At 36.7% G+C, this 288,358-nt stretch overlaps 4 protein-coding genes and 1 non-coding gene across 9 annotated transcripts; 2 read left to right on the top strand and 3 right to left on the bottom strand.

The window, feature by feature from the left end:
- The first annotated feature begins 161,204 nt into the window (after positions 1 to 161,204).
- Positions 161,205 to 161,770, top strand: Sem1 (SEM1 26S proteasome subunit). The gene has a single exon (XM_047550977.1). It carries the CDS (start codon positions 161,278 to 161,280, stop codon positions 161,488 to 161,490), a length of 213 nt encoding a protein of 70 aa, XP_047406933.1. The 5' UTR covers positions 161,205 to 161,277; the 3' UTR covers positions 161,491 to 161,770.
- Positions 161,771 to 186,341: 24,571 nt separating this feature from the next.
- Krr1 (KRR1 small subunit processome component homolog) lies at positions 186,342 to 198,371 on the top strand. Of its 2 annotated transcripts, XM_047548954.1 has the most exons (10): positions 186,345 to 186,514; positions 189,144 to 189,316; positions 190,679 to 190,813; positions 191,004 to 191,129; positions 191,219 to 191,302; positions 192,483 to 192,539; positions 193,629 to 193,799; positions 195,245 to 195,322; positions 195,430 to 195,523; positions 196,932 to 198,371. In XM_047548954.1, the coding sequence occupies exons 1-10, from the start codon at positions 186,430 to 186,432 to the stop codon at positions 197,072 to 197,074; spliced, it is 1,146 nt and encodes a 381-aa protein (XP_047404910.1). In that variant the 5' UTR covers positions 186,345 to 186,429; the 3' UTR covers positions 197,075 to 198,371. The 2 variants fall into 2 exon arrangements, with proteins under 2 accessions (XP_047404911.1, XP_047404910.1); XM_047548955.1 differs by lacking the exon at positions 191,004 to 191,129 and having other exon boundaries at positions 186,342 to 186,514.
- Positions 193,257 to 214,494, bottom strand: Glipr1 (GLI pathogenesis related 1). Its single transcript, XM_047549799.1, has 7 exons — positions 214,375 to 214,494; positions 214,024 to 214,074; positions 213,448 to 213,693; positions 205,509 to 205,621; positions 200,618 to 200,703; positions 198,254 to 198,280; positions 193,257 to 198,150 (listed from the first exon to the last, which is right to left on the bottom strand). The coding sequence occupies exons 1-7, from the start codon at positions 214,492 to 214,494 to the stop codon at positions 197,996 to 197,998; spliced, it is 798 nt and encodes a 265-aa protein (XP_047405755.1). The 3' UTR covers positions 193,257 to 197,995.
- Positions 214,495 to 237,631: 23,137 nt separating this feature from the next.
- On the bottom strand, positions 237,632 to 237,735 carry LOC124984059 (U6 spliceosomal RNA). The gene has a single exon (XR_007108533.1). It is a non-coding gene; the product is annotated as a U6 spliceosomal RNA (small nuclear RNA).
- An 11,619-nt stretch (positions 237,736 to 249,354) lies between these two features.
- LOC124983141 (GLIPR1-like protein 2) lies at positions 249,355 to 284,784 on the bottom strand. Of its 4 annotated transcripts, XM_047550123.1 has the most exons (6): positions 284,714 to 284,757; positions 261,037 to 261,122; positions 258,090 to 258,147; positions 250,137 to 250,163; positions 250,011 to 250,054; positions 249,355 to 249,893 (listed from the first exon to the last, which is right to left on the bottom strand). In XM_047550123.1, exons 1-6 carry the CDS (start codon positions 284,745 to 284,747, stop codon positions 249,765 to 249,767), a joined length of 378 nt encoding a protein of 125 aa, XP_047406079.1. In that variant the 5' UTR covers positions 284,748 to 284,757; the 3' UTR covers positions 249,355 to 249,764. The 4 variants fall into 4 exon arrangements, with proteins under 4 accessions (XP_047406079.1, XP_047406077.1, XP_047406078.1 ...); XM_047550121.1 differs by having other exon boundaries at positions 249,355 to 250,054; XM_047550122.1 differs by lacking the exon at positions 261,037 to 261,122 and having other exon boundaries at positions 249,355 to 250,054; positions 284,714 to 284,747.
- Positions 284,785 to 288,358: the final 3,574 nt, after the last annotated feature.

The following is a 288,358-nucleotide window of genomic DNA, read 5'->3' as shown; positions in this document are numbered from 1 at the left end:
GACTCTGAAGATTCTGTTCTCGGTGCATGCAGATAAAGCATCTTCTCTGAACCAGAACCTATCCTTAAGACTTAGGTTCTATCTCTCATGGGCAGGGACACTGTGCCAGGTGCAGAGACCTTGGATATCACAGGAAGTTGAGTTCAGGGTTCTAGACTGGTTCTCTGTTTAAACTAGCAGTATTCCTTGGATAAGTGCCTTACCCCCTCTGAGCCTCTGTAAAATGGGGATAATACTAATACTAATACTAATAATTTCCTAGAATTAAATGAGATAATGCATTTGTGTGCATGTGTGTGTTAGCGAGTGCATGTCTATGCATTTTGGGCATAGTATATGAAATTCAAGAAGGGTGTTTGTTCATTGGAAAATAGAATTTGAAAGGGGAATGAGGCTAGAAAAAAGTAGAAGGTGGAGGAAATTTTGAAGAAGACATTTGATTGCATATTTATTCATTTCTTTTAGTCAATATCGATGGACAAAGACTCTGTGCCATGCACATTCTGTTTATTTGGAATCCAGTAACGGATGAGTATTTATGTTCTACTATGTAGTTGTAGTTAATAGGCAATAAGCACAATAAATAAATTCTATGCCAAGTTAGAGTGTGACACGTGCTACAAAAAAAGAAAAAGGTAAGATCTGGTTAGGAGCACCCAGGGATCGGGAGAGGGGCTAGAAATACAGGTAGCCTTCTGTTCACAACCACCAAAGTCAGGGTAACTCACTGTCCAGAGTCCTTGACATGGTTGGATTTGTTTCTAGCAAGAGCATCAGACAAAAAAACATTGAATAAAAGCTCACGTGTGTCTGGACCTATTCTAAGAGCATCATGTTCAATACTTTTAAAGATCCTTACAACAAGCAGACATTATCATTTCCCTCATTTTATAGAAGAGGGATCAGAAGAACAGAGAAGTTAAGCAAATTGCCAAAGGTGACACGATCAGTGACCTCAGAACTGCGGGTCCAGCACAGCACTCTTCATCACTGGGCTGTGCTGAGACCGAGAGCCCCACACACATTCAGGCTGCTGGGCAGCTCTGCCTTTCAAAATAACAAGGATACCTCATATCTGTTCCTCTCCAGATCCCTATTTTCTGAGTGCAAACACTTTAAAGGTAAGATATCAGGTTTTCCTATGATTATTGCTTTATTTTAGTCATTCATTGATAGAGAAAATAAAAAACACAAGTGACAAAGTGACTCTGACTTCAGTAAATTGTGTGTGTGTGTGTGTGTGTGTGTGTGTGTGTGTTGCTGGGGGGACTGAACCCAGGGCTTTGTGCATGCTAGAAAAGCATTCTATCACTTAGCTGAATCCCCAACCCTGAATTTGGTAAATTAAAAAAAAAAAAATCCCTTTGAATTATCATTCCTCTCGATAATCTTTACTTCAGTTACCTATGCAGAGAACAGACGTGTACTCTGCTTTGTGGACAATGAATCTGGGAACTCTTTGCAGTAAAATCAATAGTGCCCAGGGCCTTATGACCCACAGGTAGGATCTTTTAAAAAACAAAAAACTTTCAGTTGGATTTTCGTGGTTGTCTTTTAATTGAGTATGGATGACATATACCCATAGGAGGAGAAAGGCAGACTTTGTCTTCTTTTATACATTTTTACTAAATGGCTTCGATTTTTGCTGAACAGGAGATCCCAGTTGAAAAGTTTCTGATTTGAAACTTCATCAGTCCAGAGAACTTCCTACTAGCATATTTAAAAGAAATAGTACAGCATATAGAGTTAAGGGCTAAGACTCTAAAGCAAGAGGGATCAGTGATTGTGTCCTAAGCACTTAATAGTCAGATAACTTCTCCAAGTCTCAAATTCTTTTATCATCATCATCATTATCACCACCACCACCATCATCATGATTATCATCATCATCATTATCTCTTGGGGATAAAAAGTAAACATATTACAAGTAAAATACTCAGAACAATATTTGGCACACATTCAACATTCAATGAGTATTCAAAATCATTATTTATAAACAAAAAAGTCATTGTTATTTTTAGCAGTTGCATGAGAGATGGATTTGCATAATAAGGAGAAATGATAGAAGTGAGCAGTTGGCTTAATTATGACTTTCGGCATGAGATGCCGCAGAACCTCAGACAAGTAGTCATCAGTTCTATTTTCATCCTGAAACCTTCTGAATAGAAAGACACACAGAGAGAAAGAATAATCTGTGGCATAGACAAGAAATCTCTTAAGAACCAAAGACCAAAAAGCTAAGATTGGTAAGTTCTCTGTAGTGGGGAAGGAAGGAAAAGAAAGGTAACTATTATGCTAATTGGTAGTAACTATCAATAAAGAAATCCAGGAAAAGAGAAAGAGGAGAAAGAAAGGAGGAAAAAGAACCAGCAGAGGAATAAAAGCATGGCTACAGTATAGAGTAGAGGCAGCCAGGTGTCAGGCAGAAAGTGTAAGATGGGGTGACAGGAAGAGGTTGGTAGACCTAGGCAGATGGTGCTTCTGTTTGGCTGCCGCTATAACCATCCTTCTGAGACAGGCACTGGGCGTGTTCTACTTCATGAGCTGGAAAGTACCTGATGAGAGAGGTGAACACTCTTCTGTATTAATAACATGATTTTGTGACCAGTATTATTATGCGCTAGGTACAGTTTTCATATCTCACAAAATGGATTATTAACATCTTATAGACATAGAAACTGAAATTTAATGAGTTAAATTAATTCAACAAATTAGTAGAAAAAATAGACTCCAGAAGCTCCTATACATTTCCTCCCTTATTAGCTCTAGAAGCTATACAGGTCAACTCAAATGGTCAATTCTCTTGCATCAGGAAATCCAGAACAAATTCATGTGCTGGATAACTGAAGTTCATTGTTGATTAAAAAAAAAAAAAAAGAGGAAAAAGAAAAAAACAAATCCAAAAAGAAAAGAAGGGAAAAAACCTGCTCTTTTATTTTTCTGTTTGCTAACAGTGAACAACCAAAAATTTTTTTAAAGTCAAAAAGATAGGCCTCAAATGCTACAAATATGGCATTTGATAATTTTCAGTTAATTATGGATGACATTTGTTTAACATTTAGGCAATTTGAAAAGAAGTTATTGAGTATTAGCAGGAGCAATAGCAAGAGTTTTTCTAAGCTCCTGGAACCATGAGTCAAGGTAAATATAAGTCCCTTTGTTAGAAAAGGGCACCAAAAAGCTTTGGAAAAGTTGTTCAACTTGACTTTGACGTATTGTATCAAGGTGAGGCTACTGAGACAGGAAGTAAAAATGATTGTACAGAGAAATTACAGGATTTCAGTTAAAACAGCATAAGGTAAGTATGAACCCCAAATATGAATTAAGCAAAAGTCAGAATTAAATTGTGATTTGAAATTCTCTTATCTTTTCTATTGAATCTTTACAGAAAATGAATAGGCCAAGAAATAAATGAATCTTCTTTGAATACTAGCAAGTAAGTCGTCTTGCATGCACTTAAAGGAACTATGAGATATTGATAATGTGTTAATTTTGGCAAAAGGTTAATTGGTATTAAAAATAAAAAGCTATTGCATATTACCTGGCTAGCTTAGGATATTTAAATTTTTTTTTTTTTTTAGGATATTTATCTACCTCTAACAATGAGCATTTTGAGAAGTTAGCACAGTATCACAGTACATGAAGACCTTATTTTCCTAGTGAAGTAAGGCTGTGTCAGAGATGCCACAAGCAGATTCCCTTTCTCTACATGGCTAGAAGAGCAAGACTTTATTGTAAGCAGATAATTCAGTGGTAGTGGTAGGTTTGATTCAATTAGCAATGGGGCTAACTTCAATTTCCACATCTCAGGAGGAGGAGTTGCCCTTTTTACGCTGAGGCAACAGACCATGGTCCTGACTACTTTCATCAACTACTGCTATGTAATTAAAGTGAACACCCAGACAGTGATCTGTGATGCACAAATAAATTTGTCAAACTGACCTCTAGCCAGCAGAGAGCATCTGAGTGAGGAAATATTTAGCTGCTATGGATGTGCCAGGCACTAAATCAGGGTGATCCAGGGTGTGTTTCTTTAATACGTAGTTGACTATTCTTTGGGTTCAATGGTTAATGTATGCACACACATTTCCCTGTGTTTTGGGACATTTCAAGGCACTGCTAGGCTAAACTGTTGGTGGGTCGGAGATTCCTGATGTCCTCTTTGCTTTGTTCACACACAAGCTCATTTTTGTAGATATAGATGGAATCAATAACTATTTCTGGTATTACTAGATATCATTGCTTGGATAGCAATGCAAAATATCAAAAGACAGGTAAAATATTAAATACAGGCTGTGGTTGTGCTTTAGTGGTAGAGTGCTTGCCAAGCATGTGTGAAGCACTAGGTTTGATCCTCAGTACTACATAAAAATAAATAAATAAAATAAAGGTATTGTGTCCACCTACAACTAAAAAAATATTTTAAAATATGTTAAATATAACCATGCCACAGTGGCAAGCAGGTCAGAAGTTTAGGAAGTGGAGATTGGATCAGTGTTTGGAAAGTTTAACTAGACAATCAAGCCCTTTGGAGAAAGTAGAGATCAACTCTTGACTATAAATATGTATGTGCAAATATATATATTAAGAAGGAAAGGCGGGAAGCAAGGACTGTGTGTTTTAGGCCATCAGGACCTAAAGGTGTAAATCCTACCTTCCAGACCAGGTAACTAAGAAAAGAAAAAACAGTTTAAAAACACTGGCTTCCTAAGATGTGTGAAAAAGAACCCAGTATTCCTCTAGTCCCTGCTGCCAGGAAATCTAACCAAAAAGGCCATGCATCTCTTTCAGAGATTAGCCCTTTTTCAGGGCAAAAGAATGTGTCAGTACAATCACAATGGCCTGGAAATAAACTGCAGACAGAGCTGCTTTTGTTCTTTAACTGAAATTTGCAAAGGGAATGCATTACTTTCCTAGCTCCACTCCCTAAAAGGAAGATGGTTGTGTGTAATATTTGGTGTATAACAGTGGTGTATAACCGTATAACTGTGATTTTCTGAATAATGTCTCTTGTAATTGTTATGACCATATGAAATTCAAGGTTAGTGCTTTGCTATGCCCGCCATTGTCTGAGGATGCTCAGAGCTAAAGGGAGAATAGACTTTTCCAATTTAATGGAAGCCCTACTAGATCTAAAACCTTAGCTCTTTTTTTTTTTTTTTTTTTTTTTTTGTAAGTACTTCCCTAAGGTAACTCATAATTAAAAAAAAAAATTCAAAATGTCCTGAAATTTGGTCTAAACTTGATATTTTTGAAGCCAAGAGCTGATCACATTTAGTGCTACCGTGTTAGAGTGGCCTGATTCTTCTGTGGTGTTATCACAAGCTTGGTCACATTTGCTTCCCAGGGAATTCTGCCTCTGAGGAGACTAGAGGGGCACAGGTAGGGAATGTAATTCTTACTGGGGAAGCACTGAGTAGGACGTCTTTTCCTGGACTAGCAGCTTTGCATCTGATAGAATCCACAGATGAAGCACATATTGTTTATTTCTCTGCCCAGTACAAAGGGCTCTTCTTTGTATACAATATGAAGCTAGTCACTCTGACCCATCAGCCACAGGGCATGTGCTTAGACTTTGTTTTTCTGGCAATGATAACAAGTGTGCTGACCCATGCTCTCTCTCTCCGGGTCCTACTTGTGACCAACAGGGTGTGTTTCTGAGTTGGCTGTGTAACAGAAGTTTTGCATTTTGGCTCCAGAACAGAGAAAAATTGGGTAATCCGAAGTCCTGAACCTAATCTCATTAGAACTGTGCTCCTCTCCATTAAAATATTGTGCAGTGATTTCATCTTTACTTTAGGCCTAATTCTGGGATGGTTCCAACTCAACTACTCAAGGTTGTAGAAATACAGAACAACAAATGTTCAGAAATCTGCTATTTTCTTTAACATATCAAGCCCATGCTTGTCTAGCCTAAAGACTCAGATCTCAGGTCCTCTCCTGACTTTCTTGTGTCATCCCTCTTTATCCCTGGTTTTAAAAGAATATGTAAAAATCCTGCTGTACAGTAGAATGAACGTGGAACTTCAAAATCAGAAAGAGCCAGGTTTTAATGTCAACTTTGTCATACATGGCCTCTATAACGTTAGGCAAATTTTCAAACTTTTACAGTCCCAGTTTATGCATTTGCAAAAATGGCATAAATAGTGTGGCATGGAGAAGAAATGATTGACTTTAGAAGTAGAAGAAATGAGTTAAATTCCAAGATCCTTGACCTCGTGTAGCCTAAAAAGCATTTTACAGGGTGGTAATGAGGATTAGGCACTGTGTTGGCCTTGCAAGTTCATAAGGGTTAAATGGAGTTGATGTGTGAAAGTTTCCATTGTGAGATCTATTTGACAGCCAGAATGACAAGAATATTAATTTTCTTGTCCATTCTCTGGACGGTTTTGTAGAGGTCAAACACCTCTTTGTTTTTTGAGAGCCAAGGTCTTATGCTCAGATTGTTAATAAGGTTTTTGAACTGGATATCCAGAATAGGTCAGAACACATTGACCTGTTCAATGGAAGAGGGATTTGCAGGCTATCTGTAAAACCTGGAAACAGGAATATACATGTAACTAGTTGATGGGTATTATCTTATTATAATGTGTGATACGTTCAGTGTATTGCCCTCATTCAAAAAGTGTAGTCCAAAATTTCAATAAACATGGTGTGTACTGTTGCATCTCCAGCAGTCTCTGCATGACATCCAACCCTACCACCCTCTAGAGGTACTCTGGATGATCTTCTCTTAGTCCATCAATTTCAGGCATTATTTAGCACTTACCAATGTAAGCATTTGCCTATATTTCCAAACTTTATGGTCAAATCACTTTCAAGATCTCTCCCAACTGAATAATTCTGGTGAATTCCATTTCCATGTACTTCCTGCTAGATTGTCCTCATGACAACTCTTATTTCTTTTATGCTTGTGAAAGCGGTGTGTACTTTCTACACAATTACTTAAAACTATATTATAAGGCTCCGACAGAGTAAAGCAAAAGGGCCAAGTGACTTGATACAGTCACAGCCAGCAGAGGTATTTTCTGGTTATATGCCAGCTTACTAGGTCCATTATGTTAGACTAAATGGAAATGGGTAACTGAGGGACTGGGTCTCAGAATGCCCTTTCTTTTTATATGGTGAACCTGGTTTTAAGGTGTACTTTTTGCATTTACCCAGGAAGTGACTCCATTTATGTGATTTCCCTGCTAAGAAAATTTTTTCTTCAATTCTCTGGAAATCACTATGAGGAGGCTGTCATGCTATTGAAAAAACATATTCCCCACCCCTTTATGCTGCACTTGCTTATGTATATTTCTCCAAACATTTGAATCTTTCTTCCCACTACCTTTTTTTTTTTTTTTTTTTTTCAGATCAGCCTTTCTAAATACAGTCCATGGTGTTCTGTTTTATGTCACTATAACTCTGACTGGTATGTGGAAGTGAGTCCTGCAGTGTAGGAAGCCTGGTTACAATCGTCAGATAAATCTGTTTTCTGGAAACTAAGCATTCCATAACAGCCCCAGCATATATAATTGTTAAATAATCTCTTTGTTTGTTCCCCAAACACAAGGCAGTCAAACCAACCAGTTTATTCTTCTAGCATTGCAAGAGAACTTCCATGCCTTCCAACATTGACTTTTCTTTCTTTCTCTTCTTCTTCTTCTTTTTTTTTTTTTTTTTTTTTTTGAGATGCCCTTGTAAAAGTTTAGTGTGCTTTGGGATATGTCATCTCTTGTTTCTTGAGGGTCAACTGTGCTGAGAGAGAAAAGGTCAACCTAAACAGTTCTCAGATTTCATTTCGGGAAATTCCAGGCCCCAACCCAGCTTGTTCTGTGCCTGTCCACCTATCAAGACTCAGCCTGCTGTTGTTGCAGCTGTTACTGAGGACAGAGCCCATTTATTTCCAATCAGTTGGAGCTTCCTGTAAGTGTTATTCAGGCTTTTTTTTTTTCCCCCTATTGCTACTCAAATGAGATTTTTTTTTTTTTTTAACAAGATTTATCACAACAGTTTTAGCTTCACGGGGCTTTGGAATACATAACACTGAAGTCTAATGACTTTCTAAAACTCAGATGCACTGCTAGAGGCAAACTGTCAGAAATGTCAAACGCCTCACTTAGCTCAAACTACCATTTTGTAGGTATCTCTATGCACAATAGGGAAGTGGGACGAGATATTTGAATGAACATATGGAAAATCTCTTCTTTGTCCTTTTCATCTCAACTATGCCATAGTAGAGACCTACCTAACACCGGAGGAGAATTCAGAGTCAGAGCCTTGATGCCAGTTCCCTTGTCTTAGATAAGAATTTTAGTGACTTGCCCATGGTCATGCAACTATTTATACCATTATCTTCTTATAATACTTTTGATACATTTGATCATGGGAGAAAAATATCTGAAGATGGTAAACAAGGAATTGTTTTTAAACATGAAATATCTATTTCTGTAATTATTTATCCTAAGGGTATATTGTTTGACAATAATTTTAATATGGTCTGTTCTTCCTGACCTTTTGATAAGATAGAAAAATGTATATTTATTTTATCTACATAAACACATATGCACAAACATGTGTTTGCTTCTATCATAGTTCCTATGTCTCAAGGATAGGAAGCAAACATGTCCGAATTTGTAAAACAAAAAACAAAGTAGTAAAATAAATGATTCCAATATATACTATGAGGCATTTAAATTCTGATAATTCATGTCTGATGCAAGCAACATGAATATGCAATGGTACATATTTATTTCTTATGTTTTATTCATGAAAGTTGGGGCAAAAATGATAATGTTCTAAATGAAAGAGAATGCTGTTAAAAAATTCAGGCCTCACCTCTTACTCCATCTTCCCACTTGGCTGGAATAAATGCCGAGTTCTTTTTGATCTTTTTGATTTTGTTGAATCCTGTGACGTAGAAATTTCTCTGCTAGTTTTGTTCATCAGACCATTTTTGTTCTCATCATCTTTTAGAGATTTGGGATCACTAGACAGGTTGGGGCGAGGATATATGAGCTGCATATTTTGACTTGCTGGTTAATCCTAGTTGTACTTTGCTTTACGTTGCATTAATGTATTGACTTCCCAGTGGTTAATATTGTGCACCCTGGAGTCAGAGTACATGGGCTGGAATACAGGCTCTAGCTCTTGTTAGCTGGGAATCCTTATTTAAACTATCCCAGCAACTTCTTACCATTTTTAATAATGTGGATAATGTTTATCCTTCCCTCACCCCCAGGTCTACTGGGAAGTTCAAATGAGATAATCTCTGGTGCAAGTTAAATGCTGTTTCTATTATTATATATGAAATTAAGTTTTCTTAACCTTAAGAGAGATGGAAGGGGTCAGATTACCTAGATTTTCCAGAAGGTGCACGTGAATGGAATTGTGGGCCTCAGGGCCAGTCTGCACAGGTGTTCAGAGGTTTTTTTGTAGCTCTGTCAGTCACAGAGTTATTATTCTGTCCTGTTCTCTTGACTTTTAAAGGACTTAGAGGAAGGCTCATTGTAATCCATTGAAGGCAATCCATTGGTCAGAATATATCTGACCATAGTTTCTTACAGAACAAAAAAATCATTCTTTATTCATATTCTAACTTCCTCTCCAGGAAGTAAAACAATACAACAGACAAATAACCTTTTGTCCAAGGTGAATTCAGGCTAGATAAACAGATAAATAGAACTGGGCCTGGATTTCTTTCTTTCTTTCACCCATTTCTAGGACTATATCAGATTGTTGGTCCAAAGTTCCTATTTCTCCAGGTGAAAACCCTTTAAATATGTATAAAATTTACTCATGTCCCTTTTTGGTAAACTATCCATGGTCCCTGAAAGTGACCACTCCTTTTTTTTTTGGTACTGGAGATTGAACCCAAGGGTGCTTAACCACTGAGCCACATCCCCAGCCCTTTTTAATTTTTTATTTTGAGACAGGGTCTCTCTAAAGTGCTTAGGGCTTCACTAAGTTGCTGAGGCTGACTTTAAACTCTTGATCCTCTTACCTCTGCTTCCCAAGCCACTGGGATTATAGGCATCCACCACCACACTTGGCAAATATTTTTTTCATTTTGTATCAGTTTTCTTGAACTTCATACTACCTGAAATAATTTAATTATAATTCCGATAGTATGTCATCTTTGTGTCTGGTCTTCAGATTATTGGGAGAGTTTGATATTGTGACTTAGGCAGAAGCAACAAGTTTGCAGGCTACTTGTGTCCTTGTGTATCAATGCTGGTAAAACTGCTTCTAGTGGAGAGCCAGAAACAAGTTATAAGTGGGTACTCAAAATACATTCTCCAATAGACATCATGACACACATTTTAGTTGAGTGAGTTTATCAATAGTGTATCATTCAGGCAAATTAGGCGTTAACAGGCATCTCTGAGAAAATCTAGGACTCTACTAGCTGTGGACATTGGTGTATGTGTTAGATAGAATGGGAAGTATCACCTAAGACAGAAAGCTTCAAAATGGTTAAAGGAATGTTCTGGTACACCCTGGTTTCCCAGCATATTAGTTGAGTTGTTGAGTTTTTATTTGCTTACCAAGGGTTAATTGAGTTTTAGTTTGGTTTGAGCTTGTTCCCAAACCTTTATATAACAAGTATACCATTATTTTAATTACGTGCTTTAAAATTACATAGATTTATAAAATATAAATACAATATGAAAGAGGCTTATTGATTTTATGGTAACTAAATTCAACGTTAGGGAAAAGCACAATAAAGACAATAAATTTAGGTGGCTAAAAAACTCTAATTATGTATGGATAAAACAACTGTAAAAGGGAAAAACTGTATGGAGAAAATTGTAACAATTGAAAATTATGCATAATGATGGTTTTACCTGTTTTTCAGAAATATGGGGGGGTGGATGATTCATACCTAAAGACAAAGCAAAACCAAAGGACCTCTGATCAAAGAAAAGGACATTGTACTGCATAGAAAAATTTGTGAATCTATACTCATTTATGCTTTTTTGCAGAAAATTTTAAACCTATACAAAGTAAACAGATTAATATTCACATACACAATACCCTGTTTCAATAATCATCAACTTCCTGTCTTTCTTGTATTTTTATATATACTTTCATCTGCTCTCTTCAAATTGATTGGTCTTATTATTTTTCTATGGCTCATTTTTAAGGCAAATTTATATGTTTTGAAATGCATAAATCTTAGCTGTATAGTTCTGATTAATGAATAGTCCCATATATCACCCACTTTTATTGTAGTATAGAATATTTCCATCTCCCCAGAAAGCTCCCTCCTGTTTCTTCCTAGGAAATCCAGTAACCTGATGACCCAGAGGTGACCACTTTTTTAGTTTTTCATTTCAAATTAGTTTTGTAAAACTTTGTATGAATAAAATTGCAAAAAAGTGTACTCTTTTGTGTCTGGCCCTCTTTTACTCAGTGAACTGTGAGATTCATCCTGCAGTGTTTAGAAGCCAGCTCAGTCCAGGTGGTAAGAGCCAGTTATCTTCATCTCTTCCCAACTCTGCATTCACTGACTTCAAGTTGGTAGCTTAACATGGGCTCTGGGGGGAATATTTATCTCATGGAAATCGGCCAATGCTGCATATCAGGATTTTTCTGGTCCTAAAGATCTAGTTGTCTACAGATCACTGGATTTCTTCATGTGATTGGATACATTGGTAGAGCAATTGCTGGGAAGTGTTTCTTTGCATACATTACAAATTGTTCTTCAGTGTGGTGTGTAGATATGCTGCAAATTATGTTATTGCACATTTGTATTGCTTCCAGTTTGGGGCTATTATAAATAAAAATGATTTTGAGTGTTCTTATGTCATTCTTTCTGTGAATGTATGTTTTTATTCACTTTGGATAAATATCTATAGGTGAATTTTGTATCTTATATGAAAGCTAAATGTCCTATTATATCTGCATCTGTTTTTAAATGATTATTATATTAATTAACTTGTCTTCCACCTCCTAAACTGACAGATTTATTTAGAAAAGCAGATAAACATTCAAGGAAGAATTTGGGCTTTCTCCACAATGTTAATGAACTTTAAATTCACTACTCCACTATGCTCCCCAGATCACAGCAGGAAAGATTACACATTTTCAGTCTGTGGTATAGTGTTATGGCAGCCCAGGAAAACTAATACTGAAAATTAGTACTACTGTGGTTTGGATCCAGAATGTCCTGAAAAGGCCCATGTGTTAAAGTCATGGTCCCCAGCTTGGCCCCACTGGAATATGGTGGAACTTTTAAGAGGAGGCGCCTAGTGGGAGGTTTTCCAATCCAAGGGGTCTGTGGGACTCCAACCCTTCCTCTGTCACTTTCCTACTGCCATGAAGTGATAGCTTTGCTCCACCACATATGCCCTGCCATCTTCTGCCTCACCACAGGCCTAGAAGCAATGAGGCCAACTAACCATGAACTGAAACCTCTGGAAATGTGAAAGAAAATAAACCTTTCCTTTTAAATATGATTGTCTCAGGTATTTGTAACAGTAACAGACAGATAACTAATACAACTAGCAATTGATATAAAGGTGAAATAACATTTGGGGATAAACAAAAACTGAGAAAATTCATTACCAGAAGACTAAAAGAATATCCAAGGGAATTTTTAGTGGAAGAACACATAACCCGATGAAGGATATAAAAAAAGAAAAAAGAATAAGTAGTAAATAAAATAAGTTTGTGAGTAAATATATTTGAATATTGATTATATAAAATAAAACTAACAAAAAAGAATAGCATTTACATGGGGGGGGTGGTAAATGGCATTAAAATGGTCTAAGATGATGATACTTCCCAAGAACAGGTTAAAAATCTTTATAATCCTTTGTTTAACACTGACAGTATATAAATTTTAAGATTTTAAAGGATAAGAGAAATGGAAAATATTAAAATATCAATCCAAAAGAAAGAGGTAAGAAATAAAAGACAGGACAAATGGAAAGAAGATAATAAGATAGCAGATTTAAATCTAAGTACATCTCAAATAATTAAATTTAAATGTAATTATTAAACATGCTAATTGAAAGATGGACTTTTAGACTATATTTAAAAAACAAAATTCAACTATATGCTATATATAAAACTTACCTGAATAAGAGAATTCAGAAAATAAAAAAAGGGTGAAGACTTCCAACATTAACCAAAGAAACTAATTTTGCTATAAGCAGATTTTAAGAGCAACATGTAATAAAATAATAATAATAATAATAATGAAAGTTTTAGAGGTTTAGTCATAGGAAAATAGAACAATTCAAATTAGAACAATTGATACACACAGTAACATAGTTCAAAATATATAGCATATTTCACAGAAGTACAAAAGAGAAAAAGTCTAATTCAAAGTTTTAATAGTAAAACCGCAAAAGAACAATCCAACTGAACCTAGACAACTCTAAGAATCTAAGAAAAATTGAAATGGTTGTTAACTATGCTACTGAGCTTTGGGGTGGTTTCCTAGGTAGCAATAGATAACAGATGATCTTTTTGTTCTTGATCATAATCAGTTTTATTAAGATTTGCCTTAGCATGGATTTCTTTCTATTTAACTTGTTTGAATTTGTAGGGTTCCTTGAATTTATGTCTTGGAATGTTCCATTTTGGAATATACTTAGCCATTGCTCAAAGATTTCTTCTGCCCCATATCTGTCCCATCTTTTCCTGAAAATACAATTTGCCCATAGTTTAGACCTTCTCTTTCTATTCCCCTTGCCTCTTACCCTTGCTTCTCTATTTTTATCCTTTTCTCTTTGTGTTTCTTTGTTGATTTGCATATCACTTTAATAATTCTCTCTACTTGTATCCAAGCTAGTATTAAACCCATCATTGGGTTCTTAATTTTGTAATTTTTTATTTCTGAAATTTCTATATGTTTTTAAAAAAATTGTGTCATTTTCATAGTTTCCAGTTCTGTTGAAGTTCTCAGTTTTTTTCTTTATAATTTTAATCAGAGTAAACAGGGTTAAAGTCTCTGTTTGATAATATCAATATCTATAGGCCTTTTAAATCTCCTGTTGTTTTTGTTGGTTCACATTTACTTTTTTGGATGTTTTTGATAGTTATCCAGACATTATACTCACAAAAACTGTGTGTAGAAATTGAGGAGCAATAATTTATCTTTTCTAGAGCTTATTTACTTTTGCTTCAGCAGTTACCTCTGGATAGTAGCAATCTGGAACAATCCCCTCAATTTCAATTCTAGAATCGAGAAAATTGAAGGCTTGATAATAGCTCCAATGAATGACCACTTCTAGTCTAGTTCACCTTAACTCCTTGAGTACAAATCTTCAGAATACTAGCCCACAGTGCATGGGATTTATCAGAGAAACTCCTTGCATTTCCAAGCAGGTCTTGTCTCCTTATTCCTGGGATATTGCCAAGAGCTCTGCTCAGCCTCTCAGCTCTTTAGCATCCTTTCAGTGCCAGAGGGGAAAGTGAGCCAAACCCTGAATGTGCCTCTTGATTTGTCTCTTCTTCTGGATCATATCTGGTAATTACTCATTATTATTGCATCTCCAATTCCTTTAGAGAAAATTCTTCTTTACATTGTATACACAGTTATCTGCATTATGAGCATCATTATTACTGGAAACAGAAATCCAGAGTTCTTTTAGCATTTAACCATGTATGACGCACAGTGGTACAAGTACATTTTCGTGAAAAGCTCATAATGTATTGAGGAATCTAATATGTGTGATACAGAATTAAAGGAAGACTATATATGGAGAATCTCTAAGGCTAAAAGTGGAAGAGTTTGGGGCAACCTGGAACACCTAATCCTGGTGTTTCTGTCTGACCATAGTGTCCTTTAATTCTGCATAGTGTGCTTGCCTGGTCTCATTCACTAGTTATGAATTTTGCCCCTCTTACTAAATAAAGTCTGACTATTTCATTGTTTTTAGAGCAGACAGGTAAATCCTAGCTGTCTACTAATATGCTACCCCTTAATTTTTACAGGTACTTCAAGTGCAATGAATATAAACCTATGCTCATTCTGGATCCCCTCAACCACATTTAATGGTATGGTATTATTTTTCTTATCTAAATGACCTGTCCATGATACTCTATTACACTTTTCTGGAAAACTTCTTGTCCACTTTAAATGATAATATCCTCAAAGTGCTGACCATTTGTGTTAAGTTTAACCTGAAGGCTTGGTAAGAAATGTTTAATGATACTAAGTCAAACCTCTTTTTTTGGGGCGGGGGTGGCGGGGTGGGTCTCCAGGGATTGAACTCAGGGGGCACTTACCACTGAGTCACATCCCCAGCCTATTTTGTATTTTATTTAGAGACAGGGTCTCACTGAGTTGCTTAGCACCTTGCTTTTGCTGAGGCTGGCTTTGAACTCGTGATCCTCCTGCCTCAGCTTCCCAAGCTGCTGGGATTACAGGCATATGCCACTGCACCTGGTGGCATACTTCTTATTAAGCTACTATTTGGGCATTAATAATATATAAGTATTCTAGGTTAATGTTTTTGTTACATAGTATGGGAGTAGAAATTTAATTATTTTATGATTTCACTTGATGATTTATAACTAATTAAAATATTTTTAAAAATTCCTAGAAATAATAAATGATCACTTTTCTATTTTATAAAATACCATTTGATGAACTGAATAAATTATGAAAAGTTAAGTTGGTGAAGAATTTTAAAAAATGTGAATAAACATCCTTTATTATAATTCTAAGTAAAAAGGGACAAAAATCTATATTCTTTATAGTTATAGTACTCTTATGTATATGTGTGTATGTAAGTATATGTTTATAGTAGAAAAGAACAAAATGAATATATCAAATTACTAATATTGATTTTATATGGAAAGTGGGAAAATAGAGATTAGAATATTTATCTTCATATATCTCAAATGTTAAAAACTGCATATATCAATTAATTAGCTTTAACATTATAGTAATAAAATAAATCTATTGTAAAAAAATTCATACCTGAGTAATGTAAAACTGGTAGTCCTTAATTCTCTTCCCTTTTTTCTTCTCTTGTCTTTCTTACATTCCTGAGCTGATAACTAGTATAAAATTGGGGTACAGCGTTTCAGGCCTTTATTAGTGTTTGCTTACATTTGTATGAATATAGTTGGATATGTATGTTTGTCTTTCTGGTAGGACAAGTCTTTTACTCTTAGATTTACTTAAAAGTGAAGATGTATGCTCCCATTTTGACTTCAATCAATTAAGAATACTGTAATGTACTTGGCACAATTACTTATTTGGACCAAAAAGGAAAGAAAGAAAAAAAATGAGTGGTAGGCCAGAGGAGCAGATAATTCTATAATGAATTTCTTTGCTTGTGCCCCGATGGATTCCAGAGTACAACTGCAAATTGGATGTAAAGCAAAATGTATTTATTTAAACTGCTGGATAAAACCCATTATCAGATCAAACTAATCGGTTTGTGAAATTTTTATTAAAATAGAGTAGCAAATATCAACTTTCATCTCACATATTAGGGTAATTATTGTGCATCAAGCATATGTTCAGTTATATTTATGCATGCAGGTGTTTTGAGTAGGTCATGATATACAAATGCTGACTGCAAATTAATTCTTGTTCTTGGAGTGTGTATGTGTAAAACCCTTTGGAGTTCAATGACAATCCATTGGATAATGTAGAAGAATGAGTAGGGATTTGGAGTGTGAATTGGGTCTACAAAAGACAGGACATGAAGATAGGAGAAGGTGAAAACTGAAGTTCATGGTTAAATGTGAATTGTATTATATTGCATTCAGTTTAAAGGGTAGAAGTCTTAATAAAGACAATAAGACAGCATCAAGTATCTCCATTAAGACAGCTTTCCTTCCTCTGGTTCCATTAAAGAGAATGTACTTGACCCTTGACTCTTGTCTTCAGCCTCATAAGGAAGGACATCCTACAAGAAGGGTCAAACAGGGCCTTGTTGAACTTTTTGGACCTCAGTAATGCCACTCTAAAATTTTAGAATAATTACTCAAATGGTTGAAAAAATTTGCTTTTGACAAATCATGTCTCCTAGAATTAACATTCAAATATTTTCAGTTTCTTGTGACATCACTAGTGTCAGTTCAGAGAAATTGATTAGCTTCTAGTTATTTAATTATGAAGGCAACACGTAGATATATTCTCACAGGACTATTTTTAATCTTCCATGTCAAAAGTCCTAAAAGTATGACAAATTTTTATGGCCCACCTGAGACTAAACCCTGCTTTTGACTAAAGTCTACTCTTCGTCCTTGTGTTAGTCAGCATAGCTCAGATTAGAAATGTAGTGTTGAGGATATTGTATAGGAGGAGAAGGAGATGGCCTCTAATTCCTGTCTCCAGGTAAGACATGGAATTTCCTGAGAATGATGAGGAATTATTTATGTGGAGGAACAAAGGAATGATAATTTATGATGTATTCAAAATCAGCATAGACTCATATTCTTTTACCTAAATTTATTAGCCCAGTCCTTTATTTGATTAAGCCAATTTCTGTGGCCTATATAGGTTTTTAATCTAGGGTCTGGGAAAATCTATGCCCCACAAAATTTAAAGACAGCAAGAGAACAAAGCAAAATGACCTTCTGATTTCTTATAAACCACAAGTGTTCAATATGGAGATTACACATTTGGAAAAAAATAGGAGTTACTTTACTGGAAGGTCTATTTTACTGATTATTGTTTTACTTTCTAAAATTTATTTTTAACATAAAATCATTTTTACATACAAACATCAAACTGTATATATTAACAGGGAACCATATGATGTCTGATACATGTATAAATTGTGTAATGTTTCAAAATCACCTGACTTCTCAAATATTTCTCATTTCTTTATGGTGAAAACATTCACAATCCTTTCTTCAGCTTTTTGAAATTACAGCACATACTTTATATCTATGGTTACCCTATTCCTACTGTGCAATAAAATACCACAATTCCTTACTCTTAGGTAACTGAAACTTAGTACCCTTTTATCATCCTCTCCCTGTGTCTCCCTACCTCTACTCCCCCAGCCTTTGGTAATCACCATTTTACTTTCAACTTTTATGAGATCAGTTTTTTCTACATTCCACATATGAGTGAAATCATGTGCTACTTGGCTTTCTGTGCCTGGCTTATTTCACTTAACATAATGATCTCCAGTTCCACTTATGTTGGTGTAAATGACAGGATTTCATTTTTCATAGCTGAGCAGTATTCCATTAAGTGTGTGCCACATTTTCTTTCTTCATCAGTTAATGAACTCCGGTTGTTTTCATTTCTTGGCTATTGTGAATATGGCTTTAATAAACATGAGAGTATAATGTCTCTTGCCATACTGATTTCATCCCCATTACAGATATATATCTAGTTGTGGGATTGCTGGATCATATGTAGTTCTATTTTTAATTTTTTGAGGAACCTCCATAGTGTTTCCCATAGTGGATGTACTAATTTACATTCCCACCAACACTGTGTTGGAGTTTCCTTTTCCTCTTTTTGATAATAGCTGTTCTTACTGGAGTGAGAGGATATCACATTGTGGTTTGATTTTAATTTCCTTGATGATTAGTGATGCTGAACATTTTTTATATAACTGTTGGCCACTTGTATGTTTTCTTTTGAGCAATCTTTCATAAGGTTTATTGCCTAGGTGGTTTTAGATCACATTTTTTTTTTCCATTGAGATTTTTGAGTTCTTTATATGTTCTGGATGTTAACCTCTTGCAAACCTTTCCTCCCATTCTATAGGCATCTTGTATTCTGATGGGATTGTTTCTTTTGCTGTGCAGAAGCTTTTTAGTTTGAGGTAATACCACTTGTCTATTTGTTGCTTTTGTCTCCTGTGCTTTGGGGTCTTGTCCAAAAAACTTTGAGCATTCCAAAGTCCTGACACAGTTCTTTGTGTTTTCTTCAAGTTGTTTCATATCTTACACTTAAATCTTTAAACAATTTTGAGTTGGTTTTTGTAACTAGTAAGATATAGGAATTTAGTTTTATTCTTTTGTATGTGTATACTGCTTTTTCTGGCACTATTTATTGAAAACAACCCTTTATCCAATATGTGTTCTCAGCACCTTTATTAAAAATTAATTGATGTAGATATGTGGATTTGCTTCTATGCTTTCTATTCTGTTACACTGATCTGTGTGTCTGTTTTTATGTCTATACTATGCTGTTTTGATGACTACAGCTTTGTAGTAAATTTTTAAGTCAAGTAGTGTAAATTCCTCTTGCTTTGTTCTATTTGCTTAAGATTGCTTTGGCTATCTGGGGTCTTTTTTGGTTCCATACAAACTTTGGAATTATTTTATCCAGTTCTGAAAAGAATGTCAGTGGTATTTAGTTGGGAATGCATTGAATCTGTCAATTTCTCTGGGTAGCATGGAGATTTTAACAATATTGAATCTTCCAACTCATGAAAATGGGATATTTTTTGTGTCCTCTTGAATTTCTTCCATCAATATTTATAGTTTTCATTATAGAGTTCTTTCATTTCTTTTGTTAGAGAAGGTTTTATTTTTGTTTTTGTAGCTATTGTAAATAGAATTGTTTTTTTGATTTCTACTTCAGAAAATTCACTATTGGTATACAGCAACTCTATTAACCCTAATATTTGTATGTTAATTTTGTAACCTGCAGCTTTACTGAATTCATTTATTAGTTTGAATAGTTTTCGATGAACTCTCGTTCTATATGTAAGATCATGTCATCAATAAATAGTGACAATTTGATGACTTATTTTACATTTGGATTCTGTTTCTTTCTCTTGCCTGATTGTTCTGGCTAGGAGTTCCAATACTATGTTGAATAAAAGGGGTAAAAGTAGGCATACAAATGTTAGAGTTTATCTTTTCCCCATTCAATATGACATCAGTTGTTGCCTTATTTTACATATGATCTTTGTTATGTTGAGTTACATACCTTCTATTACTAATTTGTTCAGGTTTTTAATCAAGAAATGGTGTTGAAATTTATCACATGCCTTTTCTGCATCTATTGAGATGGTCATTTTTTTTGTCCTTCATTCATTTGATGTGGTGTATCATGTTTACTGATTTGTGTATGTTGAACCATCCTTGCATCCCTGGGATGTATGATGGTGCACTAATCTTTTCAATGTGCTGTTGGATTCAATTTGCTAGGGCAGCATCATTGGCTGCCCTTGTCATTACTGTTATATTTTACTTTTCTCTGTTATTCTTCTCATATCTTGCCTTTATTTTCTAGTAATACTAGAAAGTCTTAAGGTGTCTTGAGCATGAAGAATTTACATCAGGGCAGCTCGATAGGCAGTAAGGAGTATTTTCTCTATCTGTTAGAACATTGGAATGTGAGCTGTATCAGCCTGGGTCTGACTTGGAGAACTGAGGAAGGTGTGATTTGCTGAATTTATTTATGAAAATGATTTGACTATCTTCTCCTTGAGTCTGCCTTTTCTCCAGGAGCTGATGCCACAGTTGTTGAAAAAGAGGTTAATGAAGGTCACAGATACTAAGTGGTCTCTATAAGACTTATTTGAAAATATTTAAATCAATCTCAGGAGACTTCTGGAAATGATTAGGAGAGATTCTAGGCTGATAAAATAAACATGATGGTAATGGTGATGGTCCTGACTCTGATATGGCCTGGGAAATCTAGCTTTTGTGGTTCTTTTGTATCTAGTCCTGGCTTCCTATTTGGATTCCTTTAAATTTTTTTTGTTGTTATTTTTAGTACAGGTACAATTACTTGTATAGTTTTATTTTGTTCCCCTGGAACATTCAACAGAAGGCTGGGCATGGTAAGAGTAATGACCAGACTAACTAGAAGAAGGACAGAAATCTTTTCAGGTAGGAAAACCAGGTAGTCTCTCCTCTTTTAGAAATTTTCAGGATCGGGAGTGAAGTTTGCCCTTCTCATAGCTAATAAATTCTATACTTTTTGTTATAAGCTCCCTGTTAGATGAGTTCCTAAGGGGTGGACCATCTTGACTGTTTAATTATTAATGCATTTTCTTAAACTACAATTATATTCTTAATCCCTGTCCTGCTAACTGGCAATTTTCTGATTGATTGAGTTTTCATTCTTTCCTATTTTGTTAATTGCAACTTGTCTACCATATAATAATAGAACCTTCAGAACAGCACTTTGCCAACTGCAAAGGTTATCAAATGCTAATGAGCTCTTTTAAATGACTGCTAACTCATTACAAGACTTTCCAGGGTTCCATAGTTCCTTTAATATTTCTTTATTTTTCTACACATTCTTCTCAAAAAGAATCTTGGCTATTCCTCAAGATCATCTTAAAGATTCTTAGACAGAAATTAGCATGTACGATGGTCTTCTATGTGTTGAACATACTCCCATAATCATCAAATTTCTTTCTATCAACAAGCCCTGTGAATAAAATGTTTGTACTTGAAAACGAGGATGAAAAGTGATTTGTTTATGGTTAGTAGTGAATCTGAGTCCATGTTTTTTGCCTTTAGATCCTATGTTATTTCCTCTATAGAAGTATATTAGCCACATAAAATGTTTAAAGACAAAATAAATTGAAGTAGGCAAAACTACCATTAAATAACAATAGAGGACTTTTCTTCCTAACATGCCTCATTGACTGCCCTCCTCATTACTGTTATATTTTACTTTTCTCTGTTATTCTTCTCATATCTTGCCTTTATTTCCTTAATCAGACATAACGATGCTTATTTCTGTTTTATTTTTCTAATTTGTCAACTAATAAATGGGAATTCTGTAGTAATCATTCAATTATGTATATTCATCATCTGTAATAGCTACATTTACTAGTTACAATTTAACTTCACTGTATTTCATATCATTGAATTTAAGTGTAATGAAAATGACATTTCTGAAAACTAGTACAAATAATATCTCCTGCCTGGAATATAAAGTAATCATATTCTCTTTTTTTCAATGAATTCCTCAAGATATTCCTTCTAACCTTCAGCAAAAGATTCTATACTTTTCATTAAGACCTCCATTGCTAACCTCTCCAAAATGGTACAAATATTCTGAAGTTAACTGAATTCTTACGGTTTGTTACTGTTTGCAGATAGATGGAATGAGAATGAAAGTCTACTCACCAGAGGCGGTAGCATCTGTCTCAACACTGTTGTAATAAACTCCTTCTACAAGAGAGAGGAATTTCCTTTGTTGCTGTGGATTGGCCCTTCTTATCCAGATTTTGGAGCTTCTAGATTTGAATACAAGATTATTGTTCTTTCAGTGTACTCTTTCTTGCTCAGTCATGGCTGCTTAAGTAGACCACAACATCAGAGGGGCTAGAGGGATGAGCTTTCAGGCTGACAGTCTGTTATTTTAGAACCTTTTCCTCCCCATAAACTGCCAGATGAGACAGTTCTCAAGTCACCGACTGCTCAGGTCACCAGTCAAGACCTTTCTTTCTCTACTCTGATACCCTTGGAAAGCTTTCCTACTACTGAGATTGAAAAAATTTCTGTTAATATATGATATATAAAAGAATAATGAAAATTAGAATTCTTTTTATGATTTTATTAAAAATACTCATTGTTTCCTGTTAGCTGTTAGAATTTGGGGAAGTAATTTTTAAAATTATATATATTTAACTCTTTGGTTCACTCTTTTAATCAATGTCATAGACTTGTCAATTGTCATCCAGAAAATAGGTATAATTTAGGGGCCTAGAAATTTTCTTTAGCTTAGATGTTGTGCTAATCAGCTTTCTATCACTATGACAAACTACTTAAGAAAATCAAATTAATCAAGGAAAAGGTTTATTTTGGCTCACAATTTCAGAGGTTTTAGTTCATGGTCATTTGGTCCTGTTGGATGGGTTTGCCTAATAAATCATGGTGGAAGCATGTGGCAATGGAAGCTGCTTACCTCAAAACTGTGGGAAGAAAAGAGCTATCATACCAATATTCCCTGTAGGGCACAGCCTTCCAGTGATCTGACTTCCTTCCACAAGGTCCCACCCCTTAAAAGTGCTACCACTCCCAATAGGCTCACAGAATTGTGATCAAACCTTTAAGACATGAGTGAATCTGAATCCATGAATGTGGGGGACATCCAGATTCAAACTACAGCAGATGTCATGACCTTTAGCCCATTTAGACAGAGGACCTTCATTTGTGAGGTGAAGGGATTAAAGTAGCACCATCCATTTTAGCTATCCATTTTTGGCTTAAACCCCTTCTTTAGTAATATATAGTCTCAATAACTCTAATTCACTAACAAGTTTTTAAAAAGCAACTCATTGTGTTGTGTAATAATTAAATAATTTTTAAAATGTTAAAAATAGGTCAATATATTATTATGGTTTATATTTTAAGTAGTATAATCAAAAGTCCTCACCTCCTCAGGATAGCCCTGAATTTTTTATCCTATTCTGATACAGTGATTAATAGTTAACCACTTCTACTCTCAAAACTGTTTTCATTTTGATGATAAATTCTATGGTTATTGTAATTATTTTGTTGTTTAAATTCAATTTTAATAATACTTATATAAAATACATTTTAACTTTTCTCCATTTAGCAAATGATATTTTCTATTCAATTTTTGAAAATTAATCATGTAACTAAAAGCATTATTAAGGGACTATAAATTTAAAATGATATCTATCACATTTACTGGGGAACTAAGTATACCTTAAAATACAGATATAAATGTAACTACATGTGGCAACATCAACAATATTGCCTATTTAACATTTTGAACTTTTTTGTACTTTTCTCTTAAAAACATGATGTGTCTGATTTACACAATTTTCATGTCTTTGTTTCTAAAATAGGAGTTGAGAGAAAAGAAATAAGTTGTATTTCCTAGCTTTTCTTCTCAAATAAAACATTTTACGATGTTTTTTAATTCCTATTAGAAAATAAAACACATTTCATATTATTAGCAAAATGTTTTCCCTTTTGTCACTGTTTTTCATTAAACTAGAGAGTCCTTGATATGCTGTATAAATATTTTGATTAACTACATAGAGTCTGTGGATATTTTTTTTACTGTTTCTTGTAAATGTATATTTCAACATTGGTGTTTTTCTCCTTCCTGTCTTTTACAAACAATCTACCACAGAAGTAAATTATTACATGTTTGTTTTTATTTTTTGTCCCAGGAATTGAACCCAGAGATGCTTTATCACTGAGCCACATCCCCAGCCCTTTTTAAATTTTTTCTTTTTTTCTAAAACAGGGTCTTGCTAAGTTGCTAAGTTGCTGATGCTTGCCTTGAACTTGAAATCCTCCTGCCTCAGCTGCTGGGATTTCAGGCATGCACCACTGTACCCAGCTACACATATATAAATTAGACTGGGAACAAGAACAGAAACTCTTTGCAATGATCAAAAACACCTGTGGATGGTGTGGTCTGGCTCATGAGATGCTATGCTTGCTCAGGTGGCATTCTCCAGGTGACACAGCTTATTCTCACTTCTTCCTCCACAAGCTCTCATTGCAGGTGCATCCACACTGGCTTGGATACTGGCTGCTCCAGAATCTATCTGCAGCTATCTTTGCAACTGCACTGCCTCTATAAAGGCATCAGTTTTCTATAGGTGCAGTTTTCTCTAGCATAATTGCTGCTGTCAAAGCCACTTTGGTTGTGTGAAAGGAAGACAATTCCCCCAGAGCTGTGCATGCCAATAGTGGGCTTCCTCTTTTCCTTTAATTTCCCTTCCTAAAACAGAGGTTAGAAATTATATTTTACCATTTTAAGATTTTTAGGATTTTGAGTATTTTTAGGATTGTTTGTGATAAAGGAAGTAGAGCCTGTATGGAACATCTTAAAATTGCTGCCTCTATTCCAGATTCCTTTGGAGTTCTTTATTGTGCAGGGCCTTGCTTCACTCTTGCTAGCCAAGGACACTGGTCACTAGCATTACCATTTTAATGTTCAGTCTTCAGTGTTTTGAGATAAGTCTCTAATATAAAAAACAGAAAGATACTCTATTCTCAGGGAATGAGATATATCTCCCAAGTCCTCACTTCTTGCCTCATGCTGAACCTCGTAGTGGGATGATCAACAGCAGGAATGCCACTTCTCATCTAAGGAAACTTCATTCCCACCTATTGCAATATATTAATACTGTGGCTGTATTCTGGGAATAAATTTCCAAGAGTAATGCGGATTTAAATAATACCACTTTTGAGATGCTGAAAACACAGTCCAGAGGGGACTTGTTCAATCCAGTATAGTCTGTATTCATCAAAGAGTCAAAATGTTTAGGGATTTAGTTTAACTCATGTTCACTTTAATAACAGTAGGTACCCAGGACATGAGTTAATCACCCGGAACACTGATTTTTTTCCATTGTTGTGTTGTCAAAACCCATTTTTGTTAAAGCTATTTTCATGTCATTTTATGGTAGAATGTGAGTTTAGTTAAAATCATGTGAGATTTACTTTCATGATCCTCAAAGTGTGATGCACATTTTCAGAAACAACTCTCCAGTAGAATAGACTTCATTTATTTCTTTCTGCTGCTGACACTTAACTTTCTTCTATAATGTTCCTGCCAAGATGAACTCTTTGATTATGCTGCTCAAAGCCAATGAATACAGATGCAGAGACCCTACAGGGGTCTCAAGGAGAATGTGTGAGCTCAAGGGAAAAAGATCAACTGACAGATGTTAAGTGCAAGAAGCACTTTTAAATATATTACACTACAAACTCATGATCGATACCTCCATTGTCAATGAAAATAATGTATCTGTCAAGCTTCTATTTCAGAAAGCAGAGGTCAAATTAAAAAGAGGTGATGGAAAGGGGGACTGGGTTAATACAATGTGCAGAGAGCTTAGGGCTAAAGGAGGAGAAAAGTACATTGGATCTAGGAAAAAGATTTTTTTTATTGTAAACAAATGGGATACATGTTGTTTCTCTATTTGTACATGGAGTCAAGGCATACCATTTGTGTAATCATAAATTTACATAGGGTAATGTTGTTTGATTCATTCTGTTATTTTTTCCCCTTCCCCCCCGCCCCTCCCACCCCTCTTTTCCCTCTATACAGTCCTTCCTTCCTCCATTCTCACCACCCTCCTTATCCCTAACCCTAAACCTAACCCTAACCCTAATGCTAACCCCTCCCACCCCCCATTATATGTCATCATCCGCTTATCAGAGAGATCATTCATCTTTTGGTTTTTTGAGATTGGCTTATCTCACTTAGCATGATATTCTCCAATTTCATCCATGCCTGCAAATGCCATAATTTTATCATTCTTCATGGCAGAGTAATATTCCATTGTATATATATGCCACAGTTTCTTTATCCATTCATCAACTGAAGGGCATCTAGGTTGGTTCCACAATCTGGCTATGGTGAATTGAGCAGCTATGAACATTGATGTGGCTGTATCTCTGTAGTATGCTGATTTTAAGTCCTTTGGGTATAGGCCAAGGAGTGGGATAGCTGGGTCAAATGGTGGTTCCATTCCAAGCTTTCTGAGGAATCTCCATACTGCTTTCCAGAGTGGCTGCACTAATTTGCAACTCCACCAGCAATGTATGAGTGTACCTTTTTCCCCACATCCTCTCCAACACTATTGTTGCTTGTATTCTTGATAATCGCCATTCTAATTGGGGTGAGATGGAATCTTATTGTAGTTTTTATTTGCATTTCTCTTATTACTAAAGATGGTGAACATTTTTTCATATATCTGTTGATTGCTTGTACATCTTCTTCTGTGAAGTATCTGTTCATTTCCTTAGCCCATTTGTTGATTGGATTATTTGTATTCTTGGTGTAGAGTTTTTTGAGTTCGAGTTCTTTATAGATTCTGAAAATTAGTGCTCTATCTGAAGTATGAGTGGCAAAGATATTTTCCCATTCTGTAGGCTCTCTCTTCACATTACTGATAGTTTCCTTTGCTGAGAGAAAGCTTTTTAGTTTGAATCTATCCCAGTTGTTGATTCTTGCTTTTATTTCTTGTGCTATGGGAGTCCTGTTAAGGAAGTCTGATCCTAAGCCAACAAGTTGAAGATTTGGACCTACTTTTTCTTCTATAAGATGCAGGGTCTCTGGTCTGATTTCAAGGTCCTTGATTCATTGTGAGTTGATTTTTGTGCAGGGTGAGAGATAGGGGTTTAGTTTCATTCTGTTGCACATGGTTTTCCAGTTTTCCCAGCACCATTTGTTGAAGAGGCTATCTTTTCTCCATTGCATATTTTGGCCCCTTTGTCTAGTATGAGAAAATTGTATTTATTTGGGTTTGTGTCCATGTCCTCTATTCTGTACCATTGATCTACTTGTCTATTTTGGTGCCAATACTATGTCATATTTGTTACTATTGCTTTGTAATAGAGTTGAAGATCTGGTATTGCGATACCCCCTGCTTCACTCTTTCTACTGAGGATTCCTTTAGCTATTCTGGGTTTCTTATTCTTCCAGATGAATTTCATAATTGCTTGCTCTATTTCTGTAAGGTACATCATTGGGATTTTAATTGGAATTTCATTGAATCTGTATAGCACTTTAGGTAGTAAGGCCATTTTGACAGTATTAATTCTGCCTATCCAAGAACATGGAGACCTTTCCATCTTCTAAGGTTTTCTTTAATTTCTTTCTTTAGTGTTCTGTAGTTCTCATTGTAGAGGTCTTTCACCTCTTTTGTGAGATTGATTCCCAAGTATTTTATTTTTTTTTTGATGCTATTGTGAATGGGGTAGTTTTCCTAATTTCTCCTTCTGAAGATTCATCACTTATGTATAAAAATGCATTGGATTTATGAGCATTGATTTTGTAACCTGCTACTTTACTGAATTCACTTATGAGTTCTAAAAGTTTTCTGGTGGAATTTCCAGGTTCCTCTAAATATATAATCATGTCATCAGCGAACAGGGATAGTTTGAGTTCTTCTTTTCCAATTTGTATCCCTTTAATTTCTTTGGTTTGTCTGATTGCTCTGGCTAGAGTCTCAAGGACGATGTTGAATAGAAGTGGTGAAAGAGGGCATCCCTGCCTTGTTCCAGTTTTTAGGGGGAATGTTTTCAGTTTTTCACCATTTAGAATGATATTGGCCATGGGCTTAGCGTAGATGGCCTTTACAATGTTAAGGAATGTTCCCACTATCCCTATTTTTTCTAGTGTTTTGAGCATGAAGGGGTGCTGTATTTTATCAAATGCTTTTTCTGCATCTATTGAAATAATCATGTGATTCTTAACTTTAAGTCTGTTGATATGGTGAATGACGTTTATTGATTTCCAGATGTTGAACCAACCTTGCATCCCTGGGATAAAACCCACTTGATCGTGGTGCACTATCTTTCTAATATATTTTTGTATGCGATTTGCTAAAATTTTGTTGAGAATTTTTGTGTCGATGTTCATTAAGGATATTGGTCTGAAATTTTCTTTCCTCGATGTGTCTCTGTCTGGTTTAGGTATCAGGGTGATATTGGCTTCATAGAACGAGTTTGGGAGGGTTCCCTCCTCTTCTATTTCATGGAATACTTTCAGGAGTATTGGAATGAGCTCTTCTTTAAAGGTTTTGTAGAATTCAGCTGAGAACCCATCTAGTCCCAGACTTTTCTTTGTTGGTAGGCTTTTGATGACCTCTTCTATTTCATTGCTTGAAATTGATTTATTTAAGTTGTGTATGTCCTCCTCGTTCAGTTTAGGTAATTCATATATCTCTAGAAACTTGTTGATGTCTTCGAGGTTTTCTGTTTTGTTGGAGTATAGATTTTCAAAATAGCTTCTAATTATGTTTTGTATTTCACTCGTGTCTGTTGTGATATTTCCTTGTTCATTCTGAATTTTAGTAATTTGAGTTTTCTCCCTCTTCCTGTTAGTGTGGCTAAGGGTTTATCAATTTTGTTTATTTTTTCAAAGAACCAACTATTTATTTTGTTAATTTTTCCGATTGTTTCTTTTGTTTCAATTTCGTTGATTTCGGCTCTGCTTTCAACTATTTCCTGTCTTCTACTACTTTTGGTATTGGTCTGCTCTTCTTTTTCTAGAGCTTTGAGCTGTAGTATTAAGTTGTTTATTTGTTGATTTCTACTTCTTTTGTTGAATGCGCCCCATGAAATAAATCTTCCTCTAAGTACTGCTTCCATAGTGTCCCAGAGATTTTGATATGATGTGTCTTTGTTCTCATTTACTTCTAAGAATTTTTTTATTTCCCTCCTGATGTCTTCTGTTATCCATTCATCATATAATAGCGTATTATTTAATCTCCAGGTATTGGAGAAGTTTCTGTTTTTTATTCTGTCATTTATTTCTAATTTCAATCCATTATGATCTGATAGAATACAAGGTAGTATCTCTATTCTTCTTGTATTTGCTAACAGTAGCTTTGTGGCATAAAATATGGTCTATTTTAGAGAAGGATTCATGTGCTGCTGAGAAGAAAGTGTATTCGTTCTTTGTTGGATGGTATATTCTATATATGTTGGTTAAGTCTAAATTGTTGATTGTGTTATTGAGATCTATGGTTTCTTTATTCAATTTTTGTTTGGAAGATCTATCCAGTGTGAGAGAGGTGTGTTAAAATTGCCTAGTATTATTGTGTTGTGGTCTATTTGATTTCTGGAATTGAGAAGGATTTGTTTGACGTACATGGATGAGCCAATGTTCGGGGCATAGATATTTATGATTGTTATGTCTTGCTCATTTATGCTTCCCTTAAGCAGTATGTAATGTCCTTCTTTATCCCTTCTGACTAGTTTTGGCTTGAAGTCCACATTATCTGAAATGAGGATGGATACTCCAGCTTTTTTGCTGTGTCTATGTGCATGGTATGTTTTTTCCCATCATTTCACCTTTAGTCTGTGGGTCTCTTTCTATGAGATGAGTCTCTTGCAGGCAGCATATTGTTGGATTTTTCTTTTTAATTCAATCTGCCAGTCTATGTCTTTTGATTGATGAATTCAGGCCATTAACATTCAGGGTTATTATTGTGATATGATTTGTATTCCGTCATTTGACTCATATTTGTTTTTTGACATGATTTGGTTTCTCCTTTATTTGGCTATTCCTTTAGGCTAGTTCCTCCTGTTGCTGATTTACATCATTGTTTTTCATCTCTTCCTCATGGAATATTTTGCTGAGAATGTTCTGTAATGCTGGCTTTCTTTTTGTAAATTCCTTTAGCTTTTATTTATTGTGGAAGGATCTTATTTCATCGTCAAATCTGAAAGTAAGGTTTGCTGGGTATAAGATTCTTGGTTGGCATCCGTTTTCTTTCAGGGCTTGGTAAATGTTGTTCCAGGCCCTTCTAGCTTTTAGGGTCTGGATTGAAAAATTTGCTGATATTCTTATTGGTTTCCCCCTGAATGTAATTTGACTCTTTTCTCTCGCGGTCTTTAAAATTCTGTCTTTATTTTGTATGTTAGGTATTTTCATAATAATGTGCCTTGGTATGGGTCTGTTGTAATTTTGTATATTTGGAGTCCTATAAGCCTCTTGTACTTGGTTTTCCATTTCATTCTTCAGATTTGGGAAATTTTCTGATATTATTTCATTGAATAGATTGTTCATTCCTTTGGTTTGTTTCTCTAAGCCTTCCTCAATCCCAATAATTCTTAAATTTGGCCTTTTCATGATATCCCATAATTCTTGTAGGTTCTGTTCATGATTTCTTACCATCTTCTCTGTTTGGCCAACTTTGTTTTCAAGATTAAATATTTTGTCTTCAATGTCTGAGGTTCTGTCTTTCAGGTGTTCTATCCTATTGGTTATGCTTTCTATGGAGTTTTTAACTTGGTTTATTGTTTCCTTCATTTCAAGGATTTTTGTTTGTTTTTTTTTTTTCAGTATCTCTAACTCTTTATTGAAATGATCTTTTGCTTCCTGTATTTGGTCTTTTAACTGTTGATTGGTGCGATCATTTAATGCCTGCATTTGCTCTTTCATCTCCTCCTTCAATGCCTGTATTTGCTCTTTCATCTCCTGGTTTGCTTCCCTAATTGTTTTAATTATGTACATTCTGAATTCCCTTTCTGACATTTCTTCTGCTGTGCTATCATTGGGTTTTATTGATATAGTATCTAGGTTTGTTTGGGACATTTTCTTCCCTTGTTTTCTCATATTGGTCAGATGTCAGTGGGAATCTGAGATATTGCACATTTCCTCTATTGACTTATAGTGTCCCTGTAGATTTCCAGTGTATCACCTCCCAGCCTTCAGTAGCCTGAAGTCTTGGAGGAACTTGATAATGCAGTGCTTCCAAAGAAAGCTGCCCCTAGACTGCTACTGGTTCCAGGGCTTGGAGCTGGCTCTGTGCGGAAAGGCTCTCACTGGGGGGGCCTGCTCCGAGAAGCTGGCCATGTAGGAGGAGCCCACCACCGTAGTGAGCATGGCTACCTGGTGAAGACTCTAGCTGCCCTGCCCTGCCCTGCTCTGATAAGCCGCCCCTATCCGTGCCTGCTGCCCAGGCCGATCTTCACCCAGTGGGGGAGACTCACCCCGTGGCTCTATTTTAGTCCGAGTCTCTCAATGCCTCCCCTTCTTGAATCCTAGGTTCTGGAGCAACAGGAGATACAGTCAGTCACCCTCTACTCCGCCATCTTGGATCGCCCTGTGGAAAGAGCCTGTGGCCGGAGGGGCAGGGCCACCTGGAGAAATCTCTGGCTGCCCTGCCCTGGTCCCAGAGGCTGCCTGTGGGTTGGAACTCTCCGCTGGCTCGGGGACTTGTGGCTGGCTCTGTGTAGAAAGGCTCTCACAGGGCAGTCTGCTCCAAGAAGCTAGCCTTGAAAGATGCCTCCCGTTGGAAGGAGCCAGGCTGCTTGGGGAAGTCCCTGGCTGCCCTGTCCTGGTCCCTGAAGCTGCCTGTGGGCCGGAGCTCACTGTGCTGGCTCCGGGACTTGGAGCTGGTTCTGTGCAGAAAGGCTCTCACTGGGGGGCCTGCTCCAAGAAGCTGGAGAAGCTGGCCATGTGGGAGGAGCCCACCACCAGAGTGAACAGGGCTACCTGGGGAAGACTCTAGCTGCCCTGCCCTGCTCTGATAAGCTGCCCCTATCTGGGCCTGCCGCTCAGGCCAAGCTTCACCTGGTGGGGGAGACACACCCTGTGGCTCTATTTTAGTCCGAGTCTCTCAATGCCTCCCCTTCTTGAATCCTGGGTTCTGGAGCGACTGGAGATGCAGTCACCCTCTAGTCCACCATCTTGGATCGCCCTGTGGAAAAAGATTTAAAAAGAATGTCCTTGACTGGGGTAAGGACTGAAGCAGGACTGTTACAGAATAAAGGTGACAGGTCAGTCAGACCTGCCCCATGGCCAGCTGTCTTCAAGGAAAGAGACGATTGAAGGAATTCAGGGGAGAGTGCAATTCTGGGAACACCTGTCCCTAAAAACAACACTACATTTGCTTGTTTATGTCTTAAAATGGTCCACAGGAACCCAGATTTCTAGAATAGGAGATGAAGAATGTCATATCAAGGTATGGAATCGAGGACACCTAGATTTTAGTGACAGTCTCCTAATTGGCTCCCTCTGGCCTGAGCAATTTTTCTGAAAGTTACACCTGTTCATTTGCTACCTGATAAAACCTTCCACTGGCCTGCAGTTGCTCTTCAGATTGAGGTCAAGCCCCTGTGAGGACTGGTGGGGCTCGGCGCTGTGGACCCTGGTCTCCCGACTTAGTCTCACCTTAGCCACCATTACTCCTGCCCTCTCTTCCACTGACTTCTTTCAGTTCTCAGAAGAGGAAATGCTTTGTTTCCACCCGTTACATCTGTTGCCCTCTCAAACATTCCTTCCCCCATTCTTCACCCTATACTATTTCAGTTTTCAGCTTAGAGTACTTTTCTCCAGGAGCTTTTGTGCTGACCTCCCCAGTGGGGTTCAAGGTGGCCAAAGCATCTATTTCCGTTATACTCCTATTCCTCTCTATTGTAAGAGCCATTTTAATTGTCTCCATTTTCCTCTAGGTTGGGGATCCCTTGACATCTCTTGTTCCTCAGTGTATCTCCTACACCTAGCATAGTTCGGGCATGGTTTAGGTGCTCTGTAAATAGCTGTGAATGGATGGTCACATGGATGGATGACTAAAATAAGCTTTTCCTTCTCTGGTAAGAGAAAGGGGTGAAGGGAATAGTTAGGAAAATATATCATGGGTAAAAATGAAAGAAAGAAACTTTTCCTTCCTATGGTCAGTTATAATTTTCCTGAAATAATACAAAAAGTTGAGAAAGTTGTTTGCTGGTTGGTTGATTTTAAAATTTGCCACTTAAGAAATCTTGCTGCTCTGTGCCCTCTATTATAGCTGTTTTGTTTTATTTTCTGTCATGGGCTGTTTTTCCAAAGGAATTTTTTATAAAAGACCGTCATTCCAAAATATCACATATGGAACCAGACATAACAAGAATTTGCTCTTGGTAATATTCAGTAAACATAATCATTGAATTTCCAGTGTAGATAGCATGTGTTTCTTCCCCCTCGCCCCACTTCTCTTTCTCTCTCTTTCTCTCTCTGTTTACCTGAGGTATCTTCATCAGTAGGAAAAATATAGGACTAGAAAGTTGGAGGCATGAGATTTGGTTTTGTTTCTATCATTGCCTTATAGCTAACATTAGGACACTAAACTTTCTATATTTAATTGCATTTAAGTAAATGCATCATCATAAAAATATACATGTTAAGAAATATGATGGGAAGGGCAATAGCCCAGGAAGTAGGAGACTGGTAGCTGTATTATTCACATTAGCATTTGTCTACTTCTTCTCTTTCTTCTTATTAAACAATGTAAAATGTAGAACGGGAAGTTATGCAGGAAGTTTTGAGATTCCCTTTAGCCTTTCTGTTCTATCAGTCTAGGAAATCTGAAATAAGTATTCTATATATAATCCTATTAAATTTCTAAAAGAATACCACTACTACTTAGTCCAGTCTTCTATTTCATGGGTTGCTGTAGTTCAGTGACTGTTGCAAGCAGTGGTGTCTTGCCTTCTTTTACCATTCCAGTTATTTTGTGATTGTTCCAGATGAGAACCTTCTACTTTGATATATCTGCACAGTGTCTTGGAATGGAAAGTTTAAAATCTACCCAGGAGCCAGTACTAGCTAAAAACTCATTGTGTTTCACTCCATAGCTATCCACAGTGGTTTTAGTAATTGTGTTCTGTGGAGCTCAGCAGCTGTTATGCTACCTGGAATGTTTTTCATGTCTCTTAGCTTTTAAGTTGATGTTTAGAACCCCTATTCCTCCATGCTGAGGCTTCAGGGAAGGCAGTTTTCTATTCCTTTCCTAATGCTAAACAAAAAAAAGGGCCAAGTTCAATTAAACAGCTTGGGAGATCTAATTGAATGGTGAATATTAGCATCTTTCAAAGATAGACCACCTGCCTTTAGGCAATTTGTGGCTTTCTGTTCTTGTGCAATACAAGGGATAGATGTCTGGAAAAACAAAAGAGAATTGGCAAAGTAGGAATGAAACATGATTCCTTTTCAGGGAGGAAAATCACTTCATTTGAGTACCTGCTTAGTTTTATTGCTGCATTTGGGCCTCCAAGGAGAGAAATGTGCAAGTGTTTATCCACAGTGTACCCTCCATTATGAGTGTATTAACTAGGCTCTTTTGTATGTGTGTGCAGTTTCATTCAGGCCCCATTAATCACTACTTGAAATATTTATTCTTAGCTTTCTGCAACTTGATAAGCATAGCTATAGGGAAATCTATGTGGAAATTCTATTTTCCAAAGACTTGGCAGTTTTTCTTTAATTATTCCTTGGGGTATCTCAGTTTTTGCTAATTTTTGTTTAATTAGATGGGAAAAAAATTCTGGCAGAAGGAATAGCTTTGTGCTGTCCCATAAATTGGAGAAAAGCATCATCTGGGCGCTCAGTAAACTTCTTCCAAGTACATAATGATAATGAATTCACTTCAGAACAGGGGCGGAGTCCTGAACTATGATTCAAACATAGAAACTAAAGTTGCTATTAGAAGATGAAAGAATTTCTGGATGTATTTTTGCTTGCTGCTTTGACATTGCTGTGACAGGCAAGAGATGATGCTGCTGAGCTGTTGAAAACAGATTCCAGAAGCAATCATGACCAAACTGTGGTTAGAGGAATAGACTGAAAAATCATCTTACAAAGCTTTCAGAATGACTTGTGTTTGTAGCAGGCCAAGAGCAATCTAACGCACTCTAGGAAGGTTCAGTGTTAAAGGTGACACTGCCCAGTTAGACTTGGTATTCACAGAGAGCCATAGGATTGAAAGGCTCTGAACCCTTTGAGATGATGGTGTTACCTAGAGAGTTAGTATAGCTTAAGGGTTAAGAATTTGGACTCCAGAGTCAGACAAATATGGCTGACATCAACTCCTTACATCCATTCACCTTGGCTAAGTTCCCTCTTAATTCTAAAACATAATTTTCTTGTCTGTAAAATGGGATAATAATAAACCTTAATCATACTGTTGTTTTGAGGAGTTAAGAAATGCTTTAAGGCACTTAGTAACTATTCCCTAGTATATGTCAACAAATCATGTCTATTATTGTTGTTATTAACAAGATGTTCTGGGCGTGAACTCCATCTAGTTCCAGAACATTTGGTCACAGACAGAATCTATTCAAACACTGTACTCTCTTATACCTTAGAACTAACTCTCTTTTTCTTTGTTGCATTTTCCAAAGAATTTAAACATTGTAGTTGTACTTTCCAAAAAGGTCTGCAACACTACTTCTCCCACATGCTGTGTGATGATGTGATTTTGCAACTCTTCCCACAGAGAGGTGTGGGGTTCATGCTTCTTCCCTGATGAATCTGGTTCATCTGTGAGTGTTTCATCTAGTCACAGAGTCTGGCAGGAATGACACTATGTGATTTCAGAGACTAGGTCAGCAAAGGTTTTTACCTGGTTGGCTGAAATTCTCATACTGGAAGTCCTTCCTGTCTGTCTGCTCTGAGGTTGCCAGGTTGTGAAGAAGCCAAGTCACACAGAGAAGTCATACATAAGATGTTCTAGTCAGCAGTCGTAACGTTTGAGTCATTTCCACCAAAAACCAGACCTGTGAGTGACCAAATCTTGAGACATTTCCAGCCTCAGCCACGGAATTACTCCCCAGCCTTAGTTCTCATCTGAGACTCCTGTCCTCATGAACAAAGCTCGTTCCAACATGCCCTTTCTAAATTCTGATCAATCTTTGAATATAATGATTGATGCCACTTATCTTGGGGATAATTTGTTATGCCCCAAAGATAATGGGATAGAAATTCTAACTTGGCTGGCTAGTTCTCCATTTATGAGTTTTCCAACTTTATCAATTGATCATCATTTCAATGTGTTTTCTAATGCAAAACACCATGTTATAACAGGTGAACAACTTAATCAAACAGAAAATAAACACAAGAATAAAGTTTTATAGGAATCATAACATAAAGGCTATCTAACACAGAATAGTTCAGGCATGACCATGGAGTAGATTCAAAAGAGGCCAAGTTCATCTGGGAAGGATTCATGGTAAAAAGGTTGGCACAGGGCTTTGAAGGATGGGTAGAACTTGGATATTATTAGAAAAGGAAGAAGAGAGAAATTCTGGCTAAAAATGGAAAAAAAAATACATGATTTTAGAAAATGAAATGGGTATTGCATTTTAAAGTTAGTCTGTTTAGAATCAGATTCATTTTACTTGATTATAGTACAACAACTGAGTAGTGATTTTTTTTTAATGATGAAAAGTGTTTTTTTGACAATTGGTATACAAAACATCCATCAGTTTGGATTCCATAAGAACATTCCAAGGTATATTAGAAGTCCTTCATCACTGTACCACAAGGAATCTTTGAAATGTTGGCATCATTCCAAATATTAGGCAGATTTGTTGAGAGGCTTTTGTGGTTGAAATGAGTCAGTTGATTCCTCCCTGATCTAGAACTTTCTCCTTCAGGTAAATGAGAGTCTCCATTGTGTCTATGACCTATGATATACCAGACTCTATTTGACAAATAAGTCAAGATATGACCATATCTTATGATAAGACTTGTGATATGTGAATTATTCCAGTACTGTAGCCACTAGCCACAGGTGGCTATTTAAATTTGAAGTTAAAGTAAACATTTAGTTACTCACTTGTACTAGCCATGTTTAAGTATTCTGCAGTCACATGTGGCTAATGACTATTTTATTGGACAGCAGAAATATAGAACATTTTCTTCAGTCAGTACTAAAATTTTTATTCCTAGATAAAAATGTAGAATGTGAAAGATTTTTAAAATATTTTAAATAGAAAATAACGTGATAAAATTAATATGGGCATAAATGTAGACACTAAAAGTATTAACTTTAAAAATTATTTCCATTTTTTTAACAAGGGAAACATAATGATTAAAGAATTCTGACCTCATAACATCATACTGAATAGAGAAAAACTGGAAGCAATTCCTCTAAAATCAGGAACAAGACAAGGATATTCACTCTCAATATTCTTATTCAGTATATTCTTGAAACTCTAGTCAGAGCAATCAGTCAAAAGAAGAAAATTAAAACAATGCAAATTGGAAAAAAAAATAAGCCAAATTATCTGTGTTTACTAATGACATTATCCTGTACTTAGCGGACTCAAAAAACTCCACCAGAAGACTTCTTGATGTAATATACAAACTCAGCAAAGTAGCAGGATGCAAGATCAACATGCAAAAATCAATAGCTTTCCTATACTTTAATGATGAAATTTCTGAGGAAAAAAAAAAACTTGGGCATAAATATAACCAAGAGAGTGAAAGACCTTTACAATAAAAATTACAGTACACTGAAGAAAGAAACTGAAGAAATGGACATAAAAAGATGGAAAGACCTCCATGCTCTTGGATAGACAAAATTAGTATTGTTAAGATGGGTATGTTATACCTGAACATTGTAAAAGCTATTTATGCTAAGCCCATGACCAACATCATTCTTAATGGAGAAAAACTAAAACCATTCCCTTTAAAAATGGGAACAAGACAGGGATGTCCTCTTTCACCACTTCTATTCAACATTGTCCTCGAAACTCTAGCCAGAGCAATTAGGCAGACTAAAGAAATTAAAGGGATACGAATAGGAAAAGAGGAACTTAAGCTGTCACTATTTGCTGATGACATGATTCTATATTTAGAGGATCCAAAAAACTCCTCCAGAAGACTTCTAGACCTCATCAATGAATTCAGCAAAATAGCAGGCTATAAAATCAACACGTATAAATCTAAAGCATTTTTATATGCAAGCGATAAAACAGCTGAAAGGGAAATGAGGACAACAACTCCATTTGCAATAGCCTCAAAAAAAAAAAAATACTTGGGCATCGATCTAACCAAAGAGGTAAAAGATCTCTACAATGAAAACTACAAAACATTGAAGAAAGAAATTGAGGAAGACCTTAGAAGATGGAAAGATCTCCCATGTTCTTGGATAGGAAGAATTAATATTGTCAAAATGGCCATACTACCAAAAGTGCTATACAGATTCAATGCAATTCCAATTAAAATCCCAATGATGTAACTTACAGAAATAGAGCAAGCAATCATGAAATTCATCTGGAAGAATAAGAAACCCAGAATAGCTAAAGGAATTCTTAGCAGGAAGAAAGAAACAGGGGGTATTGCAATACCAGAAGTTCAACTATCTTACAAAGCAATAGTAACAAAAACGGCATGGTATTGGCACCAAAATAGACAGGTAGATCAATGGTACAGAATGGAGGACACAGACACAAACCCAAATAAATACAATTTTCTCATACTAGACAAAGGGGCCAAAAATATGCAATGGAGAAAAGACAGCCTCTTCAACAAATGGTGCTGGGAAAACTGGAAATCCATATGCAACAAAATGAAACTAAACCCCTATCTCTCACCCTGCACAAAAATCAACTCACAATGGATCAAGGACCTTGAAATCAGACCAGAGACCCTGCATCTTATAGAAGAAAAAGTAGGTCCAAATCTTCAACTTGTTGGCTTAGGATCAGACTTCCTTAACAGGACTCCCATAGCACAAGAAATAAAAGCAAGACTCAACAACTGGGATAGAGTCAAACTAAATAGTTATCTCTCAGCAAAGGAAACTATCAGCAATGCGAAGAGAGAACCTACAGACTGGGAGAATATCTTTGCCACTCATACTTCAGATAGAGCACTAATTTCCAGAATATATAGAGAACACAAAAAACTCTACACGAAGAATACAAATAACCCAATCAACAAATGGGCTAAAGATATGAACAGACGCTTCACAGAAGAAGATCTATAAGCAATCAACAAACATATGAAAAAATGTTCACCATCTTTAGTAATAAGAGAAATGCAAATCAAAACTACCCTAAGATTCCATCTCACCCCAATTAGAATGGCAATTATCAAGAATACAAGCAACAATAGGTGTTGGAGAGGATGTGGGGGAAAAGGTACATTCATACATTGCTGGTGGGGATGTAAATTAGTGCATCCACTCTAGAAAGCAGTGTGGAGATTCCTTAGAAAACTTGGAATGGACCCACCATTTGACCCAGCTATCCCACTCCTTGGCCTATACCCAAAGGACTTAAAATCAGCATACTACAGAGATACAGCTACATCAATGTTCATAGCTGCTCAATTCACAATAGCCAGACTGTGGAACCAAACTAGATGTCCTTCAGTTGATGAATGGTAAAGAAACTATGATATATATATATATACACAATGGAATATTACTCAGCTATAAAGAAGAATAAAATTATGGTATTTGCAGGCAAATGGACGAAATTGGAGAATATCATGCTAAATGAGATAAGCCAATGTCAAAAAACCAAAGAAGAATGATCTTGCTGATAAGCGGATGATGACACATAATGGGGGGTGGGAGGGGGCCAGAGTGGAGGAAAAAGGAACTGTATAGAGGGAAAAGAGGGGTGGGAGGGATGGGGGGGGAAGGAAACAATAACAGAATGAATCAAACATCATTGCCCTATGTAAATGTATGATTACGCAAATGATATGCTGTTACTCCATGTACAAACAGAAACAACATGTATCCCATTTGTTTACAATAAAAATAAATTTTAAAAAAAGATGGGTATGTTACCAAGAGTGATCTACAGATTCAATGCAATTTCCATCAAAATACCATAGACATTCTTCACAGAACTAGGAAAAAAAATCCTAAAATTTATATGGAAGAATAAAAGACCCAGACTAGCTTAAGAAATTCTGAGTAATAAGAGTGATGCATGGTGGCATAATACCTGATCTTAAATTATACTACAGAGTGCTAACAGCAAAAATAGCACAGTATTGGAATAAAAACAGACATGAACACCAGTGGAATAGAATAGACACAGAGATGAATTCACATAGTTACAGACATCTGATCCTTGACAAAGGTAGCAGAAACATATATTGGAGAAAAGACAACTTTAAAAAAAAATGATGCTGGGAAAACTGGATAGCCATGGGTAGAGGAAGGAAACTAGATCCTTATCTCTCACCCTGAACCAAAAAAAAAAAAAAAAAAAAAGTGGACCAAAGACCTAGAAATTAGACCTAACAGTCTGCAACTGCTACAAGAAACAGAGTCAACACTAACATATTGCCACTGGCACCAACTTCTTTAATATGAATCAATAAGTAAGGTGGAATAAAACTAAAAATCTCTCACACAATAAAGGAAATAAAAGTATGAAGAGAGAGTCTACAGAATGGGATAAAATCTTTGCCAGTTATTTTCTGAAAGGGAATTAGTATTCAGACTATATAAAGAACTCAAAATACTTAACACCAAAATAACAAATAGCCCAATCAATAAAAGGGCAAATGAACTAAACAGACATTTCTCAAAAAAAGAAATATAAATGGTCAAGAAATATATGAAAAAATCTTCAGTATCCTTACCAATCAGGTAAATGCAAATCAAAACTATCCCAAGATTTCATTTCTCTCCAATTAGAATGACCGTCATCAAAAATACAAATAATTGCCAGCATGTTGATGCACACCTGTAATCCCAGTGGCTTGGGAGGCTGAGATAGGAGGATTGCAAGTTCAAAGCCAGCCTCAGCAATTTAGCAAGACCCTAAGTAACTTAGAGAGACCCTCTCTCAAATAAAGGGGGAGGGGCCTGGGAATGTGGCTCAGTGGCTAAGTAACCCCTGGGTTCAATTCCTGGTACTGGAAAAAAAAAAGAATAAAAATAATTACTGGAAGGATGTGGGGAAAAAGTTACACTTATACGCTGTTGGGATTGCAAATTAGTACATCACTTTGGAAAGCATTATGGAGATTCCTCAAAGCTAGAAATGAAACTACCATATAACCCAGCTATCCCACTCCTTGGTATTTATCCAGAAGAAATAAAATTATTGTACTATAGTGATACATGCATACCAATTTTTACAGCAGCACATTTCACAATAACTAAGTTATGCAACCATCCTAGGTGCCCATCAACAGAGAAATGGCTAAAGAAAATATATACACAATAGAGTTTTACCCAGTCATAAAGAAGAAAGAAATTATGACATTTGCTGGTAAATGGATGGAACAGGAGAATATCATGCTAAATGGAATAAGACAGACTTAAGAAAGACTCAAGAAAGTCAAGGGTCAAATATTTTCCCTCATATATGGAAGCTAGGGAGGGAGAGAGAGAGAGAGAGAGAGAGAGAGAGAGAGAGAGAGAGAGAGAGAGAGAGAAAGAGAGAAGAAGAAGAAGAAGAAGAAGAAGAAGAAGAAGAAGAAGAAGAAGAAGGAGGAGGAGGAGGAGGAGGAGGAGGAGGAGGAGGAGGAGGAGGAGGAGGAGGAGGAGGAGGAGGAGGAGGAGGAGGAGGAGGAGGAGAAAGAGAAGGCGATGACAACAATGAAGTGGGGGGAGAGGGGAGGGAAGAAAGGGAAGGGAGGGGAGAGAAAAGGAATTAAGAAAAGGATCTAAAATAAAGGAAGACCAATAACAGAGTAGAGGAAGGAAGGACAGGAGGGTATGGAGAAGTACTGGGAATGAAATCTACCACATTATGCTATGCCTGTGTATGAATACACCACAATGAATCATATATATATATATATATATATATATATATGTGAATTTATATAATTATAATGCACTAATTAAAATAATAATAATAGTAATAATATAGAAGGGAGATCAGTAGAGCAAGAGGATGGGGGAGGGAGGAGGGAAGGAAAAAGGAAAGTACTAGGGAATGAGATTGACCATATTGTTATGGGCATGTGTGTACATAGCATAATGATCCCCACTATAAGGCATAACTATAATGTACTAATAAAAAAAGAATTCAGGTTTTAGAGATAGACTGACTGAGTTCAAGTTTTTGCTTCATAGTTTTCTAACTGTGTGGTTTGGTTGAATTAGTTAACAAACAGGTTTTACTTTCCTTAACAGTACAGTGGGTTTAATGGATCTCTTAAGGTGCTTATTAAGCTCAAATGAGAATGCTTGTGAAAGCATTTAGCACAATATCTGATGCATTCAAGCTGTCAACATAAACATAGGCACCATTGCTACTATCATTTATAGAAATGCAATAGTTAGCCCCCAAATAGTAATTGCAGAATGTGTACATAAACCACAAAGTAACACTTCATTAAATTAAATTTGACTTGATAAGAAGCAAGCAGATAGCAACTTTATTCTCTCTCATTTCCATTACTTTAAACTCATTCTGCTGAATTTGTCTTCCCTTCCTTTGGGTAAAACGTCAGGCAGACTCCATAGTTGTTATGTCATGGCCACTATCATTTCCAAGCAGTAAAACAGTGAAATCTACTTTCATACACAAGTTTTAATCTCTCATCTCATTCGTCCCAACTCATTTTGGCTAAACCTGCAATGAAAGGTGAACTTGTTCTCTTTTGCTCTTCTTCTCAGTTCTTGCCTCCTTTCTTGTTTCCTACGTGCCTCTGGATTCTCTGGGGTTGGGGAGGGGAAGCATGATGAGAGAAAAACACACGTTGGAAAGGTCTTCTCTAGCTCTCTTGACTCTCCACCTCTGCCAGGGTGATGGTGCTGATACTGGTGCATGGTGAGATTTTATGATAATCAGGAACGCCCTGGAGATGGCTTGCCCATCTGTAGGTCCATGATACAAGCAATACCTCCTCCCTTTGCGTTCTCTTCGCAGCCTCTGACTTCTACTGGTCCACGCTCCTTGGATTCTCTCCATAGAACTCATTTCACGCTTCCAGGTGGACTTCTTATTCAGAGTCCCCGTGAAGATGATTAAAGTTCAGCTCCCTTCCATAACATGCATCTTCGGTTCTCAGAAAACCTACACTTCAGTTCCACCATTGGTAGGAGCACAGTTAACTTCAGTGGTACCCTCTTTTCTCACTCTGCTCTAAGTGGCATTGAATCAGGCAGTTCTGTCTACATTTATTTTTTCATACTTGAGTCTGATACAATAGCCTAGGTTGCCTAACTTTCAGAAGAACCAGGTGTAGCTCATTGAGTGGGTCTCTGGAGCCCCGCCCCCACTTCATTTGACTTGGTTGGTAGGCAGGTGGAAGCTCTTTCTTCCCCTATACTATTATGCATCAGGGAAATTCATATCCTACTGAGTTTCTCCAGCTAAATCCTCATCATTCACATTCTTAACATAGACATGATGAGCCAAACTCCACCTCTGTGTATCAGGGATTCAGGGTCAAGAGTTATAGTATCTCTGCTCTGAATTAAAGATCTCCACTCCTGGTCCATTATGCTGAGCATGTGGGCTTCTGCTAACATTCTGAGGCAAGAGGAAAATTCATATAATGTTCTATTTCAGTTGTTTTCATTGAGCTCCTAAGATTGGTACTTCAGTGGACAAAGTGGGAAGCAGCCAGTTTTTAGGGCTCCAGGAGGCATCATCTGGAGCTCCGGGTACCCTGTCAGGGTCTTGAGACAGAGGAGAGGAGCAGAAGGGTATGTTTCAGGTCAGAGATGCTACATGGTGTTTAATGGGAAACCAGCCTGTTCGTAGGTGAACTTAAGACTTTATTCATGTTTTTAACTTTTTCGGCAGTAGCTTGTTTTTAAAGCAGCTGCCCCTGATCTCTGGCTCTTCAGTTTCAGTATTGGTCTGGAAATTCATCTTTTTTCACTGATCGCACTGGATATTAAAAGAAATGTTGATTCGGTAACGAAGAAGAATGACCTATTCTAGTCCTTGACCGTATCATAGCAGATCTGTTAGAGCTACTTTAAGGCAGTTCTCTGCTGTTTTCCTGAGCAAGGGAGTGATGCTGTGCTCCACTGCCCCTGACTAACCATTTTCTCATTTACTAGAGATATTGCCTGTGTTAGGTGATTTTTAAAGGGGATTTTTATTTTGAAGTGCATAATTCCTTTAAGCATTCCTAGGAATATTTCAAACTGTACTTAGTTAAAATCATCAGTTTAAAATTGTTAGTGAATTCATTTACTTTTTTATTTTTTATTTTTCAATTTGTTCTAATTAGTTACATGTGACAGTAGAATGCATTTTGACACATTGTACACAAATGGAGCACAACTTCTTCCTTTGGCTGTAAATGGTACAGATGCACACTGGTAGTGTAATCATACATGTATATACGGTAATAATGTCCATCTCATTCCACTGTCCTTCCCATTCCCACACCTCCTCCCATCCCCTCACTCCCCTCTGCATAACCCAAAGTTCCTTCATTCTTCCCTACCCCTGATCCCATTATGGATCAGCATCTGCTTATCAGAGAAAACATTCAGCCTTTGGATTTTGGGGTTTGGCTTATTTCACTTAGCATGATATTCTCCAGCTCCATTCATTTACCAGCAAATGCCATAATTTCATTCTTCTTAAAGGCTGAGTAATATTCCATTATGTTTATGTACCACATTTTCTTTATCCATTCATCTGTTGAAGTGGACCTACGTTGGTTCCATAGTTTAGCTATTGTGAATTGAGCTGCTATAAACATTGATGTGGCTGTGTCACTCTAATATGCTGATTTTAAGTCCTTTGGGTACAAACCAAGGAGTGGGATTCATTTAATTCTTAAAACAAAGAATTTAGATCCTTTCTTAAAATTAGGCTTTATTATGGAGAGGGGAGAATCTATAAATGTGCTGGTGTTATATGGCACTTGGAGATTAAGAATAAGAAAGACATTTTATCTACTTCATACTCTTCGATGGCTATGCGTATTTATGAACTTGGGAGAAGTTTTGCTCACTATCCAATCACATAAAAGATAAGAATCTACATGAGGAAAATCATTGAATTTGTGTGTAAATTGTTCTAGATAAGTATCAGCCTTTTTTCTGTGATCATTTTTGGTACTTGGATCGTGTATATACGTTTAGTACATAAAATAGCATGGAAAAAAAAAGAGGAAATGTGAAGAAAAATCATATCTATTGAGGACCCAATATTGCTGGGCACTATGCTAAACACTTTGTGCAAATGTTTTCCATTCACCCCTTTTATAGATAAGGAGACAGAAGCAATAGCAGTAATGTAATTTACCGAAAGTCGCACACCTAAAGTCAATATTATGGAATTAATTTGACTTTAAAACAAATAGTTTAATAACTACCTAAAAGAAAGAACATTCACTGGGAACATATCATATAAGTTGCATATGTTATTTAATTAAATGGAAGAACATAATTTCTCTTCAAGAATTTACAGGTAATATTTATAGTTTCAAGAATAGCTTAGGTAAATTTTGAATGATAGAAGTCCATTTGGCTTTTGAGCAAACTAAACTTTAAATTTTGGAAGGTAAGGTCCTCTTACAAAAGCAGAGATGGCCATGGTTTGATCCTCAGAAGATCTACCTAGGTTCAAGTTTTGGCTCAGTTACCTGACCATATGCAAATTAAGGAAGAATTTTTCCTGAAGTTTTTATTTTTCCACGTATAAAATGGAACTAATGCTCAATGAGTGTGTAATGATAAGTAGAGTTAATACATACACTTGGTAGTTTATAAAAACACTGTGCATGTGCAATTTCAATAGTAGGATAGAGATATTCAAGTAAGACCTTTGTTACAATTTCACTTCTTAGTACAATGATACATCTGACACCTTAGATGCCAAATTAGGTGCTTAATAAATGTTTAGACATTGATTAAAGATTGAACAAAGATGACGGACAGGTTACTGTTGGAGAGAAGTCATAATCCTGCTCCAGCAACTCAATAAATATATCTTGACAGGTTATGTGCATAAGATACTAAGTTAAGTGCTAGGTTACAGTAAAGTAGTATGGAGGTTATATCTGCATCTTTAGGCTTTATGTGGAAGAACCAACCCAGAAAATTATTTGTAGACCTGAGATTCTTCAGTCTCTATTTCAGAAAACTACTTAGTTCTAGATCATGCTCAGCCATTTTTCCTTCCAGTTCACAACAGTGAACTGCTCCGGAAGCTCACAACAGTGCTGGCTCTGTGTTCATTAACTTTTGGGGCTTTGTTAAGCCAACATCATTTTCCCAGAGTAGTGTGAGGGCTTGAAGCCGTGGACATTCATAAGCAACTAACCGGTACTAGACTCTTAACTTGAATAGATCATTATGCAATCTGCAATGGAACCCAGAGAGCAAAAGATAAATTTGACCTTTCAAAATGAAAATTAGCCAGTTTTCCAGAGAGTAAAGTATTTAGGCCCTACTGACTGTCATCTTGGAGACAAAGCCAGCTGTTTGCTGAGCATGCTGATTTCCATTGTGGTTCCTTGGCATTTGCTTCACATGTATCTGCTGATGTGTAAACCAAGCGGTAATAGCATAATATTGATCTCAGTCTCCTTGCACCCTTAGGAGTGGGCCCTTCTGCTCATTTGCTGGTTTTTAAGCCTGCAATTACAATGCTTTGACATTTGAGTAAAGGTAAATGGTGCAGCAGAAATTATATGTTGATGGTTTTCCAAGATCTAAATATTGAATATTCTAACTATGTTTTCCATGCTCAAAGAAGATTATATATTACTTTAAAATCTTCATGTAATGGTAAAAAATTCCTTTCTTTTTCTTCTAGACTAAGTCAGTTAATTTCTCTTATGTTTAAGGGCCTTATTCTAAGAGTGGTAGAAGTTTTTGATACCTGTTCTTTATTGCAAAGAGAGGCAATATTGTTTAGTATTTAAGAATGTGAGGTTTACACTTGCATTTGGATCTTTGCTTTTCTGATTTGTGTTAGTCAGCTTTTTGTTGCTGTGACAAATACCTGAGAAAAATGATTCAGAGAAAGAAAGATTTATCTTTGGCTCATGGTTTCAGAGGTTTTGGTTCATGGTCAGCTGACTACACGACTTTGGGCCTGAGATGAGTTTGAACATCACCTTGGAAGGATGTGCAGAGGAAAGCCGCTTAACTCATGGCTTCCAGGAAGGAGAAAGAGAGGCAGAGACAGAGACAGAGACAGAGACAGAGATAGAGTCAGAGACAGAGACAGAGATAGAGATAAACTATGGACAAGAAATACCTTTCCAAGGAATACCTTCGGTGACCTACTTCCTCCAACTAGTCCCACCTCTACACTTCTACAGTCCATTCAGCCATAAATGGATTAATCCACTGCTGAGGTCAGACCCTTCATGATCTGACCTCCTCCCAAAAGCTCTAGTTGATCCCTCATGATCCTCCACTTCCCAAAACCTCTATCTCTGAACATTGTTACATTAGAGACCAAGCCTTCAATACAAGAGTCTTTGGGGGACACTTCATAACCAAACTACAACATACTCTATAATAATGATGTGACTACACCAGAAAAAATTGGAAAAATGATAGTGCTTACCTACCAGACAGAGTCCATTTGTTCTATAAATACTTTTGAGTATCTTGTTTGTGTTAGAAAAATTGCCACAATACAAAGTTAACTATACTATATGGTCAACTGCCTTTCTGGGATTCAGTCTTGTAGAGGGATGTTGTCTTTTGATTACCAGTTCACTCAGCTTTATTTTAAATTCAGTAGTGAATTTAGATTTGTTGAATTGTTTTGTTTTTAGTAATCAATAACAGATTAAAGTGCTTAGAATAAATGATATAATATTCTAGTTTATTATGCAGTGGGTTGGGTAAAATAATGTGCAAACTTTTAAATAAAAAAGGATGGAAAATGAGATTATAGGTGAGTATTGTAGGTAAGAGAGCAGATAAAATTTAAGAGGGACTTCTATGGAATGTTGTGAGTGAGGTGAATTTTCAGTTTCATATACAGAGAAATTCTGAAGAAAGTATTCAAGAGATTTGACATTTATGTTATGGCAAAAATTAAAAGCAAATATTCTTTTGATCTTGAGAGGCTAAAATTAAAAGAGAATTGGGGTAGTCAAGAACTTGGAGTCTAAAATAAATCTTACTTTAAGCAGTGTATTTGAAAACAATGAAATAGAATATGTGTTTGAAGAATGAAGAGATAAAAAAAAATACCCTTTTATTAAACTCAGCTGCTTCATACATTTAAAAAATAAAAAATAATTAATAATTTAAAAAACTCATACAACTGTAAGAGTTGTACTATATTTTAAAATTTCTCTCCTCTTTGTGCTTTTCCCAAAGACACAAAACTGGTCTCTAAGTACTTTAGTCATTGTATAATTTTATTGAATACATGCAAAATTTAAAGTAGCATAAATCATAATTTTAAAAAATAAACTTATAGTTTTTATGGAGATTCATTACAAAAATAATTCTAATGTCAGTTGTATTGTAAAGTCACTTTAAGTGAATCAAGGAACTTGCCATTTTAAGGCACTCTCAAGTGATTTCTATTCACAAGATAATTTTAAGTAAATGAATTTGTATCACATATGTACCTAATATTTATAGGAATAAACCACTAAACTATTTGAGCATTCATTGGAAAATGAGAAATAGAAATCACAAGCACTGTTTGAAGAGCCTTTTTATTTCCGAGAAGCACTATGCCTCTCTTTCTTCTAGAGACTCTTCTGATGGAGAAAGAGCCAAGCAGTTTTAAATCCCCAGGGTTCTTCCAGGGTCCTACTCTTGCATGCAGACCTTGCTAATTGGACTGCCTCACAAGATGGGAAGAGCTGCATCTTCACAGATATCAATAACAAACCCTGGTTAAGACCCTCTTTATTTTCCCAGCTGCTTGGTTATCATCAATCAAAAAATGAAAATCAGTTTGTGATTTTTAGGTGGGAAGGTGTGGCCAGGGTGATGTGAATGTTGAACAGGTTGCTGCCATAGGATTAGGTGTGCTGAAGTAAAATGAGATACACATGGTGCCAAATCGATACCACAAACCAAAAGCAGTCTTGATACTTTGAAATGATTGGGGTTACTTGGTTATGTATTGTTTGGAGTATTTAAATTGCTACTGAAGCACAAAGATCTCAGTGCACTTTTACTACTTGATGAGGAGGATGTTAAGTTTGTGCTATTCTCTAAAGTAACATATGGAAAACTAAAAAATGAGGCATATCTTGCTGGGTGAGCAGAAAGTCTTTGGAACACCTTGAGAACCTCTGCCAATAATTTTTTAGCTAGCAGAGATTGTGTAGAGAGAGCATTTAGTGAAGGCTAATTTCAAGATGTTCCTGAATAAATTTTTTAAGAGATGACATGTTGGTAAATGTACAAGTGAAAACTGTCTATTCAAGTCCATTTCAGCTACCATCAATGAAATAGCAATCAAAGTGGTGTCTAAATTAAACAACCATTCATATTTTACAGTCATGTGACCTACCTCCAAACTCTGATGAGGAAATGAGAATATTCCAAGCAAGCAATATTAAAAAGAGAGAAAGAGAGAAAGGGGAAATTTTTTATATTTTTAATACTGAAAACAAAGACATTGAACAAAATAGTTTACTCATTACAAAAATGTATGTAATGATTTAGAGATGTTGCCAATCTCTCAATTTCATTGATATGTAGGTCTTCAAATTGCATTATAAAATGCAGTGTACTATTTCAGAGAGACTTGTTGCATATGAATTTTTGCATGAACTTGAATATGATCAAAGTATAGGAAGTTTTTACTTTTGGCTCAGTATTTTAAAATATTAACTATAGAATGAGGAAGATTTCAAAAAGGAAATTAGACAGTATTATTTTTGGCGATCAAGTTTGCTCAGAGCTAAGAGTTTCACAACATGGTCCTAACCTCCTTCTCCAGTTCTTTCTATATGCATGTATCCTATACTCTGAATGTGTCCTACTCTGTAGTCAAAGTGATTATTTGACTATAACCTTCACATCCATATGTTTGCTTATATCCAGTCTGTTGCTTAATGCCCAACCTGCTATTCAAGATTGAGAGCAAATGTTCTTCTACCATGAATATTTGGTGGATCGTCTCCAGTTACTCCTGGTGGCGTAGTACTTTCTAACTTGTTTTATAGTTATTTATGAGCACATCTTACCCACCTGCACCAGACTTCCTGGGGCTAGAGATATTTCCAGCCTTTATAATAACCATGACAACAATTACATAGAGGAGACTCTCAATAAATATTTATTCAATGAACGCTTAAATTCCAAATTAAAAGATTTCTTACGATCAAGATTTAGGGAAAATTCAAATTTTTCATTTGTCCCTAACTGAATGAGTTATTTCTTGCTTTGTAGCAAATTGCAAACAATTAGCAGTTTAAAGTAATACATGTCTATCACCTTCCCGTTTCTGTGAGTTGGTAATCCTAGCACATCTCAGCTGGATCTCTGAGTAAGACTCCCTCACAAAACTGGAATCAAATTATCATGGAAGACTGAGGCCTTTTCTGAAGGTTGTACAGGGGAATGCTGTTAGATTGAGGACCTTAGTTCCTTGCTGTCTGTTGGCTAGAGAATCTCTCAGGTTCTTGCCATATGGGTTTCTTTGATATGACAGTTTGGTTCATCAAAGTATACAAGCTGAGAAGGTGACAGAGAGAATCTGCTAGAAAAACACAAGTCACAGTCTTATGTATCCTGATTATGGAAGTGACATCCTGCCCACCTTTACCATATTTGATTGACTAGAAGTAAGGCATAGGTCCCATCCACATTCAGTGGAGGGTATTGCACAAGAACGTAAATACCAGTAGGTGGGATGTGGGCAAGTATTAGAAAATGTCTGCCATAATTTTTGGCACCATGTGCTTTGAGAAAGAGATTTTTGCTATTGCTTATACTATAGCTTGCTTTATATCAAACATTTTCGAGTTTACAAAGCTTGTCAATTCTTTGAGGCCCAGATCAAATGCTAACTTCTTACTAAGGTAATCTTTGATTCTATATGTTGAGGATAGTTTCTTCTTTCCTTATATATCCATAGTATTTTATAGCATTATTCATGGCACATATCATATTTTGAATCAACCATGATAAAGATGACGAGTCCACCTTCACCTGCCACAAATGTTTTCCTTATCCCCAGGAGGAAAAATACACAACATCAAGTTTAGCAGACTTATTTTCTGAAGCCTACATCTCTTGCAAGGACTATGACAAGTAAAAAGATAATAATGAGAGAGAAATTTCAGAAAATTTAGTAGAGCTCTGCTAATATTGTCGTGTAGCTTACAAAATTTAGATTGAAAGAAGTAATCTACAAGAGACATTTAGCACAGTGCCTGGCATCCAGTGGGAGTAAACAGGAAAGCAGTTGATACCTTTCTTTTCACTTTTTTTTTTATCCCCAGCAGACCTATGGACAATGTTTGAAATGCTGCTTAAATTATATCAGGATATTTAAAGCCATTTCTTTAATCATCAAGAAGTCTTCAAACAATTATTGAGCATCTTCCAGTGACAGGCACTATTCTAAACAGTAGGGATACAACAGGAAACAAATTTTAAAAATATGTTTTCTTCTAATGACGCTTGCATTTTGGTTAGGAGAGACACATAAAAAAACAATTGTGGCAGATGGTCATGAGTACTATGAAGAGAAACTAAAGTAGAGTGATGGGGTGGGTACAATTCCATATGAAATGATAAAGTGACATTTTAGCACAAAAGTTAAGAACATGAGGAATTAGATCACAGGACTATCTGGTGGAAGAGTTTCAGGAGAGAAGAGCAAACACAAGGGCTTTAGAGAGGGTGCATGATTGGTGTTGGAGGAACAGCAAGGAAGCAGCAGAGAAAAATGGACTAAACCAGGGGCAAGTGGGAGGAACTGTGGTGAATTTGGGAGGAACTTGGGAGCATACAGCTGGGGAGCTTGAACATGACCCTGTAGCTCACAGTCTACAATTTGGCTTTTAGTTTCAATAAGATGGGGAATCAGAGGGTTATTAGGAACATGATATTGTTTAAAAAGTGCTTCTAAAGGATTACTCCAGATGTAATTTGAGTAGATTTTAGGAGAGGATGAAAGGAGGAAGACCAATAAGCATGTGTGTTATTGTGAAATATCTTTTTTTTGTGTGTGTGTCTTTGTCCCCATTTCCTGAAATACAACTCCTAAAACCCTTGGAATCTCCAGAGTGATTACAGTCTTTTTGAGTTCTAATGAGTTGGCTGGTGAGTGGCAATCCTGAGGTAGCTTCAGAATGGGTGATGGTCACAAGAAAGACAAAGGCATGATGAGAAGATTTGAACCTTTCACTCCCTACCCCCAAATTTTTGGGGTAGGAAGAGGGTCTGAAGGTTGTCAGTCAGTCATTGATAGGCAATCGTGTCTACATAATAAAGCTTCCATAAAGACCAAAAAGGTCTGGTTTTAGATAACTTCCAGATAGCTAAACATGTGGAAGTTCCTGGAGGGTTGTAAACTCAGAGAGGGCATGGAAGCTCCACCCCACCATCCCTGTCCATCTCTTCATCTGGCGTCCACCTGTACCATTTGTAATTTCCTTTATTACAAACCAGCAAACGTGTTTCCCTGGGTCTGTGAGTAATCCTTAGCAAATTAATCGAAACCAAGGAGAGGATGGAGGGAACAGATTTATAGTGGATCAGTCAGATGTATATGTGAACTTATTCCTTATACTTTGCATCTGAATTGGGGGAAGTCTTGTGGAACCACGCCCTAAACTTGATGATATTTCCAGGTAGACCCTTTCAGATTAAATAGGGAATACCCAGTTGTCTGCTGGAGAATCTGCCACAGAGTCAACTGCTTACTTGGTGTGTGGGGAAATATACACACACATATCTGGGGACACAGAAGTACCGACTGTTGAGTGAGAGAAGAGGAAGGACACTTTCGCTTTTCCTATAACCACTTAGTATGCTACTGCAGTACTGCCAGGTAAAAGGTGGTGGAATTGTGAAGTAGAACCAACAGGATTGGCTAATTGCTTGGAGACAGGCTGTAAGAGGAAGGTAGTAATAAAGAGAAGGAGTAAGAAAAGATAACTTCCAGGTTTTTGGTGTTAACACTGCAATGAAAGACTTTGGGGTAAGCTGATTCTTTGAGGATGGGGATGAGGGAGGAAACCAGTAGTTTTATTTTGGACACACTAAATTTGAGATGCCAATTGAGTATTTGAGTTGAGATGTCAAGTGGGAAGTTAGCTTCATGGAATTTAGGAGGGAGTCTGGGTTCTGAAAATACGGATTTGGGAGTTTTCAGCATGTGGATGGTATCTAAGAGATCAATAAGGACTGAATGTGGACCGAGAAGAGGTTCTGAGACTGAGTTCTGCAGCTCTACAGTATTGGCAGGCCTTGTTCATCTGGAACAGCAGAGGTGAGTTTGTTGTCCAGGGGAATAGAGTTCACTTCCTACCCAGTCTGTTCAGGAGAAGCCACTTTATCCAGGGAGAGGGAAAACAAAGTGTAGTTTCTGCTTTTCCAGGGTAATAACAAAAACAAAAACAAAAACAACAACAACAAAAAAACAGTTGAATATAAAACTGTTAGCAGAGGGGATCATTAAAGGGGACTTATGCTAAGTTCCTGTGAGATTTATATAGATGAGCATCTGGGGCGGGGAGCCTCTATTGGATGCCTAAGGTTGAAATGAGTATCCATCAACATGTTCCAAGCAAAAAGACCTCCTCCCAGGTTAACCCCTTCATTACATTTTCATTGGCAGTATTGTAGATGCTAAAAGGTATTAAAAATAGCAATAAAATAATAAAATAAGGAAGAACAGTTAAATAAAGATAAAATGATATGAGAAAGTAGGTTAAATAAATGACCCCCAATAAATAAATATGTCCCCCCAAAACAAATCCCCCCAAACACCCCAGAAAATAAAGGCAGCAAGTGAACCATGAGCTAAGAATAATTAAGATAAAGGAATGAGACAGACATCGTTACCCTATGTACATGTATGATTACACAAATGGTATGAATCTACATTCTGTACAACCATAGAAACAAAATGATGTACCCCATTTGTGAATCAAAATGCAGTCTGTAAAAAATTAAAAGCTAAATAAAAAAATAATTAAAAAAAGATAAAGTAAACTTTAAAACTAAAGTCAGAGGGAATAAGAGAATAATCTAAACAAGTTAAAGTAATTTTGAAAAAGTAAACAACAATTTCAAAACACAGGAGTTTAGCTAATCAATACCAGCTGAAACAAGTAAGCAATAACACAAGTTCCAAAGATCAGTCAAGAAAGTCTCTGAGCTAGGGTCAAAAGTCTGTAGCATGTTTCTCTTTCTGGGGATCTGATCCACAGACTGCTGTCCTCGAACTGAGCAGGGCCTTGACTTCTTACCTAATACCTCTCTTTCCTGATTTGGGACATCTTTTCTCTCCATCTCTATCTCCCGACTTCTGTGTCCCTGCTAGCCATCTTTCTTGTATGTGACTTTAACTTCTGACTGTAATTGATGGAGCAGTTGACTCAATCAGAATCTCTTTCCTAGAAATCTGTATTTGTGATTGAGACTCATCAATTTGGACTGGCCTCTTTAATAACAATAACAGTAACATGAAATAATTAATATTTATTGAAGATTTATGTGATGAACATTGACCTTTATGTCTTCTCAATTTAAGAACCTCATAAATGTATATGTATATGACTAAATAAATATAAAGATATTAAATAAATATAAATGTTATTATTGATGAGGAAACTGAGGCTTCAGAGGTGAAGTAATTTGCCCAATGTCACATAGCCAGTAGATGGCAGAATTAGCATTTAGATTCACCTCTGACTCTGGAGTCCTATTCTTAGTCTCATGTGATACTGCCTCCTTGGAACACATATATAAACTTGAGAACTGTGAGGTGGCCATCTTTTGTCCTCTAGGTGAACAGAGAGCAGAGAGCAGAGAATCAATCAGTAATCCATAGGAGCTTCAATGAGTGAATGTTTATATCACCCTCCAAATTTGTACATGGCAATCCTAACCCCTAAAGCAATAGTATTTGGAGGTGAGGCTTTGGGGTGGTGATTAGGTCATCAGGAGCCCTCATGAAAGGGAATAGGCACTTACAAAAGAGACATCAGGAAAATTCCTAGTCCCTTCCACCATGTGAAGTAACAGAGGGAAGTTCTCACCAGGCACTCTGCCAGTATCTTTATCTTGGACTTCCCAGCCTCCAGAACTGTGGGAAATTGTTCATGAGCAAACTAGTCTGAGGCATTTTGTTAGAGAAGCCTTAATGAACTAAGATAGAAATCAAGATGGGAAAGGGATGTTCCTGAACTCTTCTTTTGCTTGAGCTCATCCTGTATCCCCATAATATATTTCCTTATTTTTGGGTTAAAATAATTCAGTTGAATTTTTGGATCCTGCAATCAAAGATCCTAACTAATACTAGTACAACCCTTGATATGAGCAAAGCAGGACCTCCAAGCAAGTTTCCCTTGGATGCCACACTTCTGATTGCTAGAAAGAAAGGGGGAAAAAAAGGGTTCTTGAGCTCTCATGTTTGACTTTCAATTCCCTTTCTCTATCAACCTTTTTCTGAAGTATGGATCCTTTAAGTACAAATAGGTCTTTTTTGTGCTTCTAAATCACTTCAGATGTCTTTGCAAATGCCAGATCTTAAACATTTGTTTAGGCAAATCAATATGATGATGTTCATATATTTCTTTGTACAAATGTGATTTCTTCCTAAAGTATGTACTTGGGAATAATTAAGAGACTATATAACTATCCCTATTTGCTGGCAACATGATTCTGTATTAAGAAGACCCAAAAAAACTCCACTAGAAAACTTTTAGAACTTTTAAACAAATTCAGCAAAGAAGCAGGATGTAAAATTAACATCCACATATCAACTGCTTTTCTATACACCAATGATTAATCAACTCAAAGAGAAATTAGGAAAAATATCCCATACTCAATAGCTTAAAAAAAAAAAAACTTGAGAGTCAATCTAACAGAAGAGGTGAAAGACCTCTACAAAGAAAATTACTGAACACTAAAGAAAGAAATTGAAGAAGACCTTAGAAGATGGAAAGATCTCCTGTGTTCTTGGATAGGCAAAATTAATATTGTCAAAATGGCCATACTACAAAAAGTGTTACACAGATTTAATGCAGTTCCTAATAAAATTTCAATGATATTCTTCATAGAAGTGGAAAAAAGCATCATGAAATTTGTTTGGAAAAAATAAGAGGCCCAGAACAGCCAAAGCAATCCTTAACAAGAAGAGTAGAGCACACAGCATCACAATACCAGACCTTAAATTATACTACAGAACCATAGTAAAAAAACAAACCTGAAGACCAATGGAACCAAATAGAATACAGAGAGAAACCCACATAATTACAGTTATCTCATACTAGACAAAGGGTTCATAAACATACATTAGAGAAGAGATAGCCTCTTCAATGAATGGTGCTGGGAAAACTGGAAATCTATATGAATGAAATTGAACCCCTATCTCTTTACCCTGCACAAAACTCAACTCAAAGTAGTTCAGGGACCTGGGCATTAGACTAGAGATCTGGTGCCTACTAGAAGAAAAAGTAAGCGCAAATCTCCATCATGTCAATTTAGGAACTCACTTCCTCAACAAGGCTCCTAAAGCTCAAGAAGTATAATCAAGAATCAATGAATGGGATGGTATCAAACTACAAAACTTCTTCACAGCAAAGGAAACAATCAAGAATGCAAAGAAAGAGCAGAGAGAGCCTACAGAATGGCATAAAATCTTTACCACATGCACCTCAGATAGAGCATTAATCTCTACTAACTATATCTAAAGAACTCAAAAAACAACACCAAAAACACAAATCACCCAATGAATAAATGGGCTAAGGAACTGAACAGACAATCACAAGAATGGGATCCTAATTAGAATAAATTATACTCCATGTATGTATATGTCAAAATATACTCTATTGTTATGTATATCTAAAAAGAACAAATAAAAATATACTTCATGCCGGGCACAGGGGCACATGCCTATAATCCCAGCAGCTCAGGGGGCTGAGACAGGAGGATCAAGAGTTTAAAGCCAGCCTTAGCAAAAGCAAGGTGCTAAGCAACTCAGTGAGACCATGTCTCTAATAAAATACAAAATAGGGTTGGGAATGTGACTCAGTGGTTGAGTATGCTTGAGTTCAAGTCCTGGTACCCACTTCCCCAAATACACACACACACACACACACACACACACACACACACTTCATCAGAAAAATAAATAAAATAAATAAAGTACTGCATACATCGAATAAAGAGAGACTATCTTCCCAGAATCAAAAAGTCATGTATTATATGATTCAATTTACACGAAATATCCGGAATACATTTATTCATGGATACATGGATACATTATTAGTTGCCAGGAACTGGTGAGCAGGAAGAGTTTGAAGTAACTGCTTAAAGGGTACAAGATTTTATTTTGGAATGATGAAAATGTTTTGAAACTAGGCAGAGGTGACGATTGCCTAGTATTATGAATGTACTAAATGATATGAATTGTTCCTTTGATAATGGTTACTTTTGCATATGGGAATTTCATCTCTTAAAAATTTTTAAATTCTTTTTAGATACATATGACAATAGAGTGTATTTTGACATATTATACATACATCAAGTATAACTTATTCTAATTAGGATCTCTTTCTTGTGGTTGTTTCCTATGTTCATGTATGAAACTCCACATCATGAATTTCACCTCATTTATAAAATATTCTAAACTCTGAAAGCAAAAGTTATTTTCCATTCATGTGATAAACAACTGGGCTTGAGGTCACTCTGTTGGGAACTGTAGGACAATTCTGGATAAGAGAGCAGGGGCCTCTTGACCATTGTCAAGTTACAATGGTTCCTTCATTTGAAGTGTAGGCCACAGAGCACGCTCACAGGAGGAGCATGGCACAGCTAGGCTTACTTGGTTCTGTTCGTACAAGATGGTCTGTGTGGATTATAAGCAAGGATTTGAAGAGAATGAGGCAGTTCTCCAGTCTTCTGTACCCATGTGTCTTCATGGTGCCTTGAGTGCTGTGGGCTTGCTGCCAAGTAGAGTCAGCATACCCTGTCAGTCAATGGGAAAGAAATGCATGTTTTGACCACCTCTGTAAATTACCTGAGGTATAAAATAAGTAGTTGTTTGACCTCTAGGGGAGGATCAGATAATGTCCTCAGCGCCTGAAAATGGCACTATTCCTTCTAATGATCCTTTGAAGATGAAGATAGCCTGAAAGTTCTGCCCGGAACTTTCAAAATCCATGAAAGAGGGTACCTTTACCATCAAAGGCGAAGAAAGCAATATGGGTGATTACTGAATAACATCTCATGTATAAACAGAGACTTTACTGGAAAACACTACTGTGGATGCCTGTCTCTTCAAGTTCTAAGTTTTTCAGTCATCAAAATACAAAAGGAATCATTTATGTCTTTGAACTTGGCATGGAAAAAGGACGCTCCCTGATTTTTGGACCAACATTCTCCTAAAGTTATTTCCTTGTTAGTGTTCTTGGAAATTCCTTATTTACAAAGTGCAGGTGGCTTCTAATTCCTGACCAAACTCATGTTTATAAAAAAAATAATCTAGATGAATAATAGACTTTTAGAGCTAGAAGGCATGCAAGTTCTTCCTTTGTAGGCAAGAATCCAGAATGGAAGGTTCAGAGAGGTTGACAGGCCCTGCTGTGCAGAAGAAAAATAGTGGGCAGACACTCCATTACCTGACGCCACAGTGCCTTCATTAGCCACAGAGCACAGCCCTCTGGGTCTTCAAAGGAGTAAATATTTTAACCTGAGAGAAAATGAAGATATTGGAGGGGATTAATGTCCACTCTACTACCAAAAGAAGTACTGTCTTGCATTATCACAATTCAGCAATGTATTTTTTAGAATCATAAAGCTTTTGAATCTTTTCAGGGTTCACTCTGCTTCCTGCTTTCCCTGACATATACTTCTCTGGTGCCATTTCTTCTAAGAGGTCTTCTGGCCTCTGCCTTAACACTTGGAGTGACAGGAAACTTACCAGCTTGTCAAGTACCACATTTCATGTGTGTGTTTTTTTTTTCTTATATTGTTTATTTCTCATCACAGAAAATATGCATGTGTTTCATAGTCTTCCTTCTTTTGCAATTGACATACATACATTTTTCATATTGATACAAAATCTGCATTATGGGTAATTGTATATGATTTCATACACTGTGTACTTTTGTTAATCAAAATTTATATAACCACCCTTTCAATTTTTACTTTTACAAGCAGAAATTCAATGTTATTTTGATTATGGACACTTTGGTTTTGGGATCATGGAGAATTTAAGATTTAACTCTCACTCTTTGGCTCTAATTGGACATTCTAGAACAACATTGAATAAATCTAATTCAAATAAATTTAATTCCTTTCCTATAGGTAGTTCTTTTCAGTGTTTTTTTTTTTTTTAAGGTGTGCTATCATGTTCCTTTTAAAATTTGACTTCTCCAAGGTAAACATCCTCAGCTCTTTTCAATTGTTCCTCACAAGTTGTGGTTTCCAGACCCTTCACTAGATTGTTTGTCCTTTTCTGGATGAGTCCCAGTTTGTCAATGTTTTTTGTAAAGTGTGGTGCCAGAATTAATTGCTGTAATAACAATAACCATAATAATAATAACCACTACTTATTGACTGTCGACAATGTTCCAGGAACTGGGCTCAAGGCTTAACTCACTTAATCCTCACAAAACCTTCTCCTGTATGTGTTATTATCCTTATCTTTTTAGATGAGGAAACAAGTTTTAATTGTTAACTGGCTTTTCCAAGGTCACACTGTCAGAGAGGAAATAGCAAAACTAGGATTTAACTGCACTCTAATTGGAACCACTTTATAATGCTCCAGCATTTTCTGGCTATGTAAAATTTAGGGCTAAGATATTAAATTTTAGCAAGAATATTTTAAGACTCTATATCTTGTTTGATGATTTCATATTTATGGGAAATATGACAGAGTTCAGCTCTTCAGGACAGGCTTTAACATACCAATTTATCCATTTGTCAAATACTTATTGAGTGCCTGCTTCGTGTCAGGCACTGTGAGGAGGTGAGAGTACTGAGATACCAGAAGATAGCAAGGGTCCTTCTTTGACGGGGCTAACATTCTGCTGGGAGAGATGAATATTCTAGAAGCAAACAAATAAGTTTGGTAATTTAAAATACTTATTGTGTCATAAAGAAAATAAGAAAGTAATGTACTAGTAACTGACTGCATTGAGGTAGGTATGAAGGAGAGACGAGATGAGATCTGGTGATCAAGGGAGGCTTCTTGGAGGAGTTGACAGCTGGTCCTGAACTGGAGTGATGAGAAGAAGTCAGCAACATGAATTGTTGAGGGAATAACCTGCAAACCTTAGGGAGTGGCAAGGGCAAAGTTCTTGGGACTAGATTAGTGAGCTCTAGAGACAAAGAGTTCTAAGTGGCTAAAAGCAGAGTAAGTAATAGAAGAGTGAAGGTGGACAACCTGAGTGATACAGCAGAGACAAATCACAGCAAAAGCCCCATAGTTCATGGTTAAAATTTTGGAATTTTTTTTTCAAGTGTGGTACATTGATGCTGGGTTTTATGCAAGGCAGTGGATGGGGCCAATTCATGTTTTTTAAAAGACAACATCACTGCGATATGGAGAATGAATTCTGAGAGGCAAAAATGAAAGCAGAGAGATGAGTCAGGAGACTTTTGCAATGGTCCTGATAGGAAATGACGTGGTTCAGGGCAGGTGGGAGCTGATCCACTTGTGACTCAGATCAGTGGAAAGAAATGGATGAATTTAGAAAAAAATTTTTAAAAAGGTGAACAAACATTTTGGGTAAATTGAATGGAGTGGGGTAAAAGACAGAAAGAAATTGGTTTAACTCATATTTTGGGGTTGGAGGGAATGCTATTTTATACCTAGTGCTGGGTGTACTATATAGGGGGTACATATTGGTATACAGGCTATTTACATACATTAACTAATTCAATTCTTACAAGAATCCTATGATGTAGATAGTATTTTCCCCAAAGAAACTAAGATTTAGATAGTCTAAATAGCTGCCTTGGTTACATAGGTAGGAAGCAGGGAAGCCAGGGTTGAACACAGGTATGCCTGGCATCAAACGCTGTGCACTTTCTTCTGTGATACTGTGCCATCTCTGGAACTCTGAAAGATGGAAGGATTGCGACTTGCCCGTAAGGTGAGATGCAATTAAAGAATCTGAGGGTATATGGATTTACATGTGAGGACACCTTCTATTACCAAGGGCTCAATGCCACGGGTCCTCTCTCTGGTTCCTTGGAAGGGCTGTGCTTTAGTTTCGGAAACTTATGTATAGTGGGTGTAGGCACAGTGCATGGAGTCAGAAGCAAATGAAATGATTAAGCAGTTGGGAGAAAATGACTTATGAGAAATGATTAAAAGATTGCAGCTTAGCTCAGTGATGACTAAAGAGGACATCAGCCTACAAATATTCCCTGGGAGGAAATATCTGGAAGAGGGTTTTTTTTTTTTTTTTTCAACTGAAAGTAGAAAGAAGTTGCATGAAGGGACTAGCAAAGGGTACAGTTTGGTTCCTGAATCTGCTCTTTCCTCTAGGACATTGGTGACTTACCATGACTTTCTGCCTGAACTTTCTCATCTCGAAGAAATGTGTGATTCAGTGAAAACCAGGTAGCATCGAGGTAGAAAGGCATCTAAATCCACAGAAGACAGTTCTTCATCTTTGTAGTTCTTCATTTGATAAATATCTGTTGGCTTTTTATTTTGCATAAGATATAGGAAAGAGCAAGATTTGGCAGCCAAAATAAGGGTTTCCATTTTGAATATTTTATGATGTGATCTAATTTTTATGGGACAACTATCATAATGACAATTCCTTTTTTAGTAATTGCCTGACTGGGATTTGAATTGCTCACACACTGAAACACATTAGCTATCTAGTGTTCTGGAGGCTGAAGAGAAAAGGTAATACTGGTGCCTGGTATCCCCATTGCCTGCTCTAAAGAATGGGAAGATTTATGTTTCAAATAAAGCTAGTTATTTCCTTGCAACAATGTGTGTTTGTCTGCACAATTGCTAGTGAAATAAGAGAACATGGCTGCTTGATAACACAGGGACAACTGTCCTATACATTGGATGCATTATTTTCCCACATATGGGTTGAAAATTATGTCTATCAGTCTGCAAAGTCAGGGAGCCTTGGTTTATCAGCTACGTCCGGGTTGCACACAAAAGCTAAAGCCACCAAGGGAAAGGCTTCTTGAAAAGCACACCTGTCCTTTTCAGACATTTTTAAAGTATCATATTCATTTTCTGATGTTTTTGGCTTTGCGCCCTTGCTTCTCTCGCACAGTTGGGAGGCTGTCCTGTGGCCTGAAGGTTAAAGAGTGAATGTGTTTTCTTAATGGGCTTTGAACGCACTCCCAAATGACACATTTTTTTTCCTTTTCAGGCTTGCTAATAAAAGTTACACCTGCAAAAATGGGACTGAGTCCAGTGAGGAAGGATATAACATTTTGCCTGAATGTGCAAAAAATGAGTGGGGTGTCATCTGCATCCCTGCAGGCCCTGAACAGCCTCATGGTAAATGAGCATTTGTTTCCTGTGCACTGTCTTTGAGTTGAAAATGAGTCACACACTCGTGGAAAGAATGGTCCTATCTTCCTTTGTCTAGCTCTGTATGCTTTTGTGGTTAATGAAATTGTCTTAATGGAAAGCTGATTATTCCTCTTTTTGAGGCATTTTATTAGGGTTTATTTTTAAGCTAGAATAAGATTACTTTAAATATATTGTTCTTGATTCATAAGTTGATTCACAGTCAGTGTATACAATTACAGGAAAGTTCTATGGGGAAAAGTATTTTAGGCCCACCTAGTCTGTTGGAAGTATACATTGGTTTCCAAGTGTTTGAACTATAAGTAGTTAACTTTGAAAATAATTGGTTAAATATCTATTTCATACCGGTCCTTGTGCTAGTGTTTCTTGTAGATGATTCCTAATCCATTGGCATTTGGGTCAGTGTTGGTAGCTCCCTTTTATGGTAAAGGAATACAAGAGTAGGAGAAACTAGGAAACTGGCTGGTAGTCAGAGTTGATCATTGAGTGAATATGGATTCATACCCATTTCTACCTAACTTCTGGGCTCCCTCTCTGAAAAGTTATTTTATGACAATTTTTTTTCAAATTCTTACAAAGAGGTATGTTATAATGTAAAAAGAATAACAATTAATTCCTCCCATATTTATAAGAAAAATATTTCATAGATTAGAAAACATTTTTATTTTTTACAGGGTGTGCAAAGAGGCTCAAATTCACTCAGGGACTAGAAAAGTCTTCAAGATTCAGGGCCCTCTGATTGAGTCTTGGCTTTTATGTTTTCGATAGCCTTGACCTTGTAACTCCTAAGTCTCAGACATTTGAAAGGTAGGAAAGTAGCTTATGGATCAGATTCCAATTAGGCCTCTACAAAAAAATTCCAGACTTCTGGAAAGAGGGAAAAGACACCAGAGAAGAAACATTTAATGGGGCGGGGGGACTTCTCAAAAGACAAACATCTGAAAAGTGTCAGCAAAGGCTGAGGAATATTAAATTATTGCTGAACAATCTGCAATCATAAATAATTTCAGAAAATCTGACTGAGTTTTTGACAGGTTAGGGCCAGATACTAAAAGTCACACAGGTTTGGCTACTAAGGGTGGTTTCAAACATCTTCCTCTCTTTTCCTCTTGTAAACTAGAGAGCAACACACTTCTCTCAGAGGAACTGACCATTTAAAACTCCAGATTTTCACTGCATATTACTCTTGACTTTCTTCTCCATTAGCTGTTCTTGTTCACATGAGAGGCCATAGGGAGCCCTTGAGGAGGTGGGGCTCAGTGCCAGGAAATTGCATCACTCAGGTCAATCCCCTTGATGGAGCTATTGGGACCCTGGCTCCTCCTCCTCTCTCTTTCAATGACTGCTACAGAATTGTCCAGGAACATTGTCTTCAGTCTGAGTACACATCTCTGAGTTTGATTGACTTATTCTGTACATTACCTTGGATTCTAGGCATTTTTTAAACTAATTATAGAATACCAAGCCCCCCCCCCCAAAAAAATCACATTTGAAAGTCAAAGCAAGTTTCTCAAATAAGCAAATAAGATTGTTCACAGTCATGAACACTGTGCTGCCATGATTGATGTCTGATGTCCAAATTACCTAGCAACTTGATTTACTCATGCCCATCTCCCCTGTATTTCTCCAGGGGTGAATTAGTATTTCCCTTTACCTGTTTTCTATTTTTATAAGTTGGCATTCACTTTGCTACCCTACCTGTTTGAGAAGCAGATACTAGGCTAGCACAGCAAGCTGATGCAATGGCTATAGCTGCTGCTCACCAGGAAATGGAAGAATTCCTTTCCACAGCAGTCAGACAGGGAAAGGGCAGGGCCAGGCTCAGCTGTTCCTAACCCATCCTTGTGCAATGGACCACACCTTCCTTGAAGGTGGCAAGGTCTATTCTCTGCCTCACCTGCCGCGTCTGTATTTTCTCCAAAGGTACTTCTGTAGATACATATGCAGCCTTTGTTAGCTCCTCCACACTTTTCTGACCTTTCACTCTCCTGGTATCCCAGTTCCATTTTCAATGAGTACCTACCTGATCACTTTGGAGCTTTTATCAGTTATAATGCTCTATCAGAAAAAAGCAATTCAAACTGGCTTAAGTCATGAAGATTTGTTGACTCCTTAACTGGAAGTCCTGAAGTATTAGATATTAGGACTGTTTTGATCTAGTGGCACAGTCACCTCACCAAGAATCTTGTTTCTTTCCCTTTTACTGATGCTCAGTGGTGCAGCTTCATGCTAAAGCTGCTGTGTTCTGGTCCTGGCGGAGATGCTGTCCACTTTCAGGTCTACATACATCTGCTTCCCGAAGAATCAGTTACTTTTTGCCCCAAAGCCCCAGCAAACCATTTCTACTGTTTGTTTGCCTGAGTATGTGGGGACAGATGGTAGGGGTACTCTGATTTTGTTAGGCCTTAAGAATATGTCCTATTTTTGAAGCCAGAGTTAAATCCCCAATGCTCTTGACTTCCTCCCATTCCCCACCCACTACAGTGAGAACAATGTAGGTAATAAAGGGGCCCTGGATGTAGGGGTGGCAACCTCCAGGTCCACTCTCCGAGTCAAATGCAATCACTGGTCTACCTTGTACTGCAGGTTCAAAACCCTCTATCACTAGGATGACTTCCAGCCCTTTCTGGGTATATTAAATATGTCTTCAGATTAAGTTTGGGTTCACTTGAAAATGTTTTGATTTCTGTTGTCACATACTGATTCTCATACAGATATCCGCTTTCTGGTGAAACTTACCCTTCCTCTGTTTATTTCCATTTCATGGACTGATAACTTCATGCCCCACTACCTATATCGAGGTCCTAGGAACAGAATTTAAAATAAAAGATTCAGCCCTCAGTTAAAGAGACAATGTTTTTTTAAACCCACTATTTTCTAAGAATGGTTAGAAACTGAATTGTTGCAGATGAGAATGTCTTCCAAGTCACAGGGAACTGACAGAGTGTGATAGACCTGGCTGATACTGACTCAGGAAAGCTGATCATTGACTTTTCAAGGACTTAAGAGCTGGTTGTTGAACCTGACCACTATTAAAAATTGAAGTGTATTAATTCACAATTAAATAAATTTTGTTTAAAATAAAATTATGTCAAACCCACCATTTCCTAATTATTTTGCCACATTTTCCCACATGCTCTTGGCTCTCTTCATCTCTTGTATATGTGTGTGGAGGTACTATGCATTAGCATGCTGTTGTGCAACTCTCGCCTCTTCCACATTCTGTCACATCATGTAGGTGGCAGGAAATTGCCTAATATGGTAGCATTTGTACCATAAAAATTGGCAGACACTAGAAATGAAATTAGGGATTTTAGGTTATTAAACACTTACCAGCTGATTTTCCAAATGTAAAATAAGAAATGATAACAGTGTGTACCTGATTAGCTTGGTATGAGGTTGTAATGATATAATTCACAAAAAGAATCTGCGACTGTCTCCCTTTCTGCCTTGTAAATAGGAGGATATTAAGCATCGTGTAATCTCTAAGTGCTGATCCATGGCACTCCTTAAATATAAAGTAATATTACACAGTAAGGTTGGTAGAGATAAAGACCTGTGGGTCATAGGATAGGATGACATTATCACTCAACTCCAGTGTGTGACAAATGTACCTCTCCCTGCAGTCCAAGACTCCAGCCCAATACTTTGGAAAGGTCCTGCTACCACATGAACTTCTGATGAGCCTGCATCTGTGTCTACCTTCCTCTCTTCTTTTTCTCTTCCACCTTTCACTTCCAGCACTTGCTAGAAGTGGACTATGACTTGGACTTCAAGGGCCATTGAGGTACCCCTGGCCATAACTTTGAGAGTCAATTGCCACCTCTGTTTTCAGTGTGATTGCTGCTTTTATACTGCCCTATCGTAATGGGCTTGTGCCACCTCATCCCCCACCATGCCTGTAGCTCTCTTCACTTAGGTTCATTTCTCTCTCTCTCTCTCTCTCTCTCTCTCTCTCTCTCTCTCTTTATGCCTTAAAGCCACCTGCTGGTTTCAGCACAAAATAGAGATCATTTTGAGGCACTAACATCCTTCTGTTTGTTTGATTCAGTCATTGAAACTATTTATTAAACCCCTGCTGTATTCAGAGTGCATACATACAGACTGAAAATTAGTTTGTCCAAAGTTTTGGAAAGGAGTTATAAATACAGAGATACAGAAATTATAAAAGACAGACATAGGAAATCACAAATCCTATGGGGGAAGAAGGGGAAGACATAATTGGTGTAAAGAATCCTTCTTGTGTGTGAATTGGGGAACTTTCTGAATGCTTTCTGAAGGCTTGGTAATGCTGATTTTTTTTTTTTTCTAACCATCTTGTGTTGTAATTTCATGAAGGGAAGAGGTAATTGTATTAGCCCAACCTCATTTCACTCCTAATGAATACATGTACTTACAGGCAGCTCAGTGCCTCATGGTTAAAACAGTTTGCAACAGATCTTTGTTGAATGAAAGAATTAATAATTAATCCATGACTTGATTTGAAGATTACAGAGCCCCTATTGAGGAAAATTCCAATTACATTTTTAGAAATTCATATAAATTCAAGGGTGAAAAATACCTTAAGAGATATTTGGTCTAGTGCTTTCCAAATCTGGTTACATATCAGAATAGAGTGGGGTTCACTGGGGTGGGATGTCTTTAGAATACAGACTCCTGACCTACACTTCACATAAACCAAAGTAGCATATGTGTGATTGGTGAATCCTTCTGATGAACTACAAGGTTTGTGACCTACAGTGTCTGACTTTATCTAGTGTCTGATGTCTCCTTCAGAAGATTGTAATGGTAACATCTTTGCAAATACTTAGTTTGCTCCAAGGCTTCAGCATCCTAAGGTATCTTTGCTGTCTGGGGCCAAGTGAAATGACCTGTGTTGCCTTTTCACATTTCTGAACTTGGGGGAAGGGAGGCCTTGTGCTTGACTGAGTCTTTCCATGATTTTTCTGGAAACTCTCCAGGCTATAACTGTCTCTCAAGCTTGCAGTGGCTATCTGATTTTCTGCCCCACTCCCCATTGCTAATAACCACCACAAAACACTAGGATCCCTGTTTACCAAAGTTTGGGGCATTTTATTCAGTGAGTATGTATTAAAGATCATCTGTGCCAGGCAAATGTGCTAACAATAAAACATAAGCTCTTCACAATCAAAAAACAGAATTAAACATGATCCCTCTTCTCAAAAAGCATAGAGTCAATTGGCTGATGTGAATATTATTAATGTAATAACTACAGAAAATATGTGTAAAATTACAGCTGAGGCAGATGGAGCATTCAAAACTGTTATAAATGAGAGGTACATGATGCAGTAAGAATAATAAAAGGAATTGACTTGAGACATAAGAGCTGGCCTCCCCAAAGAAGAAATAATTAAACTAAAAACTATTTATAGGACTAGCACATGCGGCGAACTCTGACAGAGAGGGTAGGGTCTGAAAAGATACTTGTATGTAAGACTTCAGAGAAAAAGTAAAAATATGGTACCTGATGAGGCTGGCAAGAAGAAGAGTCAGAAGAGGAGACAGTGAAGCCGGGAGGGGCAGATAGCCGTGTGGGAGATGGGGGACAGAGAATTCAAGGAGGAGCTGGCCAACATGCAGGTGCTTCTGAGAGCCAAATCAGCTGAGTCTGAAAAGTGCCTCTTGGATTTAGGTTCTTGAGATCACTGTAACCTACACAGCCAGGCTGTTCTGATGATGTGGTGGGGATGAGAGTCTGATTGAAGTGGGTTCTGGAAAGCGTAGGTAGGGAGGATATGAAAACAGAAGGAACTCAAAGTGCTTTGAAGTCCTTAACTGTGGAGGAGAGGAAGGCAAAAGGTAGTAGGGAAAAAATGAAATCAATAGAGTGTTTTAAAGATGACAATGATTAGTTCATATTTAAAAGTTAAGAAAGATCCTGGTGAGAGACTTTTAATACCAAAAAAGAGGAACAGTCAGTCCAGTGACGTTCCTGCCAGTCCTTAGAGAGCAAGCAAACAGCTTCTCCATCCTAGAGTGAAGGAGGGGGCCATGGGAAGTGTTCATAACACAGCCAGGTGCACCTTTTATCTTCCAGGCTGACCTAGGGTTTACCAGCCCCTGCATCCATAGGCAACCTCTCACAGGGCAGCTGGCTCTCTTTTCAGTTACCACCCACTGACACCACAGCCCTTTCTTCTCCTTCTCCCTCCCTCCTTCCTCTGTCTTTCCCTTCCTCCATCTCTCTCTCCATTCTATTCTTTCTTCACATCTTCCTGTTCCCACTTTTCCTATTTCTAGTTTTCAGACCACCATTCCCTTTTCTTCCAGGCTTTCCACGAACTTCATTCGCCCTCCCAATGGGCAGTGTACAGAAACACAAGGCACCTTCTGCAGGTAGCCCCTGTCAACCCAACAATGCCCTGCAAGTGCAACCTTTCTCCCCCGAAAGTCTCAGAAAACTCCAACATCATTCTTTGTCTCAATAGGAATGAACTATGCCTCTCCCGAAGCTGGAAGCTTCCTCTTCAGTTTTATCTATTTTAATTAATTTTACCTTCCTCAGTTTACCCACCTTCTAGAGTTGCTATGATGATAAGACAAAATGTCTGAATTGTGTGGCAAATCATTTTCAGTTTTAAAAATCATTTTACCACTTGTCTAAAACAACAAGAAAAAAATGATAAAGAGAAGCAGCAATTCCATCTTTAATAAAACTTAGGGAGCTTTAACCCTGAGCCACAGTATACAAATGCATAAAGTAGATGGAACAGTGGAGATAGAAATCTGATTCTCTCTTAACATCTGCATTTCAGTAAATGATGACCTCAAAGTTCCCCCAAGCTATAGATCTATATTTCAAGCATAACAGTGAAACTGAAGGGTCAAGTCAAATCATTTTTCCAAAATAAGGATATGTCTGTCTAGATATAAAATCAAACTTTCATCGATCCTAGGGTCCAGCATTAAGAAACAGCTTGAATAATGACCATGGAAGAAAGAGCCGTCAGCAAGGTCATAATCCATTCTTTGGCTTATTTCCTACCATGGGAATAAAAGGCTTCTTTTCATCAAATATGGCATCTACAGACATTCAGATATTACATGTTTACTTTTTGGGTTTAAGTCAAGCATCATTTAAGGGAAACATGGCTTTGAAAACCCCAAAATTCTGCCTGACCTTTTTCTCAACAGTGCCAATGGCCCTTAATTTAAGACCAGGCTTATGCTTTTGCGGAGCTCTTTGCTGAGCCCATACCTTGGATGGGGGAAGTGTATAGGACATTTTAGAGATGTCTTTGTTAAGAGAGCTTAATTTGCCTTCCCCAGTGTAACACAAGTCAGGTCAGAATGTTTGTACTTCTCCACGATGACTACGGGTACTGGACGATGAACAATTAATGGTTCCAACCCACAGCCCATAGCCATATACTTTCCATAAAAGAGAGAACACAGACGTCTAGATACTCAGGACAAGGAGAGCTGCAGGGTTGCTCTTTGGCTCTGTTCCTATATGAATAGTAATAAAAGAAGCTGAGGGACACCTTGCCCTCGTAGAGTCCCTTCCTGCACCATAAACATGGGCAAAATGCTTTCTGATCTGCACTGAGCCTCTCTGATCACTCTCAGAGGGAGTTTCATGTGGGAACACTTGCAGAATATTTGATAACTAACTGTGCTGTGGTTTGCAGATATGCGATGCATATCCAAGAAAGAAAACCTAGCCTTTGCATTCTGGGAATTGACTGACCTAATTATCTATTCAGACCTTTCATCATGAGAAAACAATTTCTTCCTCTCTCAGCCTCACTTATGGCTAATGGAACAAATGAGAAAACAGGAGACTGCGGTAAAGAGTTGAGTGAATTGCACTGGGGTATAAACTTCAGTTATCACTTTGAACTAATTAAAGGATAACGCTGATGTTTAAAGAGAAAAAATTATGATTAAGGAACATTTTTAAAGAAATGCAGTGATACTTTAGAACATGAATAATTACCATCAGTAATGACTGGAAACAAGCAGAGGTCATCCCACGCCTGCTCAGAGGCACAAGAAAGTCTGTTTGCAAATGTGTACATTGCCTACAGAACTTGTTATTGAATTGCTTGGATAACTTTACGTTCTTTAAAAGTTTGGAGCTTTTCTCTCCAAAAACAGTAAGATGAACAAAGACTGTGGCATCCAGAAGTTCGCGGATCCTTTGATTCCACTCATTTATTCAGCAAATATTTTTTGAGCACTTTCTCAGTGTAAGGCACTGTTTTTGGTGATGAAGATTCAGCACTAAACAAACAAACATAAAAATCCCTTTCCTCATGGGAGCTTTGGGGTAAACAAGTGATAAATAAGTAAATAATTTAAATGTTTTGTATTCAGATGATGTTGAGTGGTATGGAGAAAATAAATGGAAAGAGGAGAATAAGGAATAGTGGAGGAGTAGAGGGAAGGCTTACAGTTTGAGTTGACCCAGACTTCTTTGAGAAAGTGACATTCGAGCAGAGACCTGAAGGTTATCAGGAAGCAAGTCATATACACATAGGAGAGAACCAGTATTCCAAGAGGAAAGAGCCGGTGCCAAGGCCTTCAGGCAGGACTGCATTGGGCAAGTGCCCAAAGCAGTAAGAAAACTGGTGAAGATACAGTAAGGGACACAGTAGAAGGGATCTTATAGATAAGGGAGGAAATGGCCAGGAGTGAGGGACCAGGTCACATAGGGTTCTCCAGGTGATTGTAAAGATAGCATTGGTGTCTTGGACTCTGGAGGTGTAACTAGTAAGAAGTGGAATTTTTGAGGTTAAAAATTAGATCAGGTCAAAGTCTCTAGCCACTGGGAAATCTCAAGCATGTGATGACTCTGCAAATAATAACCACTTAAATAATAGGTGATAGGAATCATCCTGAATGTCTGAAGATGTAAATCTCATTAACCATCAAAATTGCTGATTGATAGTGATCTAATTAATAGAGAATGCAGTTGTATCCCCTAAAAAGAAGCAGCAATTAACTATGGGAATATTTATAATTAGTATAAAAATATCAAAAAGAATCATAACTATTTAGTGTTAGTATTTCCCATAATTAGTACCTTATATATTTGAGAAAATCTACTATATTAGAGTGATGATCATATAACTTTGATTTCAAATGTATAACTGGATAATTGATTTAAGTAAATATTTCTAAGATTATATATGGTACTAGAACATTAAAGGGACTCAAGTTTCATCATATTCATAAAGTTAATTTGATTTATTTGAATTACATAAATATTTTGGGAAAGTCTATTAATTAGAAATTTTAACTTAGAAGTAAATAGAATATTTTAAATTTATAAACAATGTTTATAACTGAAGTGTTTGGTTTATCCAGTTTGTAAGTAGAAACCAACTGACATTATTCAAATCCCCCTAACAAATCGTTATAACTATTTACTTGATTTTCAATTAGAATAAGAAGGTGAACATAAAAGCTCAAGGAAGATTAGGTTTGGGTACCTGTTACATTAACAAAAGGATATTAATAAAATATCCTGAATAATATTTTCTGCACACAAACCTGCAGAATTATCCTTGACTGTATCTGAATGCTCAAATTTATCAGCTGCTCTTACTAAGTGGTTTCTAGAATTCCATTTTCTTTTCGTGTTCTTTTCACTACCTGTTTCAGTCAGCTTTTTCTTCATTGTGACCAAAAGACCTGACACGAACAATGTAAAAAGGAAATGTTTATTTTGGCTCAGAGATGATGTCCATGGTCTGCCTATTCCATAGCTCTGGACCTTGGTGAAGCACAGCATCATGGTAGAAGAGCTTGGTAGAGGAAGACAGCTCAGAACATGGCAACAGGAAGCAAGAGAGAGCTCTACTCACCAGGGACAAATGTAAACCCTAAAGCCATGTTCCCAGTGACCTACTTCCTCCAGCTACACCCCACCGGCATATAGTTACCACCCAGTTAATCCATATCAGTGGATTAATCCACTGATTGGGTTATGACTCTCATAATCTAATCATTTCACCTCTGAACCTTCTTTTTTCTTCCCACATTTTTTATTAGTGTATTTTAGTTATACATAATGGTGGGATTTATTGTTACATATTCATACATGCACACAATATAACAATATAATTTGTCCAACGCCATTCCCCAGTACTTCCCCTTTCCTTCCTCTTCTTCCTCTTCCTGGTCCCTTTCCTCTACTCTAATGATCTTCCTTCAATTTTCATTAGACCTACCTCCCCCAAACTTTTTTTTCACTTCTGATCCTTCTTGCTTTCATGAACTCTTAGGGGACATCACAGGTCCAAATCATAATACAACCCTTCTTTCCACTCATACCTTCACTTCACTATGTATTTTAATGAAATTAATATTTTGGAAAAAAACATAACATTATTTCAAGTAGGATCCTGACCAAATGCTGGGGTGTGCCTGGAAGGGGTGAATGCAGTGTTCATGCTTCTTCTCCTCCTTTCAATAACTTTCTTTTGTTAGTAATTATTCTTCTGGAAGACTGGAATGCAGCCCAGGCAGAAGTAATTTACAAGAGTGTAAGTTATGCACACCTCTTCTGGAGCGATTAGTCTTCCATTATGCACCCCACTTTCTAAAATTTATCATTTTATAGAAAAAAAAAAGCCAGTGTACTTTGAATGATACAGAACAGCTTATGTCAGGCTGATGAGATATCAGTTGGAGGATAATATTTATTTACTTGAATTAATTAGATAACCCCATTGCTCCATTGGAAGATGGGAAGTATTCTTAAAATGCCCTGAAAATTATGTTATAATCTACATCTGGTTTTGGTGTGTTTTAAAGCAAAATCACTATAGACAATGAATCACTTTTATTTTTTTTACTTCAGAGCCATGTTGGAGTCAAATTTCGGAGCTTTTAGGACCTGGCTTTAAGAATGAGAACAGATTCCTAGAATTTTTCATTTGTGTATTAATACATATTTGTTTCTCTCCCAATATATTAAGCAGGAGAAGAACTGTAAAAATGTATAAAGATGAGCTTAAGTGCTGCTTGAAGATTTATAATTTAACTTTTATGTTCATCTTCTTATCATTTTCTGTAGTTCTATATATATTTCATCATTTCATGATTTTTGACGTTATAGATTTAATGACTTTTGGGGATTGGTTTGTGCATATGTGTGTGTGTATTTCCTTTCTCCCCCTCATTGTTAATTTAGTTAATATTGTGGCAGAAGAGGCAGAGGAAATAGCAAATGGAAAAAGTGCTACCTTAATGCATGTCTGTGAAATAAAATTTGGGGGAACTATGTGTAAAGTAATTGTCAAATACTGTCAAATACTGAATTAAGGAGGTTTCTATTGTGGCAAAGTGCAAGATATTCCCAGAAGTTTCAGAGTGACTGCATATAGCAAAGGACCAGAAAGTTTAATGAAATTTCTCCCAGGTCACTCAAGAATTTTTTTGAGCAATGGAAAGAAAAGATAAAAAGTTTTCTTGATTTAAATGTAACATAATCACAAGATTGAACCACTGAGGAATTACATCTTTTATGCCTCACGGAGAGATCTTTGCTCCTGTTGGGCAAGTTTTCAGCTCCTAATGCAATGCTTGGCTTATAGATGTTCGATTAATACCATTGATTGAATATCGAACTGAACAACTTTGTGCCATCCCTACTTTGCATGTCTTCATTCCTTGAGGTGAATATTTTTAGATGATCTCATCTTTTTTGGGGGATGCTGGTGAGGGAGGTACTGGGGATTGAACTCAGGGTCACTCGACCATTGAGTCACATCCCCAGCCCTGTTTTGTATTTTATTTAGAGACAGGCTATCCCTGAATTACTTAGTGCCTCGCTTTTGCTGAGGTTGGCTTTGAACTCTTGATCCTCTTGCCTCAACCTCCAGAGCCCCTGGGATTACAGGCCTGTGCCACTGCACCAGGCTTGATGATCCCTTCTTTATCTTCTGCATGTTCTGGCTCCATAATAAATATTATGTGATGATTAATTGCTATTAACCATCTGTTCAAGAATTTGTACAATAATACTGAACTTGTTTAACAAGCAAAATTTTCCTCTCAATATTGTTAAGAGGCATTTAAAATTAACAACTGTGTTAATATCCCCTAAGAATTAGCAGTAATGCAAAAAACTTGTTTGTTATTAGATAAATTGATTGATCATCAGAAGTCCATATTGTGGATACCTAGAGGTTAATTTCACACTGTTTTCTTTTGCACTATCTACACATTATTTAACATTTACTTATATGATTTTTCTTCATATATATCAGCTAATATTTTAGTGCTGGGAGTAGAGGGACAAATTGCAGACACGGTGATGGAGGGTTCATATAGTCAAGAGAGAATCCTTAGGGTACCAGTCAATGTAGAGGCCTATGTACTTTCTGGAAGCATTTCTGGAGGCTTCCTTTAATTTGGAACAAATAGGGTCATTCATCCTATTTCACTGCAGAATCTTCGCCATTCCATTAACATATATACATGAATACACCGTGCATCCTAATCTTACACCAAAGATGGTTCAGTAATAAATAATTTTTAAATATTGGCACATTTTTTAAAGTTTCACATAATGATCAGACCCCATCATTTTTGCAGGAAAAATAAGGCATAATAGCTGCAACATAATATGCAGTGAAATACGGTGCTCTAATTGTATCAGCTACTCTGATCCTCATAACTAAAATAGCTCAGTGGGAAAAGAGGGGGTGGTGACAAGGGCAGTGGAAGTGACATAAAGGGAAGGAATTGCAGCGGGGGAGGGGAGGAGTGCCTGGGCTGGGTGGTGCTGGGAGTAGAGATGTGGAGAATTAACACAGCCACGAAAGCCCTGGCTCTATTATTCTGTGCACTAGACTCCGTACAAGTGGCCAAGGCTCTGTTCCCTACTAACGTTCTTCATTAGTGACCTTGAGCCCTCTGCCTCCATACTCTCTTACCGTTCTCAGGTTACTGAGATAAGTGTGGAGGCAGATTGATTGTGGCATTTGTGTCAGAGAGTATTCCAAAATCAGGTGCAAGTGATAGGGATTTTTCTTTTGTTTTATCAAATTCATCACTTTCCTTCTTTGGGTGTAATTAATTAGAAACTGTTTCAATGTTGTTGTAGTCGTGTAGTTTACACACTATTCTCACTACGAATTCTCTAATTCACAATCTCGCTAATACTTAAATCTGAGTCTTGCAAAAAGTTCCAAAAGATTTCTGCCTTTGTTATTTTTTTCCCTTAACATCTATGGGTATGTTGTGTTTGATAGCTTGTCTGGAGTTATCAAACAATACCATAATGACACTCTATGATGAGGGACATTCAGGATCTCTAACATACACAGTTCTGAATATCTCAATATTTTGATTTTCATTAAGAACTTTTCACTAGACCTTATTTTAGACTCTCCCTAAATTATTTGGGATTTGAAGCAGGGTTTCTAGTTTGGGGTACTAAGATAACAACTTGTAAGAAAGTCATCAGATATGAGATGTTGTAATGTGTCTATGACATACATCATGATTGAAGTGATAAATGGTCAACAAACTAGGACTATTTGGATCTGTTTGTATTATGCTGTGATTTGCAAAGGATGGTGTCCAAGGAGAGCCTCAGAAAGGGGGTTGAGGGCAGAGCAAGGGAAGGACTCTGGACAGGGTGTTATGCCTGTCACTTACGCCCACACAAACCGAGTCTCTATTTTTTTCAAATAAATTTATTTTGAATAATAACCAATATACTCATACCTTATACAGTTTTAAAAGTCACTCATAAAAATGGAGTCGCTTGAATAATAATGTGTTGATTTATTTAGGGTTTTTAATAATCTATTGTGCTCTGGCATTCTAACAGCTAACAGAACAAAATTGGATACATTTTGCTGTATGCATGAGATTTTATTCTAAGTACCTGGAGACTAAGCTTTCTTTTTAAAATTGCTAATGTAATTTGTGCATGTAGTTTTATAGCAGCAGCACTTTGAAAAGTTTTTTTCCCTTGATCATTTTGTTGCTAATTTCCATATACTGCACAACAGTCACTAAAGAGGTTTTAATAACTTTATCTGTTGGGATGTTTTCAATCACAAATGGTAAAAACATTAAACCCCAACTGGTCTAAAAGATTTATTGATTCACCTTTCTAAAAATTCCAGAGGTAAAACAGACTTTGGTTTGAGTTCTGGACCTGGATCGTGTGTCAGTACTCCATCTGTCAGATCAATTGGCTCCATTTTTAGGCAGGTTCTTTCAAGCAGGTGAAAGGTGGCTTTTAGAAATTTACACTTATGTCAATCCTTCTCAGCATCTCTGGTCAAAAACAGTTTTCCAACAGTTAGGAAAAAACCTTTAAAGAGGGTTTTGCTCTTTTCATACTGGATCCCAGAGGCAGGAGTGCAATGTTGTGGCTGATGATGAAAACCGCCAGGCCTCTACAGGTACAATTTCATTAGCCCACGTGTAGACAAGGATGTAGTCTCAGGTTCTTCTACAAAGAGATATGCTTTTCTTGAAATAAACTAGGAAGATACAATTCCATAGGAGATACTAGAATCTCAACAAAGATATGGAATTTTCATAAGTTATTAAACTGCACTGTCCTATAGACATATAATCTGTGTAAAACTGAAAAATTTCAAGGAGTCACAATTTTATAAAAAGTAAAGGGCTGGGGAGATAGCTCAGTTGGTAGAGTGCTTGCCTCGCAAGCACAAGGCCCTGGGTTCAATCCTCAGCACTGCAAAAAAAATAAAAATAAAAATAAAAAAAATAAAAAAAATAATGACTTGATGTGATTAACATTGTATTTAACTAATATATGAAAATAATAAAAAATTGGCATGTAGTAAATATAAAACATTAATGATTTTTCTCTTCCTGAACAAAATCTTCAAAATCTGGTGTGTATTTTATAATTCCAATTTGGACTAGGCAATAGTCAAGGGCTCAATAGCCACATGTTACCAGTGGCAACAGTTATAGTTGCCAGTCTTAGTTTAGTTATGGCTTCCGGAGAGCAAATGGAGGTACAATTCATTTCAGTAATTTTTAGCATGTCTTGCTAAAGGAATAATGGTCACAAATTACTATTCTGTTTTCAAAAATGTCATTATTTGTCATATAAATAGAATGCTCAGCCTTCAAAGTCAGTGTCTGTGTTTTTGTATGTGTGTGTGTGTGTGTGTGTGTGTGTGTGTGTGTGTGTGAGAATTGTGCCAAAAAGCTCCCATTACGCCTAGACTTTGTTCATACAGTTTTGGGATTTTTTTTGTGTGTGTTTGGTGGGCGACTTTGAACCAGTTTGATATCAGAACTACTTACCTATTTTGTAAAAGAAAAACTTGACATAAGAGATTTCAAGTAATTGGAAAAAAAAAAAAAAAAAACACAGCCTCTGTCGATATTTGTTCTCAGACCTGTGCTCATGTTTTCTTAGATGCCATTAAAAAAAACTGTTAAGAGAGAAGAGAAAGAGCATGTCTATTCTTTTCATTTTGCCTTTAAACCTCCTGGCTAACAAGATTATGAACAGTTAGTCACAATGTAAATTGTATAAAATCATGTGTTGTTCTTCAATCAGAAAGTTGATTAGTCTCTCTGTCAATTTGTTTTATATCCCTCTTTTTCTTACCCCTTCTTTCCTGATAAATATTTTCATTGTGCTATGAAATCAAACAAGTTTAATTTTTACCATCACAATCTCTTAGATAAAGTATTTAGATAATGCATTGTAATATAAAAAGTTGTTCAATAAATGTTCTTTTTTGATTCTAAATCTCAGTTTATACCAGAGTAAACATATAATATCTAAAGACATTAATAATAGTTTTAAATAAAAATATAAATTACCTCTGCCATAATTAACTTTCTTTTTGAAAATGTTTGATAGGATTATTAATAATTTACCATCCCAATACTGAAGTCTGTTACCTGTGGGAGATACACATTGTTGGGAGCTCCCTGGATTTGTTTTACACTACTACATAATACCTTACTGTAAGCTTAGTGGCTTTAAATGAACTTATTATGTTCTAGTTGATTCAGAAGTCTGGGCAATGTGTAACTGTTCTCTGTTCAGGGTTGTCTGGCAATGTTAGGATTAAGGTGTCAACTGAAGTTGGGTGTCTCATCTGAGACTTAGGGTCCTCTTTCAAGTTTATGTGGTGATTGGTAAAACTCATTTTCCTTCAGCTGTCAAATGTATAGATTCAGTGTTATCAAGATGGGCAGGAAAACCCTCTCATACTTCAAATCTCCCAGAAAGGGGTCATTCTCTTTTAGAGGTTCACCTGGTTAGGTCAAGCCCACCAAGGATAATAACCCCTTTAATTTTTTTTTTTTTTTTTTTTTTTTTTTTTTTTTGCGGTGCTGGGGATTGAACCCAGGGCCCTGTGCTTAAGCACTCTACCGACTGAGCTATCTCCCTAGCCCCCTTTAATTGTATTAAAGGAAACTATTTAAGGTCCTGAATTACACTGCTTTTAGCCTTATAACTAATCATAGGTGTAATCTCAGGGAGTGGAGATGTGGAGGGTTCATCACAGGTTTCTTCCTACCAAATTCCCCAGGTGCGCTGAACACCTTCTCTCTATCTCTGTAATTTTAGGGTAGTTTGGACAAAACTGTGTTCACAGGCTCCCTCATGTCAAAGCTGTGGGCATCAATCTCAGTTTTGACTCAGAGGCAGAAATGGGACTTCTCTTTGAAGATGAAGAGTAGAAAGAAACGGTTTGGGGGTGGCTGCGCTGCTGTGTAGGGCTGGTATCAGCCATGGTAATTTCCTGTTCAGGTTAACTCTTCAGTGTAGTTCTTGGAATTGTTCTGGAAGGCTAGTCCTGAGTTACTCCAACCCACCCAAGAGTTCTCTGAGCTCTCTAATATTTTTTAATAAATTTAGTTTCTACCTAAATTAACTGCAATACATTGTGGAGCTTACAGAATAACCCCGACTATTATAGTTCCTAATATTCCCTGCATATACTCTTTTTTTGTAGATAAACTTCACATAGATTTATTTCTGTTGTGTTATATATACTTTATGACTATGGAGGAAATAATACCTTTCTAATAAGGTAAAATTCAATTAAAGTTTTTTTCCCTGCTGAGAAAAAAAAATGTCTATGGTTTAGTAGAAAGGGTTTTATGCCAGTTATTTCTTTGTTATTGCCTTATTTTCATTTTCTGGGACATGTTTAGTTATAATGCACCTATAAGTTTTTATAAAACCAACACAAAAATGACTTCCTAAATTATATGCATGACTTAAATTTTATCTAGATTTTTCTTCACTTAATATGCCTCCCTTCCCTCTATTGTACTAATACCATAAGAGATAAAAATAAATACTCAATAAATCATTACTCAATTTTGTGATATCTGTTCTTGCTATTGAGCTTAAGATATTAAAAAACTATGATTGACTATAGTTAGCCTTGACATATTCTTCCCATTAATTTGCTCTTTTTTCTTTGCTTATTTTGACTGACAACAAACTATTGATGCTGAATTCTTCTTTACATAAGAATTATAATGCTTTATAATTTTCAAAAGTCCAGACAAATTTTATTTCTCACCGTTTTTCTCTTTAAGTTCATGGAGTATGATTAATTACATTCCAAATTTCAGGAGAAAAAAGTATGAATACCTTTTCAGGGCATCTTGCAAACAAATTTGATTTGATAAAAAATGCTGTATTTTCTTTCGTATGTATTTAAACTGATTTGATTTTACTGTTTTTATTTTATATCTACCATAATAGTATTTTTCATGTGTCATAGGCCCAAATTTCACTTTTGTGGAAAGTAACCTACTTTTAATGATACATCTCGTCTTTGAACACACACACACACACACAAATACCTTCATTATTAAATATTTTGCACCTGAAACAATTTCAGTTTGTTACTCCATGCTTACTCAAATCATTTAATAAATAATAAAAATTTTGTAAAATGGCCTCAATACAAGGCAGACACTGATTTTGCAATCTGCTTTGTTCAGCAGCATGGCTTCTTTTTTGATGCCCTGAAACTCACCCTTCCATTTATACCCAGATTTGCATGCTAGTGCTGCTTCTAAATAGCCAAATAGTAGAGATCATGGTGATTTTCACTTTGCCTTTAAATTTTTGCATCTCTAAAGTGAGGCAGAGATTCTGATTCTAAAATGCGTCTTCATGTGGCCATTGTTTGCCTAAAGTATTGGTAGTATTATTAAAGATATAAAGATATAATTCTCAGCATGATATCATTTATCATCATCATTTTTGCAAATACAGTTTTTTCTTAGACTCTCTACTAGTATATTCTTTTTTCTTCTGTTCCATTTTATATTCTGGAAGCATGTTTAGGGTGTGCTTGCACGCATATATGTGCGTATGTATGTGTAATTCTTAGTATTTTCTTGTGGAGCTGTGTGGAAGAAATTATAAGGAAGATCTTGGGGTTAGTGACAGCTGTTTAATGAATTTAAAGTATTTGAAAGTGATCAATTTCATTTAACAAAGTGCTTGTAGTACCATAGAGTTCGCACCATGTTTAATTATTTTTTTTACTAGCTGACATCACTAGCTTAACCACACAAATAAAAGTGAATGTCATGCATAAATAGAGAAACTTACCCTACCTAAATGTCCCATTAGATGAACATTTTCATTTCCAAAAAGCATATTTTGTTTACTTTACTAATTGCCAAATATTCTTTTGAATTCCAAATCCAGATTGTTACTGGGACATTCCATGGGCAAATGTCAGTGGGTTCTCAAGTAGGAAACGAGGAATATTTATAGACTTGATACTGCCTGAGATTTTACACACCCAGTCATTTATTGGTTGCTGTCAAATAGGGTTGTTAGTAGTAAGAAGCAAAAGTTAACTTTAACTAGTTAAAATAATATCCTTATATTATTTATTTATTGGAAGGATAAAATAGCTCAGAGAAGTAGAAAAAAAGCCTGAAGTGTCTGACAAAAGAGCTCAGAACATGTTCGTGCAGGAATCTTAGGAGTTCAAGATTCATTAGGGATAAATCAGCTCCAAAGATCCCAATTGTGCAAACAGACAGATGTTCACTGGGCACCTGTTTGAATCCTTTCTCTCTTCTCCCACTGTTAGAATGAAGGAAGTGAGAACACATAATTTCCCAATCATCTCCCAGTTAGGATGTCTGTGGGTACAGTTAGCGCCACCCCCCGCCCCAGCCCTCTCCTTTCTACCTTCTTTTGACTGGAAGGTGGAATCGAAGACTGAAGCTACTGTAGCCACGTGGTGCTGCAGGAAAGCAGAGGGGGTGTGACTCCCAGGTCTCAGCCTACCAGCCCCAAACTTCTTATTTTGGAAACTATAATCCCTTATTCAATTAAGCTTCTGAGTTGCATTTTTTGATTCCTGTAATAACACAATTTTAACTGAGAACCATTCAAGGTTTATTTTTCTGCTTCCCTCAACCTAGGTTATAAAAGCATAGACCTTGGCCAAGGGAGTGTTGGGCAAAGTTTAAGAGTCTCACAGTGGCAGAAACTTCTGAATGATCTTCTTGCCCATTTCCTGTCTTTCTAGGTGTGACTGGAACACATTTCTAATCTCTTTTCTCATTAGGTATAGTCAGGACTGACATCTACTCTTAGAATATAGGTAGAAGTTATGTATGTGATTTGCTGATATGGCCTATCTGCCCTACATATTCATGTTGTTTCAGGTTCCAGCTGAATGGATAGAAGAGTATTCCTAGATGGATGTGCCAATCGGCATGTTTCATATGGCCAAGTCACAAGAAGGGAGGAAGGAATTTAGGTCTCTGAGTCCTCTGAGGGCAACCAAATCAGAAATTCCTATTGGATCTTTATATGAACAAGAAGTAGCTTTTTATTTTTTTGAGGCAACTGAAATTTGGAGATGTATATGTTATAGCAACTAGAATTACCTTAACTCATACCCACTAAGACTGTGTGAAGTGAGAGGAGGAGGAGCTTCCCTGGAAACATGAAGGTGCCGTTGCCGTAAGAAAAGAAAGACATATGGGCAGGCAAGGGTCATGGACATCAACTGCAGTACCCACCATAATGATCCCCTGAACCTTAATCACACATCCACATATGGCCATCGTATATCCTGAATAATAGCCTCCCCAAGATGTCCATGTTCTGATCCCTGAAGCCTCTTAATAATTACCTTTCATGGCAAAGAGGAATCAAGGTTGCAGACAGAATGAAGGTTGCTAATTGGAAGGTCTTAAAAATAAGAGATTGTCCTAGATTATCCAGCCAAGGGACCTTAAAAATAGAAGTGGGAGATGAAAGGGAAGGTCAGAAGGAAGCAATGTGAGAAGGATCTGCCTCGCCTTGCTGATATTAAAGACAGGAAGAGGAGAGCCTCAAGCTAAGGAATGAGGACGGCCTCTGGATGTTGGAAAGGGCAAGGATGCAGATCCCACCCAGAGCCCACAGGAAAGGAGCCCACAATCCTGCTGGAATCTCAGTTTTCATTTACACCTTAATTTAACAAGAGGAGACCTGTCCAACTTCTGGTTTACAAGATAGAAGATAAAACACTCTTACTGCTTTAAAACACCATGCTTGTGATAATGTGTAACAACAGTAACAGGAAACAAATATAGGGACCTCTGGTGTGCTAAGCAACTCATTTTAGTTATTGGGAACATAACAATGATGAAATGTATAATCCCTTTCTAAACGGACAGAAAAAATCAAGAAAATAAACAAGGTCACAGTGTACCCACTGATGGGTGGAAGCATCGGGGAAAAATGTGAAACATTAGGCAGTCATGGAGGGCAAGCAGTTTTCCAAGAAGAAGAGTGGCCAATGTGAGAATTCAGAGGGGATATGGTTGAGAGAATTGGAAGCTACCGCTTATTCTAACTGATAGGACAGAACTTGAGCCTAGGTGAACTTGATAATTGAGCAAGGAGATCATGAAGGACCTGGTAAATTTCCCAGGAGCTTAGACTTTCTTCAATTAAGAACAGGGAATCACCAAAGAGCTAAAAGATGAAGGGACATGCCCAGAATCCTTTTTAAAAGGAGCCTATGGTTTTCATGTTAAGAACATATTAAAAGGATGGATTTGGGAGCAAGAAGGCCCATTGGAACATTGCCCAGGACCTTGGCAAGGGATGAGAGACTGGCATAGCACAGTGGCAGTAGGGATAGAGTGTGGATGGATTTTAGAAACAGAATAAAGTGTGCAGACTGGATCCGATGACTCTGGCACCGGAACCAGGGTGAAACCATGATGCGATTCACTGAGCTAAGAATATAGGAAAAGAAGAGGTAGGTTAAGGAGGGAAGAGAAGCAGGGAAATGATGTGTCCATAGTTTTACTTTGACATTGTCATTAACATCATCATACCTAGATAACAGCACTGATAGTTGCACAGTTCCAGCTGCAATCATGTTGTGATGCATGCGTCTATTTACGGGGTCACTGTCAGTCAACTTCACAAGGGGAAAGGACACCATGTTATTCACGAGAGCTTGGGGAACACTACATCTGAGTTTCTCAACATAACAGCATGACCGGTTCTCTCACATACCTGAGTACATCTAAGGCCTCTCTGAGAATTGCCTCATGGCCACCTGGAGCCAGAAGAGCTCATGACACTCAGGAGGGGAGAGAAGAGCTTCTGACACTCAGCAGGAAGTAGAAGGTCACCCTGTGGTCATAAGTTAGTAAACTTCAAAGAGGCCATGTGAAAAGGGTACTGATACATTTTCAAAGCGTTACTGTATCCAGTAAAACATGAAGGAAGTGCTTTGTTGATTTCTAACATCCTTTCTCAAACTACTGAAAACAGTACTGTCTTAGGTGGAGGGCTGAGTTTCCTTATCAATCTCAAGGGCCTCAAACAGTGCCTGGAACATGGCTGGTACTCAAGTGTTTGTTTGTATGTGCCAGGTTCTGTTTTAAAAGAAAATTCTTACAACCCCATTCAGAGAGTTCACTCATTCTGACTTGAGAATAAGAAAACAAGCTGAGATCCCAATATTCAAACTCAGATCTGATTACAAAGTTCGTCATTGTAATTGTTCTGTTATACTACACGTATAGGACCTCCAGAGTAGCCACATGATAACAGAGCTGAAAACCCAGGTCTGAAGTTCAAGATGAAAATCTTGCCTACCGAAGCACATTTCCCAGTCATTGGCATTTATATGGCAACTGACAGTAAGGGAATGGAATAATGTCACGTGGTCAGTGTCTCAAACTTTTTGACTATAGTCAGGAATATGCAGACACGCAAACACACAAGTTTCCCATTACAATCTACCCTTATTAAACATGACATATCCTATTGTTTTCAGTTTTATTTTCTTCTATGAAGTTCTATTTCATTTCAAAAGGGTACTTACAGAACATTAGACTGATTACATGACCCCGCAATGGGTTGTCTGTGCAATTCGAAAACCACTTTAAACTGCAAATGAAGAAGTTGCCAAACAGCAACCCACTGGTCATTTCTGGCGTGGAGACAGGACCTCTTAGGCAGAGTACTCCTGTATGCAGATGTGTTATGCTTGAGCAAAATTTTAAATATCAAACATTTCAACTAAAAGCCTAAAGTTTCATATTCCTTTGAGAAATAGATAACTTTCACTTATCTATTGGGCCACATTAACTGGAGCTGAGATTCAGGGGTTTCCTGCCCCTCCACAGACTCAGCTGCCTCCTAGCTTCCTGACACTGACTATCAGCTGTCATTAAAGACTGTGCTTGGGGATTTTTGTTGTTGTTATTTGTGTTCTTATAAATGAAAAGATATTTCTTTACTATATACCAGATGGTAAAACTACAGGTTGAGAGAATCCATGACTTGTCTCTCATACCACCTGCCTGCTTGTTCATGTTATCTGAAGATCCTGTAAGGCCTTGGCTTTGTGATCTGCAGTGTGGTGTGTTAAAGGCAGAGACTCGAAGATGGAGGCACAAGTAATTCATGCAATGAAAGAGGGGGAAATGCACCAGAAAGATACTAGAAAAGAATAACCAGAGGATTGGGGAAAACCCGTAAGAATAGGATAGTAAGAACACCAGGATCAAGAGCATTTAATCAGACTATGTGATATTTTTAAGGTCAGAGGCTTTTGTGAATGTACTTGGCAAAAACTGCCAAAGAAGATTCTGTTCTTTTTAGATGATTCATTCCAGTGTCTGACTTCCCCACTATTAAGAAGAAATGTAAATAAAGGTTTTCAGAGATGGGACCTGTCTTAACATGCTGGAATTTAGAGCATGAGGATACCAAATACAGCATCCAGACATTGTTTTGACAAAGGTATTTTTTTTTTTAGATTGAATGAGAAGGTAGCTCTTGCACACACACTGTGTTTGGAATAGGGTTCCTGATAGAGGTGGCAATGGAAGCTCCATGTCCATGTGGTTTGGGACCGAGCAGTCTAGCATAACTTTGAACATCCATTGGAGACTACCTCAAGTCACTTCTCATGGATGGGCCCAGGGGCCTAGTGCTGAGGTCAGAAGTAGGGTGTGATAATATTCTTATTAATCCTTGCATCTGTTCAAATATTGACTACCCATCATGGCAAATCTTTGTGGGGTGGATGTATGTCCTAGTCTGTTTGGGATAGTCTAACAAAATACTATAAAGTAGGTGGCTTACAAACAACAGAACTTGATTTTTCACATTTTGGAGCTGAGAAGTCTAAGATCAAGACTTGAGTAGTTTGCTGTCTGAGAAAGATCTGCTTTCCAGTTCACAGAGGGCACCTTCTCACTGAGTGCACACACAGTGGAAGAGGCAAGGGGTTGCTCTTGGGCTTCTTTTATAGGGGCACTAATCTCTTTCATGAGATCCACACCCTTGTGATCTAATCACCCCCATGTCCCTATGTCCTCATTCTATCACCTTAGTGATTAGAATTTCAACAAATAAATTAAGGGGGAGGAGGTAAACATTCAAATCAGTATGATGTAAGATGAGTTGAAGTCCTAGGTATAAAACTTTGAAAGGAATTAGGTTACATAGGGAAGCCATTGGTAATCAGCACTAACTGTGGGTACTCTCTGCAGTGCCTGGAATAATATACCACTGGAAAAGATCAGAGGGGTTGAATTTCAGTTGCACTAGGAAGGAATCGAATGTCAATTGAGAATTGACAATTTGAAGGAGGGACACAAAATAGGCTCTACTATATAATTTTTTTTTAAAAGTAACACCCCAAACTAAAAAAAAAAAAAAAAAAAAAAAAAAAAAAAAAATTAAAGAATTTCTATCTTACCATTGATCTTTTCTGTTTAATAATAATTCAAGAAGAAGAAGAAGAAACAAAAAGAAAAGAACGACTATTCTTGCCTAAATGTCATTCTTGGAAGCAGAGTATTTACTTTTCTTTTGTTCTTTCCAATCCCCAGGGAGCCATGCAAGCTGGAGCTTCTCTGCTTTTCATCTGCCAGGAAATAGCACACAAAGGCCCAGCTTCTGTAGCAGGGCAGAGGCGATTGTGTTTTCTTTTTTCCATTCCCTGTTGAACGGAGCCTTTAAAAAAGTCTGCCCACTGTGCTGCTCTTGTGTTGTGAGCTCCACGACTTCTGCTTATTCTTTATGTATCACATTTCCCATGTCTTACCATGCTAGCAAGTTAAAATGAATATGATTTTTAACTGATCACAGGTGGAAAAGTCTGTCACCTGTACATTATGAATGAAGATAGAATTGCTAAAATACTTATAAGGGTGAGTTTGCATTAGAATTAATATACATCAAATATGCCACATATTAAGTAGGCAGCCATAGCATGAACTAATCGAATCTCCAAGACCTTAGATTTTACAATGAGTAATATGAAATAATGCACATTGGTAGTATACATTAATTTCCTTATACAGATTTTGTCAAGTATTCAGATAAAACGGCCAATATGATACATAGGAAAAAAGTGACTTATTAGTACTTACTAGTACAAACAGTCACTGTTCTATCCTAAACTCATCAATCAAATAAGTCCCTCCTCATCTGTGGAGGGACATCAGAGTTTGGCTCCTATTATGCTTTGGATCTGAAGTGTCTCTCAAAAACCCATATGCTAAAGGTTTGGTCACTAGTCAGTGGTGCTGTTGGGAGGTGGTGAACCATTAGGAAATGGGGCCTAGTTGGAGGAAGTCAGTCATTGTGGGTATGCCCCTTGAAGGGTACACTGAGACCCCAATGGCTTCCTTTCTCTTTCTTGCTTCCTAGCCTTTATGTTTACTCCACCATACTCTCTCTACCATGATGTTCTGCCTTACCACATGCCCAGAAACAATAGAGCCAAGTGACCGTGGACTGAAACCTCTGAAACCATGAGCCAAAATAAATTTTTCCTCCTTTAAGTTGATTTTCTCAGGCATTTTGTCACAGTGATGGATAGCTAACTAATACAGCTAGTTTAGATGAAGTCTCTCTATATGAAACACAAGGCCAACAGGGAAGAATAGGGCCTTGAGAGGATATAGATGAGATATACTCATACTTAAGTTGTCAGGAGGTGATAGAATGAAACAATGAAGGCACATGAATGTTAAGAGCACATAGCAAAAGAGAAATAAATGATAGCTGCTATGATTTAAATATGTCCCCTTGCATATTCAGGTATTGAAACCTAATCACCTATGTGATAGTATTAAGAGGTGAGGACTTTAAGAAGTGATTGATTAGGTTATAGGCCCATTCCCTTCTGAATAGAATTAAGGTCCTTATAAAAGAGATTTCACAGTGTTTGGTTCACTTGCCTTTCTGCCTGCCACCATGGAAGGGCACAGTGTTCATCTCCTCCTGAGGAGGCAGCAATAAATTACCACCTTAGTAGGAGAGACAAGCCCTCACCTGACAACCTAACCTACTGGGATCTTGGCTTCCCAGACTTTTGAACTATGTGAAAATAAAATTTTGTTCTTCACTTAACTGTCAAATATATCTAAAAAGAACAAATTTTTAAAAATTATAAAAAATTCTGTTGTTTATAAGTTATCCAGTTTCTGGCTGGGAGTGCAGCTCAGTGATAGAGTAGGAGGCCCTGGGTTTGATCCTCACCCAGCACCTCTCCACCCACACACACATTGTAATTAAGTACATAAAATAAATTACCCAGTTTAAGTATTTTTGCCATGGCAACACAAAATGGACTGAGAAAAAAACTCTTATAGTTAGCATAGAATGACCTTCAATTGCAATTGTCTTGCTACCTAAACAGCAATAACATTGATGTTTTCCTTCTATTTGCACATGTTTTATCCTAGCCATTCACATATATTGCCCTTTATCATCCTCAGGAAAGTCTGGTGAGGCAGTGACAGAAGGTTCTTATTATAATTTCATTATTGCTTTTATCTTATAGGTAAAGGAATCAAGACTTAATCTATGGTTACTCAGCCAGAGAATGCAACTTCTGGGTCTAGAGTTCAAGTCTGTCTTCATGGTGAATGGGTGCTCACCAAGGAGATTGTGTGGTTATGAAGTCTTGGCTTTGCAATTGGAGGTAAATCTTTTCATCATTCCTTTATAGTTACCTATTGATACTTGAGGGCATTAGGATTTTGTAGAGCTCTTCATATTTTATGAAGCAAATTATAACCAATGTAGGGATTGGTCAAGTTTCTACAACCACTCATTGGCTCAGAAAATATTTATCAGAGAAAATAGAAAATAATATAGGATTGTTAAATAAATGAAAAGATTTGCTATGGGTATAGCAGGATTCAGTGAATTTTCAACTCATGACTAATCATAAAATATAAAAAGCCATGGTTTTCTTTTCACATTTTATGATTTTATGGCAACGAGACCCACTTTCCACCTCAAAACTGCAAAAGTTAGAACACTATTTTTTCATTATTTACCCTCAACTAGGGTTGTGAACATGTGGGCAAGATTACTACTGCAAGGAAATTTAAACATAGAGAAAAAGAAGTGAAGAATCAGAGGCAGTGAGAATTTGGCACCAAGTAACTGCTGAGGCAACATTAGTAGGGTGTCCCGTGGCCATGACTAACACCACCAGAGGGGACACCACTCTGACAAGACCGCTCCTTCATGTTATTCTGGTTGTCATCACAGCCTTGTAGCTTGGATCCAACCTTATTTCTCTAGTTCTCCTGACAATTTTGTGAACTTCCTGATAGCCTTCTGTTTTATTCAGAGTTCTTCAGAAAAACAACCAATCTGATGTGTATGTGTGTGTGTGTGTGTATGTGTGTGTGTGTGGTGTGTGTGGTGTGTAATGGGAAACAGCTCACATGGTTATGGGAAGTAACAAGTCCCAAGCTCTGGAAAGTGAGTCAGTAAGCAGGACACACAGGAGATCTCGTGGTGTAGAGCTAATCTGAAGCCTGGCTGACTCCAGACCCAGGAAGACCCAATGTTTAACTGAAGTTTCAAAGGAAGAAAAAGTTAGTATCCCAAAGTCAATCAGGTACAAATTTTATCTTTCTCAGAGGAGGTCAGCTCTTTTGTTCTATTCAGAACTTCAACTGATTAGATGACCCACCTATGTTGGGGGAAGCGGGGGAACAGGGGGAACAGTCTGCTTTCCTCAGTGTACTGACTTAACTATTAATCTCATCTAAAATCACCATAATGGAAACACCCAGAATAATGTTTGAACAAATATTTCTGCACCTAGTGACCCAGACACATAAAATTAACCACCATACCATCCAATAGATACCTCTCTGTTGCAATTGACTGAAGTCAGTTTTTATTACTTGCAAGTAGAAATCCCAATTGATCAGTAACACAGATGAATTTATTTGTTCATGTAAAACATACATATGTACTGAGAACTATGTATTAATCACTGTCCTGGGGGGAAGAATGCAACAGTGAATGTGATTATTTGCCTTTATGGAGATAAAGTTTCCGTAAGAATAGAAAGGCAATAAAACAAGAAAATATGTGAATAAAATAATGTCAGCCAGATACAATTGGTATGGAAATAAGAAAAGAACTATGGAAAAGTAACTAGTGAGCAGAATTTGAAGGTTAGAAGATCTCTCTGAAAAAAATGATACTTGAGACCTGAATGAAAAAAATAGACAGCCATGGAAAGTTCTAAGGGCAAGATGTTCCAGGCAGAGTAAGTAGCAGAGCAAGGGCCCTCTGGTAGGAATGGACTTAATGCCTGAACAGTAAAAAGGCTGTTGTAATAGGACCCGGTGTGGAAAGGGGTAGTGGTGCAAGATGAAGTCAGAGGGAGACAGGTCTTATAGGTTCTTGTACACACTGAAATGGGTTCAGATTTTATTCTAAGGGCAATTGGCAATACTTGAGAGTTTTAGTTAGGGAAGGGAGAAGAAATGATTCAGACTTTTTAAAAAATGACTCTGGAGCTCCATGGTGAATGGATCATAGAAAGACCAGGGTGGAAACCAGCAGACCTCCTGTTTCAGGAGTTCAGGTGAGATAGGACAGACATGAAGGATTTTCCTTCAGGCCCGAGATGGAGAAGTTTAGTGGAGGCAAAGCGAAGAAAGCATTTTCCTTGAGCTGCTTATCTTACATCTCTGGGAAAGCAGTTATATTAATTCAAGGGCACCATGAGCCAGGGCCACCAAGTAAATACTTGAATAAACACATCCATTTCCAAGCAATTGAGAAGGTCAAGGCAGTTTCTTTGTTCAACTTTGTGTAATTTTCCATTCCATTCAACTGAAAAGAATAAGCAGGCAAACATCACTACCCAATTTTTCAGTTTTGTGATAGAAATAGAATATAATATCAGAAAAAGCAAAATTTCTTTTCCTCTCACCAAACTATTTTCTTGGTTAATTCAAGGTTTTATGGCAAGCAATGTTTACTTGAGATGATAAAAATATAGGCCAATGCAAAATCATTGTGCAAACAATTGTCTTAATCTAGAATATTTATGTATAATTGTGTAGTAGATTTTGTGTATATTTAAACAAGCCTGCATTTTGGAAAAATGGTGCCTCATATTCCCACGAATTCTTTATAATCAACTCAGTAAAATCAACAGAAATTATCAACAGTAAATATTGATTACATATCACTATTTATTGATTCTATTAATACCTCTAATGTTAAATAAGAACGTGGTAGAACACTTCATGAAATAGTTCAGTGAAAATGTTCTTACTTTGCCCTTCACAGTATTGTGGAATGTTTTGTCATTTTTAAAGTTCCCAGTAGAGAATAAAATGGATAATTAGAGAGTTATCTCATTAGTAAATTGACTCACTTTAATCATCTCCATGTACAACTGGTTGGACTTCTAAATGAAATGGTTGGTGAGGTTAGTCAAATTATTGTCAATTCAGCTAACACATATTCCAGCTCTCTTTGAGTGAATTATTCCCTCCCTTAACTAATTATGGTTAAAGGAGATACATTTTTGCGTTCAGTTGCATCAAAATGTCATTATAAATCCACCTTACATGCTAGTCCCTTATAGAACCAAGTTTTAATTAGTGATAGTGGAACTAATGACAATATCAATTTGATTTTAGGCAAAAGATCAAAACTGAGAGGCCAAAAGATAAGATTAGGGTTTTAGTAAGGTGACAGGTCCTAACTTTATGAAACCTATTCTATTTTAGATATTGTACCAAGAACATTGAGTAGATCAGCTCATCAATGTTAGATCACAAAGAAGGATATGTAGCTGGTAGATAAGGAAGCTTCAAATAAGGCATTATGTGACTGAACCAAGCTTAAAATGTGTCTTTCCAGTTCCAGATCTTTCCTCCTTTCTACATTGTTCTATTAATTCTCCTGCAGTGTTTCCTAAAATGATGTCAACGTTTTCCCATCAGTTCTGCTCCACTCCTGCTCTAATTACAACCCTCCACACAGAGATTTGTTCACTTGGTAACTTTAAAACAATATTTGTTGTTTTTTCCTCTGGTTACAAAGTGACTTATACTTGCAGACAACTTGGGAAAAACAAAGGGATAAAAAATAAGTATCAGATACAATCTTAGCAATGTAAAAAGAACCTCTGTAAATGTATTGATGTCTTTTTTTGTCTTTCTCTTCAGTGTATTTCGTACAAAGTTGGGATGTTGTTTCTTCTCCAGTTTTGTATTTCACCATGTACATATACTATTATAACATTGTCTTTTTTCTATATCACTAAATATTCTTTGAATTACTTCAGTCCTTCGTTTTATTAATATGGTGTCAAGTACTCATTTCAATGAACGTGCTAGAATTGATTTAATCATTATTCCATAAGTGTATATTATAATATAAATCCACTATTCTTATTTTAAACCATATTGTGATAAATATACCCCTATCTGTTCACACTTCTGATTATTTGCTAAAAGTAGAATCATTATATTAAAAATATACATGTTTTAAGGCCTTCGATACAATTCACCAAATTTCTCTGGTTGTTTTCCATAAAAGTTGCAAAAATTTGTTCTTTTACAAGTCTTCAATGTACCACCCACAAATTTGAGAAGAAAAAATGGCATCTAATTATGGATTTAAGTTGAATGCTTAGCTTACCTAGTGCAATTAGTACCTTTTAAATATGCTCATTTGCATTTGCATTTTTTTTTTTTTTTCTGTAACTTGGCTTTCCACATCTTCTGGGTTTTCCTAAAACTTTGGTTGGAAAATGTTCATTCCTACTATATTCATTTTTGGGAAGGATTTTAATTAGATTGGGATGATCTGGTTTTGAATGTTGGGTAGAACTCACTTGTAAATCCATTTCAGCTCACTTATTCTCTGTGTAGATTTAAAAATTCTAACTCAGTTTATTTGATGGTTATAATATTTACAAGGTTTTTTGTGAATTGGTTTTGGAGAATTATATTGTTCTAAAGATTAAATAAGTTTCCAATGTGGCTTTTAGATTGCTTAGAATTTTTCACAAAAAATGTTAGTATCTTTTTGTGGGGTTTGTGTTTTTTTCATGTTTTTTGTTTTTTGGTAATTAAATTTATCAATCTTGTTTTTTGTTGTTGTTGTTTGCTTTGTTTTTCGACTGTCTTAGGGAAAAAAAACTATTATAGTCACATTTCTTGAATTTTTGTTTTCTTCTTTATTTTTTGTGTAAGGTCACACATTTCACATCTGCTGTAGTGTTTGAGGAAAGAGCTTGTCCCATGCTTTAAGGTACAGTACACAGATGCAGGTAGCTCCCCTTCCTTGAAGGACCTGGTCCTGAGGACTTGTGGATTTCACCCTGAAATTCTCAGGAAAAACTGAGGGATGTTCAAGGAGAGGTTAGAAACTTGGGCCTTAAATGCAAACACAAAAAGTATAGTTTCAACATTATTACTTAGGTTATTCAAATCTCCATGTCATTTGTTTTTACTACTCCCTCTAAAACAGAGTGATAATAAAATGAAATCTCTTACTACAATTATCTGCTGATTTCTGCATAAATTTCTAAAAATGGCCCTTTTTTTCCCCCTAGTAATATGATGTTATTTTAATAAGTTCTTAACAGTGTGTGATGGCCCAGTTCCATTTAGATCTAAGAATGTGTTGAAAGTTCAAGAATTTACCTTATTCCCTTAAGGATACAATGAGAAGAAATTCCCTCTAACCCTTGATTTATGATCTCCCCTTATCTTTCTTTTTACAATGCTTGGCAACTTTTAAGTTTTTGTTGCATTTTTTAAATAGGAATTTTAATGGGTGGCCCCTAAAGATTGTTACACACATGCCTGGTCTACTGCTTTGTTTGGCCAGAATCTTCTTTATCTGATACCTATTTATACCTATTCTCTATCTCATGCCATCCAGATATACACTGTTAGCTTTTTCTATCTTGCCACCCATCAATACAACACCTCAAAGTCTTTGTTTAAACTCTCTTCCCTTTCCCCCTGACTCACAGGGTTACTAAGACTCTGCCCCACCTACATTCTGCTCTTTCCTCCCAGCTCCCAGGACCCACTACAGGGTTTGGGCTTCCTGGGAGGTACTAGTAAACATTCCTTTGGGAAGTAAGGGAAAATGCTAGAACTACCCATTATGTTCATATTTATCTCACCCTAAATTGTTTTTGTTTTTACCCTATAGAGTACATAATATAATTATGGTAGCACAGGTATAATTTACCAATAAACACTTGTGTTTATTGAATGAACCACAGTGTTCTGTGGGTGTGTCACAGATCCAGTGATTTGTGCAAAGGACCTTTATTGGGGGATACTCTTAAGAGCAATACCTGTGTGGGGTGAAGGGAGCAGGGTTGCATCATAGTTCTCAACTGGGAAAGATTTTGCACCCTATGATACATTTAGCAACCTCTGGAGACATTGGCATTTACTAGAGACCAAAGACACTGCTAAATACAGGGTGGCCACCATAAAAAGGAATCATCCAGCTCAAAATGTCACTAAGTTGAGTTTGAGAAATGCTGATGAAAAAGAAGACACTGGATGGTAATCACAGTCCAGGCTCCGTTTCACTCTGTGGGGACCTCTGTTCCTTCAGCGTCCTATAAGGGCAGCCCGTATCCAGCAGGCCAGTCACGGGGCACAGGCTGCCCTTGGGAAGGAGGCAGGACCTCAGCAGAGTGGCTCCCTTAGGTTGAGGGAGGAACTTGCCAATGGGCTGCTGGCACCTGCAATACTGGGGAAATGGGTGCTTCAGCTCTGGAAGGTTATGGAAGGAGAGTCTGGGTGGTGAATCCCAGTATCTGCCACAGGGGAAATCACTAACTAGCTTTATTTCTCTTTCACCACTCTCTCTGTTTTGTAAAATTGAATTTTAATTGACAAATAATAATTCTATGTATTTTGGGACACAATGTGATGTCTGACAAATGTTTAACATAAAGGAATGATTCCATCAAGCTAATTAAAATGTGTTGCCTCACATGCTAATGTTATTATGGTGAAAATCTACTTTTTAAAGCAATTGTGAGATGTATAACACATTATTATTCATCACAGTCACCATTCTGTGCAATAGATGACTGATACTGATTCCTCCTGTCTGTCCTTAAGTTTGGCTGGATCTTTGCCTCCCGCTGGCCCTGCTGCCTGGACACCAATGGGTCTTATGGCTTTTAGGACATCTCAGGTGTAGGCAAAACATTCCCTGCTCAGACCTTCAAACCTTTAGCACAATTTATTACAGGATGTTTGTGTTAAATGCCCGCCCTCCCCTCTGCTCCAGTTCACCCTTAGCTGCAGGCCCCTGATGAAAAATGGAGAGTGTGAGTCGTGAGTTGGCTTTGCCTTCTCCTTTCTCTTATTTCCACCTTATTTCCTGCATATTCTGTTTGGTTTGGGGGCAAAGGGCAGGAGGCCGTGTAACCTGGCTGGAGTTTGGGGACCACAGTGTAGTGAGGTCGATCAACTCGTCATACTTCTCACAAGTTCCCTTTTAACTGGTTCATCTCCCTCTGCCACTGACGTGCCCTCCACTCCTCTCACCCAGACACATGCCAAGAAATAAAATTTTTTAAAAAATGGCATTATTCTTTCTTGCTATCATCTTGTCTATTTTTTCCTTTCCCTCCAAAGTGGAATAAGTGGAGTTTACTCTCTTTGTTACCCACTCACCTTGAACTCCTCACTCCTGGCTGTTTGACTTCTTGTTCCCCATTACTTCCCAGACACTGCTCTTTCAAAGGCTGTACTTGACCTGCAACTATCAAATGGTAAAGCTTTTTCCCCTTTGGTTCCATTTGAACTTCTTGCAGCACTTAAAAATCAGTTGAAAAACTCCCTCTGCTTCTTTTTCTTTCTTTCTTTATTTATTTTTTGCCTCTTTTTCCATCGCACAATAATACAGAGAGAGAAAAATGGACAAAATAAAGAATACAGCTCAGTGATTTATTAAGAACACTGGTGTAATAACCACCTTGGGCATGGTCATTTCTTATATCCCACAAGTCCCCTCTTAAATATTTCCTATCACAACAAGCTCAAAAAGAGCACTATGCTAGTTTCTGTAGTAATTACTCCTATTTTCTTTATAGTTTTGTCCTCAGGCATGCATTATTAAACATTATAGTTTGATTTTGCCTGTCTTTAGAAGCTATGTGTCTGCAATATCTGTTGTTTTGCATATAACCTCTTTTGCTCAACATTGTATTTGTGAGCTTCATCATTACTGTTCCAAGTAGGTATGATTGGTTAATTCCTTTTCACTGCTGTGTACTATTCAATTGCACAACTATTCCACATTTATTTATTCCACTGTGTATGAGCATTTGAGATATTTCTAATTTTTGCCTACTACAAGTAATAATATTGCTATGATTTTTCTGATTTGCATATTTGGCTACATATGTGCATATATTTATGTTCCATATGAATGTAGGAGTGGAAGTGGTGAGTCATTGGTCTTACATATTTTCAAATTTAGTGGATATTATTCTTCAAGAGTGGTATGAGAATTTACACTCCTGTCAGCCCCGTGAGTTCTTATTGTTCTGTGTCCTTGCAATCATCTTAATGTCAACAATTTGAGTAGGTTTATAATGGCATCACAATACAATATTAACCGCATTTTCCTGATGAAGCTGAACATCTCTTCCTGTGTTCATGGGACATTTTGGGGCCATTTGAATATCATATTTTGAAAAAAAAAATAGCCATTTAATTTCAATCTCTTGCCCATTCTTCTATCATGTTGCCTGTTCTTTGTCTTAGTGAATTCAAGTGTTTTAAAATATATATGCTACATACAACCTTTTTATTAGTTATGTTTTGAAAATATCATTTCCAATTTCCATATTCTTAAAGCATCTTTTTCAGTGTTAATGTAATACACAATTTTTAGCTTTTCCTACCTGTTTAGTGTTTTCTGTTTTAGAAGTAGTTTAGATCATGAAAATATTCCCCTATGCCTCCCTCTAGAAGCTTCACTGTTTTTTCTGTCATGTTTAAGTCTAAGGTCTGCCAGGAACTGATTTTTGTGTGGCAGGAGGCAGAGGGTTGAGATTCTATTTTGTTTCCATATGCTGTTCAGTTTACCTGGAGTCAGATTCACGTGACTGACCTCCACCACTGCCCTTCCAAGCCCGCCTTGTTCTACAGCGATCCTCCTTTCTCAGCACCGATCATTTGTTCTCTATTTGTTCTTAATTTGGTCTACTGTTATGTATCTTTTTGAACTTTTCAAAAACCCACTTTTGACTTTTTTATTATTTTAGACTTTTCTTGAATTGTAATAAAAGTATTTAAAGCCATACGTTTTCCTCTAAGCACTGTTTTAGTTATGCTCAACGATTTTTTTTTTTCTTTTTTTACTTTTTTTTTTTTCTTTTTGTGGTGCTGGAGATTGAGCCCCAGGTCTTGCACATGCTCAGCACGCTCTCCACCACTAGGCTCCATTCCCAGCCTCTTTGTTTGTTTGTTTGTTATTGTTTTATTCAAATCAAAGTATTTTCCAATTCCTCTTGTGAGATCTTCTTTGTCCTCTGGCTAATTTCACATTATATTGTTTAATTTGCATATATTAGGGAATTTTCTAGACTTCTTATTTTTTTCTAATTTATTTTGTATTGTGGTCAGAGAACGCCCTCTGAATAGCTCCAATCCTTTTGAAATTTACTAGACTTGTTTTTTGCCCAGAATATGGGTTCCTTTATCAACATCCGTGTATACTTGAAAAGAGTGTCTATTGAGCAGATTTTAGATATCCTGACCTGTAAATAGTAGTCACAATAAGGTAATTAGTGATGTTGTTTGGCTCTCCAATGTCTTGCTGATTGCCTGGTTGTTCTCCTCCTTGCTGAGAGTAGTCTTCGAAGTCCCCAACCATGTTTGTGGAGTTATTTCTCCTTGTAACTTGCCAATCTTTGTTTCATGTATTTTGTTCCTCTTTATTTATTTATTGGTACTTGGGATTGAACCTAAAGGAACTTTTACCACTGAACCACATCCCAGCCCTTTTATTTTTTATTTTTTATTTTGAGACAGGGTCTCACTAAGTTGCCAACAGTGAAGGCAACTAACGTTGGCCTTAAACTTGCAATCCTCCTGCCTCAGCCTCCTTAGTGTGTGTGTGTGTGTGTGTGTGTGTGTGTATGATTCCTGAGAGACTGATACTTTTATCAGTATGAAATCTTATTATTATAGCTGATAATATTTTTTGTCTTAAAATCTATTTTATCTGATAGTAAATAGCCACTGCAGCCTTTCTGTGTGCATGCCCTTTCTTTTCCTATCTATTTAATTTCAACCTATACACATCTTAATATTTAAAATCTATCTAGTACAGACAGAAAATAGTTGCATCTTGCTTTACTTTCAACTAATTTTAGCCATCTGCGCCTTCTAATTGAACTATGTTGCGCTTTAACTTATAATGTAATTATGGGTAATGTTAGATTAGGGTTGTTTTATTTTCTGCATGTCTTCTGTTTTTCAATCCCCTGTTCCTTTTTTTCTTTTGTCTTTGAGCTTATACCAATAATTCTTAAAATTCTATTTTTATTTACTGATTATCTTTTTAGCATTTTTGCATTAATTTTGGTGGCTGATTTAGAAATTAAGATATATATTTATCTTTAACTTTTCTCAGTGTAAAGTAACATTATGCCTCTTCAGTTTAATGTAACAATGAGATTTGTTTCCATTTATCCATGCCCCACTCATTCCTTTATGCCATAGTGATCATATTTTTACATATATCTATGTCTATGTATACTGAACTCCCTAAGACAATCTTAATTAGTCATATGTAGTTTTTAAAAATTAAAGGAAAAACTAGTTTTACAAGTAAGTTTACCCTTATAATTGTCTACGTGGCAAATTAGTTGTTAAGATCTTTAACATTTTTTTTTCTTTTTTTAGCCAGGGATTGAACCCAGGGGTGCTTAACCACTGAACCACAACCCCAGCCTTTTTTATATTTTGTTTAGAGACAGGGTCTTGCTGAGTTGCTTAGGGCCTCACCAAGTTGCTGAGACTGGCTTTGAACTTGCCATCCTCCTGCCTCGGCCTCCCAAGCTACTGGGATTATGGGTGTGCACCACTGTGCCTGGCTTCACATCTTTCTTTTCAAATGTATCTTACGATATTATTTTTCTCCTTATTCCTTTTGTCTTATTTGTCTCTAAATTTATCTCATTGTGCTTCTTAACCAACCACCTTTCCTTCGGATGCTGATGGGCAGGGGGTGCTGTGGGAGCTCTCTGAGATCCTGAGAAAGAGGAGAATCAACTTGTATAACTGACCTACGTTCATGACCAGAAAGTGCAGCCTATCTCAGACAATTATGTGTTCTAGTCAGTGTCTTGTACTAGGCCTCTCTCAAGGAAAACGCTCGATGAATATTTATTAGATTGTTGGAGGAACAGAGATTCTTTTTATAATCTCACAGTGAGGGGGAACCTGGATTGCCCAAAGATGTCCCTTTAAAAATCGATAATGACAACTAACAAGAGAAGCAGTTAATGGTGGATTTGGTTTTTACTTTTTTTGTTTTCACTTACAAATAATAATCTATTTCACTTGTGCATAAAATAATGATCATAGCCAGTTTAGAATATCCTTTTGGAAAGGGGATGAAAATTTTGAGTTTTCCAGAAATGGGCCTGTCATATTATAATAATCACAAGATAGTTTAATTTTAATGAAGAGATCTAAGCATCAATCTGCATTTAGGACATTAAGTTCATTCAATAATCGTAGTTTTGTTGTCATAAACTTGGTGTCAGTTTATGAATGTCTCCAAATACCAGTTTTATTTTTTAAAATGTAGAAACAGATACTGACTGGTCTATGGGTCTTTCTTTCTTTTTCTCTTATTCTCTCTTTCTCTCTTCTTTCCAATTTCTTTTTCTTTTTTTTTTTTTTTCTTTTTTCTTTTCAATTTTTGGTTTTCTTTTTGTGAAAAAGAAAGCACATTTTTATGTTCATTCAGCTCAATTAACTGCTGACCTAATAAGCCAAGAGGAGTTTCCTTCAAATGATAGAAAGAACAGGTCAGGGGGTCTCAGATTAATTCAACAGCTGGATTTCTACAATAACCATGACCTGCTAAGAAAAAATGAGCTACGGGATTCTAAAGAGAAAAGAAGCACATTTTAATTAAAACTGGCTCAGGATGGAAATCTTAATGAATTGCAGTCCCAGAGCAGAGCAGATCTCGAGACTCAAAATTCCTAAGGGAACTGTCAATAATAAAGATGCAATTATCTGAACTGATTGCTCACGAGACTCAACTTGTTTTCAATAATACCATGTGCTGTTTCCTAGGGCATAATGATTTGGCAGAGAAATAACCTGGCAGAGTGTGCTGAAAATAGCTACTTTATAATTACATTGCTACTTTCTGTAAATCTGATAATGAGGTAATATCTGATCTGCAAAAAATTAATCATACATTCACAGAGTTCTATATTAAACGTCACATGAATGAAATTTCCACTCACTAGATGCATCTAATCACAAAAACCTCAGGATAGCTAAGTTCAAAAGTCGATTTTGATAAAAGACTTTGAATTTGCCATTAAGTCTCTATTACTATTCTTATTAGGTCAGAAAAGACAATTCAACTCTACTGCAAGGGCATGGCCTTATGCTGCTGCCCTGCATGTCCTGCGTGGATGTGGGGGTTGATTAGAGTTTGCATGACTCCTTGAGGACTTGTATAGGAGTCCCATTGGGTTAATACTGTTGTCATTTAAAACCCCTCTGTTGGTTTCCTATATCTGCTGTAACAGATTACCACAACATTAATACTGTAGCAGTGCAAGTTTATTGTTTTGTAATAATGATGGTCAGAAGTCTGAAATGGGTCCACAGGACTGCGGTACTTCTGGAGGTGCTAGGGAAGAGTCCATTGTCTTAGGGTTTCCAGTTTTCAGCAGCCACCTGCATTCTTTGTTTCCTGGCCCCTTTTTCCACATTCATAGTCAGCACTGTAGCATCTTCCTCTCCCAATTCCACCTGTGTACTTACATCTTTCCATGTCTCTGACCCTCCTCTTCTTAAGAGGCTCCTAGTGATTGCATTGAATTTATCCAAAAATCCAAGATAATCTTCCCAGGTTGAGATCCTTAACTTAAACCAACCTGCAAGGTCCCTTTAACTATATAAGGTAACAGATTCCCAGGTTGTGGGGATTCTGACGTGGATATCTTTGGAAAGATTATTTTTCAGCTTACCATTCTTCCTAAAGAGTGTCCTTCACAGAATAAGGGGAGCTTACACAGCCCTGAGGGAGATGGATTTGGTCCACATGCTTATGGAGGTGAAGATGTTCCAAGATCAGCAGTCAGCAAGCTTTCCTGCAGTCAGCAGAGCTGATGGTATTGTTTGTTTTGGTATGTATGTGAGGGTTCCCAAAAGTTGATGTGTGAGATAGTGCAGGAGGATTCAGGGGGGAAATGATTAGGTTGTGAGAACACTGAACTAATCAATAAATTAATCCCAGATGGGATTAACGAAGTGAAAACCAGAGGCAGGTGGGGTGTGGTTGGAGGAGGTGGGGCATTGGGGGTGTGACTTTGGGGTGTATATTTGTATCTGGCAAGTAGAGTCTCCCCCTCTCTCTCTCTGTTTTTGATCATCATGTGAGCCGCTTCCCTCCACCACACTCTTCCACCATCTTTTTCTGCCTTACTTGGAGACCTGAGGAATTAAGCCAACTGTCTGCAGAAAAAAACCTCTGAAATTGTGAACCCTAAAATAAACTTTTCCTCCTCTACAGTTGTTCTGGCCAGGTCCATTAGTCACAGTAGTGACAGGGCTGACTAAAACATAGTTCCAGTTTAAACCTGAAGTTCTGAGAACCTGAAGGCCAATGGTGATAAGTTCCAAACTGAGAGCTGGCAGGATCAAGACCCAAGCATCAATTTTTCATTTCTAGTCTCAAAGGGGGAGAAGACTGTCTTCACTCATGTTGGATGAGGCCCACACACATTAAGGAAGGTGAGCTGGTTTAAATAGTCTATGGAGTCACAGGATGTTAATCTTATCCAGAAGCTTCCTCACAGACAACCAGGATGATTTTTAATGAAATATATGGGCATGCTGTGTGTTAGTCAAGTTGACACATAAAATTAACCATCACAAGGGCAAAAAGATTAGCAGTAAAAGTTGACCACCTTGAGGTACCACGGTTTATCCTTGCATTTGCCACTTTTCTGATGCTAGGAATGAGTATTCAGCTGTGAGTTCTAGAAGAACACTACAGAGTAGATCATGAGTTAAGGAATGTATCTGCCTCACACAGCAGGAAGTCCAAGCATAAGCAACCTGTGGCTTCTCATTTTCTTCTCTTATCCAACTCTACCCTTAGGGGTGGCTACATACCTCAGGTATCCTTCCAGGCAGGAAGAAGAGAAGCAGAGGACAGGGCTATTAGGCTCCCACTTCTGTCATGTTCATCACAATGAAGTAACAGGGCAATTTGTGGCTTCCAGGGAGGCAGGGAAGGTGCGTTTTCACTTCCTGTTTTCTGCATTAGGGGCAAGCAAACATGAAACACTACAAAAATCAAGGAGATTTTGAAGCCCCAAACTTCCTTCCTCATCGATTAGTGATTAGATAACACTGTCTATCTTGGGTTTTGAAAAATGTGTCACCCTACTCACCCAGTTTTCTATTGGAGTCTCCCAGTAGGCAACTAAAATTAGCTACAGGGTGTTTACACATCACCAAAATGAACAAGATTGTTTTACTAAAATTATTTAAACAGACTCAAATAATAGTCATGTTTGTAAACTTCTTTGAAGAAAATTAATATATTTTTTTAAACTGAAGTGACAGGATCAGTAGGTTATTTCACTGCTCTTGTAGGTGGCCTCATACACACACTACTTCCTCATCAAAATGGTCATCAGTTCAGGGCAGCCATCTTGTCCAATGTGCCCATGGCCCCTCTTCCACTGCGATAGGTTGTGACAAAAATTCCATTCACCTTTCTAGACCTACTTCTTGGCCAGAGTTGATTTACCTCAGGATGGATAACCAATGAAACCCAAACCAGACTTCTCCCTAGGAATTTAAAAATCAAAACGGAGAGAAAACATTTTAGAGTCTCCCAGAATTGCTGAATTCTATTTGTTTCTATGTCTCATATATTGACTGAGGAACAGAGGAAACTGGTCCTCAGAGAAAGAGAACAACCAAGTAGAAGGGCAGAAAGGAACTCAGACAGAATCTGGATTATTCTTGATCATTCCTAAAGCCCAGACACATTCCTGTACTTGGTTTGGTTACTAACCTTTAATTATGGTAAAAATATGGGATTTAGTTCAAAGTAGTGCTCCATTATTTATAACCAGATATAACACCATAAAATGTAAGGTTATTACCATGGATAAAAAATTTTGTCTATAAAAGAATTACTTATGTTATAACAGAAGGAATTACTTTCATTAATCCAAAGACATAATTATAATTTCTGGACTATAATTAATCAAATTGTAGTCTTATTTCTTCACTAATTTCTAATCCATCACACAGTATAGCAGAATGTGATAAAGTGCTTGAGACAGCAATAATAAAATTCAAGACATAAACATAAAATCAGGAGGCATGTCAATACATCAAGAATAAATTTGAAATATTGTACAGGAATAAAATGTGTTTAATTTTGAACTTTCTTTCAAACTTCTGGGATAGATTACAGAGGACTTTGGTGTAATACAGGGATTTATTATTGTGGAAAGGTTTGGGACTTGTTAAATTTGAAAATTAAGAAAGTGTCAGTTTCTACTTCTTACTGAAAACCCATCTTAGTATTTGGTGTGAAAATAATTTTACCAATCTTATTTTTAATAGCTAATTTTAAGATGTTGAAACCTAGACATTCTGACACAATTTATATCTCATTGAAAATAAAACTGTACTATGAAGCACTACATCCTGAGTTGGTGGTGGTGAGAGATTGTACTATATAACATATTATATTGCTAATTCTTAAAGTTTGTTTTTTTTTTTTTTTTTTAATACAACTGCCAGCAGGGCTATCTCAAACATCTTGTTAATGAGCCTTATTCTGCCTCCTCTGGGAATGCAGATGGAGTTTGCTTCTAGCCCTTCTGGAGGCAAATAAGAAAATAGGACTGATGAGGTTATGAATCCAGATGAGATCTCTCATGAAGGGATTCTCATTTATGCCATCTGCTCAGGCTGAGCTGGAGATGAAATATAAGGTGTCACTGGCACAATCCCTGAGGACTGTCACCAAATGATCTCCCTTCAAATTTGCCTTCAAACTTATCACAAGCTGCTTTAATTCCTCTCCACTGTGTTCATCAACATGTCATCTGCCTTCAGTTTCCCCTTGATCTTTAGACACTTCACTGATGCACCTGACCAGCTCTTTCCTTGAAATGGGCTTCTCTGCCTCGGAACTTCTCCACACGGTTGCAGAATTTTGTCTGGCTTCTCAAATGCCTGCTTTCCCTTCTCATATTTGCTAAACATAAGTATTTTTGAAACTTTTATCCTTAGCCCTCTAAGGAAGCATGATTTCAATACTCCCTCCCTTAGAGAATGCATGAACTCTTTCTCTGTGGAATGACATCTGTGTGCAGATTCCCATACCCTTCCTTGAGTTCCGTTTCCATTCTTCCATGAGCCAGTTGGACACTTCCAGCTGGATTGACCCTTCAAATTTAATAAATCACAAACTTCACACATCTTTAAACTTAAAACCTGTGCCCTGCTGATTTTTCTAGTGCTATTAATGGCACTGCTATAGTCACCATCTCCTAGGTTTCATAAGGGAAAAATGGTTTTAGATTTTGCATTCTCTTTCCTTTCTTTTGAAAATGGACAGATTTTAGCTAGTCTTTCTTTGCAATTTTGTCCCCATTTTTTTTTTTTCATTCCAGTTTTCACACCACCATTTTGGCCCTCATTACCTTACATTTGGACAATGGTAACCATTCAGAGGCTACTCTTCCATTCCACAACCCTGTCCACTACTGCCATGGAGGCTGAGGCTGCACTTGGACCTTGGTTACTGGAGTGCTCTGTCCCATGATAGCCATTGAAGGGCACTCCAAGGCTTTCCAAGTCCAGGAAATAAATTCCAAGAGCCTCTTGCCTTGGAAAGACTCTATGCTTTCTTTATCATAACATTTCAGGGACCAGATTCGATGGGAGGACAACCAAACAACTTGTGGGTGTTGCTGGCACTCTACAAGGCAGAGGAGTTGCTGTTGTTTTGTAATCCGGCCATATATGCTAATAAAGGTTTTTCATCATATGGGGTGTCGAGATGTGGTGAAGTGAGGACATCGGTTACTTGGTAGTCTTTGGGTATGCTTTATCATTTTTTGCTTTCCTCTCTACTTATGTTTTCTAACACTTCTCAGAGGGCTGTGGTGGGTAAAGGATTACTTATAAAAAAAATAAAATAAGAGCTTCCCTGCCTAAGGGAACTTCTGCTTTTCCTTCTGCTTCTTTTCTTTATTAACAGTTTCTGGTGTTAACTTTGTCTACAGACTTAATTCTATAGCTTTCTCTCTGGTAAACATGTTTCAGTGTCTTCTATATAATTCTGTGATTTGTGTAGGAAAAGGAGGTTAAGCCTTATTGAATTAGCTTACACCTTTGTAATTAGGAAAAAATGCATTTACTAAGAACATGTCAATTATGTATCCTAGTGTGATATAAATAGAAATTTTACTGTTCCTTTCATGTAACAGTATAATTTGCTGTTTTTTAAAATATTACTGAAAAGTATACTAATAAGAAATAGTGAAACCTAGACTTAAAATCTTAATTATAAAATTATTTCTTTTCCACCATAAAAAACTTGCTTTTTTATTTTATCGTTTTGAAATGTTGGATGCTGTTATGGTCTTATGTGTGAGACAATGTTGTCAGATGAGCCAAAATAAGTTTTTTTTCCTCTAAGTTGTTCTGGTCAGATTTGGGGGTTATATTTTGTCCCTGGTGAACAGAGGCCTCTCTTCTTGGTTGTCATGAACTAAGCTGCTTTTCTCTACCACATCCTTCCACCACAATGTTCTACTTCACCTTGGATCCAGAGCTATGGAGTTGACCAACCATGGACCCAAGGTGAGGTAGAACATCATGGTCTGGTATTTTGGTCACAGTGATAAAAAGCTTACTAAAACAGGTGTGTTTTATAATCAGTGTCAAGGGATATTTACCAGGTCCCAAGTAGAAGAAAAGTTGATAAATAGATGTGAATGGCTAAATATACAAATTTAGTTATTGACCATCCAATCGTCACCTCAGTTAAGAGCTTTCATTAGTAACATCACACTCTGTTGAAATATTAATTAAGCTCATATCTCTAAAAATTTCTTCTAATATTATGATGTGGACTTGAAATGAAAGCTATTTTATATCCAGAAGATTATCTGTTGCTCCAGGTGATATAGTGAAAGTGCTAAGTTTGGGAGAAGAGATAGAGAGGTTTTGTGTTTTTGTTTTTCTTTTTCTTTTTCTTTTTTAAGACAGCAGAGGTTATTTTAGTCGTAGGTACTATTAAAGTCTAGCACCACAGCATCAAATGTCTATCTGTTGAAAGGTTCCAGCTGGCTTATAGGACAAGCTATTCAACGCCCAGTGGTACATCATTTAATTATCAGAAGCAAAACTACAAATTTAGCTAAATAGAAAGTGCAATGAATCCCTGGTGCTCTTCAGGGTGTCTCAGGATTGTGAACGAGCCTGTGAATAGCAGTGTGTCATTTCTGATGATGCATGTGACTGCTGTGAACCAACAGTGAATTAGAAAATCTTTATATTCTAAATGTGAAGAAGGCTTAAACCAATCTTTCTTAATGTATGTTAGTGGACTTTTGCCTTTGGAATTAACTGAGGTGCTTGGTTGTAATTGACTGTACGTAGGGTTCACTGCTTATCCTCAAACCATATATGAAGGGTAAAGTCAGGAATATACTTTTTAAATATGTTCCCAAGATGGTTCTGTTGTACCTTAACATCCAGGACTCTCCATAGACTCACAGTTTGAGAGTAATGCTGAGGAATGAAGTGAAATATTACTACATGCAACATTTATGGTTAATTAAGTTGAAAAGAACACTTGTGAACATTTAATATAAGGTTTTTGTAAGTAAAGTGTTGGTACAGTAAATCCTAAAATCCAAGGTATTTTATAATTAAAGAACCATGATATGTCAACTTACAAGTCTGCGTAAAAAGAATGTGATTAAGTTATTTTATGGATGCTGTCAAACTGCTGTACGTGGGCACAGCCCATATACCCTCTCTAAACTAAGTCACCCTCATCAGCAGTAGGGTGGGTTCAAGATGCAGCCTATGGTTAGAAACTGGAAAAGCTTAGCTCAATTTGTTCAAGGAAGTGGTCAAGTCACCTAAACTGGGACAAAGTATTTAAATACTACTTGGAAGAAAACACAACAGTGAGGCAGGGAGTATCTAGACTAGCTATAAATAACTTACAGTGTAAGAATGGATAAAATGCTCTCCACCAGGATAGTTTTACCCCCAGGAGATGTCTTTGGTTGTCTCACTGGTGCTGGGGAGAGGGAAGATACTGACAGCCAGTGTTACTACTCTGCATTTCAATGCACAAGACCACAAAGAATTACCAGGCCCAGGATGTTAACAGTACTGAGGTTGAAAAACTTCGTTCTAGAGAACAACCCTCTGGAACCTCCAGGTTTCCAGGCTAATTCTGGACTTAGAAGTAAAAAAGAAAACCAAGAATAGAATACCTATTTTTCCTTCAACAACAACACAAAGCCATCCATTAGAACATTTGGCAGGAAAGAAGAAAGCCCTGATAATTATGCCTGAAACATTCTTTTGCCTTATAAACAGAAAGAAAATCCTCAGATTGGCCAGTGATATTTATAAAAGGCCAACATTAAAGTCTGAATATTAACATTCATTAAAAAAATGTGACAGGAGACAGAAGAGATAATAAAGGGGAGAAACAATGAAATGAGACAGGATGGAAATAGCAACAATGAGAATAGGAATAAAGGCATAACTAGCTACCTTGCTCATCAAAAGAACCCTGTGGGCTCAATATAGGAGCAAAAACAACAGCATAGATAAGAGCTACTTTTATATTCTATGTTATCTAATTTAAATCTGAGATTAGACATGATCATTTTCTAAATGAGGAAAGGAAAGTGTTAGCATGTGACCAGACCTGGTCAACTGGATTCTTTGGTTTCTGCCAAGGAATATGAACCTGGAGGAAGGGATATGAAGACAAAAGAATATTAAGAGAGTGATCCTGGAAGCAATAGTGTAGAGCGAGTTGGAACCCTCTGATCCTGTGGGCAGCAGCCATCATGGCAGTGCTAGAAGGGTATGTTAGGGAGCAGTGTGGTTCCCCTCTGTGCCCCGAGAAGGTACCCTGGCCATATTAGCTGCTGGCTAGGTCCCCAATTTTTGTCATTGTTTAATCTTGATTCTCTGACATTTTATCACGTTAATAAAATCCTCAGATCTTTCCAATAATTTATTTTCATCTTAAGTTAACCAGGATCAGTTTCAGCAGTTTGCACACAAGAAGCCTGACTGATTCAGGGCTGGAAGAGAAAGATGGGGGAATTTTTTTGGTGTTATATAAATAGGAAATGGAAAATGGAATTTCAAGGAAAAAGTAAAGCTCTCCATCTGCCACAATTCAGTTTATGCTGCTATAATGGAATATTATAGACGGGGCAATTCATAATGAACATACTTTTTTTTTTTTTTTTTACCCAAAACTCTGGAAGCTGTGAAGTCATGATCCAAGAGCTGTGTCTGATGAGGCCCTTCTTGCTGCTTTTTGATATGGCAGAAGACATCGATGGGGGAGGGAGCAAGAGAAAAGGCCAAACTCATCCTTGGGTAGGGACACCACTCTTAGGATAGCAAGCACACCATGGAGATAATGGGATGAATCCATTCATGAAGATGGAGCCTCCATGACCTATCACCTCTCAAAGGCCTCAGCTCTCCACACTTGCACAAGGGACAGCGTTTTCAGCACATGAACTTTGCAGGGACACACTCAGGTCATAGCACTATCTCACCTACCCTATTCCAGGGACCTGCCCCTCAAACATGAGGTGATGTTTCCAAGCAAGCCACACATGACTCATGTGAGTGTGGAACACAGAGGAGGCAGGAAGGGAAACGTTGTGGAAGCCTAGATTATCCTTCTCCTTGGCCTTCAAAAGATTCACATTTCCTTGAAGTAACACATCTGAACTTTGCATTTTAAAACTTCATGTTGTATATTCGCCACCAAATTCTTTTTGCTTCCTTCCTGTCATCCTTGCCTCAGCTTAAATGCATCTTCCTCAGAGATGCCCTCTCTGTCACCCACAGTAGGCTCTTTCCATCTCTTGCTACAAACGCCATTTTGTTTTCTATACAGCACTTAAGAGCCCCAGCTCTTTTTTATCATTGTTTCTTCACATGTTTATCTTCTCCACCCTGCACCCCATCTTGTTTCCAACTGTATCCCCAAAGCCTAGATGCTCTGGCATGAAGTGAGTGTTTTTTGAAGACGTGGATGGTGGATGAAGTCCAAACTCCCTAACCTTTATATGTTCTCTATACTTTCGAAATAACTAGAACTCATGCACTCTTGCTATGTGGATATTAATGGGAGTAGAGAATTTATTTATTTAGTTGGAAAATAATCCCAAATGTTCTAGAATATTAAAATTTTAAAAATGAAAGGAATAAGCAATCTTATCATCTATAATTTAGTTCTTTCTAATTAAAATGACAGTACCACCTAAAGATGTTAAATTGTAGAGAAATTCCAGTGTATGACTCAGGTCTTTCTCAAAAACATATCTTAATTTGATATAGCAAAATATCTTCATGTAAACAACACAAAAATTGTTTACTGAGTATATACTGGGTATCATGCACACTGTTATTGTGGGAGAATTGGTTGTGAGCAAAGTAAATACAGTCTTTGCCCTTGGTGAACCTATAATTCTGTGGAGGATCCAGATAAGGAATCCAAAACACATGTGGTAAGCAGTGTGACAGAGCAGTTAGGGCTGTGGGAATGTGTGGGAGTGGCACTTACCCCAGGTTGGGATGGAAGGTAAGTGATGGACAGGACAGCCTAGGCTGAGATCCCAAGGTGGTTTAGCTGAGAAAAGGAGGGAGGGTGGGAGAGAATGTGTACCAGGCAAGGAAATCAGCAGATACAAAAAGGAGTCTCCTGAGGAGGTCAGGCTCAAAAGGTCACACTGACCACATCATGCAGGCCTGAGGTCAGTGTGGTCCTGGGCCACAGGTGCTAGATGTTTCCTCCAGCTTCCTCCTACCATTATGCCAACATTTATATGTATAAATCCTTTCAACCAATGTGCAGCCTAAATATCACTTCTCTCAGGAAATTGTTCCTGATCTGATCTTCCAAGTGGAAGAAATGTCCTTCTATTGTTCACTGCTTTATTTACAGTCTGTTCCAGACGGCTGTGCAAGTTGTGTATGACTTACCCAACCCTAAGTGGCAGCTCTACCTACTATACATATGCACTTTTGAACAAACCACATCTTTTCCACTAGTGTTTAAGCCACCTGAGAGCACAGTTCCAATTGGGCTTTTTCAAAGGATCTTTGGTATAGAAAACTTTACCCTGAACTGACAACTCAGTTGGTCTGTAGCACTATGAACTTGGAATATTCCTTATTATTGATTCTGTAAGAGACATTAAGAAAACCTATATACATATTCATAAATGGTTGAAAACTCACTAATGGTGTATTTCTTAGCAGTGTTTGGATGTGGTGGGAGTCAGAACCTGACCCTGCCCTGTGGTGAAGCTCAGTCCATTTGGCTCTCTTCTTCTTAAATTTCTAAATCCCCTTTGCATTGTCTTGTGTCTGTTCCATGACATCAGAGGGTTCACAAGAACTCCATCTTCTGAACTTTCAATTGAGTTTATCATTCTTGGTAAGTCCTCAAGCGTGTGTGTGTGTGTGTGTGTGTGTGTGTGTAGCAGTTGTTGCAGTACACATGCTTTTGAAACATCACATTATGAGGACTGCTCTCATTGAGTGATTCCACATCCCAGGGAACATCCCACCCCTTCTTTCCTTCCTTCCTTCCTTCCTTCCTTCCTTCCTTCCTTCCTTCCTTCCTTCCTTCCTTCCTCCACTCTTTCTTCCTTGCAGTGGTAGAGCAGTCATTTAAACTGTGCATCTGTTAGCCAGAAGACCCACCTCACTTAACTGCTTTCCTGAAGGCTATGATGAAACACCCACATCTCATCACCATCTGGTGACCTTAACCTCTGCAATTCTCATAGGCAGTCTATGCTAAAGGTTGCCTGTGCCTGTGTTGAAAGATCTATTCAGGGGAATTTTTTTCTTTTTAAAAATGCTTTTGTAACTCGGAAACATTTATTTTGTATCCCCCATCTTTGTTCTGCACAATCCAGCTGAGGTGTCAGGGTTCTGACTGTTTGGAAGGGTGTACCAAAGTAAAATACCACAGAATTCCACTTTTCTCTCATGGGTTTAGCCTCTCCTAACTCTCATCATCTCTCTGGGTGGATCTGAGATCTCCAGGAAACCCCTCCTCAAGTGATATCATTTCAGGCCTGGTAATTCCCAACCCTCGTTCATCTCTGATGTCACAGTACAATGTAGTACTAATGGGAAAAAGGAAAAGGAAATGAGTCTTACCAGATGTTCTCAGGGAAGGCGCTAGACATGCAACAAAAGTGCATAGAAAATCATGTGTGTAACATTGGGATCTTGACAATCTACCTTACATTCTGCAGTTTGCAATGGGTTATATAATGTGTATCAACTTAAAATATTTTTCCTTTTTTCCCAAGCAGGTAAGTTTAAAAAAGAAATCATCAAATTTCCTTACTGGCTTAAAACTAAATCTGCTCCATTCATAAAGAGATGGGCTACTTGGGACTCAAATCCTTTCTATTTCAGCAGTTGCCTGGAATTAATTCAGTATATGTAATTGATTTTGCCAACTTTGGAGCGGTAGGATCTGTGCTGAGGGGAAAGAAACTAAACTTCTAATAAATGATAAATTACCAAGTTATACTCTTACCTAAGTGAGAGTGAACATTTTATAGAAGAAAACAAATCTCTTACATAGGACAAAATCACCTAGATCTGGATGCGAGTTTTTTGAGGGTTTATTCATATGAGAGTACTTATTTTACTTATATTTGTCTCATATAAGTACAGAGACACTGCTTGAGTAATATTGAATGAGATTTCCCGGTGAGAAAAGCTCTCTACTTTTGTCTTGCCAAGACTAGTGATCCATCGGATTTCTCAGAATTAACCCAAGTCAGAATATAACAAGGACTCTGGATATTTGAGGGGTTGTATTTTACACCCAGCATTTCCAAGGTAAAAGTTTAAATTCTTGAACTGCTAAGCAGTCCTTCTCTGATGCAGAAATAATTTTATAGTGACAACCTCACTATCAATTCCCTTTCTCAAAATACATTGAAATGACACTATTCAACAGATCTTTTTAAAAAGTGACTATAATATGCTAGCCACTGTTCCAGATGCTAGGTAGGATTTTAGCTTGTGAAGCAAGATGAAAATGGATAAGACTGGGGATAAGCAGATTTGTTGGAAGGAGTCCAAACTTCTTCCAGTAATAGGGAACCATTTAGGTTTTGTTTGTTTAGGTTTTGAGCAGGAAAATGGCATGATTAGAGCTGCAACTCCCAGGAGACAATAGGCGTCTGTGAGTGTCGAAAGACATGCTCAGGAAGCAGGGGTGCGGTACTAGCCTTGGTTCTAACATTACTTAACCCCGAGGCAATAAACATTACTTAAGCTCTCTTTGGTGTGTTATCATTCAAGATTGTTTATTAAAGCTTCCTGAGTATCTGAAACTCGGCTAGGGGCTGCCAATACCAAAATGGATGAGATATTTCCTAGCAGAGGAGCTTGCGTTGTACCTCCTTGTCATTAGTGAGAGCACAGCTAACTTTAATATTGAGTTGGATTATTTATAGTTGTGTTTCTGGTGCAAGATCAAAGTACTATGGAAGTTTCAAACCTGGGATGATTATTTCTGCCTAGGATTATTGAAGGTGAGCTGGAGAATTTGAATTTCCCAGGTATTGCAAGATTGGTTGAAGAGGAGAGACTTGGTCATTCTGCAAAGCTGCGCTTAAGTCTCTGCATGCTAATTAGACATGGTCTTTCTGCTCCCTTCCAACTCTTCTCTCTTCGTACATTTTAATTTTCCTCATCTTCTCCACAGCGACTGTTTGTTTATTTTTTAGGTCTCCAGCTATTCCTAGGTGGAGATATTATTAAGAAAATTATCAAGAGATGACACTTTTGAAAATGTTTTTATTAGTGCATTATAGTTACACATAATTGTGGGGTTCATTTTGACATATTTATAAATACATATAATTTGCTTCATTTCAATCCCCAGTATTTCCCCTGTCTCTCTCTTTCTCTTTTCCCAGATCCCCTTCTTCTGATTGTCTATTTATTTATTTATTTTTAATTGGTGCAGTATAGTTATACATAAAAATGGAATTCACTGTGATATATTTATATAGGTGTGTGGCATAATTTCATCCATTTCATTTTGCATTCTTCCCTTTCTCATCCCTTCTCCATTCCCTCTCAATCCTCTTCTTATAATCCACTGTTCTCCATTCTATGTTCATGAAATCTTCCTTTTAAAACTTCTTATTTCTCTTCAGCTTCTGCAAATGAGAGAAAACATCCAACCCTCAAATTTCTAAGACTGGCTTATTTCACTTAGCATGATGTTCTCCAGTTCCATCCATTTACCAGCAAATGATATCATTTAATTCCTCTTTATGGCTGAGTAAAACTCCATTGTGTATACATACCACACTTTCTTTCTCTATTAGTCTGCTGACAGGCACCTAGACTCGATCCATAACTCAGCTATTGTGAATTGCATTGCTATAACATTGGTATGCATGTATTGCTATAGTATGCTGATCTTAGTCTTTCTGGATAAATACCAAGGAATGGGACAGCCAGGCATATGCAATGGAATAGAACAGAAGACACAGCCAAATCCATACAGACACAGTCATCTGATCCTTGACAAAGGTGCCAAAAACATAGTGGGAGAAAGGATAGTATTTTAACAAATGGTGCTGGGAATACTGGATATCCATAATGCAGAAGAATTAAACCAGATCCTATCTCTGACCCCGCACCAAAATCAATTCAAAGTGAATGAAAGACCTAGGAACTGGACCAGAAACACTGCAACTACTATAAGAAACATGGGGTCAATATCCTAACATATAAGCACAGGCACTGACTTCCTTAATAAGACTCCAAAAGCCCAGGAAATAAGATCAGGAATCAATAACAGGGATGATTTCAAAATAAAAACTTCTTGGATGTGAGAGCCATCTGGCTGCCATCTCTGTCACCCCATTGATTGCCAGGTCTGTTCTGCTGATCTGACTGGCTAGGCAGTGTCCCCTTCCTCCCCCACTGCTATGCCTCCCTCCAGGAGCTGTGCACTTGGTTGAAGAGGATGACCTTCCCCAATACAGGAGGACCATTCTTCAGTCAAGGGTATAGGAGTAGCTGCACTCCCTTGCTAGAACCTCAAAACAAACTCTCAAAATAAAAAGCTTCTGCACAGCAAAGGAAACAAGAGCATGAAGAGAGAGCCTATGGAATGGGAGAAAATCTTTGCTAGCTACTCTTCCAATAGAGGATTCATATCCACAATATATAAAGAATCCAAAAAACTTAACACCAAAATAACAAATAACCCAATCAATACATGGGCAAATGATCGAAACAGAGATTTCTCAAAAGAAGAACTAAAAATGACCAACAAATATATGAAAAACTGTTCAGCAGTCAGGGAAACATAGATCAAAAACTGGATGAAGACTTCATCTCCCTCCAGTTATAATAGCAACCATCAAGAATACAAACAATAGTAAATGCTGGCAAGAATATGGGGGGAAAGGTACACTCATGCATTGTTGGTGGGACTGCAAATTAATACAGCCACTTTGGAAAGCAGTATGGAGATTCCCTAAAAAACCAGGAATGGGATAGATGACACTTTTATGATAGGGATGTTAAGCCACTTTGTGACAGAGGAAATATTCTGAAGAAGGCCACAGATACTATGAGAAACTGAGAGCATCTGATTTGGGAAATACTTCTGGTGAAATCCACTTTCTGTGACTCACAACTTTGCATTTTAAATTTAACTTAATTATTTTTTGTAGAGCTCTACCGCAGAGCTACACCCCAGCTCTCACCACTTGGCTTTGAAGTCCTGAGGTTTTGCCCTTAAGGATCCTAAAGAATGGGCCCTGAAGAAAGGTTTGCTTTCCTGCTTGTTGCTGCTGCTGTTATTGTTTAATCATGCCACTGAAGCTAGGACAAGGTGAGAGAAAGACAAAATCGGAGGAGGGGTGGGATACCACAGTCAATCTTTGACTTTTCTTGTACTGAAAAAAACTGTTGAGCAGTTTTCTTTACTTTTCAAGTCTTTCAAACCTTTTCACAGTAATGAATTTTCAGGGGAGAATCAAAATGGGGCAGATGCCTGCTCCTCTTTGGATAGATGAGAAGGAGGAACCAGGCAAGCCTCAGGGGGTGTATTCCAGCAGACGGGCAAAGGCAAAGAGGTGGCAGCCAGTCATGTCCATGTTGGCCAGTGAAAGAAGGTGCTTTCAATGGACTATTTCTATCTAACTTAGAATTATTATTATTATTCATTAGTCAATTCCATTTTCCATTTATTATATTCACTGTTTTGCCATGAAAAACCTTTATTTTCTGCTTAAGTAAGAATCCTTGTGGCAAGGCAGACAAATCTGAAAAACAAACACAAAAAACAGAATGAACAGAAATGTTTTATTTCTGGTTTATTTTTTTTTAATGTGCTTAGCATTTTTAGTAGACAGAAATGAGACTTTCCTATAGAACCAACAATAAAATTCTGAATGAGAAAGTCTATTAGGACACATTGCTGGGGATTCTATCTACCCCAAATCCCAATACCTCTCAAATTTGCCCTGCAACAGTGTCAATGGAGGAGACTTACAGGCAAAAGTGGAGGCAAGGGCTCCTCACAGAAGTGGCAATGTGCCCATTTCTTCTCTCTGTGTGGCGGACAGGGATGACCACAAGAGCCTAAATTCCAGATCTGACCGGCCTCCTGTCCTACGTGAGCTGGGAGAGCAACTGCTCACCTGCAGGAAAAGAATGCAGGAAGCAGGAACTGTGCTTTCATGTCACCATGCAAGGTCATCATGCCCTTCTTTAATAAGCGACTTTGTATTCTTTTACTTCCTTTTTTTTCCCCCATTCCTTAAGACAGTATGCTGAAATAAGTGTGATTTGTTTTTCCTTTTAAAAAAAGAAAAGGCACACCTTTAACTCTCAAATTGTTTTTAAGCATAGGATTCCTTGTTTCATGGGGGAAAAATAGAAAATACAGGTAAACAGGATATAAATAGAATCACTGGTAATCTCAAAAGTAACCACTATGAGTATATTGTAAATAAATTTCTGTCCTTTCCAAAATGTGTATACACATCAAGGCATTCAATCATACATAGTCGCTGATAAACTGCTTTTCTCTCTTTAGTATGGTTATAAATCTCAAAAGAAATTTATAAAAATAGGATTTGAGTTTTCCTCAAAAATATCCTAAACAGTTCTGAGAGTTTCCTAGGGGATTACAAGATGTGAACTCCAAATGTAATCCTCTTAGCCATTTTCTCTCTCCAAAGCACTAAGCTCTTTTCTGATGTTTTGCTTTCTCTCATTCCTATCAACAGCACAAGTGTGGCCATGTCCCCCTCCCTCTCTCCAGTGACAGAATCTTAGCTACTGCTGAGATGGCATTGATGTCTAAGAGAAAGTTCCTGATGCTTGGTGCCTAAGAGACACATATCTACAAAAAGAGTGTCATGTCCTGCCCTTATTAATGTAATTGAAGCAAGTGGAAATGTTCATTCTTGTGCTCAGTGTACCCGGTTTGTGATCTTCATTTTTCCTTTGACTCTAGCTTCTTTTTCCTCCAGTGCACAGGCATTCATTGACTCCTTCATTCAATAAATACACAGGGCGGGTAAGGGGAGGACAAAACAGACAGGGTGCCTGGCCTCAAGGAGCTATATAGTCAAGGAGAGGAAGTAGCCATTAACTGGTAAACACATCAACAAACGCACGATTTTCCTGGGAGGGACGACTGTAGATGCTGTGTGGGAGAATAATTGAGAGGGCGCAGTTGAAGTTGTGGACTCAGTGAGGCTGTTCTCAGGAAACAGGTCTGTGAGTGCTGGGAACTGAATGATAACCAAGCAGCAAATACCATCTTAGCCCAGGGTTGTCCTCACCCTGGTGCTCTGGCCCATTCTCCTAGAAGTCACCTTCTGGACCCAGCTTGTCCTCAGAATGAGCAGTTCCTCTAAGAACCCTCTGCCCTTGATGAAAGAGTTCTTCCATGCTGCACCTCACCCAGATCTCTAACTTTCCAGGATCCTGAAATAAACTCTGTCTACAGTTTCAAATATTCCCATTTTTATATACCTTCATGGGTAATGAAGGAAAAATATCTTCTCAATAAAGATCGTGTTATTCACACTAGACGGTATTTACAAACTAACTACATATGACAAGCTATCAGAGTGGCTAATACTACTCAGTGGTGTTGTGTGATGCCAGGATCATACGACAGCTCTCAGAATTGTAGAATACCTTTTATATTTTTTCCTCAAACAGGTTTGTGTTTATCATATGAATAATAGAATTTTCACAGGAGGGATAGAGGAAGTCAGAGAGTGGAGAGGGAGAGAGTCAAAGGGGTAGAGAGGGAGGTAGGGAGAGAAGAGAGAGAATTAAGTGCTGAGTGGTTATGGAACTTTAAGTTCCAAGGTCCTTCATGCTCCTTGGCTTTCTCTGGCTTAATGACCTAATAAGAATGAGACACAGTTCCACTCCAGTACTTTAATTCATGGTTAGGTAAGTGTTGCTTGCTCCATTTTTTCCCCAGTGATTCCCTTTTCTTTAATGACATTTCTCTTATGTTCTTCTTCTGTAAGAATAGACCAGGTGATTGGGCTGATAATGGGTAATGGGTTGTTTCATGGCTGAAGTTTATGATAACCTTAGCCTCATAAAGATATCCTTACGTATAGGAGCCATTGATGAAAATATGTGAAGAAATTACAGAGCTGCTGTGTCTTAGAATGGCAGCTGGAAGCCTGGCATTTTAAAACAGCTTGTTGTGGGCTTCTGAGCATGACTTCTGTGCAGAAATGAAAAGATACGTGTACATAGCTCTGTGAGCTGTCAGAGAAATGCTGTGAAGTACAGCAGCGCTCAAGAAGGTCACCTGAACCAGAGACCGTTTCTCTCCTCATCAGTAAATCTGGGATTGTTCTTTTTTTTTTTTTTTTTTTCACATAGGGCAATGATGTTTATTTTTTTTCCCTTCCCCCCCCACCCCTCCCACCCCTCTTTTCCCTCTATACAGTCCTTCTTTCCTTCATTCTTACCGCTCTCCTTATCCCTAACCCTAAACCTAACTCTAAACCTAATGCTAACCCCTCCCACCCCCCATTATATGTCCTCATCCGCTTATCAGCGAGATCATTCGTCCTTTAGTTTTTTGAGATTGGCTTATCTCACTTAGCATGATATTCTCCAATTTCGTCCATTTGCCTACAAATGCCATAATTTTATCATTCTTCATTGAGGAGTAATATTCCATTGTATAAATGTGCCACAGTTTCTTTATCCATTCATCAACTGAAGGGCATCTAGGTTGGTTCCACAATCTGGCTATGGTGAATTGAGCAGCAATGAACATTGATGTGGCTGTATCTCTGTAGTATGCTGATTTTAAGTCCTTTGGGTATAGGCCAAGGAGTGGGATAGCTGGGTCAAATGGTGTTTCCATTCCAAGCTTTCTGAGGAATCTCCACACTGCTTTCCATAGTGGTTGCACTAATTTGCAACCCCACCAGCAATGTATGAGTGTACCTTTTTCACCACATCCTCACCAACACCTATTGTTGCTTGTATTCTTGATAATCGCCATTCTAATTGGGGTGAGGTGAAATCTTAGGGTAGTTTTGATTTGCATTTCCCTTATTACTAGGGATGTTGAACATTTCTTCATATATCTGTTGATTACTTGTACATCTTCATCTGTGAAGTGTCTGTTCATTTCCTTAGACCATTTGTTGATTGGATTATTTGTATTCTTCGTGTAGAGTTTTTTGAGTTCTTTATAGATTCTGGAAATTAGCGCTCTATCTGAGGTATGGTTGGCAAAGATATTCTCCCACTCCGTAGGCTCTCTCTTCACATTTCTGATAGTTTCCTTTGCTGAGAGAAAGCTTTTTAGTTTGAATCTATCCCAGTTGTTGATTCTTGCTTTTATTTCTTGTGCTATGGGAGTCCTGTTAAGGAAGTCTGATCCTAAGCCAACAAGTTGAAGATTTGGACCTACTTTTTCTTCTATAAGATGCAGGGTCTCTGGTCTGATTCCGAGGTCCTTGATCCATTTTGAGTTGATTTTTGTGCAGGGTGAGAGATAGGGGTTTAATTTCATTCTATTGCATATGGTTTTCCAGTTTTCCCAGCACCATTTGTTGAAGAGGCTATCTTTCCTCCATTGCATATTTTTGGAACCTTTGTCCAGTATGAGAAAATTGTATTTATTTGGGTTTGTGTCCATGTCCTCTATTCTGTACCATTGATCTACCTGTCTATTTTGGTACCAATACCATGCCGTTTTTGTTACTATTGCTTTGTAGTAGAGTTGAAGATCTGGTATTGCAATACCCCCTGCTTCGCTCTTGCTACTGAGGATTGCTTTAGCTATTCTGGGTTTCTTATTCTTCCAGATGAATTTCATAATTGCTTGCTCTATTTCTGCAAGGTACATCATTGGGATTTTATTTGGAATTGCATTGAATCTGTATAGCACTTTAGGTAGTATAGCCATTTTGACAATATTAATTCTGCCTATCCAGGAACATGGGAGATCTTTCCATTTTCTAAGGTTTTCTTTAATTTCTTTCTTTAGTGTTCTGTAGTTCTCATTGTAGAGGTCTTTCACCTCTTTTGTGAGATTGATTCCCAAGTATTTTATTTTTTTTGATGCTATTGTGAATGGGGTAGTTTTCCTAATTTCTCTTTCTGAAGATTCATCACTTATGTATAAAAATGCATTGGATTTATGAGCATTGATCTTGTAACCTGCTACTTTACTGAATTCACTTATGAGTTCTAAAAGTTTTCTGGTGGAATTTCCAGGTTCCTCTAAATATATAATCATGTCATCAGCGAACAGGGATAGTTTGAGTTCTTCTTTTCCTATTCGTATCCCTTTAATTTCTTTGGTTTGTCTGATTGCTCTGGCTAGAGTCTCAAGGATGATGTTGAATAGAAGCGGTGAAAGAGGGCATCCCTGCCTTGTTCCAGTTTTTAGGGGGAACGCTTTCAGTTTTTCACCATTTAGAATGATATTAGCCATGGGCTTAGCGTAGATTGCCTTTATAATGTTAAGGAATGTTCCCACTACCCCAATTTTTTCTAGTGTTTTGAGCATGAAGGGATGCTGTATTTTATCGAATGCTTTTTCTGCATCTATTGAAATAATCATGTGATTCTTAACTTTAAGTCTGTTGATATGGTGAATGACATTTATTGATTTCCGAATGTTGAACCAACCTTGCATCCCTGGGATAAAACCCACTCGATCGTGGTGCACTATCTTTTTAATATATATTTGTATGCGATTTGCTAAAATTTTGTTGAGAATTTTTGCGTCGATGTTCATTAAGGATATTGGTCTGAAATTTTCTTTTCTCGATGTGTCTCTGTCTGGTTTAGGTATCAGGGTGATATTGGCTTCATAGAATGAGTTTGGGAGGGTTCCCTCCTCTTCTATTTCATGGAATAGTTTGAGGAGTATTGGAATGAGCTCTTCTTTAAAGGTTTTGTAGAACTTGGCTGAGAACCCATCTGGTCCTGGACTTTTCTTTGTTGGTAGGCTTTTGATGACCTCTTCTATTTCATTGCTTGAAATTGGTTTATTTAAGTTGTGTATGTCCTCCTCGTTCAGTTTAGGTAATTCATATGTCTCTAGAAATTTGTTGATGTCTTCGAGGTTTTCTGTTTTGTTGGAGTATAGATTTTTGAAATAGCTTCTAATTATGTTTTGTATTTCACTCGTGTCTGTTGTGATGTTTCCTTGTTCATTCCGAATTTTAGTAATTTGAGTTTTCTCCCTCTTTCTCTTTGTTAGTGTGGCTAAGGGTTTATCAATTTTGTTTATTTTTTCAAAGAACCAACTATTTATTTTGTTAATTTTTCCAATTGTTTCTTTTGTTTCAATTTCGTTGATTTCGGCTCTGATTTTAACTATTTCCTGTCTTCTACTACTTTTGGTATTGGTCTGCTCTTCTTTTTCTAGCGCTTTGAGCTGTAGTGTTAAGTCGTTTATTTGTTGATTTCTACTTCTTTTTTTGAATGCACCCCATGAAATAAATCTTCCTCTAAGTACTGCTTTCATAGTGTCCCAGAGATTTTGATATGATGTGTCTTTGTTCTCATTTACTTCTAAGAATTTTTTTATTTCCCTCCTGATGTCTTCTGTTATCCATTCATCATATAATAGTGTATTATTTAATCTCCAGGTATTGGAGAAGTTTCTGTTTTTTATTCTGTCATTTATTTCTAATTTCAATCCATTATGATCTGATAGAGTACAAGGTAGTATCTCTATCTTCTTGTATTTGCTAACAGTAGCTTTGTGGCATAAAATATGGTCTATTTTAGAGAAGGATCCATGTGCTGCTGAGAAGAAAGTGTATTCGTTCTTTGTTGGATGGTATATTCTATATATGTCTGTTAAGTCTAAATTGTTGATTGTGTTGTTGAGATCTATAGTTTCTTTATTCAATTTTTGTTTGGACGATCTATCCAGTGGTGAGAGAGGTGTGTTAAAATCACCTAGTATTATTGTGTTGTGGTCTATTTGATTTTTGGAATTGAGAAGGATTTGTTTGACGTACGTGGATGAGCCAATGTTCGGGGCATAGATATTTATGATTGTTAAGTCTTGCTGATTTATGCTTCCCTTAAGCAGCATGTAATGTCCTTCTTTATCCCTTCTGACTAGTTTTGGTTTGAAGTCCACATTATCTGAAATGAGGATGGATACTCCAGCTTTTTTGCTGTGTCCGTGTGCATGGTATGTTTTTCCCCATCCTTTCACCTTTAGTCTATGGGTGTCTCTTTCTATGAGATGAGTCTCTTGCAGGCAGCATATTGTTGGATTTTTCTTTTTAATCCAATCTGCCAGCCTGTGTCTTTTGATTGATGAATTCAGGCCATTGACATTCAGGGTTATTATTGTGATATGATTTGTATTCCCAGTCAATTGACTCATATTTGTTCTTGACATGATTTGGTTTCTCCTTTATTTGGCTATTCCTTTAGGCTAGCGCCTCCTGTTGCTGATTTGCATCGTTGTTTTTCATCTCTTCCTCATGGAATATTTTGCTGAGAATGTTCTGTAATGCTGGCTTTCTTTTTGTAAATTCCTTTAGCTTTTGTTTATCATGGAAGGATCTTATTTCATTGTCAAATTTGAAGGTAAGTTTTGCTGGGTATAAGATTCTTGGTTGGCATCCATTTTCTTTCAGGGCTTGGTATATGTTGTTCCAGGCCCTTCTAGCTTTTAGGGTCTGGGTTGAAAAATCTGCTGATATTCTTATTGGTTTCCCTCTGAATGTAATTTGATTCTTTTCTCTCGCGGCCTTTAAAATTCTGTCTTTATTTTGTATGTTAGGTATTTTCATAATAATGTGCCTTGGTGTGGGTCTGTTGTAATTTTGTATGTTTGGAGTTCTATAAGCCTCTTGTACTTGGTTTTCCATTTCGTTCTTCAGATTTGGGAAATTTTCTGTTATTATTTCATTGAATAGATTGTTCATTCCTTTGGTTTGTTTCTCTAAGCCTTCCTCAATCCCAATAATTCTTAAATTTGGCCTTTTCATGATATCCCATAATTCTTGTAGGTTCTGTTCATGATTTCTTACCATCTTTTCTGTTTGGCCAACTTTACTTTCAAGGTTAAATAATTTGTCTTCAATGTCTGAGGTTCTGTCTTCCAGGTGTTCTATCCTATTGGTTATGCTTTCTATGGAGTTTTTAACTTGGTTTATTGTTTCCTTCATTTCAAGGATTTCAGTTTGGTTTTTTTTCAGTATCTCTAACTCTTTATTGAAATGATCTCTTGCTTCCCGTATTTGGTCTTTTAACTGTTGATTGGTGCGATCATTTAATGCCTGCATTTGCTCTTTCATCTCCTCCTTCAATGCCTGCATTTGCTCTTTCATCTCCTCATTAGCTTCCCTGATCGTTTTATTTACGTACATTCTGAACTCCCTTTCTGACATTTCTTCTGCTGTGCTGTCATTGGGTTTTATTGATGTAGTATCTAGGTTTGCTTGGGACATTTTCTTCCCTTGTTTTCTCATATTGCTCAGCTGTCAGTGGGACCCTGAGATATTGCAGTTTTCCGCTATTGGCTTATAGTGTCCCCGTAGATTTCCAGTGTATCACCTCCCAGCCTTCAGTAGCCTGATGTCTTGGAGGAATCTGATAAAGCAGCGCATCCGAAGAAAACTGCCCCTAGCCCCCTACTGGTTCCACGGTTTGGAACTGGCTCTGTGCGGAAATGCTCTCACTGTGGGCCTGCACCGTGCAGCTGGCTGTGTGGGAGGAGCTCACTGCCGGAGTGTGGAAGGCTACCTTGGGAAGACTCTAGCTGCCCTGCCTGGCTCCGATAAGCCACCTCTATCTGGGCCTGCCACCCGGGCCGAGCTTTATCCAGTGGGCAGACTCACCTGTGGCTCTATTTCAGTCCGAGTCTCTCAATGCCTCCCCTTCTTAACTCCTGGGTTCTGGAGCGACTGGGGGTGCAGTCTCCCTCTAGGCTGCCATCTTGGATCGCCCCGTGAAGAGAGCCTGCAGCCGGAGTGGGCAGAGCCGCCTGAAGAGGTCTCTGGCTGCCCTGCCCTGATCCCAGAGGCTGCTTGCAGATCGAAGCTCTCCGTTGGTTCGGGGACTTGTGGCTGGTTCTATGTAGAAAACCTCTCACTGGGCGGTCTGGTCTGAGAAGCTAGACTTGAAAGGCACCTCCCACTGCAGGGGTCCAGGCTACTTGGGGAGGTCTCTGGCTGCCCTATCCTGGTCCCTGAAGCTGCTTGTGTGCCGGAGTACGTTGCGCTGCAGTGGCTCCGGGACTCGGAGCTTGTTCTGGTCAGAAAGGCTCTCACTAGCGGGCCAGTTCCGTTCCGAGAAACTGGAGAAGCTGGCTGTGTGGGCGGGGCCCACCGCCAGAGTGCGCAGGGCTGCCTGTGGATGACTCTAGCTGCTCTGCCCGGCTCCGATAAGCCACCTCTATCTGGGCCTGCCACCCAGGCCGAGCTTTACCCAGTGGGCAGACTCACCTGTGGCTCTATTTCAGTCCGAGTCTCTCAGTGCCTCCCCTTCTTAACTCCTGGGTTCTGGCGCGACTGGGGGTGCAGTCTCCCTCTAGGCCGCCATCTTGGATCGCCCCGTCCTGGGATTGTTCTTATCACAGCAATCTATGATCTTAAATCATCAATGTGCCTTCAAAAAATTCTTATAAAACTATCCCCCCTCAACTCCTTAGGATATCATTTCCTGTTTTACCAAAGGTATTTCTTAGAGTTTAAGTTGCCTGTGAAGTCATCTTGTGTTGCAATTGAGTTGTACAGGATAGCTGAATTTTTTCGTGTGCTTTCCTACAGTCGATCCTACAGAGGTCAATACAGTGAAGCCAGGGAAAGGGGGGCAGAAAAGGAGGATGAGAAGGTATATGTTGAGCTCAATGCAACCCCTTCATTTCCAGATCCTGTCAGGCAGAGGTGTTGCGGGAGTTCATATTCCCTCAGCTGGGTAAAGTGGTGGGGAGCCACTTGCTTTGAGAATGCTCCCATATCCTTACCGGCGTGAGAATTCTTTTCATGTTACCCTGGAAGTATAACAATTCTGTGGCCTGTCAGTCTTCCAACAACAAGAGAGGTGACATTGAGACTTGATTGTGCTGGTTTCATTATCTCAGGATATGTAAAATCTTGTTAAAAAGACTATTCACTGCTCAAAAATTTTGCCTTTCATAAAGAAAAATTCCTCTGATTGTTCAATTAGTTGTTATTGTAGAAACTTGGAACCTCTTTATGAAATGCAGTATTCCTAAATGAACTTAAAATTAACCATTGTTAATATAATTGCAAGAATATTTATTAGAAATCATAATAGCTGTATTATGTATTGATCTTTTATTCCCTGCCATGCAATATACTCAGTGCATTTTATGTAATCTTAATCCTATTGAGTAAGGAAGCTGTTATATTATCATTCTTCTGTCATCATTGGAGAAGCTGAGGTTCAGAAAGGTGAGGTAACATTGCTTTACGTGGGTAGAAATCATTCCCCAGTCTGTCCAACTACAAAGCCTGCAATCTAATCGCCAACTCTAACCTCAAGAAATTAAACTTAAATGACAGATTTTGGAAAATGATTTGGTTGTTTCCAAAATAAGAATATTGTAGAATTTTCTTTCTGAAGTTTAATGGGAAATGTTCATATTTGCTATCAATTAAATGTTATGTCATCCCAATATTTATATATTGTCATCCTCAATGTTGTGGTAATTAAAGGTGAGTTTCTGGGAAGGTGGTTAGGTGCTAAGGAAGAGTTTTACTGAATAGGAATAGTGCCTTATAAAAAGACTCCAAAGAGTTCCTTTGTCCTTTCTGCCACTTGAGGGCACAGCAAAAAAAAAAAAAAAAAAAAAAAAAAATGGTCATCTCTAAGCCAGGAAGCAAGATCTCAGCAGACATCAAATCTGTCAGTCCCTGGATCTTGGGACTTTCCAGCCTCCAGAACTATGAGAAAGAAAACATTTTTAAACCATTATATATGGTATTTTCATTATAAGCACTCTGAGCTAAGATAGCATTCATTAATTTCCTCTCTAATGTACACACATTATTAAGAAGGTAGGTACACTGTTCAACTCATACTTTGCCAGTTTTTTAAACAAGAAAATATTGCGGTATTCTCAACCTGGAAAAATAAACTGGCTTTGGATGAGCAAGAATCCAGGTCGCCTTTAAAATGCCTCAGTGCTTTTTAGCTATTTTTAAGTTGAGATATTTCTGTACTAACATAAAGATGTAAGTAGGATGTATCCAATAGTCATAAAAGCTGGGGAAAGCTAACAGTGCTTCTAGAAGAAAACTTCCATTAATACCATTTTGTGTGCTAAAGGACAAGACATATTAAAATACTGCAGTACCAGTTGCAAGGACAAATACTTATTGAGCACTTATTAGGTACAGGAACTCACTGAATTCTCACAATAACTCCATGAAGGAGACACCCTCATGTTACTGATGATAAAGCTGAGGTTATGTAACCTCCCCAAGGTCATACAAAGCATCAGGATCAGAATGAAAACCAGGCATCTATCTCAAGAATCAGCATTCTCCATCACTCATCTTCTTACAGACTTCTATGTTTACACGTTAAGGGCATTATCATGTTTAAATTATGCATTGCATTTGTTTTCTGAAGTCACTTTCCAGGATGACTAAAATTCATACCCTTGACTGAAATTTCTTTAATTATCCTCTCCATTCAGCAACATTTTCTTAATTTTCTTCAGCGCATGTATCATGGTGTTGTCCTTTTTCAGTCCATTCATTAATTTATTCACTTTTAGTTAATAAATATTTATTGTGTACTGCACAAGTCATCTACAATGAACTTTGCTAGGCATTTGGGAGAGTTACAGACTCTGTTACTATTTTCAAGAAACCACAGCTCATTAGAAGGGATTGATATAATAGTCAGGCACAGCTAATTACTGTACAGGACAAGGAATCACAGTGAGATAGGAGAGATTTAAACACTGCAGAAATTCAGGGGGCTCATTTTATCAGGATAGAGGTCAAGAAAGCTTTGTGAAGGGCATGGCATTGAGGATATCCTGAAGAGCATTTGCTATCAGAGATGCTACATTTGGAAGAGAACTTAGAGACATGGTACCTGATTCTCTCATCTTAAAGGCAAGAATACTAGGAACCAGAAAGATGAAATGATCTCCCAAGGTCACACTCTGCCATCTGTAGCCCCCCACTTCATTTCTAAACCTGAATGCTTAGTGCTTTTTTTCGAATAGTTTTGACAGATTATCCTGATTTGGTATAAGTTTACCTTACTCACATCTCAAAGATACTGTCAAGAGGCAAATAAAATAGAATGTTAGTAATTAGTAAAAATCATTAAGGCAAAGTAATGCTGACTAGGCAACTCTGATGTAGAGTTTGACAGATTTAGTGCCAAGTCAGACTTGGAAGAGGTGGAGAAGTAGCAGATGGAGTTTTGTGCTAGTATTGACAGCAGGTGGGAAACAGGTGAAAGCAAACAGATGGGCCCCATAATGTAGAAAGACCACCAGCATCACTTTTTCCAGGACTTTGTCCTCAAGGAGTAAGAAGATGCAATTCAGTTCACTGCAAAAATTTGATTGAGCAAAAACTATTTATAAGGTATAATGCTAGATATAGAGGGGAAATTTAAATCTAAGGTTGTTTCTGTGCTGAAGCTCAAGAAAAGTAGGACACATAAGACAATTACAAAAAGAAAGCACTATAACACAAAAGATTAGAAATGAAGAGTACAAGAGAAACACAAAGTATTCATGGAAAAAGTACCATTTAAGATGAGTCTGCTCTAGGAAGTCAAGGAGCCAGAAAGCAAAGGAAGGGTTCAAGAGAAACAAATGCTTAGAAGCAAGTAAATGTCAGAGATGATCTGTGTAATTGTGAAGGGTACAAACAACAAGCACCCAAGTGTCCTGCAAGAGCTGTATGAGAAGGTGGTGGAGGCCCCAGATGTGACTGGAAACAATGTCGCCTAAATCCCTCTCAACTTCCAGTTCATATCTATCATGAACCAGCTTCTCCAGTCTCTTCCAGGTTTCTGAGTGAGTGACCTCTAATCTAGAATCTTCTTAAATTTCTTAAAACTGCTTTTTTTCGCTGTATGGGATGCGTGCTCCCACTGGAATGCAGATTTTAGGAAGTGTATAGATATTTATGGTAATAATGATAGAATTTTTGTAGGCATGCTTTGTAATTACTACAAGGGATGCTAATTTGCCTTTTGCTAGTAGTAGAAATGTTCTTTCATGTTATTATTTAAGTGGAAAGTATGCACCAAACTGAAGAAAAATGTAAGCATTTTCATCAATGTTTGACATTTTCAATTCATGAGAGTTTTGTTCATGCCATAATATTGTTGTGTTTGCTTTCCTCTAAAATTCATTCATTCATTCATTTAATCATTAAACAAATACTTAAATAGTCCCAGCTGTATGTCCTGCTCTAGGTAGTATTGATATGTAGTAAACACATGAACGAAAATTTTTTGCCCTATGAAGTTGACATTCTTATGAAAAGAAGCTGACAATAACAATGAAATAATAAATAAGCAAATTATGTAGGACATTGGTAGTTTGATAAGTGCCAGGAAAAGAAAAATGGAGCTGGACAAAGCGGACTGGGAAGTGAGTATCAGAGATGGTCAAGCAGTCCCATTAGAATGCCATTTTATCCAAAATTTCAGATGCAAGGGAATAAACCATATAACTCTCTTAGGGGAGGAGTAATGTTATGCTTTATTTATCCTTGACTAACACTGGTGTTTCTGCACCCTGAGTTTACACATACCCAGCTCCAGTAGGAGAGAAACATATTAGGAAAAAAGCTTGGGTTTCATGGTGACATCACCAAAACCAGGGGACACAGAAATGCATTTTTTTTTTTTTTTTTTTTTTGGTTGGGGGAGGCAGTATGTTCACAATTTGAAAGGCTAGAAATCCATGAAGGAACCCAGCAAGTCGATCTAATGTGAACATTGTTTTGGGTTTGAAAAAGTAGATTGCAGAATCAGTTTTATTTGACTGTGACACAGCAAGAGATAGAAGGTAAACAGAACATTAGAAGCCTCTTAGAAGGAGGTAGGCAGTGAAATATGCAATATGTAATAAACACGTGTATCTTTCAAGGAGGTTTCCAGGAGACACAGCAGACAGTGCCGGTTAGAGCTCAGCTCTCAGAGCTGACTCCTTTCTGGGGCACCACCCCAGGGACAGCATCAGCATCCCTGGGCTCCGAAGCTTCAATGGGACAATGTTCATAAAGGTGCCTGCCACAGAGTAAGCCCTCAGTAAATGTGGGCTATTGTTATTTAAAGTAAAAAAAAAAATAGATAGTATGATTGCTTAAAACAATAGCAAATGACCTGGTTTTATGGTTATTTAAAAATATGGAAAATCTGAGCATTTTTATTTTGATATTAGAAATGGAAGAAAAAATAATCAGCTAAATAAGAACTTCCACAGGGTTAAACAGCTGTTTCTTGTTTTTGCAATTACGGAATTTGAATGTGATTAGTTATATTTTATTCTTTTGTTCAGCCATTGTTACCATTTTCAAATTAAAAAAATTATTTTAATGTAAACTATGGCTAATCACTGCAGAAAAACACATATAAATATCCTAAAAATTATCCAAAATTTAGAAATAAATGAAAAAGACAATAGTAACATATCCAAATTTTGCTATAGTGTCTGAGAGTCTCAGAAACATCTGATTCTTGAATGTAGCTTTGTGTGACTTATATATTCACTATAGACTAGGGCCCACCCAGACTCCTTAAAGTTATACCTTAATTTATAGAAAATTGATAGAATATAAATTATTTTTGTCCAGTTATGATACAAATGATTTCTTTCCCAAAGGTCATGTTTTGATCATCATGTAGCATACAAACAAGTTTTCAATTCATTTCAATAATCATATTCCAGAATTCTTTCTTTTTTTTTTTTATAGATCTCTTATATCCTTCTTTGTACTATTTTTACCATTTTGCTGGTTTCCTCATTAATAAGTAAATTTTCCCAAACTATGCTCATTATATATTTATATGAATTACATCTGTAACTTCTAAAAATAATGTTTTAATATACAATGTATCTGTTAGGGTTTACACAAAACCAGCTCCACATTATTTTTGTGTTTATTAATTATATGTAAAATATATTCATGTTTTATACACACATATTTCTATGTAACTACATGTATTTATATGTAAAGATATATTTAAAAATTATAGGTATTTGATCTTAGAGTATAGTGGAAGCTGGTGAAGAAGTCTTAGTAAGGATGTAAGTTATTGCTTCTGTCTCTGGCACTGGCACCTGAAGTCCACAGAAAGCTGATGGAAGAGAAACTGGTGCCTTCCATCATGGAGCTAAATATGCATCCAGTCCAGGATACAGGGAAGCTGATCCAGCAGGAGGATCTGGCAGGAGCCCAGTTATTGCTCCATGCCAACAAGGTGAGCCTGCAGATAAATGGCAACATGCATGAGTTCCGACGGTGCCCAGCACCCTGCACCCTCTCAGCATTAAAAAAAAAAAAAAAAAAAAAAAAAAAAGCTACTGCTCCACTTGCACTTTCTAAATTTTGCACAAAATAACACTTGAAGTCCAAATTATCCTGGTAATCTGAGGACAAAGGATTTCTGAGAAACAATTCCAACTTAGCCAATTGATACAGTACATATCTATCACAAGATTTGGTGAGGAACGTGGAATTTAAAGACCGCCCCTGCAAGTCCATTCATGGATAGTGTAGGGGTTTATGAACCCTGGATTATTAAAATCTCTTTTCTAGTTGATCATGATAATAGAAATGGTATTCATGACTCAATTAATAAAATATTACTGTCTCAATTTAGCCTTATTGGTATCAATGAATTTCAACAGCTGAAAATTTTTGTCTAATTTTTGTTGCTTTACTCATTTTTTCTTTATTACAGAGTGTTTTAAGAAGTCTGTCAATCTTGTCTTACTATGAAGGGATCACATTCTTGACAATTCTTTCTTTTTTCTTTTTGGTACTGGAGATTGAACCAGGGCTGTGCCTAACCACTGAGTCACATCTCCAGTCCTTTTTAAATTTTATTTTATTACTATTATTTATTATATAGGGTCTTGCTAAGTTGCTTAGGGTCTTGCTAAGTTGATGAGGCTTGTCTTGAACTTGCAATCCTCCTGCCTCAACCTCCCAAGTTCCTGGGATGACAAGTATGTGCCACCATGTCCAGCTTTTTTTTTTTTTTCAAATGTGTATTTTGTTTTCCCATTTTTTGAGCAAATATATATATATTATTAGAGATTTATTATATATATCATTGACTTTAGTCATAATTAATGATGTAAAATAAATAAGTACCTTTTCTTTTAAATATAGTGGTTCAGATAATCAGATAATTTTATAAACCATAGAATTGTGTTGAAGATATTTTTATTTATTTTGGATCTTTAAATTTCTGAGTTCTGGGTGCCCCTTCATTCCTATACTTGTTTTTTAGTTCTGTCCTTATGAACGGTTTGAGTCAATAGGAACTTTTAATTAGATTGTCCCTTGATCTTCTGACAAACCTTCAACTCCATAGAAAGGAACCCCCCGCCCCCATCTGCTCAGTGACACCATGGAAAACCTTTCTATTACACAGTTGGATAATGACAGCTGAGATACTGGGAATTTTTATGCAGTGATGCTTTATTGCTATGGGAACTTGGACAACTCTCCTTTCAGAAAAAAAATATTATCACAAAGCAATTGCTTCGTGGGATTCCATTGAACATTTATTTTTCCATCATCAGGTGGTTCTCAAAATCCTACATCTTATAATGGAATATGATGATACAAGTTTGCATGCACATCAATAAAAATTAAAGTCTTTATCTTTTGACCACTTTTCAAATTTTTGCCTGATACACTCTTCCTGGTGTTATAAAAACACTATCATGTGAGTAAAGAAAAGCAATCAATTGAAATATGACATCAGGACAAAAAGCTATTTAAGTTTATAAAAATGTATTTGTTCAAAACTTATGTCTGTGGAGAAAATAATTCTTACAACACAAATATTTAGTTAGAAAACTAGAGGTTTTAGGTTCTGTCATTATGAACTAAAGTTGTATTCATGTATCTTATTTGTAAATTAGATCTGTAATTTCTTAATTTTCATAGAAGATGACTTAATTTTAATTATGCATCTTTTAGACTTTCATAACATAGTGTCTAACAATAGGCAATACTCAATAAATACAGTGTGAGAAAGGATGGAACAAAGTAATAAAAAATGAAAAACCAACGATGCTTTGTCTGTTCAGCAGCCCTCTAATTTCTAATAGCAGTTGGCATATCTAGTCCAAAAGCATGTTCTCTAAATTGAGGTGTAGCTTTGTTTATATCACAAAGTAGCACACAGTGTAGATTCTGTGAGATGTAATACAACCAGGTCCCTGTGGCCAGCCTATCTGATTCCACAAATGACCTGGTGTCTGGAAGTTCTGGTCCATCTTTGAGACTTTTCTAACTTTGGGAAACCACAATCATATTCTTGCCATTCCTGATGGTTCCAGCTGCACCTGAGAACTGCTCTTCATTGCCTCCTCTTTCATTCAATCATAATTCTCTCCATGAAGAATGGTAGACCCTTACATTGAGCACCAACCAGACCCTTCAGCCCAAGAATGTCTGCTAATCCATTTTCAGCTTTCCCACATTGAAAGAATTTGCCATAACACACTCACACATCAGTTTCTGTTTTACCTTTCTCTAAAATATCCTCATATTATCCCCACAGGTCAATCTCAAGACTTCTATATAGGTCTGTGCAGAACAATCCAGACAGAATCAGTCCTACCAAACCTGGGAAGGAGGGAACAGACATTTGTGCTGGACAGGTTCCTTTATCTCATTTTCTGTTTTCTTGTTGTCGGTGATGGTTTATTTACTTCTTTGCTGTGCTGGGGATCAAGTCCATGGCCTTGAACATGCTGGACAAGTGCTCTACACTGAGTTACGTTCCCAGTCCCAAGAGTAAGTTTTCATAACTCCAAAGAAAGATGCAATGGGGGGCTGGGAATATAGCTCAGTTGGTAGAGTGCTTGCCTTGCATGCACAAGGCTCTGGGTTCAAACCCCAGCACCAAAAAAACAAAGAAAGATGCAATGGAAAATGAGATGGAGGAGGGTTGCAGGTGGAAGTATAGCTCAGTGGTAGAGGTTTGCCCAGCATGCACAAGGCCGTGGGTTCATTCTCAATATCTGGGGGGGAAAAACCACCACACACGCTCTCGTTATTAGTTGGGTAGTTGTCTTTTTAATATGTGTCTATTTGACAATAATCCTCCTTCCTACACATGCACACACACGTGCACACATGGACACCCACTTACCTTTCAGTGCTTCCCAGTTTTCTTAAGATAAAAGTCAAATCCTAACCTGTCCTCCGGGCCTCTTCATGCTCTCCTCCCAGCCTCCTGCCTCTCTCTTCCCCTGTTGTTTCTGCCACACTGTCATCTTTCATTTCCTGGATGGGGCCAAGCTCTCTCCTGCCAAGATGAAGACCTTGGAAAATACTGCTCTTTTAAAATTTACTTTTTTGATTGTGGTAAAATATACCTAACCCACAACTCACCACTTTAACCACTTTAAAGTGGGCCATTCAGTGGCTTCAGGACATGCAGTGCTGCATAACCACCACTATCAAGGTCCAGAACATGTCCATCCTCTCCCAAGGAAATCCACACCTATTACACCGCCATCCTCAACCTCTCCTACCACCAGACCCTGGCAACCTCTGCTCTGATTTCTGACTATGCATTTGCCTATTACAGACATGATATGTAAGTGAAATCATGCAATATGTGGTCTTTTATGTCTGACTTCTTTCACTTAGCAAAATGTTTACAAGGTTCACCCATGTTGTGGCATTTACCAATGCTCTGTTCCTCTTTATGGTTAAATACTATTCTTTTTATGGATGGTGAACATACTGCTATTTTGTGCAGAACAATTTCCTGTCCTTCAGTTCAGCTATCACTTCCTCCTAGAACTTCCCAGAGACCCAGACTACATGAAATCCTAAGCTTTTTAAGCCCTGCTTTGCTGCTGCATGGCTCTTATCTTGTCATGGGAATACTCAGTTAGGAATTATTTGATTAATGGCTGTCTCCCCAGCTAGACTCCAAGATCCATGAACAAGAAATCATGCCTGTATGAGTTCCATATTGAATCCCCAATACCTACTAGAGGACCTGGTACATAAATAATCTTTTGTCAAATAAATGTTGTTGAAATTCTTTCCTACTAAAGAGTAAATAATTGGCAGACTCCTAATGTTTTTTCATTCCAAGTGGTATTTTGAGTTTGAGAAGAAATAGGGCTGTCATAGAGAAATTCCGTGGGGAATTTCCCTGGCAGAGAATAAGGCAGGGTTGTTTGCAGGGAGAGACTTTTTCCTGCTCCTGACTTGCACCATCCCGCGCCTATTCCACCCGTAAGCTCAACTCTCTGAGTCACCATTTGCTTTAGGTTCTGCCTCTCTTTTTTCTAGACTGAAAATAGACAGGTTTGGTTCCATTAACATCCTTATCTCATCCCTAGAAAAGTAGTGATCTGCTGTAACTGATTATCTCTCTCATCCATCTTTTTTCTCCATTATTTATAATGTAAGCCTGATAGAAATTTGATTGGTTTCTACAATGCCTGCAGCTGAAGGAGCTTTTCCTCTGTTAATGGGGTTGTAATTATGTGTTGGAATGGAACCTTCCTTAACTCAATGGCGATGTCTTTTCTTAATTTTTTCCTGATATTTATAATGGGTTTAAAACTAGTATTTCCTCTATCCTGCCCTTATTTTATCTTGTACATAAACCATCCCCTTTGTGCAAGTGTCTGCAGTCCACACAATGCTATCCTGTCTCCGAGTAATTATATTTGGAAAGCTGCCAGTCATTATCTTCCTAATATGATGGCAAATTCTTCTCTAGTATTTACAGACAGATGACAATTAAATTGAGGCCCCAACAGAGTAAGAGTACAATTTAACAAATTTTCTTGGCGGCAGCATTTTAATATAAATTTTGCGTAATGACTCATGAGAAAAAATTTCTCCAGAATGATAGTTTTATTCTACAAGTGAGCTGCTTGAAATTTTTCTCAATGAGGCATCAGATTGATAGTTGTTCAAAATAAGCTATTGTTTGCATGTAGAATCACTATTATTGCAGTTTTCATTAATTGTCTAATTTATTAGGTCAATCCAATGAAAACTGAAATTTTTTGTTGTCCCAGGGACAGCTAAAGTCCACAAATGGTTCTTCTCTAGATGGGATTGGGGTATTAGATTTGGATTAAATTAATGACTACTCTCTGAAGGTTGTGCTGTGAAAATATAATGGCTAAATACCAGTGGATTTCTAGAAACCTAAAAGAAAAAAATTAAAGTGGGTCCTCAGCCCTAAGGATTTTCAATAGCTCATGAAATAAATCAAAGAGGAATTATTTAGTCAAAGAGAAAAAAATGGAGTACCAGAGGCAAACATTGACAATTGAGACCTAAGTATTTAAGACAAACTCAGATCTTGATCTAGTTGGCTTAGTAATCTATTCCCAATGGCATGGATGGCTATTAGAGTCTGATGTGGTATATTTTAGAATAACATACAAGATCTTGATTGCTGCAATCATAATTGTTATCTCACAAAGTTTATCCTTGTGTGGATGGGGATTGAATGTGCTTATCAGGTTAACACGATAGTCTGATCAACTTGGATCTTTTTATTTTTCTTTTTTCTCAGTTGTTTTTTAGGGTGTGGGGCAACATTATTCTTGTTTCATACATTTAAAGTTTGCTCTGGTTGTATACACATCTTTGTGATGCTTGAAAAAGAAGGGTGTACTCAAACTGGATTGACTTTGGAATGTAGACCAAATTCAATTTTTAAGTTTGCAAGATTCAGAGATTCTAAGCCATGACCTAAGTAGTGGTAAACTCACCAAGGCAAAAGTCAATCCATAAGCACCCCTGCTCCTAACAGTAGCTGGCAAACTCTGCCAACCAAGTGCCCATCTCTCTTACTGTAGGTCTTTTTTGATTTTTTTCAACTATCTTCTCTGTCTCTGGTTCCTCTGAGTAGATGAAGAGACCTAAGAGGGAACACTCACACACACACACACACACACACCCCAAAACACACACACACACCCCAAAACAAGTGGTCTTTGGAATTAAAGGATTCCAAGTTGGAATATTCTTCCCACTAGGGTTAAAGAACATTAAGCAAATCATTAGGCAAATAACATTTTTTAAAAATTTCAGTCTCTTCATATCTTTAAATGGAAATGCTACCTATGTAGTACTTTGTTTTGACTATCTAATTAAATCTGTTTTAAACTATCAGCCCAATGTGGGAATGATTTAGTAGCCCTCAATATTACATCTACTTGGACTTCATCTTATTAAGAAGAAAATTGACAGGTTCACTTAATCTTTCATCTGGAAAGGTATGATTATGGAATTAGAGTCACAGAATACAACTGATATTTTTCCTGAAAAAAGAAAAAAACAACACAAATGGGCACACATACTTGGTCACTGGACTTAGAAATTAGGGAATTTTGGGTTGTCTATGGTTGTAGCCTAGACACATAGAAACGAAGTCACAGAGTTTGGGCATGCACCAAGAATCTCCTGAGAATATGGGAAGAAAGCAGAAAAACAAACACTGAAAAAAAGTCATATTCAATTCTGAAATGTGGATTTTGGATAATGTGTGTCATCTATTTCATATTCTGGTCTCTTTATATCCAGTCTTCCTGGTCCTATTTCCTGAATAACCAATTAACAGATCAACATCCTAAGATGTCTGTTTTCAGGCTCTGGCAGGCATACTATGGTTTTTAAGCCTTCTCATAATATGTAAGCCCATTCCTGGGAAGGAATCATTCATTTCCATCTACTGTAATGGGATAACTCATGAAAGGATCTATTTAAAACTGCACATCAGAAAAGAAGCTTTCATTTACCCAAAGGGCCTTTTCATGTGGGCATATTGTTTTTTTTCCTTGAAGGTGTGGTGTTCTTCAGTGTTGATGTTGGAAGATTCCACAAATGAGGTCTGTGGCCTTTATAATTATGGATGATTTTGGTATAAACCAATGGGCATATCCCAGCTAAATCTGCCTCATAGAAATCTGTCTCCAGCCAAACGACCAATTTAAAGGTCAATGTAAATGCTGACATTATTAAGCAATAGCAGGTGAAGGAAGACATTCAACTGTAGTGGAAGGACTGGTGGAAAATGAATCAAAACGTTGTTTATACACTGTTCCTTGCCTTCTTCCCAGAAAGAATTTTTTGGGCTTCTTCCTTTTACATTCCAGTGGTTTTATTGTTTCATATTGTCCAGGAGGGAAAAAATGGGGGGTTTTCAATGTCAACAGATCCTTAGAATTTGGGGTTTTAAATTCCTTAATTGGGGCTCTAGGGAACTTGCAAGGAAGAACACGAGACTCTCTCATTATCTTAATGGCTTCCTGGAGCTGCTGGACCTGGGCCTCGTTATAACATGGAGTCTCTCTAAGGACTGTGCAGGTGCCTATTTGTAGTTCAGGTGGACAGTGAAGAAGTGCTATCTAGAGTAGTCCCCAAAGCCCAGCACTGGCTAAAACCCCCTCTGCACACAGAATTTGGTCCACTAATAAAAGCAGAGGAGCACATGGACCAAGTCAAACCATAAAACGATTGATTAGACCTATGAATGCAGGGGAACATGACATCATTACACATGTGATGATGGTCCTAAGCTAATAAAGACAAAATGCCTGTCATTCAAACCCTAACACCTGCTCAAGATGCCACTAGGACCTCCCTCACATTTCATTTTGCTGCTATTTTGATTTGTAAGTTTCAATACCTCCCCATTTCTATGTAGGGTGATTCCATGTGGAATCTGAGTGTATGTGTGCAGGCATGCTCTTGAGCATGTATGTTTTTCTATCATCTATCATCTCTTTATATTTTCAGTAAAGATCCCAAAGTAATTCTCTTGTGCACATATTCTCCTGGATCTTCCAAACTGAACTCATTCCCTCTCAAATATTCCTTTCTCCTTGTGAGCCTGGTTTCAAGATAGGACAGTCATTAACTTACCATGTTCGCCTCATTCTGTGTTCACTCTCCTTGTCCCACTCCTGACCCCCTAATCTGCCCAAGGAAATATCACTTTATCCAGCTCACATCCTTAGAGCACTTATCACTGATTTATGCATGATTTTTTGCTTTATTTTTTGATATCTTTCCACTACAACATAAACCCCAGGAACAGGGCCCTTCCGTGTATTCTATCCTGCCTTGAACCTAGATCAATGTCAAGAGTGTGGTAGTCATTCAACAAAGGTTTATTTAATAAATGGATAAATTAACTATTCCATTGATTCCATCACATCAATGTCTTGCAAACCACTTTTTTTTAATCCCTACTGCTACCACCCAAGTTAGAGTCTGTATAATTTCTCTTATCGGTGACTGCCATTGCCTCCCAGCAACTCTAATTGCTTTCACTCACTCCTCTAAATCATTATCTCCCTAGCAGCCTGGGGTCTTTCAACACTGCAAATTGGCTCCTGTCATTGGTCGACTTAAAATTCCTAAATAGCTCCTCATCACAGTGTGCTTTGCAAACTTTTCCACAAGGGTTTGCCCTAATGGCAGAGGAGAAAACAGACCCAGAGATACACCCTGAAATCGCCCACCACCACAAACACAGAATATCCGAAATTATGTGACTTATCTTACAAACGTTGCACTCTACTCCTGTAGTAATAAATATTTTAAATTACTCACCACTTCGCAAAAGCAATGCTCCAGGAAGACATCTCTTGTTTATCCTGTGGTTTGGGGGAGCTGGCAGCACCAGGATATGGAAGTCTGAGAAATGCAAAAGCAGATCACGGTCAGATAGATTAATTTGGTTCACTGGCCTTTTTAAACTGTCTGGTTCCTGTTTATCTCTTTCTCCTCACCTCTCACCACTTTCTCATATGCACTCCCCTAACCAGCTCCCCTCAACCTCGTATCACCCTTATATGATATCATCTATGATATGTGTCAGCTCCATCACCCTCACCTTCAGAACTGATTTTGGCCCCCCTTCTCTGTTCTCCTCAAGACCCTTTGCATTGTCTGCCTACACATTACCAATCCTTGTTGTTTACTTCTGTCTTCGGCTCTAATCTATAAACTCTGAAGAAAGGATATATGCCTTATTCATTGTAACCCAGTCCTACCCTGTGCCTGGTATATGTCAGGCAGTCAACAAACGTTTACTGAAAAAATTACTGCATGGATGAATGAGCTACCAATTGTTCTAAGTAAGTGCTCATTTAAAGCTTTAAATAATTAATATGATAATTAATATTGTATTATAGTAGCTTCCACCCATCTTTTAGTCCTTCCTTCTCAAAACATACATGTGAGAAGAGAAATCCATTTAGGGTTGAGCTTGCTGACCAAAAACAAAAGTACCGTAATGCCTGGAACCAAAGCAGTGATCTAAATTTATTAAGACAGAAGTTTCAAGGTAACATTCTTCTGGATCTAGAAAGCACCTGGAATTCAAATACAACCTACAAAGTCTTTGAAGTTGAGCCTGAGTTTAGGAGAACTATATTGTCATAGAGTATAGTAACATACCTAGCCGTATTATTTATTCCATTCTTAACATTTACTATAAAATGTTATTATTAGGACTATAAACTCTAATTAGCTGAACTTTCTGGGAATGATCTGATGACTTACTTCTAGGATTCAATGTTCTACCTTAAAAAAAAAAAAAGCAACATTTCTATTATGGTACTGCTAATGGAACCTCTATGACTTCAAAGTGCCTTAGAATTATTTTGGCTAAAACCAAATATCCTCTGCATTTTATGTAGTTATTGGTTCTGCATGACAGATGCTCTACAGGAAAATTCTGCATATGGAATCTTTTATTATAAAGCCTGAATGGGGAACAGAGGGGAAGCAAGGAGAAAAAGGAAGCAACAGAAAGAGTTCTGTCCCCACGGCCATCCGTACACACCTGATGCTGTTCGGTAGTTGGCAGAGGACTATAGTAGTTAAGCAGCTGTAAGTCCCGTCCTCTGAAAGCTTACAGTCCCCAACCAACCCTGACTCAAACAGTAACTTAACAACACTTGACTGGCTACACAAATACTGAACAACAACCAGAATCATTTTATTTATAATAAAAGTGCAAGCAAATAAAATATAGACTATCAATTAGATACCTCTGTTATAAACTGCTAATGAAGGAATCTTCATTAATTATTTTGCCCCTCAGTGGTTTAGAAGGATGTCCTTTTTAATGCATATGCTAGGATTTGGGGGATATTTAACACTTAGGATTCATTATTTAGGATGTTTGTTAATTTTACCATAGTGTTTCTAGTCAGTACAGCTTAAAAAGGGGATTGCATAATTAATCAATCATAATGAGTTCTGTGTCACTGGTGTTGGTAAAGAAGCAGTCTATTGTATTATTGTCACACAGGCTGGTTTGCAAGCATTGCCTCTGGAGATTTTCAAAGGCAGCCACCACAGGGTCATGGCCATTCCCTTGACCACCATGGCCCCTTTCCCAATCTTTCCTTCCAATCCACAAGCAGGGATAAGACAGCTGGTTGGGATGTGGGCTTCTCCTAGACATAGCCAGAACATCTTTGTATGTTACATCTTCACATAAATATTATAGTGTTCTACAACTGAAAAAGGTTTTGGAAAGCTACACTTAATAAACATAAAGTAGATAGGTAGACAAATGATAAGTAGACTGATTGACGGGTACTATATTCTATACATAGAGTATTGTATTCTACAAAAACTGCTTTCAGTCACAAGGATTTGTGAATTTAGATTTCTTGTCTTTAACCAACAATTATATATATTAAAAATGTAAGAATACAAGCAACAACAGGTGTTGGTGAGGATGTGGGGAAAAAGGTACACTCATACATTGCTGGTAGGGTTGCAAATTAGTGCAGCCACTCTGGAAGGCAGTATGGAGATTCCTTAGAAAACTTGGAATGGAACTACCTTTTGACCCAGCTATCCCACTCCTTGGCCTATACCCAAAGGACTTAAAATCAGCATACTACAGAGATACAGCCACATCAATGTTCATTGCTGCTCAATTCACCATAGCCAGATTGTGGAACCAACCTAGATGCCCTTCAGTTGATGAATGGATAAAGAAACTGTGGCATATATATACAATGGAATATTACTCAGCCATAAAGAATGATAAAATTATGGCATTTGCAGGCAAATGGATGAAATTGGAGAATATCATGCTAAGTGAGATAAGCCAATCTCAAAAAACCAAAGGAAGAATGATCTCGCTGATAAGTGGATGATGATACATAATGGGGCGTGGGAGGGGTTAGTTTTAGGGTTAGAGTGAGGGTTAGAGACGGGGGCAAGAATGGGGGAAGGAAGGACTGTATAGAGGGAAAAGGGATGAGAGGGGTGGGGGGAAGGAGAAAAATAACAGAATGAATCAACCAACATCACCCTATGTAAATTTATGATTACACAAATGGTATGCCTTTAGTCTATGTACAAACAGAGAAACAACATGTATCCCATTTGTTTACAATAAAAAATAAATAAATAAATAAAGTAGACAATAACTAAAAAAAAAAAAAAAAAAAGTTCCTTCCTTGGGCTGGGGAGATAGCTCAGTTGGTAGAGGGCTTGCCTTGCAAGCACAAGGCCCTGGGTTCAATCCCTAGCACCGCAAAAAAAAAAAAAAAAAAAAAATGTTCCTTCCTACTTAGAAAAGAAGTAAAAAAGAAGAATAGTTCCCTAATACACAGTATTTGTTCTTCAAAATTAGGGAGCATGATTTAATTTACACATTGAATATGTGTATGTATGTTTTAGATGAATGAGGCTGAAGTCTTTTGTTTGTATCCATACAAATGATTTTCATTATTTTGTGGAGGAAATTAAAACCTGTGACCATGACATGTAGTTGAAGAAATTAAATGCAAATGAATCCAGCATTGATGTGGCCTTTTCTCAAAAGCAGCATTATTGTCTGACACCCAATGTAGAGAATCCATTTTCCAAACACCCTGATTGATGGGAAAGAAAACAATAGCAGTGAGCAGGCTGCCCATTTAACAGCAGTGCTCTAAACACAGGTAAAATTGATAGAATCCACTGCTCCATTTTCTGCTTTCTGGAGAGAAGATAATCCCCTGCCTTGTAATTGCCACATATTAATTTTCAGTAACTGTGAAATGAAATTCTCATAATCTAAGATGCCCAAACTCCAGTTATTGATGAAGTTATACAGGAATCTAAGCCAGGCATCTGGAGCAGACCCTGAGGTCACTCTCCTCAGACCACTGCTGACCCCTCACCACCCACAATCCTACCATGTCCATCTCCAAGGACAGCTGACTTTTTATTTGTAAAAGTTCTAGTGAAGGTATATATCAATTTATCCCTTTAATTTTAAGCGATAATCTATACTGGAACACATTTTTATACATGTTTGTCGTTACTGTCTTTCTCTTAAAACACATGAATACTCTCATTGAAACATTTTAAGAATTAAATCCTTTATGAATATGGATTCTATATTAATTCCCAACAATATCTTTTATTTTAAGTATCATCCTTTCTAACATTTCTTTCTTTTTCTTAGCTAAACCATCAAGTGACTCTCTGGTTATTTTACATTTTGCTAGTAAGTAGTTCCTGTAATTAATAACCTTATCTTTCTATGTATGAGAAGAACAAATTTAATGCATTTTAATAAGGAGGTTGGAAGAACAAGGAAACATATTATTGCCATGTTGATTCTGATAAGACTAGAAATTAACTGGTTGACCAAAATCTACATATAATAAATAGTATCCATACACAGTTTTTTTTATTTCTCTTGATATTGGGACTTCAATATTTCTTATAAATATATTTCCAAGTAGTGAGACAATATGGAATTCTTGAACAAGCAGATCTTGCTGGATAACAGGATGGTGTAAAAATCACTTTATCTTTACATCTGATCCTAATCTTGTGTTTGTGGTTTTCAGCTGACCAACCTACAGGCCCAAGAATTGGAAGACCAGCTCTGCCAAACATTTGCTCTTGACTTAAGGAAGACATTTCAATTGCTATTTTCTTATTTATACATGGGAGTAGAGGGGTGGGGAGGGGATACCCCCACAATCTCTAAAATCTCTTCCAGATCCATTATTCTATAATTGCAGCTAACTCATTTGAGGGGCGGGGGGGAGGTAGAGGACTGGGTTTTTTTGGTATTTTGTTTTTCAATCCTGCTTTAAGGCTTTTAAAATTCAAGATCCTTTGGAATGTGAAAAATCAGTTCTCCATTTATCTACAGCTATATTGTTGTGCACCCAAAATGAAGGATGAAGAGAGTCCATTCCTTTTAAATTAGCCAAGTCTCAGATCAGGCTGGGGTGCCTAAGGGAAAGAGCTCTGAGGACCAGCAGAGTGGCTTCTCTCCTGATTTCCTGTACACACTGATCCTGTGAAATGGGTATATTGGTCATTTTGTTCTGCATTGAGGAAAATTGTTTCCCAGAGTTATAAGTAGTCCTGGGCAGAGTCATACAGGGTCACACAGGGAAGGCTGGCCAAAAATCTTTGTTCTTCCTGGTGATGATGATGATTCTTAGAAATCTTGCTTTCAGCGTCCTCCAAACCGTTCCCTTCAAGTCAAGGGCAGAAATGAATGAGAATGAACACCCAGTATATTCAGGCCTACCCACCAACTTGGGGAGTGATTAGTCCATTGGGTGTCAGAATGTCTTCTCCATGAGTTGGTAAGCTTTTAGAGGGAAAGGGGTCTGATTTATCGAATGGAAGTGGAAGTACCCTCTATTCTTCCAGTCTTATGTCTGACTTCTTTCCTCTTTCACTGTATACCTCATGTGCTATTTGTATCATTGACTGTTTTCACTTATCCGTCAGGGCAGGGGAAAGACACAATTTTTATGACCTTCTACAGTACCCAGTACTATGCTGGGTTCACCAATATTTCCAATTCTGTGACTCTGCAAGCCCTCAATAACTCCTCGATTAGTGAATCGCCTGGGTTGACTCCAGAAAAGTGAGTTTTGATTTGGTATCCTTTGATCAACTCCTTACTTAGTCTCATACTTGTATTCTTTATCACCCCCAAACCCAACTCCCATGCTCCACTAATCCCTTAGGGTCCTAGTCATCTAAAGCAAAGGTCAAGGCCTGGGACTGTGTAAAGAGACAATACCTCCACTTTGGCAATCTACCTAATTAATGATGTTCTTGCTGGAAGATTTAAGCAGATAACCAAAAGGGGGTCTTAGAGCTTTAAATCCATCTTCAGAAACACCTTTAACCACTCTCCCTCCAATGCTCATCTTCTTCATCAAAGGGTGAACTTTATCCATTCCAAAATATTAAATATTTTTGAGTTTCTATTTTGTACCACACAACATGGGTGACTGTTCTACTAAGGAAGGAAAACAAAGCATTTATTGAAATAAGTGTTCACCATAGTAAATTCTAATGATCAACAGAGCAGTGGATTTTTTTCCCTGAGAATTTAATCACAGTTTCAACAAATATCGTATCTTTAATAGTTTATTGTAAAAGGATTTCAACTACATTTATAAGGAGGTTTTCTTTGATTCTTCTTTGCCAGTTCTGAATTTTAAATTTTGCTGGCATTTCTCTTTCTCCGTGCTCAGCAAGTTAAGATAGCATCATCACTGATTTCTGCCTCAAGTCAGAGCAAACATATTTATTTCTCCTTTTTCTTCCAAAGAAATAAAATCTTTATGTGCTGTGCACGTGGGTTAGGGCAAGTCACAAGGCACGATTGTTCCAGCTCTTGGTGCTGCAGAGGTAAGGACAATTATTCTTTCAAGCACTGCCCTCTAGTGGCAAAATAAATATTAGCGCTTTCAGAACTAGGGTTGCTCTTCAAGTGTGAGCATTTGGCAAGTGCCATTCTTAGGCCTATCCCCGGGGGCTTTTCCTGGGAGGATATTGACCCTTTTAACCATGTGAGTTAGAGTAAGTCTTATTAAGAAAATTTCTGACAGTGTATGTACCCTAATATAGCAATGTGAGATCATCAGAATCCACCAAATACACCAAAGAAGAGGGTTTGTCGTAAAGTGTAAGTCCCGTGAGCATTAGGTTAAGATGCAACACAATGAAAAGGGCACAAATCTTGTATTTTTAAAATTCAGCATTTCAAAGAAAGTGCCATCATTTGGATAAGCTGGCTATTCTGAAATTACTTGCTATGTGTAGCAGACTTATAAATTTCTTTGTATCCTTTTGTGTCATCTGACTAGCTACTTAATCGGATAGTTCTGACTATTCACCATTTTCCAGATTATTATCCCTTCATTTTATTTAGTGCAATTTTTGCTTGAAATTATGAATAAATTTTCGACAGAATCCATTGGTTAAGATTTTGAGGCTCTAGACTCAGACAGACCTGTATTTACCATTCATTATTCAGTATTTCTAAATCTCAGTTTCCTTAACTGTAACGTGGGAATCATAAAACTATTTTCCTCAAAGAATTTAGTCATGAACCTACAAAATGATGCTTGAAAAAAAGCATAGTTTCTGGCTCCTTAAAAAGACTGAATAAGTATTAGGTATTCTCCTACATATATTTGTAGTTTTTTGACATGAACTTTAGAAAGCTCTCTGTTCCTCCTTCCAAGCCCCAGATGATGACTTCTCCAATAAAGCATGTGAGATATTATTTAAAATTCATTCCAGAGTTCACTTTAACTAGTTGCTTTTACTACATATAAAAACGTCTTCCGTCCTTGTGTGTGCTCAGCTGAACCTGTGCTTCCGACTCTCCATTGAACTTTTGTGTTTGACACCTCCTTAGGGAACAGTTTCATATCAGGTGTCATTTCATGTTAAGAAGCCAAATTTTGTGGCTGCTTAAATACTCTCAAGAGCACGAACACAGCCAAATTGACTGTGTCCATTGTCAGTTCCCAAAATAGTGATCCGACCTCTGTGCCCAAAGGAGCATAAGCCACAGACTCGTAGCAGGCAAACTCCTGGGAAGCCAAGGTTGGAAGATAATCTGTGAAACATTCATTCTTTTCATTGCTTCGTAGATTATGTCTAAATCCTTCAAGATTATAAAATACTTTGCTGCACAGTACATCTCTATCATAAACGGTTCCATCCTTCCATAAACCAGGCTAATTGCAGAGCTGGGAATGTTTCTGCAAGACAACAGTGGCTGATGGGAGCTTTGGCACCGCCAAGCCCGGAGGATCCTCCCCTCTGCTTTCCCCTGAAAGGTGCCCTTGAGTCCTCATTCTTGCTCAGTGTCCTGTGAAAGGAGCTGAAGCTGCTGCCACCTGATCCCAGTATTTCATGATTACCTGTGTCTGGCCTGTCAGTTGACTCTTTCCTGCCCTTTCCTTATAAATAAATCTCAGGCTCCCTGTGGTAGAGAAGGGGTTATGAACAGGGGTCGACAATCAGCAGAGGAATTCGATGACTATTTTGCAGAAGCAAACACAGTACAGCTTCTCCAAAGACAGGAGAAGGGATTCCCCCATGGGTGGAGGGAATCCTGGGTGGAATACAATAGAAAGGACAAAATGAGACAAAGGACTTACAAGTGTCTTTCATGACTAGCATTCTGGAACAATTCAGGGAAATGTCAGAGTTAACTATTGCACTTATTAGAGCTAATGAACTCCAAAGAAAATGGAAAACTAAGAATATTGAATGAATTGTTGTGAAGAAACTAAGGCCTTCCTGTCCTCCAGTGGGCAGATAGCACATTCATGGAAAATGAACTCATATTATCACGTGTTTTTATTTTAAAAAACAAAGTGAGAATAGGCTGTTGGACTTCCCCCAAGCAAATTGTTGGACAACTTTAGACTGTTCCCAGAGAGTAACTTCTGCTCCTTGGACATTGTGGGTAGGACTATTCTAGTACAAAAATGCACCATAAGTCATGTAGTTGGTGTTGTTTTCTATAGATTTAATGTAATTATAAAGACTGACAAAGAGTTGGTTTTCTAGATTTCACTAGACATCTCTAAAAAGGAGAATTAATATTAGTGGGGATTCTGATAATGCTTTTTCAGACAGTGATAAATTATTTTTTGACAAAATATTGAACCTTGTTTCTCATTATTTAGGTTTCCACTAGCATTATTTCCCTCATATCCATAGCTTATAAGTAACTGGTCACACCACAAGTATTTTCTCAAAGGTATTTTCAGTGCTAAAACTAAAGTGAGTATTTTTGTTAGAGTAGATCAATGGGAAGAAGAATTCCCCTTTAAAATACGTCTCTTGAAGGTAGATGGAGGGATGGTGAGTAATGTTGAATTATTTACATATTTAAATGACCCAAATGTCATTTAATGCTTCCAGTCTGTTAAGAAATGCAGGATGTGAACAAGAGTAAAATGCCTGTGAGTACAAACATAATTACCAAAGACTAACAAGTAACATGTCTATGCCTCATGAACCCCATCATCTCCTTGAGGATAGATGTAGAGAGGAGGTGATGAACTAAAAATCTAATGCTACACTTTGGTACTTGGGGCAGCTTCTTATCAGATCACATCCTGCCTGAGCCAGAGCATGAAAGATTCAGGCATCCAGAGTCACCCAGCAGAGGACCCCAGGTATACGCAGCATGACTCTAGAACTGACAGCTCTTGTCCCTTTGCTGGTATCCTCTTAAACTGAACTTTGTGATATTTTAATAAAACAAGCACAGAATTTCACCAAATTTGGAGGATTCCTGTGATTTATTTCTTCTGGTTCTTCTGAGGTTGCATGAAACTTTGGCTGCAAGATGGATAGTGGCTGTCAGGTTTTAAAGACCCATTTAAATGCATCTGTAAAAGGGAATCTAAGACAGACAAGACCTTGGGAGTCAACTTTTGATAGTTACAGTATTCACTCAACAAATATTTACTGCATGCCTACTGTCTGTTAATCATTCCTTTAAATTCTGCAGAGACTATTTATAGCAAAATAAAACAAAAACAAATAGCCCTGCTCTTACCGACTTATTTTACTTTATTGTTTTTGTTTAACCAACGTAGTTCTCCCCAATGCACACATGGGCACTTATAGGTAATTTCTGTCCTGTATTGTCAAACTGTGTGTATGTTTTAGATAGGAATGCACTTGGCTACAAGTAAGAGGAAATTTGACCAGGCATCATTTAGACAGATAGAATTCTCTTTTTTAACTTGGCACAGAGTCTGCATGTAGATAGACTGGAGTCTATGCAGCAGCTCAGCAATGTCATGGGGGATTTAGTTTCTTTCTGACCTAACACTTTGTCATTCTTAGCACAGTGCTGGTTTCTCATGGTTACAAGAGGGTTGCTGCAGCTCCTGGCATTAGGTCTGATTTTCCCACAGGGAGGAGGGAAGATGAATCTGAAGCCAGCTATGTTGACTGTTTACTTAAAGAGGAAAACAAAATGCTCAGAAAAACTGGACTAACACACATCAAATTATAAACTGTTGATAAGAACTGTACCACCTGACTACTCATGTTTGCAAGGGAGGCAGAGAAAAGTGACTATCTAGTATTTACAGCCTCAATAGTGAAGAGATTCAAGAAAGAACAGGGGTTGGGAATGGGTGCTAAGTTAGCTAATCTACATTGTCAATCATATTGATCACAAAAACAAAACAAAGCAAAACAGAACCCAGTGCCATTTACACTGGTTGATTTTTACATCTGTTAATTTTTGTAATGAATGTATGGATGAATGCCTCACTGAAGTGTCCAAAGTAGCCTGGGTAATTGAATAAATGAATGAATGGCCGAATGAAACTGGCACTACAAAAGATTTTCTGAAACTTCACACGGACAATTGTTTTGGTTATTTTGTCTACTTCAATTGCTTATTTTAATGAACACTATCAACATGCCCGAATATAATCTTAATTATTAAAATTAGCATGCTTTAAAAAATTCCATTCTATCATCATTTTGTAAGCAATGCCTATAAGCCAAGCATTTATGCTATGCCCAACAGTCGAAAAGAAAAATAAGAATTCTACTCAAAGAGCAAATGCTGAAGAAGAAAAAGACAAGCAGAGAGTTGCATAGGATATTATGGTGAGTCACCTAACTCTGCCTGGAGGAACAGTAAAGCTTTCAGGAAGAGTTAAATAGTCCCCCCCCCCCCCCCCCAGTTTGTGCAGAGAAGGGACTGAGAGGAAAAAGGAAGAAGGTGAAAGAGACACATAGAAGCTTTTTCAGGCAAAAGAAACAGCACAGGACTGTCACAGAGGCTTGTGTGTAAACTTTGAGTAAGGCAAACCCTGGGGAGCTGTGTGGTGTCATAAAGAGTTACTGGACATTGCCATCAAGTACACCTGAGTTTGAATCCAAATTCAGGTTCTTCCTTTTTGTGAGACCTACTTAAGCTTCTGAATGTCTCAGTTTCCTCATCTCTAAAGTGAGGATAAAATACCCATTCACCTCCAGCACAGGGAGTTTGGAGAACAAAGTGCAATAATACATGTACAGCATCAGCTATGGTGCCTGACACAAAATAGTCCTCAGTGACCACATCTGCTCTCTTTATCATTGCCATCATCCATATGGAAGCTAGAATTTGGTATGTCAAGAGCAAAGGGAGCCAGGTGCGGTGGCACACACCTGTAATCCCAGCAGTTCTGGAGCCTGAGGCAGGAGGATTGCAGATTCAAAGTCAGCCTCAGCAAATTATCGAGGCACTAAGCAACACAGTGAAACCCTCTCTAAATAAAATACAAAAGAGGGCTGGGGACGTGGCTCAGTGGTTAAGGGCCCCTGAGTCAATAATTGGTACCAAAAAAGAAAAAAGCAAAGGGAGACAAGAAAGCAGAGGTCAGCACCTGTAGGTCATGATGGGTGCACAGCAAGGGGTGGCAGATGGCAAAATATGGCCAGTGATCCCTTGTACCCCTTTGCAGTGTGAGGCTGCTGTTCCTTCTTTCAGGAAGTGAACTCTACTTCTCCAGCAGCTCAGATGAATCTGGGCTGGCTTCACAATTTGTGTAGGGAGGGGAACTGAAGCACCCCAGCCAAGAGCCCAAGTAAACTCTCATCTGGGGCCAGCCAGTCCCTACTGAACCCCCACTAGATCACAAAATACATAAACAAGGCTAGAAAATTATTGTCCCAGCTGATCCCTTCCCAACTGCCACACCCAGAATTGAGAGCAAATCAGTGTAATCATTTTAAACCACTGAATTTGGGAGTGGTTTCTCTAAAGAGAAGCTTAAGAAGTTTTACTTTACACAGGAGATGAGAAGAACCATTGAAAGATATTCTCTTATTTTATTTGTGGTACTGGGGACTGAACCCAGGGCCTCAGGCATGCTAGGCCAGGGCTCTAGCACTGAGCGAGAGCTCCTTGAAAGATTTTAAACAAGGTAATGACTTCAATATGTTTTTATTTTAGAAAGTTCACTGTAATGCCAGCCTAGAGGATAAAGATGAATAGGATGTTAGTAAATTTAGTAAAGAAGATAGATGTTAGGAACAGTTAAGTAAAACTTGATAAGGATCTGGAAGATAACAGAACAGCAAGGACAAAGTGACTCTCAGGAGCAAGCAACCTCAGAAAGGCCCTGTGCTTTGTCTAACTTTCTATAGAACCCTTCTTGAAATTCTTAACTTTCAAACAAGGAGTAAGTGGTTTTATTTTGCAGTGTGTCCTGCAAATTCAGTAGTTAGTCCTGAGAAAAGGAGTCAGAGGCTGAGTCCAAGGCCCTGATAGACTGGGAGATAAAATGAATCTGACCCATAAGTTCTTGATTGTGGCATCTTTGAATTGTACGGCCACAATGCTCTCGGGTTTGTGAATGTTTGAGTCCCTCAGCAGAAATCAGCTTTGCTTATTTTGAAAATGCTAATGTAAGTAGCAGTTCCACACAATAAAAACACCCAGAGTCAGGAAAACATTTGGAATCTTTTCTCTCCTGAAGCTACCTGAGTGGCCCTGAGTGGGTCACGCATTTCCAGCTTCCTCATTCATGAAATAGGTGATAATCCTGTCCCTACACAGCTCATGGGGTTGTGACAATTAAGCAGACATGTGAATGAAGCACTTCAAATTCCCTCAAAGGAATGCATTCAGCTAAATAGAAGAACTAAAAATAATTCTATTAACAACAATAATCCTCACACAGTATCCTCAGCTCAGGTCCTTCTGAGGTAGCTATGGCTACATGTTATTTAGAATATTCAGAGTCAAAATGCTTGACATTTTTCCTGGATAAGGAGAAGGTAGTAAATAGATAAGCATTTGATGAGGTTTGATGTGTGTTAACATGTCATAAATGTCTTTTGTTTATTTATACTCATAGTTAAAATTTTCTCTTGCTGCTAAAGTCATATATATACAGCACTACCTTTTTAAATTCACAATATTGCTTTTGCTCTCTAAAAAGCCATCTGAATTCATTGAGTTTGATACTGACTTCATGGTTTGACACTGACTTACTTTCTGATATTGGCAATTCACCCCAACATTGATGAAAAGTTGTTAAATCTTCTGAGTGGTTCCTTCTGAAAATAAGGGCTTTATAGATAACATATAAGTTTTCTTTAAGATAAAAACTCAGACTGATTTTCAAATAAATATATCAGAAGTCAATGCTTGTGAAAATGTCAAAAACTTCAATAGGGCTCCTTTGGGTGGCTATATTCCTATGCCAGTGGTGTTATCAATGTTCACAGTATTTTTTGCAAATATAGAGCTGCCTTAATGATTTGAGCACTTCATGGAATAGAGAAACCACCCAATAAAGAAGGAGAAATTTCTCACTCAGATAAAAATTCTTTTGGAGATAGAAAAAAGCACATTTTGCACCAGAGTTCTCTTTCTTTCTACCCCTTGGCTTCTTTACAAGTCAGATTTGATTGGCCTACCCTGCCCAGTCTAAAGTTCAAACGGTTAAGATGATATGAAATTGTATCCATGAAGCAGAATGTGAATATCTACCTTTGTAGATAAAACTTGATTTTTTAAAATCTGAGCCAAAAGATTTACAAAATGTATAGATAAATACAACTGATACTATTTCAGATTAAAAATGAATGGTGGTTTTTCGGACTGACTTTTTCCTTCAATGTGTCTATAAGCAAAGGTTAACGAAATGACCTTCAAATGACTTTTCAGCTTTGCTGGTAGACTGAAGATAGGGTATCCCAAGAAGAGGGCTTCTAAAACATTACTCATTTAAAACTATCTTTGTACCAAGAGCAGAGTCATGACTTACGAAGTACGTTTTATATAAGATGTTTTTCAACGTGTCAATGGTGAAGATCGGTGTTATAATGGACTTATAAAGGCCTAATGATACATTTGTATGAACTTTACCATTTAACAAGTGCTTCCTACAGATTGTTTCAGTTGGGCTGAATAAAAGCCCCACGAGATATATTTTAATTTAATTCTCAGTTTACAGATGAGGAAATTGGGGATTATCTGTAAAATGATACCGGGCCAGTTGTTAACCTCCTTGAGCATTAAATTAGCCACAGGGCAGAGTTTCAGTCCACAAATCCTGAGTCTGAAGTCCTGTCATGCACACACACAGATATTTTAGACCACCAGACATCTTCATTTCACTGACAAATTTACTCAAGTTATGTCAAGCTTGTCTGGATGTCTGGAACTGTCCCAACAGCCGTGATTTCTCGCCCCCTCAGTTTGCCCGTGATCTGGTTTCATGGCATTTGAAACTCATTTCTTGGGGCCTGTGTCTTGGAGAGTGACTATTTCTCACTCTATGGTTTCACCTGGTGACCATGTGACATTTGGACTAATGGGCCCTTTTGGGGGTTGCATGGCATGGTGACAAACAGAGGTATGACTGGCCCATTCCTGACCTGTTCCTCCAGTTGTGCTGAGCTCCGGCCTTGAAACGAAGCATCTGTTAGTACTTGCATCACATGCTGAATAGTCAGTGAGGCTTGGTTCCTAATGGACTGCTGGGCCCCAGCTGGAATTCATCTCTCTCTCTGGTTTGCTAGCCGCACCCATAAGCTCTCTTGTCTTCCTTTCCATTCTCATTCTCTTCCTCCTTTTGTCACACACTCTAAGTGTCCACAAATGTCAAGTGTAGAAAAAAGACATGTGGTGTTAATGCTCTAGCGCTGGCAGAGAGGGACTTCCTGAAGAAGATATGGCCCTTACAGAGTTGTTTTGCAACTGCCCATCTGGATTTATCACTGGCCAGTGCCTATTCTTGATTTAAATACCTTGATGACTTTTGTGCTGGCACGATGCCACCCAGGATATCAGTCAACGGGCCATCTAGCCATATCAAGTGCTGCTGCTAAGGGCAGGCATCCTAGCCAGGAATTTCTGAACTGCTGTCTGTGAAGAGGTTCTCTGCATTTTGGCTGGGGAAAACTTCCAAAAATAAAAACTTAGATACCGTGACCATTTGTTTGGACTTTGTGGAAGAGTTATTAGTCATTGGGGATACGAAAAGGACGTCAGAGACAACAGCATGGAATTAAATCTAATTAATCACTCGGACAGAGAGACAACTGAACCCACAATTCCCAGAACAATTGCTGGAAACTTAGGAAATGGCTAAAAACCATTCATTCTTACCAAATTGTTTTTATTTCTTCAGAAATTGGAAAGCCCAGATGAAAATGAGTGCATGGAAAGTAAACAGTGTAGTAATCTCAGCAATGTGCACGAAACTCCCTTAGAGTCTCCCTGCAAGAGGGCCAATGTTTGTAATTTACTTGTTTTCCATGACATTTACTAATTTAGGCTTTCTTGAGGCAGGAGCAAATCCACTGCTCTCTTTAATTATAAGCTGTAAGTAGCTTTGGGGTCTATAAATTCTCTCCTTGAAGGGTGTTGGCAAATATATATATATATATTTTTTTTTTTCTTTTTTCTTTTTTTATAAGAGCATGGGTTTTTGAGCCAAGCGTGGTGGCGCACACCTGTAATCTCATCAACTTGGGAAGCTGGAACAGGAGGATCACAAGTTTAAGGCCAGTCTCAGCAACTTAGCAAGACCCTATCTCTAAATGAATAAATAAATAAATAAATAGCATAGGCTTTCAAATAAAACAAAACTGGATTTAATCCCTACTTTCCTATTGAACAAAATGTTTTCCCACTCCATGCATATTTCTTTATCTATTAAAAATAGACAATCATAATATAACTTCATAAGACTACTGTGAAGAACAAAGAAATTTAGACAAAGAACTTCTTGGCTTTAGTAAGTTCCCAATAAGCATGAGTGAATACCAGATTGGTCTACTGTACAATAACTCACAGAGGCTAGACATTTCTGTTTGTCTAGCCTACATATACATTTGGCTCTTATGCCTCTTCTTTCTGGTATTCCCATGATGTGCTGAAGTCAGCACCCACTACCTTATAAGAACCAATTGTTACATTTTAGGCATTTTGAGATGCTGACAAGGTTAAAAATAAATGAAAAGAAACACAATTAAGCTATATTTAAAGCAAAATTGATACTCAAAAGTCATCACTTCCTTAATTATTTCTACTGTATTTTTCTATAATTTTGTTCCTGAGGCGATTGATATCTATTTTATATGTCTGTATGGTATAAACACTATGTAATGTTATGCCTATATGCATCTCCTCCCAAATTGTTTACAATGACATTCATTTAGGGGCTTGAAAACAGCCAAGTATCTTGAAAATAAACATCCCTCCAGTGACTTCCAAGGTCATTATCTTACAGAAATTGGTAAATGCAGCACCAATTCAAGACTTCTTCCCAAAGAACCAGTTATTAAACATCAGCACACAACTGTTCAGAATAAACAAATTCATTTATGAAAATAAGTTAACCACAGACTTTAATGGTAGTTTGACAAATAACCCAATCAATAAATGGGCAAAGGAACTGAACAAGAATTTCACAAAAGAAATATGAATGGTCAAAAATATATGAAAAAATATTCAACATCTCTAGCAATTAGAAAAAAACACAAATTAAAATTACGCTGAGATTCCATCTCACTCCAGGCAGAATGGTAATTATAAAGAACACAAGTAACAATAAATGTTGGCAAGGTTGTGGGGGAAAAGATACACTCATGCATTGCTATAGGACCGCAAATTAGTGCAACCACTCTGGAAAGCAGTATGGAGATTCCTTAGAAAACTTGGAATGGAACCACCATTTGATATAGTTATCCCACTCCTTGGTCTATACCTAAAGGACTTAAAATCAGCATACTACAGTGATGCAGCCATATCAATGTTTAAAGCAGCTCAATTCACAATAGCTAAGCTGTGGAACCAAACTAGGTGCCCTTCAACAAATGAAAGATAAAGAAAATGTGGTACATATACACAATGGACTACTACTCAGCCATAAAGAAGAATGAACTTATGGCATTTGCTGATAAATGGATGGAACTGGAGAATATCATGCTAAGTGAAATAGACCAGCCTCCAAAAACCAAAGGACTAATGTTCTCTCTGATTTGTTGGTGCTAACCCACAACAGGGGAGGGTGGGGAGAAGAACAGAGGGGCAAGGAATAGGAAAGGCAGTAGAATTAATCAGACATAACTTTCCCATTTTTGTATTTGAATACATGACCCAGGTAACTCCACATCATGTACAACCACAAGAATAGGATCCTAATTAGTATGTTATACTCCATGTATGTATAATATGTCAAAATACATTCTACTGTCATGTATATCTAAAAAGAACAATTAAAAAATGGTTAGTTTGAAATGTTTTCAAAATGAGGATATGTTTATGTACATACAATCAAAAGAGAATTATTCACTATTGTCTTCCATTAAGTCTGTTTCATTTACTTATTTTATCTGTGATTGAGTTACTCCCAGGGAGAGTATCCACATTCTTAAAGACAATTTCTTTCAGAGTTCAGTCCTACATCTGTCTTACACATCTTAAGCATTTAATAAGTATGTAACACTAAATATTCTAATTTAATTTTTATTAATTCCACACATAGAATTGGGTTTGTTAAAGACAAATTATAACAAATTTAGTTTAAATATCTTACTAGCTTTTATTTGCAGTTTTATAACTGGGCAGCCCTAGAATTAGGCAGTGACACTGGACAGGTTCAGAGAGCTCTGGACCTGCAAAGTAGTCTGAAATCATTTATGGACAGAAAATGGAAGAGGGGTTTGTAGACAGCTGATTGGTTCCTTCTTGGTGTTTATTTGAATGCAATTTGAACCATTGATTGACACCTGCGATTGACCAAAGCGGGCTGCTGTGACGGGCTGAGACCTAGTTATCTGTTACTCCTTGTTATGCTTTCAACTATTTTACTAAGTCAGGTTGCAGTTTGTTACATGAGAACTCAGGTAAGGTGGCATCCTCAGGCCAACTTTTTTTGATTTAACAGGTTCATATTAGGTAAGGACATGTAAAAAAAAAACTAAAGTTTTTATGCTGTTTAGGTCCCTCCACTTAAGAATGAGCCTTTGCTAATACAATTATTTCATGAATAGATAGATTAAATAGCAATTTTTTCATTTTTAGTGAAAATATAATTTCTATAAAACATGCCACCTAAAAGGTTTTTAATGGGTACTCACTGATTAAACATTTTGATTTTTTTTTTTTTTTTACTGATTTTTATTTTTATTTTTTTAAAGTAAGAAAGTTTGCCTGTTCTTGATTTGGGTGAAAATTATTAAAACTTCTAAATTAGTTTGTATCAAACTATGTGAATATGTGTTTTAAAATAAAAATATTCATATGTAACTGTGCATTAGTGCTGCTTTTAAAAATAAATAATGTTGATACAGATTGGAAATGGAGTGAAAAGATGGAAAGACAATGGGGTTTACATTTGGAAGGAGTACTGCTTATCTTTTACATGTTGGACCGTGAGGGAGCAATTATAGTTAGCCATCTATAAATTTAGCATTACTTGGATATGTTAATGAATGGATCAGAATATGCCATCCCAGAATATGCCACTTTAGCATAAGACTTATTTTGAGCTGAAAGCTGGAGACTCAACAGATGCAGGAAGAGTCTTCTGTCCTCCCTTAGCTGCCTAAAAGCAAGCGTTTCCCTTGAGAAACCTACCCTCAGCGAACCAGAGAGAGGAGAGTGATTCTCACTCACCACCTGAGATACAGGATCGACCCCAAGATGAACTTGCGTACACCATCTTTACTAAAACAAATTTACCTTTCATTAGTTTCTCCCTGTATTTTCTGAGTTCCAAACCCTCTCTCCTTTGCTGTACACAAATCCCAAGTCTAACCTTTTCTTGGGTTTCATTTCTGTCAACTCAGTGCATGCAAAACAAAGATTGTGTACTTTTCCTTTTGTTAATCTTTTGTTAGTTAACTTACAGGCTTCCAAACACTGAGCATGGAGAATAGAGGAAACAGTTTTTCCTTCTTGACACTAAGGTGTCACAAATTGTGAGGATTATGAGAATCGCTGAAAATTACAAGACATGCCAATTTACCTTGGTGCCCATTAACACTTATTGATCAGATAAATCCAGGTACACTGATTACTGAAGAGACTCACTATATGCAAAAGAAGAAATCCAGAAGACCAAAGCTCTCTGGAGTAATAAACTCCCTTATTTTTATCTGAATAAAATCTTGTTCCTCTAAATCAATGGCTTGATATTTCCAGAACTCTCTTTTCCCCTCAGCAACTATCCATGATCAAAACAAATGAAACACAAGTTTTGGACTTCATTCCCCCTAGACTCTTCTACCTGACTTTCAAAGTCCTCCCAAGCCCTCTGTGCCCTGTTTTCTTTATCTACTCTGGTTACCAGTTCACAGACCCTACTCCGGCCAGGCCAGTTCCTTATCGTCCCTTGGCTCACCTGGGCTCCTCACTTTCTCTTTTATGTGCCCCATATGACATCTTCTCCACTTCCACATAGGAAAGCAAGGATAAGCTCGTCCCAGTCATTCTTTTTTTCAGGACTTCCAGGGGGTCTTCTTACACCATCAGAACTCATTCTTGATTTCCTCAACTTTTGAATTCCCAAAGTCCTTATGAATGACACTTTTCATTGGTGCATCAGGTTTTCCGACAACTGATATATCTCACCACACAGAACTCCTTGACACCCTCAATTTTCTGGAATTTTCTTACCACCCAGAACCCAGCACTCTTATAGGAAACTACGTGTACTCAGTACATGTTGGAGTCTGCATGTGTCTTGTGCCTAAAATACTGGTTTTCTTTCCCTCCTCAACTATTTTCCCTTCTTTTATTTTTTTGTAGGTTTGAGAAGATAATTACAGGGTAGAAGTCAAATAGTTCATAAGTATCTAGTTTTCACTTAACAGAAAAGAGTGGATCCTTAACTGTTCACCAAATAAACACAAGTTGCTAAAACCTCATGACAGCAATATAAAGCAAGGTATTTTTCCTACCATTGAGTAAAAGACACCTTTTATTTATACAAAGGCTCATAAAGAATGAGCTATATGAAAAACAAATCCAAGAACAAGATTGATTAGCCCATTTGTAATTTTGTGTCTATTCAGTTGTCTCTCTTTGTAACTAATTGAACATAGCTAATTAATTCAGAAATGTTATGAAATAGAGGCTTGTCTCAATTTTAGTTTGAATAAGTAAAGGAAGATATCTGTAATTGAGGAAAATTGAGATTTCAGAATGTTTCTACTCACTTCCCCGCAATAGAGTACTGGGGTGAGAGAAAGCTAATTAACATTCATCGACTTATATTTGATTATGCCCATTCCTTTCTGGTTGAATTGCTTTTCAGCATTATGGGTTCTCTTCATTTGAGACTCTCGGGTTTCTTCTTATAGCCCATCTTCTTACCAATCTGAAGAGAGACGGAAGGAAAAGTAGAAGAAAGGAAAACAAAGGAATGATTTATTTTGTTCTTTCTAACTGATCATTTTTTTCCCCTCCTCTTTTTCTGTACTAAGCCTTTAAGATAATCCTTCCAGAAATGCTATGACTCCCTTTTGAAAAGTAGGGCTTGACTTTTCTAAAGTAATGCAGTTAAAGGATAAATGCAATAAAAAAAGTAGACACAAAAGCATACAGATTCAAACAGGTTTAAAAGAAAATAAGCATCCCCAGAAAGTCAAGGATCATGTGTTTTCTCTCATATGCAGAAGCTAGTGAGGGGGAAAAAAAAAAAGGAAAAAGGGTATTTTTTCCCATGAAAATAGAAGGGAGACCTTTAGAGTAGAGGATGATCACCTGGAGAGAGAGGAGGGAAAGGTAAGAGGGGTAACTGGCAATGAAGTTGACCAAATTATGTGCATATGAAAATCTATCGCAGTGAGTCCCATTATTTTGTATAATGACGATGTACCAAAAATAAATAAATAAATAAGTTGTCATTAAAAAAGAGAAAAATTTAAAAAGAAAATAAGTATATGAAGAGACAGAAAGAAAAAAGATCTTTAATGTCATGCAACTCTAAAGTGATAGCAGGAGATGACCTTAGGGTTCAACCACATCCCTCTCTGTTCCTTGTGGTTTGCTTACAGTTTCATGAATCAAGATACATATCACATCTATAAAAGCTTTCCCAAGCAAGAAACGCAATTTGTGGAAGAACGTGTAGGAGAGAGGGAAGTTGATATAATCTAAACTCAACTGGATTCCAAAACCTAAATTTTTTCACAGCGGAGTAAGACGACATCTTTAACTGATAATCCTCACAGTTAGACGTAGAGCTGGAGTAACCACTTGTACTTTGCAGACTTTAATTATTCTGTCCTGACCTGATTAGAAACTCATGAGCATTGTCTCCTCATAAACACGAGGACTGTACAGCAGCCAGGGAGGTGTCTGCCTGGGACATCCAGGGCAGTGTCACAGAAAGAGGGAGGCATTCCGCTGCTATCTTTTCGGCTCAAGGTGCCATTCCAAAGCCCCGTATTTTTATTTTTTGCTTTGCACTAAACTAGGAGAAATCAAAATGCATCAAATAAGTCATTTATTCTAAGCATATGAGTGAAATAACAAAAAAGCATTAGATTGAACAAGTTCTCCCTCTGTCATATTCCCCTTTTGTTTTCCCAGTTTCATCTCAAAAAATAAAAACCGGTTGCTTCTGTCCCTTATGAATTGCTCTGGCTTCATTCCTATTTTTTGTCAATTCTCTTCCGTTTTAAGATGAATCTCTTAAGATGTAAATTTGGCCTCCAGTCTATTTCTATGCTTGCCATGTAAATTTAGTACAGCGATTCAAATGGAGGAGCTCAAAGCTTTAGAAGAAAATCAGAGCAGGAAAAGCCCTTTAAAGTTGGGCGAAGTTCCTTCACTTTACTTTTTAATATAAAAAATGAAGCCATTTCATTTCCTGTACCTCTAAAAAAAAAAAAGTCTGGTAAAAGAGAAAGATCATTAGCTACAAATTTAATCAGATTTTTTAATTAACCATTTCAAAATGTGAGCTGGGTCTTCGTGCAGGTAACAAGGCAGCTGTAAGAAACTTGGGGTTCAGATGCAGGTTTCCAGGTTCTCCTGCAGCCGACTTGCTCCTTCTAGTCTCACATATCATCTCAGAGACTATTTCATTTTGTTTTAGAAAGAATTGCTCAGAAGCATCAGATTTAAATAGAAAGGGGGGTAGCGGCAGCCGTTTAGGAGTGAGGGTTCCAACTTTCATACCGCTTTGAGCGGTATTTGGCTTGGAGGGTCGCGATGTCAGAGAAAAAACAGCCGGTAGACTTGGGTCTTCTAGAGGAGGACGACGAGTTCGAGGAGTTCCCTGCCGAAGACTGGGCTGGTTTAGACGAAGATGAGGATGCACATGTCTGGGAGGATAATTGGGATGATGACAATGTAGAGGATGACTTCTCCAATCAGTTACGAGCTGAACTAGAGAAACATGGTTATAAGATGGAGACTTCATAGCATCCAAAGAAGTATTCAAGTAGCCTAAACTTGAACTGTATACTAAATTCTAGAACCAGAGAACCAAGGATGGAATACTTTAAGAAAGCATTTATTTCATTATCTGCTTGGATTTATTTTTGTTTTTGTAACACAAAATAAATGTTTTGATCTAATCTTGGTTTGATTCAAACTTCTCAATATTTTGACTGTAGTCATGATTTCCCAGAACCTTATTATTATACTGAGACAGTAAAATTTCATATTCTGAACTTAAAAAAAAGGTTATCCGAAAATTAGGTTAAATGAATTCATCTGATTCCCAATCCAGTACTTTACTTAAGCCATATCAATTAAATGTTAGTCCAATTTTGTGAAGTACTTCTTTCACATTTCATTAAAACTTAATGTGTTCTATATTTTGATAACTTAGGCAGTATTCATTGACATTTATAGGATGACCCTTCAGAACTCATGTTTCTAAAATGTAAATCATTAAAAATTGCTGTAATTTATGTAATTCTTGATCCATCAATATCATTAGTGGTTGAGTATTATTCATATTTAAATTCCATTAAATGATTGATCACAGTTGTAAGAATAGTATCTTCTGTTAAAATTTGGGAAGTGGGCTCAAAATACTTTATCAAAATGTGCATATTCTCAGGTACTACTGAGCAGATTCATTGAGTACAATAAAGTTTCTACAATGAAAAAAAAATAAATAAATAAATAAATAAATAAATAAATAAATAGAAAGGGGAAGTAATCTACCTTGGAATTTCTTTCTTTTTTTTTAATTAAAAAAAAATGTAAGAAAAAATGTATTAATTTTTAGAGTCATTCTTTTTTACATATATATAACTCAATAAATGGATTCAACTAAAAAGTTTGATTCATAAGACTTTGGGGGAATAAAACTGGAAATTAAGTTGTCCTCTACTAAGCAGTTGAATTTCATGAATAATAGTTTCAAATAAGTGGAATATTTTTAGAAAGGATTGTACCAAAGGAATTCTGAACAAATTGAAAATCATGTCCCATTTATGGGTACTCTTGGTCTGTTGATAAAAATGAAGTTTATATTAGACATTTTTTTCCCTCTTGTCCTGGCAGGACTGTACAATCTGTAGAAATTTAGTCTAATTTCCTATTTTATAGTTTTTCTAGGAGAAAACTTTTTTTTCTTATTTATCTGACTGTTCTAATCAAATCTGTTTTATTCCACATGAATAAAAGTGCAGGGTCTCCTCTACCCCATAAGCTCCAAGCAGCAGGGTTCTCTATGAATCTCCTTCAAATAAGTCATCAGTTTCTTTTCTCACCACATCTCAAAAATTTGCTAAATTTCATATTATAGTGTGTGACATTGGTCTAAGCAACTTTGGATCATTTCATTTTTATTTTTGTCTGACTTTTCTGTTTCTCATGAACTAAAACAAATTGTCTTACTAGACTCAGAAACACTGGTGATTTAGTAAACAAGCAGAGAAAAAAAAAAGTGAATAGGCCCTGACTCAGTAGTGTTTTGTATTCATCAACAAGATTTCTTAATATCTTTAAGAACATGGTCCCTTAAGAAACTCCACAAATATTGCATCAAATTCATCCTTAAGTACTCTTTAGCAATTCCCACTTCACTTTCCTGTTGTTTTTACTGGTTTTGTTAATGTAAAGTTTTCTTATGGCTTTCAATAAATAGATTAGGAAATTCATAGAAATGTTTGAGGTTTACAGAAGATGGAGACTCTTTTAAGGTGAAAGAAATGCTTTACTTATTTAGGGGAACTAAAGTCCTTTAGACAATGATCCATCAAATCACAGGGTGTTTTTCTTAAAAATCATTCATAATGAAGATTTCTTTACCAGTATGTACCACATACCAGAAAGGTGCTAATAAAATGTTCCCTGCCTAATGAACAGCTGTGATTATTGGTTAAGCTGATTGAAATGGAGAATTATGGCCAGCTGCAAAATACATTCAGGAGCAGTAAGAGGAACTGGCAGCTGCTATTCCACTTGCTATAAATATTTTTAATTAAGATTTGCCTCCTGGTTTTCAATTTGTGTTATAGCGGTGATTTTTAGTTAGTTACTTTAGGGGTAAAGGGATATCTTTCTCTTTATGAAGAACTTTTTAACACTTCTATTACCAATGACCATTAGCACTCATGGCAGCATCCTCCTGCCTAATAGGAAAATGAGCTGCAGATGAATCTCTCACTCTTTTATAGAATTTCAAAGTTTGGTTGGTTTGCTTCTAAAAGTTGAATTTTTAGATAAAAGGTAAGTCCCAGTTCTCCACCAGGAATTCTCTTAAACAGGGAAGCTTGTGAATAGAGTTGTATTACAAGTATCTAAATGGAACTCCAGTGTTAGAAATAAACCACATATACACAGACCCCTCCATATATTTTCTCACTGAAATTTTGAATTTGGGGTTTAGAGGACTCCTCTCCCTCTCTTCACAGTTCCCTTTCATCTTATACCAGTTGCTCTCAAATATCCATGCTTTCTGAGTTTAGCTCCTGGGTCACTTCTTGGCTGGGTCACTTCTCGGCAGGCTCTCCTCAGATATATTCAGCCCTTTTGTGGTTTCGACCATGATCTTTAAATTAATGATGCAAAAATCTCATTCTCAAATCTTAAGCACCAGACTCCTTTATCTGAACTTCCCTAGGCATTTAAAATTCTTTAGTTTCCCCACATCTGCTTTTTCTTCTGTCTCCCTAACTCAGTTAATGACATCTCTATACCCTTCATCACTAAAGCCAAAAGACTTGGAGTGAACTGAGAGTTCTCTTTTCCCCTCAACATACAGACTAAATCGTATCTCCCAGCCCTACTGATTTTACTATCTAAACATTTCTTTGTTCTGTTACCTCCATCTTCATTTTTATTGCCACAACCTGTTTTCTGGGCTGCAAACATTCTTGCCTATCATATTATAATAGCCTCCTAACTGGTATCTCTGTTTCTAGATTCAGCCCTTCAAATTTCTTATCTACATAAAATGAAATTTGACAATATCACTCCCTTGCTTAAAATTTTTCTATGACTTCCTACCATCTCTAGGATAAAGTTTTCAGAATGGAATACAAGGCTGTCTTGGGCTGGCCCCAACTTGTTTCTCCAGGTAGTTTGGTACTGCATTTTGGCAGTTTCTCACACACGATCCTTTGAAAACACAGCTTTAACATGAGAATCTAGGGAAGTCTCCCACAGATACACCTTCATATCTTCCAGGCATAGGATAAGGTTTTTATCCTCCAAGAGTTCATGACACCTAATTATGCAAATTCAGGATAACAGTTATCAAAATATATTCATTTTTACATGTTTTTATCTCTGATTGGACCATACTTTGATCAAGGAACATGTCTATTTATTCTTGTTTCCCACAGTGACTAGCACAGGGATATTTAAATGTTTCATAACACAAAAGGAAAGGATTTCAAATAATAAAATTAGATCAGTGTTTTTGGAAGTCTCAATGACATTAAAAGGATAATTGTAGAAATTAGAATTTTAAAAAAACACCCATTAGTTTTATTTTAATGAGGTAAATCTTTGTTAGTAAAAGCGGGAGGAGATCTTGTGTGTCTTTTATCTACAGATGATATTCAGTCAAAACCATTTATTTTCCTGCAAAAATAATGACATGCTAGAAGCATTCCTTCTTGGTTTAATTAATTTCCCTCCAGTGACCTAAGGCATGTACTTCAGATATCTTCATAAGATGAATAGCTGTTATGATTTATCATTAATACACCTATCGTTACAATATAAATAACATTTCAAATACATTTATTTATAAAGAAGCTTTGAGCCTTTCACAACTGAGAAACTAGGACTTAGAAACAAATCTAAGGATATGGATACAAACATTAATAAGTCCATGGTTGAAAATCTGTTTGCTTATAAATATTGCTTCAGCACCATAGTAAAAAAACAAAACAAAACTTCACAGAAAAGAACCTTCCATGTGGTGTAAATTGCTCCATATTCAAGAGGCAACCAAAGCTCCTAATTCTGTCAATAATGCAGACCCATCTGGCATGTGGAGCAAGTGGGTTCACAAAACTTACCAGTCTACATTTTCACCTATAGTTATGTTTTGTGTTTGTGGACAATGCATGCCAATCAACTGAAAGTTCAGAGGAAGGTCTGCTGTTACAAAAGTATTAATCTATTGTTAACAAAGTACTCAGTTCCATTCATGGGATCAGCAGAAATACTAACTTAGCCTTTGAGACTTGATGAAATCCATTTCTGTTCTGGTTCTAATCTTCCCTGCTTGAAATTTTAAGTTTAATAAATAATTCAATGGTTTAAATTGAATTCCCATACACTGACACCCGACTTGAACACAATAAACAAAACTAACAAGTAAATAAAGAAAAGTCAGGCAATTTGTGATCTGTTCATAATGCAAATAATACTGTAGAAAAATGAATGAATGAATGAATGTGAATAAATAAATAAAACCAGACCCAGGAGTTCAGAAGTGAGTATACAGAGACACTAGTGGACTTAAGCTCTAAAAATAGTTCTTATATTTGGTCCCTCGGATATGTAATGTGATAAAGAGACACAGAGATAAAGGGAATTCCTTTTGCCTCCTTCCGAAGCATTTGCTCAGTCAATTATTCAAGAAATGTTTATTAAATACCTACTATGTACCAAACACACTGTGCTTGGCATTGGGCAAAAATGTTCCTTGACTTTGTGGAGCTCCAAGGAATCCGAGGAGTCCAGTGGGCTTACATATCATCTATCAAAAATATTACTGATGACCTCTTCGCCATCGCTGTGGTTCAGACTTGACTCGTCGCTTCGAAACTCACGACTGCCGCCGCGGTGGTGTTGGGAAGTGCAGCCTTTGGGAAGTTAAGAGGATGAAGGCCTTTCCCTCAGTTTTCACGCCCACCCCACCTCCCCGCCACTGGAAAGGTTACTGTTGGAGCAGGGTTGTAATAAAGCAAGACTGAGCTCTATGTTTTGCTTCTTCTGCATACCCCACCCACCACGTGCTCTTCCACTTTTCTGCCATGTTTTGATGCAGCACGAGGCCCTCATCAGAAGCCAAGAGATGCCAGCAGCATGCTTTGGAACTGCACAGCCTCCAAAATCTGTGAGCCAAATATACTTTCTATGAATTTCCCATCCTTGAGTATTTTGTGATAGCAACAGAAAATGAACTAAGATGCCTGATATAATGTAAACATGAAGAAAGGAACTTTATATCAACTAAAAATGAAATATAAACGTTCAAGGTAAAGCTTCTTCCTTGGTAATTATAACAGTTAACAGTTACTGGAAAATTTAATTGTATACAATAGAGTCTTATGCAGTAATTAGTGATAATACTCCTTTTTTCTTCTTTTTTTACAAATGCACTGTGGTTCGAGTATGGTTTGTTACCCTTGTGCAGGTATTTAATCCCCAAATACACTAATGGTATTGAGAGAATGAAAACTTAGTACAACTATGGTGTTTAGAGTTGGGACTTTGGGGATGTGATTAGGTTTCAATGAGGTCATTAGATGGATACCCCATGATTGAATCCTGTGCTTTATAAAAGAGGCGGCAGAGTCCAGATGCGCCCTCCCTGTGTCTTGTGCCATCTTGAAACTCTGCCAGCTAAAAAAGCCATCATCAGAATTAAACCAAGACCAGGACCATGCCCTTGAATCTCTAAAACTGTGAGCTAAATTGAGCTCTTTTCCCTCTAAAGTTAGCCTGCCTCAGGTATTTCATTGTAGTCATGAGAAACACACTAACACATGAGGAAACTGAACATTCTTGAAGTTCAGTAAGTTGTCCAAAATTGCATGGTTGGTAAGAGTTTAAGCAAGGATTTGAGCCAGTCAGGCTCAAGGGGTGACATTTTCAAAACACTTGGTTTAATAAAGCACAAAGAACCTCTCATATTCTGAAAATGTTTAAGTATGAGCAATGTCTTCTCCAGACTAGGAAAATTCTTCATGACATGCAGCTTGAGGCAGCCTTATGTTTTTAAAAATACGTGTTTTCAATCTGACTCCATCTCTCTGAATGAGCACAGCACCTCATCACTGAATTCAGATTGATCACAACTCTGGATTTTTCAAAATTAAGGGTGTAGTCATCTTGGTTAATACAGGTAGGTGCTGGCAGCTTTATTTTCATTTAGTTACACTATTCCATTACTTATTGATCAAAAACTTACACCTAGAAGATAAAATGCTATGAAAAACCTCAGATGATTTTACACTACTGGAACCAAGTACTAACATGTTCTGATCAATTTTTGGCTGCTGCTAAGTTCACCAAGGCCATCCTGAGGTTTCCGAATATGACCTTTCTATGTATGATCAGTATTATTATTTTTAGGATTATATTCATCTCTGACAACCAAACATCCAGTAAACATTTAAAATATTAGGTTGAATGTAGATTATCTAAGGCTGAGGCAGCTTCTCTAAAATGCCATCAAAGAACAAGGTTTATTCTCTTTCTGCTGTGATGGCTTTCTTTCCTCCTGGTTTCAAGATGGCTGCTGGATTTCCAGCCATCAGAGGCATGTTCCAAGCAGGAAGAATGAGAAATGCAGAGCACCAAGAAGCACTCTTAGTCCCCCAGGAATTCTAACTACACCTCACTGGTCAGAATTGAGTTTTATAGTTACCCTTACCTGGAAGAGAGCCTGAGAGTTGAGTGTTTTCATTTTCCAATCTCAATAGCGGAGGAAAACAGAAAGGGTCTTGAAAAAGCGAGACTGCAGCACCTACTGGAGGTCACTTGTGTGTTTACCTTGGAAACTATGGAAACCATAGGGATATTTCCACATCTCTGTTTGTATTTTACTCGTTCTCTTATTTTGGTAATGCAAGGTTTAAGGAGAATAATTTGGGGTTCTTGCTAATCCACTTGATTACATCAGGGAGAAAATGAGAGGGTACAACTCTCTAAGGCAATACCTTCGGGGCATGTGACAGCTCACTATGAATCAGAAGAAAATACCAGCCAGTTTGGTATTCACACACAAAAATAGGGGGCTTTGGGAAATAGAGTGTAAGGCCCTGTGAGGTATCCCATGGATATTGTTTTCAGGACATTTCTAGTAGAAGTGAGAAAGCATGGAAGGATTCTGAAATGGAGCTGCACCATTGGCACTCTAGGGATGACCAAAGCATGACTGTCATCTGCACTTTGTCCCCCAAATCCTCAAACTGTTCTTGCTGAAAAAGACCTGGAACATGCCATTGGGAATGGGAGGTTTGGATAGGATTGCAGCACCTTATTGCTGGCAGGGTCCTTAGAATTCATTTCTTCCAGGTCCTCTTAACTTTATATGAGAAAACTAGCACACAGGACACTAAGTCATTTACACCCAGGACACCCAGAGGAGAATCACTTTGGTGTCCTGTTCTTTACCAGCTGGAAGAAGTTAGGAACTCTCCTATGGTGTGTTCCCACAGCTCTGTGCATGTGCTATAACACGTGACTGCAAATACTGAACACCTGCCTTTCAGTTCTGGTTAGTATCTGCCTTCTCCTCTACACTGCAAGCTCATATGCAGGTAGGAACTGTGTCTCATTAAGTGCACTATTTTCTGGAGCCTAGTATAATTTGGGAGATAAACTAGACACTCAATATATTTTTATGGAATAAATAAATGAACGACTAGATGGTTCAAAAGACACTAACCAACACCTGATAACCCACAAGAAGTAAGCTGCTGAAAACAAGATAACAGCAGACTCCAAGATACGGTAAAAGTAAAGTGTTTTTCTCACCGAACCCCAGATGGATATAAGGTATGGAGAGGGAGAGAATGGAAACCAGTTACACATTCCATACCACCCCTGGAAACTTCTTGAAGATTCCTTAGGATTTCCCATGACAGACACCACTATAATCTCTTTGGCTCTCCACTTAAGGGCATATTTTTCCCCAAATCACCAGTGTCTCAAGACCAGTGTTATTTAAGTCGTTATCAAAAATTAAGTGAAGAGTCAATACTGTATTGGATTAGGGAAGATACTCTCAGCTGTCCAGTCCTGACTCCTTCATCACCCATTTTCCGAGAATTTAGGAGCATTTAAGCCCATCTTGTCTGTGAATCTATGAGTAAAGGGAAATAGAGATATTTTCAGTAAAGTGTTCCACCATCTGAGAAGACATTGGTTACCTAGCAGCGATATAAACCCAGATGTTTTGGGTGGGGACTGAATCACACACATGCCCTTAAGTGGAGAGCCAAAGAGGTTATAGTGGTGTCTGTCATGGGAAATCCTAAGGAATCTTCAAGAAGTTTCCAGGGGTGGTATGGAATGTGTAACTGGTTTCCATTCTCTCTCCCTCTCCATACCTTATATCCATCTGGGGTTCGGTGAGAAAAACACTTTACTTTTACCGTATCTTGGAGTCTGCTGTTATCTTGTTTTCAGCAGCTTACTTCTTGTGGGTAGGGGATCTTAACACTTCTTAAGGTTACAGATTCACTTTCCTAATGTCATTGCAGAGATGCTGTTTGGAATCAGAGACTAAAGAACACCCTCAGAGAGCACAGTTTGCCCATCAGAAATACTTGTGAGGAGGTGCACATCTCTCATATATTTGCTACCCAAGGTAAGAAAGCATTAGAGAAAGGGGAATAACGTGCTGTCACTATTTGTTTATAAACCCTTACGTCTCTGAAGGATGAGACACCATGGAGGAAGGACTGGTAGTTATTTTGAAGCACACAATAGCTATTTCAGGGCCTCTTTACAGCAATTAAGTTTCTCCATAGAAGAAAAGGTTTGACTCCTCCTAAAGGGTAGAGTTTCCACCACCCACAGAGATTATCTTATAAATTGAATATTATCATTTTGTTTCCTGTTAAATCACAGTCTAAATAAATGACTCCTGGTGTTAAGCTTATTATCATTCATTTCAAAACACTGATGAGTCTCAGTCACTATGTGTTCTCATTTTGCCAGAGTTTATACTGTAAAAGTTATAATAATCTCATTGGACTTTTTTCAAATTCTACATCGATAATACTTATTGACTCAATCCACAAATGTGTAATAAGTATAAAAAAATTACAAAACTACTAATTTTTGTGATTTTTTTTCACTGCCCTATATTACTTTTCGTTGAATATTTCAAAATTTGTACAGGGTTTATTTTAGCCCAAGATGTATCACTTATTTTTTTAATACCACAGGATATTTCAAAGAGTTTTCCATAACAGACCTTACAAGATTAGTTCTTTTGATATTTTATCTTTAAGTTTTAAAATAAATTAAGACTATTGTCGCTTTTCTTTATCTACCTCTTTCCCCTAATAAATTTCAACTATCATATTATTTTTAAACTAATATTATTAAGCATATTAAATGGTCATTCACAATAAATTATAATCAAAGATTAGCTATTGCCCATTAATGCTGGACAAATATGAAATTTGTTTTAGAAGAAAACAGAACTTGAAAAGTTATCATTTAAATGAAAATACATTCAAATTGAATCCTAGCAGAAAACTCTTCCCTTTTCCCAGATTTTTTCTGGAAGCAAATAGCCTCTGTGAGGGAAGAACTACATTTTGTTAATTTCAGTGCAGTATACATATATACTATGTATGTATATATAGTACATGCAGGTACGTTTACATGTACTATATATACATATAGTACACACACACACACACAAACACACACACACTCACTGCTATAATTTGAATGTGGTTTGTTCTCCCAGGGTCCATGCATTAGAATCTTGGTCCCCAGAGCAGCAGAGTGGACAGGTAGCAAAACCTTTAAGAGATGATACTTCACAGAAGACTGAAGCACCAGAGCGGCACCCTCAGAAGGCATTAATATACCTCTCCAAAGACCCCAGTTAGTTTCCATAAGAGTGGGCTGATATAAACAGCAAGATTGGCTCTTGCTTATTCTCTGGCTTCTTGTCTCACCATGTGATCTCCCTCTTTTGTGAAAGGAATTCTCTACAGAGATTAAACCAATGTTGACACCTGACCTTGGACCTCCCAAACCTTAAGTTAGATAAACCTCTTTTCTTTATAAATTACCCAACCTTGGGTATTTTGTTAGTAGCAACACAAAGTGGACTAACATGTACATGTACAATTGTTTTATTTTTTATTATAACCAATCATAAAATACTTTTGTTCCTTCTTTATAATCTAGAAGGTGGAAAATGTAGAAAAGTTAGTTTGACCCAGGTCACACTGCTAGTTTGTTGCCCTCATATGTGAAAACTAAAAGAGAAAAGAAGGAAAATGAAAGGAGGAAGATCTAAACAAAAGACTAAATAAAAAAAAAAAAAGTAAAAAGGCATAAATGTTGGGAAAAAAAGAAATTATTGCTAACTTAAAAGAACATGAAAGGTCTCCACAGATTTGTGGGATGTACCAGAATCATGTATGTATGAAAGAAGAGCAACCCTTTTTGGTTTTGTTTTTTAGGAGATGAAGTCTTACTATGTTCCCTAGATTGGCTCCAAATTTCAGGGCTCAGAAGACCATGCTCCTGCCCTCAGACTCCCTAGTGTGGAGGATTACAGTGTGCACCCCTGGGCACCCAACAAGAGTGTTTTGTCCACTTGAAATTTTCTTATGAAAAATATCCTTTCTTCAGAATAAAGTGAGCAACTGTAGTCTTCCAGATATTTAGGATTATAAAATATCCAGTTCCTTGTTTCTCTTTCCTAATTCAAGCTCATTTTCTGTGAGCACAGCAATGGCTGTCTCAGGAGTTGTGTTCATAGTTGGCACAGCCCAGCACAGTGCCTATTTCTCCAATATTAGCATCTTTGCTTCTCCTGAAGCTGATAGGGTAGGAAGGAAAGCCTATCTTATCAGATCAGTTGCATTATTAGCGAAGCTAGACCATGAAGTACAAAACAGAAAGGTCCAGAAGGCACTGTGACTTGTGAGTGTGTACTCATACCCAGAAACTGCTGATTAGGTTGCAGAAAATTAAACTGTATTACAAGTTCAGGAGGAATATTTTTTTCCTTTTTTTTTCTGCCTACCCATTGGCTGCTGATGAGTCAGGGAAGGACCCCTAGAAAGACTATGATTATCACTAGCAGAATAATCTTTTAGTTATTATATTTGTCTTCCCCTATCTATCCCATTTGGCACAATACACTCTATGCCTAGAACGGTGACAGATGATTCAGAGTAGGAAATGAATTTATTCAACATATTTTACTAAGCATGAATGAGAGAGTGAATAAAGGGAAAAAGTGCTCTATTTCTTTCTTTCTTTTTTTTTTTTTTGGTGGTGTTGGGGAAAGTGCTCTATTTCAACAGGACTTTTATGAATCTAAAATACACATCCTCCAAAATGGAATTGCCCCCTCCATTTCACCAAGGAGTTACCTTTCTTTCTCATTTCCTTTCTCTGAAAGAGTGCTCTATTTCATTTAGCAAAGAAAGAGGAAATCAAGAGAAGTATGACCCTATTTTAAACATTGATAGTTGTCTCAAATATCTGTCACCATATAACAAACAGAACACAATGGCTTAACAATAACAAATACTTATTAATATCCTGTTCTCACAATAGCTAGAACGTTCTTTTGCTCCACCTACAGTCATTGAAATGTCTAAAACTTAAGATTGCTTCTTCACTTACTTATGTCAGAACCTCAGCTATGATGCTTCTGTCTTTTTTTTCACATGACTCCCTTGGGCTTCCTCAAAGTGAGGTAGTCTTGAGGTAGTTAACTCCTTACATTGTAGCTAGAGATGTATTTCCATTTTAGAAATGAACAGGGGCAATTAAATAAAGTTCTAGGAAAGTTGAGCATGATCACACAGCTGATTAGCTAGGATGAAGAGAAGAGGTTGTGTGTGTGTGTGTGTGTGTGTGTGTGTATGTGTGTGTATGTATATGTGCCAGAGAGAGAGAGAGAGAGAGAGAGAGAGAGAATGTGTATGTGGAGAAAAGTTCTCTGGGAAAAAAGGAAAGAGTATCATCAAAATTAATTTTTTTGTTTATCTCTCTATGCGATATGCCAATCATTTTTACTGTCTCAATGAACTAAAATATTTCCAGAAGCATTTGTATAATCAATGACTATGATTTGTCCCCTAAAATAGTTAATGTAATGGAATTTAACTTGCATTAGAACTAAATTTATTTTGCTTCTTTTTAATTGTATGTCCTTGGACAAGTCAGTAGACTCTCATGGTTTGATGGGCATAAGTTTCAAAGACTGATTTATAGATTAAATGATAAGACGTGTGACTCATAATTGGCACCCAAGACATAAAGGGATTGTTGCCACCTTAAGTTTTGTGGTCTTAAGGCTTACAAGATTTAAAAGAATCTTCTTTATTCTATACCTCACGATTTTCAAAAAAACAAAATTGATTGATAGCTGATCTGTATGTTACGGAATGCTGCTGTGTTTGCACACTTAGGCCTAGTGGATGTGAGTTAATGTCTCTGGACATTTGCATCCTCATGCATAAGTTGACAGAGCTGGATCAGATGATCTCTGAGGTTTTTTGCCTCTGACTTCTGCAGTTTCATGGATATAGAAAAAGCCTTTCAATTCTTTACTCAAGCCATCATTTGTGACTACTTGCCCTCTAGTGGCAAGAACCAGAGATGGACATTTCTAATGAGAAAGTTTCATATCCACATTCCATCCAAATCTATTAAACGAAAAGATGAATGCTTAGACTCACTTCAATATTGTGTTAGTTATGTCTATATAAAAGTTACCCCTCACATTAGTAGTTTAAAACAACGAGGGACACTTATAGTTTCTGAGGGTGAGGAATTTGTGAACAGATTACCAGGGGACTTGTGTGGCTCAGTAGTCTTTCAGGAAGTTACAATCAAGGAGCACCAGTCCTCCATCTAAAGTTAAAAAGTCCCTCCCTCTACTTGAAGCCCTAAACACAATGGCCTTAGTGCTCATAAGATCAAATCCAAGCTCTGGAGACACGCCACCCATGTTGCTTTAAGACAAGGACACTTAACCTGATAGCCAGATTTGTGGCGGGGGTGAGGGGCTCTTCTATAGAAGCATAGTCAAATATGTGTGCTTACCTTGGGAAAGGTCTAGAGATTTTATCACACTACTAAAGAGACTGGTAGACCAAAAAAGGTTAAAACCACTACTGGGTAATAAAGTGTAATGTTAAAGCTTGAATTTTCATGTCTCCCAGTTTATCAGGTAGCTAGACATTTTATTAGAGAATTTGAAACAACAAATAGGCAAAGTTAACAACTTGTTAATGTCATAAAGTAACTTGTTTAAGTGTAAATCTATTAAATGCTTAAAATGCTTTTCTAAAAATTTTATTTTATTGCCAAGCATCTGCAGTACCTCTCTCTGAAGAATGAGGAAACATATAGATTTAATAAATGACTAAAGATTGACTTTCCAGAAAAATTCAACTATTTCCCCAATGTCATGTGTAGGAATAAAAGACTGTAGTTTGCTTGTTCTATTTGCATAAAATAATAATTCTCAGCAACATCAGTACATTGCATATGCCACTGATTAAATCTCACATATTCATGCTTGCATTAAAAAACCTTCTGTTGCTATGGTAGAACCTAAAATTATGAAATGTGTTCCAGATTTCCTCTAGAGGGAAGAATATTATAACTGAAAATTAAATCAAAGCTGCTTATCAATGAGAACACTCATGAAGAGAAAAGGAAGATTGCTTTGTAAATAGTTTGGAAAGGCTAGATTCAGTTTCCAGTGAAATATGAATATTTTATTGTACTGGAGGCTGGCGAGACTAATAATAAAGCAGAAACAAGTACCTTTAGATATCAGACAAGTTAATTGTCTGTTTGGGTAATGAGACGACAGAATTCCAAAATGGTAGAGATATAGTTGAGGGAAATGGATCAGGACTGCCCACAATGGAACCCAGCAGAATAATGAACAGCCATCTGGAAACTCTGGCTTCTGATACCAAAATTCTTCCCTAGGCAGGAAAAGTTCTTCCCATGACTTTGCTTTCAGGGCCTGCTTGGATATGACTAAGGTACTTACTAGCCTTCATAATAGAATCACAGAAATTCAAAACACCTACAGACCAGTTTCTCAATCTTGGCACTGCCAACATTTTGGGTTAGATAATTCTTTGCTGTTTAGGGGTGCAGTTCTCAGGCCCTACCCTAGGCTTAAGGAACTAGGAAATGAAACTGAAAGAGGGCCACCCTTCTAAGTGACTCAGTTTGAGAAAGAGCAATCTAACACAATTCCCTCATTTCACAGTTAAAGAAACAGAGGTTGGTTAGTCAGTTTTTCATTGCTGTGAACAAAATACCTGACAAAAACAACTTAGCAGAGGAAAAGTTTATTTAGGCTCCACGATTTCAGAGGTTCAGTCCATGGCAGGCCAACTCCATTCCTCTGGACCCAAGATGAGGCAGAACATCATGGCGGAGGATTGCTGCTCTGTTTATGGCAGCCTGGAAACACAGGGTGGCAGGGTTTGAGAGGAAGGGGTTACAAGGAAAATGAACCCTTCTAAGGCAGGCCCCCACAGACCTCCTGCAGCCATGCCTCACCCACCTACAGTTATCAGTCAGTCCATTCAAACTAGGATGGACTGATTAGTTACAGCTCTCCCACTCTAATAATTTCACCTCTGAATATTCCTACATTAACACAGGAGCTTTGGGAGAACATCTCATATCTAATCCATAATAAGTACCTACCCAAGAGCAGCTAGTTAGCAGCCAACACTGTACACCATATCTCATTTTCCAGAGAGTTTACTAAGTGTGGCTTCAGGAGAAGAGGCGAGGGACCTGTAAAGATATTTCATCAATAAACCAACCACAGTATTGACATGTGAAACTTATTTTCCCCCACATTTTTTATTGATGCCTTATAGTTGTACATAATGATGGTATTTGTTGTTACATATTCATACATGCACACAATAGCATGTGAAACATCTTGCTGCACAGAAGAAAACCTTCCATGACTGGCTAGCTATGTTTCTCAAATTTGATCTCCTAGACTCTCAGGTTTCCTTGAATTTCACGAAGAACACTTTTATTGCCACATTGTTTTTCTCAGGATAGGTTAGTGATATGATGAATTTACATCTAGGTGCTTTATTGTGTTTTTCTTCTTGACTATTATCATCATATACCTACTGTATTACACAATTACTTGGAGTTAGAAGAATCCTTATTTTTACAATCACACAGGTATTATTACTGTTGTTATTGGAAGACATGCTGTTTTAGGATTTTAAATCTTTGTTAGTTGTATTGGAATGGAAATCAGCTTATGTATGTTTAAAGATAAAAATTATATTGACTGTATTTGAGAAGCCCTATATGGATTGCTTATTTTTTAAAAAAAAGGTAGAAAAAAGTGGATTATTCTGCAAAAGTCACTTTTATTGTTGATAAATGAGTATAGAAATATCTAAAGGACATTTAATTGCCCAGTTTTTCAGCTTTTTTTAATAACAATATATTCTCAGAGACATTGTTAGGCTCTATCTTGACTCCTTTTGTGCCCAGTATATTCTGCTCACCGTGGGGATTCAGGTTACTAATCCCAAAGGAGAGTTAGGATGCCAATTTGTGCTCTCTATGGGGAAATGAAAGAGCAGGTGAGTAAGAGGTGGTCATGTTGGTGGCTGCCTGTAGGTTTAGATTGCTTAAGAGGCCCACAAGGGAAGACAAATCACAACTGAAATGGGACCCCCTGCTGTTGCTGCAGCCCAGAGAGGACCCTCTCAATCCTAATTTGTGCCAATAAATCCTTTAGAGATGTCAATTTTTCTCTCTTCCTTTAGTGTTATATGTGCAATTTATGAAAATAATTTTTCAGATCTGACACAGATTTCCAAGAATGTAAAAATGCTTTAAACAGCAATTGATTTACAATTGTACTGTTAGTTGACATCCTTTGAAATGTTTCCATACTGAGAGTCAATATTTTGATGACTATCTTTAATAACCGTCCCAATGCAGATGTGCGCACACACACACACACACACACACACACACACACACACACTCTCACGGATACTTTTACATAAATATAATCATATTATACATGTTGTTTTATCATGAGCATTTTTAAGTCTTCTTGCCTGTGTTTATCTTTCTTTTCTAATTGCCTCTATCTCTAAGTTAATCGGTCTTGAAATTTCAATGTATATTCTTCCAAATTCTTATTCATTGCAAAATTACATACACATCTATTAATACATTATTATCTTCAGCACATAAAACAGAACCAAGTGTGCTCCCAGAATGGTATCATAAACATTATAGGTGCTCCATAAATATTTGTTGAATGAATTAATAGTTTGCTGTGTTCTATGTGTGTGTGTGTATATCTATGTTCTATGTGTGTGTGTGTGTGTGTATGTCTATGTGTGTATGCACACTTTCCTGTATCTGGCGTTTATCAATCAATACCTCTATGTAATCACTCCATATAGATTTAATCAATCTTATGGATAGTTGCAAAATAGCCTATGGTTATGAAGGTAACAATAATTTACTTAACTACAACCTTAATTGATAGTCAAGATGTTTCACTCTTTTGTTACTATTAATAATAACTAACACCTATTGAGTGCTTACCACATATCAAGTATACTTTTTAGCACTTTATGTATATTAAGTTACTGAGGTAACATCCTCCCCATTTTAGGAAACTGAGCAGGAATAGGTAAGAAACTTACTCAGGGCTATACTGACAGTAAGTGGCAAACTAGTCAGCATGGATCCCAAATACATTTCACCAAACTACTCCTATAGAAGGTAGTAATTGACACAATTGCACAGTATATTGGAACAATACATTGTTTTTATTTGATAGCTTCTCTGGGTATATGTGTATATATTATATTGCTAGATTGCTTTGCAAAATGGCAGTAAATATTTGTATATCCACCAGCAGTATATGAGAGTGTTCTTTCCTTTAGCAGTATTATTTTTATTTCTTTTTTTGCCAAACTGGTTTTCAAACAGTATGATTTTCCCACAGTAGTGAGGTTGAACAACACAACTTAGCAGCCATTTGGACTTGCTTTATTATAAACTGCTGCATTAGGTAGGGTTCTCTAGAGAAATAGAACCAATAAGAGTGACTAGGGTGTGTGTGTGTGTGTGTGTTTTCAGAGAAACAAAATAAGGTATTGGCTTGACATGTTTATGAAGACTGCAAAATACAGAAATGTGCAGGGTAGGCCAGCAGGCTAGAGACCCAGGGATAAAGTAACGATGTAGTTCAAGTCCGAGGGATGTTTGCTGCAGAATTCATTCTTGCTTGAGGGGTGGTCAAACTTTTGGTTTGATTCTGTCTTCAACCGATCGGATGAGGCCTGTCTCACATTAGAGGCATAGGGCTTTACTCAAAGTCTCACCCAAAAATACCCTCACAGAAAAATCTAGAATAATGTTTGACGACCAATACCATCATAATTGGCTATTAATAATTTTTCATTATTTTTATAATGAATTTCTCATATCTTTTTTTATCACCTTGAATATTACTGATATTGATTCTGTAAATGTTTTCCCAATCTCTTACATACTTTATTTCTTATACTATTTCTCATAAGCATTTTACATTTTAAATTATTAATTTAATACTTTATCATCAGTGAACTGCAGTCACTGAAATTTAGATGAAAATTATACAATACATGTAGATTCCATTATTCTCATAATCACTTTTGAGTTTCTAATCTTCTCAATTGACGTTAGGAGACTTTTTAATATTTATTTAAAATCAACTCAGTCTTTCAACTCTACAAAGTTTTTGGGAAAATGTGAAATAAATCATCTGCTTTTTTTTTTTTTTTCCAAAGAAGGAAATCTAGATTGTGACCTGGGAATGTGGGACTATATTTCAACAATTCTAACACGCGCTTTTTAATTATATTTTTACATCTCTGAAATCTGGATTGTTAGAGTCAGTGGTAGGTTCTAGCTTCACTGGTAACAGTCTATGGAATTAGCAAAGCAGCTTTCACTTGATAACATACAGTATCTGCTCCTCTGGATGGCTTACAGCTATACAATCTGTGCCATGCAGATTGGATCTCGGTTAGACAGTAGGTGGTCGTGGAGACTGAACTTGATAAACCAAGTGCCTGCAGCTTGGGTCCAATCAAAGGGGATGGTTTTTTTCTAATTTACACAAAAGTGCTTTAGGGACGCATAGCTTCCCTGAGCCTTTCCATCTGTAATCCGGCCCAGTTCTCCTAAAGATGCATTTCCAATTGTTCTACTCTAATGTCACCAGGGGTAGCAGAATTCCTGTGAGTTTGTTCCTTGTTCCTGTCACAGCTGAAGCCCTATCTTTTTGTGCCACCTCCCAACTAGCAGCTTGATGTCATTGAAGGAATGCTGGTTGATGGTGTCCACTTAGGCCAGGAGGGCAAATGCAAACTCCACCTTGGAGTCTATGTGCAGGTACTGCTGCTCAGGCTTCTGGAAGAAAGAGACACATACAGATGGGGGTCATAACTCAACAAAATGGAAATTGCTTCTACGTAAGCTCAAGCTCCAATCTGAAGGCAACACTGGCAAGTTAAAAGACAATCTATAAGAACTAAATCTCATCTCAAGGAAGACTGGGTCTGAATCCATGGTTGTGGGACACAGGAGACATAAAGCTCTAGAATACATTAACTCTAGCAGCATGGTGAGCTAAGGTGTGCTGGCTTACAAATCAGCCAGCTTAGGACAAAGGCTATTGTTCTCAGTGATAGCTGTTCTTCCCACAGCAGGCCCCCTGGCTCTGGGAAGGCCCTTCCTCTTTCACCCTTTAATGCCTGGAGGGGAAGAGGGTTATGGGTTGTATTATGTCTCCCACCCCAAAGTCTTGTGTTGAGTCCTAACCTAGTACCCAGGAATGTGAGTAAGGTATATGTAGAAATAAGTCTTTAAAGAGGTAATTAAATGAAGTCATTAGGGTGGGCCCTTATCCAATATGACTGTGTCCTTGTAAGAAGAGATTAGGACACAGGCATACACAGGGACAACCCGGAGGACACAAGAAGAAGTTGCTATCTACAAGCCAAGGAGAGAGCCCTCAAGAGGAACCAACCCTGCCCACAGCTGGATTTCAGATTTTCAGCTTCCAGACTGAGACAGTAAACTGCGATTGTTTAAGCTGCCCAGTCCTGCCATACTTTATCACATCCCATCTGTGACACTTGGGTTAAGCAGCCCTTGCAAACTAATATAGGGGGTGACAATTTTCTGCCTTTACTCATCTCCATGTGTTTCATCATCCTATGGGGATGAGAGAATAACAGAACTGAAGGATAGGAGAACCCAGTTTCCAAGGAAGATAGTGGGATAGTCTATGTATATTTACTATTAATTTACATTTATTATTCCTATAACTAATCTATAACATCAATTTTATTTATTTATTTATTTATTTATTTATTTATTTATTTATTTATTGGGAAAAAAAATGAACCTAGAGCAAATAGTTCCTGATTTAGTCAGCTTTTTTGCCACTGTGACCAAAAGACTTGACAAGAACAATTTCAAAGGTAGAAAAGTATACTTGGGGCTCACATTTCAGAGGTATCAGTCCATAGACAGCTGATTCCATGGCTTTGGAACCGAGATGAGGAACATCAAGGCAGAAAGTCATGATGGGGGAAAGCAGTTCAGGACATGATAATCAGAAAGCAGAGAAAGACAAGACAATTCTTCTCACCAAGGACAAAATATATATCCCAAAGCCATGCTCCTAGGGACCCATCTCTTCTAGACACACTCTATCTACCTACAGTTATCAGTTAATCAATTCAAGTGGGTTAATGCATGGAATGAGGTTAAAGCTCTCATAACAATGGTTTCACATCTAAACTTTCTTGCAGTGTCTCACACATGAGCTCATATCTGGAATAGTTTCCATACATGGAAACTATTATTTAGAGGTTTTAAAAGTTCATTATCATTGAAATGTAATATTGGTTACAATGTTTGATTCTAAGAAGAACCAATGGAATGAAATTCAGAATTTCTCCCATACTGTTAGAGTGAATCAGTTTATGTTTTTAGACATTTCCCTTCAAAATTGTTTAAATCAATTAGGCTTAGATATTAGGTGTTCCCCATAAAGCTCATGTGTGATGCCAGGCAAGGTTTATGTAATGTACAAAGCTGCTCCCCCTGACTTTTCTGTGTAGCCATTTTCCCCACCTCCCAACCACTTGTCAGTCTGTGAACATTCTAGCTAGCTGTTGGTTCACCAGTCAGCTTGCAAGTATCCTTCTCCGATATTGGTCCTGTTAGCCCGGCGGAATTCAGTTGCTTTGCTGTAGCTACCCCGCCATCTTTCCTCATCTTTCTCTCTTTCCTCCTCACTTTCTCTATCCTCCTGGCTTTCATACTTTCTTGTGCATGCCCTTTCTCGTTCCCTTTCTTTTCCTCTCATTTTCTCTCTTACCAGGCAGGGAGACACTCTGTTTGCTTAATAAACTCCCTTATGTGATTTCCCGTGTCCTGCGTGGTTTTTGTGGGATTCCTTACAGTTTAGAGGTGAAGTGATTGGATTATGGCAGCCTTAACCCAATCAGTGAATTAATCCTCTGATAAGGATTAACTGGGTGGTAACTGCAGGCAGGCAGGGTGTGGCTGGAGGACGTGGGTTATTAGGGGTGTGCCTTTGGGATCTATATTTTGTCTTTGAGGAGAACTCACTCTGCTTCTTGATGACCACGTCCTGACCTGCTTTCCTCCACCACACTCTTCTGTCATGATGTTCTGGAAAAAGACCTGATGAGAACACATAATCTAAACAAATTGTTCAACTATTGTTCTCATTCGACTTATTTTTCAATTTTAATTCTTACTATCTTTATAAGTATTATTCTTTTAAAGCCATAATATGAAATTTAAGCAAATAAATAAAAGACTTTAAGCATCAAAGTCTATTTTAAATCTGAAAAATATGTATGTCTTAAGAAAACATCAATCTCTCAGATTTATGTATAATGTAATTTTTTTTCCATTTAATTTTGTAATAATTATTATCATAATTACTAGCATCAATTTAGTATCTTGTTGCATTTTATCTCATATTTTCATCAAGAACAAAGTGTGTGTATCTTAAACTGTATCTCACCTTTAGTATATATAAATAATAATTTGTTATAATTAATATTAATTTTGAAATTGATTTATGTTTTTAGTTATGGGTTTTTTTTTTAATAAATCTCCTATTTTCCACATATAAAATTAGCCCCTACTCCTAACTGTGATACCAGCTCATGTAAGATTACTGGTTGTCCTGGAAGGCAAAGGACAGTTTTTTTTTTTAAACTTGCTTGACTTTCAGTCATATTGATCCAGTTATTATATCGTCTTTGGTTGGTTGGTTGTATGACAACATGAGAGTTTTTGTTAGGCAAAGGAAAGAATTATTTAATTCTGGAATCATTTATTGTTGGGACCTGACAAATCCTTTCCTTTGGAAATCTGGCAAGATGTTTGTGTGTGATGTCATATGTAACAGGGGCCTACAGGGCCTTAGGGATCTTAGCACCTGTTATTTATCCATGTTTTTACGCCCCTTTCAGTAATAATTTCAAAAGATGTATGTATCTTTGCTGAAAAAACAAGTTGAAAGAATAAGTTGATTTTAAATAAATATTGGAAAGTCTCTTAACATCAACTTAACTAGAAACTCAAAAGTGATTCTAGAATGATGGTGTCCACATGCATCTAATTTTCATCTAAATGTCAGGGACTGTGACTCTCTGAGTATATTAAAAATTAATAATTCAAATCTTAAAATGCTTATATGATTAGAAACAGTATGAGAGCAAAGATGATTTTGGACAAATTCTAAGTTCAGTACAGTCATTTAAAAGGTAGGTTTTTCAAATGGATTCAATGGTGGCAACAAAGGAAGGTGGGTTTCAGTATCTTTCCTCTCATCATTAGATTCTCAAGTCTCCTTGAATAATAATGGTAATGTCAAAAATAAAATGGATAAAATTAAAGACATGTATGCAAGTGAGAAGTAAAATTTTATGTAGAAAATTTTTATATTAAATAAAGTGCTAGTTTGCAAAGAACACTTCAAGACTAAGCCCCTCTTTCTACACCCAGTGCTCACCCTGGCAGTCCTCCCTGTGCCACAAGCATAGTTACTAATGTATAATAGTCCTTTTGGAGCTGTTAATGGTCATGAAGTCTGACCTGCCACTTATTAGTGATTGCTACCTAAAATAAGGCTAATAAAACCCTGCCTCATAGGGTTGCTGAAGGAAGTGCTCTCACTTGATAACTTTCATCGGTTATTATTCATAGCTTTCATCTGTTATCTATTATAAGGATCGATATTTTTTTGAGAAAATTGTAGAGATGAAATCCCTGTCTTTTATAAAACACATGGGATGAAAGAAAAATTCTTAACATAATCATGTGTCTTAGGATCATCCTCAAGAAACACTGTTTCATACATGAAAACCTAAACTTGTATAGTAGATACACCAGGGTGGATTTCAGACAAGTACGCTCCATTTCATTAACAGGAAATGATTCAAATTAACAAAGCTCTTCTTATGTGTGCTGCAGAAAATTTAAGAAAGAATAAGCAATAAGATCAATTAACAAAAGAAGTCTTTCGTACGTCAAGGAATTTTTAAAATTTGTAGCAGAGCATTGTGGTGTTTTGTCCTAGTGATGCACCTCTCCACACATCTTGAAATCAGCTATATTTGGTGCTGGAACAGATAGGAGGCAGTAATTCGGCGGATTTATTAGATTAGTTGAAATACAGTAATGCCCACTTATCCTCAGTTTATCTTTGTGAGGTTTTGGTTACTCCTCTCAATTTATAGATAGAAAGTTAATAGCTTAATGCCATGTTACAATGCTTATGTCATTCACCTATCTTGTGGGGCGCAACTTAACAGACCCATCACCACTGGGAAGCCCAAATTTGAGAGTCTTTATTAACCGGCAGGTCGACTATCTCAAACAATGCCCCCAAAATGGCTACTGGGACAACAGCCCCAACCATAGGGTTGTAGGGGTTTTTATACCATAAGTCAGTTCATCAATCATAATTGTCTGTTGCTGATACCGCCGTTTACCGGTGACGAGTTCTGCTTCTTCTAATGTTGAAGATTAAGCACTAGAGAAGCACGCCAAGGCAAGCATATTAAGCAGGTTTATTTAAAGGGAATAATACAGACTTCTCCCGGCAGGGAGAAGGGGGCCATGGCTGATGTTCTAAAGTCCCAAGAAGTGAGCACACCCTGCATCTTTTATAGGTTAAAGTCTCTTTTGTTCTCCAGTTCTTTCCCCCCTTATCTCTCCTTCCTGCCTTCCTGACTAGGCCTGGTTTTGCATTAAGTGAGAAGCCATGGGCAGGGGGAGGGCCAAGGTGATTCAGGCAGATAAGGGCCAGGGGGCATTAATTAGCATCTCCTTGCTTGCAGTCCTTGATAAAGGCAGGTAAATTTGGTAATCAATGGGCTCCAGAGATCTTTGACATTCCATTCTTCCAGGGGCAGTCTCCAACTTCCAAAGGCAGATGGCTTCATGGCTTCATTTCCTCGAATTGACCCGATTTCCTATTTCTACACTAACTACCTGTCCTTAATTCTGGCTTCATTGCTATGATTTAACATTACAAACTAACATAATGAGATCTGAAATCATTAGCAGAGGGGGAAGTGGGCCAAAATGACCTTACTTAGGTACAAACTAAAGAATGGTTACTAACATTGAAACAATTGCTGTTGACATCACCATTAACATGGCACATTGTTTCGGAAAAATAAGAATCAAAGAAGAGAACAATTTTTCATTATATAAGAAATGTCATTTTGTTATTTTTGTCTTGCCAAACATGTCATACTAAGTAACAGATGATGGGTACAGAGGCGGGGTGTTCCCATGGGAGAAGCATTTCCTACATAACATGGAGTCTCAGAGCAAAATGGAGTCTGTTTAGTCATTACCCATATAGCCTGGCCTACTACATTTCCATGGAGCCAAATCTATCAACCCGATACACCTTCATCTCATCACATCATAAAAATATGTAAGTATAATACAAGATTTTTTTAAAGTGACCATGTTTAACGTAAATTTTATTACAGTATTTTTTATAATTATTTTATTAGTTATTACAGTTATTGTTCATCTTTTCTGCACCTAATTTACAAATTAAAATTTATCATAGGTATGTAGGAAAATACATTGTGTGTGTGTGGGGGGGGGTCGGTACTATCCTGTTTCATGCATCCACTGGGATCTTGGAATGTCTCCCTCACGAATAAGTCAGGGTACTGTCTTAAGAAGAGTGAGTTAAATATGATCCCTCTGACTTAGAGAAATACCAAAACCCTAGAAAATTACCCTCTGAAATAAGGACTTTGAAAACCTACCTGCCACAAAATCATTAATATTAAAGAGTTGTCTTAAATTTGTTTTAATTATTAAAAACAACGCAAAGTGCTCAATACAAAGTATAGTAGTCTCACAACAGTATCGTCACTTTTGTCATGGAATATCATATATTCTCTTATTTGTACATCCCACCAACACCTAGCACATATTCGGCGATCATATAAATATTTAGCGAACGAATGGATGATATTAATGATAGTCCCATCGCACTGTGTTCAAATTCTACAGTACCCTGTTCCACGTTTGACTATAAGGTCACTAGAAAACCTGGGATAAGGTCGGTTCTAAGTGGCTCACGTTGCTAAACTACAATTCCCAGCATTCAGTCAAACGCCGCGGTTGCAGCGCACTCTGGGAAAGAAGTCTCCATTGGCTACGTAGAAGGGTAGTTTGTGCAAATGCAGGTGCTTTAGCATAAGTACGCACGGAGACTGCGCAAATCTCCTCGTCCGAATCCTGCGGAACTTATTTTGCGTGCAGTTATTTTAGCCGGTAGGATTTAAGAACAGCTTCATTTCCGGTACCACCGGAGGCAATTTGAAAATGGCGTCTACCTTGCCGAGCCGGCCAGTTACCGCAGCTGGAAAAAGTGAATTTCGCAACGAGAAGTCGAAGCCGGAGGACAGAGGTGAGGTTGTGTGAAAACCGAAGTCTTGGTTTTGTGGCTACTGAATTGCGGTATTTTTCTTTCTTACGGTCTGGACGTATAAAGCCATTTGTAGTCTGTTTTGTGCAGTTAAGTGTCTATACTTACTGCTGGTGGTGTGGGTGTTGACTGGGCCTGGAGGAATAACTGGTCGGTATTCTGGCCTCTTATTTCCAGCTCATTCTTTTTCCTAAATCTCCTCCCCCCCCCCGCGCCCCGGCACAACACCAATCCCAGTGAATCTATCGTGGAATCCGTCTTCTCTAAAAGGATGAAGATTTAAAAATCGCAGAGTGCGCTGTGGATATTTAGTGCGCACCGGAGGCTGAAAGTCATTGACAGGATAATGACTAGGATCTGGTGGGATAGGTAATCATTATGCATTATGATGATAATGAAGGAGTGAAAGACATAGTAATTAACATGGGGAAGGAGCTATCTGGCATGTCCTTAACTCCAGTGTTTGGTCAGTCAGCAGAGAAATTTTGGAACATTTATCATTATTTCTTTTTGTCACATGGCTAAATTATTAGACGATATAGTTCTTGGGCTTTAGACCGCCCTGTTTTTAAATTGCTTTCTTGCATTGTAGTCTCCTTTAACCTAGCTATCTTCATTATGAGTGAAAGAGACTAGAGAAATAATCGGGGAGCTGGTCAACCAATCTTGTAAGAAGTGTCATAAAACTTGAACTCATTCAAAATGCATTGGGAAGGTATTAAAGATTTTTGAATTGTTGCTTTATTTTTATGTAAGTATATAATGTGCATAGCAGCGTCTACATATGAAGTTAAAAGATCAAAGTCAACACTCGAGGAACTAGTACTGAGACTATGAAGTAAATAGGTTACCGTATCCCAGATGATATTGTCCTTTCTGGGAACCTGTATTAATCATTCTGAATGGTGTTAAGCATCCTGTTACCTTTCTTCATAGTCTTTACTGCTTATTCAACAAAATAGTTTAATTTTATCTGTTTTTTATTTTTATATGAATGAAAGTGGATTGTATGTATCCTTCTGTTTTGCTCAGGCTTAGCTTTATTTTGGTTATTCAACTAGGGTGACACCTTTATTCTTTTCACTATTCTATGGCATTCCCCTGCAAAAATACACACCAGTTTGTATTTTCATTCTACATGTAGTGAACATTTGGTTTGTACCCATTGCTTACAATTATAAACAATGCTGCTATGACAAACAAAATCTACAAAATTAAAATTAGTGATGAAAAAAATTACATACCAAAAACATCTTTGTGCATGTTTTCAGTTAACATGCTAAAGAGTTTCTCTGGGTGCTTAGGGTTGGAATCCCTAAAGTGTAGGGTATGGTTTTCATCAAGAATTGTGCCAATTGTGACTCCCAAAAGCAGTGCAAGAGAGTTTTCATTTGCTCTAACTCCATACTGAGCTTTATTATCTGAATTTTGAGTTCCTGTTATTTTGATAGGTATGACATGGTATCTGGTTGTGGTTTTACTTTGAACGTCTCTGCTTACTGATGAGTTGCACATTGTTTTACATGTTTCTGAGCTATTTATGGTTCCTTTTTAATGAATTCCCATTTTTATTTCTTTTGCTTTTTTCGTTTGTTTATTTCAGGATTGGGGTGGGTGGCTTTATGCTGATGCTGTAAGTCTTTGGATCATATCTTTAAGTAGAATTAGAGAGTAGCTATTGGATTTAAGGGGTTCCTAAAAAGTGATTCAGGAGATAATGTATGGCCCTTAGAACATATTTTCTTTTAGTAAAAGGAGACCTAGACTGAGTCAGCTTTGTTTTCCTTACGCAAGTCACTTAACCTTTTTTGGACTGAGTCTCTTTTTCTATGAAATGGGAATAATGATACTGATTCTTCATATTGTGCTTAGTAACTATGAAAGCCATATAGAAATGGGGCACCAAAAACACTTTGGAAAACCTAAAATTCTACTCAAGTAATTTTTAACAGACGTTATACCTCAGAATGAGCTTTTAAAAGTTTTACACACACACACACACACACACACACACACACACACAGGTTCCAGTCCAAGAAAGAAAGGTTAATATTTTAAAAAGTGATGTAAACATCTGGGTGTGGTGGCATATACCTGTAATTCCAGTAGCTTGGGAGACTGAGGCAGGAGGATCATGAGTTCAAAGCCAGCCTCAGCAAAAGTGAGGCACCAAGCAACTCAGTGCCTAACTAAATAAAATATAAAATGGGGTTGGGGATATGGCTCAGTACCCCTGAGTTCAACCCCCAGTACCAAATAAATAAATAAAAAGTGATGTCAACAAAATTGTATTTGAATCTTCAGCTCTATCATAGTGTAGAACAATAGAAGTCTTTAGAGTACCCACTGTCTGCCAAGCATATGCTGGTGAGTATGGAACAAGGAGAGTTCCTTACCTTAAAGAACTGTCTTATGAGGCAACTGTAATGTATAGAGATAATTTTATACAGTGTTGATAATGAGGAGGCATGTTCTTTGTCGAATAATATAAAAAGCAGGGCAGAAGTAATGCAAGGAAAGTATCAGGAAGCTTGTTGATGTGTATATATATTGTAAACAGAGTGTTCGAAGACCTTTAAGATGTGACCTGTAAATTTTTTCCTATCTGTAGATGAATCAGAACTCCTCACTGTTCCTGATGGTTGGAAGGAACCAGCTTTTTCTAAAGAGGACAATCCCAGAGGACTCTTGGAAGAGAGCAGTTTTGCAACTTTGTTCCCCAAATATAGAGAGGCTTATTTGAAAGAGTGTTGGCCTTTGGTGCAGAAGGCCTTGAGTGAACATGTATGCATATTTTATACATTTCTTTGAGATTTTGCTCTCACTTATGCCTAATTAAGTAAATGTGTGCTCATGGATTTCTTTTTAAAGGTGCCACACACAGCTGGTTACTTTGGTTCTTTTGGTAGTTTAAACAGTCTAGGTAAATTTTATTCTTACAGTTTATTAATTTTTACATTTGCGAGTAATAAAATTACTTTGAAAAATTTGCATACCTTAATATTTTAGAGGTTTTGTGAACTGTCTAAAACTTAACCTGTGTGGTCCAAATTTCACAATACCTATTGTAGGCTGTGATAGGTACCATGTACCTATTCAGTTTGAACTGAGTCATGTTCCTAATTGCTTAATTTTCATTTTCAATGAAAGTTAGAGATGTGGCCAGCTATCTACTGATATTTTGTTTCTATGACCCTGTCCCTAGAACAGTGTATTTGTTTTTGTTTTTCAAATTGAAGATTGAAACACGTTAGTAAATTGAGAGATCAAAGTGACTATAATGAGCCTTAAAAAAAAAAAAGAATTTATCACATATGCTAAGTATTATTTTATGAAGCTTATGGTTCAGTTTTATATGCATGTGTTTATATGGTTACGAGATTGTGATATAAAATGTATTTCTCACTGTGGAACTGCTCTGGAGTTTGAAGGTAGCCGAGCAAGCTACAGGTTGTTTTACAGCTGTCTACATCTGGAATTAAACTCAGGGGTTTTTTCCTAGTAAATTCATAGATACCCAACCTTATGTTGAATTGTTTATTACTTAACATGTTGAAGAAGTAGTCTTCAGATTATGCTCCACAAGTCAGATAATTGCATCTTTATTTGTGTGGTTGAACTCTAGTTCTTGCCATTGAGAGATAATACTTAATTTTCCTAATTATTGCTTCTTTCTGAATCCAGGATAATTTGTTTTTACTTTGTATTTAGTCCCCAAAACAGCTAGAAAATAGTTTTGAAGGAAAAGTAATTTCTCACTCTTGAGAGTAGATCATAGGTTGGAGCTGGGTCCAAAAGAGTGACCCTATACAGCTTTAAATTTTTATTCCAGGTGTTAAGTATGGCCTCATTTAGATTGATATATTTTTAAAGCTAGAGATTAGTCCAGTAAGTACAAAGTATTCTAAAGCCAACTATAAATGATTCAATAGCTTTGGTTTCTTATATTCTGTGAGATATGAAATTAATCAAGTATTCATTATTTATATTTAACTACCTAGCTTCTTCAGGAAGGGAGTTGATAGAATTTGATAGATGGCTTAATGGCATAGAGGTTATTAGATTAGTTGGTGTAAGCTCTTTAAATATTTAAACCTGAATTCATTTTTAGACAACTGCTTATTTGGTCTGTCTTTCTTTTTGTAGCATGTTAAAGCAACCCTGGACCTGATTGAGGGCAGCATGACTGTTTGTACTACTAAGAAGACTTTTGACCCATATATCATCATTAGGGCCAGAGACTTAATAAAACTGTTGGCAAGGAGTGTTTCATTTGAACAGGTGAATCTAGAATTAGATTTACTTATATCAACCTTTGACAACCTGTAATATATCTTTCCTGCCTCCTTTCTTCCCTCCTCCTTGTCCATTCCTTTCACCATTGTATTTTCATGTTTGTTTCGATTATTAGCCTTGGGTTTGGAAAATGAGTAATGTAAAGAATATTGATATATTCTTATTTTTCCAAAAGGCAGTACGGATTCTTCAGGATGATGTCGCATGCGATATCATTAAAATAGGTTCCTTAGTAAGAAATAAGGAACGATTTGTAAAAAGAAGACAACGGCTTATTGGTCCAAAAGGCTCTACTTTGAAGGTACTTTTTACCAGTGGAAAATTTGAGTTTTTTCATCTGCAATTAATTTTCATTGCATTGAATTTCTGTTTACTCTTCTTTCAATATAGGCATTGGAACTCCTAACAAACTGTTACATTATGGTTCAGGGAAATACAGTTTCAGCCATTGGACCTTTCAGTGGCTTAAAAGAGGTGAGAACTATTATATTCAAGTAATCATCAGAGAACAAATGAAATGATTTGGTTATAATTTATTGTATATCTTAGAATTATATGTTTAGAATGTGTTTTGTTTGCCCGTTAGTAAATACTTTGTACGTCATGTAACTTGAGGGGATCATCACCCCTAGCATATTTTGGCCACCCTTTGGTGACTGTGGAGACATCTATTTCTGAATTAGTCCTGTGCACCATCACTGTTCTCACTATAAAATTTAAGTGGGTATTTAAGATCTTAGTCTAGGGGCTGGGGAGATAGCTCAGTCGGTAGAGTGCTTGCCTTGTAAGCACAAGGCCCTGGGTTCGATCCCCAGCACCCAAAAAAAAAAAAAAAGATCTTAGTCTATAACATATATGAGAAATGTAGTGTATTTACATATGTTCAAGTGAAAATTGAGCAGACATCTCATTATTTGCAATAATGTATACAGCCAGTAGAGATCAGACTCTGAAAATACTTTTCTTTAAAGACTATGTTTTCTTTTGTTTGAATTTTAGTATGTATTTGTAATGTTTTCCTGAACCTTTTCTTTAACTTGTCAAATATGAGAACATCTACAACAAATGCTGTTTCTGTTAGTTCCTTTTGCTGCTGCTGCTATCTGAATCTGGCCGTGTGTTTTTGCTTCCTTACTTAGGAAGTCTTTAATAGTAATTCTACTGGCCCTCTTCTCCTTGGGCAATAATAAATATATTGAGTACTTTATAGTTTTGTAAGGTCTTTGAAATATTTAATTCTTACAATAGGCTTTTGAGGTACATAGTGTTCAGTCTCCATATTACAAATGAAAAAGCTGAAACAGGAAAATGAAGTTACTTTCTTAAATGAAGTAACAGTTTCAGGGCTTGAGCCCTCATTTTCAGTCTCTAAATTCAGTTCTTTTCTCCTTAAATCTGATAGCTCTAAGGTGTTGTATTAGTTCCAAGTGCCATATTTCAGCACTAATAGAGAAACATTGTATCCAAGGGAGGTTGAATGCTATTATGAAAGATCTAGAAGCCATTCAGAGCAATTGAAGGAATTATGATCTTCAGTTTGGTGGTCATTCCTTGATTCATAGGCCACCATGCAATATGTTAACATCTCTTCTATGTAGTTTATTAAAATCTTCATAGGAGACTAATTCTTTTTTTTTTCTTTTGCAAATTTCAGGTTCGAAAAGTAGTTCTAGATACTATGAAGAATATTCATCCCATTTATAACATTAAAGTGAGTGTTAATTACATATGACTACCAGTGATTGTAAAGTTAACTACAGAAACTTTTCTTGAAATTAAATCTTTTATGAAAGCCTAATATACAAATCTGAAAGAACAGCTAATTTGCATGAATTAGAAGGTAGAATTCAGCCCATTCAACTCTGCCCCAGTCCTCCTTTGGGGCTTAGGTCTCCAGTGTAAAAACTATTGAAGGGAATACTGTAATTTATTATATAGTTCTAATATAATGAAAACAAACTCTATAGAATTTATTGTAGATGATATAAATTTAGTTTTCTTAAATTATGATCCTATGTATTTTATTTAAACATGTGCTCTTTCAGAATTTTGCCTATTTCTATTAAAACTGGAATATCTCAGATTACATTAAAATCTTTGGACTTGAACACTCAAATTGTGGTCCCTCTGCGAAAGAGCTATTACATCCCATGTGCACAAAGTTTGTGATTGTATTTGGAAATGTAATGGTATGATGAGCTGTTATGATGGGTATTTATTGAACAGTTCACTTAAATTTGATACTTTATAAAGTCATGCAGATTGGGGTTGTTATTTTGAGTTACATGGGAACATTACAGATAGAAAGCTAGTTGTGCATCTGATGCTTGGTTGGCTTCCTCTTAATGTTCCAATGTGTATAAAATTCAAATGGAGTGGGGGTGAATGTGAGAAGAGTATTGACTTTTGTCTAATCATTAAAACATTTACGTTTTTCATTCCCTGCTGTCGTACTGGCTATTAAAATCTTCCTGCTTACAGGGAACATCAGCTAATTAAGAACCCCACCTACTATAATTAAGTTGAATTATAAAGATTTTATTGAAATAGTCACTGAAAAACTGAGTTTCATTTTCATCTCTTAATAGTTCTGCATTTCTTAATCCAAATTTATTATGATTTCTTGATGCTTGACTGTACATATTTACGATGACATATCTTTTTATTAGTGCAATTGGTTAATTCTGAAGCAATTGGGAACTATTCCTTTTAAAACTATTTGTAGAAGCAATAGTTATAATAGTTTAAACAAATGTATCAATTTTGATATTAAATTTTATTTATACATGTATAACTGAAGACCTTAATGATTAAACGAGAGTTGGCAAAAGATTCTGAATTACGATCACAAAGTTGGGAAAGATTCTTGCCACACTTCAAACACAAAAATGTGAATAAACGCAAGGAACCGAAGAAGAAAACTGTTAAGAAAGCATACACACCATTTCCACCACCGCAACCAGAGAGTCAGGTTAGTATTAAATGTTGAACTTTATGTAAAGGAAAAACTGATCTTATTTTGTCAGAAATTTTATTGAGGGTGGTTAGGTGGGGAGAGAGACAGTGTATGTTTGTAGAGGTAGAAGAAGCTGAATTGTAAAGAGGCACATTTTGAGCTAAATGCATGGGGTTGGGGAGTGGGGCCTTCACACTGCGAGTGAACTACATCAAGGTGTTGGTTGTCAGTTGTGTCCTTGTAGCCACTGAAAATGTTCTATAGATTTAAAAAAAAAATTAAGTGATTTAGTCCACAGTATCTCTACTTTACTTCAGCAATGTTCTTTTGTGACCCTTATCTGTATGATTTTAGAAATCTTAAATTCTAATATTCATTCTTTTTCTGAGTTATGAATTCCTTCCATTTTGTCCATTGTCTTCTGGTTCATTTCCTTTCCAGCTGCGGCCAAAATTTCCTTTTCTTTTTGTTTTCTTTCATGCTGCTTTCCCTTCTGTCACACCTTCCTAGCAAAACTAGTAAGACTTGGATAAGTCCAAAAACTTTCCCATAATGCACTACCATATGAAAATGCAGAAAGTCCTGTCTGTGCATTTAATCTACTAGAAATTCGTATTTCCATCCTCAGATCCTCCTATCTGGCAGCTCTTTTTGTTTTAATTCTCTCAGCACCCTCTCGCTCCTAGTAGATGATGTAGCATTTACTTTTCTGAGGCCATCAGAAAAAGCTCCTTCCACTTACTCTTCTCTCTGTAATCCTTTTCCTCATCTGCACCAATTATTTCCACCTGTGTGATTCCATCTGCATCTCTGGTATCGATTATTTCCATTCTTTGTGTATGTCTTAAAAATAATTCATCTCTAGTAGTTGTTTTCTGCTCAGGATATAAACCCTTGCTTTTCTATCATCTTTTCTTCTCCAAGCCCTATGTTTTGAGTTTTTCAGGGAAGGGATGATGAAAGGCCAAAGGGAAAAAAGGAGTAGTGATCATGGTGAAAAAGCAATGGAAATGTTAGCTCACAGAGTCTACTCTGAAAGGAGAAACAAAGTGAGACCATAAGAAAAATGATAGCTGGGAAGAACATAGTGATCCAGTTACTAATCCTTGCTCATAATACTGCCATACTTCTAATGACCTGTTCTGTACTTAATTGGCTATTCTTCCTTCCTTACCCCTGCAAGCCTCTTTTTAGTTCTTTTTAATTAACACATATTAACTATACATATTAATAGGGTTCAGTGTGAAATTTCTGTACATATATACAGAGTGCCCTGATAAGACCTATCCTTCCATTTTCTACCTCTACCCCCAATCTGTAGTTCATGTTGCTACCTTTATGAAGTAGTCATAGAGAGTACTGACTCCACTGTTTTTACTCAAAGGACGTTGTGACTTTCTTAGGAAATTACTTTTCATGTACATTATTTCCAACATAATTATAAATACTGTTTTCAATAGATTGATAGAGAATTGGCTAGCGGTGAATACTTTTTGAAGGCGAATCAAAAGAAGCGACAGAAAATGGAAGCAATAAAGGTAACATTACACTCTTTATGTCTTGATGACAACATTAATAACAAAGTCATAGGTGCTGAATTTTTACTTACAATTAATCTTTCACAATGTATTTCCTAATAATGTAGGCTAAACAAGCAGAAGCTCTCAGTAAAAGACAGGAGGAAAGAAACAAAGCATTTATTCCACCTAAAGAAAAAACAGTTGTGAAACCTAAGGAAGGTAATGCTCATTTTTCACTTTTTGATATAAAAGTCCACTTTCTGTGAAAAGTAAACCCATAGAGCATTTGTTCGAATCTGTCATGTTAATAAGAAATAACCATATCTTTCAACTGTCTTAACATTTCCTTAATTATCAAGTCTATGGACAAGAAGTGAATGAGGTGATTTATAATTCAGTAGCGGCTAATACCTATTTCAGAGTATCCCAGCTTGAGAATATTTCCCAATTCTCTGACCCATGCTTGGGAAAGATGAAAACACAGAGTAATCGGTGTATTCTATAAAAATAGAAGCAACTTAAGCTTTGCTATCATAACTCAAAGAGGGCTTTCAGAAATTGTTTTTATTTATTTGATCTGTGGCTTAATGTTTGTTTCTGTGTTAACATTGAGTTCTTACTACTTTAGACTAAAGAACACCAACAAAGTAATGACAGGAGATTTTTTTCCTCAGGGATATTAAAAAGATATTAGAGAACTCTTAATGCCTTTTCTTCTCCATTTCTAGCTTCATTCTAAAGTAATCTTCCAAAACCATCAGTGGCACGTTGTTTAAACTGTCATACCATCTCCTAGCAACATATACATAAATTTGGTTTCTTTTTAGTTTGTACAGTCTGTCAATTAAGTACTTTGGGTACTTGGTAGCTGGTTAACCTTAGCCTATGTTAATTAAGAATGAGCTGTTGTATATAGTGGAGGCTCTGAGTCTCTGTGCATCTCAAGTGGCTAGGTTGTAGGTATGGTGACATTTTATCTTAGATTGTTTTATGTTCTTAAGTACCGTATGTAAATGGTAAACAGATTGCATTTTTTTCATAGTTTATTTTGTTCATGCTTTTGGCATTGATTAGATGCTTTGGCAATGTTTCCTGCACACATTTTCAAATTACTGTCCTTTTTACAGAAACTTTGTTAATATTAGTCATTAATAAACTAATATTTGGAGAGCTGAAGTTTTTGTTATGGTCTTAGATGAATTAGAATTTGACTTGTAGCTTTATGATTCGCTTACTAAAATTATTGAAGCTGGAAGGTCTACATGAAATATTTTTTATGAAATGTAACTATTTGTGTGCAAGATGAAAAAGTGACATGTTAATGAGTACTCTCATGTTCCAAAATAAGGAAAAGAATATAAATGATCTCAAGTAAGGTTTAGGAAAAAATATTAAATTCAGTAATTGATACAAATTATTTAAACTGTCATGCCATTTTCCTATGTACTCTCACTAATACATGTTTGAAGACTTCATGATTTGTTTTCTTGTAGTTTGAGGAAATTTCTAACTTTAGGCAGGTGTTTCATATTTTATAACATGACCTTTCAGTTATTAAAATAGTGTTCTGAAACACATTGTTTTAATTTCTAAAGAATTAAATATATTTTCTTTTTAATTTTTGTAGCATCTACTGAAACTAAAATTGACGTGGCTGCCATCAAAGAAAAGGTTAAGAAAGCAAAGAACAAGAAACTGGGAGCCCTTACAGCTGAAGAAGTTAAGCTTAAGATGGAAGCAGATGAAAAGAAAAAGAAAAAGAAAAAGTAACATTAAAAAAATAACCAAAACCCCCTGAACCAGAATTTATATAGCTATCTCCTTTTGTAAAGGATTTTGAAAGATGACAGGGCATTAGTTGCGTTATGTGTGAGAAATAATATTTCTGAGTTGCTTTTGTTTATATAATAATATTCTTTATAAATAGATTCTATTCTTGTGTGTTTTGAAATTTTTTGTGCTAGAAAGTCTTTTTATACATTGTACCTAATCAGTTCCAGGCAGGTTTTGCCGAAGCATGAGTTTAGGAGTAACTTTTAAGTGTTTTTATATATATACTTTTGGAATGTGACTATTGTAATTTTTCATTAAATCAAAGTCTGATTTCATTGGTTAGTTTTTAAACATAATCATGTCCCAGCATTTGGTTTTGAGGAAAATAAATGCCGGTTTTTCAGTGCATTCTTTCTCCCTAATTATACCTTCTTACAATTTCCTTTATTTCATTTTAAGATTAAACAGCAGATAAGCAGAAAATCGAGACCTCTGAAATCAAATCCTTTAGTTACCAAGTCTGGGGAAGTGTTAAACCAGAAAAATACCACGCTGCAAGAGAACAGGGAAACCAGGTACTTTAAGTGGAGGCCGCATGTGAGAAATAACTGTCAGTGGAGTTAACTTGGAAAAGCCTAGCTCATTCATTCTACAGATTTGGAAACTGAAGCTATGAATGAGGTTACTTACGGGAAGCCTAGCTGTGGCAATCTGAAAACAATGCTTATTCATAAAAAAGTGGAAAGTAAAGGGGAGTTATATTTAGGAAGTCGAACCATTTTTCTTTTGAGCAAGTCTTCACTGCAGCAGTATATGTTTTTTCTATTTCACTTTAAAATGGAAATTAGAAATATACCCAATTGTTATTTTTTTTAAAGCCATATGAATATGTCTCTCCCTCTCCCCCCCCAGATTATATTAGTCCAAAAGAGTTAAATTAGGGTATTTGTCCTTTACCCAAATGGTAATTATGACAGACATTATTAGAATTATTGAATTAGCAATAAGAAAGAGAGATGTGTATCTGTTTCTTGAAAATATGAACCAGCCTGGATACACAACAGAGTAGTAACCTGTGAAATAAACATAGAAAGTCCTCTTAGACATTGTTTCTCATAATGCAATGATATAAATCACATAGAGTTTAATAAAACAATTTAAGATTTATATACATACGTTTGACCTTGTCTCGCTTTGGATTAACTGTGAAGTCAGGGAGAATTTAAAAAAAAAAAAAAGTTAGGTACAGGTAAGATTTTTTATTAAAACAAAGTCTTTATAACCATTTACTTGACTTGATTTCAGTAATTTTCAAAGGTTATTTAAGATTTTTTTGTCCTAACTATACTAACATCACCTTTTATGTCTGCTTTTTATATGAACTTTTTATATAAAGGAATACTTCTACTATAAATGGAAAATTATCTTACATACTTTAACTTTCAGATAATAAATACTATCAAGAGTAAGTTTTAAAATATAAAATTTAAAAATTTAAATAGTATTAGAAATACTGTGAGCAATTTATCAAACTTTTCTTGAAAATGGGTCCTTTGAGAATGATGATATTGTGAATAATCAATCAATACTAAAGAGAAAGTAGCTTCTTTCATCCATTCTACTATATCACTAAGTTATCATTGGGACTTTTGGCTTATCAAAAGCTATTACTATGCCCTTTATTTTACTGAGCTTTATTTAGGTTTTGACATTCAGAGTACTGGGAAGAAATAAGTTTCTTAACTGCTGTTAGCCTTCTTGATATCTTCTTTTATTAAATAGTCCCTTTCCACACAGTTGAACATCGATTGCCCTTGAGTCCTGTGATGGAAGCCATCAAGGACCTAGCCCTCTGGGCACTTGTGAGCATCTTTGGTCATCATGCCTGGGAGTGGGCTTTGTGCTGAATTACCATGAAGCTGCTCCCTAACTTTTGGCAGTTATATCCATGAATTCAAGGGTGTGGTATTCTAGTTATTTTTTCTTGTATATATTTTTAAATATTCAACAAATGTACATCCTAATGTACATGCAATAGCTAAATGTACATCCACTAGCTAAAATCATCTTTTGTATCACTGGTGTGTCTAGCACATTTTGCAATCTGGATATGGCCTCTGGGTATTTACTGAACTGCAAATAGTATATGGAAGACCATGAAGGATTTTTTTTCCTCCAGTGTTTGCCATAATTTGTGAGTTGGAATATGTTAAATAAAAGGTTTTATCTAATTTTACCCTCATCAGACTTGAGGATAAAAGGTGGAATGGGGATGGTTATTCTTTTTTTTTTTTTTTTTTATAAATTCTATCATTTTATTCAGTATTAGTGCAAAAAATGGAATGCTTTCAAGTAAGCCAATATTTACATAAAAACAATCTATCTTTATGAAAATTAGTGGCAGACTCAATCTGGAGGGTGCTGTCACCTAAGGTAAATGGGTGGTATGTTTCACAATATCTTGTAAATAGGCAAACTAGCATGTGCTTTTACCTTTATCTTAGGAGCCCAGGGGTTTTCATTATTGGACTATTGCTTTAATCTGAGTTTTATCTCACAATATTAAAGACCATCTCAAGTAGAGCTCCAAAGATAAAAAATAAACTGCCAGCAATATTATTGTGGTGGCATTACTAATCATCTAGAATTTTAAAGGGAAAGAGTGATTTTACCATAAGTTATTTCACCCAACCCGTGATGGGATACTATCATGCACATTTTATAGTTATGGAAATAGTTTCAAAAAGTTGCCTGAGGTCACGGTGCTTGAACTGGATATTGAACTGGAAACTGGTATATGAATCTAAAGTCTATGGTTTTAACCTCTATATCATACTATCATACTTCTAAGTTGGAAGGAAAACACAACACATTTTTTGGGGGGGGGTGTGTGTGCGCGCGCGCGTGTGCGTGCTTGTGCATGTGTATGTTTGCTTTGTAATGTTTTAGCACCCTAGAAGAATTCAGTTAACATATTGATATTCTCAGAAGAGATTAGTTGTCAATCCCAAAAAGTGCTCCTCTGCCTGGAGTAAAGTTAACAGTTTAATGTTTACAAATGGGAAGAAAAAGAACAGCAATTTAATAGAATCATAATTTGGGGCATGGAAGGAACCTTAGGAAACGTAAGCAATGAAACGTTTTTTTTCCAAAAAGAAAATTTTATGCAGTAGAACTTGACTCACTGTCATTCTAAGCATCCCACCCCAGCCCTTCTGTTCTGAGCAGTTCAGTGTGTTACACATACAGGCACAAAGTATTACAGGATTTGCACAGTAGCTGAATTAAGGTTTCTCCTCACATCGTGAGAAAATAAACTAAAGCATATTTTATAGGGTGTTCTTAAAAAGAATATCTTAAATTTCTCTTAAACATATATTCATTCCTAGAACAGTAAACCATTGGTTTGATTGCTCCTTGCTGCCCACTGCCTTCAGAATAGGTTATTAGGATAAAAAAATAGTTGCATTCTTCACTGTAAAGAAAGGCATAATCGTTTCTAGTACATTGTTTCATTGGTGGCTTGTTCCTTTTACTCACCACAGAGATTTTCTAAACACTCGTCATCTGGGGAACAAGCACTGCAGGTGCCTCCTTTCTTGTATGGCCAAGTTGGGTAATTTCCTCTGTAAGGCAGAAGAAGCCTGTCCGTTAGTACAGTTTATTTCAATTGCAATTTTCTATGAATCCTTGACCACATCCAGAATGATAATAAGGTAGAAGTCAAAAGATTGAGAGATTGTAAGCAAATGGTTTGATAAAATGTGAAGAAAAGAAGAAAATAAAAATGGAAGGTTGCCAGTATGTTTAGGGTTCATTCTATGACCCTCTTCATTTATATTCTTTCACTTCTAATACTTCTGGGGGGAGTGTTATTTTTATTTGAGAATCTAAGAGATTAGTGACTTGCCCCAAATCACAATTTACACATACCTAAGTCAGGAGGAAAACTAGATTTGTCTGACACCAGGGCTGAACTTCCTCTATTGCTCTCTGGCCTGTATGACTGCTGTCATTCAAAAATCTGCCCCTCTCATGAAAGCTATCATGACCTGTATATACTCTTCAGTCAACCAAACCACCATAGTTTTTATTGGATAGGAGCTGTTCGACTGCTGTAATGCCTTCCGAAAAAAAAAATGAGATATAAGGAAATTCTGAATTATAGATTGTTTTCACATAAAAGATGAGCTATGAATAACAGCTAAAATTACGAGGCATTTGTTATGTTTTGGGCACTATTTTAAGCATCCTTGAATGAGATAATCTTTACTATAATACTATGAGGATATTACTATTTCTTATTTGTCCCCATTAGATAGCTAGAGGCTGAGGTGCAATGCAAATAACTGATCAAGGTCACTGATAGAAAGTGACATAATGTATAAACATTTTATATCCCCATGAGTACCTGAAAAGTAGTAATGATCAGGCTATACATTTATTTCAGTAACTCTGCCACTGCACTCATTTTTGAAACTCTGCTTTGGAATGCAGTTCTTAACTTTTTTGTGTCATGGCGCCTTTTGATAGTTTGGTAAGTCCTATGGACCCTTAAAATAGTTGATTTTTAAGTGCATAAAATAACACAGGAATGTGGGAAGCTGATTAAACAGAAATAGCTATCAAAATGTTGAAAAAGATTCATGATATAGTAATATGTGCTTTTCTCTTAAGTATTAAACCAGATCTAGCAGGGTTCTTATATTTGTAGGTAATTTCAAATCAGTGATAATCATAAACATTTTGAGATTATCTTCAGGAACTAGAGTTGATATGAAAATAATTGTTATTTCCGAAGAAGTAGATACTGTTAATACAGTAGTCGCAGTTAGTGCTTAAAAGACTGGTCTGTTGTCTTCATTCACAGGGGAAAGAATTGTAATTTTTTTCCAATCCATGTTCATGGACTTCCCTCTCCCAGTAAAACCATACATTTAACTCCAAAGTAAAGAAGCCCCCATTTAGAGACATACCTTTATGTTAACACCACATTTTCAACTCAAGATATATGTTCTAATCTCATTTGGTTTCACATTAGTGGTTGCTTCAGAAGTAAAATTAATCCTTGTACTGTATCATCAAAGCAATATAGTAGAAATTTTGATAGTGATTGCAAAAAGGTCCAAAATAGACATTAGTCTTGTAATATCTCATTGTTAAAAAACAATACTCACAAGTTCTAGAATGGTTTTACCAAAATCATTTATGCTATCCTCATTCTTTATGCATTCCAAACTGTAAAGGAGAAGGAAAACATTGCTACTTAAAAATAAGTGAAAAAGAAGACAGTTGTGAGTTGTAGGTAAAGTGAAGAATTCATTTGGGAAAAGAATGCTCCTGGAAAGACCTGGGTTTGTCTAGGAGAGAGTGATTAAGACAAAGGGACCTGAAGTATTCAATCCAGTGAAAAAGCAGAAAGCATTAGCATTTTTCTCTAGTACCCCGAGAGAAAGAGGATTGGGACACTGGGGAAGAGAGAAGTTTAAATATGAGTAAGGGTCCCCAAGGCAGCAGTGGCCCAACCACGCTAGCAACTGTTCTTACAGTTAAGGTTATTTCCTCTGTGTTACAATCCTGTTCTCCACTAATCCACTAGGGGTGGAGATCTGTTACATACCATGGTTTAGCTCAGCGATGCCCAGGGGAATGAGGAAGAGAGAGTTAGAGGTGACTGGAGAATTAAGCATCCCATTCTCCTTCTGAGGCATTCTCAGAAACACTGGGAGATACTGGGTTATGTGAAGTTGGAGCCTATGGCTTTGTATACATAAGAAAAGCCTTAGAAGGCAGAAGGAGATGAAGACCTACCTAACTGGCCTCTTTCTTAGGCCCCTCCAGTTCCTTTTCCACACTTCACACAGACTGCTCTCCAGGTTTAAAGCAGATCTCATTCTGAGTCCCCTACTTGATACTTTGATGGCTTCCTCTTATAAGTTGAATAAAGTCAACCTTTGCCAGGATCTGCAAGGTCCTGTGAGTTCTGTTCACTCAGTGTCCTAAAACCCTGGTCTCCGTCTGTGCTTCAAACTTGCCCCAACCTTCTCCATGTAAGTTTTGCAGTTGTTCTCTCTGCACAACTCTTCCTGAAGTTCTCACATCTGATTCCTTCTCATTTGTCACACCTAAGCTAAACTATGTCACAGAAAGCCCTTCCCTGATTTTAAATAGGGCCTTTGCCATTGATAGCTCCTATTAGAGTATTATTTATATTTTCTTAATTTCCCCATCACAATGCAGTCATATATTTATCAATCTGCCTGATAAACATAAATAAGGGCAGAGACCGCATCTGGCTTGCTCTTCTTTGAAGGTTAGTAAAGAAATATTTGATGAATAAATGAATGTATGAAGCTAAGTCAATTTTTTATAGAAACAACTTCAGCTATAAGTTTCACAACTTAATGTTTATAACTCTAAAAAAGTAAATAAAGTGATTCTGTATTAGGAGAATTCACATATATAATCATAATGAGAATAAAATAATAAGTACTTAAAACAATCACCAGTGCCAGGTATTATACATATTTGGTGCTTTTATATAGCTTCTATAAAATTTTATAGCTACATTAAATGTAGGTGCTATTATTCTAATTTTTTACAAAACCAATTCAGAGAATTAACTAATTTGTGTTTACATGGTAAACTAACTACCTTAATTGTTAAAACTGTCATATGAAAAATAATCACTGGTTGAATTATGACTTTCTCTACTTTTTCCTGGGTTTTCCTTTTTTTCCAACTATGAAATCTTAAGTCAAAATTCTTTTCTGAAAGATACTTGATTTTAGCTCCCTTTCCTCCAAACAAAATTCAAGGGCAACAAATTAAAGAAAAAATATAAATAGCTAATATCAATCATTAAGAAATTTACTCTAATAGAAAAATGGGCAGATCACATGATTTACCAAGAAGAAATGGACAATCAGGTGAAGAGATTTATCATTAGTAATCAGAGATGCAAAAGAAAACAAATATAATTTCTTTCAAGTTACAAAATACTTGTAATGTGATAGGTATGGTGTTACATGCCTATAATTCCCTATAATTTCTGATACTGGGGAGGTCGGAGCAGGAGGATCACAAGTTCTAGGCCAGGTTCAGCTACTTAGTGAGGCCCTAAACAACTTAGCAAGACCCTGACTCAAAATAAAAAAGAGCTGGGGATGTGGCTCAGTGGTTAAGCAGCCTCTTGGGTTCAATCCCCAGTACCAAAAAAATTTTTTTTAAATTATAATGTCCAGTACTGATAAGAAAGTACAGGACTGGGGAGATAGCTCAGCTGGTAGAGTGCTTGCCTCGCAAGCACAAGGCCCTGAGTTCAATCCCCAGTATTGCAAAAAAAAAAAAAAAAAAAAAAAAAATAGAAAGTATAAATTGAAAATTAAGGATGGAAAGTAATTTGATAATAGGTAGTAAAAAGTCGAAAAGGGTCAAGCTACTAGTATTACAATTGTATGAAGATAGAAAAGACTGAATATTTCTGTCCACAGTTGTTCATCACAAAATATATAGAACAATCTAAATTCTTCACTGAAATTAACTATTATATTAGCTATCAAGAGCACAGACTGAGCTAGAAACCAGGTCAAAGGCCAGCCATGACATTCACTAACTGCAGGACAGGGCAGGTTACTCACCTTGCCCGTGCCTCAGTTTCCTCAACTGCAAAACAAGATACAGGTGAACATGTATTTTACATTCATAGACTTTTTATGAAGATTAAATACATGTTAATTATTACTTAGAATAGTGATTTGCATATTACAGGCATTATATAAAACATCAATGATTTATAATTATTGAAATTATGCTTAAAGTTTTAATTAAGTGAAAAAGGCATGGTATAATTTTAAATAAAAAAATACAAAACTTGTATTTATAGCATGAAAACAGTTTTTCTGTATACTATACACAAATGTACATACCTATACATGTACCTGTGTATATTATATGTGCATTAAGGATATGGTAAGGTCACTTCCCACATTTCCCAAACAGTGAAAACAATTTCCATTTTAAAAACAGAACTGCCAAAAGTTTAAACTATATAAATTGAAAAACTTTAGTTCTTTTGTTTTGATAATTATGTAAAATTTTCCAAGTTTTTAACAAATCAATAAAAACTCTCATCTTGTGTTATTAGCACATCTGATTAATTTGTGTCCCTGATAAACATTTGAGTCTTGCTGCTCTTAAAAATATGTGTATTTATAAATGGTATACAAACACAGAAAAAAGTTCCATTAACAAAATGTTAATGGAATAGATTAACAGAGTAATTAAGAGTTATATTAATTTTCTTCTTTATTATCTGGGCAGAGTAATTAAGAGTTATATCAAGTTTCTTCTTTATACTTTATTATCTAGATTTTCTATAATGAAGATGAATAGTTTTAAGGTATTAGAAAGAGGTTAATTAGGCACTTACGCTGGTCCGTAGTTGCATATAAAATGTGCTCCATTGGAAAGACTTTCAAAGCCAGAAACTCTAGGGCAAAACTGCACTGCACATCCAACCTTGTAACTGTTTGCCCAGACAACCTGAAAATAAATGAGGATTTTTAACAAAAGAAAACAGTAAAATGAACATTTGGGTATGATTAGGCCTTCATAAATATGGTAAGGTATGTTCACTCTAGTTAGTTAAGCTCTTACTACCAAAGAAGTTTTAGGTGCTCAAAATTCTGGCCAGAAGGATCCTCAGGAGGATCCTTGGCATTGAGGAAGGACTTGCCTAAACTGCTGCAGCAGTGTCTCTGGATGTTATCTGGGACTCCCTGGAGCCACAACTAGACCCAGTGGTGTCTGAGGTGCTCCCCGGATTTTGCTGCCTCTGAGCAGTGTGTACATATTGCCCTTTAAATTTTCTTTATGAAGGAGGAAGACTGCATTTCCTCTGAAGCAGACATATTATAGGAGACGATCGACACAGTTCCAAAGGCCTGAAAAGACTTAGCTGGTGTGGTACTTATATGACTGTTGAAGGATTTTGAAGACATCAGGTCTACCACGTTATAGGAAAAGGATATTTTTAGATCTTTCTGAACTATATGCATTTTTTACCATGTGTATATTTGAAAATGTAAGGGAAAAATAAAGAGAAGAGCACTTCCATCTGTTGCACGAAAGGGCCCAGCTCTCCTCGTGTACAAACCTCTGCCTTCCAGATTAATATCACTAGTGCTGTCAACAAATGTGTTGCTTTTCAAAACTAAATTGCAAGTTGAAGTAGAAATATTTTTGTTTTGTTTTGTTTTGGTGCTAGTGATCAAATCCAGAGGCTTGGACATGCTAAGCTTGTGCTTTATTCCCAGTCTGAAATTTTTCTGATTCCTTCCAGTAAATTCCTATCAAAATAATTCAGAAATTCTATCTCATAAAATTTAGCATTTTATTCTTAGCTATAAATCATAGATGTGTCATATTCATCCAGAATTTTATTTTATTCTATTTTTTGGGGGGGTGGGTACTGGGGATTGAACCCGGGGGCACTTAACCACATCCCCAGCCCTTTTTATTTTTTATTTTGAGACAGGGTCTCCCTAAATTGCTGAGGTTGGCCTTGAACTTGTGATCCTCCGTGCCTCAGCCTTCCAAGTCTCAGGAATTATAGGCATGTGCCGACAAGGCACCTGTCATCAATCCAGGATTTCAGAGTCTTTTCAATGTTTTTATAGCTTCTTTGTGGGGAAATAATAAAAATAACTCTTTAATGAGAAAAATTAAAATGAAGTTATTGTTATAGCAAAACAATTTAGCTGGAAACAAGATCTATAATTACTGTCATTGGTGGTGGTGGTGGTGGTAGTGTGTGGGCATGTTTGAGAGAGAGGAGAAATAAACATTACAAGATAATTTTGAGTTACTACAATGGAGAAATAAAGCAAGGTAACAGAGTGATAAGTGGGGAGAGAGGGGGCTAATTTTACAGGGGTGTTCAGAGAAGCCATTTCTGAATGGGAGGCATTTGAACTGAGACAGGAACAATGAGGGTACAGCATAGAGGCTGATCATTTAGGAGACCTACACAATGACGAAAGAGCATTCTGTGCAGCCCTTGCAGGGAAAAAAAGGCCCTGAGGAAGAATTTCCTTAACATATTTGATGGGCAGAATAAAGGCAAGTAGAACCTGATCTACTAAGTTGGGAGAGTCATAGGCAATTAGCTGAAAGGCACGGGAACAAACCATGGAGATTTTTGTAGGTGAGTGACAGGAACCCAGGAGCAGTTATGAAGTAAATGGACAGAAGAGCATGGGAACAAAGAGGTAACTCTGGAGGCTATTTCAGTGGTACAAGAATGGACATGGTAACTCACACTTGGGTGATGGCATTCCTAAGAACTGATCAAGTTCATGGCTCAACTTAGAGGTGTAGCTGGAAGGATTTGCTTTTATTACAAATGTGGGAAGCATTTTGGTTTGGGACCTAAGCATCATTTATTGAGATGGATAGAACTAGGGAAGAAGCAAGGTGGGTGGAGCGTGGGCAATGGCTCTGTTCAGAACATTTGCTGGACTTGACCGTCTTCCGTTCAGAGGACAGTGGGAGGCTAGAGGTACAAATATAAAGACATAGGCTAGATTCCATCACATAGGCAAAGTAATAGAAAAATTAAAGCAGAGCTTGGGACCCAAAAACGAAGGCAAGAACAGCAAAACAGATGCAAAATAAGTGGTCAGTGATGTGGAGAGAAAGCAAGAATGGAGCAGTTTCATGGGAGAATGGCCGTGCTGTAAAACTGAATCCAGTGCTCAAAAGAGCTCTATACTTGGTTAATGAAAACTGCTGCATAATCTAGCACCCGCAGTGGTACTTTTCTCTTGCTTTTTAAAAATATATATATTTGTATTGTTCTAATTAGTTATACATGACAGTAGAATGCATTTTGACACATCATACATAAATGGAGTATAATTTCTCATTTGTCTGGTTGTACATGATGTAGTTACACAGGTCATGTAATCATATATGCACATAGGGTAATAATGTGTGATTCATTCTACTATCATTCGTACCCCCAGGCTCCTCCCCTCCCTTCATTCCCCTCCGTCTAGTCCAAAATACCTCTATTCTTCCCCTTCCTCCCCCCTTATTGTGAATTAGCATCCACATGTCAGAGAAAACATTCAGCATTTGGTTCTTTGGGATTGCCTTACTTCACTTAGCATCATATTCTCCAGTTCCATCCATTTCTTCTTTATGGTTGAATAATATTCCATTGTGTATACATGCCACAATTTCTTTATCCATTCATCTATTGAAGGGCACCTAGGTTGGTTCCATAGCTTAGCTATTGTGAATTGAGCTGCTATAAACATTGATGTGGCTGCATCACTGTAGTATGCTGATTTTAAGTCCTTTGGGTATATCCCTTGCTTTTTGAATGAAGAATTCTATATTTCCTATTTGCACCAGGCCCCACAAATCATGTAGCTTCAGTTGACCAAGAGTGTGTGGTGTCATAGAAGACTAAACAAGAAAGTATTTAAAGAGTCAGTAGCTGGAGATGAGCTAGCAATTAAATGCACTCCTTTTTACGGTGATACTGATTTACATTTTAAATTATTTTTTACCACAGTTTGTTGAGCAATTTTGTGACAGGAATTGTGCTAAATATGGGGATGTAAAGGTGGTTGAGCTAAGAAGTCAGCAGGTGACTTTGCAAAATAGAGAGGCAAGCAGTCCTGAAACCATTACGCAACAGTGTGGGCCTTGGTGAAGCGTTCTAAGGGCATGTATGGCCTGGAGCCCTTTTCTGAGGAAGCACACTGCAGCTGGACCTCGTGTGACCCCAAAGTGGGGAGATGCATTCCCAGAATTAAACCATGACCAGTGTGGCTGCAGAAAAAGTTTACTTAAAGTTTTCTCCCTGGGAAAATAGTGAAGAGTGAGAGGAGAGGGGAGCTGAGCATGCGGTATGAGTTTCCCCAGGGTTCACAGGTGGCCAGCGGGTGGGGGAGTGTTTAGGGAGGTGATAGTCAGCATACTGAGGGCAACTGCTCTTTCAGGCTGTCTTCTTCCCTTGGTTTGACCACTGGGGAGGATGTGGGAAGACATTTCCTAGACTTCCAGAGAAGAGGAGCAGGGTCCTCTTTTGGAAATGGATAGTCTCTTCTTTGTGATCTAAATGGGGTGTTTCCTGAGGAACATTCTCTGCCTATCACATGCCAAGGAATCCGCTGCAGGGAACTCCGACCCACACAGACAAAGAAGTGACTCAGGCTTCCATCTTACTGAGAGATTCTAGCTTTTGGAGGGGGCCATTTTTCCTCAAGTTTGATTCCTGTACTTAAACTTTTACTTTTCAATTATTTTTGTTTTACTTTTAAATTTTCTTAATTTTTGCTCATTGTATTTCAAGCTGATTTTGCATGGAATTCTTTGCTTCAAATGCAGAATTCTAGGTTCATCTCAGAACTCTGACATCAAAGTTATTGGAGTTGTCCTTAAAATATCTATTGTAACAAGTTCTTTGGGTGAGTCTTCCACATGGTACCTGGGTTCAATGTTGTCTCTGAACCCAGCTTTTACCTTAGCTTGATATTTCTTTTTTAATCCTTTGATCTTTGAGTACTTTCTTCCATAGGGTCATTACATCTCAAGCATTTTTAACATTGGTAATACTAAACCTTTAATGCTCTTTTTGCTCAAGAGTGTCCAAATGTTAGTTAGCATTCATTTTATGTTTTAGTTGGTATGTAAGTCAACTTTCTGTCCCTGTGACAAAATACCTATGAGAATAAGGAGGAAAGGCTTATGCTGGCTCCTGGTTTCAAAGGTTTCAGTCCACGGACAGTAGACTCTGTTGCCTTTGGACCTGTGGCAACATAGTAAGTACATCGAGAGAGGAGCGTATAACAGCCAGTATGCAAAGAGAGAGAAAGGAAGGAGCCAGAATCCCAATATTTGCCTCAAGGGCATGCTCCTGATGATCTTTCTTCCACTAGGTCTCACTACTAAACGTTTTACCAGTCTCCTAACCACCACAGGCTGGTGACCAAACCTTTAACATATAGATCTTTGGGGGACATTCAGGATCTAAACTAGCCTTCTGCCCCAGGTCCCCACGGACTCAAAGACTCATGTCCATCTTCTACTGCAAATGCATTTAGTCCCTCTCCAAGAGTCACCAAAGTCTTAACTATTTCAATATTGTTCAAAAGTGCAAAGTTTCCTCTGGGAATCAAGGCAAACTTGGCTGTGAGTCCCTACAATAATCAAACAGAAAGTCACATACTTCCAAAATACAATGGCACCGTATCCTGCTTCAGAAAGGGAGAACTTAGGTGAAAAAAGAGGAACTGGACCAACACAAGACTTAAAAATAACAGGTAAACATCAAATTCTATAGTTTCCTGTGTGACGTCTGGTGTACATGGTGGCGTGATGTGAGCTCCAGACAACGTGGGCAGCCCCACCCCTGCCATCTTGGGGCCCACATGACCACTCTCACAGGGTGGCTTTGCTTGCTGCCTGCAGCTTCCCTCAGCAGGTGTTCCATGTTCCTGGCCCCTCTAACTTTCTGGGGTCTCCATTGTAGTTTGGCTTCACTCCCCAGCTGCATGTCTCACTCTCTAAGGAACTGCTTTCAGGAGCCAGCACCCTGTCACACTGCGTGGCGTACCAGGCTTTCCTGTAAAACTTTGGTGGACGCCTCCATGACCCGTAACCCTCGCATTCTGCATGTCTGTACACTCATCACGATGACCACTCCGAGGGCTGCTGCCAGCACGGGCTGCACTAGACACACTCAACCACGGCTCCAGCCGCCTCTGAGTGCCTCAAGGACTGAACACGCAAAATCAATTCCCTAGGGGGCCCTGTGTCAGCAGGGTGCTGCGGGGCTTTGTTCTCAAAGGAAAGTCTTTGAAATGATTTTATACACTTTCATACCTTGCATCCCGTGATGGGTAGGGTCTGATTTTTCCAGAGATGCCCTCAGGCCATCTTTCCAATTGAGCCTGTGTAAAGCACTTGGCTTCTTTTTAATTGTGTTACTGACACTAATTTGTTATAGAGGAGAGATTGGAACCTAATTCTGCCTGGTCACGGAGTACAGTAAGGACAGTCTATGCCCTGAGCAAGATGCTTTCAGTGTTTTTCCATATGCAAGTCACCCAGAAGCTAGGGCTGCTATACCTTTCTAACAAGTTTTGCATCTGGGGAACCCATAGGGGAGAACCGTGTCTCCCCTTTCTCCCTAACAATCTCTTCCCAACATCTTTACCCTTTCAGTTCTCAGTGTGGATCCATCTGAATCATTATTAGAAGTATAGTAATATTATAACAGCATAAGACCTACCAGAGAAATTTTGAAATTTCCATTGTTATGTGAGAGTGTAAAACTGTAAGAATAAAAATTTCAGGAGGGTGGATGTGGAGGTAGAGGAAATCAAGATAAAAACAAAAGTAAGGCGAATAGTGCCATCTAGTGGGAAGCCCTGGCACGATCCAACCGAAGTAATCTACCCTGCCAAGGCATTGCCAAACTTTTCAAAACTGGATTGGCAGCAACAAAACATATGATTTGATTGATCTTCTATATTACTACACTAAAACTATTCCTTAATAATAGGCTGTCTCAAATGAAGATACAGCTGAAGTGTTAACACATCAAGAAATATTAAACCTTTTGTGGAGAGATAATTCATCTGAATTTATTCTTTTTATTCTGTACAAACAGCCATCATTGACCAAAATTTACAGCTTGATTTTCAACAAATGAGGATAAATCGGGAGTTACAATATCCATTCAAGGTAACTTTCCAGCATGAATTTAAAATGGCAATTGAGTAGTCTTGAATCCACTGGAAAGATTTCTCATAAAGATGAAAATGGATTCCTAATCAAGCTATCAGATCCGTTTCTAATATGACTGCTGGGAAACTAGCCCATGGATAGATCTACCCTTTGTTCACTGCCTTCTAAGTACAAATCTTGGTCTAGAGTCTTAGAAAACAGAGCCTAAGACAATATGCTAACACATTTTTAGGGCACAATCTCAGAGAAGTGATAGTGAGAATATATAGGGAATGAGGCAGGGAAGGAGTTTGGAATGGTCCCTGGCCCTCAGAAGTTGGTCGTATTTAGGGAGAGACATTATGTGTGAATGGATTTATTACAGTGCATGGCTAGTATTATTCACCATAACTGACAAGGTGCCAATGAACAAAGAGGACAGAACAACTCCCCAGCCAAGGGGAGATGCAAGTCTTTACACAGCAAGAAACAGAAATAGGTAGATTGAGTCAACTTAAAAGGAAAAGCATTCCAGGCAAAATTAACAAGGTGTAGAAGGTATATAATGTGTATGAATGAGCCTGGTACTCCAGATGATTGACAAGTAGCTCAGCATGCCAAATATATAGAGGTCAGAAGACACTTAAGTTGAGAAGAGACTCCTAACCCCTGTTTGCATATCCAAGTAAGGCATAATATCCATTATTACAGGGAGTCAAAATAAGAGGCAGAAACTCAAATTCATGTCACATGGGTCTCAGATTTCCGAGTTGGATCTCCCCAAATTATCTGAACTTATTTGTAAATTGTTGCTTTATATCTGGGGGTGGGGGGAGGGCAGGTTAATATTTTGGACACAAGGAAACTCATAAAGTCCAGTCCTTTAAATATAGATATCAGAGCCCATGCTAAGTGATTCTTCATCTCTTAAGAGACCACACTATTCGGCCCCTACTTGAAAAGAGGACTCTCCTCATGAAGAGATGCCCAGAGATTCCTGGGGTCTGGGAAGACAAAGCTGTAGCAGCCACTCTCACAGTGACAGTAGGGTTTAGTTCTCTACATTGAAGATCTAATTCAATTCTCAACACAGAACCATAAAGGGGGTGATATCCAACCCAACAGGGTCAGAGAGGTTAAGGAGTTACCTCTTCAAGTCATTTAGCCAGTAAGAGGAAGAGTTCAGATTCAGATATATGTTGTAAGGTTTCAAATACTATAACATATGCAAGTTATCCTATACAGTACTAGTATTTCATACTCTCCAGATTGATGGGCCTCATATATCACTTTTGTCCACATAAGTAAACTCTTCAAGCACTCCTCTGTTATTGGAGTCTGTTCCATTTATTATAATCTTTGAACTAGGGCTGTTATCCCTACTCACTCATACTTAGAGGGGCACTGGCATGCTTTATATTTTCTAGTACCAGATTACAGTTTTCTTCTCCTCCTACCCCTTGAAAACATGGTTTCAAACACAGAGGGGGGTGGGGATGTGACTCAATGGCAGAGCGCTTGCCTAGCATGCACTAGGCCCTGGGTTCATCCTCAGCTCCAAAAGCAAAACAAAAAAACCAAAACAACAACAACAACAACAACAACAAAAATCGGGCAATACTTACCTGAGTGTAATGACCACAGACTTTTGTGCATCTTCGGGTGTTAAAGTCATAGTCTTGAATTTCATCGTACCAGTTTGAGATAGCCGAAGACTCTGAAAATAACTGTATAGACCCAGTCCAGATATTTTCTCCCAATGAAGTAAAGTTTGGGTGCAGACTGTGGTGTGATTTCAGCTGTGGATTATGTTTAAACTGACAAGTTTTTGCCCATGCTTTTGCAATTTTGGCTAGGGCTGGGTCCCAAGTCTGCAAAAGGAATTATTAAACAATGTGGGAGTCAAGAATGGAATCTTTCACAACAATGTAACAGGCAGGGATTTAAAAAGCACATAAGATGTGATACAAGGACAGAGAAGGATGTATATAGGCCCTCTCTAAACACAGTTTTCAAGCACTAACTAGGGCTGAATAAATATGATAATCTAGTTTGATAGAATTTAGAATCTAAGCCAGGAAGATACACCAACATTTCACTGAAGGCTAATTATGTGCAAGATAGTATATACTGTTTCACATTTTATGCAATTTTTTAGCCACAACAGCCTTTATCTCAGTAAGCTTAGAAAAGTTAAGAACCAGCTTAAAGTCACGGATCTGGCATTCAAACCCAGAATCCACGCTGCCTTCCTGAGAAGGCAACAAAAAAAAGTGAGCTTAGAGACAAGAAAAGACAAAAGAGAAACTGAACCAAAAGAATACTCACAAACACAGGGGAGAAAATAACAACAACAACAACAAAATGGTCTCCCCATGATGAGGAAAGTAAGGGTCCAAAAAGAGAACTGCACTCTTCTTGTGGTGCTTGCTTTTGACACAGTGAGCAAATAGCTAAACTGTGTTTTGATCACAGATTGTGGATTTACTGCACACACTAATCATAAGCAAAAATATCATCCAGGATCACCAAGACTATGTCCCCAGAGTCACCTCTGATCGAAACTTGTTATGAATTCGAACACACTCTTTGATGAAATCTTTACTTTCAATATCTGGCAAAGTGTTTGCCTTATATGAATAACTAGAGACAAAAGAAACCGTCCAGGTCATCGTAGCAAGTGTGACCCGCAGTCCAGCTGGCACAAAGCCGTATCCAGAGCCGTATCCAGAGCCACGGTTTCTGAGAGAGCTCGCCTCTCTGTCTTCAGCTGGCAGCTTCACAAAGCCTAGCTGACTTCAGCTTTGAGAAAACGGAAAGCAGAACATGAGTTCATCACAAGTTTTAAGAAATGGGTTTCTCCATATATGGTTTGTAGCTGGTTTTTCAATCTTAACCCTTCATTTCAGTGGTTCTCGGTGACACAGCACCTATTCCAACATATAGTATAGCATAATTTTTACAAGGCTGCATCAGACTTTTCAGATTTTCATCAGAGTTGAGAGGTATTTCCAAAGAAAATCTAAGAGTCTCCAGAAATAACAGTCTCCAGTTTTTTATGGAGGTTGTAGTAATTAAATACAAACATATTTCTTATTTCTGTTAATGACTTGCAACATGTTTTTAAAACCCTTTAAGACTCATCTCAGCCAAAAGTGGTGAGAATACAATAGTTACCTTTTATCTGCGTATCTCTCATCAGTGGTTGCCTGAAACAGTGGACAAATACCAAATCCTACTACGTTTTCTCCTATGCAGATGTTACCACGGTAGATTTAATTTATAAATTAGGTACAGTAAAAAGACTAACAATGATAACTAATAACAAAATAGAAAAATTATACAACATGCTGTAAAAATGTGTCAGTATCACTACTCTTGCGTTTGGGGACCACTATTAAGTAAATTAACACAAGCACTGTGTCATAACGAGCTGATCTGATAACAGATACCTAAGTGACTAATGGACTAATAATGTATACAACTCATATATACTAGACAAAGGGATGACTTACTTCCTGAGGCAGGATGGAACAGGATGGTGCAAGATTTCATCATACTACACAGAAAGTGCACAATTTAAAATTTAAGAATTTTTTACTTCTGGAACTTTCTATTTAATATTTTTTGACCATGGTTGATCCTGGGTAACTAGAACTATAGAAAGTAAAACCAAACTGCTATATTTGGTTAACATCGTAACTTGACCTAGAATTTCATTCACAAATGTAGAAGTAGGTGTTCCTGTGTGTAGGAAAGGGAGGGGGAGAGAGAATTGTAGAGAAAGTACTTGTCTTAATTTCAAAGATTTTAGCGTAAGTTCCACTTCTAACTACCTGTGAGACCTTGAGCAAGTTAACTTACTCTCTAAGCTCTGGCTACCTACTCTAATGAGGCTAACAGGAAGTTTCCTATCTTCTTAATCATAGAGGTTTGAGAGGATCAAATGAACTAGTTAATACATTGATTTGACACATATTAAATTCCTGCTCTGCATATTTGGCTTAGTAATAGAGAACTTAAAAACATAATCACTGTCTTTATGGAACTCACAGTGGGAGGAGCCTGTGAGATAATAGTGACAGGGGTGTTCACATCAGAAGCTGTTCAAGATCTGGATAGAAGAATGCACGGAAAGGTATGGACTCCATAGGAGAGGCTGTTCCTCCAAACCAGGAAAGGGTAGAGATGGCTTCCTATGTACAACAGGTGAGGCCTCGTCTGAGACTAGAATCAGATAGGTAATGATCAAGGGAAAAAGGGCTGGAAAGATGAACAGAACTGGGAGAGAGGAACTGTATATCTAGTTGTGAAGTTGGAAACATGGTGTCAGGGGAAGAATACGAAAAGTAAAAAAAATTACATGTAATTTCCCTCTCTATATATGGTTTCAAGTATTGATTTTGGCCAAAGGAAAACATGATACTGGTTCTCATGAAATTCAGAACCCAAATGCTGCTTTCATGCCAGCTGGGGAGAAAGGCAAGAATCAGATCCAGGAGATTTGTAGATTCTGCCAATGATTTGGATTTTATTACCAAGTTGATGGGAAGTCACTGGAGGATTTTATCTATGGGTGGGGTGTGATCTAGTTTTATAAAACACCAGTAATGTAGAAAAATTAAGAAGTGGAAAATGGAATGGTGTGGATTTCTAATTGGGAACTTGTAGAATTAAAGATATTACAGAAAATTCAGGTGAACATTACTGTTGCTATACACACACACAACCTAATAAAACACTCTTATAATTTTAAATTTTGCCCAGGGTGCTCAATTTCTACTAGCATTCTGTCCATCACATTGACTTAGGGTAAATCTCTTGTCTGAGGCTCAAAGACAACTTTTTGATCACTGAGGTGATAATCAAAAGGGAGACCTTCCTCTACTTTAAAGCAGCAGTCTGATCCAGGGCCTACTTCCCATCTTCTTCTGGGTTTCTGTGAGCTAGGTAGTTTGGGTTTTCAACAAAAGAAAAGGAAAAATGAGACCTCATAAGCAAGCAAATTCAGTGACATTTGTGGTTGCTTGAGCAGTCCCCGTTGTACAGATGTAATTCCCCAGCGCCAGCACAATCATTTTAGTATTAAAATGAATTAATCATTTTCTATAATTTTCTAAAACTACTGAACAAAAGGGAAAATCTGCTATCAGAGAGACTATTTTATGTTCTTTAAGCAGAGCAACTTAAATCCTGAGAGCCACACTCTTAGACTTCAAAAGCCCATAGAAGTGGTTTCTCACAGAACAACAGGAAATTTACTAGAAGAAATGTAATCCTCCAGTTCTCAGAAGGCTTTCAACTTTGTTCTGAGTTTTTCTATTCTTACCTGCATCTTTGTCACAGACTCCTTGATAAATATGCATGTGTTAAGAGAGATTGGTTTTTAGTGATTATTGCTGAATGGTGGTGTTTTAGGATGTATTTTTACCATCTTTTTTTACTCTGTTAATTTAATTTTATTATTTTTATAGTGAGAATATACTATTTTTATAATCCAAAAAGAAACTAAAACTTATTTTGGTGAATCATGGATCTTCAAAGTCATGCACAAATTAACACATACAACAATCTGATAAACTTATATGTAGATTAAAAGACTAAAACAACATCAGTACTTCCCAGTATTAATCATGATTATCATTGAATGGTTGGATATATCTCTCTATCCCAGCAATAGTTACTTTTTTAAAGCAACAATTTGTTAGTTAAAGATAATTATGTATTGTGTTAGTCAGTTTTCATCACTGTGACAAAATACCTGAAAAAAACAACTTAAGGAAAGAGATTTGCAGCTGGGTGCGGTGGCACACACCTATAATCCCAGTGGCTCCAGAGGCTAAGGCAGGAGAATCAAAAGTTCAAAGCCAGCCTCAGCACAAGAGAGGTCCTAAGCAACTCAGTGAGACTCTGTCTCTAAATAAAATACACAATAGGGCTGGGGATGTGACTCAGTGGTCAAGGGCCCCTGAGTTCAATCCCCAGCCCGGCCAAAATTTGTTTTTGGTTCATGATTTCAGGGGTTTCAGTCCTCCATTGCTCTGGGTCTGAGGCAAGGCAATGACTGAAAGGTGTGACCCAGGGAAGCTGCTCAGCTCGTGGCATCGAGGAAGCAGAGAGAAAGGAGGGGGCCAGGGACAAGATACAACACTTCTGAGGACCCACTCCCTTCAACTAAGTTCCACCTCCTACAATTTCTACCCCCTCCCAGTAATCCATTCACCTGTGACTCCCTCAATGGACTAATCTACTGATAAGGTCAGAGGCCCCATGATCCAATCTCTTTCCTCAAACCCCACGTCTAGACATCGCTGCACTGGGGAATAAACCTTCAACACATGAATCTTTGGGGGACATTCCAGATCCAAGCCATAACATATAGAAAAAAATCCCACCTTTGTTTTACTATCCTATACCCATCTATTTAGATACATGGTGAGCTTTTTCATTTTGGGGTTAGAAATGATATAGAATTTCTTATAATTCCACCCTTGCCAATTAGATTTTATAAACATTTGGGTTCCAAAAAGCTGTCGTACCTTTTCTACTGGGGATATGGGTGGGAAGGCCACAGAAGGGCCAGAAAGGGATAGGGACTTAATGTTTATCAGCAGAACATGTCACTCATATTGTCTGTATGATTTTACTTGGTATAAGCCAGTTTGAGGGATGCCAGTGTATACAACAAGTTAACTGTAATCCACATTCTAGAAACAGTTTGTTAGTCCTAAAGTATATCAGGAATCCACACTTCAAAGGTGGTCTGAGCACTTCGGATACAGTTTAGAAACTGACATCAAGTTGTGTGTTAATTAGAATACGGCCTATTAGAGCATAATTTTCACTGGCAAAATGAGTGATATTCAAGATGGATAGCTTACAGGAAAATTGAACACATTGTCCTGTCATTGCATGAGTGAGGTAAAGAGGTAGCCACACTTAGATCTTTATCACAGTTGGTGAAGTGTTCTAGGGAATTGCCACTTCTCAAGAGGCCTGTGTCCCCTGCCCTAACTCAAAGACTGGCCGGTCCTGACTTTAGAATATCTGTTGAGTTTTTGGCTGGAGTGTTTAAGAGCAGAGTGGAGGGCCATTCTCATAACTGTTTCCAAGACATTTAGCAGAATTTGTCTAAGACCTCCTTTCTCAGTAGCATAGCATCAGGTATTAAGGTTGCAAGGCAGAGTGAAATGGCTTTACCTAACTTAATTCTTGCTGAATGAGGCTCCTCACATTTATCAACAGAAACTGATGTTGGAGAGCATGCTTGCTGAGGTCGACAGCAGTAAGGACAAGCGGGGAGCTAAACTTTTTCTTATTCCTATGTCACTGTGATGCCACAGTAACTGCCCCATCTCGGTGGGCATAGATATTATTTCTATTTACAGATGAAAATAGTGAGGGAAAAAAATGTTTCAATTTACTAGACCAAGGCCATCTAGTAAGATGTTAACATAGGGTGTGATCGCAAATCTTCTTTGTAGTTGTTAAGAAAGAGAGAGTGCTTTAGACTGGGTTCAAGTTAAGTCCTATGACAGTACTGTTATTATTAATAGGTGCCATTGGATTGATGAGAATTTGATTGAAAAGTTATTTATAAAAGGATCTTAGAGAGGGCTTGTCACACAATACATTAACTAATATTATTATTACTTTCCTTTTATAACCCTAGGTGTTCATGTTTATAATCCAGACTATGTTTAGCACACAGCATTTTCATATTTATAGCAATACATTTTGAAAAGAGGATGAAATCAAGTTGGTTGTTAGAAAAGCCAGATCTTGACACTCTAAATATTGTTACAAATTCACAATGGATTGTGACACAAGTTATTCAGAATGATGTTATATTTGGCTTTTAACAGATTACCCTGTAATTTTTTAACAAACTGCATCCGGTATTCATTTGGATAGTCCATATAAGTAATTTATTTTCCTAATAGTAGAAATGGATATATTGAATAATATTAGATGTAATGATATTTATAGTTAGATTTTCAACATTTCTAGAGGCTTAGATGAAAAGTGGTAGGTAAATCCTACTTCCTATTCAAAGGTATTCTCACACAAAGACCCTGGTCCAGAGAAATGCTCTAATAAATACACTTATTTCTTCTAAAATAATGCATGAAACAGAAATATTGGCTTTTTTTAGTTGTTAGATCTGAACACTTTGTTGCTGTGCTTTGATGTTTTTAATTTTATTGCGTATTTCATTTCTCTATTCGACAATTAAAGGTGCAATTTAAAAAATAATTGCTGATATGCAGATGCTAACACACAATAAGGGGAGGGGGAGCATAGAAGTTCATTGGAATGAAGGGAAGGGAGAGGGAGGGGAATAGAAAAGACAGGAGAATGAATCCTACATAACTTTCCTATGTTCATACATGAATACACAGTCAGTGTAACTCCATATCATGTACAACCACAAGAATGGGAAGTTATACTCCATGTATGTATGGTATATTAAAATACACTCTACCGTCACGTACAACTAAAAAGAACAAATAAAAAAATTAAAAATAATTGCTTTTTAAAATATGTAATTTTTGAAGTTTGATTTTTACTTTAATGTCTTTTGCCTGGTTTAAATGATTATGGGTTATAGGTAGTTCTCAGGATAATGTTAATCACATTAGTATATTCAAGCTTTACTGTAGCTATACTGAATCCTCTCTGGTTACTAAGTTCTGGTTATGTTATATTTCTTTCAGTTCTTCTACTTAATGGATGAAATTCATTTTTTTGTGCTCTTTCTACTTTCCTTTCCTCAGTCTCTCTTATGAGTGATAATACATATTAGAACCAGAACTTTCTTCCCCAAGCAGAGTTAACCACATCAAGTTAGAGTAGTTCATAGTAACATACACAGCCATGACACTTGACCTACCCCAAACTGCTTAACATAGGACCTCACATCCTTCCAAAATCCTTACAAAAGGTTTTCTAAAGGTTTGTTTCACATTAGCTGATTAAGTCCATTTCCACTGACTAATTATGCAGACGCTGGACTTTCCTCTCATGTGGTCACTGGTTTTCTATCAGGGCTGCTTCAAGGAGCCAGAAGCTCAGGGTGGGTCCTAAAGCAGTGCTCCCTGCTTAGATACTTTCAGTCTTTACTTATACCTAGGTTTAAATCAGGAGATAAATCCAAATGGGACAGTATCCATGCTGTCCACATCTAAAGAATTTTCTACTGGGTCATGCTTAGCACAAATGTCCTCCGAGGAGGATTAGATAAGATTTTGCCAAGACAAGCCCAGTGTAGTCAGAATTGTACTCTGACTCAACAGGAAATCCCTGCCCCACCCCCCACCCCCATGCTACTAGTGGCTAGCCATTATGAGAAGTATTTTCCACATCATACACCCAGTCTTGTGCTCCCTTCATGTACCCAGCTGCTACTTGTCACCTCCACCCATGATCTTCCCTGTCTCAGTATCATATTATCATCAATCTTCCAAAGTCTCAGGTGACTCTTGGAATCATCTTTGGCTTTTCTTTCTCTTACTCCTCACATGTAAGTCACTAGTAAATCTTATTTATTCTATCTTTGAAATATATCCAAAATTCAACCGCCTCTCACCACTTCTCCTTCTGTCAACCTATCTGTACCCATCTGGATTATTAAGTTTCTTAAGTAATCTCACTTCCTTTTTGCCCTCTACATTATATTCTCTTCCTTGATGTTAAATTTATCCTTTTATGGTATACATTAGTTATGTCACTCCTCTGCTCAAAATTTTGCAAGATATTGATTTCAAAATTAGTAAAATGAGCTCTCTCCTCCTCACTTGCACTCTGTCTCTCCTCCTCACTCTTGCTCCCTCTCTCATTCACTCTCATTTTCTCTCTCTCTCTCTCTCTCTCTCTCTCTCTCACCCTGAAGGCAGACACTCTGCCTGTCAGCTTAATAAAATCTCTTGCATGAAAAAAAAAAAAAAAACAGGCAAAATGAGGAAACAGCCTCTGCATGAAACTTCCATTTTTTTCTGGATGGAGAGTATGAGACAGAGCTTTGGTGGGTTACAGGTTAAGAGGTGATGATTTTCTAGAAGGGCTGGCAGACATCAGTGTAGAAATTTGATTGCTAGTATTTATTACTCTATAGAAGCAACTGTGACAGCTTTCTTACCAGCGAGATCAATAAGCTTAGCCTAAAGACTATTTTTCCAGTCCCTTTAATCATTGAATCAGCTTCCTAATTCTTTTAATAAAGACCTTTTCTACTTTAATTGAGCAGTTTTTTTATATGTTTGTTTGCAACTATGAATCCTGGCTTTTTGAAGAGGAAAAGGAAAGAAAAAAAGTTTGTCAGTATACCCTAGAGGTTTCTTTCTCTTAACATACTGGTGTGCTTCTTAAGACATACAGGTGATTAATAAATATATGAAAAAGTGTTCAACATCTCTAGTAATTACAGCAATGCAAATTTAAAAAACTCTAGGATTTCATCTTACTCCAATTAGAATGACTATTTTCATGAACACAAACAATAATAGATGTTGGCGTGGATGTGGGGAAAAAGGCACACTCATACATTGCTGGTGGAGTTGCAAATTGGTGCAGCCACTCTGGAAAGCAGTATGGAGAACCCTAAGAAAACTTGGAATGGACCCACCTTTTGTCCCAGTTAACCCACTCCTCACTTTATACCCAAAGGACTTAAAATTAGCATACTATAGTAATGCAGCCACATTAATGTTTATAGCAGCTCAATTCACAATAGCTAGATAGTGGAACCAAACTAGGTGCACTTCAACAGATGAATGGATAAAGAAACTGGTATATATGCACAATGGAATATCATTCAGCCATAAAAAAGAATAAAATTATGGCATTTGTAGATAAATGGATGGAATTGGAGAATATTATGCTAAATGAAATAAGCCAGTCCCAAAAAACCAAAGGCTGAATGTTTTCCCTGATAAGTGGATGATGATATATAATGGGGGTGTGGAGTGAGAGAAGAATGGAGGAACTTTAGATTATATAGAAGGAAATGAGAGGGAGGGGGGTATGAAAAATGGTGGAGTGAGACATACATCATTACCCTATTACATGTATGATTACACGAATGGTATGAATCTACATCTTGTACAACCATAGAAATGAAATGATGTACCCCATTTGTGTACAATGAATCAAAATGCAATCTGTAAAAAATCAAAAAAATAATGATAATTAAAAAAATAAAAAACACATATTGGTGTACTTCTTTCAGTTTTGTGTATACACATACACATGTAGATACATATACACATATACATTACAAAAACTCTCATGTATTTTTAAAAATATGCAAAAGACATGCACAGATTTTGAGGTTATAATTTTATCCAATTTTTTCTCTTTCTTTTTTCCTTAACCATAATTCATAATTATAATTTTGGTTATTTTAATTCTTCATAAACATTTCAAGGGCTAGTACAATGTTTCCCCTAATGAATGCATGATCATTTATATAACATTATTGTTGTATATTTGGATTGCATTCAGTTTCTCTATATTGTAAATAATAATGATGCAGCATCTTTATATATAAGAAATAGTGTTCAATTATTCTCAGAATTTGTAATAATTTATATTTTAATCATCAGTATATGCATATTATGACCATATATTTTCTTAAACATTGGGACTCTAAGTATACCCATATACATACCTGGATTTGCATACTCTTAATGAGATTCAGAACCAGATACTGGTGCTAAAGTTGTAAAGATAGATTTTATTCAGAAACCATTGTAATAAAGGGGGAATCTCAGTATAGAACTGGGCTCAATTCCAAATATAATGAAGACAGTGGGGGACTTATAGCTAAGGACCAGAGAGGAGCCATGAGAGGAAGGGCCAGTGGAGAGAAAATTGGTAAGAAGAGACATTGAGGGGACTAGGGATACCAGTTAAAATGAATTTAGCAGAATTTTTGCTGAAATCAGGCCAGGGTGATCAGCTATGGAGGGTAGAAGAGATTTATTTCTAAACGGGCTTAACAAGAATTTTGCTCAATTGAGGCTATGCAGGTTTAGTAAAGGGGCCAAGGTCAAGGGCTAATAGAGAAGAGGGCTTACAGGAGCTTGAGTAGTTTGGTAAAATGAAGCATCTTATGCATATTTAAGAACTTCCTCTTTTCTCTCCTTTGTTAATTAATTTTTCATTCCTGTGACAAATTCCTAAGAAAAACAATTTAGAGGAAGAAAGACTTACTATTTTGACTCACAGTTTCAGAAGTTTCAGTCCATGGTCAGCTGGTTCCATGGCTTTGGGCATGAGATGAGGCAGAACATCATCATGGTAGGGCATGGCAGAGGAAAGCTGCTCAGCTCATGTGAGTCAGAAAGCAGAGACAGAGAGAGAGAGGGAGGAGCCAGGTGCAAGATACAGTCCTCACATGAATGCCCCAGTGGCCTATTTCCTATAGTTTCCACCACCTCCAGCTATGGATGGATTAATTCACTGATACCAGAGCCCTCAAGATCTAATCACTTCCCCAGAGCCCCACCTCTGTACATTGCTGCATCGGGGACGAAGCCTTCAGCGTGAGCTCTGCGGGGAGATTCCAGACCTGAAGCATAACATCTCCCTTTACATGCTAAATTTTTAGTTAATCACTTCAACTGATCTTGAGGTACAGTTTTTCCAAGAAGGACTCTAAAGTGGAACTTGCACAGTTTGCTTGGACTCAAGCACTGGGATCATTTCTGCTCATACTTAAACAGGTTGGTCACTTTTTAAAAACTGGATTTGAAGATAAGATGAGAATTGAGTAACATGCATTTCTAGACTCTTAAATATTTCTACACTTGTCTTTCTATAAATATTTTTTGGTAATTTTCTTTAGCATGAATATGTTTCAGAGAAAAACATTTAAAGGAAGTTCATATCCTCTTAGAGTATTTCTTAGTTTGATAAGAATGCTTTGAGGTTGAAATATGACTTAGCTAAGTTTCAGTATAAACATCTGCCTGAGGTTCCCTTTTTTTCTCCCTCTGTGGAGTAAGGCTATTCTAATTTGACTAAAGCAAGAGACAAGTTCTCACTGTGTTCTCTGTCAGGTTTCTTCAGTGCCTCTGCTCAGGTGACCTCAGAGAATAATTCATATGTTTTAGCAGTTGCACTACCACCTTCTCTGTGGCTAAGCAAAGACCTTTGTACAGACTGCAAACTGTGTGCAGGAAAATCAGCTCTCATGTGGAGAGACCCAGAGAGCTAGTGTGGAGTTACCATGGTAACATACCTTGCTCCTCTGCTCTTAAGTTTTAGCCCTGATGGAGACTGGGGAAGACTAAAAGGCGCCTGCTGGGCTATTCCACTGCCTTAAAAAAAGGCGACTATCTTCTGCCAGTTTATCATGACCCATAACCACCTGCCTTATATTTTTCATGACACAGTACAGCATGACATATTCTGTTAATGTTTACTTCCTTATAATCCTGAGACATGTATCACAGAACTACATATTTATTGAGGAAACTGAGAGAACCGGAGTTAAATAATTGCTCAAGTTCACATAATAAGTGAAAAAAGTGAATTAAACTCAGTTGGTCCCACTTCTTCATAACAGCTTTTACCCTTTGATATACTTTAGAATATCCACACCACAGTGATCCATTAGTGATTTTAATTAGCTCTTTCCAGTGTTTCTGGAATATGGTCAAAGTTTGAGAACCACTGTTTTATACTTTGGTATTTCTTTTTTGCCCCCATGACATCTTATCCCTGGCAAAGTGCTCAGGCTGAAGGCCTCATGTACTCTCATCACTCTATCTTGGAATATTGGCACCAAAATTCTCCCAACTCCCACTGCTTCTTCCAGACCAGTGCTGCACATCCTTCTCTCTGTAAAATTTGAGACATAAGACGTTCATTTATACTAAATTCTTACTATCATCACACTAAGACCTCTCTAGCCCTGAGGACCCAGGCCTTGCCCTAGAGTTCTTGAATTTCTCACGCTTGTTCCCAAAACTTCCTTACCCAACTCTATTCCGCTGCTTTTAACAAAAGGCTTATGTAGACATATTCTGGGCATCTCCTTCTCTTTGATCATAGCATTTTCCAACTTACCTCTTAAACTCCGCACTATTCCTACTACTAAATTTTCTCTCCATATTATCATGATTTCCAGGTGTCTCATCATCTTATTCTTTCAGCTTATCACCCCTAATGCCATCCTGTTATTTCTTTGTCTAGTCGGGGAACCAACAATCCCAAACATGTTCACCCCAATATCATTCATACTCTCCTCTTAGGATCCCCCTAAGAGCTAACTTAGCAAAGGGAAAAAAAAAAAAAAAAAAAAAAAACTCACTTGAGCTAACTTGACAAAGAAAAAAACAATTCGTTTCTACTAAGCAGAACTACAGAAAATAGGAAAGCCATGCTAGTGAGAATCAGCACCATGTTGTTGCCCAGTTACATTTTAAATCTTAATTTTGAGCAGTAGTTCTTATAAACCCTTTGCAGTCCTCCGGCCACCTACAGATTTTGTCTCCTGTAGTGCAGCTTTATAAAACAGCTCACCAGACACCAGTTGTCAGGGTCTTCATTTGTGACTCAGGGTTTCTGTTCCTTTTGACTGGAGTATCATCTCACTTTTTTAAGGCCCAACTTGTATAGCATCTTTTCTATGTTGCATTTGCTAACTTCCCTAGGTGCCTCCTTTTCTCTTTGTTCTTTAATTTCCTTCTCATCCATGTTTTCCTTTTCCACTAAACTGTGAAGCAGAAGTTGCTGGGATTACAGGCAAGGTGTCACCATGCCAGACATGGTGGGGGAGTTCAATACCTCACTCGCTTTCTTTCCTTCTTCTTCTTTTTCTTTTTCTTTCTTTTTCTTTTTTTTTTTTTGTGGTTCCAGGAATTGAATCCATGGGCACTTAACCACTGAGACACATCCCCAGCCCTTTTTATTTTTCATTTCACTAAGCTGCTTAGGGCCTTGCTAAATTGCTGAGAATGGCTTTGAACTCACAATCCTCCTGCCTTAGGCTCCTGAGCTGGGGGGATTACAGGCGTGGGCCACCGTGCCTGGCTGATACCTCACTTTTAACGGACAGGTAATCCAGACAGCACCCTCAAAGGAACATCAGAGTTAAACTACATTACACACCGAATGACCTAAACAGAAATTTACAGAACATTCCATCCAAGAGTTGCAGAGCACACATTCCTTACAACAGCACATCTAACCTTCTCTAGTATAAATTATTAGGGCACAAATTAAGTCTTGACCACTTCAAAAAACAAAATCATGAATCTTTTCTGATTTCATGGAATGAAACTAGAGAACAAGAAATCTAATTTAAGAATGGTAAGTGATCCAAATAGACACATCTCAAAAGAAGAATACAAATGACTAAAAAATACATGAAACATACTCAGTGTCACTAGCCATCAAGGAAATGCAAATCAAAACTGCAATATGATGTTATCACACCTTAGTTAGAATGACTATTATAAAACAAAAGAAATGATGGTGAGGGTACGGAGAAAGAGTAACTCTTATATATTGTTGATGACAATGTAATGTAAGTATGACAATGTAAGTATAGCCACTATGGAAAACAGTATTGAGGCTCCTCAGAAAAAACAAAAAATAGACATATCATATGATCCAGCTATCCCAATTTTGGATATATCCAAAGGAAATGAAATCAGCATATTGAAGAAATATCTGCATGTACTATTTACTCTGGCACCATTCACAATAACTAAGGTATGGAATCAGTGTACATGCTCATTAGCAGATGGATGACTAAAGAAAATGAGGTATGTATCTATAATGGAGTATTATTCAGCCATAAAGAAGAATAAAATCCTGTCATTTTCAGTAAAATGGGTGAAACTGGAAAAAAGTATGTTTAGTAAAATAAACCAGACACAGAAAGATATTGCATATCTCTCATATGCATGATATTCAAGCAAAATGGCCATGATAACACAGACCCTATGAGGAAGATTAAAAAAAAGCCACATGAATGTAGGATAAACGACTACTAGGGGTCAGAAAGGTTGAGGATGGGGGCAATGGCAGGAAAGGCTGGTTGGATTTGATTATCATAGGATGTATGCACTGATAGAATTATTGCACACATGCTATTGCTGTGTAGAATTAGTATGTGTTAATAAAAATCATGTTGTTGACAAAGAACTGACCTGAATGAAACCAGTTATTCTCTTGAAGAAGAAAAACAAAATAATCAAATAATCACTCCATTATTTTTATTATTATTATTTTTGTCTATCTTTTAATTTTTTACAGGCTGCATTTTGATTCATTCTACACAAATGGGGCACATCACTTGTTTCTATGGTTGTACATGATGTAGATTCATACCATTCGTGTAGCCAACATATACATAGGATAATGATGTCTGTCTCACTCCAACATTTTCATACCCCCTACCTCTCATTTCCCTCTATATAATCTAAAGTTCCCCCATTCTTCTCTCATGCCCCACCCCCCACCCCCATTATATATCATTCTCCACTTATCAGTCCCCCCACCCTCCATTATTTTTTAATAAAATGGAAAGACTTAAATGTCAAGAACTTGTAAGAGATCTTTAGAAAAGTGATGAAGCTCTCTGGTATGTAATTTTTAACCACCTTTCTACTTTCGATATCAAATGTGAAGTGAAATGCATAGGTTCTGTGCTATCACGCCGTTTTGCTAAAAAACCATGCCTACTCCCTCAGGCAGAAATCATTTCATTCCTTTTTTTTCCAAGAATTAGTCCATAGTTGCAAATATCAGTAAAGCATTTGTTAAATATGAGAAAAAAATGAACTCAATTTGTAAATGTATACTTTCATATTTCAAAAGAAAACCCACTTAAATAATTTTCCCACATTGTATTTTGAATTTCTGGTCTTCATTTAAAAAGTATACTTGCTTTAAACAATTTCTTCTGATATTAATTATCTGAAGATAATTTTGATGGCTAAATTTTAAATCATTTAAAATTCAACCTAGTAAATATACTTTATAATAAATATGTAGAAGTGAATAAAATGAGTAATAGGTTAATGGTTGTGTTTATGGTCTGCCTCCAGGATATTGATAGTGTTGCTAGATTTAGTAATTCACGAGTTAAACTTGATAGGTTTTTCAAATTGTGCGTATCTGAATACTACATTACAGAAAAATTTAAGATATAAATGGTCAAAGAGACAGTATGGCCAATACACTCCATAGCATTGAATCATGTGTATGCCATTAAAGTAGATACATTAGTTTTTAGCTTAGTTGATTTCGTATTTCAGAGAAGGAAATCATTCTGTACCTTCTCACAAAGGAACTTGTGGTTTCAACGACAATGTTTCTATTCCCTTTGAACATTATAATTCTCAACTGCTTTGTTTTGTTTTCTCCTTTTTTTTTTTTTTTTAACTTAAGCATCCTTTAAATGTCATTATCTGTGTCTCAAAGGACTTTTAGAATTATTTAGAATTATTTGGTATATTAAATTACACACAGTATATCTTGAATAAAATAAAATTTCTAAAAGTGTTTACACTAGATTTGATCCTCAGCACCACATAAAATAATTAAAAGGTACTGTGTCCATCTACAACTTAAAATAATTTTTTTAAAAAAGGGTTTTTAAAGCTTTAATTCATACCATTATTGAGTAAAATTCTTTGTCACTGACCTAGAAGTTCATTCTTGTCTTTCAGTATCCTTGAAATTGTGGCTAACTTGTTAGCCTGAAAGTAAGATAAATCTCAGATCCTTCAGATTCTTGAAATGAGACTATTCAAATATATTTTCTTCCTGTCAGGTGGTTTTGGAAGGGGAGTCATTCAAGATATGGACTATTTCATCTACACTGTTGAATCAACTGAAAAAGTTACTCATACATTCAATAATTCTTTTTAATTTCTCTAAGACCTCTAGTAGCATCTTTATTATATTCCTGACATTGGTAACTTTTTATTTCTTTTTTTTTTTTTTTCTTTTTCTTTCTTTCTTTTTTTTTTTTTTTTTTGATTACTAGTAATCAGTTCTGGATTCCGGCCCTCCACCTTGCCCTCTCTTTTTTGGATCAATCTTAATAGAAGTGGGTTACCATTTTATTACTTCAGTGTAGGTAGGCTCAGCCAGGATTCCTTGGGATTGCTGGTTACAAGGAGGCTTAAACCTTTAGTTCTAAGTCAGTTTGAGAAAGCTGAAAAGGGAAACAACCAGATGAGAAACCAAATAGGAAATTTACCAAGGAGTAGCGTCCGAGGTCTTTTCAGACATAAAATCAAAGTCAACAAAGACAAAAGTCATGACACATTATGAACAAGTAAGTTGTTAGACATTTGTCACCAACCAGAATACAACTTACAACTTTACTAACAGGTATGGAGGTGTACAAGTCACATTTTGATTTCAAATATAAAGATCAGGAAAGAAATTGACCTGAAATCTATACTATTTATATATTTTTTTAAAAAGATACTGTTTCTGTTGAGCATTTAGGATATGCCAATATTAAATCACTGATAAACATGATTGACAGCTTGTGTTGCAATTAAGCCCAAAGAAGCAGACTTGAACAAGAAGAACAGTGTTGAACCATAAGCTGTTTCATTTTCAGTTTCACTCTTTTGAGGTTGTTTTCAGAGATGAGAGAAAGTATGTCAGTTGCCACAAAAACTTATTACAATGACTTAATTACAACGAGGTACAGTTATTCTAAAAATAGTTCCAAAGGTAGCAATAGGAACCCAGACCAGTGAAGCAACAATCTGATGTTATCGTTATTTCAAGCCCTCCTCTCTATTCTTGCTTCATTATCATTGGTATGTGGCCTTCCCATTCATGCTTTTCATCTCAGTCAGAAGACAGCAGTTTTATCTATGCTTTCACATCCATGCTTCAGGACATAAAGGAGGAAGGAAGGCGTGGTGGTGCCTATATTTGAGAGAGGATACACTGGGGATAGCTACCTTCTGCTTTGCATAGTAGGTAGAAAATGGAGTCACTTCAGAAAGTTATTCAGAGAGGATTAGGAAATGTGGCCAAGGCATAGTTATAGACTGAGCTGTGTTCCTCCAAAGGTATGTAAACCCTAACCCCTTATAACTGGAATGTTTAGAAATGGGAGCCTTGAAGATGTAATCAGTGAAGATGTGGTCATTAGCATGGACTTTGCCCAGTATGACTAACGTCCTTCCAAAGGAGGAATGAGATACAGAGAAGAAAATGCTGTGTGAAGACAGAGTCCTCAGCAGGAAGAGCTACGTGAGATGGACGGCAGAGGTTGGAGTTATGCTTCCCTGAGGCAAGGAATTCCTGGGGCTACCAAAAGCTGGAACACATGAGAAACATCCCTCTTAATGAGCATGGTTCAGCCAAGACCTTAGTATTGAGGTTCTAGCCTCCGGAAATGGAAGAGAATAAATTTGGTTTTAGACACCCAATTTATGTTACTTTGCTACAGTACCCCTAGAAAATGAATACAGTATCTAGCCCAGTATTTGGGGTGTTAATACCTCAGTGCCAGAACTTTAGATGACAGCAACATAACTGAATCTATTTTTCCTTGGATATCATCCTGGGAAGTTAACAAAATAAGTATTACTATTACTAGCACGAAATCAGAGTAGAAAGAGTAAAGAATAATTATACCCAAGTATAGAGGTTTTAAATAAGCCTAGTACTTTCTTCATTGTATTTATAAAATACTATTTTTTCTTGTTTTTAAGTTATGCAATCATAGATCATTGCCACATTAAAGCTGTGAATTATAAACTAGTTTTAAAATTAATAAATGTTACATGCTTGAGAAAATTGACTTTTATAGTTGTTGTTTTTAGAGTATGAACAATAAATTTAGCTTTAGAGATAGATGTGGAGTATAACTTTTATGCAAAGACTCTGTTTGACATTAAACACCTATTGTTGATACCGTAAATATTTATTTAAGTCCTAATAATTATATATAAATGAAATTCAGCTGGAACCAAATGTATGCATATGTATACACTGTGTGATAGAGTACAGGAAGGTGTCATGACAAGGGGAGGAGGGGCAAGAATAGAAAAGTCGGGAGAAGGTCTTCAGGAATAAAAGAAAAGCACTGAATGAAAAGAAAATGAGAAAAAATAGTGTCCCACAGAGAAAGCAATTAAGCTGGGGGTGTAGCTCAGCAGTAGACTGCTTGCCTAGCATGCTCAAGGCCCTGGTTGATTCCCAGCGCGCGCGCGCGCGTCGCACACACACACACACACACACACAGAGAGAGAGAGAAAAGAGGAAGAAAAAAAAGTGACAGTCCATAATAAATTGAAAATATGGAGCTGGTTTCCTGAATTGGAAAATTGCATTAAGAACTGTCAGTTTTCATTAAAGTACAATAGCGATAATAACAATCCTAATTTAAAATTCCAACAGGGGAAACTTCTGGCTTGTGGTTCTGCATGTAAGGACTGGGAAGTCACCACTCCATCCTAATAACAAGGAAAAAGCTGAATAGACTGAAAACTCCGCAATCTTTTTGGATCTGTTAAAGAGGAGAGGACGTGGAGTAATATGTTTACCCCAAGGTTGAAGAGGACAGGCAAATAAAGGGACTCATCTCACTAGAGCAGAGAATCATGAAAAGAAGCTGCTGCAGGAATCCAGGCCAGGGTAGGAAAACCTGAACTGTAATTGCTGAATTCCTGGAGGCTTAATGTGAATAAATTCAAGTGAAACCTTCAGGGGAAACCCAGTCAATGGAGGTGCTTACCACATTTTCTGAGTTTATCTCCAGGAGCTGCCTTACCAGTAAATACCAGAGGAAAATCCCCTCATGTTTCTGGCAGGGGGACGGAATAAAACAACCGTTTTGAAATATCCCAGAGCACTCAGATTTTCTTAATAAGGTCTGCCTTCTAGCAGAGACTATTTAACCAAAGCCTCACCTCCTGTAGTTTTGTCAGAGCCCAGCTGACCTGGAGAAGGAGGCTACCAATCTGAGCCCACTCTAGCCATCCTGTGGGGGTTTAAGGAGGCTTGAAAAGGGAGGGGGAACTGAAAGGTGCCAGGGAAGTTCATGTCCAGAGACATTTACTGACTAAAAGACTGAGACCTAACCATCAGATGACAGCGCAATTCCCTTCCCTTGTCACCTTAGTAAAGGTCTGTTACCCCATTACTAAAGGTCTGTTTACAGGCTTTCCTTTTACCCAGTACATAAAGTCATGACTGGCTATCAGAAAAAAAATTGCAAGACATACTTAAAGGCAAAAAGCAAACAAACAAACAAGAACAAAAAAGAACAACACACACACACGCACACAATGATTAAAGAGGCAGATTCAGATCAGAACCAGGCATGGGAAGGGATGTGTGGATTAATGTACTAAAGGCACTACTGAATAAACTAGACAGCATGTAAGACAGATAAGAAATGAAATCAGAGAGATGTAAATCATAAAAAGGAGTCAAAAAGAAAATGCCAGAGATGAAAAAACTGTTTCATAAGTGAAGAATGCCTTGGATTGACTTATTAGTAGACTGGCCACAGCTGAGGAAGGAATCACTGACCTTGAGGGTATATCCAATTAGAAAACTCCAAAACTGGAAAGCAAAGAGAGAAAGACTGTAAAGAACAAAATAGACCATCCAGGGACCATAAGGTAACTACAAAGTCGCAATTATGTGGAAGAATACCAGAAGAAGAAAAGATAAACAGAAAAAATACTTGAAATAATGACAGAGAATTTTCCCCCAGATTAATGTTAGACATCACACCACAGAGCAAGATGACAGAGAAAATGGGGATTTCTGACCCAGTGACAAGAAAACATGAGGACGGGCCAAGGATTTCACACAGGAAAAACTTTCATTGGGAAATTTTACCTTAAGGAGAGGGGAGGCAGTACTGAGGGAGGGAGATCAGATTGCTCCCAGACAGGAAAGGGACAAGCCTTTTTACAGGTGCTAGGGTGGCTAGGATCTGGTTGATCATTATCTCTGTTCTGTTTTTGCTGATGGTTATAAAGAAGTCCTTATTGCTTAAGGGCGTCGTCATCGGTTTCTGTGAGCTGATTGCTCTTGCCTAGGGGGCATCCTTAGTTCCCGGTCACCAGGGTAGTGCTGGAGCAATCTCATCTGGGGTGATCTGCCTGCAGGTCCCCTGTTCCTGGAAGCTGAAGGCTAAGACTGAGGCTTCTATGGGTGGCTCCCACGGCTCTGGAACAAGACTCTGTAAAAGCAGCTGTAAAAGCCAGCAGTTGAATGTCCCTGCAAATCTTGAAAAATACCATACTCTCTCAGTGTTCTCAGTCTCTAAAGGAGGATGAGATAGGTTAGGTATATGGAGGGCTAATAAACTTGTATTATCGTTTTAGATGAACACTCCTTAAATGATTAACATGCCTATATACACAGCTGAGCAGCAAACTGACCCCAAAGTTTAAGGTAATAAAGGAGCCAGATAAAAGGTAAGGCACAGATGCTGAGCTTTTTATTCCTACTTTAGTGACACAATTGAGCATCTGCAGGCTCAGGGAAGATGGCAGTGCTTTTAGCAAAGGCATCTTCTCTAAGTCCCTATTATAGATAGGTGCTCAGGCTCATTCAGCTTTTATGGTACTTCGAATTGGTAATAGGTCATGATTAACACATTTGGGAGCATATCTGCCCTTTGTCCCCGTGATGGTCACTGCCTATCTCGCAGGAAACTCATGAAATACCAAGTAGGATAAATGCCACTAAAACAAAACAAAAAACTATTAAACTAACTAGACAGGCTTATCATTCCAAACAAAGGAAAATCATAGATAAAGGACAAATCCTGAAAGAAACCTTCTAAAAACTGCTTCTCTATGAAAGAGGAAAGATAATAAAAAATTTATCTAACTTCTCAGAAACCAGGCAAGCAAGAAGAGAATGGAGTAAGATAAAACATTCAGAAGGGAAAACACCAGCCTAGATTCTGTACCCCTGTGAAATTTTATTTTCAAAAGTGGAGGAGAAAAAGACTTGGTCAGAGATATAAGCATTTATTACCAATGGACAGACCTTGCAAGAAATGTTAAGGAAAACAATATAGGTAAAATTCTCCGATCTGGTTCGGGGATGTGGCTCAGTGGTAGAGCGTTTCCTAGCATGCAGTGAGGCCCTGGGCTCAGGTCCCTGGTACTGCAAAAAAAGAAAACACAGAACACTTTTCAGATCTTTACAAAGAAAGAAAAGCCCTTAGTATGTATTTTGGTTATGTAGGTACACATATTCCATATGCTGATATATGAGAGAATGAAGGACAGTAATGATGGGAAGGATGGACGACAAAAATTAAGGTCATTTTGTAATTAGGTGATCGTTACTATGAAGTAACGGTAGTGTTATATGGAAGTGGACTTGGATTAGTTACAAATGTACATTGCAAACTCTAGGGCAACCACTAAAAAAAAATAAGAAAAACATATAGTTCATATGCCAGAAAGAGGAAAAAGTGGAATCATTAAAATTGCTCAATTAAAAACACAAAAGGCAAAAATTTAGTTGAAGATGGAAAACAAGAACAAAGGTCAGATCTAAGCAGGGCTGGTCCTTAGGCATTTTTACCTTTGTAGGTTCCTTCTGCTATTAAAACATTAAAAAATTATATAACTGCCAATAAAAAAATGAGTATAAACCATGAACGAATCCCATGATCATGTTTATTATTATATCTATCTTTCTATATATATAAGAAATATAATTATATATATATACATATACTATATATATTAGTTGTAGGTGAACACAATACCTTCATTTTATTTTTATGTGATGCTGAGGAGCCAACACAGGGACACATGTGCTAGGTGAGTGTGTACCACTGAACTACAACCCCAGTCCCATCTTTCTATTTTAAAGAAATTAAAGCATTTTCTTGGGTCTCTAAAAATATTTATGGGTCCTAGGCTCTTGCCTATCCTGCCTGTGGCATAATATAAACACCAAGCTGAGTGTAGACCCTCGGCTTAAAAAGGAGAGTAGCCAGGTCACAAATAAACCAAAAAAGAGATGAAAGATAGAAACAACAGGACATTGATGGATAGACAGAAGATTTATTTGGGGGACCAGCTCATGTGATAATGGAGGCGGAGAAGTCCTTTGATAAGGAGTTTGCAAGTTGGAGACCCAGGAAAGCAGATAGCCCACCTTAGCCCAAGTCTACCGATCTCAGGATCAGGCAATCCGATGGTTGTAATTCTCAGTTCAAGGCCAAGGTCTGGGAAGCTGAAGGGCTGCTGGTGCAAGTTCTGGGGTACAACAACTAGGGGACCTGGTTCTAGCACAGGAAAAGAAGGTGACCCAGCACCAGGAGAGAGAGAATGCACCTTCCTCTGCCTTTTTGTTCTATTTGGGTTCCCAGTTTATTGGACAGTGCCTAATTATGAACATTCGATTCCACAATTCCCAGTATTAGTGATCGTTCTAGCTGGCTACGGGGATTAGTTGTGTAGGTTGATTGACTGAAAATGTTCAAGTTTAGATTTTCCAAGTTTAGTTCACAAATGTGCATCCTCCCACTCTTGGCCAAGACACAGAAACAGAAACTCCTCATAAGCTCTCATTTCACTGCTTTTTCTTAATTATGTCTTTGATTCATAAATCAGGGTTTTTTTTTTCCTTTGATCCTTTCTTGTGTTTCCTAGATCAATGAACATTGCACTTTGCTTTGACAAGATCGTACTTTTCATACAGGATTTAGAGACTATCTGCAAAAGCCTTGCCATTTTGCCGAGGCTGAAAATGTCGTAATAGAACAAGCTGCCTTCAGATCCTTTCCATGGTGTTTAGGAACTTGGTATACCTTTCAATTCCTTGATAACTTCCAAACCATGTCAAATTTCTTGCATTTCTGCCTGTTTTTTCCCCCTTGAGTACGTAGGGAGGGGAACCAAAATATTGATTAAATACGTAAAATTCACACTTCATCTCCAAATTGCAGATATACCATTAGGACTGATTGCATTCACAAGTGCTCATTCATTATTGTTCATACAGGAGACCCTTTATCCTAGTTCATAGCAATAAGATTATGATACGGTTGAGTCAGTGCTGGAGTCTTCTAGATCCTTCTTCCAAAAGAAGGTGCAGACATATGGAGTAAGAATGCTAAAACACATTCTACTATTTAAGGATCAATAAAGTTGCCTGATTCTGTCACCACTAATCTTTTTCCCATCTGTACCTTTCTTTTTAAATGTTTGCCATGTCAGAAAAGACAGCCTGGAAATACCCCAAATAGTGAGAAGCAAATACAGCACAACCAAGTTCCTTCCTCTATTCTTTCTAGCCTACTTTCAAAACATTTGATACATGTGTTGTCTATGGAGATCCCCTCCCCCTGAGAGTTCTACTTAATCATATATGCACATAGGGTAATAATGTCCTATTTATTCTACTGTCCTTCCTACCTCTGTACCCATTCCCCTCCCTTCACTCCCTCTGCCTAATCCAAAGTATCTCTATTCTTCCCCTACCCTTCCCCCATTGTGAATTAGCATCCACATATCAGAGAAAACATTCGGTCTTTGATTCTTTGGGATTGGCTTATTTGCTTAGCATGATACGCTGCAGTTCCATCCATTTACCAGCAAATGCCATGATTTCATTCTTCTTTAAAGTTGAGTAATATTCCATTGTGTACATATACCACAATTTCTTTGTCCATTTATAGGGCACCTAGGTTGGTTCCAGAACTTGGTTATTATAAATTGAGCTGCTATAAACATTGATGTGGCTGTGTCACTGTAGTATGCTGTTTTTAAGTACTTGTGTATAATCCCAGGAGTGGGATAACTGGGACAAATGGTGGTTCCATTCAGATAAGTGAAATTCTTCATGAATTTTCTTGTCATCCTTGCCCAGGGGCCAAGCTAATCTCTGTATGGTTTCAATTTTAGTATATGTGCTGCTGAAGCAAGCACTGAATATCTGTTCTTAAAATAATAAGTACTAGAGTAAAAATGGCTGCATATTACTTGGATAATTGTGCATTACATCTTTCATCTCCAACCCCCTCAATTGCCTACTCCATGTCTTAGAAACAGTTCAACTGGTGTTTTATCTTTAATGCCTTTTATGTGAGTTTTTAATCTAAAGTTTTATTTCTTATGCTGTGTCACCCCAGAATTACATACTAATTGCTTAATTGCCCATTTTAATTTTAATTTCCTTTTTTTTATTTTGGTACTGAGGATTGAACTTGGGTGTGCTTAACTAATGAGTCACGTCCCCGCTCTTTAAAAAAATATATATTTTTTTTATTTAGAGACGGGTCTTATTGAGTTGCAAGTGCCTTGCTAAGTTGCTGAGGCTGGTTTTGAACTTGCAATCCTCCTGCCTCAGCCCCCCAAGTCACTGGGATATAGGCATGCGCCACTGTGCCCAGCTAATTTTCAGTTATTTTAATGCTTTGTTGTTAACATGATTTATTAGGAGGATTACTTCATAGTTCTGATTCTGTCTGTTATACAATACTATTCCCTGATTGGTCAATATCTAAGTTTGGGTTTGTATTGTGGGAAGTTTTCCGACTTTTTGTGTCTCTGTCAAGACCTGATTTTATAGTAGAAACCAGAAAAACTGTCCACATCAGCGAAAACTTAGTTAAAACATATTGGTTCAATGAGTGATCCATTAGGTAACAAACTTGGGATCTTTTTACATCTATACTATTTGTCTTGGCTATTAACTGGACAATTTAAAGAATTCAAAGCAATTTACTGGAAATGGTGTCCATTGGTACCTAGTTTATAGGTGCAGGCACACTCATCAGGGACCTAACCACAGCAGAGCCTTGTACAAGCGAACCATCTTGTTATCTCAGTCACTCCCACTTTCTTCTCTGAATTGCTGGAATGGTACCAACATGGCAATCTGTATTCTTACATAAGAGACTCATGGCTTTTTCTTTTTCATTCCGAACCAAATGAGCTTATATGTATATCTGATTGACTATGTCTCATTGACAAACAACATGGTTAGACCAATATCTATGATAAATTATTGTAAATAGCAGATATAATTTGTCTATCATTGCCATCTATCTCATTACTATTTCAGGGGAGTTATGCCAGCCACACTATATGTAACTGTCCATTTGTTGACAAATTCCCACCATTTTTGCTAGAATTTTTTGTTGGCTGACATTCTTTCTGACACAAATTTCTATTTATCAAGAATTGTCATCCCTAAGTCAAGTTCCATATTTTTTTTCTTTTCTGAATTTAGAGGACTTTACAGTGGAATACAAGCCTTAATGTGAGAGGTAACCATCCTTGGTGGTGACCGTCTTGACATCTAGGCAGGTGGCTTCCCCTTGTTCACAGATTCTGTGGTCTCCTTTTACACTACTCATTTTTACAGTTTTCTGAATATATCATTTCCACCCAATTAGGTCACTTTGTTAGGCTGCCTGTTTCTACTTAAATGCTTTTCTGACAATGCCCAGATTCTTATTGGAAACTTTGATCTCAAGTTACTGGAAACTCTCATTAGTGGTATGGTGTGGAGCTAGTACTCACTAGAACACTTAGGATTGTAGTTCAAAGGCAATGTGGTAAGTAGCTGGATCAAGAATTGTGAGGTCTAAAAGTGCAATGTTTCTTCCCTATTGCACTTCCTCCGTCTTCTGCCAGAAGTACAATTCACTGGGTCTGTATTGTTAAAAGTTTCCTATGTCTTTTAGCTTTGCTTACTCCAAGGTTCCCACTTTAAGAACCCTTCCTTCCTCAGTGGCACCACCTGGTTTTTCTACTCATAATGTTTGTACCAACAATAGGCTCTGCTGTTCTCATAACAGAGAGTGTCACTGATTTGCCAGTCCAACATATCTCACTCGCCACTGCATGTCTTTTTCTGCTTCATACTGATCAATGTTCTTGCCCTGGGATCTGGGTTATACTTGGAGCCCAGTATGTGGAAGTCCAGGAAAGCACAGGTATTTATCCTCAAGTCATTATAACATGACCTTACCATGCAGCTTCAGATCTTGCTGGCCTGTGTATCAATGGAATTTCATTTCATCCTCCAGAAATTATATTGTTCATGGAGGAAAGTTTAATATCAGATTCTTCAATTCTTCCTGCACACCTCCATTAAATTACTTCCCCCTCATCTCTTCCCTGAAAACTTGAAACTGTTAGGTCTACCACATGTATGCTTTGACCTATGTGAAGTGTAATTCCTGCAGGTGTGTATGGCTTACCCTCTGCAGCAACATGGTGGTGCATTCCCGTAGCTCTTCCTTCGATTACCTGACAGTCTCCAGCTGCAACACTTTTGGAATCTGCCACAGCATTTAACCAAGGTGACACTTTTCTCCACTCAATAGCAAGCATGAAAGCTGTACAAAACAACATTTTCCCAAGTGGTACTTCTCCCAAGAGGAGATCTCCATGAGGAATTTTTGTGCCAAGCTCCCTCTTGGGCGGGCTGAGATTTCCTCAGAGTTGCTTTGCAGTCTGAGTCTCTTCATTCTGAATCTCCTGTCCTTCCTCCCACAGTCCACCCACAGTCAAAGATGTCAGCGTGTGCATTGTTGTCTGAAGCATTGCATACCTGCTGTGACTTCTTCTGCCTTTTAGGTGTGTGTGTGTGTGTGTGTGTGTGTGTGTGTGTGCATGTGCACCATTAAAACTTTATTGTTTGGACCACCGAAGTTTGAAATTTTATATGCTTTTCATGTGTGACAAACGATACTATTTAGTTTGTGCTAATTCACAGTAAGAGGGGTGATAGTGAAGAAGAGAGATACTTTTTATTAGGTCGAGGGGAGTGAGGGGAGGGGAAGGAGTATGGGGGAAGGAATGATAGTAGAGTGAAACAGACATTATTACCTCATGTACATATATAACTGCATGACTGATGTGATCCTACCATATGTATAATCAGAAAAATGAGAGATTACACTCCATTTATGTATGATCCATCAGAATGTATAAATTCATTCTGTCATGTACAACAAATTAGAACAAATACAATTTAAAAATTTTAAAAATCTATTTTAGACTATATTTAGATTTACAAAAATTGTGAAGACAACACAGTTTCATACAATGTAAACCACTTTCCTCATTACTAACATCTTAAACATTTTTCAAAATTAATGAACCAAAATTAGTACATTATCATTGAACAAAATTTGTGCTTTATTCGGGTTTTCCTAGTTTTAATAAAATACCCTTTTCTGTTCCAGAAGAAAGTCACTAGTATGTACTTGAGCTTTCCATAGTACTCCCTTTTCTATGTACTTTAAAGACTATATTGCACTTTAAATATTTGCCTAGTCCTTCCCCAAAGAGATCTATGACATTTATTAGAGTTAATATATACTTTAAAGAGGAATATCCACATAGACTGAGGGCTACTGAACATAGGATCTGAGTTGGTGTTGATATGTAGAGAACCAAAGTATCATCATGGGCCTAGTAAGAGGCTTATATGTGGCCAGACAAAGGTTACGGCCAAAATCCGTCTTATAGAGGATTTTGTGTGCACACCCACCACATAGGTCATTACTCTGGACCCTGAATGTTACAATTGGAATTGAGGTATTTTGTAAGGAGAGAACTTCCATATTGGGTTCTGGGCTATAGAGAAAGAATAAGTGGAAGTCTCTAAAAACATGAAGCAAAAATGGGAAATTAAAACCTATATTTTACCATGGGGCTATAATAGAGATTAATTTTCCTTGAAAGACCTAAAATGGAGGTGTGATAGTCCCATTCCTAAATATTTTCCAGGGACCAGTCTGGTCCCTGCAGAAACCAGAAGAATGTTGGAGAATACCTATGGATTACCACAAGGCAAACAAAATAAAATAACCAATCATGGATGTCATGCTGGATGTAGTATCATTGCCTAGTTTGATTAATAAGGCCTCAACTACATAGTATATAGCTATTAATTTGTCAATGTGTTTCTTTTTTAAGTCCAGTTTAAGAAGATCATAAATAGTTTGCATTCAAGTGGAAGGGATAAAATTTTGCCCTACAACTATGTTTAGAATATATTTAGAAGAGATCTGAAATGTCTGGACGTCCTGTATCAACTTCACATTGATCTATTATATTAACAATATAAGTGCTGATCTGGCAATAGGAGCAGGATAGCACTAATATGTTGGGAGTCTTGGTAAGATGTGTATACTGCAGAAGGACCTGCTACTTAATAAGAATCTTAGCAATTCAGGAGTAAGGAAAATGCCCAAGACAGTCTTGTCAAAAATAAATGAAAAAATTAGCTGCATCTGTGTACCCTAAAACATAGAAAGCAGCATAGCACCAGATAGATACCAAGTGCCCATGGGTTCAGAACTGCTCCATCATTGCTATATTTTCATACCTCCTCAATCATGATGTTGGACAGGGTCTGACTATCTGTAAATGTACATGGTATATTTAAAATCAAACTTAAACAGAACTTGAGCGCATGAGCAAATGAGCAGATAATCTAACTGCCACATCACCAAACACAGTCATACCAGTTTTCTGTTCTCAGTTGACACCTAATGACCATAATGGAAGAGGAGTTTCAGTACCATTGGATACAGGGAAGAAGTCAAACCTTGTTTTATCATATGGTTGGCTTGACATGTAGGTGCAAGCTGAAATGGGCAAAAACCTTCATGAGAGTCATACTTGGGGATGGCCTGGAAAAGAGGAAAGGGCAAATCTTCAAGGTGAAATTTTTAGGAGCACACCTGGTCATGTACTTTGTATAGAAGCAAAAGTAATCTCAGGTGGGGATAAACATGAGCACACAGACAGTGGCAAATGCCTGGCCAGACATGTAGAGGTTTATAAAGAAAAGATTTGGAGGATCAGAATTAAGAGGGTCTGATGACAATGGCATATGGGTGGAGACATGAGAGTGGGAATGTGTTTTTATAGGTTAGTGTTATAAATTAGATATGGGTTATTCCCGTCAAAGACTTGTATTAATGCAGAAATGTGAAAATTGGATTGTGAAAGCTATAAGCTAATCAGTCCGTTCTAGTTCAAATGGACTGGGTGGCAACAGTAGGCAAGGGTGGCATGGCAGAAGGGAGGTGGTCATTGGGGGGCTTGACCTGGAAAGGTACATCTTCCCTGTTCTTCCCATCCCCTCCCCCATTCCTGACCCCTCCACAAGTTGAGCAGTTTTTCTCCACTGGGTCCTTTCTCGTGATATGCGGCCTCACCTTGGGCTCAGAGCAATGGAGTTATGAACTGAGAGTTATGAAAACTGTGAGCCCCGAATAAACTTTCTTCCACTAAGTTGTTGTCTTCAGGTATGTGGTCATAGCAATGAAAGCTAATGAAAACAGAAATTTGTACTCGGGACTGGGCTGTTGTGACTAACCTGATCATGTGATTCAGAAGCTTTGGAAATTATTTCAAGAGAAATTGGAAAAACTTAAAAATTCAGGATGGAAATGCCTTGAAATGTTGTAGGTAGAATTTAATGGGTGATATTTGTGGGAGCTCAGAAGATACATTGCTGATAGGAATGTGGACTGTGCTCATGAAGTTTTGGAGAGAATTGAGGACTTTTTTGAGAATTGGACTAGAGGCCATTCATGTTGTATTCGGGCAAAGCACTTTGTTACAATTTGCCCATGTCTTGAGACTTTGTGTGAGGCTGAATTTAAAAGTGATGAACTAATTAAAATGGTAGAGGAAATTTCAAGGCATTGCATCCTTCAACCAGTGGCATGGATATTGTTGGCAGTTTTTAGACAGATTTACTGTGAAAACTGGAGCAAAAAATAGCGCTAAAGGATTTAATAATTTTGTAGTTTGGTCAAAAAATTACTTATAATGTTAGGTCTAGGAAATTGTGCTCATAAAGACATTAGAAATCCTTAAAGAGATGCTAAGTACTTTAAAAAGATATAATAGGAAATACCTTGAGGGTATCTAGGCATTTGCAAGCACATACTTACTATAGCTCAAGGATGTAAAAGTAAAAATCTACTTGAGAAGAGGTCCTGGCAGCACCTGCTCACAGGGGCGGGTGTAGGGGAGGTTGCCTAGGAAGTTCTTTCCACTGAGCCATGCAGGCACTCAGAAGTTACTGCAGTCATGATTCCAGAGGGCCAGGTGTTGCACATGCTTGTAGCAGACCTTGGTAGCATAACATAGTGCCAGTCCTGCAGGAGTGCAGGATTCTGGAGTTCAGTGGTCATGGAATTTTCCACTGAGATTTGAAAGTAAGCCTTGGGAGGTCAGGCAAAGTGTACTAGTATAGGAGTCCCCACAGGCTGCCCCTGAGAGGGTGATGCATGAAACTTTAAGGAGAATCCAAGGCTGGAATGGAGACCCCAGAAATTAAGAGGCAGCAGTAACATGAACTGTCTGCAAGGAAAAGCTGCTGGTTGTGGAGGAATAGTAGAATAAAAGAGAGCCCATCCATGCTGAACCAGTAGGGGCAATGTGTCAGGGCTGCTCAAAACTCTTTGGAAATAAAATTCCATCACCATATGTCCTGGATGCTGTACACATTTTACAGCTGGAAACTACGGGACTAGTTTGCCTGGTTGGGATTTGAACCTACTTTGTCCCCATCCTTCTTTCTCTGACCCTATTCATCTTCTCTGTGCCACTGTATATTGGACATATGTGACTTGTTTTTGATTTTTAAAGGGGTCATGTTCAAGAGGTGGCCTTGGGTCTCAGATGAGACCTTGGACTTGGGCCCAATGCTAAAACTGTTTAAGACTACGGGACTCCTGGAGATTAACTAAATGCATTTTACATTGTGATACAGACATGAGCTTTTGGGGAACAGGAGCAGAATGATATGGTTTGGGTATGAGGTATCCCCCAAAGTTCTGTATTAACACAGGAGTATGAAATAATTGGATGTGAGAGCTGTAAATGAATCGGCCCATCCTCATTTGAATGGTAACTGTGGGCAGATGGGACATGGCTGAAGGAGGTGGGTTACTAGGGTGTGCTCTGGAAAGATGCATCTTCCCTGCAGCCCCTTTTCCCTGCTCTGCTTCCTAAATGCACCATGAGCTGAAGCAGCTTTTCCTCCACTGGGCCCTTTACCTGTAATGTGCTACCTCACCTTGGTGCCAGAGCAATGGGGTTGATCTCTAAAACCATGAGTGCTAAATAAACTTTTCCAACTCTAGGTTGTTCTTATATTTTGGTCACAGAAATGAAAAGCTAATTAAAACCGTGCCCAATTGAAACACTGAACAATCAAGTAATCAAAATGACACAATTAATTGACACTAGCCAGTCTTTGTCCTTTGGTCACTCAGAGTTATTGTGATGGGCATATGGAATGCAATGAATATTAATTATAGGCCATTGCATGGATTCTCACTTATCAAGGCTGCACTAGGTACCTGTGCATGTGTAGCCTGTCAACAATGGAGATGAATGCTGAGTTCCCAAAATAGCACTTTTCTTTGAGGACACGAATTGGCATTTGTGGGCAAATGTAGTACATTGGATCTTTTCATCTGGGAAAATTCAATGATTCCTTTTTATTGGAATAGATACATATTCCGGGTATGGGTTTGACTTTTCTGCTCTCAGACTCGATGTCTGATCCAGAGACACAGAACATCACACGCCAGCATCCAATCAGACATTTCACTTCACAGTGAAGGAGTTTCAGGAGGAGAGCCTAACTATGGAATCCACAGGTTTTATTACACATAATACCATGTAGAAACTTCTGCCTGCTAAAGCCTTGGGGCAGTTTCTTGAGGGTCAGTTAAAATTGCAGACTAAAGGCAATATTCCGGCAGAATATGTCTTCCATAGAAAGATATATGAGAGTAGCAATCAAGGGCTGGAAGCAAGAGTGACAGATTACCATGATTTCCACTTACCACCTGGGTACCCTTGTACTCTGTAGGCTTTGTAGTTCTGTTCCCCAAACTGGCATAGTCATGCCAGAGACATAGAGATATAGTAAGAGTTTCTTTAAACTATAAGGTAAAGCTGGATATTAAACATATATATATATGTGTGTGTGTGTGTGTGTGTGTGTGTATATATATATATATACATATAGATATATATAATATATCTTTCTGCACTGGTTAGTGCTAATCGGGGGTAAACAAGTTACCAATGCTGCACTGTTCCAACTTGTGTGAGACAGATTAGTGATATGGTCTCCTCTATTGAGTCTATTGATGAGATCTATCAAGTCTGCTTAATAAAGATTTATAACATTAGTACTTCCTAGATTAAAATTTTTAGACCTTCTATCTAATACCTCCCAGAATCCCCAGTCAGTGTCATTTTTGATTTGTTAGTGGGCTTGTGCCTTTTGTAAATTCCCTTTTTCAGGACAAATTTGAATTTCTGCCATGAAAGGAAAGGAAAGGTACCATCTATCAAATGCCCTCGCCCCCACAACTCCACCACAGCCTGCCACTGCAAATCAACTTGGCTTCCCAACAACATTATCTTGAATGATATAGAAGAGGTTCATGGTTGTGCTCAATGGATGCAGGTTCTATTCCCTCTAGAGTCCCCAATCACTGTCTAACAAGTTTCTCCCCAATTTATTTGGCTTATTCCATATGAACATTCTGTACTTATGCTGCTCTTCCCTGGCCTCCTATTGTGTAGTTTCCATAATAAACTCAGCAGTATTGATAACTATTGTGGAAAATTGAGGTCCCACAGTAAACCTAATAATCTGCACTTTTATATGGTTTTAAGAAATAACATGAATTTTTTTTCATATTGGATTATTGAAACTATGTAAGACTGAAAACAGAATTGGATCACTAATATTTTGTCAATATTTTTTTGGTATACTTGTTTAAGACCATAGCTAAAGCAAAGGCCAGCAACAAACCAACAAGGTAACACCATATCACCTCTGTACTCTTTATTATGTCACCCCCACAAATATTATCCATATTTACTATGGAGTCCTTGTGACATTTCCATTTGCTGCCACTCTGCACTATTGACATATTGACAATGTAGCTAGATTGATGAATAGAAAAGGCACTAATACTCCAGAACATCAGATAGGCTTTACTTATGCAAAGGACACATAAGAACTTTAGGAAATAGACAAATCAGCAACATTATCCAAGGCCACAAGAGTACAAACAGGAGTACTAATTGGTAGTACTAAACCTCACCAGCAGATGTGTGGTTGTAGATGTGAAAGTATACCTGAAAGAATGATTAGAAGCATATCTGTCTTTCTCTAAGACTAGTCATATGCTAGAGCATTCTTGCACATAATTTAGTTAGTCTCTTGTGAGTGATGACATCACTTGGTCCAGGAGGACCTCAATAGTCTCAGAGTTCTACAACGCACACTAGAATAGCTAGTACTTTAAGGCATGAACCAAATTCTCATCCATCATTCCATACTATCTGGGCCAGAATAATCTGGTCAATGTACATTCCTAAACTTAATACCATGGAAGGGTAATTTCCCCAAACTCTGGGATTCATATTAATAATCTCTTAGGCTCAATGAAGGGACTAATGTGTAACTTTTGTAATAAAAATGAAAATTAAAAGGTTCTAAGCACATGGGGCATGTGGGTTCAGAAAGATCTCTGTATGATGCCTAGAACACAAACTTGGGAAACAAATCCTGAGAGGATACTCTGTTCCTTTAACCATGTGGTGATATGAAGGATATCCATAACTTAGAGTTTCAGTGCCATTATTTTTCATGTTACTTCAGAATGATAAATAATTTAATGAAAATAGTTATATATTAAGAATGGTCTGTCACTTGAGCCAGTTATATAAATCCAACTGAAAATAACTAAGGAAAAAGGAAAATTTACTGGATGATTAATCGATTAGTGTATTCTGAAAAACAAAATAGTTCATGTGAAAGGTTACAAAACTGTCTCAGGACAACCACCTTTCATTGCTTTTCTCTCTATTTGTATTTCATTCTTTTTTCCCATGTTTATGCTAAATAGCCTCAAAATCTTACATATTAAAACTTTAGCCACCATTGAAGACCTGCCTTGAATGTCTGCCTGTATCCCTAAACTAAGGATAATAACTGAGCTCAACTGTGGTCAGTGAACCATCCCAGAACTAGGAAAGGCAATCACAACAACAGGATGATTGTATGTATGGAAACCACATGTGAATGGAATGGTGAAGGAAAGGGAATCTGAAACAGGTCAGAACAATTTTCTAAAGTATAAGGAAATGTAACAGTATAACCAAAGTATATGTAATTTACACATCTTCAGGATGGAAATAAGACTACAGCAGAATTGTTCAACTCAGCACTACTGACATTTTGGACTGGGCAATTCTTTATTGCGGGGGAATGTCCTGTGTATTTCAGGATGTTCAGCAGCACTCCTGGTTTGTTCCCAGTAGATACCTGTAACACCTCCCTGGTCAAGATAATATAAACCTTTCCTGTTATTGACAAAAGTTGGGGATAATGGGGTTGTTGCCACTTAAGGACTATTGGCTTATAGCTAAGGGTTATAAACTCTACAAAGTTATTTGAAGAATAAGTAGAAGATTAGATATAGAAGATTTGAATTTAGGTAGATAGATATATAACATATTGGGCATATGTGGGAATTAAACATGGTGTCATACAAATTTATACTTAAAGTGCATCAAAATGTTTAGAAATTAATTTGTTATTAGTCCTTGGTTAAATAATTTCGTGAATACAAGATTTCTCATTTTTAAAATGGAGGCAATAACAGCTCTGCAGAATAAGTCCAAATAGTAAATAGTCATGTGAAAGCATTTTGGAAGCTATGAAGCTGAATACAAATAATTAATAGTAATAATAATGAAAATAATAATAAATACAAACATGATAGACAACCAGCCCCATTTCTTTACCCAAGAATCTAAGAGTTTTTCTCAGGATGCTGTACATCAAAAGAGGTGACTTCACAGAAACAAAATTATTCTAAAATTCAGAGCTTTTGAAAAACAAACAATTAATGTAAATGTGACACACAAAAACTCCAGACTCTCAAATTCAGGAGCATAGTTCAGGCATTTTTGTATAATTCTTATCTGTCCTATTTTAGAATAGGCTTTTAATATAATACTGATATAACTAAATAATAATAGAAAGTTTATACTACTTGATGGATTAACCTATGCTTAGGATATTTTATTCATTTATTAGCATTTCCAGTGATAAGAAGTTAACTTATTTTAGTTCATAAATTTATGAACTTTTATTAAACATACTGAATGGATATATTAATAGCTTAAAATGTATTTAGCTTATCCTATAAATTTGGAAGCAGTCATATCACTCAATCACAACTAATTAAAGTTTTGGCAATTTTTAGCCTTTGGTGACAAAAATTACAACAAGTCTTCAATAAAATATTGAACATGAAGTGGAAATAATAAATTTATCTCCCAACAGGTTGTATAGGTACTACTTAAATCATTCCAAAGAGATACATCACAAAGGTAAGTATTTTGTGCCTTGATACCACATGGAGAATACCACCAATAACAACTATGATAGTAATAATTAAAACAAACAAGCCAATATTTATTAAATGTCTTTTCTGAACTTGAAAGGGTCTGGAAACCTTATTAAATCTTGTCTAATACTTGAGAAATTTATCACCTCATGTAAAACAATATTTAAAACACAGAGATGGAGACATATTCAGAAAACATAAATTACCTCCTTTATCAGGACACCATTGTAAAATCTTAAGATTAATTAGGCTGGTCAAATCTCCTTTTAGTTCCTATTATCACATCTTTACCTAAGAGCTTGTCTTAATATTTCCTATATAATACATTAATAGTAATAATAGTACTTGCTTTTTTGTTGTTTTTCAAATTTAAATTTGTTGAATGAGTATAGGAAAGAGAAGATAAAAATATTGCCATAGTGGATTGTATATTTTCTTGTTAAATCTCAGTGTTTTTAAAGATTTTTTTTCTTTTTTTTTTTTTTTTTCTTTTTAAAATGCTATAGTTTTGGTTCATGTTAAGGATCAGTCGTCTTCATCCTGCTCGTCCTCTTCCTTTTCTTCTTCCTCTTCCTCTTCCTCTTCTATTTTCTTTTCATCTTCTCCCTTTTCTTTTCTTATTTCTATTTTAGACAATTCAGGAGTAAATGCCATCTGTTGTTCCAACAAAATATTTGGAAAATAAGGTTGTACTATCAAAACAATTATGACACACATAATAAAAAACAGCAGTCTCAGTAATAAAACAAATATGCAGAGTGGATCACATACAATCGGCCGGGGCACTTCCCAACGTGGATACCAGTAGTGGTAATCTGTAAATAGAGACACAGTTGAAAACCAGATTTCACATAAAATAGTTAAATTGTTCAAGAAATAAAGGACAATAATACATACATATAGCTTGGTCACGATCTGCATTACCTAGAAAGAAAAATAAAGTTTATAAAGAGTTACATAAAATTTCTTCTTTCTCTACAACGTAAGAATTTCTTCAACAATAAACCTCCATTCTCTTAGTTTTCAGGCACCATGCCATCATTTTTTATATTCTCTGTACAACCAGTAGCCAATGATAAAGTACAAATATTCTCATTTACTAAAAGTCAGCGTGTTCTGGTAGAGAGTATAGACATACTGGATAGAGAGATATGGATTCTAGTACTAAATCTCACTCTAAATCATTTTTTCACTTTATGTACATTCCTTTATTCCTGACCAACAATGTAGGATTCTATAACATCTCATAAACATCTCTTATTTTGTCTCTTTCTACCCTCAGATTATTCCAAATTAATCTTATGAATTTACTCATTTTTATCACCTGGTTCTTATTTTCAGACACTTTCAGTTGTTCTTCAATTCTGAGAAGGCAAAGTTAACACCACTATATATCCTGGTATTTTTTTTTAAAGTTATATATCTCACTAAGATCATAATGTTATCAGGAAATAAATTCCTTTTTGTCTGCTCACCTGAGCAGAAAGGATCAGACAATCATTCCTGAATTCCACTAGGAAAAAATGGAAGGATAAATGAGTTCATATATATAAAAAACCCAATGTCAAGTGCTCATGGTGGTGCATGTCTGTAATACAGTGACTTGGGGGGCTGAGGCAAGAGGATTGCAGGTTTGAGGTCAGCCTCAGCAAGTTAGCAAGAACCTATCAAAAAACAAAAGTTCAAAGTCAATAATATCAACCAGGGCTTCATCTCTACATTAATACCTGTTGTATGCTGACTTTTAATTCAATAAAATAAGTACCAAGGAGTGGCATAGTTAGTTGGGTTATGTGGTGGTTCTATTCCTAGTTTTTCAGGAATTACCATACTAATTTACATCATGGTTATGCTAATTTATAACCCACCAGCAGTATCTACTATGTTCCTTTCCCCACCACCACATTCTAACCAGCATTTATTATTAGTAGTATTCTTGATTATTGCCATTCTAACTGGAGTAAGATGAAATCTCAGTGTAGTTTCCCCAATTGCTAAAGATGTTGAACACTTTTAAACATATTTGCTGACCATTTGCATTTCTGCACTTGAGAAATATCTGTTTAGCTCATTGGTTTATTGATTAATTGGGTTATTATTTTGGCATTAAGATTTGGATTTTTATATATATTCTAGCTATTAATACTCTGTTGGAAGAGTGGTCAGAAAATACAGTAATTCTATAGGTTCTCTCTTCAAACTCTTGTTTCCTTGGTTTTGAAGGTTTTTAATTTGATGCAATCCCATTTTTTAAATTGTTGCATTTTCACAGAGGAACTTAAAAACAATTCCCAAAACTCCAAAACAGAGGACATTCAATAAAAGAATAACCAACCAAATGAGAATAAAAACAGGATTAAATATAGCAAAAAAACAAAATAACAGGAAATCACAAAAACATATCCACACTAATGTTGAATGTTAATGGCCTCTACGCCCCAACTAGAAGACTCATTTTATAGGCAAATACATCCACAGGCTGAAAGTAAAAGGATACAAAAAATATTCAATTTATACAGACCCCCCAAAACAAGCAAGAATAGCTACTCTCTTATCTGACAAAGCAGATTTCAAGCAAAAATTAATCAGAAGAGACAAAGAAGGACACTACAGCTTGGTAAGGGGAACATCCAACAAGTAGATGTAGTAATAGTAAACATTTATTCTCCAAATGTCATTACACCAAATTACATAAAAAATAAAATACTCCATGACATTAAATTCCAGATAGACCCCAACATGATAATACTAGGTGATTTCAAATCACCCTTATCACCAATAGACAGGTAATCAAAACAAAAAAAAAATTAATCTAAATAAAACACTGCAAATCAAATGGAACTAACAGACACATATAAAAAATTTCATCCCCAAACAGCTGAATTTATCTTCTTCTCAGCAGCACATAGAATTTTTACAAAATAGATCATATCTTATGTTGCTAGATAAATCTTAGAGAATTATATTATACATATGATTATATTATATATATGATATATTATATATATATCATATATATAATATAATATATAATCATATAATATATAATCATATATATAATATAATCATATGTATAATATAATTCTCTCTATATAATTATAATACATATAATATAATATATATAATATAATATATATAATATATAATCATATATATAATATATATATCCATGTATATTTTCAGACTGTAATGGAATAAAGATAGAAATCAACAGCAAGAAAACTAATACCAGTATTTCTCAAATTATTTCATGATATAGAAAGGGAAGAAAAACTCTCAAATACATTCCATGAAACCAATATAACCATGACACCAAAACCAGGCAAAGATGCATAAGGAAAGAAAGTTACAGACCAATACGCCTGACGAAAATAGATGCAAAAATCCTTAATAAGCTATTAGCAAACAACATTCAAAAGCACATCAAGAAGATAATATATCATGATCAGGTAGGTTTTTATTCCAGGGATGCAAGGTTGTTTCAACACAAGCACATCAATAAATGTAATTCACAGCTTAAGCAGAATTAAGGACAAGAATCACATGATCATCTCAATAGATGCAGAAAAGGCCTTTGATAAAATTCAGCACCCATTTATATTAAAATGCTAGAAATGCTAGGGATCAAAGGAACTTAACACAACATTGTAAAGCCTATTTATGACAAACCCAAAGCCAAAATCATACTGAATGAGGAAAAACTGAAAGTATTTCCTCCATAATTAGGAACAAGACAAGGTTGTCCACTCTCACCACTCCTAGTCAACATTGTCCTTGAAATATTAGCCAGAGAAATCAGGCAAGAAAAGGAAATAAAAGGGATACAAGGAGGAAAAGAAGTCAAGCTATCTATTTGTTGATGACATGATTCTATATGTAGAAGACCCAGAAAACTCCACCAGAAGACTTCCAGAGATTATGAATGGGTTAAGGAAAGTAGCAGGCTACAAGATCAACAACCATAAATCAATAGCTTCCCTATACTTCAACAGTGATTTAGCCAAAAAAAGAGGATCTGGTAACTCTGTGTAGTTTTTTTTTTTTTTTTCTGGGTCTTCAACTATTTTCTATTTGTCTTTGTGTCTGTTTTTACGCCAGTATGATGCTGATTTTGTTACCATAGCTCTGTAATATAATTTGAAGTTGGGTATTTTGAAGCCTTTAGCATTCCTCATATTGCTTAGAATTGCTTTGGCTAGTTTGTATCTTGTTCTTACACATGAATTTTAGGGCTATTTTTTTCTAGGGTTTTTGGAAGAATTTTATTGGTATTTTGATGGGAATTGCATTGAATTTAGGTCACTTTTGGTAATATGGCCATTTTAACTATTAATTCCTCCTATCAAAAACCATGGAATGTTTTCCAATTTCTTAAGTCTTCTTCAATTTCTTTCTTCAGTACTCCATAATTTTCATCAATGGAATTGTTTTCCTGATTTCTTTCTCAACAGATTCAATAATGGAGTACAGAAAAGCTATTGACTTTTGTATGTTGATCTTGTATTCTGTTACTTTGCTGAACATATCAGCTCTAGAAATCTTCAGGTAGTGTTTTTGGGTGTTTTAAGCATAGGATCATATCTTCTATAAACAGTATGATTGACTTCTTTCTTTCCCACAAGGATCCTTTTTATTTCCTTTTTTTGTTAATTGCTCCAGTTAAAATTTTAAGTATATTGAACAGGAGTGGAGAGAGTGGACATTTTTGCGTTATTCCTAATTTTAGAGGAAATGTTTTCAGTTTCCCCATTCAGAATGATATTGCAGCACCATGGTGATGCTGGCTTAATAGAATGAATTTGGGATTCTTCTCCTCCTTTCTATTTTATGGAATAATTTGAGGAGCACTGACATTAGTTCTCCTTTAGTGGTCTAGTAAAATCCAACTGAGAATTCCTTGGGTTTTCTTCATTGGTAGGCTTTATTACTGCTTCAATTTCATTGCTTGTTATTGGTCTGTTTAGGTTTTCTATATCATTTTGGTTTAATTTGGTAGATCTTATGTGTCTAGAACTTTGTAGATTTCTCATATGTTTTATAATTTATTTGCATATAAGTTTCCAAAATAGTCCCTAAAAATCCTCTGGATTTGCAGAGATGTCTAGTGTGATATTTCCTGTTTCATCTCTAATTTTATTAATGTCCTTTTAGTTACTTTGGTTATGGGTCTATCGATCTTGCTTACCTTTTCCTAGTATCAACTCTTTCATTCATCCTTTGTAATTTTTTGTTCTTTATTAATTTCATCTATAAATTATTTTCTTCCTTATACTGGTTTTAGAATTGGTTTGTACCTGTTTGTCTAGAACCGTAAAGTACATTATTATGCTGCTTATTCGGGATCTAATTTTTTAATATACCAACAATTCTGTCTACTTTATGGGATCTTTGGATTTTTATACTCATAAATTTTTATCTTAAAACCATCTTCACAGTATCCCAAGATTCTGGCATTGTGTCTATATTCTTGTTTGATTTTGATTCTTGTATTTTAAAAAAATTCTCCTTCATTTCGGCTATGATCCATTCATGATTTAAAACTATATTTTTCAATCTCCATGTTTTTATGATGTTTCCAGTTATTTTCCCACATGTCATAAAGTTTTAAATTTCATTCTATTGTTATCTAAGATATAAGGGATTATACAGATTTTTTTTGTACTTCCGAAGACTTTTTTGTACCTAAAATATGGTCTACTTTGTGGAAGTTTCTGTGAATAGCTGAGAAGAAAGTGGTTGTTGATGAAATATTCTATAAGAGAAGCAGAAACCATAATTCTCCAGAGGTGAATGTAAGCCAAAGACTTGGATGAACATAAACTCCACAATGACTTCTTGGTAAAATGGGATCTATCAACCTTGCTGCCACTTCTCTGTCAACCTCAGCTCTCCTAGTGTTTATAACATAAAACTCCATTTCCTTTGTTAAACAGACTATTGCCTGAATACTCAAGAGTGGCTGGTTTTCTGATGCAACGGAGACTATTAAACTGTAGAGTAAACAGTATAGTAAAACTGATTTCATATTTTGCTTGTATGTTTAAAGGACTATTTCTTTTACACTGAAATCCATCCACAATACATTGTGTCTATACTATTTAATATTTTGTTTCACTTTTTCCTAGTAGTATGAATTTTCAATGCTTAGATTTAAAATTTTAAATCAGCATACTACAGTGATGTAGCCACATCAATATTTAGAGTAGCTTAACTCACAATAGCTAAACTATGGAACAAACTAGGTGCCCCTCCACAGATGAATGGATTAAAAAAATGGTATATATACACAATGGAATATTACTCAGCCTTAAAGAAGAATGAAATTATGTCATTTGCTAGTAAACGGATGGAGCTGGAGAATATCATGCTAAGCAGAGTAAGCCAATCCCCCAAATCTAAAGGTCAAATATTTTTTCTGATATGTGGATGCTAACTTACAATAAAGGGGAAAGGCTAGGGAAGAATAAAGGTACTTTGGATTAGGCAGAGGGGAGTGAAGGGAGGGGATGGAATATGGGGGGAGGAAGAGCAGTAGAATGAATTGGAAATTAATATCCTATGTGCATATATGACCACACAACCAGTGTGAATCTACATCATGTACAACCAGAAAAAGGAGAAGTTATACTCCATTTATGATGTGTCAAAATGCATTCTGTCATGTATAACTAATGAGAGCAAATTTTTTTTTAAAAAGGAAAAAAATGAATTCTACATTGAACAAAAATAAAAATTTCTTCTTCTGGAATGAAGAAAAAATAAAGACATTTTCAAACAAAGGAATGCTGAGGGAATTTAGAGCTAGAAGAATTGCTAAAGTAAATTCTTCATATAGTAGGTAAATGATACCACAAGAAAACTTGGAATATCAGGAATAAAGGAAGAGCCACAAAGACTATATATATATATATATAAATGTAATAGGCTATTTTTCTTCTTGAATTCTTTTATATATATCTAAGAGTTGAAAGCAAAAGTATATCATGGATGGCATTTTCAATGTATATAGATATAATATGCCAAGAAATTATAAGACATGTGGAAAGGTTAGGAAATCTATATGGTGGTTAAGTTTTCTCCATCTGAATCAAAGTGGTCAACTACTGATTCTTAATAGACTGAAAAGTATTTATGCTGATACGCCTAAAGAAGTTACAAAAAAAAAACTTATACAGAGAGATGTAAAAATTGTAATAGGCAAGTTGAATGGAATATGAAAAATGTTCAAGTAACCCAAAGGAAGTCATAAAAGGGGAACAGAAAAAAAGAGTGAAACATGCAGAAAACAACAAAATGGTGGACCTATGTCCAAATATATTAATCACTTTATTAGCCATAGGTAATCTGAACATGCCAATTAAAAACATATCTAACTACATGCTGTTTATAAGAAATTTACTTAAAATTTGATAATATAGGTTTAAAAATAAGAATAAATGGGCAGAAAACCAAAGCAGCTGTATTAATATAGGCAAAATAAACTTTAAAGCAAAGAACATTATCAGGGATTGAGGGAGAACATTGTACATTGACAAAATAGCCAATTCTCCGTGAAAACATGATTCTAATCAAGTGTGCACATAATCAAATTTCAATGTATGAAGAAAAACTGACAGAACTGAAAGGAGAAACAGAAAAATCTATAGTGATAGTTGATGACTTCAGAATCTGTATTTCAAAAATTCATAGAACAACCAGAGAGAAAACAATGAAGGATACAGAAAGACTCAATAACACCAATAACAAACAGAATTGGATTGATACTTATAGAACACTACATTCAATAATAATTAAATCACATTCCATTCTTTTCAAGCACATATGGAACATACAAGATAGCACATAGTAGGGAAAAAAAGAGACTTAACAGGTTTAAAAGAACTGAAATTCATATTCGGTGTGTCCTCTGATCACAACAGAATCAATCTAGAAATAAGTAACAGAAACATTTAAAAATTCCATTTTTAACAGAAGAAGAAAAAGAAAGGAGGAAGAAACATATAGGGACTCTAAAACATGCACAGACTTATTCTGAAAACTATTAATATTCTGAAAATATTAATTAAAAGAACTCAAAGAATAACCCAATAGAGGAAAACCAACCTGTGTCTATAAATTGGAGGACAATATAATCAATATCCATTATCCCCCAATTTATCTAGGTTTAATACAATTGATATCAAAATCTCAGAAAAGCTCTTTGTAGACATAAACTCTCTTTTCTCTTATCCTTGTCTTTCTCCTCCTGTTTCCTCCCTATTCTCTTTTCATTTTTCTTCCCCATCAGGATTCCATCCTTGGTATGCTGTTCTTCTCTGTTATACCCATGCAAATTCTTCCTTTCTAAAACCTCATCTATATGCTAGTAATTCTCAAATATAGTTCTGATCTGTGCCTTAAGTGTATTAGTCTTTTCTACTCAAGCCTTAATGGGTATCCAAAACTAATAATGATCAAAACTGAACGCATCATCTATTTTCTGTAGCTTCTCCTCCATATATTTATTCATATCTCAGTAAATTACACCATTAATTAATCCCAGATCTGGTATTTATCTGACATTCTCTTCTCATTATAGGATCACATCTTCCAAGATTTGCTAATTTTGCTCAATAATTATTAGTCAATTTTTCTCATCATCTTTATGTCCTTTATAAATACTCTAATATAATCTTTTTTTCCCCTGGACTATAACAAATGCCTCCAAATGGATTTGTTCTCCTGTGGTTATGCAACTCCCCCCTACTGCTAAAATCTAAAAAGATTTGAAACAACCTCTAACTTATAAAAAAAGTTTCAATGTAACACAAACAACTTTTATGTTGAATTGTTTGAATGCAAGGTACCAACCTGATTGTAAAAACTCCAGAGTACTTTGTGCATATTTCCCACAGTCAAAGACATTCCTCTATATAACCACAGAACAAAATCAGGAAATTAATAATTACATCACTACCATGTTATCTTCAGATCAATTCATGTTTTGCCAGTCATACCAATATGTTCTTAATACCAAAAGAATCCTGTTTAGAATCATGCATTGCATTTAGTTTTCATGTTTCTTTAGATTTTTTTTCAGTCTGGGAGAGTCTTTTTCTTTGACTTTCACAATCTTCATATTTTTAAAAAAGTAAATAAGCCAGTTAGTTATTTTGTAAACACATCTTCAAATTTTAAAAAATCTGCAATCTAGATTTGTTTGATTTCTCCCTTGTGTTTGAATTAAGTTATGCATCTTCTCTGCAAATACCACAGTTGTGATTCTCTGCTCTTTTTGCATCTTCTCAGGTGGTGCAATTTTCCTGTTATTAATGATTGAGCTACATCTGAAGCCCTTTTTCACTTTTTATTTTGGAGACAGGGTCTCAGTTGCTGAGGCTGGCTTGGAACTGATGATCCTCTTGCCTCAACCTCCAAGTTGTTGGAATTACAGGCATGGACCAACCATGCCCAGCATGACGTTCACTTTGACCACTTGATCAGGGTGATGCCTGGAAGGCTGGTGATGCCTGACCCTGATGTCACTCTTTTCCCCATAGCAATTAAATAAATTTTATGGGAAGTTACTTTGAAACTAGGAAGTTACTTTGAAACACACTATTTCTCATCAAACTTTTAATTTATTCATTTGTTAATTGTATCAGTATGAATTCATAATGTTCTATTTTATCCAATGGGTTATAATTAATTACTATTCTAATTATTTTGATGTTCAAAATGCCCCTGTTCATATCAGTGAAATCCCTTTAAGATGGTTTTTGTGTCCCCATTGTCTTTTGAATACTTCTTTTCATTCAAGCATGATTCATTTTATATCTTCCCTGGCTGAGCCCTGGAATCAGGCTTTTTATAATGAGCTCTGATTCCTTTTCTTGCAGACTACAATTTAGAAACTAAGATCTGGGTGCTAGTTATGATCATTGTTTTGACAGTTCCAATAAAGGGAATATATGTACTATATACATACACACACATTTACATCTATGCTGATAATTACTGAAATCTTTAAGTTCCAGTACCTCCAATTCCAATTTCTGACTACAAGATTTATGCTTCTTTTTTTGCCTTTATATATTTGTACTCTATTCTCAGTAAGAAAACTAGATCCATTTATCCTTCATTGATTTACTTATTTGATTAATCCCCCCTCCCCTGCCCAGGCTGTATACTTCCCATCTCCCATCGCTGCCTTTCCGCTCTTCTCCATGTGGGTGTTCTCCTTACCCATACAAGGCTAGTAGAGTGGCCACACTTAGCAAATAAAAATAAAAGATTCCCACTTAAGTTTGAATTTGAAAAATCAACAAATAATTTTTAGTATAAATATGTTCCATGCAATATTTGGGATTACTTATACTAAAAATAGTTATTTACTAAATATAAATTAAACCAAGTGTCCTGTGTTTAATCTGAAGCCTACGGGGTGGCTCTACACTTAGACATCCTCTTGTGCTGCTTAGACTGCAATGCAGCTCTGGGTTCCTCCAATGTATGGATTCTCTTACTGTGTTAGGGCTGGAACCTCACCCATGCCAGGTCACTTTCCCCACCTTAAAGCCTCTCACCTAGTTTGGACTTCCAACACCTTGTAGGAGGTTGACCTAAGTGTGGATGCCTCTTTATCTATTTAAGTTCTGATACCGCTTGTCAGGCCACCCCTGTGTGTGATTTCTCCCCTAGTTCTACCTGAGTTCCAACAACCAGAACCAGACCATCCTACTCTTGATGCTTTCCTCACCTGTTCAGACTCTTAACACTCAATGTGTTTCCTTCCTCCTCACCTTGAGTGCGCACAGGCACTAAAATCTTGAGCCATCTCTGTGAGGACAACCCTTAATCCTGCTCTGGTTCTATTGTCCCATGCAAGTCTGGCCTCAAGTGTGGATATTCGTGGGGCACTGATTTTCCAAACCGACACCATCCTCACCCTGCTTAGCTTTCTGTCTTCTGTGACCACTGATCTTGTGGGGATCCCTTGTCATCCTACTGAAACTCTAAGATATCAATCTGGATCCTCTCTGAGATGCTTACCTTCCAATCACCCACCTAATCTAGGATTGAGCTTTGCAGAAGAGGAAGATAAGGGGAAGAGGAAGAGTAAGACTTCACATTTCATTCAAGCAAAGCAAAGGCAGAAATATTAGGATGTGTTCATCTCAATAGTGTTACATTAAAACTATCCTCTAGTTTCTCTTTTTTTTTTTGCTTTTTTTTCCCACAAAAGCAAAATATGATCTGAACTTACCTCCTACCACTTTCTTTTAAGCATTGTATAGTTTAACTATAACTATACCTTTGGAATATATGCTCTTATGTTTGAAAAAAAAACAAAAATAAAAGTTTAATCAAGTATATTTTCCACATTTTATTCTCTGAATATTTCTGGAATTCTAGTTTTTTTGGCAGGGTCAATGAGAAAAGTCTATTAAAAATTTATTATTTTACTTTTTTTCTCTTGACAAATATTTTGGAATATTCTTTTGTTTAAAGCAGTCATTGTCAAACTGTGAAGGTTTTTCAAGGTTTAGCTTTAAGTTATCAGTCTTTATTTCTATCATTCTATCATTCTGGTATATTCTTAGGGGAAGAAAGACTCAGCAGAAAAGGCTCTGCAGTTTAGAAAAATCTAATGATACTATTTCAACCCTCCTTTGATAATTAATATGAGAATAGCATTAGAATCAGAAGAATAATATTAACATTACAATAAAAACTAGTGTTCAGTCACTTCACTTTTCTTGTCCTATGCATTATGAATGTTTTTCTTTTCATTTTTAAGTTATTTTCTTTATCTTACTGCATAGATAATCTGTGCATCTGTCACGGTTGCCACAACGAGTACAAAATACTCCTGGTTCATAAGGCCTTCTTGACAGAGCTCCTCTACAAAAAAGCAGAAAATTGTTAAGAACAGACTTAAGTTTTCACATGTTATTTACATAGTATAGTTATCAATTTTAATTAGTCTTAAGAGGTTATTTGATTTAAAGAGAGAGAGAGAGAGAGAGAGAGAGAGAGAGAGAGAGAGAGAGAGAGAGAGAGAGGGAGAATTTTAAGGATTTGGCTTCCACAATTGTAGGGACTGGCAAGTCTAGAATCAGCAGGGCAGGCCAGTGGCTGAAGACAAGTGCTGATGTAGTCTTGAGTCTGAAGGAGGACATCTGGAGGTAATTTTCTTTCTCAGACTTTTATAAGCCAAAAGGACCTCAGACTTTGAACTAAGAATATAAAGGTCATCCACATTATAAAAGATAATCTGATTTACTCAAAGTCTACTGATTTAAATATTAATCACATCTAAAGTATACCATTACAGCAATATCTAGACTAGTTTGGGCAAACACAAGGCATTATATCCTAGTGAAGTTGATACATAAAATCAACCATCACATTAGCTTTCCTCAAAAAACAGTGAATTTCATTTTGTCTGGCAGATGAATTATTGGCAACTAACCTTAATTCTGTTGAGGCCTGGTTTTAGGACTAGATAGTTCTACATCAGTGTTTACCTTATTCCTACTATGGTTCTTAGTTTTAGGGAATGGTTCTTAATCCTAGGGCATGGTCTTTCTGAGATAAATGTTCAGAGTTTTAGCCAAGATCTCTTCATTGTATCTGGGCTGGACTGCAACTGTTTCTCAGTACTGTTCAGCCTCTGCAATCTATGTCAGTATTCAGCCTCTGAATATCTGTTCGCTAATGATCCTTCCAGAATCTTGCCTTGGGATGTGCGCGTGTTGGTCAGGAACCCACAGAGGAATTTTACAGACTTCAGGGTTCCTGTTTTGTAACCCTTTTTTCTTCAAGTCTAAATACTAGATGCCCAAGAATTAAAGACACTGACAGTCTCTCTTACCTAGAAAAATACACATTCTTTGCTTGGCATATGTTTCTCTGGTTAAAGATAGGGGAAATTCTCAGGGAGAAAAACAGGGCAAATATGGGGTTCCCATTGAGTTATTATCTATTTGTAAATATTCTAGTCCTTCATTGGTTCTTTTCTAATGCCTGAAAACAGTTGCTTTAGGTTTTGTTCAGACTTTATGGGTTATTTTAAGCAGAACACTGATTTTTTATACCAGCTTATAAATTATTCAGAAAAAATGGGTCACATATTAAAAAGTTAAAAAATTAATTTCTAGAAGAAAATGTGATGTGATTAAAAAAGAGTAAAAATATTTTGTGAAAGCATGTCTAACTATGACAGAAATCTCAAAACCCATGAAAAAAGTAGACACATTTTTATTCACAGTAAAACTATTCTTTTTGACAAAAATAAATTGCATCATAAAGTCAAATGTTAAGCATTAAACTGATAAAATATTTATAAATTTTATTATAAAAGAGGTAATTTTCTTGACCTATAAAGTACTCCTGTAATTTAAATATATTCAACACCTTCAAATAAAAATAGTGATTGTACAGGAATGGTCAGGTCTTAGAAAATGAAATGCAAATTTTTTGAAATGCACAAAAAGGTACCTAAACTCCCCTGAAATAGAGATTGTGAGAGGACAGGTCCCCAGGTGGCCAAGTCAACTCAGCTCTCCTTCCCACTGGGGTTCTCAGAATAACTACAGAAGGTTCTGACAAGGTAGTGTTCCAAAATAAAGAGGAGCAGCCCAGGCTAGAAATAGGTTATTTTGCAATGCTTGAGTTCAGTCAGTCAAGAGGTGCCAATAGTATAAACCAGGACAGAATGCTCAGCTGTGGTGTGGCATGAGACATTCACAGATAAAATTCCATCCTCCCAAAGTGGCTTTCCTGAGCCTTGGGAGACCACCTTGCTTTGGGTCCTAGGCTTCTGTTATTTCTTTCTGCCTATCTGTAAGTAATACCTTTTCTTTGCTTGACTTCTTGGGTGACAGTTCTATCTCACTGAATTCATACAAGTGAGAGAGAACCTTTACAGAGATGAAAATTAAAAGTAAACTGGATCAGACACAGTGTGCATGTCTATAATCCCACTGACTAGAGAGATTGAGGAAGAAGGATCTCAAATTTGAGACCAGCCTTAGCAAATGAGCAAAATCCTATCTCAAAATAAAAATAAAAAAAGGGGTGGGGATTGTAGTTCAGTGCTAAAGTACCCTAGTTCAGTCCCCAGTATCACCCCCCCAAAAAGTATACTGACTTCCTAATAGTACACAGTTAAATGTGTGAGAATACATTATCTTAGCAAGAGAGTTGAGAAATAGATCCTCTCTTATATGACATAAGAAATTTTATAATACAAAAGTGGTGTAACAATAATGAATATTTAGTAATATTTATCAAAATTGAAGATTTTATTTTTGACCTAGTAATTTCATGACTGTGAACTATATATACTTTTATGAGAATTAATGTCTATCCGGATAATTGCAGAAACATCTTTTATAATACAAATAATAAAACAGTCTAAATGTTCATCAAAAGGAGAACATTATTTAAAACATTTTTGCACATACATTAAAAAAATATGCAAACATTAAAAAGAATTCAGAAACTTTTTGTACTCAAATGATAAAACTTCCTGGGCATATCTTCAAAAAATTAAGGAACCTCAGAGAAAGTGTAGTGCATCTGTTTGAATTATGGAAATGTACACACAGAGACAGATATAATTTGGCAGATACATATAGAATATACCTTTTAGGATGAAATATTGGGGAGGGTAACAGAAGACAGGGATGGGAAGGTTACTTTTTTCTTGGTAACTTTTAAGTTTCTCTCATGAATATGTGTCTTGTATTAGACATTTTATTAAAATGACTGAAAATTATAATCCACATAAAGCAATGAGAAAGAGGCCATACTGTATGAGATCCTAAAGTCCAGCAAAAATTACAGAGTTGGAGGAAAACTTGAAACTTTAAGTATATTCAATAATTAAGGAATGCTGTATATCTTAATAACAAATCAGCAACATGTAACAACCTCTTCACACACACCCATCCGAGAAAAACACTTGAAAAGTTGAATAGGTCAAAATAATGAAATTAAAAACAAGAATAAGGAATGATGAATACATTCCAAAGTATCTTATTTTTAAATATCAATAAACTAGGTTAAATCTTCATGAGTCCCACTTTAAGAAGAAATGAAAAATATTCATTATTAAGAATTTCTCCACATTTTCATTTTGTATAATTCTTTCCTGCCTCTTTCCAGACAGAACCTGGTCTTTCAATTCTAACCCCACCCCCCTTATATGTTCCAATACATTCTTCCTCTCTCAATTTATTGATGGCTTTCTTTAGCTTAAAATGTGCATTAGTAACCAACACAGTAAAACAAAATAACTTTTACTCAACTCTGTATACATACTTCTTTTCCTTCTCTTCACTGGCTAACGTCTTAGAATGTTCTAAGTTTGCCAATTTTTTTCAAATTGCAAGTCATGAGCCATTAGTAGGTCATGAATCAAATCTAGTGTTTCACAAAAACATTAATTTAAAATATGAGAGATTAGAATATTGTACTTAGCCATGAATAAAGTATTATTTCATGTAATTTATGTTTTATCATACATAGTAAGGATTGTTTCATGAATCTTTTATTTTTCAGTTATCTACTGTGTCTTCTAATTTTAAGATGAAGAACTTTTCATATTGTAACTTGATTTAAAGTTATAAAGTATTAAAATTACAATTGACTAGATAATGAATGTGATATAGATACCACTGTGCATTTTTAAGTTTGTCTTAGTTTTTCATATTGCTCCCATTGAAATGGACTATATGAATTATTTTCAATTTATATATTTGCACTACTGCTCAAAATATCTAAATATGGCTACAATATGATATGCATTGAATCATGAATTATATGTGCAGAAAAACATGGAAAGAGAATAGTCTATATAAAATAAAAAGGAATTGACAAGAAAGTGAGTATAAATGTTATTAAAAATTCTGTTAGTACAGTCCTGGTTTCTCTCTTACCACACAAGCCTTTCCTCATATACCTTTGCTACCCTCTGCCTGAGGCTCAGATACTATAGTCATATAGGGCTTAGTCCTTAAGTCTCTTCTGTTCTATTTTTCATACCTACTTTCTCACAAGCTGATGTCAATTCCACCTCAGGGCCTTTGTACCTGTTGTTCTCTTTACTTAGTAAACTATCCCAGAATTCATGTATATTTCCCTCTCATAAATCATTTACATTTGTCACATTTATTTCTCCATGTAATGTGTCAGAAGCAGAACACTTGATCTTCTTTCAAACTTTGCTTCTCCAAAAGTATTCCCTGTCTTGGTTAATGGCATCACCATTCATCCAGTTGCTAAGACTAATGGCATAAGTGCCATTCTTGAATAGTCTATTTCACTCAGCCCCCAAATAAAATCTATCAGGAGATGTTATTAATTCTGTCTTTAACCCATATTCTGAATCTGACCTTTCCTCATCATTTTCATGCTAGGTAAGCAGAATTAATGTCATGGTACAGAATTGGTGTCTTGTGGTAGATATGTCTGTTATGTAGAATGTCTGCTACATGCATTCATTCTGAGGCACTGGGTCATTTTCATTTTATGACTCTGTTACTCTCTAGAATATTTGAATCCTCTATCAGATCTGTTGCATCCAGCCAGCAGATGAGGGAAGACCAATAGATCAAGTAGAACGTTTTTAAAGCCCAGACCTGGAAAATGGCCTACATTCTATTGGCTAAAACTTACTGATATGGCCCTCTACAGGGAGACTGGAAAATATATTCTAGGTATCTTCTCAGGAAGTAAATAGAACAGTTGCCACCTGCCAGAATATATTTCCCTAACTATAAAATAAAGCAAATTTTCTTTATTAATACTTTTTGACATTAGATTTTACTCTTTTTTAAGTGTTCAGCCTAAGATTCAAGTCATTTTCCTCAATCCCCATCTTATATCTTTACAGGTCTCTTTTCCCTCTAATAAGTATGTTCTATGCACCAAAGCTGACTGGTTCTAAATCTGTATCCAGGATAATCCCTTCTACCATTTCATACCTACTTTTTAAAAATTCCTTTTTGAAGTGTAGTATATGTGTGTACTGGGTTGATGTTGCTTTGTTTTTATCAACAGATTATAAGTGTTTTCAGGATAGTCACCATTTAAAAATTTGAAATTCTACCACCTAGTCAGTGTTTGCTACACCTACTATAGAACTATACTTAGTTAAATAGACAACCCTTCAGTCAAATACAGATGCAACATGTCTAAAAATAAAATAGTTTTTTCCTCCACCCCACATTTTCTTCTAGATCGCGCAATAAAGTTACCTATCAATTGAACTTAAATTCTCAGGGTTATCTTTGTGCCCTTGGCAATATTCAAGTCCAAGGATAATTTAGTTAATATTATAATTTTTTACTTAGAAATATATGCCTATTTTTAAAATTGAAAAATAAACACAATCAAATTATTACATGTAAATATTGTTTCTGTTCTTTTTCTCTAATACATTATAAGCCATCTTAATCTTTATCTGGGTAGCTTTATAGCATATGAACTTTTAAAAACTATTTCTCTTCCATTTGTTCATTTATTAAGAATGCCAATTTGTAGTCTTACCTTTACATATTTCTGTCTTTTTTTATATCTCTTTTGACTTATTTCCTTGTCTCTGTGTTATATAGGAATTTATTAAGTGTTTTTGACCCTTATTTTCTGTATGGTCAAATAGGTTTTATTTTTCCATTCTGCATTAATTTTCTGGCTACTTTAAAAAAAACCACCAGTAACTGGGTGATTTAAAACAACAGAAATTCATTCTCTCATAGTTTTGGGGACCTAAAGTCCAAAATCAAGGTATTGGCAGGATTGTTCTCCCTCCAAATTGTCTACAGAAAAATCTGTACCTTGACTTTTCCAACTTCTGATGGCTTCGGACTTTCTTGGCTTATGCATCCATCACATCAATCTCTTCCTGCTAACATTGTCCCCTCCTCTTTTGATTGTGTAGTGCTAAATCTCCCTCTCCCTCTTTTTATAAGGATACATGTGATGGCATTTATTACTCACCTGCATAATCCAGGAAAACATACTCATCTACTCATTTTGTGAGTGTGTGTGTGTGTGTGTGTGTGTGGTCCTGGGGGTTGAACCCAGGGCCTTGTGCATGTGAGGCAAGCACTCTACCAACTGAACTATATCCCCAGTTCAAGATACTCATCTTAATCATGTCTTTGCTATGTAAAGTAAGATGTAATATTTTGTGTGTAAGGTAATATTCACAGGTTCTGGGAACAAGGACCGGGACATACCTTTTGGGGAGCCACCATTCAGACTACTACACTTTTAAATTTTCGATTCAGTTGTCTTACTTTTCATTTTACTCAGTATTTCATAATTCTGTAAAAAATGAATTTTTTTTTACCAACTATCCTTAAGAGAGCTAGCTACGATTGTGTATTTTGGGTACAAGATAAAATAAAAATAAAACTGAGTTTTGACTGATACATGTTCAGAAATCAAAAGTAGATGTGTCCATATTTGTATCAAAAGAAAAATGGCTGATATGAAGTCTAAGACAAAGAAGCCTATGGGACAGGAAAGTGGAAAGAAGAAAGGGTAACTCCAACAACTGGCAGCTTCGTTTTATCACAACAGTCACGGCACATCCCTGCAAACAAACTATTCTTATTAAGGTCACTAATACCTTCATGTCATCACATCAAACTATCTTTTCTTCTTCAAATTATCATTCTCTCATATAGTTTATCACTTTGGGGCCTCCTGACTAATGTTCTTCGTTTGATTTCCACGTATGCTACCAGGCAGATTTTGGTTTCTGTCTTCCTCTCTTAATTTCTCCTTTATAATTTCCTTTGATTAAGGTTGAAATATTGTAGGGAAGTCTTTAAATTAATTCTCCATATTTACCCTCTCACAAGGTAAACTCATCTAGGACTGTGACCTCACTTGCCTCAGGGCATTTATACCAGTAAGTTTCTCTACTTAGAAACCTACTGTAGATTTTCATGTGGCTTTCTCCTTTTTATGATTCATTTACATGTCCTACATTTATTTTTCTACCAAAAATGTGCAAATATAAAACATATCTCCTGATCTTCCTTGTCTGAGTAATTATATCACTCTTCAATCAGTTTTTCAGATTAAACCATAGGCAATGTGTGGTTTGATTATTCTGTTCCACTATCCTTAATATCGAATGAATCACCTGGTATTATTAGCTTCACCTTCATAATCCCTGAAACTGAGCTTCACAGTTAACAGAGTGGACAAAATTCTCAGATGTACCACAAGATCTCTCACCTCTCATCAACATGCTGTGCATGTCTCAGGAGAGTAAATATGATGGATTTTACATCCATGATTATATTAGATGACCCAGATGACCTTAAAATACTGAGATTATCCAGGTGTGCTTGATCCAATCAGTTGGTGTTTTGTTAATTGTTCATTGTTTGAATTTGTTCTTTTTAGATATACTTGATAGTAGAGTACATTTTGACATATTGTATATACATGGAATATAACTTCTTCTAATTAGGATCCCATTCTTATGGTTGTACATGTTGTGGCATTACACTGGTGGTGTATTCATTATGAACATAGGAAAGTTATGTCTAATTCATTCTATTCCCATCCCACCTCCCTTCCCTTCACTCTCTTTTGTCTAATCCAATGAAACTTCTATTATTCCCCCCCACTTTATTGTGTGTTAGCATCTGCATATCAGAGGGAATATTTGGCTTTTGGTTTTCTGAGATTGGCTTACTTCACTTATCATGATAGTCTCCAGATTGATCCATTTACTGGCAAAGGCCATAATTTCATTCTTTTTTTATGGCTGAGTAATATCCCATTGTGTATATACCACATGTCTTTATCCATCATCTGTTGTAGAGCACCTACATTGGTTCCAAAACTTAGCTATTGGAATTGAGCTGCAATAAACATTGATATGGTTGTGTCACTACACTATGCTTATTTTAAGTCCTTTGGTATATGCTGAGGATAACTGGGTCAAATGGTGGTTCCATTCCAGGTTTTCTGAGAAATAGCCAATACTGCTTTCCTGAATGGTTGCACCAATTTGCAGTCCCACTAGCAATGTATAAGTGTACTTTTCCCCACATCCTCATGAACATTTATTGTTACTTGTATTCTTGATAATTGCCATTCTGACTGGAGTGAGATAGAATCTTAGTTTGAATTTGCATTTCTTTAATTGCTAGAGCTGTTAACATTCTTTTTATATATATTTGTTTACTGATTGTATTTTTTCTTCTGTGAAGTGCCTAGTCAGTTCCTTTGCCCATTTATTCATTAGGTTATTTGTGTTTTTTTGGTGTTACATTTTTTAAGTTCTTTATGTACTTTGGAGATTAATGCTATATCTGAGGTGCAGGTGGCAAAGATTTTCTCCCATTCTGTAGGCTCTCTCTTCATGTTCTTGATTGTTTCCCTTAGTGTGAAGAAGCTTTTAGGTTTGATACCATCCTATTTATTAATTCTTGATTTTACTTCTTGCACTATAGGAGTCTTGTTGAGAAAGTCAATTTCTAAGCCAACATGATGGAGAGTTGGGCCTACATTTTCTTCTAGTAGATACAGGATCTCTGATCCAATATATGAGTCCTTGATCCACTTTTAGTTAAGTTTTGTGCAGGGTGAGAGACAAGGGTTCAGTTTCATTTTTTTTTTTTTATTGTATACAAATGGGATACATGTTGTTTCTCTATTGTACATAGTGTCAAGGCATACCATTTGTGTAATCATACATTTACATAGGGCAATGATGTTTGATTATTTTTTTCCTTCCCCCCCACCCCTCCCACCCCTCTTTTCCCTCTATACAGTCCTTCTTTCCTTCATTCTTACCGCTCTCCAGTTTTTCCAGCACAATTTGTTAAAGAAACTATCTTTTTTTTCAATATATGTTTTATGGCACCTTTGGATAGTTTGTGATAATTGTATTAAAGTGGGTTTGTCTCTGTGTCTTCAATTCTGTTCTATTGGTCTCCATGTCTGTTTTGGTGTGAATACTATGCTGTTTTTGTTACTATCCCTCTGTCATATAATTTAAGGTCTGGTGTTGTGATGACTTCTGTTTCACTTTCCTCATTAAGAATTGCTTTGGTTATTCTAGGCCTTTTATTTTTCCAAATGAATTTCATGACTGCTTATTCTATTTCTATGAAGAACATCATCAGAACCTTAATAGGAATGCATTAAATCTGTACAGCACTTTTGATAGTATGGTCATTTTGATGATATTAATTCAGCCTATTCAAGAACATGGGAGATCTTTCCATCTTTTTAAAGTGTTCTTCAATTTTTCTTAGTGTTCTGTAATTTTCATTGTATAGGCCTTTCACCTCTTTTGTTACATTGATTCCAAATATTTACTTCTTTTTTGAGGCTATTGTGAATGGGATAGTTTTCCTAATTTCTCTTTTAACTGATTCATCACTGATGTATAGGAATGCAATTGATTTATGGGTATTAATTATATAGCCTTCTACTTTGCTGAATTCATTTTTGAATTCTAGAAGTTTATGGTGGAGTTTTTTTAGGTCTTCTAAAGGTTAGAAGCACGTCCTCAGCAAAGAGTTTGATCACTCTCCTTCCTGTCTGTACCTTCTTTTGCTTAATTGCTCTGGCAAGAGTTTAAAGGACTATTTGAATAGAAGTGGTCATCCTACTTTGTTCCAGTTTTATAGAGGAATGCTTTCAATTTTTCTCTATTTCAGAATGATGTGGTTCTTGGATTTTAGCCTATATAGCTTTTACAATGTTGAGATATGTTCCTACTATTCCTAGTTTTTATAGTATTTTGAACATGAATGGATGCCATATTTTGTCAAATTTTTTTTTTCTACAGATTTGAGATCCTAATGTGATTCCTTGTCTTTAAGTCTACTGATGTGATGAATTACACTTATTGATTTCTATATGTTGAAACAATGTTACATCCCTTGAGATGACCCCACTTGGTAATGGTGCACTATATTTTTAATGTTTTTTGTGTGTGTTATTTGCCAGAATTTTATTAAGGATTTTTGCATTTGTACTCATCAGGAATACTGGTCTGAATTTTTCTTGCCTGATGTGTCTTTGTCTGAGTTTGGTATCTGGGTGATACTAGCTTCATAGAACGAATTTAAAAGGATTTCCTCCTTTTCTATTTCATGGAATAATTTGAGAAGGATTGGCGTTAGTTCTTGTTTGAAGGTATGGTAAAACCTGACTGAGAATCTTTCTGGTCCTGGGCTTTTTTTTGTTGGTAGACTTCTGATGGTGTTTTCAATTTCATTGCTTGAAATCGATCCGTTTAAATTTTCTATGTTCTGGGCTGGGAAAATAGCTCAGTTGATAGAGTGCTTGCCTCACAAGCACAAGGCCCTGTGTTCAATCACCAGCAACGCAAAAATAGAAAAAAAAAAATTCTATGTTCCCACGATTCAACTTGGTAGGTCATGTGTCTCTAGAAATTTGTTGATGTCTTCAGGATTTTCTATTTTTATTGGAGTATAAATTTTCAAAATAGTTTCTGATTATCATATTTCAGTAGTGTCCATGATGATATATCCTTTTTTCATCATGAATTTAGTAACTTGAGTTTCTCTTTCTTTCTCTGCTTAGCTTGGTCAAGGGTTTATCAATTTTATTTATTTTTTCAAAGAACAAACTTTTTATACCATTGATTTTTTGAATTTTTTTGTTTCAATTTCATTGATTTTGGCTCCTGATTTTAGTTATTTCCTGTTTTGTACTGATTTTGGTGGTAGTTTGTTCTTTTTCCAGGGTTTTGAGATGTAATGTTAGGTTATTTATTAGGTGACTTTCTATTCTTTTAAGGAATGGACTCAATACTATGAACTTTCCTCTAAGAACTGCCTTCATAGTGTCCCAGAGATTTTGATATGTTTGTGTTGCTTTTACTTCTAAGTATATTTTTACTTAATCCCTGATTTCTTCTGCTATCCACTGGCCATTCAATAGTACATTATTTAGTCTTTAGATGTTAGAATAGCTTCTACTTCTAATTTTATCATTGATTTCTAATTTAATTCCATCTTGATCTCATAGAATGCCCAGTATTATCTGTATGTGTTGTATTTGCTAAGAGTTGTTTTGTGTTCTAAAGTATGGTCTATTTTACAGAAGAATTCATGTGATGCTGGGAAGAAAGTGTATTCAGTCATTATGGATGAAATACTCTATATATGTCTGTTAGGTCTAAATTATTAATTGTATTTTTTAGTTCTATAGTTTCTTTGTGTAGTTTTTGTTTGGAGGATCTATCCAGTGATGAGAAAGGCATGTTAAAGTAGTCTAGTATTATTGTGTTGTGGTCTACTTGATCCATGAAATTGAGAAGGGTTTGTTTGATATACATAGATGATCCATTATTTGGGACACAAATATTTATTATTGTTATGTCTTGTTGATGTATATTTCTTAAGCAGTATGAAATGTCCTCCTTTGTCCCTTTTTGATAAACTGGTTTGAAGGCCACCCTATCTGAGTATAAAAACCCCTCCTTGTTTACCGAATCTATGTGAATATGTTTTTTCTCATCCTTTTACCTTCAGTCTGTGGATATCTTTGCCTATGAGGTGAATCTTTTGGAGACAGATATTGTTGGGTATTGTTTCTTAATCCAATCTGCAAGTGTATGTCTTGATTGATGAGTTTAGGCCATTTACGTTCAATATTATTACTGAGAAATAATTTCTTTTGTTGTCATTTTTATTTATTTCTAGTTTCTAAGTTGAATTATATTCTCCTTTGATATACTACTCATCTAGTTTAGTTTCACCCTGTATCAGTTTTTGTTTGTATTCTCCATTTCTTCTTCATAAAATATTTTACTGAGTATGTTTTGTAGTTCTGCCTTTCTGGTTGTAAATTCTTTTAACTTTTGTTTATCATGGAAGATTTTTATTTCATCCTCAATTCTGAAGCTTAATTTTGCTGGGTATAGTATTTTTGGTTGGCATCCATTTTCTTTCAGAGCTTGGTATATATTATTCTGGTCTCGGTGAGCAAGCATTTGAGATCTTGTTTGGTTTCCCTGTCATTTTCCTCTGGCTGCCTTTAAAATTCTATCCTATTCTGTATGTTAGAAATTTTCAAAATAATGTGCCTTGGTTGGGTGTGTTGTAATTTTGTATATTTAGGGTCATATAAGCCTCCTATATTTGATTTTCATCTCATTCTATAGGTTTGGGAAATTTTCTGATACTATTTCATTGAAAATATTGTACATTCCTTTTCTCTGTATCTCTGATCCTTTATCCTAATAATCTTATATTTGGTCTTTCATGTTATCCCATATTTCTTGGAAATTCTGTTCATGGTCTCTTAATGTCTTTTCTCCATGGTCAACTTTATTTTCAAGATTATTTATTTTGTTTTAATTGCCTGAAACTCTATCTTCCAAATGCTGGTGATGCAGTCCATTGAATTTTTAATTTGATTTGTGGTTCCTTCATTTTGAGAATTTCTGCTTGATTTTTTTACAGAATCTCTGTTTATTGAAGTGATATTTCACTTCCTGTATTTTCTACCTGATTTCACTTCTTACATTGTCCTTTTCCTCATAGATCAGTTTAACCAAGTACATTCTAAACTCCTTCTCTGACATTTCTTCCACTGTGTTGTTGATGGATTCTGTTATTGAAGTATCTTGGTTTGTATGGAGTGACTTGTTCCCTTGCTTTTTCATGTTGTTTCTGTATCTACTCATCTTACAGTATGAATCTGAGGTGGTATAGTTTCGACCCTGTGGACTTAAATGTGTCCCTGAAGGTTTCCAGTACCTCATCATTTAGGGGGAGAAAATATTAACAACAACCAATGCAAACAATACAGCATTGACCCAAATAATTTCTACTATGATATCCATGATAGTTACAATAAACATAAATGATGTGATACATTATTGCCCACAGTAAATACAGTAAGTTTGCAAAATTTTACGATTTTGAGTGGTGGACAGGGAGAGAAGTGATGTAGGATGTGATAATCATGAGGAAGTAGGAGACAAAATAGAAGTAAAAAATTACAGTAAGATTGAAAGAGAGAACAACAGTGATTGGCTATTAGCAGAAGAAAAGAGAGAAAGAGAATCAAGGGAAACCAATAAGTGAAAGAAAAAATAAAGAGTAAAAATTTTAAAAATTAAAAACAATAATAAAGCATACAAAACAAAACTGAAATATACTAATAAAACATCCTAGTCCTCAAATACTGATACATGAAAATAATTTGCTTCAAAGATGCTAGAAATGAGAAAAAAAATGACTATGTATACATGTCCATGAATGATTTAGGTCACAATTAAATAGAGCAAAGAAAAACGGGAAAAGAAAGAAAGAAAAATTTTAAAAAACTCAATGAAAAGTTAAAGAATTGTTTCCAATGGAGTTCAACACGTTCTCAGCTCAGTGCTAGGTGGGGTGACCTGGAATTTGATGCCTGCTCCATCCTCAGGGTGGGGTTGTTGGAGTGAAAGAGGAAATTCCATAAGCAGCACTCCTGGAGGCTGGGCTTATACTTGGGTTCCATGGCAATTGGTCTGGAGATTTTAATCAGTGACTTCCAGGGCCCAGCAGTTGCCAGTCTACGCTGGAAGACTGCACTCTAGGGATCTCCCCTGGGTTCCACTTGTGCAGTGAAGGAGCAAATTCTTAATACCCCCCAACACCTAGTGGATTCCACATTTCCTGTCTCTTGGGCTCAGTCTCCAAACTCAATCTCTCCCACCCCCACCCTCTCAAATACTTGATCAGCTGTGTCTCTCCTGTGATAGAAAAACCAGACCTGACTATAAAATGAATTTATAAGAACATTATGATGAAGAACCAATGCCTAAGAACTTAGTATTCTTCCCCTTCTGGCAGCCTTTCTTTGGGAAACCCATGGGTCCCTACCTATTGAACTATAAATAACTGTCTCTAGAATTTTGACCACTCCCTCTTTAAATGGAAACACTCCTGTGCCAGGCTTTCAAGGACAGATATTCAACAGATACCTGTGAAGAGTCATTTCTTCTTATACTTTGTAACTTTCTGAATTCTTTTGGAATGTAGCTACATCATTAATTGCTAGGCCAATTAACTGCTGTCTAAACTATAACCTCATAGGCTTAGTTCTTAGAAAACCCCTCTCCACATCTGATTATCTCCTGGTCACTTAGGCACACTCTATGTTGTGCAGAGTGGGTTTGCAGGTCGGTGTTTGGGGCCAAACTCAGGTTTGTCAGGAATTGACTACTCCAGCTGCTAGCCCAGTGCTGCAGCTGCAAAATGGTTCCTTCCTCTCTTCTCTGCAGGAAGCTGAGAGAGATGCAGCGTCTTTCCCACATAAGGATATTGTGCAGCATGCTTTTCAGTTTAGTTGGGCAGTGTCTTTGGTTTATGATCTCTTGGTACTCAGACTTGCCTAAGGCCTCCTCGAAATGTGTGTTCCTTTAATTCTCTTATCTCTCCACTTTGCTTGTGGAGGGACCACTTTGGTTGGTACCTCCGGCAATGGCAGCGGCAGAAGCACTGGGGATTTCTTACTTAATTATATCCATCCTCTTGAGTCCCCAATCTACTTTAAGTGTCTAGTATTAAATCCCCCCCCCACTTTTTCACTTATCTTGCTGAGAAGTTTCCTATTGTCTTTCTGGTTTCACACCATGGAACAGGTAAGAAAGCAACCTATTCTATTCCCTAGTTGAGTTTTTTAAATAGAGAGTTTACTTCTGTTGGTCACAGAAGGGAAGTCATGTCTTTGAAGTATGAAAAAACTCAGAATGCCTTTGCTGACTTGAAGATGGGTGGGGGCCATGTGTCACGGAATAAAGATTGCCTCTAAAGATGAGAGCAAGGACTGGCTGAGAGTCAGCAAGGAAATGGGAATAGAGTCCCATAACCACATCAAATTGAACTCTACTAATACAGCTTGGAAACAGATTTTTTTCCTTACAGCCTCCAACTCAGAGTTCACCTGACACAGTGACTTTGACCTTGGAAGTATTAAGTAGAGAATTAGGCACACTGTGCCTGAATGTATGACCCACAGAATTGTAATAATAAGTGAATGCTGTTTTAAACACTGTATTTGTGGTAATTTCATATGCAACCATAGAAAGTCAATCAACATGCTGAAACCCTATTCCAAGCTACAGCAGTTTGTGTCCTCTACTTTAGAAACAGTCTCCTAATTATACTTTTGGTACCCTTGTTTCCCTATGCTTCATTCTTTATACAACAATTGGAATAATCTTTTTTATTAAAAACATTTTTATATGGGGCATCAATTAGCAAAATGTTCAATGGCATGATGATGATGATGCTGATGATGATATCAGTTTTCTTATGGATATTTTTGTTGAATGATCATGTAATATCTCCAAATTTCTTGACTAGAATATCAAATAAATGTTGTCTCATGTTTAAATATCTATCTGCAATTTTAATTTCATTTTGCTTTAGATGATATAGTTTACCTCTTTATTGATTTAATGAAGAAAAAATCACAAGGCATTTATCCTGATTAAATGATTACATATTTTCAAACATTTTTACTTTGGAGAATTTTTGGTGAAACTGTTTCCCAATGTAATTCATAAAGCACTATCTTTTAACTTATGTTTTTAAGTTATACATAGCATTAGGATTCATTTTTACATAATTATAAAAGTATGGAATAAAATTTGCTCTAATTCAGTCCTTAGCACTTCTCCTTTCTTTTCCCATCCTTCTTCCCCATTCCCTTCCCTGTACTCTACTGATCTTTCTGAAGATCAGCAAAACTATTTACTTAAGAGTTTTTTTAATTAGTATCTTGTGAATATATATAAAAGTAAGATTTATTACAGTATATTCATATTGTACTTAGGAAGATTAGGTCAGATTCATTCCCTGTTTTTCCCTTATCCTATCCCTCCTCCCTTCTCTGCAATCCCTTTCCTCTTCTCCACTGATCTTTCTTCTATTTGGGTGGAATCCCCTCACCATTTCTTTTCTTCCCTTACTTATTTTGGACTAGCTTCTACATATAAGAGAAAATATTCAAACTGATTTTCTGGGTCTGGTTTATTTCCCGCAGTATGATGGTCTCCAGCTCCATCCATCCACAAATGCTATAATTCCATTCCTCTTTATGGTTAAGTAATACTCCATTATGTAAATATACCATATTCTCTTTATCTATTCATCTGTTGACGGGCACCTTGATGGGTATCATAGCTTGGCAATTGTGAATTGTGCTGCTACAAACATTGATGATCATTGATGATCAGTATGCTGATTTTAGATAGTTTGGCTATATACTAAGGAGCAGGATAGCTGGGTCACATGGTGGTTCCAATACTAATATGTAGAGGAATCTCCAAACCCATCAACACTGTATGAGTGTTCCTTTTTCCCCATATCCTCAACAATAATTATTATTTATGTTCTTGATAATTTTCTTTCTGACTGTAATGAGATGAAATCTCAATGTAGTTTTGATTTGCATTTCCTGAATTGCTAGAGATGTTGAACATTTTTTATAATTTATCAGTCGTTTGTATTTCTTATTTAGAGAAATATGTTTAGTTTTTACCCATTTATTGTTTTTTTTAATATTTGGTGTTTTGAGTTCTATACATACACTGTACTTGAAGAGCAGGTGGCAATGATCATCCATTCTGTAGGCTCTCTCTTCATGCTTTGATTTCCTTTGAAGTTTTTTGTTTGATGTCATTGCACATATTTTTTTTTTTTTTTTTTTTTTTTGGTACCAGTGATTGAACTCAGGAGCACGTGACCACTGAGCCATGGAGCCATTGAGCCACCTTCCCAGACCTATTTTGTATTTTATTTAGAGACAGCATCTCACTGGGTTGCTTAGTGCCTTGCTTTTGCTGAGGCTGGTTTTGAACTTGTGATCCTTCTACCTCTGCCTCCTGAGCCATTGGGATTACAGGTGTGTGCCACTATGCCCAACTCCACTTATTGTTTTTTAAACATATTTTTTCAGATGTAGATGAACACAATACCTTATTTATTTATTTATTTATTTATTTATTCATTCATTCATTCATTTATATGTGATGCTAAGGATTGAACTCAGTGCTTACACATGCTAGGCAAGACTCTACCACTGAGTTACAACCCCAGCCCCACTTGTTGATTTTTGGTTTTATTTCTTGTACTTATTTTTGAGTCTTATTAAGGAAGCCAGTTCCTGTGCCAACATGTTAGCGTGTTTGGTCTACATTTTCTTCTAGCAGATGCAGTTTCTGGTCTCATCCCTAGGTCTTCGACACACTTAGATTGAGTTTTGTGCTGGTTGAGAGATAGTGGTCCAGTATCATTCTTTTACTATGGATTTCCAGTTTTTCCAGCACTATTCTTTAAAAGGCTATCTTTTCTCCCATATATATTTGTGGAATCTTTGTCTAGTATCAGATGACAGTATCCACGGGGCTTGTCTCTGTGTCTTCTATTCTGTTCAATTGGTACCTTGTCTGTTTTAGTGCCAGTACCATACTGTTTTTGTTAATACAGCTCTGTATAACACACAAGGTCTGGTGTTAGGATGCCTCCCAGCATCACTCATTTTGCTCAGGATTGCTCTGGCTACTCTGGGTCTTACATTTTCAAATGAAATTTAGAACTGTTTTCTCTATTTCTGGGAAGAATGTCATTAGTATTTTGATGGAATTGTATTGAATCCACATACCACTTTTGGTAGTGCAGCTATTTTGACAATAGTAACTGCCTATCCAAGAACATGGGAGGTCTTTCCATTTTCTAAGGTCTTCTTCAATTTCTTTCTTCAGAATTCTATATTTTTCATTGTAAAGGCCCTTTACCTCCTTTGTTAAACTAATTCCCAAGTATTTTATTTTAATTTTGAAGTTATTGTGAATGGGATAGTTTTTCTAATTTCTTTTTCAACAGATTTGTTGTCAGAGTATAGGAAAGCAATTGATTTATGTATGTTGATCTTGTATCCTGCTACTTTACTATATTTGTTTATCAGCTCTAGACGTCTTTTGGTGGAGTTTTTGGGTCTTCTAAATATAAGATCGAGTTATCAGCAGACAGATAATTTGAGGGTTTTCTTTTTTCCTATTTATATCCCTTTAATCTCCTTTTTATTTTTGCCTGATTACTCTGGTTAGATTTTCAAGGACTATGTTGAATAGGACTGGTAACAGTGGGCATTTTTGTCTTATTCTTGTTTTTAGAGGAAATGCTTTCAGTTTTTCTCCACTCAGTATGATGTCAGCCTTGGGTTTGTCATATGTAGTTTTTACAGTATTGAGGTAAGTTCCTTCTATCCCTAGTTTCTCTAGTGTTTTAAATATGAATGGGCACTGGACTTTGTCAAATGCTTTTTCCGCACTTATTGTGATAATTCTGTAATTCTCATCCTTAAATTTATTAATGTGGTAAGTTAAATTTATTGATTTCTATATGTTGACCCAATCTTGCATCCCTGGCATAAACCCCTCTTGATCATGTTGTACTCTTCTTAAAGTGTTTCTGAATGCAGTTTGCCAAAATCTTATTAAGAAATTTGCATCTATGTTCATCAAAGATACTGGCCTGAAGTTTTCTTTCCTTGATGTGTCTTTGTTTTGGTATCAGAGTGAAACTGGCTTTTGTAGAATAACTTGCCAGTGCTCCCTCCTTTTTTTATTTCATGGAGTAATTTGACTGGTATTAGTTGTTCTTTAAAGGTATGGTAGAATTTGGATGAGAATCTATTGGATCCTGAGTTTTTCTTTGTTGGAAAATTTTAATAGCTGCTTACTTTTGTTACTTGATATTGATCATGGTTCAATTTGTGTAGGTCATATATGTCCAGAAATTTGTCAACATCTTCAAAATTTTCTAGTTTATTGGATTATAAATTTTCAAAATAGTTTCTAATGATTGTCTTGATTTCAGTAGTGTTTGTGGTGATATTTCCTTTTCCATCTCACATTTTGTTCATTTGGGTCTTCCTTTATTTTTGTTAGTTTGACTGAGGGTTTATCAATCTTGTTTATACTTTGAAAAAACTTACTCGTTGTTTCACTTGTACTTTGGATTTTTTTTCACTCTCACTCTCATTTTTCTTGACTTTGGTTCTTATTTAATAATTTCCTGTTTCTACTGATTTGGTGGGGTGTTTTCTTTTTCTTTTTCTTTTTTTCCCCTATGGCCTTTAGGTATAATGTTGGATTTTTTATTTGGTGTCATTCTCTGTTATAAATGTATGACTCAGTGTTTAAACTTTCCTCTTAGAACTGCCATCATATTGTCCCAGAGATTTTGATATATTGTATCGCTATTCTCATTTATTTCTAATAATTTTTTGAAATTTCTCCCTGATTTCTTCTGCTATCCATTCACTGTTCAAACGTGTATTATTTAAACTCCAGATGGTGTTGGAATGGTTTCTGTTTTTATCTTGTCATGATTTCTAATTTAATTCTATTATGATGTAAATGATGTAAGAAATTATCTCTACTTTTTTGTATTTGCTAAGATTTGCTTTGTGATCTACAATATTTTAGAAATGTTTTCATATGCCTGCTGAGAAGAAGTGAATTTAGTCCATTTATGGATAAAATAATCTATAGCCGTCTGTTAAGTCCATATGATTAAGAGTATTTTTTAGTTATAAAGAATCTTAGTTTATATCTGAATGATCTATCTAGTGTGACCAGATAATGTATTGAAATCAAACCATTACTCTAGGCAGTTACAAGAATTACCTCATATACAGCAGCCAATCAGAGTTCTGGGATATTAGCCTATCAAGGATCAGTCTCTAGGCAGTTACAAGAATCACCTCATATACAGCAGCCAATCAGAGTTCTGAGATATTAGCCTATGAAGGATCAGTTTACAGCAGCCAATCAGAGTTACTATAAGTATGGCTTATTCTGGCAAGCTGCCAGGCGCCATCTTAGAGATCAGGCCAGGGTGCGGCTCTGGGGCCCTCAGAACCCGCCCCTGACACATTTACGCATTGTGGTCTATTCAATTGTTAATACTGAGAAGACTTTGTTTTATGTATGTGGATTACCATCCTTTGGGGCATAAATATTTAAATCATTATATCTTATTGTTGAATGATTCCTTTAGCCAGTATGAAATGACCTTTGTCTCTTCTGTTAATTTTGGCTTGAAGTTGAGGTGGTTTCAAGATGGTTGATTAGAGAGGATTGCTTTCCTGTCTGTTCTGTGGATTAAAACCAAGAAAGCAGACAGGAAGTTTCTAAGCAAGGTGGGTGAATAAAAGGGTAGGGGGTACTGGAATTTGAAACTGGACATTCAAAGCAGACTGGAGACTCAGGAGGTTGGATATATAAAATAAAGAATCCTTAGTACCACAGTTGAAGTTCACTTTGTCTGATATGAGAATATCTACCCATGCTCGCTTTCAGCTACAATTTGCATGGTATATCTTTTCCCATCCTTTCATCTTCTGTCTGTGGATGTCTTTCTCTGTAAGGTGAATTTCTTGCAAACACCATATTGTTGGGGTGTTGTTATTTAATCCAATCTGCCATCTATGACTTTTGATTGAAGAGTTTAAGTCCATTTGTATCCAATGTTATCATAGAGATGATTTTTATTTCCTGTCAGTTTGGACTTATTTATAAAGTTATTTTCTAATGTTTAATTTGAACTTTTTCTTTTTCAAGTGCAATTCATACCTATGCTGGTTTTCATTTTTATTTTTAATTTCTTCTGAATAAAATGTTTTATTGAGTATGTTTTGTAGTGCAGGCTTTGTGGTTATGAATTCTTGAAGTTTTTGCATATAATGGAAGGTTTTTATTTCATCTTCAATTTTGGATAAAAATTTTGCTGGATATAATAAATGGCACCCATTTTCTTTTTTTCTTTCTTTTTTTTTTTTTTTTTTTTTTTTTGGTTTGTTTTGTTTTTTCTGTTTTTTTATTTTTTGCAGTAATGGGGATTGTGCTTGTGAGGCAAGAGCTTTACCAACTGAACTGACTCCCCAGCCACCATTTTCTTTCAGAGCTTGGTATATATTATTCCAAACCTTCTGGCTTTTAGGGTCTTGGTAGAGAATTCAATTGAAGTCTGAATTAATTTACCACTAAATGTGTCCTGCCATTTTCCCTTGCAGTTTTTACAATTTTATCCTTACTTTGAATATTAGGAATTCTCATTTTAATGTGTCTTGGAGATTTTTTTTGATCCTGCCTATGTGGAATTCTATGTACTTCCTATATTTGAATTTCCATTTCATTTCTAAGATTTAGAAAATTTTAAATATTATTTCATTGAAGGATTGTGCATTCTCTTATGTTGTATTTCAGAACCTGCATGTACCCTGTAATTTGCCCTCTTGATATTATCCCAGATTTGTTGAATATTCAGTTCATGATCTCTTAACATGCTTTCTTTTTTTTTCCTACTTTTACCCATATTTTTATTGGTACATTGTAGTTGTACATATTGAGGGTATTTGTTGTTATATATTCATACATGCACACAATATAACAATCTAATTTGGCCAATATCACTCTCCCTAGCATTTCCCCCTCCCTCTATACCTTCCATTCCTTGGTTCCTTTTCTCTACTGATCTCCCTTTGATATTTAAGAGATCCACCCCACCTTTGTTTTCCTTCTTCCTCACTAGCTTCCACATATGACAGAAAAGATACAACACTTAACCTTCTGAGTTTAACTTATTTTACTTAATATGATGGTCTCCAGTTCTATCCATTTTCCTGAAAATGCCATAATTTCATTTTTCTTTATGGATGAATAAATTTCATTATATATATACATGTATATATATTTTTTTTCCTGAATTGCTAATGATGTTGAACACTTTTTTCATGTATTTTTTCGTCATTTGTATTTCTTCTTTTTAGATGTGTCTGCTTAGTTCATTTGCTCATTTATTAACTGGGTTATTTGATATTCTGGTGTAAGGCTTTTTGAGTTCTTTATATATTCTAGATATTAATCCACTGTCAGAAGAGCAGTTACCAAAGGTTTTTTTCCCATTCTGTGGGTTCTCTCTTCACATTCCCAATTGTTTTCTTTGCTGTGCAGAAGCTTTTTAATTTGATGATATACCATTATTAACTTTTGGCATTATTTACTGAGCTTTAGGGGTTTTATGAAGAAAGTCATTATCTATGCCAGAGCTGGAGAATTGACCCTACCTTTTCTTCTAGGAGCTACATAGTTTCTAGTCTAATTGTGAGGTCTTTGATCTATTTTGAATTGATTTTTGTGAAGGGTGAGAGATAAGGGTCTAGTTTCATTCCTCTACACATGGATAACCAGTTTGTCCCAGCACTATTTGTTAAAAAGGCTGTCTTTTCTCCAGTGTATGTTTTTTGCACCTCTCTAAAGGATCAGATGATTTATCTGTGTGGGTCTTTGTCTTCTAGTCTGTACCATTGGTCTAGGCATCTGTTTTTATGCCAGTACCATGTTAGTTTTTGCTACTATAACTCTTGTAGTATAATTTGAAGTCAGATATTGTGATTTCTCCAGGATTGCTTAAAATTTCTTTGGCTATTCTCAGTCTTTATTCTTCCAAATAAACTTTAAGACTACTTTTCTAGTTCTGTGGAGAACATCATTGGTATTTTGATGGAGACTGCATTTTGATAGTATGGTCATTTTAATAATATTAATTATGCCTATCCATGAACATGGGAGGTTTTTCCATTTTCTGAGGTCTTCTTCAATTTCTTTTTTCAATGTTCTAGTGCTTCCCAGTTTTCATTGTAGAAGTCTTTCACCTCCTTAATTAGATTTATTCTTAGGTTTATTATTTGTTTGTTTGGTTTTGAGGTCCTTGTGAATGGAATTGTTTTCCCGATTTCTTTCTCAGAAGATTTGTTGTTGGTATATAGGAAAGCTATTGATTTTATAACCTTCTACTATGCCAAATGTATTAGCTCTAGCAGTCTTTGGTAGAGTTTTTTGGGTCTTCTTGGCTATAGGATACTATCATGTGCAAACAGTGATAATTTGACTTCTTCCTTCCATATTTTGTCCTTTCATTTCCTTCTCTTACCTAATTGCCCCTGACTAGAACTTATAGCAGGATATAAGTAAGACTAGCCCTAATTAATGCAATCCACACTGGGTGGTCAGTTGAATGTCTCTTCATATTACAAATGATATATACCTAAAACAATCCTTACTACATGAATTTTAACATGGGTAAATTGTTTTCTTTTTACTTTTATCATAAATATAGGGATAATTATTTTGGAAAATAATTTAAATCCTAAACTAGTTAGGATAGATATTGAGTAATAACACTAAAGTTAATATTCTTCTAGCATATAACACATGCCTAGCCTATAAATAAAAATCAATACATCCAAATTTATGGCTTATTTCACTATGGGAATTTAAAATATTTCAATATAAAGTTTTAATTAACACTTCATACCTAACTCTTTTAATATTCATAAACACTTAGAAGAATATATTAAAAGTTAGGGACACATATTTTATGTTCTTTTATTATTGTAAAGTAACTTACCCTGGTGCATAATTGCATATGAAAATTGCTGCATGTATAATGTTTCCAATTCTTGCACATGGAGTAACAGCACAACCACTTTGTAAGAGTTATCCCAAACAAGCTACAATAAAATTTTTAAAGAAAACATAAAATATAATTCTAAACATTATTCTCTTACAAACAATAATATATTCCATTAACACAGATTATATGGCCAAGAAATTCAAGGGACTATGACTATTTTAATTTAGACACAGTTAAAAGTTATTGTGGGTTTAGGACAGCATTTCCAAAACTGTATTAAGAGAAACATTTTAATAGGTTCTACTAATAGTGTATTAGGAAAAACAGTTTGACCACACTGATCCAGACTATTACTTTAGAGTCAAAGGAATTCATACATGATAAACTGATTTTCAACCCATTTGAATTTGAAAGTTTCTAGGTCACTGGCAGAGAGAAAGGAGAAAAGAGAAAATTTTGCAAAGATGGAAGTCGTGAATAAAAAGAAGAGACAAGAGGGACAGTAAGATTATAGAAGGGAAACCAAAGAGATAACAAGAGTGAGAGTAATTGACTAGAATTAGCATTTCTCCCTCCTTTTGTGAGGAAGTTACATTATAGGTATAATCCAGCAGCTTGAAAGGCTGAGGCAGGAGGATCACGAGTTCAAAACGAGCTTCAGCAAACTTAGTGAGGGCTCTAAACAACTTCAGCAAGACCCTGTCTCTAATAAAATATAAAAAAGGTTGGGGATGTAGCTCAATGTTTAAGTGCCCCTGGGTTCAATCCCTGGTATCAAAAAAAAAAAAAAAAAAATACAGTGTGGACTTTTCATTCAGAAAAAAACAGGTCTTGAAGTGAAAAAGGTGAGAATAATGAAAGATATTCTAAATATTCTCTGTATAACTTTAATACTTGGAGTAAACAAAAAGTACTCGTTTTGTTAACCTCTGTGAAAGAGGAAACATTTCCATTTTAATTTTTTACTTATCTCTAATCTTAGTGGTTTTAAAAGTTTGTTTCTTAAAGAAATAGAGTGATTCATTAAAAGAACAGAATATATACTTTAGGAATTAAAATGGAATCAAGCAGGCCAAATTCAGGACACAAGAATTTCCAGGAACTAGAATTAAGGAGCAGAAAATATTGAGTATAGTAGTAGGTCAGGCAGTAGATCGATTAGTTTACTGAAGTTATTCAAGTCAGATTAATGAATATGACTTTGAAATGAGCAAGACGATGAAGAACAGCTATAACTTTCTAGAAGAAGGAACTAATAAATGAGTTAATCAAAAAAAGTATGAACAATGATTCACTTGATAGAGAAGAAAGATATGAGTTCAATGTGAATAAATTTCAAAATTTCGAGTTTTGCGGTAAATCATGACACTGGGAATATTGATTGAAAAATAACCATGTTTTAAATAAACTTGGGAATTCAATAACTTCTTTGATTTCTGAAACAAATATTTATTGAAGACTTAAATAATGTCATGTTGTATGTTCAGAATATGTGAATGAGAAACAAGTTCTCCACCCTTAGTGTATTATCAGACATATAATTAAATGATTAATAACATAATGTGATATATGAAATAATGAATAAATGAAAAGTGGCTCAATATTCTTGGAGTAAAAAGTATGATGATGGACTTTTGGACATTAGACATTAAAATAATATTAATGTGCATTGAATACTACTATTATACTACTATTTTAATCAGTCAGCTATAATATAGCTTTGCATTTACATGCAAAGCATATCATCTTTTGTTTTGGTCCTCAAAATTTGGAAATAATTATTTACTAGATCTTACTTCCTTTTCCAGTGTGTACTATTTTAGAAAATTGCCTTTTATCTTTGAGTATCAAATTAGGTTTATTATATTCAAAAAATGTTTTGTTTTTTGTGGTACTTGGAATTAAACACTAGGCATCATGCATGCTAGGAAAGCACTCTACCACTGAGCTACATCCTGGCCCTAAAGGAATATTTTGATTATATGATTTATATAATGTATGGAACTATGAATATTTGAGAATAGAAATGAAAAGAATTTTAATTTTATTAGAAGTAATAATTTTACCATTTGAGTTTACTTATAAATTTGAAACATAAAACTAGGCAGTAAAGCAATTAAGAACTCTATTGAATTAATAGCAATATAAAAATTAGATACCTGCTTATAATAAGAACAGTTTTTAGAGCAGCTTCCATCTTCAAAATTATAATATTTCTTCTCTGCATACCAACTTCTGATAGCAGTAGTTGCAGTAAATTCATTCTCAAGGCCAACCCACATATTTTCACCAATACCATTAAATGTAGGATGGGCCATATGTATTTCTTCTAAATGACTATTAGGCTTAAACACACACTTTTTCCCCCATGCTCTAGCAGTTCGTGATAACGCTACATCCCAAGTCTGTAATAAAAAAACAAACAAACAAACAACAACAACAACAAAAGACAAAAAACAGAGAAAACAGAACAACAATAATAGGGATTTTTGTGCTCAAGATAATTTTCCTGGAATTCTCTAGTTTAAGGGTAAGAATTCTAACTTTGTACGTATGGGTTTTGTTTGTGGAATTTCTGTGGGGAAAGGTTTTTTTGAGATAATTGTAAGTAAAATGACTATATCCTTCAACAAAGGACCATTCATACATTTGGAAATGAAGTAGTAGAATGATAGACAATGCAAATCATAATATTCTTAAAAATGTAGTCCATTTAGAACATATATTTTAATCTCATGCCTTTTGTACTTAACAACAATTCTAATAACTATTTACTGGGCCTTTATTATATAAAAAATATTGTTTGTCAGCATTAAAATAAGAAGTCAGCATAAATTTTGTCCTCAAGTTTCTTATTGTTAGGCTAAGATATATATCATCACACCAAAATACAAAGTATGTATGTTACAGTAAACATTTCTGAGAAACATTAAGATATTATAAGTTTTCTTGGTTAATTCCACAGATTATACATGAATTCATTAGAGAAAATAAGTAAATGAGATCTTTAGGTTATCTCTTCACTACTTGCCCAAAGGTAAGCATTGCTCAAAAGACTACCTATTCGTATATTTCTCTATCTCTGTATATACACACATATACACACACATTCAAATATGCGTTTGGTTGTTTTAGATGGGCATTTCGTGATTGGTTTTCCTTTGTACTATTGTGATAATATGTGATGGTTGTTCCCCAAAGGCCATATGCTAAATGCTTGGTCCCCATCTGATGGCGCCATTGAGAGGTAGTGGAAACCTGAGGAGGTGGGGCCTACTTCAAGGAATCAGATCACTGGGATGTGCCTTTGAAAGGTATATTTTGTCCCTGGCTCCTGGATCTCTTTCTCTGTTTTCTAGCTACAAAGAGGTAAACGGCTTTCCTCCACCACACCCTCTATGCCATGATGTTCTGCCTCACTGCAGGAACATAGCAATGGAGTCAGCTAACAGGGACTGACACCTCTGAAGCTAAGCCAAAATACACCTTTCCTCTGTTTTTTCCCTCTGATATTTTGTCACAATGAAAGAGAGACCAACACAAAAAATGATAAAAAGCGTAACTGTTACCAAAATCTCAGTCCTTGTCCCCGATGCCAATTCAATAACAAAGACATGATTTCAAGAAAAAGGAAAAAGA

The sequence above is a fragment of the Sciurus carolinensis genome, chromosome 4 (assembly GCF_902686445.1).
Source record: "Sciurus carolinensis chromosome 4, mSciCar1.2, whole genome shotgun sequence".
Classification (NCBI taxonomy): domain Eukaryota; kingdom Metazoa; phylum Chordata; class Mammalia; order Rodentia; family Sciuridae; genus Sciurus; species Sciurus carolinensis.
Note: the sequence above shows the minus strand (reverse complement) of the source record. Positions and strands in the feature narration are given on the sequence as shown.

What these genes read in the sequence shown, in the direction of transcription:
- Krr1 (XM_047548954.1), top strand. Translation starts at nt 186,430, where the DNA reads ATGGCGTCTACCTTGCCGAGCCGGCCAGTTACCGCAGCTGGAAAAAGT. An exon ending in CTTTCAGTGGCTTAAAAGAG is followed by an intron (nt 191,303 to 192,482) that starts GTGAGAACTATT and finishes TGCAAATTTCAG; the next exon opens with GTTCGAAAAGTAGTTCTAGA. An exon ending in ATCCCATTTATAACATTAAA is followed by an intron (nt 192,540 to 193,628) that starts GTGAGTGTTAAT and finishes GTATAACTGAAG; the next exon opens with ACCTTAATGATTAAACGAGA.
- Glipr1 (XM_047549799.1), bottom strand. Translation starts at nt 214,494, where the DNA reads ATGACCTGGACGGTTTCTTTTGTCTCTAGTTATTCATATAAGGCAAAC. An exon ending in AGATCCGTGACTTTAAGCTG is followed by an intron (nt 213,694 to 214,023) that starts GTTCTTAACTTT and finishes TTCCTTTTGCAG; the next exon opens with ACTTGGGACCCAGCCCTAGC. An exon ending in GTGTTTAGAAAATCTCTGTG is followed by an intron (nt 198,281 to 200,617) that starts GTGAGTAAAAGG and finishes CTGACTTCACAG; the next exon opens with TTAATCCAAAGCGAGACAAG.
- Sem1 (XM_047550977.1), top strand. Translation starts at nt 161,278, where the DNA reads ATGTCAGAGAAAAAACAGCCGGTAGACTTGGGTCTTCTAGAGGAGGAC.
- LOC124983141 (XM_047550121.1), bottom strand. Translation starts at nt 284,747, where the DNA reads ATGCAGCAATTTTCATATGCAATTATGCACCAGG. An exon ending in ATATGCAATTATGCACCAGG is followed by an intron (nt 261,123 to 284,713) that starts GTAAGTTACTTT and finishes GCTTTTTTGTAG; the next exon opens with AGGAGCTCTGTCAAGAAGGC. An exon ending in ATGCACAGATTATCTATGCA is followed by an intron (nt 258,148 to 261,036) that starts GTAAGATAAAGA and finishes GTGGTTATATAG; the next exon opens with AGGAATGTCTTTGACTGTGG.